This window comes from Plecotus auritus, assembly GCF_963455305.1.
Source record: "Plecotus auritus genome assembly, chromosome: 3".
NCBI lineage: Eukaryota > Metazoa > Chordata > Mammalia > Chiroptera > Vespertilionidae > Plecotus > Plecotus auritus.
The window spans coordinates 132,000,994-132,214,595 of NC_137772.1; the positions used below are offsets into that span (position 1 = coordinate 132,000,994).

The 213,602-nt window shown below is 44.7% G+C and overlaps 7 protein-coding genes and 1 pseudogene across 15 annotated transcripts; 5 read left to right on the forward strand and 3 right to left on the reverse strand.

Annotated features, from left to right (window-relative positions):
• Window positions 1-19,784: 19,784 nt before the first annotated feature.
• FKBP4 (FKBP prolyl isomerase 4) lies at window positions 19,785-29,827 on the forward strand. The gene is made up of 11 exons (XM_080661478.1): window positions 19,785-20,502; window positions 22,876-23,020; window positions 23,470-23,612; window positions 24,419-24,539; window positions 24,805-24,961; window positions 26,294-26,384; window positions 26,487-26,570; window positions 26,807-26,992; window positions 27,531-27,770; window positions 29,018-29,104; window positions 29,719-29,827. The coding sequence occupies exons 1-11, from the start codon at window positions 20,398-20,400 to the stop codon at window positions 29,770-29,772; spliced, it is 1,413 nt and encodes a 470-aa protein (XP_080517604.1). The 5' UTR covers window positions 19,785-20,397; the 3' UTR covers window positions 29,773-29,827.
• Window positions 29,828-37,624: 7,797 nt separating this feature from the next.
• On the forward strand, window positions 37,625-53,150 carry ITFG2 (integrin alpha FG-GAP repeat containing 2). The gene is made up of 12 exons (XM_080662066.1): window positions 37,625-37,855; window positions 45,085-45,180; window positions 45,857-45,898; window positions 46,083-46,254; window positions 46,820-46,959; window positions 47,427-47,575; window positions 47,955-48,052; window positions 48,237-48,290; window positions 48,385-48,476; window positions 50,186-50,303; window positions 51,802-51,975; window positions 52,060-53,150. The coding sequence occupies exons 1-12, from the start codon at window positions 37,760-37,762 to the stop codon at window positions 52,161-52,163; spliced, it is 1,335 nt and encodes a 444-aa protein (XP_080518192.1). The 5' UTR covers window positions 37,625-37,759; the 3' UTR covers window positions 52,164-53,150.
• A 154-nt stretch (window positions 53,151-53,304) lies between these two features.
• NRIP2 (nuclear receptor interacting protein 2) lies at window positions 53,305-61,400 on the reverse strand. The gene is made up of 6 exons (XM_080662067.1): window positions 61,060-61,400; window positions 57,752-57,904; window positions 56,075-56,157; window positions 55,657-55,757; window positions 55,340-55,392; window positions 53,305-55,043 (listed from the first exon to the last, which is right to left on the reverse strand). The coding sequence occupies exons 1-6, from the start codon at window positions 61,249-61,251 to the stop codon at window positions 54,951-54,953; spliced, it is 675 nt and encodes a 224-aa protein (XP_080518193.1). The 5' UTR covers window positions 61,252-61,400; the 3' UTR covers window positions 53,305-54,950.
• Window positions 61,401-78,747: 17,347 nt separating this feature from the next.
• On the reverse strand, window positions 78,748-84,861 carry TEX52 (testis expressed 52; the record flags this gene model as incomplete). Its single annotated transcript, XM_080660162.1, has 3 exons — window positions 84,769-84,861; window positions 83,139-83,689; window positions 78,748-79,120 (listed from the first exon to the last, which is right to left on the reverse strand). The coding sequence occupies exons 1-3, from the start codon at window positions 84,838-84,840 to the stop codon at window positions 78,748-78,750; spliced, it is 996 nt and encodes a 331-aa protein (XP_080516288.1). The 5' UTR covers window positions 84,841-84,861.
• A 1,537-nt stretch (window positions 84,862-86,398) lies between these two features.
• On the reverse strand, window positions 86,399-100,536 carry FOXM1 (forkhead box M1; the record flags this gene model as incomplete). Of its 8 annotated transcripts, none has more annotated exons than XM_080660791.1 (8): window positions 86,399-87,436; window positions 93,958-94,133; window positions 94,317-94,386; window positions 94,993-95,037; window positions 95,930-96,058; window positions 97,478-97,669; window positions 99,283-99,434; window positions 100,038-100,536. In XM_080660791.1, the coding sequence occupies 8 exons, from the start codon at window positions 100,534-100,536 to the stop codon at window positions 86,399-86,401; spliced, it is 2,301 nt and encodes a 766-aa protein (XP_080516917.1). The 8 variants fall into 8 exon arrangements, with proteins under 8 accessions (XP_080516917.1, XP_080516915.1, XP_080516916.1 ...); XM_080660789.1 differs by having other exon boundaries at window positions 100,035-100,536; XM_080660790.1 differs by having other exon boundaries at window positions 99,289-99,434; window positions 100,011-100,536.
• Window positions 100,537-103,609: 3,073 nt separating this feature from the next.
• On the forward strand, window positions 103,610-112,981 carry RHNO1 (RAD9-HUS1-RAD1 interacting nuclear orphan 1). Its single transcript, XM_080660797.1, has 3 exons — window positions 103,610-103,664; window positions 110,336-110,587; window positions 112,128-112,981. Exons 2-3 carry the CDS (start codon window positions 110,420-110,422, stop codon window positions 112,689-112,691), a joined length of 732 nt encoding a protein of 243 aa, XP_080516923.1. The 5' UTR covers window positions 103,610-103,664; window positions 110,336-110,419; the 3' UTR covers window positions 112,692-112,981.
• Window positions 112,982-114,835: 1,854 nt separating this feature from the next.
• TULP3 (TUB like protein 3) lies at window positions 114,836-213,361 on the forward strand. Its single transcript, XM_080662711.1, has 11 exons — window positions 114,836-114,949; window positions 170,976-171,027; window positions 189,818-189,977; window positions 192,587-192,763; window positions 204,011-204,138; window positions 204,518-204,715; window positions 207,244-207,356; window positions 208,231-208,336; window positions 209,582-209,680; window positions 210,307-210,478; window positions 211,017-213,361. The coding sequence occupies exons 1-11, from the start codon at window positions 114,909-114,911 to the stop codon at window positions 211,148-211,150; spliced, it is 1,380 nt and encodes a 459-aa protein (XP_080518837.1). The 5' UTR covers window positions 114,836-114,908; the 3' UTR covers window positions 211,151-213,361.
• Window positions 177,057-177,743, forward strand: LOC308243315 (SIN3-HDAC complex-associated factor-like; annotated as a pseudogene). Its single transcript has one exon. The product of its transcript is annotated as an SIN3-HDAC complex-associated factor-like (transcript).
• Window positions 213,362-213,602: the final 241 nt, after the last annotated feature.

The following is a 213,602-nucleotide window of genomic DNA, read 5'->3' on the forward strand; positions in this document are numbered from 1 at the left end:
CAAAGAGGACCACACCAAGACACATCATAATTAAAATGACAAGGGCAAAAGACAAAGAGAGAATCTTGAAAGCAGTAAGAGAAAAATAGTTAGAGAAACCAAAATGGCGGCATAAGGTATACACCTGTATTTGCTGCCTCTCACAACCACACCAAAACTACAACTAAAAGACAAAACGACTATCACTCAGAACCACGGGAAAGCTGGCTGAGTAGAAGTTCTCTACAACTAGAAGGAAAGAAAAAAGCACATTGAGACTGTGTAGGTCGACGTGCAGAGCCGTGGAAAAGCAGAGGTACAGAGGCGCGCGTGGAGAGGACTGGCAACTGAGGACGCCGTTGTCTTTTTCAAGCAGGAGGGAGACATAAGCTCCCGAATGCTCTGAACTCCAGTTTCCAGCGAGACTCTGGGGACCCAGACTCCTACGGGGAGAAACTGGACTGTCTGGCATCAGGTCGGAAAGTGAGGGTGGCTTTCTCGCAGAGGTGCGCGCAGCAATCATTGCTTACTGAGCTGTGGCGTGGGACTCGGGGATGCGGAAACACGGAGACGCAAAGAGGGCTGACTGGCAGCCATCGCTGTTTGCCACGCCATAGTGATTCCCTGAGACCTGCCCGGCACAATTTACAAACCCACCCAAACTGTGCGCAGCGGCTTTTGCATATGAATGGCCTGCCCTATCACAGCTTAACTTAATAAACTGCAGCTGGGTCAGCTCCAAAACTTCCAAACCCCAAGCAAAGAGGAGAAATCTTCATAATCTGCTGTAGCTCCTGCTGGGTGGCCTTAGACAGGAGCTGACTTGCACCTCCTTGAAGATCCAGGAGCCAGTGTACCTAGTGGTCAGTGTGAGACACCAAATTTCAACTCTTCACATCCATAAGCGACACACTCAAGAGGCAGACTCAGTGAGCACCAAAGCCCCACTAAAGCAAGTCCTGCCCCATAAGGGTGTCTCCAGCACAGCAGTTCTTCCATTATAGACACAGAGGATCCTCACAGCCAATTGGCCTGAAGGTCAATTCCTCTCAGTGTACCAACAGCAATCAAGGCTTAACTACAACCAGACTGTGCACCCAGCCCACAAAGGGGTGCACCAAGAGTGTCCAGCTCAGGTGATTGGGGAGGCTGAGCCACTGGGCCCTATAGGTCACCTACCACACAAATCCACTCCATCAACACAGGGAAGCAGCTAAAATGCGGAGACAAAGAAACAGGTCACGAATGAAAGAAATGGAGCAAAGCAAACTACTGGATATAGAGTTCAAAACCACAGTTATAAGGTTACTCAATAATCTTCTAGAAACTGCCAAGAAACTTAGTGAGACCTCCAAGGAACTTAGTGAGACCTTCAAGGATCTTAATCAGAATGCCAAAAAAATGGAAAAGGACCAGTCAGAAATTAAGTATGCACTGACTGAAATAAAGAATAATATACAGAAATCCAACAGTAGACTAGAGGACCCCAAGAATCAAACCAAAGATTTGAAGTATGAGGAAGCAAAAAACACCCAACTGAAAAACAAAAAGAAAAAAGAATCAAAAAATATGAAGATAGTGTAAGGAGCCTCAAGGACAACTTCAAGCGTACCAACATCAGAATTATGGGGGTGCCAGAAAAAGAGAGAGAGCAAGATATTGAAAACCTATTAGAAGAAATAATGACCGAAAACTTTCCCTACCTGGTGAAAGAAATAGACTTACAAGTCCAGGAAGCGCACAGAACCCCTAACAGAAGGAATCCAAAGAGGACCACACCAAGATACATAATAATTAAAATGCCAAGGGCAAAAGACAAATAGAGAATATTAAAAGCAGCAAGAGAAAAACAGTTAGTTACCTACAAGGGAGCACCCATACGATTGTCCGCTGATTTCTCAACAGAAACTATGCAGGCCAGACGGGAGTGGCAAGAAATATTCAAAGTGATGAATAGCAAGAACCTACAACCAAGATTACTCTACCCAGCAAAGCTATCATTCAGAATTGAAGGTCAGATAAAGAGCTTCACAGATAAGAAAAAGCTAAAGGAGTTCATCACCACCAAACCAGGATTATATGAAATGCTGAAGGGTATTCTTTAAGAAGAGGAAGAAGAAAAAGGTAAAGATAAAAATTATGAACAACAAAGTGACAACAAATACATATCTATCAACAAGTGAATCTAAAAATCAAGTGAATAAAAAACCTGATGAACAGGTTTTTTTGATGAACAGAACAAACTGGTGAATGTAATAGAATCAAGGGCATGGAAAGGGAGCAGACTGACAATTCTTGGGAGGAAGGGGTTGTGGCAGGTGCGGGAAGAGATTGGACAAAGAGCTTACACCTATGGACAAGGTCAGTGGGTGGGGGGAGGCCTGGAGTGGGGTGGGAACTGGGTGGAGGGGAGTTATGGGGGGGGAAAAAGAGGAACATCTGTAATAATCTGAACAATAAAGATTTTTAAAAATAAATAAAAAAGAAGCAAAGAGCTAGCTTCAAATCTTTCCATAAATGCTAAAATATTAGCACAAACTTGATGGCTTAAAATAATATTCGTTTATTATTTTACAGTAATTAAAGTCAGAAGTCTAAAATCAGTCTCACTGAGGTAAAATCAAGGTGTCAGCTGGGCTGCGTTCCTTCTTGAGGCTCCAGGGAAAACTTGTTTCCTTATCTCTCCCAAATTCTAGAGACTGCTTGTATTCCATGGCTTATGGCCCCACAGCACACTGACTTCTGCTTCCATTGTCAAATCTATATCTCTGATGTTGACCCTCCTACCTCCCTCTTATAAAGACCCTTGTGATTACATTGGACCCACTAAGATAATCCCCTATTTCAAGATCCAAGGTCACATATTCATAGATTCTGGGGATTGGGATATGGACATCTCTGGAGGGCCTCTATTCAGCTTACCACTATGCCATATACACTCACACCTCTCACAAATCAATAACAAAGACAACTTATTTTTAATAGGTAAAAGTTATTAAAAGACTCTTCACAAAAGAAGATATACAATATGGCAAATAAGTACATAAAAAGATTCTCAACATCATTATTTATTAGGGAAATGAAAATTAAAACCAGAATATCTCACTGCATACCCACTAAAATGTTAAAAGACTATTTTGTATTGGCCAGGATACAGAGCAAATGTGCTCTTATACATTGCTGGTGGAAATACAAAGTGGTACAGACAATTTAAAAAACAGTTCAGCGGCCCAGCATGCCTGGCTCAGTGATTGAACCTATGAACAGGAGGTCACGGTTCAATTCCAGGTCAGGGCACATGCCCAAGCTGCAGACTCAATCCCCAGTGTGGGGTGTGCAGGAGGCAGACGATCAATAGTTCTCTCTCATCACTGATGTTTCTGTATCTCTCTCCCTCTCCCTTCCTCCCTGAAATCAATAAAAATATAATTTTTTAAAAAACATTGCTGAGAAAAAATAAAGAATACCTAAATAAATGGAGGCATATATCATATTCTTGGATTAGAAGACTCATTATTTAAGATGTCAAATCTCTCTAATTTGATGTATAAATTCAATGGAATCCCAATCAGAATACCAGCATTTTTTAAGACATTGTCAAAGTGATTCTAAAATGTGTACAAAAAAATGAAAAAGCAGAGGAGCAAAGATAGGGGACTTACACTACCAGATACCAAAACTTATTTTAAAGCTAAAGCAACTAAAGCCCTATTGGCACAGGAACAAATTAACAGGCCATTGGAACAAAAGGGAGTCCACAAACAGACATAAATACAGTGACATCTGACAGATGACAAAGGAGCCATCACAATTCAGTGAGGGAAGGTGGTCTTTCAATAAATGGTGTTGGGTCAATTGTACATCCATATGTAAAAAAGTAAACCTTGCCCTGGCTTGATTGGTTGGACCATCCTCTCGTACACCAAAGGGTTTTGGGTTCGATTCCTGATTAGGGCACATACCTAGGTTTCAGGTTCAATCCCCATGGGGGATGCCTATGGGAGGCAACCAAACAATGTTGCTCTCACATCAATGTTTCTCTCTCTCCCCACCCCTACCCCCTTCCTCTCTCTCAAAAATATTAATGAAAACATATCCTCTGGTGAGGATTCATATAAGTAAATAAACAAATAAATAAATAAATTGGTGTAAATAAATACTGTAACATATCCTCAGGTGAGGATTAAAATAAATAATGTAAAAATAAACTTGAGCTCTGGAGGGTGCACTCAATAATTAGAGCATCGGCCCTCACACCAAAGGGTCATGGATTCGATTCCCTGTCAAAGGCATGTATCTGGGTTGCAGGTTCAATCCTCCAGCCCCAATTGGGATGTATGTGGGAGGCAATCAATCAATGTGTCTCTCATATCATGTTTCTCTCTCTTCCCCTCTCCCTCCTTTTCACTCTCGAAAAATCAATGGAAAAATATCCTCAGGTGATGATTAACAAAAAATAAGTTAATTCATTAACTTGAGATTCATCACAGACCTAAATGTGAAAATACAACAAAAAACTTTCTGAAATTCAAAAACCAAGAAGACTCTCTGTATGACATGGGATATGCAACGATTTTTTTAATAAGACACATAAAAAATCACTACCTTAGCCCAGCTGGCCCGGCTCAGAAGTTAAGCATTGACCTATGAACCAGGAGGTCAGGGTTCGATTCCTGGTCAGAGCATATGCCCAGATTGCGGGCTCAATCCCAGTGTGTGGCATGCAGGAAGCAACCAATCAATGATTATCTCTCATCATTGATGTTTCTCTCTGTCTCCCTCTCCCTTCTTCTCTGAAATCAATAATAAAAATATACTTTTTAAGAATCACTACCTTTCTTCTCAGATGACATGCTCACCCATGTAGAAAATCCAAAATATTCCAGCTGGTGTAGCTCAGTAGTTGAGCATCAACATACCTATGAACCAGGAGGTCATGGTTCGAATCCCAGTCAGAACACTTGCCCGGGTTTCCATCTCCATCCCCAGTTGGGGGTGTGCATGAAGCAGCCAATCAATGACTCTCTCTTATCACAGATGTTTCTATCTCTCTCTCCCTTCCTCTCTGAAATCAATTTAAAAAAAAAAGAAGAAGACAAGAAAATCTAAAATAATCAACAACAAAAACCTAATGGAACTAATAAGGAATTATAGCACTGTTGCAGGATATAGGTTTATATGCAAAAGTCCATTGCTTTCCCATACACCAGCAATGAACAAGTGAAATTTGAAATTAAAAACAATATACCATTTACATTAGCACCTCCCCCCTTCCAGTAAATTAAATACTTAGGCATACATCTAACGAAATATGTACAAGATATGAGGGAAAGTATAGAAAAACAAGAACGATTAAAAATGGCAGCAGATTTCTATACTCCAACAGTGAACTTACAGAAAGAGAGACTAAAAAAGCAATCCCATTTTCCATCGCACCAAAAAAATTAAGATACTTAGGAATAAACCTAACCAAGGAGGTAAAAGACCTATACGCGGAAAACTACAGGACACTGAAAAAAGAGATAGAGGAAGATGTAAACAGATGGAAGAACATACCATGTTCATGGATTGGTAGAATCAACATCATTAAAATGTCCATACTACCCAAAGCAATCTATAGATTCAATGCACTCCCCATTAAAATACCAACGGCATATTTCACAGACCTAGAAAGAACTCTCCAAAAATTCATCTGGAATAAAAAAAGACCCCGAATAGCCACAGCAATCCTGAGAAAGAAGAATAAAGTAGGAGGGATCTCAATACCAGATTTCAAGCTGTACTACAAAGCCACTGTCCTCAAAACAGCCTGGTACTGGCACAAGAACAGACATATAGATCAATGGAATAGAATAGAGAATCCAGATATCGACCCAAACCAATATGCACAATTAATATTTGACAAAGGAGGCATGAGCATACAATGGAGTCAAGACAGTCTCTTCAATAAATGGTGTTGGGAAAATTGGACAGATACATGCAAAAAAATGAAACTAGATCACCAACTTACACCATACACAAAAATAAACTCAAAATGGATACAGGACTTAAATATAAGACGGGAAACCATAAAAATACTAGAGGAATCCACAGGCAGCAAAATCTCAGACATATGCCAAAAGAACTTTTTCACTGATACTGCCCCTAGGGCAATGTAAGCCAAAGAGAAAATAAACAAATGGGACTACATCAAAATAAGAAGCTTTTGCACAGCAAAAGAAACCATCAACAAAACAACAAGAAACCCCACTGTATGGGAGAACATATTTGCAAATGTTATCACTGATAAAGGTTTAATCTCCAACATCTACAGGCAGCTAATACTACTTAATAAAAGGAAGATAAATGATCCAATAAAAAAATGGGCAACAGACCTAAATAGAATCTTTTCGAAAGAAGACAGAAGGAAGGCCAAGAGACACATGAAAACATGCTCGGGGTCACTAATTATCCGAGAGATGCAAATCAAAACGACAATGAGATACCATCTCACACCTGTCAGAATGGCTATCATCAACAAATCAACAAACGACAAGTGTTGGCGAGGATGCGGAGAAAAAGGAACCCTCGTGCACTGCTGGTGGGAATGCAGACTGGTGCAGCCACTGTGGAGAACAGTATGGAGTTTCCTCAAAAAACTAAAAATGGAACTCCCATTTGACCCAGTAATCCCACTCCTAGGAATATATCCTAAGAAACTAGAAACACCAATCAGAAAGGATATATGCACCCCTATGTTCATAGCAGTACAATTTACAATAGCTAACATTTGGAAACAGCCTAGATGCCCGTCAGCAGATGACTGGATCAGAAAACTATGGTACATCTACACAATGGAATACTATGCTGCCATAAAAAAGAAGGAATTACTACCATTTGTAGGCACCTGGATGGAATTAGAGAACATTATGCTAAGTGAAATAAGCCAGTCAATGAAAGAAAAATACCACATGATCTCACTCATTTGGGGATAATGAAAAACATTATAAACTGATGAACAAAAAGATAGATACAGAGGCAATAAAGCATAAAACAGACTGTCAAATTACAGCGGGAAGGTTAGGGAGAGGTGGGGGAAATAAGAGATCAACTGAAGGACTTATATGCATGCATATAAGAGTAACCAACGGATGCAAAACATTGGGGGGGTGAGGGCATGTATGGGAGTGGAGTGGAGGGGCAATGATAAGATATGTACACATATAATACCTTAATAAATAAATAAATAAATAAATAAATAAATAAATAAATAAAAGAAAAAAAATGCACCCCTATGTTCATAGCAGCACAATTCACCATAGCTAAGATTTGGAAACAGCCTAAATGCCCATCAGCAGATGAGAGGATTAGAATACTATGGTACATCTACACAATGGAATACTACACTGCTATAAAAAAGAAGGAATTCTTACCATTTGCAGCAGCATGGATGGACCTGGAGAGCATTATGTTAAGTGAAATAAGCCAGGCAATGAAAGAAAAATACCACATGATCTCACTCATTTATGGAAAATAAAGAGCATTATAACCTGATGAACAAAAAGATAGATACAGAGGCAGTAAAGCACCGAACAGAGTGTCAAATTACAGCAGGAAGGCTGGGGAGTGTTGGGGAGGGAGGGAAATAGATCAACCAAAGGACTTGTATGCATGCATATAAGCACACCAATGGACACAAGACACTGGGGGGGTGGGATGAGGGCATGTGACAGGGGGTAGGGGAGGCTGGGGGAAGGTCACTGGGGAAAAAAAGGAGATATATGTACTAATATATGTAATATTTTAAACAATAAAAAAAGAAAAAGGCAAAAAAAAGAAAAAAAAGCTGGAGTAGCAATACTCATATCTGACAAAATAGACTTTAAAATGAAGGCCATTACAAGAGACAACAAAGGTCACTACATAATACTAAAGGGATTGATCTAACAAGAGCATATAATCCTGGTAAACATATATGCACCCAATATAAGAGCACCTAAATATATATATATTTTTTTATATATATATTTTATTGAATTTTTACAGAGAGGAAGGGAGAGGGATAGAGAGTTAGAAACATCGATGAGAGAGAGACATCGATCAGCTGCCTCCTGCACACCCCCTACTGGGGATGTGCCCGCAACCAAGGTACATGCCCTTGACCAGAATCGAACCCGGGACCCTTCAGTCCGCAGGCCGACGCTCTATCCACTGAGCCAAACCGGTTTCGGCTAAATATATTTTTAAAAAGTTCTAGAGAGGACTTCAATGGAGAGATTGACAAAATACAGTCATAGTAGAGACTAACACCCCTCTGACTTCCCTGGACAGATCTTCCAGAAAAAACTTAACAAGGAAACAGCAATTCTAAAGGACATACTGGATCAGATGGATTTAATAGACATTTATATAACATATCACCCAAATGCAGCAGAATATACATTCTTCTCAAGTGCACATGGATCATTCACAAAGATAGACCACATGTTAGGACACAAAACAAGTCTCTACAAGTTCAAGAAGATTGAAATCATATCAAGCATCTTCTCAGATCACAGTTGAATGAAATTAGAAATCAACTACAGTAAAAACTCCAAAAACATTCAAACACGTGGAGGCTAAATAGCATGTTATTAAACAACTAGAGGCCCATTGCACGATATTCGTGCAAGAACAGGCCTTCCCTCCCTAGGCTTCATTCCCAGGCGCCCGGGAGCCGGCCCGTCCCCGCTACCCAGCCGCCCGGAGCCAGCAAGTCCTCGCTTCTGTCCAGAACACCACTCCAGTAGCTCCCTCCACCGCCCCCTTCCCCTCATAGCAGGCTTCACACCACTCCACGTGCCTGCATATGCAAATTAACCTCCATCTTTGTAGAGTTAATTTGCATACTCACTCTGATTGGCTGTGGGCGTAGCGGAGTGATGGTTAATTTGCATGTTTCTCTTTTATTAGGTAAGATGAATGGGTTACCAACGAGATCAAGGAAGAAGTCAAAAACTTCCTGGAAAAAACCAAGATGGCGGCATAGGTAAGCACCTAAACTGCTGCCTCGCACAACAATTTCAAAACTACAACTAAAAGACAGAACAGACATCATCCAGAACCACAGGAAGGCTGGCTGAGTGGAAATTCTACAACTAGAAGGAAAGAGAAAAGCTCACGGAGAATCAGAGGAGCAGCAAAGGGCTGAGGTACAGAGACACGCGCGCAGAGAGGAAGGGCGGCTGAGTGCCTGGCTGACTTTCTCTGGCGGGAGGGGGAAGGAAGCCCCTGACTGCACTGAACCCCAGTTCCAACGGCACTGAACCCCAGTTCCAGGCGAAACCCCGTGGACCCAGGCTCATACAGGGGGAGTCTGGACTGTCAGGTAGAGAGAAAGGCACACGGAGACTCGGAGACCCGGCGGAACCGCGGTGGGCAGAGGTCTGGAGGAGCACGCGTGAGTACTTGCAGAGAAGACTGAATGCAGAGGTTGCCGCAGGCATTCCCTAGCGGAAGGGAGTCGGAAGCTCCTACCTGCACTGAACCCTATTTCTGACTGCACTGAACCCCAGTTCCGGGCGAGCCCCTGGGGATCCACACTCTTATGGAGGGAATCTGGACTGTCAGGCGGAAGCTCAGGGGAGCCACAGAAGGCAGAGGTCTGGAGGCGCGCATGTAAGGGCAGGGCTGACGGGAAGCCAAGACTGTCTGCTCCGCCCTGAGACTCCGCCCCATCCAAGCTGAGCACAGAGGCTTTTGCAATTATGCAAGTCTAATCCTATAAGGCTGTCTCCAGCACTGAACTTCTCCCAGCGTAGACACAGCTGATCCTCACAGCCAACTGGCCTGGAGGTCAATTCCTCCCAGTGATACCAACAACCATCAAGACTTAACTACAAAAAGGCTGTACACACAGTCCACAAAAGGGTGCACCAATAGTGTCCACCTCAGGTTAACTGGAAAGACCGACCCACTGAGCCATATAGGAAATCTAGCACACAAATCTACCCTACCAACTCAGGGAAGCAGCGAAAATGAGGCATCAAAGAAACAGATCACAAACGAAAGAAATGGAGGAAAACAAATGACTGGATATAGAATTTAAAACCACGGTTATAAGGCTATTCAAGAATATCCTGCCGAAACCGGTTTGGCTCAGTGGATAGAGTGTCGGCCTGTGGACTGAGAGGTCCCAGGTTCAATTCCGGTCAAGGGCACGTACCTTGGTTGCAGGCACATCCCCAGTGGGAGGTGTGCAGGAGGCAGCTGATCGATGTTTCTCTCTCATCGATGTTTCTAACTCTCTATCCCTCTCCCTTCCTCTCTGTAAAATATCAATAAAATATATTTTTTTAAAAAAGGAATATCCTAGAAAAGGCCAATAAATTTAGCGAAATCCTCGAAGATATGATAAAGGACCAACTAGAAATTAAACATACTGACTGAAATAAAAAATATTATACAGAGACCCAAAAACAGACTAGAGGAACACAAGAATCAAGTCAAAGAGTTGAAATACAAAGAAGCAAAAAACACTCAGCCGGAAAAGCAAAAAGAAAAAAGAATCCAAAAAGTTGAAGATAGTGTAAGAAGCCTCTGGGACAACTTCAAGCGTACCAACATCAGAATTATGGGTGTCCCAGAAGAAGAGAGAGAGCAAGATACTGAAAACCTATTTGAAGAAATAATGACTGAACACTTCCCCCACCTGGTGAAAGACATAGACTTACAAGTCCAGGAAGCGCACAGAACCCCAAACAAAAGGAATCCCAAGAGGACCACACCAAGACACATCATAATTAAAATGCCAAGAGCAAAAGACAAAGAGAGAATATTAAAAGCAGCAAGAGAAAAACAGTTAATTACCTACAAGGGAGCACCCAGACGATTGTCAGCTGATTTCTCAACAGAAACTATGCAGGCCAGATGGGAGTGGCAAGAAATTTTCAATGTGATGAATAGTAAGAACCTACAACCAAGATTACTCTACCCAGCAAAGCTATTATTCAGAATGGAAGGTCAGATAAAGAGCTTCACAGATAAGAAAAAGCTAAAGGAGTTCATCACCACCAAACCAGGATTATATGAAATGCTGAAGGGTATTCTTTAAGAAGAGGAAGAAGAACAAAGTAAAGATAAAAATTATGAACAACAAATACATATCTATCAACAAGTGAATCTAAAAATCAAGTGAATTAAAAATCTGAGGAACAGAATAAACTGGTGAATATAATAGAATCAGGAGCATAGAAAGGGAGTGGGCTGATAATTCTCAGGGGGAATGGGGTAAGGGGGTTGCGGGAAGAGACTGGACAAAAATAGTACACCTATGGATGAGGACAGTGGCGGGGAGGTAAGGGCAGAAGGTGGGGTGGGAACTGGGTGTCGGGGAGCTATGGGGCGGAAAAGGAGAAACAATTGTAATAATCTGAACAATAAAGATTTATTAAATTAAAAAAAAACTTCCTGGAAACAAATGATAATGAACATACAACAACACAAAATCTCTGGACACAGCAAAAGTAGTCCTGAGGGAAGTGCATAGCACTACAGGCATACCTCAAAAAACAAGAAAATTCAGCAATAAACTATTTAACCCTACAATTTAAAGAACTAAAAAGAGAAGAAAAAAAAAAAGCCCAGAGGAAGTAGAAGGAAGGAAATAATAAAGATTAGAGCAGAAATAAATAACATAGAGACTAAAAAAATAAAAATAAAAAAAATCAATGAAACCAAGAGCTGGTTATTTGAAAGGATAAACAAAATTGATAAACCATTAGCCAGACTAATCAAGAAACAAAGAGAGAGGACACAAATAAATAAAATCAGAAATGAAAGTGGAGAAGTAACCACTGACGCCACAGAAATACAAAGGATTGTAAGAAAATACTATGAACAACTACATGCCAACAAGCTGGACAATGTGAATGAAATGGACAAATTCCTAGAAAAATATAATCTCCCAAAACTGAATCAGGAAGAATCAGAAAACCTGAATAGGCCAATAACAATTGATGAAATTGAGCAGCAATCCAAAAACTCCCACCAAATAAATAAATAAATAAATAAATAAATAATAAAAACTCCCACCAAACAAAAGCCCAGGTCCAGACAGCTTCACAAGGGAGTTTTACCAAACATTCAAAGAAGAACTAACACCTATACTCCTCAAACTATTTCAGAAAATCCAAGAGGAAAGAACACTTCCAAACTCTTTTTTTGAGGCTAGGATTATCCTAATTCCAAAACCAGATAAAAACACTACAAAGAAAGAGAATTACAGGCCAATATCCCTGATGAACATAGATGCTAAAATCCTCAACAAAATATTAGCAAATCTCATCCAACAATATATTAAAAAGATCATACACCAGGATCAAGTGGGATTTATTTCAGGATACAAGGCTGGTACAGCCCTAACCGGTTTGGCTCAGTGGATAGAGCGTTGGCCTGCGGACTGAAGGGTCCCAGGTTCGATTCCGGTCAAGGGCATGTGCCTTGGTTGCGGGCACATCCCCAGTGGGAGGTGTGCAGGAGGCAGCTGATAGATGTTTCTCCTCTCATCGATGTTTCAAAACTCTCTATCCCTCTCCCTTCCTCTCTGTAAAAAAAATCAATAAAATACATTTTAAAAAAAAAAGGCTGGTACAATATTCGCAAATCAATAAACGTGACACGTCACACAAACAAATTGAAAGGCAAAAATCACATGATCATATCAATAGACGCAGAGAAAGCATTTGACAAAATCCAACACCCATTTTTGGTAAAAACTCTCAGCAAAGAAAGGGAGCAAATATCAACATGATAAAGGCCATATATGACAAACCTACAGTCAACATCATACTCAATGGGCAAAAATTAAAACCATTTCCCCTAAGAACAGGAACAAGACAGAGATGCTCAGTTTCACCACTCCTGTTTGATATCGTACTGGAAGTGCTAGCCATAGTGATCAAACAAGAAGAGGAAATAAAAGGTATCCAAATTGGAAAAGAAGAAGTAAAACATTCATTATTCGCAGATGACATGATTTTGTACATAGAAAACCCCAAAGACTCCATCAGAAAACTACTAGACTTAATAAATGAATTTGGCAAGGTAGCAGGATAAAAATTAACAACCAGAAATCTATGGCTTTTTTATACACCAGTAATGAACTCACAGAAAGAGAAACTTTAAAAAAAAATCCCATTTACCATTGCACTAAAAAAATTAAGATATCTAGATATAAACTTAACTAAGAAGGTAAAAGACCTGTACTCAGAAAACTACAAGACATTGAACAAAAAGATAGAGGAAGACATAAACAAATGGAAGAATATATTATGTTCATGGATTGGTAGAATCAACATCATTAAATGTTCATACTACCCAAAGCAATATATAGATTCAATGCAATCCCCATTAAAATACCAATGGCAGCCGAAACCGGTTTGGCTCAGTGGATAGAGCGTCGGCCTGCGGACTGAAGGGTCCCAGGTTCGATTCCGGTCAAGGGCACGTACCTTGGTTGCGGGCACATCCCCAGTGGGAGGTGTGCAGGAGGCAGCTGATCGATGTTTCTCTCTCATCGATGTTTCTAGCTCTCTATCCCTCTCCCTTCCTCTCTGTAAAATATCAATAAAATATATTTTAAAAAAATAAAATACCAATGGCATATTTCACAGACCTAGAACAAACTCTCCAAAAATTCATATGGAATAATAAAAAGACCCCGAATAGCTGAAGCAATCCTGAGAAAGAAGAACTAAGTTGGAGGGATCACAATACCAGATATCAAGCTATACTACAAAGCCACTGTGCTCAAAACTGCCTGGTACTGGCACAAGAACAGACATATAGACCAATGGAACCAGAGAACCCAGAAATAGACCCAAGCCATTATATTCAATTAATATTTGACAAAGGAGGCAAGAGCATACAATGGAGTGTAGACAATCTCTTCAATAAATGGTGTTGGGAAAATTGCAGTTACATACAAAAAAATGACACTAGACCACCAACGTACACCATATACAAAAATAAACTCAAAATGGATAAAGGGCTTAAACATAATACGAAAAACCATAAAAATCTTAGAGGAATCCACAGGCAGCAAAATAGCAGACATAGGTCATAGCAATATCTTTACCGATACAGCTCCTGGAACAATGGAAACTAAGGAGAAAATAAACAAATGGGACTACATCAAAATAAAAAGCTTCTGCACAGCAAAAGAAACCATCAACAAAATACAAGAAAGCCCACTGTATGGGAGAACATATTTGCCAATGTTATCTCTGAAAAGGGTTTAATTTCCAACATTTACAGGGAATTCATACAACTTAACAAAAGGAAGATAAACAATCCAATCAAAAATGGGCAAAGAACCTATATAGACACTTTCAAAAAAGGACGCACAGAAGGCCAAGAGACATATGAAAACATGCTCAAAGTCACTAATCATCGGAGAGATGCAAATCAAAATGACAATGAGGTACCATCTCACACCTGTCAGAATGGCTAACATCAACAAATCAACAAATGACAATTGCTAGTAAGGATGTGGAGAAAAAGTAACCCTTGAGCACTGCTGGTGGGAATGCAGATTGGAGCAGCCACTGTGGAAAACAGAATGGAGTTTCCTCAAAAAACTAAAAATGGAACTCCCCCCCCCAAAAAAAAATGGAACTCCTATTTGACCCAGTAATCCCATTTCTAGGAATATATCCCAAAAAATCAGAAACACCAATCAGAAAGGATATGCGCATCGCTATATTCAAAAAGCACAATTTACAATAGCTAAGATATGGAAACAGCCTAAGTGCCCGTCAGCAGATGGATTAAAACACTGTGGTACATTTACACAATGAATACTTCACTGCTGTAAAAAAGAAGGAACTCTTACCATTTGCAACAGCATGGATGGACATGGAGAGCATTACCGTATGCTAAGTGAAATTAGCCAGTAAGAGAAAGATAAATATCACATGATCTCACTCATTTGTGGAATATAATGAACAACATAAACTGATGAACAAAAATAGAGCCAGAGGAAAAATATATTTTAGAATATAATAGAAGTAACCCTGTTATTTGCAGATTTTTAGTATTTCCTACAACTTTTGTGATATTATACATGTTAGTACAGTTTTGGTAATATTATTATACTAGAGGCCTGGTGCATGAAAATTCATGCACTGGAGGGGGGAGTCCCTCAGCCCAGTTTGCCCCCTCTCACAGTCCGGGAGCCCTCAGGAGCGGGAGGCAACTCAGTGATCAGGGGAAGGTGACAGCCCATCACACCTCTGCTGCTGCCACTGCCGGCAGCACAAGCCTTGGCCAGCCCTGGTTATCTGAGCCTCGGGCGGCCCTAGGCAGCTGGGCAGCTGCCATCCGAGGCTTGCCTGTGCCTCAGGCCGGCCCTGGTCGGCTGGGGGGCTGAGGAGACTGGGAGACTCCAGAGGCAGGCGTGGAGCAGCCAGGCCCTCCCAGGAGTGGTCCTTGCCTTGCCATGCGCCTGCCGCCCCAGTGGGGCTGAGGAGACTGGGCGCTGCCATCTTGTGGCTGTGGGTGCTGCCATCTTTGAGGGCAGGGCAGTCAATTAGCATATTTCCTCCTTATTGGCTGTGGGCGCCACCATCTTTGAGGGCAGGGCAGCAATTAGCATATTCCCTCCTTATTGGCTGTTGCCATCTTTGCGATGGTGTGAGGGTCAATTAGCATATTCCCTCTTTATTAAATAGGATTTAAAATCTTTTTTCTTAAAATATTAATGTTTATTGCATGTAAATGGCTATTTTATATCTACAATCTGGTAATAGATTCATTTTGTATATTGTAAAAAAATAAAGTCATAAAAAAATTAATTAATTACGAAAAAGGAAACTATAACACTCTGATGAAGGAAACCAAAGAATTAAATAAATGGGAACAGTCCACGTTTCTAGATAGGAAGACTCAATGTTGTCAAGATGTCAGTTCTCCCAAACTTGATTTATAGGTTCAATGCAATCCCAATAAAAATTCAGCAAGTTATTTTTTGTGGTTATCAACAAACTTCTATAAAGTGTACTAGTGTATGGAGATGCAAAAGACCCAGAATGGCCAATACAATATTCACAGAGAAAAACAAAGTTGGAGGATTGCTATTACCATAAAGTGACAATAATTAAGACAGTATAATATTGGTGAAAGAATAAATAGATCAACATAACAAGAAAAGACAGGCCAGAAATAGAGTCACATAAATTCAGTCAACAAACAAAGGCAATACAATGGAATAAAGATAGTCTTATCAACAGATGATGCTGGAACAACTGGACATCCACAAACAAAAAATATCAATCTAGCTCGGCAGATGTGGTTCAGTGGTTGAGCATCGACCTATAAACCAGGAGGTCACGGTTCGATTCCCGGTCAGGGCACATGCCCAAGTTGCAGGCTCAATCCCAAATGTGAGACGTGCAAGAGGCAGTCGATCAATGATTCTCTCTCATCATTGATGTTTCTACCTCTCTCTCTCTCCCCCTTCTACTCTGAAATCAATAAAATATATATTTAAAAATATATATGAATCTAGATAAACTTTACACCTTTGCCCCACAACCAATGAAATGTTCAATGATGAAGTTGAAATTTGAACCCAGGTAAACACAATCCAGTGCCCATCATCTTAACCTTTTTTCACTATGCAGATCTCCATTATGTGCAGACCTCACGTAGAGGTCTACTATATTTCAAATGTATGAAAATGGAGCTGTCATCACTAAAATAAACAAATAAATGTTTTATGAAATGTGCACGCCTGACCGTTTGGCTCAGTGGATAGAGCGTCAGCCTGTGGACTCAAGGGTCCCGGGTTCAATTCCGGTCAAGGGCATGTACTTGGTTGTGGGCACATCCCCAGTGGGGGGTGTGCAGGAGGCAGCTGATTGATGTTTCGCTCTCATCGATGTTTCTGGCTCTCTATCCCTCTCCCTTCCTCTCTGTAAAATATCAATAAAATATATTTTTAAAAAAATGTGTAGTAGCTGTTTTGGTCAGTGATATAGTTTATAGGTTATTTTTTTTCAGTCAACAGACACCAAGAAATTATGTAAGGATACTTAACATTTTTGGTATTACTTTTTTTAAAATTGATTTTTACAGAGAGAAACATCGATGTGAGAAACAGTTGCCTCCCACATGTGCAAGGGATCATACCTGAAACCTGGGTATGTGCCCTGACCAGAAATTGAACTTCCCCATTTTTTAGTGTATTGGACAATGCTCCAACTAACTGAGCCACACCAGCCAGTGCTTTGGTATTACATTTTTGACATAAATCATAATGGTAATGTTCTAATTCCTAGCTTGGGTGGTATATTACCAAGGTTCATTACATTGGTATGTTACATAACGTGTGTACACGTTCTACATTGAATATGTGTTAAGTTTTACAATTGGAAGAATATAACGTAAATAACCAGGAAAAAAATCTAGAAACAGTAAGGTCCTGCTCTGAGATTGAAGAACCCAATGCCTACTCCCCCTCCCTCCCTCTCCCACTTCCCAGCCCCCTCATCTACTCACTGAATGGGGAAAGAACTTACTTGATAGAAACCTTTCCCTCTTGTCCTTCCCCTTCCCTTTCACTCTTGTCTTTCCCCTCTCTTACAGATCTTTGTATTCTTAGCACTTTGTTCCCATCTCCAGCATTGCACTTACATTAGAAGGTGGGCACCATGCTAGAGAGCTAACATACATTTCCTCTTTAACCATCACAACTACCCTCATCAACAGATGTTACCAGCCCCATAACCTGCCCCAAATCAAATGGTTAGTACATGGGCGACCCAATTCTTTGCTTGCTCCAATGCATATGCTCATTCTACTGCAATTGTGTGTTTATGCAATGACAGGCACAGCTTAAGTACTCGATTAATGCGTGCTGACAGGAATTAAAAGACATAAGCTCATGCTATTTGCTTCCAATGAAGAAAAGCATTACTTTAAAGGTGAACTTTTCTCTTCTATCCTAACTTGTTCTGCCAAATAAAACCCAGTGGACCTAGCATTAAAAGAAACTAGCACATGTTGAGAATAAGCAGGTGCATAAGCCAAGAGCAAAATTAACTGCCAAACCAGCAAGCCAGCACCCTGCCCTCCTTCCCTGTCTCCTGGAGTTTTAGAGGGTTTTGGCATGGTTACTTCCTTCTTACCCTACTAAGGAAAGTGTAGAAAATAAATAGATTTACCCCTAGTGAGTCAACCGACTCCCTGAAATATCCTCCCAGGGTCTCCCCAGTCATCTAATAAGAAATGTTATAGTTGTGGCTATACTCATTTGCTGTAAATTGCTGGAGAAGACAGTTTCATTTTTTCTGCATCTCTTTTCAGTAAAGTTTGATCAGAAAGAACTATGATAAATTATTAAATTACATTAAGGTATTGAAATTTTATCTGTAACTGCCTTTTTGATTACCTATCTAAATGGGACAGTTTGTGTACAATAGCCAAGTGCCAGGCCCAGAGCCAGGGCTCAAAATAAAGTTTTATTATTATTATTGGAATACAAATTCATAATAGCCAATGATTATTTGATATCACTCACCAGGCAATGGTAAACTGGGATTAAGCCCTAGCCCAGTGGTCGGCGAACTCATTAGTCAACAGAGCCAAATATCAACAGTACAACGATTGAAATTCCTTTTGAGAGCCAAATTTTTTAAACTTAAACTTCTTCTAACGCCACTTCTTCAAAATAGACTTGCCCAGGCCGTGGTATTTTATGGAAGAGCCACACTCAAGGGGCCAAAGAGCAGCATGTGGCTTGAGAGCCGCAGTTTGCCGACCAGGGCCCTAGCCGGTTTGGCTCAGTAGATGGAGCACTGGCCAGTGGACTGAAGGTCTTGGGTTCAATTCTGGTCAAGGGCACATACCTCAGTTGCAGGTTCCATCCTCTGCCAGCCGGGGCTCATGCGAGAAGCAACCTATGGATGTGCATGTCTCACATTAGATGTTTCTCTCTCTCTGTCTCTCCCCCTCCAGTCCACTCTAAAAAATCAATGGAAAAAAATATCCTCGAGTGAGGATTTAAAATAATAATTAAAAAAATAAGCAATTGATAAAAGATAAACGGGTTAAGTTCTGAGCAAAATTAAGACCCTCTCCAGAAGGATCTTTTGGTCGAAAAGCTATTGTTTGGGTTGCAGAGCTCTGACCCACCACACAGATGCTCTGCACTCCACAGGCAGTTGATAAACACTTGGGAATCAAGTATTAAGAAAATATACCTTGTACGGGTCTTTAGTAAAACGGAATGACTTTTTTCGTGAGTTGAAACCATTTCTGTTTTTAGGTATTAATCGAAATAGCAGTTTTATTATTGTCCCGGACGGACCATTAAATACAGCCCCGTTGTAAGAATCCTTAGCTCAGCGGGTTATTTCTTGCAAATCGGCTACTCCGAGGGTTTTTGTTTTTTTTCTTTAAAATTTTTGCCTCCCCTTCCCCCCAGTACATGCCTTTACCTGCCCCCCCCACCCCCCAGTGTCTTTTATCCATTGGTTATGCTTATATGCAGGCGAACAAGTCCTTCAGTTGATCTCTTACAGCCCGCCCCCCCCCCCCCCCTACTCCGAGGGTTTTAAAGAACTGAAGGCCGCACATCTTCCGGGCTCTGGGGAAGTCAAGGCTGCTCTCGCCCAATTCTGTGCATTGGGGTAAGCGCTACTTACTCCAGGCCACTCGCCCCGCCCCTTCCCTCCCTGCAGTGCTCCCCAATTCGTTGAGTGAACACGCCAAGTGGACACGGAGAGGCCATGCCGCTTGTGTTTACGGTCGGCATTATAAATATGCGCGTCTAGGGTCCCGGGGACACCGACATGCTGCCACTCACATCCGCTACACAGCTCTGCACACACCACGCTGCGGACTGCAATGTACAGGACGGATCTGGGTGGCGGGCTAGGTACTGGAATGATGTAGGGGCATCGAGAAGGCTCTGGAAGAATCCGGTTAGATCGGGAAGCGGGAAAGGGAAGCCTCGGGAGAGCGTGTGGCTGGGGTAAGGGCGGTCCCCAGAGTCCGAGGGTCCCAGGAGTGGGGGCAGCGGACCCGGCAGCCAGCAGAAGAAAATTGCGCTCATAGCACTAGAGCCCGAACCGGCTTAGCCGCCGCCGTCTCCAGAAACTTCTCCACCCCCACCCCCTTCGTCTCTGGCTCCCGCTCCGGCTCCTCCCAGCCCCTCCCTCCGCGGTGGGGTGGGACCAATCGCTCCCGCGGCCGCTCGGTACCCACCTTCCCCCGCTCCCCCGCCCGACTCGCTGCGGCCAGCGAGCGCTGGAGGCTGAGGGCTCGCGCAGCCGACTAGATCGCAGGTCGGAGCCCGCGAGCCGGCGCCCGCAGACCCGTGCAGACAGGCCGGCGGCCGAGAGGGTTTGGCGCGCGCCCAAGGCCCAGCTCCCTGAGTAAACGGCGCACGGAGCGGCTATGACCGCCGAGGAAATGAAGGCGGCCGAGAGCGGGGCGCAGTCCGCGCCGCTGCGAATCGAAGGAGTGGACATCAGCCCCAAGCAGGATGAAGGCGTGCTGAAGGTGAGGGCGGGAGGCGCCGGGGACCCAGGGCCGCCTGGGGCCACCGAGCCCCGAGGCCCCTCGCAGCCGCCCTCCCACCGCGCCTGGAAGCCCCCGACCGGGCACTGGGGGAGGGGAGGAGGGGATGGCCGCCTCTGCAGCCTCTCCCGACAGTCGTTGAGTGGTCGTGCAGCCACCGACTGGTTGCAACGCCTTCCTGGACTAGGCTGCGTAGTTTGGGAGCGGGAGGACGGCCGCGGGCTCGGAAGGGGGTGGCCTAGGTGCGCGGACCTCCCCTTGGCCCATTTTCCGGCCCCCTTTGAAGCTGTAGTCGGGGCTCAGGCCCCCTGCCCTGCAGCGCCAACTCCGGCGTGCGCTTTCCGCGGGGAGGGGGCCGGGGAGAAGGGGGAGGAATGGGGCGCGGCGGTGCACGCGAGCAGAAGCTAGGGGGCCTTGGGCAGCGTGCACACGGGGCGGGCCTGCGCCACGCCGCCCCTCCCTCACCTCCTTTCGACCCCGCAGCTGCGGCCAAGCTGCCAGCTCCTTCCCTGCCTGCAGCAGTCGGGAAGGCCTATGGCCGCCGTCGTCGTCGGTTGTGGTGCGAGAACTCGCCTACTAGCACTAGCAATTAAATGTTAGCGGGGACTTGAAGCGGGTTACAAGAGTAATTTCCTGACCGAGAGGCTTATGTGCAACTTGATGCCCGGGCCTGGCCGCGAGGAAGGTTCTGGCGCCCTCCGCCCTTGTATTAGCCCCTTTCTAAACGTTGGGACTTAGCTAGGTCACCCGCTCAGCCATGCTGTCTCCCTCCCCCAAGCCCCGGGAAAACCAGGGAGCGGTGCATGCTGGGACCTGTAGTTCCCCTCCCACCTCGGATTCCCCCGCCCCCCGCCTTTCCTGATTTGGGGTGTGGGGTGTGGTGCCGAGAGGAGGTGCTTTGCTTGGGAGCCTGCTGCTGTGTACCCGCCAGACTGCAAATAGCCAGAGTAAAGGGGGAGGTGTCAGGGACTCAGGGATCAAGGCAACTTGACCTGGGTCAGGACAACCACCGGTGGTTCAGAGCAGGTTCTGCGGAGTCCAGGATAGCGAAATCCCAGCCCGGATCTTATGCCCACCGCTGAACGCCACGTGTGTGTGCGACCTGGACAAACCTCCAGGAGCCCAGCCCCTACCTGGTCCAGAAATGCATTGCAGATCTTGGAATCTCAAGTTGCTCTCCCAATGGGCATGTGGCTTCCCCTTCTCTCTCCAGTGCCCTGGTGATTTCTACAAGGAAGGGTCAGTTCCCCTTTTTATCCTCCACTCCTTTCCCTTAACGTTTCTACTCCTTAATCCCTTGTCCATTCTATCTTGGAAATTTTCCTTAGGAGGACAGTGACAACACCTACCAGGTTGCCCATGGAGGGACCTTTTACAAATGCTAAGGAAGAGAAGCAGAGACTTAGAAGTTCCTGGGAAATACCTGTAGCCCAGAAATGGAGGACTTAAACCAGTTTACCAGTTCAGAATGCCCATGTTCTGAGTCAGAGTTTAGGGCCTGACACCTATGCTCATCTGCAATCCTATCCTATATAATCATCCTATATAATAAAAGGGTAATATGCAAATCGACCAGTTGGCAGAACAGCTGGTGGCTGTGATGCGCACTGACCACCAGGGGGCAGGTGCTTAACACAGGAACTGCCCCCCACCCGTAGGCCCAATTGGGGCCTGCCAGCCACCACCTCGTTCCATCCACCCCCCACTCCCCCACCCCCCACAGGCAAGCTCCAATCCACCGATGGCAACCTGGGACAGGCTCCAATCGACCAATGGCAATCTGGGAACCAGGAGTGGATGGGGGGCGGGGGGTGGGCAGCTGCCAGCAGCCAGGGAAGATGGCCCTGATCACAGGCCAGGCCTAGGGACTGTACCCATGCACAAATTGTGTGTGATGGGCCTCTTCTCTGGTATATTCCTTTTTCTCTTTTGGACTTTTCATTTCTCATATTCTTCTCATCTCCAAACCAGACCCTGATCTGATGGTCACTGGCATTTAGAAAGAATGAGAAAATAGAGCATAAATACTTCTTCTTTGCTGCTGATATAAATTTTACCAATTTAATCTTCCAACAACTCGGAAACGGATTATCATCACTACTTTACAAATAAGATCTAGAGAGTTTGAGTGTCTCCGGTTTTTCAAAACAAGTCATATCACACCTTAAGAAAGATTGGGAAGTCATTTGGCTTCTAGCCAAGCTTGGTATCAGAATCCTTTGAGGATTGGTCCTTTGAATCTATTTACAAGGAGGCAGAAGACCTCTTCTATGTTCCTGTCAGGGGTGTGCAGGCAGTTTTTTGCCTCTTTCTGTCCCCATCCCTGGGGATTCACCTTCTCCCCCTTCCTCCCAGGTCATCAAGCGAGAGGGCATGGGCACAGAGATGCCCATGATTGGGGACCGAGTCTTTGTTCACTACACTGGCTGGCTATTAGACGGTACCAAGTTTGACTCCAGTCTGGACCGCAAGGACAAATTCTCCTTTGACCTGGGAAAAGGTAGGCAAAACGTAGGCTTGGTAGATAGGCTTTGAGGAGGGTGTAAGCTGTTACAAGCGGAATCCATATTTTCAGAAGCTTAAGGAGGAATGGTTTATTACAGACTGTTTATTATGTTGTTGTAGTTACTCCTTTTTCTTCCACTGCCCTGTAACTATATTGATTTCTCTCTCTTTTCCACTGATCACCTCTGAATACCCCACTTCCTCTTCAGGAGTGAACTGCTGTTTCTTGAACTCCTTTGTTCTATAGTTGAGTGTGTGTTGTTTTTTTTGTTTGTTTGTTTTAAGATGCCTGGGATGACAGCACTGGTTGCAACCAGGTTTTCTATCTTTCTGGTCCCAATTCAAAAGATTGTCCAACTTCCCCTTGGACATGGTACTCTGAGGCCACTGAGCCTTGAGTCACATCCCGACCAAGGAGGACCTGTTCGCTCTCTGTACCTACAGGGGAGGTCATCAAGGCTTGGGACATTGCTGTAGCAACCATGAAGGTGGGAGAAGTATGCCGCATCACCTGCAAACCAGACTATGCCTACGGTTTGGCAGGCAGCCCTCCGAAGATCCCTTCCAATGCCACACTTGTGTTTGAGGTAAATGTCCGGCCAGAGAGCAAGGCAAAGAGCCAGCGTTATCTCAGCTCAGGGTCTGGCTGCCCTCCAGTCCTTCCTGCTGCTTAGAGACAATGTAGCCAAGGCTGAGGGCCTGGCCTTTAAGGGGAGAAGAAAAATGCACATAGCTTACTGCTACCAGAATGTGGGCTGTGATGGAGATTTCCGGTGGGAAGAGGTGGCCACGAATCGCTTTTCAAACTCGAAGCAGGATAATGGGTTGAGACATGTTTATCTCAAAAGCAGTGCCCAGAGGAGATGGGGTCTGGAGGTCAGAATCTGCATGCAGTTATAAATGACAGTGTAGAATATTGGCACCTAGAGATCAGAGATGGGGAGAGATGCCTCTCTCCATGGGTCAAGGAAGTGAGGGAAGTTTTCACTGAGGAGGTGGAACTTGACACCATTCAGTCTGAAGGTAGTTGAGCCCTAATGGCCACTACTACTTGGAGAATGTTCAGAAGGCTACTGAGAGATGTTGGGTCATTTCTAATGCCTATTAGATTGGGCATCTCAATTAACCAAGTTAGGATTGTCTGGAACATGTCCTTATTATGTGGAGCAGGTAGTAAATAGATTGATCTCCTCCAGTTAATCTCTGTGCCCTGCCTCTACCAAAGTTAACACTAGGGCAGATCTTGACAACTTAGCAAAAGTGTCACTTTGTCCACTCCTAGAGTGGCTGACCTAGTCTAGCAGTTACTAGGGACTCTTCTGAATAAAAGTTATATCTCACTGTTGATGAGTTAGTGCTGAAAGGAATTGTCACCTTACGTCTTTTCCCATAGGTAGAGTTATTTGAGTTCAAGGGAGAGGACCTGACAGAAGAGGAAGATGGCGGAATCATCCGGAGAATACGGACTCGGGGCGAAGGCTATGCCAAGCCCAACGAGGGTGCTATTGTGGAGGGTGAGACAGTAGTCCGGTTTTAATGTGGTTTCTGATACTTAGTCTCTGGGTGGCTTTGGGCAGGTCACTTCCTTTCTCTGATCCTCTTTTCTTGTCTATAAAATGACGGATTGGACATACCTTCTTAATTATCCTTCCAAGTCTGAGAACACAGCCCAGGCCTCTTGGGGGCAAGAAGTGATGCGGTAATAGAGGGAGGCTCATGGAATCCTTCTTCAATCACCTGCCCTCACACACCTGGTACATTGCCTCTCTTGCATGCCAGTCGCACTGGAAGGGTACTACAAGGACCAGATTTTTGATCAGCGGGAGCTCCACTTTGAGATCGGCGAGGGTGAGAGTCTGGATCTGCCTTGTGGGCTGGAGAAAGCCATTCAGCACATGGAAAAAGGAGAACATTCCATTGTGCACCTCAAGCCCAGGTGAGGAATGGGCACTTTGTAGAGCAGGTGGGTGAACCAAGGTCAGAGATCTACATGTCCACAGTGAGTTGTATAACTTGCCATGTGTATCCTTTCCTCTGCATGTGTTCACTACCCCACAGCTTCATTACTGTTCCCTGTGCCTCTGGGCACACCAAACATAGACCATTATGATCTCTTTGCTGTATTTAGGAATGTGGCCACAATTGTCCACATCTCCTTTGGTCAGAATGTAATCTTTTCAGTCATGGCTGCTACAGGCTCTCCTTTTTTTTTTTTTTTTTTTTTTTTGGAAATATATTTTTTAATTGATTTCAGAGAGGAAGGGGGAGAGAGAGATGGAAGCATCAATGAGAGAGTATCATTGATTGGCTGCCTCCTGCATGCCCCCTACTGGGGATCAAGCCCGCAACCCGAGCATGTCCCCTTGACTGGAATCGAACCTGGGACCTTCCAGTCCGCAGTTCAGTGCTCTATCCACTGAGCCAAACCAGCTAGGGCGACTCTCTTCTGCTGACATTAAGATTTCCATCTCCTGCCGAAACTGGTTTGGCTCAGTGGATAGAGCGTCGGCCTGCGGACTGAAGGGTCCCGGGTTCGATTCCGGTCAAAGGCATGTACATTGGTTGCGGGCACATCCCTGGTGGGAGGTGTGCAGGAGGCAGCTGATCGATGTTTCTCTCTCATCGATGTTTCTAGCTCTCTATCCCTCTCCCTTCCTCTCTGTGGAATATCAATAAAATATATTAAAAAAAAAAAAAAAAAAAAAAAAAAGCTGTGGTACATTTACACCCTGGAATAGTATGCAGCAGTAAAAAAAAAAAAAAAAAAAAGATTTCCATCTCCCATGAATTCCTTCACTCATTAATGACATTTATTAAAACACACCTACTCTGTGCCAGACACAATGCTGAAAATTCCTAGGTATTCAGAGACATTGTTCCTGCCATCTATTGACTCATTTTTCAGTGAGATGCCATTTAAATTCGTAATCATGCCAGTGTGTAGTATGAGTTATTGTAAGGGTATGTAAGATACTAAGAGACCAACTGATTGTGTAAGGAGGTCAGGGAAGACTTTGCTGAATAGGAAATATTTGAACCAGGTTCAAGGGATGGGGAGGTACTTTCCAGGAAACAGATAATAAAGCCTTTTCTGTGTGGAGCAGGTTAAATGTTGCTGAGATGACCTAGAGCATTGGTCGGCAAACTCATTAGTCAACAGAGCGGCAAACCGCAGCTCGCAAGCCGCACGTGGCTCATGAGCCACAGTTTGCGGACCACTGACTGAAAGGGTTTTTCTTGTTTGTGTGTTTTGTTTTTGTCCACACAGCTATGCTTTTGGCATTGTTGGGAAGGAAAAGTTCCAAATCCCACCAAATGCTGACCTGAAATATGAAATCCAGCTCAAGAGTTTTGAGAAGGTGAGTTTGCTCAAGGTCTTCCCTATCCTGGAGTCAGGTCCCACCCTGCAAGTGGTTCTCAGGGGTAACTGACAGTTGTGTTTCTTCTTTGGGGGACGGCAGGCCAAGGAGTCTTGGGAGATGAATTCAGAGGAGAAGCTAGAACAGAGCACCATAGTGAAAGAGCGGGGCACTGTGTACTTCAAGGTAAGCCACAGCCATGGTCCCCCGATGGCTGAGGTCATTTTCTGGCAGGGAGTAGACAAGCGGCACCTGCAGTCTTCACTTAGTATATCTGAGCTAGCTGGTCTTGCTTGGAGGGGGGGCGGGGTCAGGGGTGGGCAGGACTCTCTTATACCCATGGGCCCACTGGTGTCTGCCAGGTATGACCGCCTGATGCCACTGGACCTGTGCTGTATGCCTGAGCATCCCTCCCATTCTAGGAAGGCAAGTACAAGCAAGCTTTGCTGCAATACAAGAAGATTGTGTCCTGGCTGGAATACGAGTCGAGTTTCTCTGATGAGGAAGCACAGAAGGCACGGGCCCTTCGGCTGGCCTCCCATCTCAACCTGGCCATGTGTCATCTGAAACTACAGGCCTTCACAGCTGCCATTGAAAGCTGTAACAAGGTGAGGCCCCTTTGAAGAAGGCCTGGGAGCAACATTCACAGACAAGGTTGGGGGTGAGCTGCCAGCATGTCTGAATTTTGCCCTCTGTGACTAGGATCGAAGTAAGCAGGGTAGAATATTGGGAGCTCAGAGATTAAGGGTCCAGAGGCAGGGGCTAGGAGAAGCAAGTGCCTTGGCTTCAGAGGTGGGAGGCAGTTGACACAGAGATGGAAGGAAACACTGGATGGTAAGAGCTACTTAAATGTTTTGTTCACTCTGATTCTTAGCCTTTCCCTCTTACATACTTGCTTTATTCTAAAGAGAATGGAAATGTTGTCAGACATCCTTCTCCCATCTGAACACCTGTCTTCCCTCTCTGCCTCTTGGACTAAATGAGGTTCTTTCCTAGACCTTGGTCTTCTCCATTTAATGCTCCAAGACTCATTCTTCCTAGAGTAGAGCCAGCTGTTTCCATTCTCCATCATCCTCTGGAACCCAATCTTGGCCAGATAAGCTACAGGAGCTGAGGTCTCGCTGTTGCTTCCTCCCTCATCATTAGGCCTTGGAGCTGGAGAGCAACAATGAGAAGGGCCTTTTCCGCCGGGGAGAGGCCCACCTGGCAGTGAATGACTTTGACTTGGCACGGGCTGACTTCCAGAAGGTCCTGCAGCTCTACCCCAGCAACAAAGCCGCCAAGGCCCAGTTGGCTGTCTGCCATCAGCGGATCCGCAAGCAGCTTGCACGGGAGAAGAAGCTCTATGCCAATATGTTCGAGAGGCTGGCTGAGGAAGAGAACAAGGTGAGGATCGGGACAGACACAGGGACGAGTAATGTCTCTTCCTGCCCATCTCATTTCCTCATCCCTCTGCCCAACCCAGCTGTTGTGGGCTCTTTGTGATTGTTTGTGCCAGTCCTGGAAACCAGTAGTTGCCCTCATCCCTGAAGCAATAGTGTGGGTGTTCCTCAGTGAAAACCCTGCTGTCAGGGCCAGCATTCCTCATTGGTCAGGGCTGGGAACCTACTTGCAAGCTTTAGAGGTCAGGAGTTGGTTGCTGAGTATGCTTTCCAACATAAGTTCTCTATGCCTTTTTAAAACACAGGTTTTAGACATCTATTTTAAAATAGTAATACATTTACATAGTTCAAATTGTACAAAAGAATGTATAGTAAAAGCCTCCCACCATCCAAAAGCAACTGATATTACCAGTTCTTGTATCATTCCAGTATGTTGAATACATGTACAACCAGATACATTTATGTTTTCTCCCTTTTTCCTAGTAAAAAGTAACATGCTCTACCTATTTTCTGTACTATGCTTTCTTCTTATCATATGTGGATACTTACTTTACATCAACATCCAAAAGAGCTTTCACATTCTTTCTTATGCTTATATAGTATTCCATTGCATAGGTACATCATATCTCACTTAATCCACCCCTATCTCTAGTCTTCGGTGTTCTAGACCAGCATTGTCCTGTAGAAATATGCAGGCCATAACTAATTTTTAAATTTTCCAGTAGCTATGTTAAAGAAAAAGAAACAGGTGAAATTAATTTTTAATACTATTCAGTTGACCCAATTTATCTAAATATTAAACATGTTTAAATATTGCATTTATGTATTTTCAAACTAAGTCATCAAAATCCAATATGTATGTTATACTTAAAACACATCAGTTTGAACTAGCCAATTTAAAGTGCTCAGTAGCCACAATGTAGTAGCTACCATGGTGGATAAGTACAGACTAAACAGTATCGCAATGAATGATTTTATAAATTCATAGTTTTGTGCAGGTGTATCTTTAGGACATATCTGGAAAGAGAACTGTTGTGTCCATGTAATTCTGCTGGAAATTAATGTGTATGTTTTTACTTGAGGGATGCGTATTTGTGGGTACAGACTATATACATGGTGACAGGGTACTAGGTGTGTGGCACCAGACCAGATGAGTGCAGGCAGGCAAGAGTTGAGGACATGAAATAAAAGTCAGCCTTATCAGGCGACTAGCCAAATGAGAGCTGGAATTCATCCTCTTTCTTTTCACAGGCCAAGGCAGCAATAGCTGCAGGAGACCGTCATGCTGATGCAGAGATGAAGGACGAGCAGAAGGATGTAGCAGGGAGCCAGCCTCAGGTGGAGACGGAAGCATAGCCTCTCCCCAGCCCTATTCCTGCAGCTGCCTGCTTCCCCTGCTCCCTACTCTGCTCCACCCTGTTTGTTTTGTAAAAAACGAAGAATTTTGAGTGAATTAGACCTTTATTTTTCTATCTGGTTGGATGGTGGCTTTGGGGGGGAAGGGGAAAAGGAGTAGACTGGGGGATTGAGGTGGGGTATCATTTTAGGTGTTTTCATCCCCTCTTCCCCTCCTTCTTCCCCCATTACATATGAACGGATGTCCATCCACACACACATCAGAATGTTAATTTATTTTGCTTCTTTTTGCTATGCCTGTTTTTCAAATGGTAGAAGGGTGTTAGTAGAGATGTGGGGTTGGATGTGAAATCAGGGTGGAGAGGATATCTCCTTGGGCAGCCATTTTCCTCCTCCTTTCCTCCTCCCTGTCCATTTCCAAACATGTAAACTCCATGTGGGTGCTAGGGGCATGGGAAAAACCACTGTTGCGCCCATTACTTCTCCATTCCCTTCCTCACCCAGATGGTGTGGTTGATGCTGTCTTCTGGTGTCATGGTGACCACCCCCTGTATCCCCTCCCAGTATTTTCCTCTCCAACCTGTTTCTCTTCTCAGCCAGGTCGTGTCCCCATCCCCACCCCCCTCGGCCTCTTCTCTGCACGTTGCTGAAGGTCCAGGCTCACCTCAAGTTCTACACTTGAGCAATAAAGTGGAAACAATAAAACCTGGGTGTCAGGCAATCCTTTTTGTTTTGGCTTCAGAGGGGGGGCATGGGTGGCTACACTATGGGGGCAAAATTGACGGAGTCACCCATCACATCCCCAGTCCTGCTTGCAATGCAGCACCTGATAAAGAAGCTGTAGTTGAACAGGTGCAATACTGCCATGCAGGGCTTCCTGGGTACTGTATAGGCTCTGACCGGGGCCTGTGCTGAGGCCTTGCCATAGGTTTCCAGCACTCCCCCCGCCCCCGCCTCCCTCCCCACAAGCAGCCTGGCAGTTTTGCCAACTCTGGTTGTCTTCGCAAACACTTAGGAAGAGGGAAATACGAATTTTAAAATACAAGGACCACTTGTTTATTTTGCAGTTAGATTTGGCTATTTCCACCTAATTAATTCCATAGAAAGCATAAGCCTCCTTGGTTTCTTAAGGGAAAATCCTGGTGTCACACCTATCAGACACCTTTTACACAATTAAAAGGGAAGAACAGTCCTCAAGCCAGGGAACATAGGCACTCAGGCCTGTTTTCCAGGTTCCCTGTGCCTAACAGGAAAACACTTTTGACCGTTCACTCCTATATGGGGCCCTGGAGAAGCCAGGGGCATAAGGCAGTTACGCTGACCTGGCTGCAGGCCAAAGCCTACATCTATGCCCCTATTCTCTCCTGTTCATGCTGTTGAGTAATTCCTACAGAGCTAGTCTGACTACACAGGCCTGTACAGTTCCTTCCAGAATTTTCTTCATACTTTTACTATTGAAGGTGAACATGTGTGAAAAGTTTCACCTAGTCATACAGCATGGCTGGTGCTGGAGACAGAATTAAAATTTTGGGTGTTATAGTTTCCTAGTGTCACCACTTTCTCTCTTGCTGGATTCACGTCATAGTCCTAGGGCCTGGACTATGTGTCTGGGTCTTTTTGGTATTTCAAGATTAGACATGGCCCTCCCTGCAGCCAACAATAATAGATAACCATAGTTAACCTGATGTAAACCTAGAACTAAGCTAAGAGCCTCATGTGGATTAACCTTAATCTCTGTAACGGTCCTACAAAGGAGGTGTTACCCCTTCTTTTTTTATTTGAGAGAAAAAAACATTGACTTATTCCACTTACGTATTCATTGGTTGATTATGTGCCCTGATGGGAGATCAAACCCAAACCTTGGTGTATTGGGATGATACCCTAACCAACTGAGCTACCTGACCAGGGCAGTATCACCCCATTTTACAAGTGAGGAAACCAAGGCTTGGAAGTTAATGAAAGATCTGCCTGGAATGTAAGATCTCGAACAAATCTAAAGTCGGCCATGAGGTTTCTGTGACCTTGGACAAGTGGAGCCTCTTTCCTCAACTGCAAATATAGGGAGATGGACAAAGTGTTCCCTCCAGCTCTGAATGCTTCTGTAGGAATCCAAGAATTTCAAACAACTATTTGTGTAGCACCCTGCAGTTGGACAAGCCTTGGTTTGTAAGGATATTTTATTGAAGTGGCCATGCCCTAGCCAGTTTGGCTCAGTGGATAGAGCATCAGTCTGTGGACTGAAGGGTCCTGGGTTCGATTCCAGGCACGTACCCCGATTGCAGGTTTGATCCCCAGCCCTGGTTGGGGCATGAGCAAGAGACAATCGATGTATCTCACATCACTGTTTCTATCTCTCCCTCCCAAAAAACCAATGGAAAAATATCCTCGGGTGAGAATTAACAAAAAAACACCAAAGTGGCTAGAAGTCTAAGCTTAAAAATGAACCCACTATCTACTCCACTTCCCTCTGGGTCAATGCTCAAATTCATTTCCCAGATAGTTGCACCTTCTTCACCAACACTTAAATCTTTCCATATGGAGAGAATGTGCTTGAATGAGGAAAACTAGTAGTAATCAGTACTTTTAGCTGTTAGTACAAATTTGTAAGTAGTTTCTGGAAAATTTAATCCTACTGCTGGTTCAAACACCAAGTTTTACAAAGTTTACCTCCTAAGTACATTATTTCAATCTCCATTCTGTCAGCCTCCACCAGAATCTATCACAGGCCAAAAACCCCTTTAGGGCCTGGCCCAGCCTGCCTTACCCACATCAATACACACCTGACACTCCTTCACTCTACAACAGCCACACCCACCCTGAGTGTAAGGTTGAATTGTGTAGCTCATTTCAATTGGAGAAATGACATGTAAAAGACATTTTAGGCGGGACTACTAAAAAACAGTACCTTTTTAGAAAGTGGGTCGAATTGTAAACCTATCTTTTTATCCATCCAAATGTTGATCCATTTGTCACCTGTCATCTATTTCTCAACTTATTCATGAAAGAACATCTAGATAGAAAGATAATACTGCCCTAACCGGTTTGGCTCAGTGGATAGAGCGTCGGCCTGCGGACTGAAGGGTCCCAGGTTCGATTCCGGTCAAGGGCATGTACCTTGGTTGCGGGCACATCCCCAGTGGGGAGTGTGCAGAAGGCAGCTGATCGATGTTTCTCTCTCATCGATGTTTCTAACTCTCTATCCCTCTCCCTTCCTCTCTGTAAAAAGTCAATAAAATATATTTAAAAAAAAAAAAAAAAAAAAGAAAGATAATACTGTTGCCGAAACCGGTTTGGCTCAGTATATAGAGCGTCGGCCTGCGGACTGAAGGGTCCCGGGTTCGATTCCGGTCAAGGGCATGTACCTTGGTTGCGGGCACATCCCCAGTGGGGGGTGTGCAGGAGGCAGCTGATCGATGTTTCTCTCTCATCGATGTTTCTAGCTCTCTATCCCTCTCTCTTCCACTCTGTAAAATATCAATAAAATATATTTAAAAAAAAAAAAGAAAGATAATACTGTTGGTTAAGTATACAATTTTAAATAAACAACTGGTTTATTAAAAAAATAGAATCAGTGGAAACTTACATACCTTATTTCTTCTGTCTCAGTGACCAATCTTCCCTTTCCAAATGCAGTATACCTCTGAGCCTTGTAACCCTTAAACTGAAATGACAGTGGGCTGAGGGTAGTGCTGAATAAAAAGCCAATGTAAAAATTGAACACATTCTAAGGAGGAGGAAAACTTGTCCTCTTTCTGGATATCGTTATTACTGACTAGTTGTAGTTACCCAGCTGCTTGCTAACCTCAGATAACTTGGATACACCAACTATGCTTATTAAATCTAAGAATCATAATAAACCTTATTATATAAATAATACTAAATATACCAATTCGGGGGCAAAGTGAGAATGAGGTTCTGAGGAAGAATAACCAACAAAAAGCAATGCCTTCATGAACTTAAGCGTTCTTTGGCTAGAAGAGATCAGCATACCTGATTACCAAACCCCAAGAGCTGTACTCTTTGGACTGCCTGTTCCACTGCTAGAAGTGCTTCACACATAAAATGGTTCTGGTTTTGTTTTTTGGTGTGTGTGTGTGTGTGTTCATAAAACATTTTAATTTAGTGGCATTTAGTCCAATTACAATGTTGTGCACCCAACACTTCTATCTAGTTCTAAAACATGTTCATCATCCTTTGTGTTTCAAGTCCATTTCCTCATGTTCTTCAGAGACAATGAAGAACTACTTATCATCCTTTAGTTAATGGTTAATGGAGTCTTGAACAGACAACAACCTTAACAGGGTCTAGGATCAAAGCTTTCCAGAGTTGGTCCTTTTTTTTTGTTTGTTTTTGTCCTTTTTTTCTTTTCTGGGAGTTGGTCCTTTTTGATAGGGTCAAACTCGTGATAGGTGGGACTCAAAGTAAAGTTCTGAATAACATCATTTCACTCAACAGGGCTGCCCACACTTCTGCCTAATTTGTAGGTCAAGTAAGTTTGAGACTCAGGTTTCTGTACTTCATGACTTCTCAGAACCTTTAGTGTGCTAAGGTGTACTGTGAACTACAGGGGAAATGGGAAAGAGGAATTCTCTCAAACTGAGCCCATTAGAAAGGCCTAGGTCCTGCCCCCAGGTTAGTGAGTGGCACTGGGCCTCACCCATAGAAAGAGCTTTAAAGGTCTTGTTTCTTACCTGGGCATCCTAAGCAGACAGAACTTGATAGGAACCCTCTGACTACTCTTGGAGGAAGAAATGGACAAATAGCCTCCCTAGAAATGTTTTCCTTTTAATGCCTCCCCTCCCATAGCAGGTTTCTATTGAAACTATTGTTTGGCTGTTTTGTAAAGAATATGCCACCCACACAACTGTATCCATGTCATCTAACCAGGAAGATGTACTGGTTAGGCAGTTTGGGGAGTAAGCCAAAACCCATGCAGACAGAGTGCTTGTCTGAAACAAGACGGGCTATGGATGGTACCAGTGGAGAATGACCAACCATCCCATTAGCAAGAGCCAAGAACAAGGACGCTCCTTGGAGAGCCAGGGATCTGTCCACATGGATCTGCAGTGCCTAGTCCTGTATTCCACTTACTGTGAATTTAACACTCAATGCACTTAAAGTAATTGACACAAGGTGGGGAGAGACATGGAATGGAAAGACTTGATTCATGAAATATTTCTCTGGAGACTCATCTTTCCTCCCTTTCTAACTTTATTTGGCTCTCTTGACAAAAGCCAGAAGGCATGGTATCCAAGTTGTGATCATAATGACATGACCTTCATGGCAAAAACAGAACAAACAGAAATAGGCACCCGCTAGGCACAGAAAGGTCAAGAACAAGTGATGAGGAAGACAAAACTAAGGCATTATGGAGAGCTGGATCAGAGTATGATTTAAGAGAACTGGGTCAGGCAAGGGCACTTGGTGACAGAAGCAGGGTGATCCTCATCTGTTTTGTGCTGGATTATTCACTTATTTGTTTATTTTTTTTACAATTTCATTCAAAGGGCTGGAAAAAGAGAAGACAATGTAGAAACAGTAGGAAAAAGAAACATAATTCAAACTAGTTAACTTTACATTTAGAGGTAAGTATTTTTAAACTGGCTTGTTTTTCACCCTTTAAAACCTTACATGAAGTTTAGGGTTTGAGCTAGGATGAGAGAAGAATAGAGATGTGGTAGGGCAACATGAGGTAGCATGCAATCCCTCCATAAATGAGATCATGTATTTAAAGTACCAGGAACACCTGTGTAACCCAGAGCCTTTGCATGAAACTGGTCAATCCCGCAGTACACCAAGAGAAACAGAAACTTCAGGATATCTACAGTCCCAGTATTTGTCTACACTAGGGGTAGACAAGGGCCATTTGGATATTTATAATATCATGCGAGGGCCATACAAAAATTATCATCTTAAAAATTAGTCTGGCCTGGCGAGCATGGTTCAGTGGTTGAGCACTGACCTATGAACCAGGAGGTCACGATTCAATTCCCGGTAAGGGCATACATCCAGGTTGTGTGCTCAAACCCCAGTGTGGGGTGTGCAGGAAGCAGCTGATCAGTAATTCTCTCTTATCTTTGATGTTTCTATCTCTTTCCCTCTCCCTTTCTCTCTGAAATCAATAAAAAAATATTTTTAAAAAATTAGCCAGCTATATTTGGTCAAACATTTCATTAACTCACCCCTAATGCCTTGCTAGGGTCAGACCAAATGATTTCTTGGGCCTTATAAGGCCTGCTGGCCTGACATTCTCCACCCCTGGCTAGACTGTCTCCTGTTTGCTGTTCTGACCTGCTGTTCCTTGTTCTCATCTTATCTGGCCATCAGATCCATTGGAACCGCTAGGACAAAATGTGCTGTTCCCCTCCTGTGCCCCCAGGGGCCAAGGTCTTGCCCTCCAGCATCTTGTCTAGGTTCACAAAGCAGAACAAGCCCTGGTCCAACATCCCCAGGTGAAGTAGATATCCTCACTTTTCCAGTATTGATTCCTGAAAGATCAATGTGTAAATCAGCCTAGGCCAGCAGACCTAAACCTTAAAATGCATACAGCACCCGCAGAATTTAATAAACAATACTCTGACCCTGGCCAGTTTGTCTCAGTGGATAGAGCATCCACCTGTGGACTGAAGGGTCCCAGATTCAATTCCGGTCAAGGGCACATGCCCAGGTTGCAGACTTGATCCCTAGTAGGAGGTGTGCAGAAGGCAGCCAATCAATAATTCTCTTTCATCATTGATGTTTCTATCTCTCCCTCTCCCTTCCTCTCTGAAATCAATAAATATACATATTAAATAATACTTTGGTGCCGGTTAGAGAGCAACCAAAGGACTTGTATGCATGCATATTAGCATATCCAATGGACACAGGCACTGAGGCAGTGGGGGCTTGCCTGGGGTGGGAATGGCTGGGGGGGGGTCAATTGGGAAAAAAGAAGACAAATGTAAAACTTTAGACAAATAATAATAATAATAATACTTTGGTGCCTTAATTGATGAGGCACCCCAAAGAAAGATTGGACTTGATCCAACATGAAAAGTTTCCCTAAGAAGCCAGCCATAATGGTGATGTCCCATTTATACTACAGAGTGGGGCCACTGAGGAAGGGAGGCAAGAGCTTTATGGTGGGGGCACACAAGGCAGGGCAGGTCCAGAATCTCAGTAACCCTAACTTGTACCCTGAGGACTTTCCTAGGAACTATGACATAAATGATAGAAAGGATCTAGTGTTTTGGATCAAACAATTTTGGTTTGAGTTCCACCTCTACCATTTTCTTCCTTGTTACTTAATCTTACTGAACCTGTTTTTCTCATCCAAAATAATTCTATATAATAAAAGGCTAATATGCAAATCGACTGAACAGTGGAACTACTGGTCGCTATGATGTGCACTGACCACCAGGGGGAAGATGCTCAACATAGGAGCTGCCCCCTGGTGGTCAGTGCACTCCCACAGAGGGAGCGCCACCCAGCCAGAAGCCCTGAGCCAGGCTCACAGCTGGTGAGCGCAACAGTAGTGGCAGGAGCCTCTTCCACCTCTGCAGCAGTGCTAAGGATGTCTAAGCCATCAGTTGGACATGCCCTGAGGTCTCCCAGACCATGAGAGGGCACAGGCCAGTCTGAGGGACCCGCCCCCCACCCCCAGTGCACAAATTTCATGCACTAGGCCTCTAGTCCTATATAACAAAAGCGTAGCATGCAAATTGTCCCCTTGACTGGGAGTTGTCCAGGAGTTCGACCAGGGGGCAGGGCCGGCCAGGGGAAGGGATGGAGGCCCCAGTGGCAGCAGTGGCAGGAGGCCCCGGCCAGCAGCAGTGGTGGTGGCAGGTGGCCAGGGGAAGGGAGGGAGTACCCGGCCGACAGCTGGCAGCTGCTAGGGACCCTACCAGTGCACAAATTTTGTGCACTGGGCCTCTAGTGGAATAATAATAAAGCTCACGTTTTTGTTGTGCTAATTATAAAATAATATGTGAAATGTGCTTTGCATTAAGTGGTTTTCAAACTATTGATCACAAAGCACACACACTGGGGTTTTTTTTACATTAGCCAGTATATACACATATAAATATATACACTTGAAACAAAGGTTTCACTAAAACAATACTTATCTTGTCACTAGATATTTTCTATTCCGTTTTGTGTTTTTAAATGCTGGTTCAATCACCCATATAGTTTTCACAACTCCTAACGGGCAACTTTAAAAAAACACTGCTGGAAACTATAAAATTGGCAGTTATTACGATTATTATGATTCTCAGGGATGATCTGATGACTGGGACTCCTCAACTATCAGGGCGACAAAGGAAGAGGTCAAGGTTATTAGGTCAAGCACTGAAAGAGCCTTGTTGCCAAGGGAATGGATCAGCTCGGTTAGGATTGGTCTGCCCTTGCGATCCAGCCCTCGGGTGAAAACGAGAGGCCCACGCCCCTGTCACTCACATCAGTAGTTGGTCACGCCCCATGCCCAGCGGGCTCGGAAGACCCGCCTCCTCTATAAGGTTGAGCGAGGAAAGCCGGGATTGGAGGTTCAGGTGGTGACGTAACTTTCCGCTTTGGGTGGCCTTCCGCTCTGGCAGCGGCAAGGAGAGGCTCGGAGAACATTTAGCGGGGTCCCCCAACCCCTTAGCCCTTGGAAGTGCGATGAGGTCCGTTAGCTACGTGCAGCGCGTGGCCCTGGAGTTCAGCGGAAGCCTCTTTCCGCACGCAATCTGCCTCGGAGACGTCGATAACGATACGGTCAGTGCATGCGCACTGCAGGAGACGCCGGGGCCTGCGCAGGACCGGGGCGGGGCCAGGGAAGTGGAGGAAGTCGGGCGCGAGCGGCGCCTGCGCGAGAGCACTTACGTGGCGGGCCTGGAAAGCTTTATAGATAGCGTAAATGCCGGGGCGTTCATACCTAATCGTTCTCCTTCCCTGGGCTGATATTCTTCTAGGAACATAGATGACTGACTCTGTCTAATTCAGTAACTTATTTACCGTAAGAGCCTATTAAACCTTGGTGGCCAAATTTCCTGGTCACTGCTTCTGTCCTTACGCTTCCTCCAGGGGTATCACTTCTAAAACCATTTTACCTTTCAAAGCCTCAAAATAGGCCGGCTGGCGTGGCTCAGAGGTTGAGCCTCGACCTATGAATCACGAGGTCAAGTTTGGATTCCGGGTCAGGGCATATGCCGGGGTTGTGGGCTCGATCCCCAGTGTGGGGCATGCTGGAGGCAGCCAATCAATGATTCTCGTCATTGATGTTTCTGTCTCCCTCCCTTCCTCTCTGAAATCAGTAAAAATACATTTTAAAGAAAATACAGTTGTGTGTTTAAAAAAAAAAAAGCCTCAAAATGGGTTCTAAAAGCACCTCTGCCGTTCTTACACTTGGCTCCTTGAGGCGCTGTATTTATTCCAATTTATTCTGGTAAACTAAGCTCCTCCAGCCGGAGCGACAGATGCATGCCCCCAATACCCCAATCTTAACGTCTTTCTATGGTACCTGCCCCTTCGTACACGCAAGTGTCTGGAAACTTTAAAGTCCTTGAGTGAGTTACAAAAATAATTTCCATCTACCATTTCTTCCCACGCGTCGTTCTTTTTCTCGTTGTTTAAATGAATTAATAAGGTAAAGCAGGTAGCATCATGCCTGGAACACAGTTAAAAGTGTTAGCGCCATTATTGTTAAATTTTTATTGTATTTTTCTGCAAATATTTATTGAACTGCCCATTAGGCGCCAAGGATTGCTACATTCTGGGAATTAAATAATTAACAAGAAAGACCCAGCCTTCAGGTAGCTCATAATCAGGTGGGGTGATAGTAATAGAATAACAAAATGTAATGAGATGCCTTGATTAAAATATGTAAAAGGTTCTAGGGTGAAGCATCAAAGAGGATGGGGGCTATTGGTGGTGTGAAACACTCTTTTTTTCCAGATTTTATCTTTTCATTTATCTCTGAAAGGTTAACATGGTGGTACACGGGCAGGCTAAATAGCCATCTCAGCTGGTGATTAAAGAAAATGGAATTTATTTAAGGAAAGAGGATGGGGGATGCGATGTCCCAAGGGAAGGGCTGCACAGCACGAAGCCAAGGGGTCATTGGGTCTGTGATGGCAGCACTCAGGGGCTGGAGTTTCATCCTTACATGCAGTCACTAGTGGGATACTTGTCATCAGTGGGTCTGGGGGCTGAGCTGCTGGGCTTAGAATGCAGGTGTGCGACCAGGTGCCTTCATGCCTTTAGGACAGTTTCATTCCTTGTATGACTCCTGGTGTCCCAGCAAGTTTTTCCTGGTCTTTTGTTCTCCTGTGGTGGGAAGCTTACAAATGGCCATTAAGGATTGTATTGCCTTACCTAACAATCTCTATTTATATTTTTAATACAGAGCACCTTATTGCCTTTTTCTCTTACCCTCTGTCCCATCTCCCTACTCTGCCTCCCTGCTGTTCGGTACTGTCTTTTGCCTGAAAGAAAAAACAAACCAAAAGCTAGGGCTAAAACATTCTCCTCTCTTTCCAGATTCCTTTGTGCTGTTATGGAGAGGTATTTTACAAGGCTTCTTTTGGCTCTACTTCCCCTAAGAAGGAAAAAGTTATTCTCATAAATTTGTATTATGTTTTCTGGGCTTTCACATTTTTTCATATGCCAAGCAGTACAATTTTTATGAGAAAATTAAGGGAGGCATTTTTAAGTAGTAAATTAACAAAGTGACTTTAGATGTGCATTATTTTCCTTTTTATCTGAGTGTCTTCTTTGTTTACAAGGGAAATACATGCTTTTTTAAATAGCTTCATAGCACTAGCTCTTTTGGAAATTGTGCTTTTCTAAGTGAATAGACTACTACACACTCAGTTCTGCTATGTTGGGAATATTATTTTTCCCCCTGAGTTGTAAATACCATTAGGGTAGGAATTTTTTGTCTGTTTTTTAACTATTTTATTCCCAACACTTAGAATAGTGCCTGGCACATAATAGGGACTCAGTACATGTTTGTTGAATAAATGATGATTGTTATGAAAAGCAAATGTTATTATGTATCTCAAAGCAATTTGAAGGCCTCTGCCTATTAATAAACATAATTGAAAGAAGGCAAGTAGTGAGATAGTTGGCTAGTGATCAAATGTGGTACACTCAGCCTATAGAAGTGTGGATAGAAATTTTATTATTAGTTCCCCAGGCCAGCATTTGGAGATTTGCGGTAGGAAAAAGACTTATTTTATTCTAATACTAGAGGCCTGGTGCACGAATTCATGCATGAGTGGGGTCCCTCAGCCTGGCCGGCGATCAGGGCTGATTGGGGCCTTCTTGCCCAGTCCCCCATTGGGTTGATTGGGGCAGCTGGCCTGGAGGAGGGACTGCAGGAGGTTGGCCAGCTGCGGGAGGTTGGCTGTGGGAGTGCATTGACCACCAGGGGGCAGCTCCTGTGTTGAGCGTCTGCCCTCTGGTGGTCAGTGTGCATCATAGCTACCAGCCGGTTGTCCGGTCGTAAAGGTCGCTTAGGCTTTTATATATATAGAAACCATTTAGCCAAAAGTGATGGCCACAGTGTGTGATTAAGTGCTAGTTCTTTGAAACTAATTTATTTTCTGCTATGTTGGAGGGAGAAGCCATGAATAGAATACACTCCCTCTAGAACTACCCACCCAAGCCTGGCTACACCATGGGAGAGAGAGTCTCTACTTTCTAGAAGGATCTTACTTCTGTTCTCCTTTAGCATCTCTGACTGTTGGTGTACTATCCAGCTGGGGTTCTTTAGTGTCACTGAGTGGCCTACAGAGCCAGAATCAACCAGAGAAGCAGAACTGCTGGGAAGTATTATATAGTAGTCACCCCTTAGCCTCATTTTCAGTTACCTACAGTCAACAGAAGTCCAAAAATATTAAATGGAAAATTCCAGAAATAAATAATTTATAGGTATTAAATTGTGTGCTGTTCTGAGTATCACGATGGAATCTTGCTCAGTTCCACTATATCCCGCCTGGGATATGAATCATCCCTTTTTCCAGTGTATTCTCACCATAGACATTACCCACTGTTAGTCACTTAACTGTCTGGGTTATCAGATCAAGACCAACTGTCACAGTATTGCAGTATTTGTGTTTAAGTAACCCTTATTTACTTAATAATGGCCCCAAAGCATAAGAGTAGTGACGCTAGCAATTTGGATATGCCAAGTAGGAGTGGTAAACTGCTTCCTTTAAGTGTGAATGTCCTTGACCTAATAAGAAAAGTAATCCTATGCTGAGGTTGCTAAGATCTGTGATCAGAACAAATCTTCTATCTGTGAAATTATGAAGAAAGAAAAAGAAATCCATACTTCTTTTGCTGTCATACATGAAACTGTAAAAGTGATGGCCACAGTGCCTGATAAGTGGAAAGGTGGAAGAAAATATGTCCCAGTTGATGGTAACATGTTACCCCAGAAAGCACTGAGCCTGTACGAAAACTTCTACAAGGGACCCCCCTGAAATGAGTGAGCATATTTGCATAACTTTTATCATAATATCTATAATAATAAAAGCGTAATATGCTAATTACACCAGACAGCTGAACGACCTTCTGGACGTCCTTCCGGACAACCTTCCACACAAAGCCAGGGCTGCAAGGGCCAAGGCAAGCCGCCACAGCTGCGAGGGCAGAACCCCTTGCACAAATTTCGTGCATTGGGCCTCTAGTATTGCTATAATTGTTCCATTTTGTTAGTAGTTGTTAATTTCTTACTGTTATACATTAAACTATCATAGTATGTATTTATAGGAAAAACATAGTGTGTATGAGGGTTCAGTACACTCTGCAGTTTCAGGCATTCACTGTGGTCTTTGAACATATCCCCATGGACAAGGGGGGACTACTGAGGTGCTAGAGAGCAGATAGGCTGCCCTGGGAATGTCCTCTTCCAGTGGCATTGTCTCACTCTGCCTGGCTCACTGCACCTACCACACTGTTTTATGATTTTATTCCTGTGTCTGTGCTCTTGTTAAACTATGAGGTCCTTCTCAGCAGGGAGTTTGTGGCATTTATCTTTGTACCCTGAACTGGTTGTTCAGCTTTACCTGAAAACTCAAGGGCTGACTAACTCAAGGGCATTCTCTTTCATTCTGATTTTTTGTTTCTTTCTCTTTTTTTAAAATATATTTTTATTGACTTCAGAGAGGAAGGGAGAGGGAGAGAGAGATAGAAACATCAATGATGAGAGAGAATCATTGATCAACTGCCTCTGCCCCATACTGGGGATCAAGACCGCAACCCAGGCATGTGCCCTGACCAGAATTGAACCAAGACCTCCTGGTTCATAGGTTGACACTCAACCACTGACCCACACCAGCAGGGCTGATTTTTTTGTTTGTTTCTTTAAAAAAATCTTTGTTGGTATTTGTCTATTAAGCAAACATTTTATCAAGACCTACTGTAGATTCATTTATTGAATAAATGTATAATAAAAGAATGGATTATATGAAAAGTGCTAAGATCCCTAGCCTTGGAGATATTTAACTAGAGGCTGAAAACCACTTGGTTTTAGTGCTCACTGTATGCCAATCACTTCTAAATGCTTTCTTCTGTTAACTCCGTTCTCACAACAATCTTATGAGGTAGCTACTTTTATGATCCTCATTTTATAGATGAAAAAATAGAGGCATAGAGAGCTGGATTCAAATGCAGGCAGGTGCAATCTGAGCCTCTATGCCATGCTTCTCTCTTATGTGTCTGCAGAAGTCCTCCAGGGGCAGCTGTAATTGAAACATCAGGTGTATAGGATTTAATGCAAATAAACTTGTTTTATGCTTCTATGATCTAATATTCCCATAACTATTAAAAATAATCTAAGGTTCAGCTGAAACCGGTTTGGCTCAGTGGATAGAGCGTCGGCTTGTGGACTGAAGGGTCCCGGGTTCGATTCCGGTCAAGGGCATGTACCTTGGTTGCGGGCACATCCCCAGTGGGAGGTGTGCAGGAGGCAGCTGATCGATGTTTCTCTCTCATCGATGTTTCTAGCTCTCTATCCCTCTCCCTTCCTCTCTGTAAAATATCAATAAAATATATTAAAAAAAAATAATCTAAGGTTCAAATCAACTAAATCATAAAATCATATTGATAAATTCCAATTCATTGCTAACTTTTCATTACTGTTTTTCTGTTACATCTTTGTTGCCTTTAGAATTAAATCTCCTTGCAGAATTGTGCACCTGAAACCTGTATAATTTTGTTAACACATAAATTCAAAAAAGAAAAAAAAAAGAATTAAATCTCCTGAGACTCTAATATTCTTTCTATTTTGAAGACAGGAAGGGTATGTTGGATGTCCCCACAACGGAAATCATGAAGCTGTTAGTGGAAATAGGGTTTGGAGCTACCTTATTATTTATTATCATTAGTCTCTGGAAAGGGTAGCCAGCTTTTAGGGACCCCTAGGAGGTGGAGTACCCAAAAACAAATAGTGAAGAGGCTCCATGCAGGGAGCCTGCCCTCTTGAGAGCTTAGTCACCACTTGAGGGCACCAGAGGCCCAGAGCATGGATGCTGACACCCAGCAGCCCCTTCATGTTACCCCCAACCTCCATCCTATATTCACTCATACACACCAAAATCAAAGGTCTTTCTAAAGGAGAAGGGCCCCAGAGCTGACATTTTCTTTTTACCTGGCCTCTAATTGAATATGAGGTTTGAAGTAAAATTCTCTAAAAGTTGAATATTTGGGATTGTTTTCAAAATACAGGGTGGGGCAAAAGTAGGTTTACAGTATGAGAAACAGTTTATTATTTTATTCTATATAATAAAAGGCTAATATGCAAATTGTCCCTTGACCAGGAGTTCGACCAGGGGGTGGGGCCAGCCAGCCAACTGCCCACAGCCCCTCGTTTCCAGCTGGCCTGGCCCTAACAGTCCCAGTCGGGGTGGGCCAGCCAGACCCCACCTGTGCACGAATTTGTGCACTCGGGGCAGTGGGGGTCCCCCAGCCTGGCCTGTGCCCTCTCACAGTGCAGGAGCCCCGCGATGGATCGCCCCAAAGAGGTAGGCCCCGCCCACCCATCCGGGGCTCCTCAATGGATTGCCCCAAAGAGGTAGGCCGGAGCCGGGGTTCCCGCTTCCGCAGCACACCAAGCCGCAGGACCCGCCTCCTCCTTGCAAGGTGGTGGAGACGCCAGGATCTGCCTCCTCTACACGAGGTGGCAGGGACTCTCCGCCGTGACCTGCCTCCTCCGCGTAAGGTGGCGTGACCTGCCTCCTCCATGCAAGGTGGTGAGGACTCTCTGCCAGGACCCGCCTCTGCTGTGTGCGCAACCATCTTGTGACAGCATGAGGACATCACGGCATCAGGGCATGACGACCACCTAGGCTATTATTAGTATATACTGTGTGTGTGTGTGTGTGTGTGTGTGTGTGTGTATGTTGTTGTTAATCCTCACACGATATTTTTTCATTTATTTTCAGAGTGGAAGGGAGGGGAGAAACAGAGAGAGAGAGAAACATTGATGTGAGAGAGACACATCGATTGGTTGCCTCCCACAGGGCCGGGGATTGAGTCTGCAACCCAGGTATGTGCCCTTGACTGGAATCAAACCCGGGACGCTTCAGTTGGCCAATGCTCTATCCACTGAGCAAAACTGGCTAGGGCAACAGTTTAATTATTGTATTACTTTCCATACAGACAACTGTAAAACTACTTTGCCCCATTCTGTATGTCATATTTGTAATGGACAAGTATGTAGGGCATTAAGTTGTTCAGATGTCAAACTTTTCTGGATGGATTCTGTATTGCCCTATTCCTCTAATCTCCCCTGCCCGTAACACACACACACACACATACCACCCTTGCCCCCTATGGAAATAAACTGGGAAACTATGGCTGTGTTGGTCACAAAATATTTTCAGTAAAGTTGATGAAGATTCAAGTTGATGTCCTGTGATTTCCTCAGGATGGGCCCAGTAGAGTTTGAGGTGAGTCAGCAGGATCCCATACTAACACTCTTCTCTCTCCATTTGAAGTTAAATGAACTGGTGGTGGGAGACACCAGTGGGAAGCTGTCTGTATATAAGAATGATGACAGCCGGCCATGGCTCACCTGTTCCTGCCAGGGAATGGTAAGTATTCAACTACTGGGGTCTACAGGTCAGGGAAGGGATTTCTTCTGTTCAGGAACTGTCAAGGCTGAGACCCACACAGGGGCTCACCAGCGTGTCCTAAACTCACCAGTTGCTCAACCTAGGTTGTCTAATCTTATAAATTATAGTAGAAAATGAGGGCAGTATTTGAATACGTCCAGAAACGTGATAGTCTGGCTATATTAGAGTTTTTGTTTTGTAAAGATTTTGTTTTGAACCCAAATTGTCTTCAGGTCTTTGTATTGCCATCTGGGTAAACCAAATAAACCTATAGCACAATAACTTGATTAACACAGACTATTAGTGTAGGTCAGTGGTCGGCAAACTGCAGCTCACGAGCCAGATGCGGCTCTTTGGTCCCTTGAGTGTGGCTCTTCCACAAAATACCACGGCCTTGGCGAGTCTATTTTGAAGAAGTGGCGTTAGAAGAAGTTTACGTTTAAAAAATGTGGCTCTCAAAAGAAATTTCAATCATTGTACTGTTGATATTTGGCTCTGTTGACTAATGAGTTTGCCGACCACTGGTGTAGGTCATTGGCAACAGGTTTTCAGCGAATGATGGTAATTAGAAAACCTGCTCCTTCCAGCTTCATAGAGATTAGGGAGTACTGGTCTCCCTCTGTGTCTCCCTGAGCCTCCCTTTCTTCTTTTGCAGCTGACTTGCGTTGGGGTTGGAGATGTATGCAATAAAGGAAAGGTAAGAACTCTCGGGGACCTTGGAACTTCGATGTAACTCAAAGGCCTTACTTAGATTGATTGCTGTCTCAAGGTAGAAATCAGCTGAGGGTAATGGCTTCGGCCCTGACTTCTGTGTTCTAATGATCAGCCTGTGCTCAGACTCCCTCCCAGGTCTATCTCTCCAATACCTCTGTCTCTCCCAGAATCTCGTGGTGGCAGTGAGTGCTGAGGGCTGGTTTCACTTGTGTGACCTGACACCTGCCAGGACCCTGGATGCTTCTGGGCACCATGAGACCCTAATGGGAGAGGAGCAGCGTCTAGTGTTTAAGCAGCACATCCCTGCCAACACCAAGGTCATGCTGATCAGCGACATCGGTGGGCATAGCTGTCTTTGCAGGCAGCTGGGAGTCAGTTGGTAATAGAGCAGATCTCAAGGGATTTGAGGGGAGGAGGAATAAACCATGGAAAGGAGCAAGAGAGTGTTGAGGGAGAGGTAGCAATTCTAAATGGAGTTGTCAGGGAAGTCCTTACTGAGAAGATGACATTTGATCAAAAATTTAAAGATGACAAAGGAGTGAGCTATATAGATACTGGGCTGATACTTTGGCCAGAAACTGTCTCAAAGGTGGTGGTAGGTTTATGGGATGAATCAGGACACCTCGAGTTGTGTGTCCAAGGGAAGCAGTGACAGGACCTGTGGAGCAGATGGGTGGGTAGGGCCCAGGAAGAGGTAGGTGTTGTCAGGACAGGAAGGGCAAAAGAGCCTGCACCAGACTCAAGAGTATGTGAGGTGGCTCCACAACAGATTGGGCTTGAAGTTGTACCAGATAAAATGCCAGCAGTGATGTTAGCAGAGGAGTGGGAATGAGATGCTTGTAGGATTTAAGCTGACGAATGCATCTTTGGCTCCAAACTTGTCTTATTTTCTGGATTGACACAGATGGAGACGGGTGTTGCGAGCTGGTGGTAGGTTACACAGACCGTGTGGTACGTGCTTTCCGCTGGGAAGATCTGGGCGAGGGCACTGAACATCTGACAGGGCAGCTGGTGTCACTTAAGAAATGGACACTGGAAGGTCAGGTGAGAGGCTGAGTATGGGGACCACGGAGCCCAGAGAGCAGGGAGGAAGGCCTCCTGAAGGGGGTTGTGGGAGAACAGTCATGGGCCATCATGCAGGGTGGAAAGAAGGGAAAATCACCTTGCTGGGAGAGATCTAAAGATCATTTCAAATAAGAGTCTTAGGGGAAATTGCTAGTAATAACTAATAGGAAGGGACCCAGTGCTAAGAATTGGGAATGTGAAGGTGCGTGTGGTGGGGCCTGTATCAGGACTGGGCCCCACTTGAGGCATGCACAGAGGAAAGCAGGTGGTGTATGTGCAGAGGGTGGTGCCGCGCAGGAGCCCTGTGAACACTAGAATTCCTCCTGCTGCTACCTTGGAGCCTGGGGGACTGCTAGCAGGGGCTGCCCCCCTTCTCTCCCCTGTTCTTTGCAGGATCCTACTTACTCTCTCCCCAGCCCCCTTTAAGCTTCTGTTTCCCGGTGCAGGTGGACAGTCTCTCGGTGACTCTGGGTCCCCTGGGTGTTCCTGAACTGATGGTATCACAGCCAGGCTGTGCTTATGCAGTTTTACTATGCACCTGGAACAAGGACGCTAGGCACTCCACTACCTCTGAGGGGACCACGGAGGGCATTAGGTAAGGGGTGCAGGCCTGTGGATGGTGTGGGGTGCATGAGAGCAAGATTGGGTCCCTGGCAGTGGATGATAGGTCTGCAGTTGGCAGAACTTCTTGAGCTAGGAACAGCACAAGCACCTCTCTCCTAGTAAGGGAAGACCTATATTTTGGGACCCAGGAAATCCTGGCTCTAACTTTGTAGCAACTGGAAGAGGTTCCAAGATTGTAGCCTGATAGCTCCATCCCTGTTTCCTACTTGCCACACCGGCCAGACAGGGTCAGCAATAGGATTCCTAGCTGATTCACAGCTTGGTAGCTCTTACAGAGATGGGGCCATAAAGGTCCCGGAGCACTAAGCTCACTTGGTCTCCCACTTAGTCCCCTAGTCTTCTGCCCACAGGGAGACCCCGGCTGCCCGAGATGTTGTGCTGCACCAGACATCCGGCCGCATTCACAACAAGAATGTCTCTACTCACCTCATTGGCAACATCAAACGAGGCAGGTTGCTGAGGGCAAACACTGCTTTAGGGAGAGGAGATGCAGTGTTTTCTCTCATTTCTAGTCCTGTCCCTCCTATCCACCCTTCTTCCCTCCTTCCCTCCCTGCTCTTGGCCATTCCTCGCCCCATATGCTCTGATCTTGCCTTTCTCACGTTTTCTTCTTCTGGTCCTTCTACCCATAGGCCACACTGCTGAGAGTGGTGGCTCTGGCCTCTTTGCCCTCTGCACCCTGGATGGTGAGTTCCTCAGATCAGCCATGGGCCAGTTGTGTGCCTAGGGGATCTGCTCAGGGATCCTGCCTGACCCATCCACCTGCCTCTCATCCTGCAGGGACACTGAAGCTTATGGAGGAAGCAGACAAGCTGTTGTGGTCAGTGCAAGTGGACCACCAGCTTTTCGCCCTAGAGAAATTGGATGTCACGGTGGGTGGAACACCTGGTGGAGAGGAACATTCTTACCTTCTTCACATGGAGAGAGAAGATTTTAGTGAGGATAAGATTTTAGTGAGGCCATTCTCACTTCACGGTTAACTCTCAACCTTTATCTTTTTTAAAAATATATATTATTTTTTATTTCAGAGAGAGAAAAGGAGAGGGAGAGAGGGATAGAAACATCCTATCTCAGCCGTGGGCAAACTACGGCCCGCAGGCCGCGGAGCCGAAAGAGCGGAGGGTTCTCTTGCTCTCCCCTCCACTCTTTGAATTTATATTAGTTCACACAAACACTCCATCCATGCTTTTGTTCCGGCCCTCCGGTCCAGTTTAAGAACCCATTGTGGCCCTCGAGTCAAAAAGTTTGCCCACCCCTGTCCTATCTAATAAAAAGGGAATATGCTAATTGACCCTCACGCCATTGCAAAGATGGTGGTGCCCACAGCCAATAAGGAGGGAATATGCTAATTGACTGCCCCGCCCTCAAAGATGGTGGCGCCCACAGCCACAAGATGGCAGTGCCCAGTCCCCTCAGCCCCCCCAGACGCCCAGGGCTGGCCCGAGGCGCAGGCAAGCCTCAACTGTTGCTGCCCAACCGCTCAGGGCCGGCCCGAGGCACAGGCAAGCCTCGGCTGTCAGCCACCCAGGGCTGCCCAAGGCTCAGGTAACCAGGGCCGGCCAAGGCTTGCGCTGCCGGCAGTGGCAGCAGCAGAGGTGTGATGGGCCGTCGCCTTCCCCTGATCGCCGGGTCACCTCCCACCCCTTGGGCTCCCAGGCTGTGAGAGGGGGCAGGCTGGACCGAGGGACTCCCCCTCCAGTGCATGAATTTTCATGCACCAGGCCTCTAGTCAATAAGAGAGAATCATTGATCGGCTGACTCCTGCATGCCCTCTACTGGGGATCAAGCCCACAACCCGGGCTTGTGCCCTGACCGGGAATCAAACCATGACCCTCTGGTTCATGAGTCGATGCTCAGCCACTGAGCAACACCAGCCAAGCTCAACTTTATCTTAGGGCCCTCCAGACAGCTCTTAATCCCTTTGAAGTGAGTCATTCCCCTATTCCACAGTGCATAGCACTCTGCTCTGTGCTCTGGGGAATCTCTTTTCAGTTCCTTTCAGCAGCAGTAATCACTCCAAAGAGAAACATATAATTACTAGTACTTGGATCCAGAAGTTAGTCATCAGTCCCAACTGCAAATGTATGTTATTTTCTTGTCCCGTGTGAGTCTATCTTTACTAAGGCTGTGGCTCCTAAATCCGCAATGGGGGCTGTCCTTTGTGATGCCGTCATGCGTGCTCAGTGGTATCGGAGAAAAGGCCTGAGGCTTGGAAGTCAGGTAGAACAGGCCTGGGTTGGAGGCCTGATTCCACCACCTCCCAGCTGAGTGGCCTTGAGTACGTGACTTTATTTCTATAAGCTGAAGTTCCCTCAGTATCAAATTGGGAGTGATGTTGCTCACTTCACAGGATTGTTGTGAGCATTATGTAAGGTGGCTCATTTGACAGCCCCTTTGGTGCCTGGCACATGGGAGAAATTCAGTAAGAAACATATGGTTGTCTTCTTTCCCAGCTGGTTGTTTGTCATCCAGAGCCAAGTCCACAGCTCCTTATACAGTATTTTATTCATCTCTGTCATTAGATCTCTTTCTAAAATGGCTCCTAGCCACCCCTTGCAATCTTGTCTCTGACCTATTTCAGGGCAACGGGCACGAAGAGGTGGTTGCCTGTGCCTGGGACGGGCAGACGTATATCATTGATCACAACCGCACAGTCGTCCGCTTCCAAGTGGATGAGAATGTCCGAGCCTTCTGTGCAGGTGGGCCCCTACCCCATATCCCTCTAACACACTGTCTGCCTCTTATTTCCATTCTTAGTGTGTCCTAAGGGAGTCTTCTTCATAAACAAATGAGTTCCTTAGCTCTTTCATTGGAGGGTGATGGGTGAGTGCTCAATTGCCATCTTTTTTTAAAATATATATTTTTATTGATTTCAGAGAGGAAGGGAGTGGGATAGAGATAGAAACATCAATGATGAGAGAGAATCATTGATCAGCTACCTCCTGCACACCCCCTACTGGAGATCGAGCCCACAACCTGGGCATGTGCCCCACCAGGAATCGAACCGTGACCTCCTGGTTTCATAGGTTGACACTCAACCACTGAGCCATACCAGCCAGGCTCAATTGCCATCTTTACAGTTTTAAATAAGAAAAAAAAAATAGTGAGATCTCTATTTCTGAATATTTTAAAGAATGTATGATTTTGTTTTGTGTTTGTTTTTTTTTAATTTTTATTTTTATTGATTTCAGAGAGGAAGGGAGAGGAAGAGAGAGAGATAGAAACATCAATGATGGGAATCATTGATTGGCTGCCTCCTGCACGTTGGACTGAGCCTGCAATCCAGGCATGTGCCCTTGACCAGAATCAAACCTGGGACCCTCCGGTCCATAGGCTGACGCTCCATCCACTGAGCCAAACTGGCTAGGCCAGAATGTATGATTTCTTATCTATCTGTGTGAAGACATCAGAAAGCTCTTTCCCATCTGAGTATATCAAAACTCTGTGAAGAACATGGTCTTAGCCCAGCGATGTTCAACCCTTTTCTTCTCATGGCACTTGTAAGCTAATCACTAATCTCCTGCAGCACGAAAAAAAATTTTTTTTTCCAACCTGACAAAAAGTATAATTTTGATTCTTTCACATTTTTGGACAGCTGTTGTGCTGGCTGTTACCATTTTTTATTCACAATCTAAGGGAAAAGAGAACAGTGCCCCTGACTAAATAGGTAGTGCATTTTTTAAAAATTCTTGTGGCACACTGGTAGAAAATCGCTGTCCTAGGACATTCCCGTTAGTTCCCAGTCAGGACCTTGGATGCCAGCACTCACTCGGGATGACATGGAGATACGCGTGGTTACTGAAGTGAGAATTGAGCAGTGCACTGGCATACTTTCTCCAGGGCCTTTGCACAGGGGTTGCCACCTCAGGGAAACCTTAATTTCTGATTACATTTTGCTGATTTACCCCTCAGACTAGCAAGACTAGTCATTACTCCAAGGCTGTCACTAAGATGATAAATCAAGTATCACATATTTGGATGCTATTTTGCCTGGGTTTTGTTATGATAGTTTTTCTGTGGAATAGGGCCAGATAGTTTCTGTTTTACTGAGTTCCCATCAGAGAAGACTTAGAAAGAGAGCCTTTAGTTTTCGGTTTGGCATCTGGGAGGGTCAAAACTGCTGACTTGTATTTTGTTCTTGCTTTCCCACCACTGGACTGAAACTTCTGGACCTTTGTCTCACCACCCACCTCCCAGGCCTGTATGCCTGCAAAGAGGGCCACAACAGCCCCTGCCTCGTGTATGTCACCTTCAACCAGAAGATCTATGTGTACTGGGAGGTGCAGCTTGAACGGATGGAGTCTACCAATCTGCTGAAATTGCTGGAGGCCGAGCCTGAGTACCAGGGCCTGCTGCAGGAGCTGGGCCTGGGTGAGTCCCAGCAAGCTGCAGGGCTAGTAAATCGGGGGGTGCAGGAGAGCCACAGCCTCTTACCAGCCCCTTTCTTGCCCTCAGATCCTGATGACCTCCCAGCAGCCCGCACCCTGGTTCACCAAACCCTCTACCATCCTGACCAGCCACCACAGTGTGCTCCTGCAAGCCTCCAGGATCCCACCTAGCGGGGCTTTCCCTCTTAGCTGAAGAAGGATCCTCTGAACCTCTCTACCCCCAAGGTATCATGGTATTGGCAGGAGAGGGAATGTATACTACAGAGGAGCATGGACAGATGGCAGCAACCCGAGGGTGACTGTGAACTATAGATTTCATGGTCTTCTCGGTGAGAGAAGAGACAACTGGACTGTCTGCCCATTTTCTGTGTACCTCACCCATCACATCAGCAGGGTAAAGGACCCTCACCTTATTCCACATCACCTGGGACTACCCCCTCTCCAAAGCTCTCCAGTCTCGTTTGGAAAACAGACTTGTTTGTGAGGAGGGAGCACCAATATTTTGTGTGGCCCTGACACTTGTGAGGAAACTAGGCTTTGGGCCAGTGGAGCTGTGAGATAGGGGCTCTGCCCCATCCCAAGCTCCTCTTCCATATCACAACTCCAGGTCACTGACAGTGGTGATTATTGCAAGAATGGCAAACTGTCTGCTTTGTTTTTAGGGGCCGTTCAGGACATTTTACAGTCTGGTTTTTCTGTGTCCCCAGCAACCCTGAGATGATTTTGCTCTATTTTCCAAAGAAACTGGGCCAGCAGCCTCTCATTTTGCCATATTCTTCGAGTATTGCGCAGCTTCCTAGGCCTCGCTCCATTCCCACTCCCCATTTCCACAGAAACACCTTATTGTCTATCAGACAATAGACATTTACGACCTGATGCAGATTTATGAACCAGACCATAATTAGAATTCTATCTTGGGCCATTTCTATCCCTTCTGCTCTTAATTCTGTGTGCTTTAAATCAGTATCTTTCAAATTGTAGGTTGCAATCTTTTAGTGAGTTGTGGTCAGCATTTTTTTAATAAATAAAATAGAATACAATAGAATGAAAAATAAAGTATATTACTCACAGTATATGAAAACATTGTTTTGCTATAATTGTATGTGTATATTGAGTGTAATATAAACTGTATTTCCTGCTTTAAATTATGTTCAAAGGAGTTTGAAAGATATTGCTCTCAATTATATTGACCCCAGCCTGAGGAGTCATTCTGGGGAAGGGTCCACATTCATATTTCCTTTTGTAAGGGAATAAGGGCAGAGTTATCATTCAGCTCTGGTGGGCATGGAAGAAGAACAAAGGAGGACATCACCATAGAGAAATAGGTGTTTATTCAAATAGAGAAGCAGCTGAGCTGAGGGCCAGCCATAGGGCCTGGGGTCTGCAGTCTGCGTCTACAATTACAGAAGCAGCAGGAGGCAGAAGAGTAAAAGGAGCAGGGTGAGACCAGGAAAGCAGAGGCCATGGAGCAAGGCAGTGAGGGACCAGGGTCCTATCACACTGTGAAAGTGAGCCCCTCTCCAGGGCGGGGGACTTAGCCGAGAAAGGTAAGGCCAGGTGTCACAGGGCAGTTCCTTGCATCTTGGTTCTTTGCTAACCTGCCCCACGCTTAAGATTTTGTTTCTAGCCTAAGGTCCTAGTTCCCTAGTTAGATTTGTTACACCACTCTCTTCCTCTACCACTCATTCATGATTTCAGAGGCTCAAACCAGCCAGAAAGACACTCAAGGGTCTAGTTTCTTAAGGTTTGGATTCTTCTCCACAGTGAAGTCAGAAGATCCTCCTTGTCCCTTTGCTTTGGCTTAGAGCCTGCCAGGGGACAGAAAGCCACTGATTTCCAAACAAGACAAGGTCTAGCTCAAGAAGCCCAAGATGAGGGTAGGAAGAAGATCTAATGAGATGGATAGTTCTGGAAATAAGAAGGACTACTGGTTAGGTGAAGTCTGAGTACTGACAACCCCTCCATCCTGTTCACCTTTGGGGGCAGCTCTCTGCAGGGCTCTTGCACACACACCCTGAAGTTCAGGGACCCAGTGAGTGAAAAAACAAGTGGAGGACAAATATCTGGAGCAAATACTAGAGGTATATCCAAGGTTTTGCACAGGGTAATCAAATAATAACTGGCTTCAGATGTTTGCAAGCCCAGAAAAGGTAACTAACAGAGCTCCCAGCCTTGTGAGCTGGCATTCCTCTACCAAGCCACCTTCCTAGTGTGTTGAATCATTCCGTTCAGTGTCTCCCCCGACCCGCCACTCAGCTGTGAGCAGGTGTCTGCAGAATCAGAACAGTAGGCACCAGCAGGGCTGGGGACCTGGTTGGTGAGGTGGGCCATCTAATTCTGAAAGATAATGAGCCCAGAAAGTGAGGTGAGAGATGTGGGAGTGAAGGTAGTCAAGGAGGTTTGGGGTGGCAGGGGACAAGTGGAGGCCAGTTTCTAACCCCATTTTCCTTGTATAATTTTTTAAAATATATTTTAAAATTGATTTTTAGAGAGAGAGGAAGGGAAAGAGAGAAACATCAATGTGAGAGGGAGACATCTTCTCCTGCACGCCCCTCCCCAGGGACCAAGCCCACAACCTGGGCATATGCCCTAACTGGCATCCTCTCTGCACAGGATGACACCCAACCAGCTGAGCCACACTGGCCAGGACGCTTGTGTCATTTTCTGCAGTCCTGATTTGGCTTTGCTCTTCTCTGGAGGGAAATGAGAGAGAACAGGGAAACCAGAGCCCTGAGATCCTGGGCCCTCTGGGAAAACTCCTGGGGGATAGGGAAATTGCCAAGAAGCAGAGAAGAATGTGGCCCACAGGGAAATGGAACAGCAGGGTCAGGGTGGTGACAGAAGGCACAGACAAAGCTATCCCCAGCTACCTGGCTGTAGTAATGTCCCCATACCCCACATGGCTCTTCCCTAAGTCACAGTACCCCCCCCCCCCCCGGGGACTGATGGGGCCAGCAGTCACTGGCCAGGCTCTGGGTACAAAGGCAGGAAGGGCAGCTCTGGGAAGGGGGCTTTCAGCCGCAGCACTCGGTGTTCCAGGTCGATACAGCACTGTGGGGTGTGGAGGGGGAAATGTGAGGTTACCTCCTCGGGTAATCTGTCTCCCAGCCACCTCTTATTTGTTCCCCCTCCCGCTTCCCCATTTCCATTCACCTGGACCCTTGTCTGGGAGGGACCCAGTGCTCCACATTTTTCACTTGTGGGCAGATCAGGAACTCTTTAGGAAGCAAAGCTGCAGTACCACATCATGTCTTTCACTGGAACCTGACTCAGGCTTCCACACCTGTGCTTCCTGCCTCTCTTTCCCAGCCCTTGGTCAGGCCCCAAAGTGCTAGTGTCCTCCTTACCTTCAGAGAAAGCAGAGTCTGCAGTCCGAGACAGAATTCTGGACTCTCCACATCTGCAGGAGCCACATGAAAACAGGACTCAGGAAAGTACCCAGTGGTCACTGCTGCCCTCCTATCAGTGCGTGCCCCGTCTCGCCCACTCCACCCTCCAGGTCTGAGAATCTTGGCACAGATATTGGGGATAGTCAGAGCACCTTTGGGGACACCTTGTCTGGTGCTGACAGGGCTGAAATTCCGCCTTTCTCCCCTCTCCCCCCGCCCCAGGAGAGAAGGTAGAAGAGATGAGAAGTGGGGCTTTTGATGAAGGGAGGACTTACCCACCACCTGAGCTGAGCATGCCACAGTCTCCTGGCCTAGCTGTAGCTCCAGCTGCTCCACCTGGGGTGGGAGTCCAGGTGCTGGGTCCCTGTTCCCTAACCTGTGGTTGGGAAGCAAGGGTTATTGCCACCACAGCCCCAACACCTATTCCTGTAGTCAGCTAACGGCCCCCCCACCCCACCACACTGGGTTCTCATCCAATCCCTGGCCCCACATAGGGTCTAAAGCCTTGTCTTCTCTGTCAGAGCCCCATCAACTAGATATAGTTCCTATACCATAGGAGTCATCACCCTTTTAAAGTGTACAATTAAATAGGTTTTTGTATTCACAAATAAGTCACTACTATATAATTTCACAATATCATCACTCCCAAAAGAAGCCCCATTCCCCATCCACTATTTTGGGCCATACTCTTACCCTAGGCGGGTGAGGCATCCAGTGGAGATCTGGTTGTAGTGGGTGCCTGTGTCCACGGCCACCCTAAGAACCTGGTCCTGACACTGAGAAAGAGGGTTGTGGGGGATTCAGTGAGTCCCAGGAGAATGGACTGGGGATCTTCACTTTCCCAGCCTTTCAGAAATTAATGAAAGGAATGAACTGTGTCTTTAAAAGTGGTTTTCATGATATTTGTACAACTGAGAAAAAACTGGCTCAGATAAAAAAAATCAAAAAAAGGAAGTGAGCTGCATGGGATGGTGAGTCCATCTGTTTGGGAACAATTTGACCAGAAATGGATATCTGTTTAACTAGAGCAGGGGTGGGGAACCGTTTTTCTGCCAAGGGCCATTTGGATATTTATAACATCATTCTTGGGCCATACAAAATTATCAACTTAAAAATTAGCCTACTCTATTTGGTCAAACATTTAACCAACTCCTAATGCCTTTGCAGGGCCAGACCAAATGATTTCGCGGGCCTTATATGGCCCATGGGCCAGACTATCCCCACCCCTGGTCTAGAGGAGTTCTTGGGAGGCTGAGGGCCACCAGGTTAGAGAAATCTATTTCGAGTAGGGGAGGGATGAGGAGACTGAGATACCTTGCTGGGAAATTCAAATGTGAGCAAGAGAGACGTTCACCACGGGAAGCAAAGGAAGACACGTTCATTTTCTTTTGGACATATACAGACATTTTGGGTTACACTTGCATATCACAAACACATGGTTTTCTTATTCCAAACTTTTTTTCTTAAATCCTCATCCGAGGATATTTTTTCCATTGATTTTTTTTAGAGAGAATGTGAGAGAGACACATCGATTGGTTGCCTCCTACACACACCTCAACTGGGGCTGATTGAGCCTGCAATCAAGGTACATGCCCTTGATCAGGAATCGAACCCATCACTCTTCAGTCTTAGGACAAGCTGATGCTCTAATTAGTGAGTCAAACCAGCCAGGGGTCATTCCAAACATTTACTGAGCATCTACTATGTATAGATGTTGCTAGAAGGCACAGCAATGAATACTATTTTTTCAGAGCCTAAGGGAAGTGAAATGTAACTGCTGTATAATAGAGTCTTAAGACCTATGAAAGGATTGTCAGTAAAGTGTCCTATGAGGAAAGGCTATTTCCTACTGGGGAACTCGAAAGGTTTCAAGGCAGAGGTAAAATTTGAGGCTTAAGAGATTGTGGAATGTGGACATAAAATGATTGCAAAGCAGGCAGAGGAAAAGCTGAGCGAAGACAGTCACCTAAGAGCAGTGGGCATTTATTAGGAAGGTTCAGTATTGGCAGGTGGTTAAATGGCTTCAGAGATGACGAGGCCATCACATGAGCTTTTCCAGGAGGGTTGCATTATCCATCCATGCACACACTATTATGTAGAGCACACTGAAGATCATTTACATATTCACATTTAAAGATCATACTTTGATAGAGGAAAGGGAGTCATGGTGGAATTGCACAGAGGGAAGATGGTTTGAGGCAAAGAGTAAAGAAGATAGAGGATCCCATTTTTTGGTCCAGGCTTAGGAGAGAGGTTCCTTTTCTCCCTCCTTCCTTCCCTCACTACCCAGGGCAGAAAGGAGAGTGGGTGAAGTGAGCCAGTCACAGGCAGGATTGTTAAGGAAAGCCAGTGCCCTGGGAGGCCTCTCACCTTGCAATTGACCAGAAGAGCTGGAATCTCTGGCATGTTGGTCTTCCTCCTATTCTCCTGGCCATGCATCAGGGCCTGCACCAGGGGAGACTCCCCCTGACTCCGACTCTGGTTTCCTTCTAACAGGCGTCTTTGGATCACGCTATGCGGCTGCTAGCTCCATCACAGAACAATAAAGGAAGATAGGTCTGAAGCCAAGTATCCAGGCTGTTCAGTTCCCCACCTTAGATATCCCAGGACATTGTCTCTAATCCCACCTAGTCCCGAGTCTCACAGGAGTAAGAAAGGGGCAGGAGCTTACCCAAGACTTCCAGCAGTTAGATCATTATAGCAGAGTGAACCCAGTATCAAATCATGCCATTTCCTGGGACCCCAATAACTGCTCAGCGATGAAGAAATGGGAAGGGAATAGCCCATCTGGGTTTGACTGATTAATATTGGCTGATGGTACATTTCAGGAACTAGTATTATGCTTAGGAGAAATTCTGTCTCAAGTCTACAAAAGGTTTTTTGTTTGTTTGGACATTTCCCCTGCTTTGTTGACCTTATCTTTGAATGGGTTGCAGGTCCCAGGGTTGATGGTGTGATTAATAGAAATCAAAGTAACCAAAAAAAAAGGAGAAAGTTAAAATCTTTAAAATTAGGATGCTGGGAGTCATCCCTGGACTCTTCTTCACCTGCAACCCCCTCCCCGCAACCCTGAACAATCTCTTTCTAAATTCTACCAGTTTTGCCTCCTGTGCTTGTAGTCCATCCTGCTTGCTGTTAATGCCTTTATTCTAGACTCACCCCAGCTCTCCTGCTTCACTGGGATGCCTCTTTGCCTTCATAAGAACCTGCCTCCAGTACTGTCACCTCTCAACTACACCTGCTCAAAGCCAATGATTATCTAAAACCCTTGCTACTCAAAGTGTGGTCTTCATATCAGCAGCTTTAACATCACTTGGAAGAAATGCAGAAAAGCTACTGAATCAGAAGCTTCAATTCTAACAAGATGCCCTGATAATTGGTGTGTTCATTAAAGTTTGAGAATTGCCCAAATGAAACAAAACTAAACATGTTACTCCTCTTTTTAAAATCCATCAAAGCACCCCCCCTCCCCATTGCTTACATGGTAGAGCTCAAACTTTTTAAGGAGATCCACAGCCCAGATGACCTGGTCACTGCCCGACTCTGCCTCATCTCACCCTTCCCACCCCACCCCACCCCACTCCCTGCCCCAGCCACCTGCTTATACTGCTTGCACAGGCTGTTTTTCCACCTCCGTGCCTTTGCTTCTGCTCTCCCGTATTCCGGAGACTGGATGACTAGCTCAACACACTTTGTTCAAGAACTAAGCTATTCAGGATAAACGTCTGTGGTTCCACGTGCATCTGGTAATCAGTGCAGGTTTACCTTCTCCAGGGAGCGCTCTCTGACCTCTTTGTGCTCTTCCCTCCACACACAAGGCTGGGGTAGTCCCCTTTGTCATGCTCCTCACAGATGTTCTTTGTGAATTTCACTCCCCCATTAACTTGGAGAGTGCTTGAGATCAGGTCTGTATCTCATTCATTTTTCTGTTTTGCTGGGCTTAGCCCAGCATATACTTGCTGAAGAATACTGTATCCTTCTAGGCTCTACACATGTTTCTCCACCTGCCCTCTCTCCTTGGGAGCCTGGGATTGTTTTTCCACCCATGGCCTAATGAGGCCCTTGAGGCTGCTCCCGCCAGCAAGGCTGCCAGCAAAAGACCCAACTCTGGGAAAAGGGCAGCGAGCTCTGGGAATGGCCAGAAAGAGCAGCTCTGCAGTTCCCAGGTCTCCTCCCACCTTTCCCATGGAGGTGGCCCTTCTCCAGGGCCAAATCAATGGTCCCCTAAGAATAGAGGCTGAAAGGTCCTAGACACTGGGAGCAAAAAACCTGCTTCACTGTCCATCGTTTCTCAGCTGTGCTTGCTATGCTTGCGAAGAGGAGGTTCTCTCAATTGAAATCTTAGTCTGATCACTTTTCCTTTTGGGGGGCGGGGGGCTGCTGGGTGGGACTAGGGGGTTGCCTGGCCTCTGGGCAAGGTTCTGGAGGGGGAACATTTGGCTGGGAGGAATATGGAAAGTAGGATGAGGGCAAGAAGGGCAGTGAGGGGTTGTGAGGTTCTCAGGTAGCAGGAGCTGCTGGAGTGGCCTGAGGCCCCCAGAAATGCCTTTGTGCCTCTCAGGTTGCAGGAGTACCCACCCTCCTCTCAGACCCTCTGACTAGAAGACGGGAAAGTGAACAGAGTGCTCCCAAACATTTGTACAAAAGCCTTCCTTTCTTTTACGACCAAGAGGCCAGATATGATGCCAGGTTCTCTGGATCCTACAGAGCTTCCTTTCTCCCAGGCTAAGTGGAATAGTAGCTGAAGGAATAATAATAATTAGCATTTACACATGGCTTTCTCTCACTCAGGTACTGTTCTAAGTCTTTTATGGGTTTTAACTCATGTTAACTTTTGCAACAACCCTATGAGGTAGATACTATTAATTTTATTCTCATTTAATAGATGAAGAAACTGAGGCATAGACATAAAGTAACCTGCCAAAGTAGCAGAGCAGAATCTGAATCTAAGCAGCGTGTCTCCAAAGCCCATGCTCCTCACCACTCTCTCTGAGGGGAATGCACATACGCAGGTCCCCTGACCACTCACCTCCCACTGTTACTCCCCCACCCCATTCCCTCTCGAGGCCAGAGCTGCTGCAGGAAGATGGGAGGAAAGGAGCCTGGAGGGAGGCTTACTGGGAGGAAGGAGGCCCTCAGGAGGCCAGGTGGCCTGGCAGGCGCAGTTAGAAATCCTGGTGCTTTGGCAAGGATGGAGGCCTTTAAGGCTTCATTCTGAGGGGGGAAAGCAAATGAGTGGCCAGAGCTGGTATGAGAGACTCTGGTTTAGGGAGAGGAAGGAAATCATAACCCTAAACTGGCCAATCCTCCAGGCCCTCCAGCTGTAATCAACTGCTCCAGAAGCTCCGTGCCCCTAAAAACCTCTACTCCCAAACAGCAGAGCTCACTCCAAGATAAGCCATGTGTTTTTGGGGAAAAGCTGAGCAATGAGAATCGGGTCCCTCGGAGCTACAAGTCATGGGAATATTCCCGATGAAGAGCTGAGAATGATCAGAGGGAGCCCCTCAAGTTGGTGGGACTGCCTGTTCCCACTCTCAGTGAGGGAGGGGAATATGAAGGTTTAGGGTCCCCAGTTAAATGTCATCACTCCCACCTTCAGGGTAGGGGGTGAAGAGATGGAGAGAGAGAGGGCCAGAGGTCTTCTGGGGGGTCTGGGAAAGGGGAGAGGGCTTCCTCACCAAGTCCTTGGAGGTGCCCAGCCTCTTGAGGCTGTCCAGGGGCAGCAGGTCAGCGGAGTCCTTGTGCAGGAACTGGGTGGCCTGTTTGAGCCGGCGCTGCTGACTCAGGTGGGCTCGGTCCCGAAGCTCTGCCCCCTGTCCCCTCCTGCTGGAGTCTCCTCCCTCTCTTCTGGTCTCCTGCCTGGTGCTCATGGCCACTGGGAGACTTGATGAGCTTGGTGTACCGGGTGGGGGCTTCTGAGAGGTCCTCCTGCCGTCCTCTGCCTCCTGTGTCCCTGTAGCTTCCTGCCTGTCTCCGTCTGGGCTGCAGCTCTCCTGACAGGAGGGTCTGGGCGGGAGGAAGAGGAAATAAATAAATAATGTGCAGGAGCAGCCGCATCAGACACCAATTCCCGGAGAATACAGTAGAGGGAGTGAGGATCTGCTGGAAAAACGCAGCGCTGGAGAGCACGCTGGGGGCCTACCACCGGCGGGCTCTGCAGCAGCTCCAATTCTGGGGTTCTGGCCAGGGTGGGCGGTGGAAGGGGGGTGTGTGCATGCATGAAGGGCTGTAAAGGTGCTGTGGACTGTCAGGGTGCCCAAGCCAGGTTGTTTGAAAGGCAGTGTGTGTCAGTGGGGGTGGCAGCCTGCGTGGGTGTGCATGGTGTGAGTGAGACATGCGGCATGTGCATCCATGGGCCTGGGTACTAGAATGCTCTGCAGGCCTCCACCACCCCCTACCCCCACCTCCTCCACCTGGGGTTCTTGCAGCCCAGAGGGTGGGGTGCAGGCCAAGAACTAGGTTCAGAACCAGAGGGGGCAGCATCAAAATGTCCTCCCTTCCTTTCCTCCCCTCAACAGGAGACCTTTCTGGGTTCAGCCTTTCAGTGTGGCCCATCAGTTCCCATTACTCTGGGGTCTGGGCTCCAGGGGGGGCAAGAGCAACTCTGAATCTTCTCACAAGTTGGCCCAGCTTCTCCCTCTGTTTTGTGTAAGACTCCTCCAGCCCTGGCTTTAAAAAAAAAGTCATAATTCAAACAAGCAGGAAGTTATAAAGAAGTGATACACCTTACTTGTGGACCTCCTTTTAAAAAAATACTACAAATACAGCTGAAGCTCTGCTTATACTTTCCCTTCTCCCTGTATGACATCCTTCCTGAATTTGGTGTTTGTTGTTCCCACACTTGTCTTTATACTCTTTATACATATAACTGTGTATGTATCCTGAGCAATACAGCATTAGTTTTGCATATATTCTTCTGCAACTTGTCTTTTTTTGCTCAGTGTTTTACTAGTGAGATTCATCCATGAGATACGCATTGCTCTGGTTCATTCACTTTAACAGCTGTATAGTATTCCTCTATACGAACATGTCATATTTAGAAAATTTAGGTTTTCTTTTTCCTTTCCTTTTTTTTTTTCAACCAATGCTGCTATGAACATTTTTGCACATCTTTCCTGGGGACATGTATAAGCATTTCTCTAGAGTATATACCTAAGGGTGGAATTGCTTCCCCACTTATGGATAATGCCAAATCACCCTCCAAAATATTTATACAAGTGTTCACTTCAGTCAGCATTGCATGGAGTGTCCTGGGCTCCACTTCCTCACCCACACTTAGTATCAGACTTTTTATAGTGCTGGTTCATCTGTCTTCAGATTTTTCTCTTTGGCCTTTTGTCTTAACCATCATCAAAATTATTTGGTCAAACACCTGCTCGCATGTGGTGGACACTCACAGCATGAGTACCGACCAGAGCCCTGCTCCCTAGGGACACGGTCTGGTCCAAACACTACCAAGGCAAGTGCACATTCAGACAAACCAGGTATCCTCTGGTTTTCTATGGACCAAGCCTCTTTGAGGCACTTTCACAAGCACTACAATAGTATCAGGAAGAATTGTATCATAAACCCCATTTACAGCTGAAGAAACTAGCTATGTGCTGTGGGTTGTGTCCCACCCAATTCATTTGTTAAAGTCCTAACCTCCAGTACCCCAGAAGATGATCTTGTTTGGAGATAGGGCTTTTATAGAGGTAATCAAGTTAAAATGAGATCAGTAAGGTGGGCCCTAATCCAATATGAGTATATGTCCTTATTAAAAGGGGAAATTTGGACACAGAGAGAAACATACAGGTAAAATACCTTGTGAGCATGAGGGCTGAAAATGGGGTAATGCATCTACAAGCTAAGGAATGCCAAGAATTGCCTGCAGAACATTAGAAGCTAGGAGAAAGGCCTCAAACAGATCCTTCCTCACAGCCCTCAGAAGGAACCAACCCTGCCAACACCTTGATCGTGGACTTGTAGCCTCTACATCTGTGAGACAATACATTTCTCTTCTGTAAGCCACCCAGTTTGTGGTATTTTGTTATGACAGCCCCAGGAAATGAATACACTAAGACTTAGAAAACTTGCCCAAGACTCACTTATTATACAGCAGAACCATAGGAATCAAACCCTTGTGTTCTGTCTCCCAAGTCTCGCTCAGTTTCCATTATGCCAAAAGGACCTATGAACCAGGAGGTCACAGTTCTATTCCCAGTCAAGGCACATGCCCGGGTCAAAGGCTTAATCCCCAGTAGAGGGCGTGCAAGAAGCAGTCAATCAATGATTCTCTCTCATCATTGATGTTTCTATGTCTCTCCATCTCCCTTCCTCTCTGAAATCAATAAAAAAAAAAAAAATAGCCCTAGCCAGTTTGGCTCAGTGGATAGAGCGTTGGCCTGTGGACTGAAGGGTCCCAGGTTCGATTCCGATAAAGGGCACATGCCTGGGTTGCGGGCTTGATCCCCAGTAGGGGGTGTGCAGGAGGCAGCTGATCAATGATTCTCTCTCATCATTGATGTTTATATCTCTCTCTATCCCTCTCCCTTCCTCTCTAAAATCAATAAAAATAATTTTAAAATATATATATGATAATTTGATTAAAATGATAAACATGGAATGAAAACCAAACTATAGTATGATTCAATTTATGAAGTTCTGGACCACCATATCCTGGCTTCAATTAGACTCTGTTTTAGTGAAATATTTCAGTTCTGGGAGAAACCAAGATGGTGGCATAGGTAAACACCTAAACTGCTGCCTCGCACAACAATTTCAAAACTACAACTAAAAGACAAAACGGACATCATCGAGAACCACAGGAAGGCTAGTTGAGTGGAAATTCTACAACTAGAAGGAAAGAGAAAAGCACACTGAGACTCAGAGGAGCTGAGGGAGGCAGAGGTACTGAGACACACGTGCAGAGAGGACTGGCAACTGAGTGCACGGCTGGCTTTCTCAAGCGGGAGGGAGACAAAAGCTCCCGACTGCACTGAACTCCAGTTCCAGGCGAGACTCTGGGGACCCAGACTCATTTGGGTAGAAACTGGACTGTCTGGCAGCAGGTGGAACTTGAGGGCAGCTTTCTCTCAGAGGTGCTTGCAGCAATTACCACAGGACGCTGAGACACAGGGGCCTATTAGGGCAGGGCTGATGGGAAACCAATGCTGTATGATCCACCCTGAGACTCTGCCCCATCCAAGGTGAGCACAGAGGCTTTTTGCAAGTCTTGTCTCATAAGGGTGTCTCCAGCACAGAAGTTCTCCCAGCATAGACACAGCTGATCCACACAGCTAATTGGCCTGGAGGTCAATTCCTCCCAGTGATACCAACAACAATCAAGGCTTAACTACAACAAGACTGTGCACACAGCCCACAAAGAGGTGCACCAAGAGTGTCCACCTCAGGTAACTGGGGAGGCTGAGCCACTGGGCCCTATAGGACACCTAGCACACAAAGTCACTCTATCAACTCAGGGAAGCAGCCAAAATGCAGAGACAAAGAAACAGGTCACAAATGAAAGAAATGGAGGAAAACAAACGACTGGATATAGAGTTCAAAACCACGGTTATAAGGTTTTTCAAGAATTTTCTAGAAAAGGCCGATAAATTTAGCGAGACCCTCGAGGATGTGAAAAAAGACCAACTAGAAATTAAGCATACACTGACTGAAATAAAAAATATTGTACAGAGACCTAACAGGTCAGATAAAGAGCTTCACAGATAAGAAAAAGCTAAAGGAGTTCATCACCACCAAACCAGTATTATATGAAATGCTGAAAGGTATTCTTTAAGAAGAGGGAGAAGAAGAAAAAGGTAAAGATAAAAATTACGAACAACAAATACATATCTATCAACAAGTGAATCTAAAAATCAAGTGAATAAAAAAATCTGATGAACAGAATAAACTGGTGAATATAATAGAATCAGGGGCATAGAAAGGGAGTGTACTGACAATTCTCGGCGGGAAAGGGGGGTGGGGGGTGCGGGAAGAGACTGGACAAAAAGCGTACACCTATGGATGAGGACAGTTGGCGGAGCGGGTAAGGGCAGAGCGTGGTGTGGGTACCGGGTGGAGAGGAGCTATGGGGGAAAAAAGAGAAATAATTGTAATAATGTGAACAATAAAGATTTATTAAATTAAAAAAAAAAGAGAAATATTTCAGTTCCTTCCCATGTCTTGACATCTACTACCACCACACATTTGCCTGAGATAAAGGTGGAAAAGGATCCACTGACACATTGTGCTGGTTTCTGGTGGTTGATTCCATGGGATTAACTGTATGCACTAACAAATCAGTGAGTGACCTGCATAGTGGGATGCTGGGCGGGCCCCAACACTGAACGGTGTCTCCTCCAACTTTATTCTCAGCAATTCATTCCTTAGGCTTGAAAATTGTTCAACATCTTCAAGAGTCCTTTATTAATTCAACTAGAGGCCCAGTGCACAAAATTCATGCACTGGGGGGCGGGGGTCCTCACCCTGGCCTGTGCCCTCTCACAGTCTGGGACTCCTCGCTCATTACTACCCGCCTGCTCGCTGCTCCTTACCACTCAGCTCACTGCTCCTTAGCACTGCTGCTGCTGCAGAGGTGGGAAATGCTCCCACCACCGCTGCATTCCTGGCTTCTGGCTGAGTGGTGCTCCGCCTGTGGGAGCGCACTGACCACCAGGAGGCAGCTTCTGCATTGAGTTTCTGCCCCCTGGTGGTCAGTGCGTGTCATAGCAACCTGTCATTCTGCTGGTTGTTCCACGGTTCGGTCAATTTGCATTGTAGGGTTTTATTATATAGGATTTTCAGAGGAGTAATGCTATCAATGAACAAGAGTGAGATGACTCTAGGCCAGCCATGGGCAAACTATGGCCCGTGGGCCGGATCTGGCCCGTTCGGCTGTTCTATCCGGCCTGCGGAGCCAAAAGAGCGGAGGGTTCTCTTGCTCTCCCCTCCGCTCCTTTACTTTGAATTTATATTAGTTCACACAAACACTCCATCCATGCTTTTGTTCCGGCCCTCTGGTCCAGTTTAAGAACCCATTGTGGCCCTCGAGTCAAAAAGTTTGCCCACCCCTGCTCTAGGCACTTAGCAGGGTTGTCTTGGGCAGCCTAATAACAGGGTCAAGATGTCTGTAGACTGCATTCCAGGGAAGACTAAATGTACCTGCAGTATAGAATGAAGACTTTGGAATTTATGATTTGGATGGGGTGAGGTTGGGGACATGAGTTCCTCTTCTCTAGTTGGTCTGATAAGGCCTTTGTTGCCTGGTCCTAGGAAGCACTTGTACTCAGGAAATGCCATTCTCTGGAATGTAGCTGAGTCACCCTGTGTTCTTGGGTCCAAACTAATATTACCTCACTCACTATCTCACCATCTGGGATAGGACTCAGGAGTAAGGAGACTCTCTTTTGCCTTTTTATGTTCCTTGGTTTATTCCTTTATAAATTTGTATTTTACCCAAAGTTTCAGAGTGAACAGGAATGTTCTTGCAATACAAAACTCTGAGCTCTTCTTTGTCAGGGGCGAAAGAAATCCCTTTGTTAGGATGATGGAGAGTATCAGGGAATGTTCTGTGGCTAGTTGTAACCTCAGTTGGGTTATCTGTATCTTTACCAGTAATTCACCTCCATTCCCTCCTCTCATTATTATTTTTTAAATTTTTTATTGTTGAAAGTATTACATATGTCTCCTTTTCCCCCATTGATTTATCCCAGCCCTCCCCTGCCCCTCAGCACAGGCCTTCACCTCCCTATTATCTGTGTCCATTGGTTATGCTTATATGCATGCATACAAGTCCTTTAGTTGATCTCTTACCCTCACCCTCACCCTCCTCTGCCATCCCTCTGAGGCTTGAGGGTCTGCTCGATGTCATTATTTTTTTAAAGTATATTTTTATTGATTTCAGAGAGGAAGGGAGAGGGAGGCAGAGATAGAAACATCAACAATGAGAGAGAATCATTGATTGTCTGCCTCCTACACGCCTGCTACTGGGGTTTGAGCCCACAACCTGGCATGTGCCCTTGACTGGAATCAAACCCGAAACCCTTCAGTCTGCAGGCCGATGCTCTACCAACTGAGCCAAACTGGCTAAGGCTACTTTTTAACCATTGAACTCTAATGATGAGACAGAGAGGGAGCAAACTTCCAGGAACACTATGAAGGAAGATTGTAAGGAATAGAAGAAACAGGTTTTCCTTTCCAAGATTCTTGGAAAATAGCTATAATTTCTCTCACTAATTTCATCTTGTGGTTCACATACAAGTGAATGGATACAAATTCAGAAATTTTATGAGAAAAAATGGAAGTGTGCTATATGGCTCCCTCAGTACATTTGTTCTCCTCTGAATTACAACAATTTTTCCTTTCAGAATGAATTCAGTAAAAACATATTTATTGAGCCTTAGCCAATTTGGCTCAGTGGATAGAGCATCGGCCCGTAGACTGAAGGGTCTCAGATTTGATTCCAGTCAAGGACACATACCTCCACTGCAGGCTTGACCCCCCAGCCTAGGTCGGGGTGTGTGTGGGAGGCAACCAATTGATGTGTCTCTCTCACATCAATGTTTCTTTCTCTATGTCTCTCCCCCTCCCTTCTACTCTCTCTCTCTAAAAAAAAAAAAAAAAAAAAAAAAATCAATGTAAAAATATACTCAGGTGAGGATTAATAAAAAAAATTTAATTAAAAAATATATTTATTGAGCACCTATGTTTCAGACATCGAGCTAACCCTGGGTGTGTATTGGTGAACCAGATGAAATCCCTGGTGGCATGGAATTCACATTCTAATGAGGAAGGCAGACAGTGAACAACTAAATTCATAAATGTGAAGAAGTGGTAACTGCTAAAGGAAAATAAAGCTGGGTGAGAGGAAAGAGTGATGGGGTGGGGGCTTGGGTGGCTCTTTTAGAGCAGATGACATTGTGCAGGGATGAGGACAAAGTGAGGGTGAGGGCCTCGTAGGTACCTGGAGAAGGGGTGTCTCAGACAGAGAAAGCTTGCAACAGTGTGGGTAAGAGAGGCCAGGCCAGGCCAGTGCTTCTGTCCCATACACAGCACAGACAGGGGCAAATTTCATCCTCTCCATCCCCTCTGTCCAGCCTGGCTCCTCCTGTGACCAGTTATTCACATCAGCAAGACAGACAGGCAGGGTAAGGGGATAGGGAGAAAATAGAGCTACCAGTGTACCCCAGGATGGAACCCTTTCCTTGTTCTCCTGGGCACAGTGCTCTTCCCAGCTGGGCTCACTGCCCCCAAACACTGAATCTGACAGACCTGAGGGAGTCAGGGTTTTCTCTACAGAAAGAGAACACAGAACACTACCAAGTGGGTTCTAAAAATTGCCGGAGGTCTTCATTATTTCCAACAATGAGGAAGGCTGAGAGGGGTCCAAAAGGTAACATTTTCTTGGCCTTTACCCTCATAGGCCCCCAGTTGTTCTAGAGAACTTTCTGCCTTTAGATAACACCAGACTTATCTTGTATTTGCCATTGAACAATGGCAAGATGCAGAACTGTTAAGTCTGACAGTCATTAGCAATTCTAGACTTGTGCTGATCAATACAGTGGCCAAAAGCCACATAATGGCTATTAATCACTTGACAGTGACTAGTCTATGTTAAGTGTAACATACACGGATTTTGAAAACAACACGAAAAACAATGTGAAATATCTCATTGATTATTTTTACATTGATTACATTATTTTGTTGATAATATTTTGGATCTATTGGGTTAAATAAAATATATTATGAAATTAGACTTAACCTGTTGGGGTTTTTTTACTTTTTAAATATGGCCACTAAAAAATTTAAAGTTACATATATGCCTCCATTATATTGCTGTTAGACAGCACCAGTCTAAATAGACTCACAGCTCGTGTTTTTAAACCTGATGTAATCTCCTCCAGCATCTCTCCACTGTATCAGGAAGTTCTGTATAGGTAATCTTAATCCCTATAGCTGTATTCAAAATCTTTCCTTCTTGTCAAGCCACAGTAGAGACGGAGGTAAACTGGTTCCCATCTTCCTCAAGATAACCTTTCATGCCTTTAAATGTCTTTGTGCCCTTTCTTTTAATGTTCATTCTCAAGGCTGAATAGTGCCAATTCTCATCTCTGGTAGGATGGGGACGAGAGTTCATTTGGCACAGTGAAATCATCCAGTCAAATGCCCTGCCGCATAAGGAAATTCCCAGAATATTTTTCATAGAGTGGGTTATTCAGAGCTACATAAGCAGTTCCCTTGAGCCCATGCAGGGTGAAGGGCAGCCAGATCTTTTTCGGGCTTTCTCCTCTGGCCCTGTCAGATCTGCTGAAGATAGGAATTAAACTATTTTCCAGAATTCTCCTGTCCTGCAAGGGTCCCAGAAGACTCATGCCAATTTTGAAAATGTATCATCTTACCTCCACCTCCAAAGATACATCTTCCAAAAACTACCAGGCTAAGGCAACTTTTTCTTTTTGTCACTAGGATGATTTTATGGATGGCAAAACCAAGGCCAAGTGTTTGTCTCTACTGATGAAAGCAAACTGAACACAGATATTGAAAGGAACTCAGGCAAGCTTGGTCAAGTATTCCAACTCAGTAATTTACTAACTGGGTGACGTTAGGTGAAGCACTTACTCTTTTGGAATCTGTTTCCTCATTCGTAAAACTGAAATAACATATAATTGTAGAATTGCTGTGACGTTTAAATGAGAAGCAGAATAGCAAAATGTTTAAGAGTTCTCTATACCTCATCTCTAAAATGCAGGTTATAATGGGACCTACCTCACAGTGTTGTGATGATTAAATGAGTTGATTCATGAAAAGCTCTCAAAACATTACCTAACACATAGTTTGTTTCTTCTCTCTCTTCTCACACAAAATTTGTTCAATGAATTGTTCAGCAGGACTCCAGAGACACAGAAGGAGACAGGTCATTGTTCCCTCAACAGCTGAAATGATGAGACACTGGACCAGCCTGCTGAACTGCCCACCTGATTTTCCAAGTCACGAAATCCAGCTGATGCCATAAGCACTCAAAGGCAATCACCCTTTCTACTCATCCCCTTTTCCTTCTACCCATGGGGATTATTTGCCATCCCCTCATCCCCTAGGTTCTGTACCCTAATCTTTTTTTTTAAGTGTTTACTCAAGGAGTGAGGATATTTTTTCCATTGATTTTTAGAGAGTGTGGAAAGGAAAGGGGAAGGGGAGAGATAGAGACAGAGGAGAGAGAAAAAACAAAACAAAACACATTGATGTGAAAAAGATATATTGATTGGTTACTTCCTGCTCTCACCCCAACAGGAGGGCCGGGGATTGAACCTGCAACCAAGGTACGTGCCCTTGACCAGAAATTGAACCCATGACCCTTTGGTCTGCAGGCCGACAGTCTAACCACTGAACAAACTGGCCAGGGCTATACCCTAATCTTTTTTTTTAAATAAATCTTTATTGTTCAGATTATTACAGTTGTTCCTCTTTTTTCCCCCCATAGCTCCCCTCAACTGGTTCCCATCCCACCTTCTGCCCTTACCCCCCCTTCCCCGTACTGTCCTCATTCATAGGTGTACGATTTTTGTCGAGTCTCTTCCCGCACCCTTCACACCCCTTTCCCCTCAGAATTGTCAGTCCATTCCCTTTCTATGCCCCTGATTCTATTATATTCACCAGTTTATTCTGTTCATCAGATTTTTATTCACTTGATTTTTAGAATCACTTGCTGATAGATATGTATTTGTTGTTCATAATTTTTATCTTTTTTTAAAAATATATTTTATTGATTTTTTACAGAGAGGAAGAGAGAGGGATAGAGAGTTAGAAACATCGATGAGAGAGAAACATTTATCAGCTGCCTCCTGCACACCTCCTACTGGGGATGTGCCCACAACCAAGGTACATGCCCTTGACCAGAATTGAACCTGGGACCTTTCAGTCAGCAGGTCGACGTTCTTTCCACTGAGCCAAATCGATTAGGGCCATAATTTTTATCTTTACCTTTTTTTTCTTCTCCCTCTTCTTAAAGAATACCTTTCAGCATTTCATATAATACTAGTTTGGCAGTGATGAACTCTTTTAGCTTTTTCTTATCTGTGAAGCTCTTTATCTGCCCTTCAATTTTGAATGATAGCTTTGCTGGGTAGAGTAATCTTGGTTGTAGGTTCTTGCTATTCATCACTTTGAATATTGCTTGCCACTCCCGTCTGGCCTGCATAGTTTCTGTTGAGAAATCAGCTGACAATCGTATGGGTACTCCCTTGTAGGTAACTGTTTTTCTCTTGCTGCTTTTAATATTCTCTCTTTGTCTTTTGCCCTTGGCATTTTAATTATGATGTGTCTTGGTGTGGTTCTCTTTGGATTCCTTTTGTTTGGGGTTCTCTGTGCTTCCTGGACTTGTAAGTCTATTTCTCTCACCAGGTGGGGGAAGTTTTTGGTCATTATTTCTTCAAATAGGTTTTCAATATCTTGCTCTCTCTCTTCTTCTGGCACCCCCATAATTCTGATGTTGGTACACTTGAAGTTGTCCCAGAGGCTCCTTACACTATCTTTATATTTTTGGATTCTTTTTTCTTTTTGCTTTCCCAGTTGGGTGTTTTTTGCTTCTTTGTATTTCAAATCTTTGACTTGATTCTTGCAATCCTCTAGTATGCTGTTGGATCTCTGTATATTATTCTTTATTTCAGTCAGTGTATGCTTAATTTCTAGTTGGTCCTTTTTTATATCCTCAAGGGTCTCACTAAATTTATTGGCGGTTTCTAGAAAATTCTTGTAAAACTTTATAACCGTGGTTTTGAACTCTATATCCAGTCAGTTGCTTTCCTCCATTTCTTTTATTTGTGATCTGTTTCTTTGTCTCCACATTTTCGCTGCTTCCCTGAGTTGATAGAGTGGCTTTGTGTGCTAGGTGTCCTATAGGGCCCAGTGGCTCAGCCTCCCCAGTTACCTGAGGTGGACTCTCTTGGTGCACCCCTTTGTGGGCTGTGTGCACAGTCTTGTTGTAGTTAAGCCTTGATTGTTGTTGGTATCACTGGGAGGAATTGGCCTCCAGGCCACTTGGCTGTGAGGATCAGCTGTGTCTACGCTGGGAGAACTTCTGTGCTGGAGACACCCTTACGGGGCAAGACTTGCTTCAGTGGGTCTTTGGTGCTCACTGAGTCTGGCCCTTGATGGTGGGCTAAAGGAAGCCACACCAAAACTTCCACCTAGGAATCTGAACAATGGCAAGATGCAGCAGCATTTGCAAGGGTATGTCTTGGTACCTGCAGAAAGTGTGTGGCTGAAAATTAACCTGAGATGGGCAACCATATGAATAGCCACAAAAATCATCAAATATAATAATAGGCAGCAGCAATTACTTACATGGTGTGATGAAAAGAGTAAATGTATGTGGCTCCGTGGACAGTACAACAAGGAAAGGGCTTGTTGCAGAAGACCAAAGAAAACCAAGGACGCTTCTGAGAAAAAAGGAGGGACACTGTTTAATACGCCAACGGACTCAGGGAACAGCCTTCCAAATCTGAGTGAAGGAACACGCTTGGGGCCCTCCTTATATCTCCCTCCCTGTGATCTTTGTCCCACAAACATGGATTATGCTTCTGGTCCTTTTCGAGGGCCTTGCAAGAAGGCCCCCAGGTGTTGGGGATCTCCAGGCAATATCTGATGGTCTGGCCTGGCATCAGCGTTAATAAGCCTCCCTCTGGGCAGTGCACTGTCCACAGCCCAATGGCCTCTGTAACCGGTTCTGCAAGACCAGTATCTGGGAAAGAGGTAGTGACTTAATTATAGGTTATCAGGAATGTACACTGAGCTTGCTGGCTTGGATTCAGATCACTAGCCTCCAAATATCAGGGTTACATTGGAATTAGTCCTTTTAGCCTTCTCAAGCTCAAAGGTGGAAGAGAAGCATGAAGACAAAAGGCTTGAGCAATTGAGTCAGTGATCAGTGGGGAAGGTGGAAGTGAGGTTGGGGCAGGCTGGAGAGAGAATCACAGTTCAGACATGTCATTTCAGGGAGCAGTGATTGAGGATTTTTTAAAATTAAATATATATTTTTATTGATTTCAGAGAGGAAGGGAGAAGGAGAGATGGAAATGTCAATGATGATAGATAATCATTTATCTACTTCCTGCATGCCCTACACTGGGGATTAAGCCCGCAATCCAGGAATATGCCCTGACTAGGAATTGAACTGTGACCTAGTTCATAGGTCAATGCTCAACCACTGACCACTCCAGCCAGGTGGAATGGAGATTATGGTGAATAAGGACTGAAGATCCTCATTGATTGGCCAAGTGGCTGGCCCTGAATCTCTCCCATGGGTTTCCGGCCTCCACAGCTTCCAACACTCACTGACTCCCAACAATTCCTCAGGCCCTAAGCAATTCGAGAACCTGGACTGGCCTCAGCAACCCAGCTCATGAGGTTAATCCTGGGCTTAGGGAAAGTGAGGTTGTGGAAGGGGAGGTCTTGACCCAGAAGTGGCTTTGAAAGCCTTTGTGCTAGGATTAATTAGGGTCTATGAAGCTGGTGGCATTCAGCATGTTGTATTGCAAATCAGCGAGCTGGACAAGAGACCTTAATGAACCAATTAGTTAGGAGTCATCTTTCTTGCGCACAGGTTCAGAGAAGATTACCTCTGTCAAATTCTGAACAAACACAGGAGGGAGTATTTCTTTTTTATATCCTTCTAGTTCTTTGTGTAAGACAGCTTGTAACCTTGAGTATATATCATATCTATATAGACACCTGTAACCTTAGATGAACAAACACTTGGCAGAATTTGGGAATTATTATCAGTATCAGTGTATCAGCCCCTTTATATGGCTAGCTTGCAAGGTCAGACAGTTAAGTTTATCTTTTCTATTATTCAAGCTAAAAACAAAGTTATTTTATAATCTAAAAATAACAGAGTTGACCTACAGAATAAGAGACTAAGAATAACAGAGTAGTTCAAACAGCAGTTTCAAACAGCAGTTTTTCCAAAGGAGGGATTACTATGCTTCAAGCAGAACACAAAAAGTTCTGTGGAGTGGTGTTCTGGGTATGTTAGGGATGTGGGGGAGGGGACGCCATTCCTACCTCCCTCTCAGATCTACTCTCAGAAGTTGCAGTGAGAGCCCTGCCAGCTCAGGGTTGAGCATTGACCTATGAACCAGGAGGTCGCGGTTCAATTCCTGGTCAGGGCATATGCCCGGGTTGTGGGCTCAATCCCCAGTGTGGGGCATGCTGGAGGCAGCCAATCAATGATGTCTCTCCCAATGATTGATGTCTCTCTCTCTGTCTCTCTCTCTCTCTGAAAGGGGGCAGAAATAGAACGTTGGAGAACTAGCTAGTATTGTAAGAAATATTAATCATGCTCTGTTAACTGTGATTGTTTTGTTCTGATTAAAGAAGGCACATTCTAACTTGGCTGACAGCTGCACTCAGGACCTGGGAGTTTCACTTGGAAATGCAGCCCGCCCTCCCGTTTTGGTGCTGCCCATTATCATGGAAAGATTAACGACTTTGTTGCAGAAACCAGAGCCAGAAATCAGAATCCCCAACCCATTTTTGCATACCTTCAGGCCTTTGCAAATCTCCAGTCTGCTTACCTGTTATGCCCATTTGGCCTACCCTTTGGCTATTTCCCCGTGTAACCCCAGCCCTTGCATATCACTAAGGCCTTTGAAGATCCCCAGCCCTGTAAACTGCCCATTTACCTTTTTGCCTACTTTCCTTTGTACTTCTACCTATATAAGTGCTGGCTTATGGTGGGCTGCAGAGCAGATTTTTGTGGACGACCTGCTGCTCTCCCATATTGCCATCAATATTGGAATAAACGCTCATATATGATTCAACCCTGTCTGTGCTTAATTGGTTTGAGTAGTGACAGGCAGCACGGACCCATTGTTTGTCCAGTTACATCTTCTTCTCTGAAAAAAAAAAGTTGTGGTGAGAGAACAGGTCTTTAAGACACACCTGGGTTACAGGAATCCCCAACTCCATCCCACCAAAGGCTTTCAAGAACTCCATATTCATTAGTGTATATGGGAAGGTAGGGGTGTTCACAGTTGCTGGCAGGCTGAGCTGGGGATTGCCTTACAAAAGTCCTCAGGCCCTGGAGGACATATGGACAGATGCTAATTCTGTCTCCCAGATCTCCATGTCCCAGTGGCATTCAGGAATTTAAGGAGTCTTGCTTCCGCATCTCTGGCTGGCAGCTAGACAAGTTAGCCCTGGTAAAGTTGTAGTCTACCTGCCAGGAGGAAGGAGGCACTGCCCAGAGAGCAGAGCAGGCAAGTGGTGGGTGGGGTGGAAGTCCTGCCATGAGGCTGGCAGCCTTTGGGGTGGTCTGGGTCTGCCAAGGCAGGAGTTAGCTTACCTTTCTGCTCTTCACCAGCTCCAGGTCAGAGAGAGTAGGTGGCTTTCTCTGAAGAATTCCAATGGCCTCCTTCTTTCCACCTCCTTCATATTAACCCTTTATATATCCCCAGCCTCTCACTGTGGAGATAATAAAACCCTGGGGTCTTGGGCAAGTAGCCTAAGAATCAGAATGACAATATAGGTCCTGGAGTCCTAGTTCACAGCCCTGTGTTTCCTATTGTACTACCAGGAGGCCAGGGACTGCCAGTCTTTGTAGCCTGGAGCAAGTTGCTTCTCCAATGGCTCTGGTTTACCTTCTAAGCAATTGTTTTCTAATGGACTAAACAGCTCTGGCATGTTAGACTCCTAGATAAAGGGACCTCCTCCTTTCTATCACCATTCCTAATCCAACAGGGGAGAATGAGTATATTCCCATAGCCCTGGCACTTCCCTGGAGTACTCAGGAAATTCTCCTTCACCCCTGGCTTCTCTCCACCCACCCCCATACGCATACTATGGAGAAAGGTGGCAAAGAGAAAGTCGGTTGAATAAAATTATAGATTTTGAACTATAAGGAAATTTGGAAACTCTGTACACACACACTATTTATTAAAATTATTATTTTTTAAAATATATTTTATTGATTTTTTACAGGGAAGAAGGGAGAGGGATAGTTAGAAACATCGATGGGAGAGAAACATCGATCAGCTGCCTCCTGCACACTCCCCACTGGGGATGTGCCCACAACCAAGGCACATGCCCCTGACCGGAATCGAACCTGGGACCCTTCAGTCTGCAGGCCGACGCTCTATCCACTGAGCCAAACCGGTTAGGCCTAAAATTATTTTTTAAAGTTGTTTATTTTATTGCTTTGAGAGAGAGAAAAATTGATTTGTTGTTCCATTTATTTAAGTATTATTCATTGGTTGATTTTTGTATGTGCCCTGACGGGATAAAACACACAACCCTGGTGTATGCGAATGATGCTCTAATCATCTGAGCTACCTAGCCAGGGCTAAAATTATTTCATTTATTATTTATATATTTATTTTTTTTCCTTGTTAGTCCTCACCCAAGGATATTTTCCTTTGATTTTTAGAGACAGTGAAAGGAGAGAGAAACATCGATGTGAGAGGGACACATTGATTGGTTGCCTCCCACATGCACCCTGACAGGGGCAAGGGATTGAACCTGCAACCCAGTTATGTGCCCTGAATTGAACCTGTGACCCTTGGGTGTGTGGGCCAGTGCTCTAACTGCTTAGCCACATTAGCCAGGGCCTAAAATTATTTTTAATTGAGATGAAATACACATCAAATTTACCATTTTAAAGTACACAATTCAGTGGCATTTCATTCATTCATGATGCTGTATAACCACCACTTCTATCTAGTTCTAAAATATTTTCAGTCCAAAGAAAGCCCTGAGCCCATTAGGCAGTCAGTCCCCATTCTCCCCTACCCAGCACCTGGCAGCTGTCAGTTTACCTTCTGTCTCTATGGATTTGCCTATTCTACATATTTCATATAAATGGAATCATACAACAGGTGGCCTTTTCTGGCTTCTTTCATGCAGCATGTTTTCAAGGTTCATTTACACGGTGACATGGATCAGTACTTCATTCCTTTTTTAAAAAAATTTATTGATTGATTTTAGAGAACCAGGAAGGGAGAGGAAGAGAGAGAGATTTGTTGTTCCACTTATTTATGCATTCCTTGATTGATCCTTATATGCGTACTGACTGGGGATTGAACCTGGAACCTTGGTGTATCAGGACAATGTTCTAATCAACTGAGCTACCAGGCCAGGGGTAGTACTTCATTCCTTCTTATGGATGAGTAATATGCCGTCCATTTTTTTCTTTTATTCTAGGAATAATGATCATAGCTTTATTTATGGAGAATCTACAATGTGTCAGATACTTTGCAGGTACTTCACTTACGTGATTTTATTTATTCCACTGATTTATATACCCTAGTCCCGCCTAGGTGCACATGAAAAAACTGAAGGCCTGAGGGGACAACAACCTTCCCAAAGGTCACATAATGACCTTCCCAAAGGTCACATAGCTGGTTAGTGGTTGGTTAACCAGGGCTAGAACCCTGGTGGTGTTTTGATTCCCTGGTGCCTGCAGGGCTTGAGAAAAGTGGAGACAAAGAGGCAATGGGCAGAAGGCCAAGAGAAGCCCAGTTGGGGAAGATTGCCAACCTGGGGAATGACAGGGACAAGAAGAGATGAGGTGACTCTTTAGCAGCCTCCCAGCTGCCTCCCCCATGCCACCTCCACTAGGTCCCTTGCAGGCCCTCCCCCACCAACCTCCACCCAGTCTGGGTCAGCACCTTTCTGATGTGGTTTGCCTGCTTCCACTTTAGGCCACTTGTCCTTGGTACCCCATTGTAAAAGCTGAGGAATCTGGGGTCAACTGCAGCACACAGACCCTAACATAATGCTCTGGGGGAATCACTTTGACCTTTGCCTTGTTCTACTCCTGTCCCTCTATGGAGGCCTGGTCAGCCTACCTCAGACTTGAGACTCTTCCATCCTCTAGCACCAACCTAGGCCTGACCTCTGCTTCCCCAAACCCTGTGTAGGACCTGCAACCCAGCAGAGTTACCTCCAGTCTTTTTCCAGACATCAAATGGTCCATGGAGGGGTAGAATTGAGGTTATTTTTGCCTAAAAAGCTTCCTGTACTCTGATAATCCCAGTCTTGTTCCAGTGGGCTATGGGAGTGGAAGTAACTTCTTACTCACATTTCTTACACTCCTCCCTCCTCCCCCCAACCCTACTCACACACACACACACTGTCTTTCCGCCCACTTTTCATTCTGTCCCTGGGAATGGGAACCCCCCTCTGCTCTCTCTGTCTCCCTTCCCTCCCCCCTCCCCACCACCACCAATATTCCCACTTGCTATGAGAGAGTCCTCCAAGGAAGACGTAACAATTTAGAGTTTCAGTAGAGTCTTGAGGAGCCTGGGCTACAAAGATGGCTTGATGTTGGGGAGGAGCTGGAGAGATTCCATTCTAGGAAGCCAGAGTCCTTCAGCCACCCAAAGGCTTCCTGCTTAAGGTACATTTGTTGAGAACACTGGAGCCTGGGGGTCTGTGGGTTCACCGTGGTCCTCACCCATCTGGAGGCTTTTCCAGGTGTGTCCAGGTCTTCTTTTTCTCTTCCTGGAAAAGGCTTTGCTGGGTTGTGCCTTGGAGAGATGGTGGAGGGGCAAGGCAATGCGGTCCTTTATCAGGATTTGGTAATTCTTCACAAGGTCCTTTCTCAGGGGTGCACTTGGCAACAAGGCCAGCTTTAGCACCTTCTCCTGGTAGTGAGGCAGAGGGTTCGGGCAGGGCCTGCTCCTGGCAGAATCATTGGGAAGTGGGTTGGGCAGAAGCTGGAAGCTGAGGGGTTCAAACCTTCCACCAGCTGAGATGTGTTGGTACCTATTGAGGGGTGAGGGTGTGGAGAGAAAAGGAAGTCAGAGATCAGGCACAGTGGAAGGGGTGAGAAGGAAGAGTACGATGCAGCCCTCCATAAGCTATTAGCAATCAGGCTATAGGGAATCCCTCTGTCTCTTTTCCTAATTGGAAATAGATCTATTCCAAATGACCTGTGTGTGTGTTTGGCATTAGGCTGGAATAATTGTGTTTAGCTGGTCAATCTTTTGACATATTGTAGGATATATCATTATCCAGATTCTAACTATTCTCCACTAGGAAGAAGGGCAAATACAGCACATGTGCTCCTTCTCATCTCTGGTTAATATGATGCTATCCAAGAGCCCTTCCTGCTCTCACCTGTCGCCTTCCAATACCTTGTCTGATGGCTCCCTCTTCTACAGGCCTGTAGTATTAGATTCAACAATGAGAATTTGACTTGTTTTAAATTTAAATATATTTCTTTATTGATTTCAGAGAGGAAGGGAGAAGGAGAGATAGAAACATCAATGATGAGAGAGTATCATCGATTGGCTGCCTTCCGCACACCCCCCACCGGAGATCGAGACCGCAACCCAGGCATGTGCCCTTGGCCAGAATCGAACCCCGGACCCCTCAGTCTGCCGGCCGACACTCCATCCACTGAGCCAAGCAGGCCAGGGCGAGAATTTGACTTTTTAAAAAAATATTTTTATTAATTTCAGAGAGGAAGGGAAAGGGAGAGAGAGATAGAAACATCAATGATGAGAGAATCATTGATTGGCTGCCTCCTGCATGCCCCCCACTGGGGATCGAGCCCACAACCCGGGCATGTGCCCTTGACCGGAGTCAAACCTGGGACCTTTCAGTCCACAGGCTAACACTCTATCCACTGAGCCAAACCAGCTAGGGCTGATTTTTTTTAAAAATATTTTTTTTTTTATTGGTTTCAGAGAGGAAGGGAGAGAGAGAGAGAGAGACATCAATGATGAGAGAGAATCATTGATTGGCTGCCTCCTGCATACCCCACACTGGGGATCAAGTCTGCAACCCAGGCATGTGCCCTTAACTAAAATTGAACCTGGGATCCTTCAGTCCACAGGCCGACGCTCTATCCACTGAGCCAACCCCGCTAGGGTGAGAATTTGACTTTTTAAAATCCATAGTTGAACAGTGGCAAATTTCCTGGGGCTCAACAGGCTTTGCACCTGGTTCACAGATAGCCCTGTTTGCTCTCTTTCATGTACAGCAAAAGTTCTCAGGCCTTGCTACACAGCGGAATCATCCTCAGGATCTTAATACCATGCCAGGCTGCCCCCAGGCCAAGTAAGTTAGACTCTTCTGGGTGGTGCTCAAACTTCAACAGTTTTCTACAGAGGCCCAGATAATTCTAATATTCTACCAGAGTTGAGAATGGCCAAGTTTATATATAAATGTTCTATTTCCCAGCAAGATCATGAGTATCTTCAGGCTCAGAACTTTTCTGAAATCTCTGGATCTCTCATGCTCAGAATGTGCTCTCTCATGGATCTAGAGTAATTCTAACAATTTATTTTAACCCCTTACAGAGCTGTTTAAAAGGAACGACAGAACATCTGGCACTATCATTTGACTGAGTTTTTTGAGGAGTGAGCTAAGTCTCCTTCATCGTTGTATGCCTAGTATTGGCACATATTAGCCATCAATAATCTTCATTGCAGTCGGCCGGTGTCGCTCAGTGGTTGAGTGTCAACCTATGAGCCAGGAGGTCACGGTTCAATTCCACCACCACCCCCTCTACCCCCAATCAGGCCTGCAGCTTGATCCCCAGTGGGGGGTGTGCAGGAGGCAGCCGATCAATGATTCTCTCTCATCATTGATGTTTCTATCTTTCTCCCTTTCCCCTCCTCTCTGAAATCAATTAAAAATAATAATAATAGGCCCTAATCGGTTTGGCTCAGTGGATAGAGCGTTGGCCTGCGGACTGAAGGGTCCCAGGTTCGATTCCGGTCAAGGGCATGTAACTTGGTTGCGGGCACATCCCCAGTGGGAGGTGTGCAGGAGGCAGCTGGTTGATGTTTCTCTCTCATCGATGTTTCTGACTATCTATCACTCTTCCTTCCTCTCTGTAAAAAATCAATAAAATATATTTAAAAAAAAAAAAGGGCATGTACCTTGGTTGCGGGCACATCCCCGGTGGGAGGTGTGCAGGAGGCAGCTGATCGATGTTTCTCTCTCATCGATGTTTCTAACTCTCTTTCCCTCTCCCTTCCTCTCTGTAAAAAAATCAATGAAATATATTTTAAAAAATAATAATAATAATAGCCCTGGCTGGTTTGGTTCAGTGGATAGAGCGTCAGCCTGGGGACTGAAAGGTCCCGGGTTCGATTCTGGTCAAGGGCACATGCCCGGGTTGTGGGCTCAATTCCCAGTTGGGGGCATGCAGGAGGCAGCCAATCAATGATTCTCTCTTATCATTGATGTTTCTATCTCTCTCTCCCTCTCCCTTCCTCTCTGAAATCAATAAAAGTATATTAAAAAATAATAATAAATCTTCATTGCAGGGACACTAGAGAGAAGACAAAATCACCAATTGTTGGCCTTTTTCTTTTTTAAGATTGCAGATCTCCACAGCCTCCCCCCTTCGACCCCTCAATGCTTCTGTTAATGCCTGTGGGATCGGAATTTGAGACATTCTATCCTTATTCTTCTCCTCCTTTCCTGCCACTCATGCCCAGTGCCTGGACTGTAACCAGTATGGCAATATCTGTGAGTTCCCACAATGGGGTGGAGGGGTGGGGGGAGCTGCAGGGTTCTGGAATAAGTCCTTTTGCAATCCTGTCTCTACTCACACCAGTCAGTCTCCCATCCCCTCCTTTCTGCCTTCATATATATATATATATATATATATATATATATATATATATATATATTGATATTAGAGAGTAAGGGAGATGGAGAGAGAGAAACATCAATGATGAGAGAGAATCATTGATTGGCTGACTCCTGCACACCCCTACTGGGGATCAAGCCTGCAACCCGGGCATGTGCCCTTGACCGAAATCAAACCCGGGACCCTCTATCCATTGAGCCAAACTGGCCAGGGCCTTTCTGCTTTTCTGAAGGCTTCCTACCCTTTCAGCTTTCATTCATTTTCTCATGAAGCCTTCTTGGGGGGTGGTCCAGCCCACAGCAATCCCTCTGTCCTTCTCTCTTCTGAATTTCTGTAATAACATCAATTTTTTGTTTGGTGTGTCCATATGTTCATTAACCCATTTTATCTTCACATATTAAGGTAGGCATAGTATTTACCATCCCCACTGTATCAATGATGGAATTGAGTCTAGAAAAAGTAAGCAATTTGCCAAAGTGACACTTTAATCCAAGCCTCTGACTCTAGCTCTCAGCTCTTTCCATTAATAACTGACATCCTTACAACAACCACTCGGTCTCACACATAGCACTTAAGATGTGAGAGCTTGCATTGATAGCTGTCTTTCCATGCATGTATGTAGACATCTGCCTTTCGTAAGCTCCTTGAGGGCAGGGACTGAGTGACATTTCTGTGTATCCCCACGGCCTATAGTGGGTGTTAACTACATAGTAGTATTTCCTAATTTTTAATTAAATAATTGAGCCCTGACCAGTTTGGCTCAGTGCATAGAGTGTCGGGCCATGGACTGAAAGGTCCTGGGTTTGATTCTGGTCGAGGGCTTGTGCCTTGATTGCAGGCTTGATCCCCAGTGGGGGCCCTGCAGGAGGCAGCTGATTGATGTTTCTCTCTCATTGATGTTTCTAACTCTCTACCCCTCTCCCTTCCTCTCTGTAAAAAATCAATAAAAATAATAAAAATATATTTTTAAAAAAATAAATAATTGAGCCCCTCCCCTGGCTGTCTTTCCCTTGCCTCCATCCTTTCCCTCCAGATACATTCAGAAGAGTGTTTAGTTTTCATAGGTGGGAAAGTTAGAGTACTAATTAGATATCAGAAACAGGAATCAGAGGGGGGGGGGTCACCTGAACATGGGTAGGTGGGTGAGCTGCCTGAGGAAGGAGCGCCTCTTACTTCTTGAAGTTCTTTGGCGGCAGGATGTTGCCATTGGTGTCGAGTGGAGGTGCCCTTGCTTCACTCCTCAGCTTGAGTTTCTCCACTTCTTTTAGTTCTTTCACTGTCCTGAAAATCACCTGTTTCTTTTTATTCTCATTCAAGAAGATAGGAGTACAGCTGATGAAGGTCAGAAAGGTGTTTTGACCCATCCAGGAGGGTGGGGGGATGGCGGGCTCTGCTGGGGGATGGCAGTGGGCCCTGGAGTCCGTCAGCCAGCGCCAGACATTGCTATCATAGGGTTTGTCAGGCCTGCTGGGAAAGGTGGCGGGCAAGCGCCCTACATCAAGCCACGTGTGGAAGCCCCAGGTGTGCTCAGTTTTATCCTTCCAAGGGTGGATTAGTTGGTGGCGCACCCTGGACTTGATGTCTGTGCAGGGTGGCAGCTTCAGGGCCAGCTGGTGGTAGGCTTGCCTGGTGAAGCCAGGCAATTCCCCGGGCTCATCTGTGAGGAGAAACTCACGCTGAGCCCATGTGCGGTAGTCTGGGAGGGACTCATTGGCCAGGAACATCTAGAGAGAGACAAAGGAAGCGTGGGGGCGCTCTGCCTCACCTTCCCAGGAGCAGCCCAGAGGAAAGGAGCTGCCAGCTCTCCTCAGGACACTGGCGGCCTGGCAGGGAGCGTGTCTCCCTTCTGGCCCTGCCCAGCAGCAGGTAGGCCAGCTCTGTATTATTCCCATAGAATGTTCATCTTTTGTTCTCTTTCCACCTACCAGGTTTGGGGTTGATTTCCCATCCTCTTTCAACTTGGATTTTCACTTCTTACCTCCACCCATCCGCTTCATTCTGGGGCCCCCACATTCCTGCTGAGGAACTCATGCTCCTAACGGGGCACTTCAGGCCTGAGGAAATCCTGAGAGAAAATGTCCCTTACCGAGCCAAGTGTAGGAGGGGAGTCTTTGCCCAGAGAAGGGAGCCTGGGTGCTTTTCTACCAGGACTCCTAGTACTTGTTTCCCTGTTGTTGGTGCATTGCCCTTCTCATTAAAATACAAGCAAGCATAGCAGGCATCTAGGCTGTTTGTCCCTTCCCTTTTCTAGCCAAACCCCCATGAAATAAACAGTAGCAAATATGTAGGCACTGCGCTAAATACTTAACCACATCTCATTTAATGTTCACAGCCCTGTGAGCAGGTGTTGTTACGGTTCTCATCTCAAAGGTGCAAAAAGCAAGACACAGTAAATATCTCACACAGTAATTAACTCACCCAGAAAAGCCTGTGAGCAGCAGAGCTGGGACTGTGGCCATTTGTCTGCACTAATCATGATGCTATCTATGCTCTTCAAAAATGCCTCTCCCTCCAGTCCACTCCTAGGACTTTTCTGGTTCCCCAAACTCCTGTTTCTTGGGCCCAGGCCCCTAAATCATTACAATGTCATCAACAGTACAGGATATGTAATAAGCAGGCGTCTCCTCTCCTCTGTTCTGAATCCCGTGTTCACAGTACCATAGAACTAAGGGAGGAAGACAGAGGGTGTTCACAGTCTGGAGATCTGCTGCTTTGGAGAAAGCATGACCCACCCAGGGGGACAGCCACTAAGCCGAGTGGGGTACAAAAAGGTAGGCCTCAGAGATGGGGCCCTGCCCCCTACCTGCAGGAAAGGTTTCCTGGCATGGGATAGATTACTTTGCCCTCGGGGTGATCTTCCTGGGTTACAGGCCATTCTTCTTCTGGGCCCAATTGCCAGGAGGGGCAGCTTTATAGGGAAGACCTTACTGGCAGCATTGTTTGCTGCCTGGGTTGCTATGGTGCTGTTTCCTGGGTGGTGCCTCAGGGAAGAGGGCTCATCAGTCCTTTGGGTCCTGGCTGTCCAGGCCCAGAGTCAGGGGATGAGACAAGTTCTGACTGTGAAAGATGGAAATGGGAGCACTTCTGGGAAGGGACTGGCCTAGAAGGCCTGCGGAGAAAAGCAGGACAGGCTGGCTTTCAGGCCTTGGGTTGGAGGTAAAGGTGGTCCTGAGGCACCTTAACTGGGCTCATCCTTTCCTAATGTTCTGGAAGGTCTGCCCCCAGGTATTCCTCTCCCTTAGAGGGGACTGGCTGTGCAGGACCATTATTGGTAAGCAGTCATCTCTGTGCTAGAAAGGCTGTGTGCCTGTGCAGGTACCATATGGGAGGTAGTCCATGCCAAAGCCCTTTGCACTCCCAAGTGCTTCATGTCTTCAGACCTTGCTTGCCCATCTTCATCATCACCCACTTTCTTTCCCAATCCCTTTTTATGCTTAGGGACCAGACGCCAACACACCACAGAGAGCAACTCTTACACCCTGGATTTTATTGAGTAGTTACAGTAGTGTTCTTGAGCTGGCTCACATGCATATGGCCAGCTGGGGCCTAGGTGGCTCTTTGCAAAGCTGCAGTGCAAGCTAAGGAAGCCAGGCAGGTCAGGACCCTTTTAGCCTTCTCAAGCCTCAGGCCAAGTTCTCATCAGTGCTAGTCTCTCTGGCATGATTAGGGGCACTATCAGAGAAACATCACATGGGCACACAGCTGGGCACCCACTCTCTGCTTCAGATGCATCCACCCCCCACTCCCAATTCAACTCTTGACACATTATAAGAGACATTTTTACCAGGATTTCTTCTTGGAAACAGGGGAGGTGGGAGGGAAGAATAGTTAGAGGGACTCTAGCAAGCAGATCTGTTTGTCTGGGTGCCTACAGTAAAGAATCCTTGAGGCAGGTGACTTGGGCCTGGAGGAAAGCATGCACTGCAGGTCCCCTTTCTCTAGGGACTAAAAGCAAGGAACAGGAAGCAAACTGTAACCCCTGTCATCCTACCCATCTTCTGATAGTCTGTAGATAATGATCTAAGGAAATAAGCTTACATTTAAAATTAGAGGATAATTTGGAGCATATACACTATTTACAGGACACTCTGCAAGGAACAGGGAAGGTTAAACTGCTGGGCACAGAATACAGTTTTGGGAGTTCCTAATCTTTTAATCCTTGTTTCTGCTATGCCTACCCTTCAGTTCTCACAGGGGGAATGAGGAATCAGATTCTCTAGGGGAGCATAGGGTGCCACAGAGTTCAGATACCAGGGCCTTGAGGCTTGTAGAGGGCCCAGTGGTGACTATGGCGTGATGTCTGCCTTGGCATAACAAGGTGGGGTTAGAGGGGCGGACAGTCCATGCTTGCTGTCCTTACTCAGGCCTTGGATGGCCCAGCCACACAACTGCAAAGAGTGGACAGCTTGAGCAGCAAGGGTAAGGTCAGGTCTCTACCGCAGCTCAGGCATGAGCTGAGCCCAGTTGATGTTGTCAGGGCCCAGCAGGTCCTCCTCCAGGCCAGGGAAGCTGATGTCCAGCAGAATCTTGCTCAGGCTGTCATTCATTGTGTCTAGAACCAGGCCTTCTGTCAGGGAACGGTTGGCTGGAAGGCTGGCAACCTGTGGCTCCCCGACCATGGGGTAGCCTAGCTTGGGGACTTCCATTTCTGAGAGGGAACAGCTACTAAAGGGATCAGAGTTGAGGTCAAAGGGCTCAGAATTGAGGAGTTCTTGGGGTGAATCAAAGAGGGGGATACTTTTCAATGGGGTGGTACTGAAATCTGTCAGCCCCAGGGAGTCAGGTAGGGGGCCAAAGGTACCCTCAGGGGTTCGTACTGGGCTGAACTCTAACCCCCCAACTTTGGCTGGGGGTGTAAGCCTCCAGGATTCGGGGCTCAAGGGGAGGACAGATTTGCTTGGGGTAGAGGAGATGGGCAGTGTCTCCTTAATGGGTGTCTTAAAAGGTCCTCCCTCCTCCTGAGAGTACCCAAGCTGGGAGGCAGGCACAGAGGGCTCTGAAGGGAGAGTGAGCTCTGTGGCTGGTCTTGAAGTCCCAGGGGCCTCTGAGAAGAGCAGCTCGGGCTCATCCACACAGGGAGGCAGCAGGTGCTGTTTCCTTCGAGACCGGCTCATCTCCCTTCCCTCCCTTCGTTTAATCACGAGCATTTCAGACACACACCGGGTTGGGGACCTGAGCCCACTGCAGGACTTCTTGGACCTTGGAGTGGGAGAGTGAGGGGAGTCCTCCTCCCAGGACTGAGACAGTTCCTCTTTGACAGATGGGCACGGCGAGGGCCACTCTATCAGGGGCGGGCTCTCCACCTTGATGGGCCTCCCTAAGTGTGGCATTTCCTCCCCGGGCTGTATTTCTTCTTCCTTGATGGACTGAACTGGAAGCAGAGGAGACAGCCCTTCTCCAAGCAGGAGTTTCTCCTCTTTCACTGGCCCTGCAGTGGGCAGAGGGGCAACTCCCTCATCAGCTAGCGGCACCTGAAAGGGAAGCAGGGACAAGATGAGAGGCAGCTCTTGAAGCCTTGAGATTCAACCCAGTCACGAGGAGGGACATAAGATGATGACTAAAATAAGTGACACGTTGCTACTAATCCTCTTTTTGTCTTTTTAAATTTTTAAAAAGGATTAAATATGAGAATATATGAAGGTGGTAGCTCAATTCCCGGGGGAAAAGGTAAAGCATTTAATACAGTGCTGGCATAATTAGTATCTAGCTGAGAAAAATAAAGTTGGATGCCTATTTTATACTATATACAAAGATAAAAGAATAATTAAAACCATACAAATCCTGAAAGAGAATCTAGAAGACTACATGTACAATCTGAGGGTGACCTTCTTAACCAAGACTGGAAACCCAGAAGCTGTAAGAGAGAAAAGAGGTAAATTTGACTACATAAAAATGTAAAATCTTACTATGGCAAGAGAAACCATAAACCCAGTTAAGAAACAAACAATAGAAGTAAAAATAAAATCTTCAGCCTAAAAGACAGAAGGCTAATATTTTAATAAAATGAATTAGCACAAATTAACAAAACCCTATAAAAAATAGGCAATGTCCATAAATACGCATCTCACAGAGAATAATCCCAAGTCAATAAACATAACAAGAAGGTGCTCACACTTACTAATAAACAAAGAAAGATGAAATAATTTTATGTACATTAGATGGGCAAATATTAAAAAGATGAATAATGCCAATTGCTAGCAAAGACATAGGTTTTGTCATATATTGCTAGTAGAAATGTGAATTATCACATGTTTTTTAAACAGCAATCTAGCAATATTTAATAAAATTTAAAATACCTCTTTACTTAGCAATCTCATGTCTGGGACTCTATTCCATAGAAATAAAAGCACTAGTAAAAAAATACTTGCAAAGATATTTATTGCAGTGTTGTTCATACGAGAAAAGTATTACAAACAAAATGTTACAGCCCATAAAAGTGAAATAGTTTGAAAAATTATGACATAGCCACACCATGGAATATTATGTGACCATTAAAAGACAATTAATTATGATTCCAGTCAAGGGCATATACCTTGGTTGCAGGTTCCCCAGCCCTGGTTAGGGTGCGTGCAGGAGGCAACCAATCGATGTGTCTCTATCACATTGATATTTCTTTCTGTCTCTCCCTCTCCCTTCCACTCTCTCTAAAAATCAATGGAAAAATATCCTGAGGTAAGGATTAACAACAACAACAACAACAACAACAACAAAAGACAATGAATTAGAGCTATGCCAGGTGACTTCTAATATAATCCCATTTTCCATGTTCCATGTGTTGTGTGTGTATATGTAAAATGGCTAGGGGGACCCTGGCTGGCGTGGCTCAGTGGTTGAGTGTCAAGCTATGAACCAGGAGGTCATGGTTGGATTCCTGGTCAAGGCACATGCCCGAGTTGTGGGCTTCATCCCCAGTAGGGGGCGTGCAGGAGACAGCCAATCAATGATTCTCTCTCATCATTGATGTTTCTATTTCTCTCTTCCTTCTTCTCTGAAATCAATAAAAATATATTTTAAAAAATAATAAAATAAGTAAGTAAATAAAATGGCTAGGGGAGCGCTGGGTGGAGGGGGGCTAAAGGGGAAAACTTGGGGGACATCTGTAATACTGTCAACAATAAAAAATGGCTATGACTATATATGTATGTCTATTATACTAAGAATAGATAAAATATGAAAGAAAGCAGAGTAAATTGTCATTATGGGTTATTTGAGGAGCAGGGGTGGTATGGGTGAAGGTGGGAGAGGGAAAGCAAAAAAAAGAAAAAGGGGAAAAAGACTTCATTAAAACAAAAATAATATACATGCTACAATCATATTAAAGTATGTATGTAAAATTATGTATGGTGGTACGTATATATTTTAAATAATTTTTTTAAAAAATTTAAAAAGCAACCCAAGTCTCTAAACTTCAGAGCCCATTCTGTTTCCATCTAAGTGAAGGGGGTGGAGCCTTTTCCTTACTTTGTTACAGATCAGCTCCTTCTCACAAAAACTTTTCTAGAGGGTTAGGTCCAGACTTGGTTGCTCATCAAAATATGGTCTTAACTTACCTTCCTCTCAAACTAGACCAATGATGCTTATCAACCAGGGGCCATTTGGTAATGTCTGGGGACATTTTAATTTAATTTTCACATGGTTGGTAGGTGGGTGGTGCTCCTGGCACCTAGTGGGGAGAGACCAGGTGATGCCACTAAACATCCTTCAGTGAACAGGACAGCACCTCCCCCCGCAGCAAAGAATTATCCATTTTTAAATGTCAATAGTATGGAGGCTGAGAAACCCTGAGCTAGACTGACCAGTTCACTCCACTATTACTGGGTACAAACTGGCATTTCCTGCCTCTACACTCTCTTGACTCTTATCTGTTTACCCAAATCCACTTCTAAGATCTACTTTTTTTGCCCGGCCGGTGTAGCTCAGTGGTTGAGTGCTGATCCATGAACCAAGAGGTTATGGTTCAATTCCTGGTCAGGGCACATGTCTGGTTTGTAGGCTCGATCCCCAGTTGGGGGCTTGCAGGAGGTAGCCAATCGATGGTTCTGTCTCATCATTGATGTCTCTGACTCTCTTTCCCTCTCCTTTCCTCTCTCTATGAAATCAATAAAAACATTTTTTTTATTAAAAAAAGATCTGCTTTTGAAAATTCTTCCTTAACCACCCCAGCCCATCTATCTATATAAAAGGCTAATATGTTAAGTGTCCTTCCCTCGGTCTGGGTAATGACATCAAGTAGCAATACCTGGCTCCTCTCCCTAGTGACAACTAGCCTCCTTGCAGTTTCTTCAGCCCAGGAACACCACTTGCTTTATAGCCAGGTGGAAACACTTTACATGGTAATCAAATGTCTGTGAAGTGTTTTCCTGTGCCTCATCTCATTTGATCCTCACAGAAGTCCTGGAGTAGGTAGATAGGAGACTCAGTGGAATCCTATTTTCTTTTCATTAGCCAGAAAACGAAGATTTAGAAAGCTTAGAAACTTGACCCGACTGAAAAGAAAAAATGGGAGAAACCAAGATGGCGGCATAGGTAAACACCTAAACTGCTGCCTTGCATCACAATATCGAAACTACAACTAAAAGACAAAACGGACACCATCCAGAACCACAGGAAAGCTGGTTGAGTGGAAATTCTACAACTAGAAGGAAAGAGGAAAGCACATTGAGACTCAGAGGAGCTGCAAAAGGCTGAGGTACGGAGACTCGCATGCGGAGAGGACGGGCGGCTGTGTGCATGGGCAGCTGAGTGCACGGCTGGCTTTCTAAAGCGGGAGGGAGAAGGAAGCTCCCGACTGCACTGAACTCCAGTCCCGGGCGAGACGCTGGGAAACCAGACTCATTCGGAGGGAATCTGGACTGTCAGGAAAAGAGAAAGCACACTGAGACTCGGGAGCTGCGGAAGGCAGAGGTCAGGAGGCGCGCGCGCACAGACAGGACTGACTGCTGAATGCACAGGCGGCTGAGTGCGTGGCTGGCTTTCTAAAGTGGGAGGGAGACGAAAGCTCCCGACTGTGCTGAACTCCAGTTCCGGGCAAGTTTCTGGGAACCCTGACTCATTCGGGGAGAAACTAGACTGTCTGGCAGCAGGCGAAACTCAAGGGCGGCTTTCTCTCAGAGGTGCTTTCAGTGATTACTGAGGGACACTGAGACACAGGGGCCTCATAGGGCAGGGCTGATGGGAAACCAAGGCTGTCTTCTCCGCCCTGAAACTCCGCCCCATCCAAGCTGAGCACAGAGGCTTTTGCAATTTTGCAAGTCTTGTCTCATAAGAGTGTCTCCAGCACAGAAGTTCTCCCAGCATAGACACAGCTGATCCTCACAGCCAATTGGCCTGGAAGCCAATTCCTCCCAGTGATACCAACAACAATCAAGACTTAACTACAACAAGGCTGAGCACACAGTCCACAAAGGGGTGCACCAAGAGTGTCCACCTCAGGTACCTGGGGAGGCTGAGCCACTGGGCCCTAGAGGACACCTAGCACACAAAGCTACTCTACCAACTCAGGGAAGCAGCGAAAATGTGGAGACAAAGAAACAGATCACAAATGAAAGAAATGGAGGAAAACAAACTATTGGATATAGAGTTCAAAACCACGGTTATAAGGTTTTTCAAGAATTTTCTAGAAAAGGCCAATAAATTTAGCGAGACCCTCGAGGATATGAAAAAGGACCAACTAGGAATTAAGCATACACTGACTGAAATAAAAAATATTATACAGAGACCTAACAGCAGACTAGAGGATCGCAAGAATCAAGTCAAAGAGTTGAAATACAAAGAAGCAAAAAACGCTCAGCCGGAAAAGCAAAAAGAAAAAAGAATACAAAAATTTGAAAATAGTGTAAGGAGCCTCTGGGACAACCTCAAGCATACCAACATTCGAATTATGGGGGTGCCAGAAGAAGAGAGAGAGCAAGATACTGAAAACCTATTTGAAGAAATAATGACCGAAAACTTCCCCCACCTGGTGAAAGAAATAGACTTACAAGTCCAGGAAGCACAGAGAACCCCAAACAAAAGGAATCCAAAGAGGACCACACCAAGACACATCATAATTAAAATGCCAAGAGCAAAAGACAAAGAGAGAATATTAAAAGCAGCAAGAGAAAAACAGTTAATTACCTTCAAGGGAGCACCCATATGATTGTCAGCTGATTTCTCAACAGAAACTATGCAGGCCAAACAGGAGTGGCAAGAAATATTCAAAGTGATGAATAGCAAGAACCTACAACCAAGATTACTCTACCCAGCAAAGCTATCATTCAGAATTGAAGGTCAGATAAAGAGCTTCACAGATAAGAAAAAGCTAAAGGAGTTCATTACCACCAAACCAGGATTATATGAAATGCTGAAAGGTATTCTTTAAGAAGAGGAAGAAGAAGAATAGGTAAAGATAAAAATAATGAACAACAAATACGTCTATCAACAAGTGAATCTAAAAATCAAGTGAATAAAAAATTTGATGAACAGAATAAACTGGTGAATATAATAGAATAAGGGGCATAGAAAGGGAGTGGACTGACAATTCTTGCGGGGGAAAGAGGTGTGGGAGGTGCGGGAAGAGACTGGACAAAAAGCATACACCTGCCGAAACCGGTTTGGCTCAATGGATAGAGCGTCGGTCTGCGGACTGAAGGGTCCCGGGTTCGATTCCGGTCAAGGGCATGTACCTTGGTTGCGGGCACATCCCCAGTGGGGGGTGTGCAGGAGGCAGCTGATCGATGTTTTTCTCTCATCGATGTTTCTAGCTCTCTATCCCTCTCCCTTCCTCTCTGTAAAAAATCAATAAAATATATTAAAAATAAATAAATAAATAAATAAAAAGCATACACCTATGGATGAGGACAGTGCGGGGGAGGTAAGGGCAGACAGTGGGGTGGGAATCGGGTGGAGGGGAGCTATGGGGGGAAAAAAGAGGAACAACTGTAATAATCTGAACAATAAAGATTTATTAAATTTTAAAAAAAAAAGAAGAAATGGTGGACCTTGAAAATGACTTCAGGTTTTCTCACTGCACAGAATATAGTCAAACACTTCTGCAGTTAAATATTTTACCCTTTGTTCTCCTTGCATAATCTACACTAATAAAAGAGAAATATGCAAATTGACCGTACCTCCGAGACACCCACCAGCCAATCAGGAGTGAGTATGCAAATTAACCCAACAAAATACACAGGCATGGAGTGAAGACTGAAGGCTCCGCCCGAGTGAAGACTAAAGACTGAAGGCTGGAGCCGGATCCAAGCCTGAAGGCTGAAGGCTTGGCTCCACTGCGGCCGGATCCAAGCCTGAAGGCTGAAGGCTTGGCTCCGCTGTGGCCCGTGTCCCGGGTGCCGGAGGAAAACTGATGCCGGCAGCCAGGGGACGGAAGACCTATTGCACGAATCTTCGTGCAATGGGCCTCTAGTCTAAAATAATAATCTGCTTCGCGTTGATATTTATTGCTGTGTTGCTGACAATTACCTGAAAGAGAAGTTGGGGTGCTTCACTGGGCTGGAAAAAGTTTAGCTAAATCAGAAAGCAGGTCTAATTAAGCAAGTTTATTCTGTATCTATAAAAGGCTAAGTTGACTCGCCCATGCGTGATACATATAAAGCTCTTGCTGGCGCCAATCACATGCATGTGTTTCCATCTGTCATTGTCGATCATGAATTTGGTTGCACTTTTATTATAGAGAAAGGGCAAATAGTGATATTAAAATATTTCTTCTAGTTAATTTCCTTTCAATGTGCATGAATTCATGCACCGGGCCACTAGTGTATCATAATGACCTTGTCCCAATTCTTACACACTCATCAGGTATTTATGGGCCTTCTGACAACACTTACATTGTAGTCAAATTCCTTTTTAGCTTTTATATGCTATTAAATTTTCCTTTGTTTTTATGTCTTACCTACCCAACTTGATTTATAAGCTATTCAAGGAACACTCAGTAGAGTGCAGTTGCAAATGTAGGTCCAATGCACATAATCCTCAGAGGAAAACAGAAGCCACTTACCTTGGGGGCAATACGGACCCGCTTGCTGTGGCGGGCAAGCTCTGAGCTCATGAGTGAAGCTGCCAGGGGCAATGGCACCTTTACTGAGGGCTGTAACACCAGTGGCTGGTTCACTGGGAACCGAATGGGTACCAGGTATGAGCTGACCCGGGGTAGCAATGGCTTCATCTTCCGCCCTAGGAGGAAATAGGAGAGATGAGGGGTATGGGTCCAGAGACACACCCTTCTCAATCCCAGGAGCTGTGCTCTCCTCTGGGCTTAGATCCCTTTGAGCTAGGCACAGAATCCCAGAGTCTGATCCCCTAAAAATATGCCCCCAGAACAAGGATTAGGTCTGAGGCCCGCTCTCCCATACTAACGTGCGCCCAGTGGGAGTGCAGTTTTGATGGTCACATTCCGGCGGAGCTCAGGATTGGGTCGTTTCTGCTGCTGTGTGTGGCAGATAGGAAGAGAGAGAAACCTGGGTTAATAAGGCAGGGGAGGAGGTGGGAGAACCCACTGGCTTCTCTGGTACTGTGCACTGAGCTAACCAACAGCCCAGAAACTAAAGCTGCTCTGGGAGGATGCAGGTGAGCAATGCCACCAAGCCTGGTTAGTGGGAAAGGTGGACAGCATACAGGTTTGTGGTGACAGGTCCTAGCACCTCATCCATGTGTCCTCACTATCCCCAGGGGATGCTAAGGCATGTAGCTCTAAGAGTGGCAAAGAAAAGCCAGATCAAAAGTGAGAGAAAACATCGCTGCCTGCCAGACCTATGCCATGCACTGTGGTTGCTGTCTTGCACCAAGCCCATGGCAGGTCCTCCTGCCACGCCTGCTCTGTACAATGCACCTTCATGATTGCCCATGTGAGGGAAAGGAGACGTGGGCATGAGCCCTCCTCTGGGGAGATGAGGTGACAATCACAAATTTCCTCACTCCAGAAGCTCGGTGCTCTGTATTTAGGGCTGGCAGTCTTGTCCCTGTCCGCTAAAGCCATGCTAAGCAGTGAAAGGAAAACAAGGCCAAACCCCGAGCCAGAGGGAAAGAATCTTACTGATTCCAAGTGCTCGGGTGATTGTGGAGACCCTGGGTCCAGTGGCTGTGGTGGGCAGGCAATGTGGGAGAGAAATAAGATGAAGTTACCACCAGCATGGTCAATCAATCTGACCACATTGGGAAAAACACCTATTCCTGCCTGATGCTGAGGGCCACCCTGGTCAACTGTCCCTCCCAAAAGAATGGTTATGGGCATTCCGAAATCCCAAAACAATCACTTCTAAAGAGTTGTTCTGCTGGCTCGGTTTCTGGTCTACAGCCTAAAGAAGGGCTTTTAAAAAACAAGGTTTCTTAGACTTTCTCTGTAAGAATCACCTGAGATGCTTGTTAAAAATACATATTTCTGGGCCCATCCTAGACCCACTGAATCAGAAGCCCCAAGAGAGGGGCTTGGGAAGTTGTGTGGGTTTTTTAAAAAATAAATTTTTATTGATTTCAGAGAGGGAGAGGGAGAGAGAGATAGAAACAATGATGAGAGGGAATCATTGATTGGCTGCCTCCTGCACACCCCCTACTGGGGATCAAGCACACAACCAGGGCATGTGCCCTTGACAGGAATTGAACCTGGGATCCTTAAGTCCACAGGCCCATGCTCTATCCACTGAGCCAAACAGGCTAGGATGGGAAGTTGTTTTTTAATAAGCATCCCAAGCAGTTCTTATCCATAGGGCAGTTAGGGAAATGCTATCCTGGGAAGTCCTCTTATTTGGATCCAAGTAGTCCTCTCTATAGCCTGGTCTAGTACTAAAGTGTGTCATTTGGTATTTGTCAACTGTACTTAATTCATTGAGTTTTATGCAAATCACCTATGGGCCGGCTGGCGTCTAACTCTCCCCAGATCAGATAAGATCATCACAAGGATCATTGGTTTCCTTTTGAGATGGATATTACAACCTGCAACTCTGGCCCCATTTAGAAGAAACCAGGACACTCACCTTAAACACCTGGTCCAAGGTCAAGTAACGATTGGCACTGGGGTGAATGGTCCAGAAGGAGACCTTGCCATTGGCAGATGTCTCTCGAACAAACATGTCATGAAGAGAAAGGTTATGGCGAATGGAATTCTGGAAGAAGAGACAACTGGTTATCAGCTATTTTATTTTATTTTTTTTAATATTTATTTATTTATTTATTTATTTATTTATTTATTTATTTATTTATTTTATATATTTTATCGATTTTTTTACAGAGAGGAAAGGAGAGGTATAGAGAGTTAGAAACATCGATGAAAGAGAAACATTGATTCAGCTGCCTCTTGCACACTCCCTACTGGGGATGTGCCCGCAACCAAGGTACATGCCCTTGACTGGAATCGAACCTGGGACCCTTCAGTCCGTAGGCCGACGCTCTATCCACTGAGCCAAACCGGTTAGGGCGGTTATCAGCTATTTTACCTTCAGAAACATCACCCTTGATGTTTCCTAAGGGGATATCAGCCTCAGGCCTCACACACTGTACCCAGCACAGACTTTGTCGAGTGTCCAATTCTATCCCTACCTCCACACTACAGAGCCGTCCACCTCAGCCATAAACCCATCTATCCTATGGGGATAAAGGCGGTACTATTTCTTAGGTTTGTGTTAAAGAAAAGACCTGGATAGCTGTCAAGAGCTAGAAAAGATGAGTGAGACTTTGAAGCAATAATCAATAGCAATTTAGGAATGAAGAAATAAGAAGCTTGGGCCCTAGCTTGTTTGGCTCAGTGGATAGAGCATTGGCCTGGGGACTAAAGGGTCCCAGGTTCGATTCCTGTCAAGGGCACATGCCCAGTTGTGGGCTCAATCCCCAGTAGGGGGCATGCAGGAGGCAGCCAATCAATGATTCTCTCTCATCATTGATGTTTCTATCTCCCTCTCCCTTTCTCTCTGAAATCAATAAAAGTATATTTTTTAAAAAAAGGAAATAAGGAACTTGGAAATTTAGTTGAGGTAAGAATGTGAAGTTAAAAGTTCTACTCTGGGGAGAACAAAACAAAAAACCTTTGGCTTGGAGCTGAGTATGTCAAAGGACCTGAGCTGTGGCTCTGACATTGTAGTGTGACCTAGTGACTCCCAGGCATCTCTGTTTTCCCATGAATAAAATGAAAGAAAATCCCTGCCTTCTAGAAATATTATGTGACATTAGTGGAGGTGAATCATGAGCCTCACAGATAGCATTGTTTTTAAAAGATCTTTTCAGAAAGCTACTTAGTCAGTCACTCCAGCTGCTGTTCAGTGTAGCACAAAACTGGGTTTAGTGCTACATAGAAGAGTCCTGGTAAACTTTAGGTAGTGACAGGAAAAGTGGCTGCAGAGTTCTTACTGATGATTTTGCCTGGATTCAGCAGGATCAACTCATAATCCAAAAGTTACAACTGTTTATAGTTCTAGCATCCTTTACGTTTTATATTCTCTCAGAGCACCATACATCAAGTGTTGGACACCTGTGTAGACAAACTGTCGGATCAGAGTGACCTACACGTGAGTTGTTATGGAACACAGTACCTTCCAGCCTGGCTTTGCCATATGCTTAAAATAGGGGAAGTGGTCCTCGATCCATGTGTAGATGTCTTTCAAGGTCATGCGCTTCCTCTCGGTACTGTTGATGGCGAATTGTATCATGGCCATGTAAGAGTATGGCGGCCGCTCAGACACGGAGTCCTGCCAGGATGTTGATCCTCTTGGGGGCTCCTCAACCTGAGGGTTATGAGAAACCAGAGGGAGAGAGAAAAGGGAATGACATGGAAGTATTCACAAGACCTCCTCCAGCCCCCCTTGAATAATATTCCCTAGAGAAACCTCTTATCCCACAAAAATCGCACTAGGAACAAACTCATCCCAGACCACTACTCCATAGAATAAAAGTTTAGAATTAGAAAGGATCTTAGAGATGATCCAATCCAGTATGACAATGTAGAACCACTTCTCTGTTAATTTTGTTGAAGGTATTTCCCAATAATAAGTGTCCAGTTTTTGGTAGTTGAAATCTCTCAGGAAAGTTTGGGTATATGTTATGATTCATAAAACATTAATTTTATACAAAATCACACCCATATGGAACCTTGGCTGGGTAATTCAGTTGGTTAGAGCAGTGGTTGGCAAACTCATTAGTTAACAGAGCCAAATATCAACAGTACAAGATTGAAATTTCTTTTGAGAGCCAAATTTTTTAAACTTAAACTTCTTCTAACGCCACTTCTTCAAAATAGACTCGCCCAGGCCGTGGTATTTTGTGGAAGAGCCACACTCAAGGGGCCAAATGATGCATGTGGCTCGCGAGCCGCAGTTTGCCGACCACGGGGTTAGAGCATTGTTCCAATATGCCAAGGTTGCAGGTTCGATCTCTGGTCAGGGCACATACAAGAAGCAATCAATGAATGTATAAATAAGTGGACAACAAATCGATGTTTCTCTCTCTCCCTCTAAATCAATAATAAATAATAATAAAAAAAACCCACCACACCCATTTTTCAGGCCTGGGGCCCATGAGACCTAGCTCTTACTCCAATTCCTTCTCCTGATGTGATGTGAATAAACCCATCTCATTTCAATGTTTGTGTGAAATATTTCTGAGTACAGGACAGAAAAATGTCTGCAAAGTGTAAATTTGACGAAGTCTTAGGCAAGGATCTGATCATTCACATTTCAAAATATTAAGCTTTAAAAAAATATTGAGTTTTATGATATTTGTAAGTATATATGTATTTGATATGTTTATATAAATCACTTTATAAAGTATACAAGTTATAAGTAAACAGCTCAATTTTTACTTATGTACACATCCATGCAAATTTTCACTTTTAAAGGTTGTGGAATGAATGATTAAAAGGTATATACAACAGAATCCAGGTGTGTGGCAACTGTGAAAAACAACCCCAGGCCACACAATTAGGTCAAATCAATTTTGATTGCTGGGGAAATATTTAAAATTAACATCTAACTCACTTTATTTTCTAGTAACATATAAGAAAACTATCTGGTTAAAAATGCTATATTTCTTTCATACGGTTGGGTTGCTCCTTTAAAGTTTGGCTTTCCAAACTAAGACCTTTTTATCATTTCCTGAGGGCCGAGTACTAAACTCAGTGCTGATAAAATACAGTGAGCCAGAGGAATCTGCCCTCAAGGATATTTTGCAGATGGGGGAGAAAGATCCCAAGCAGAAAAGTAGCTCAAAAGTTAAACAGAATTGCACTTAGTGAACGCTAATACCAGAACTTGGAAATTCTGCTGCATAGGCCACTTGGTCCATTTCCCTTCTTAGAAGTTCCCTGCATGGGCTCTCATGTCCCTAGTGAGTGACAGTTCACCTTAACCTGACTCGGCTCCAAGTGCTGATTTTCCTTTCCTTCCATCTCTTGCTTGATGCTGCAGGAGCCCAGGCCATCAGAACTCATCTTTCCAAGCCACTGGATGTTGGTCAGGCTGGTGTTAAGAGTGCAGCCTGCTGCCTCACCGCCAGCTATAGGGGAAATAATCCAAGATGTCACTTAGCTGCCTGATCTGATACCCAGCAGGCCCATCAAAATTGGTGGATAGGGATCACCTTTCCAAGAGCTCTATCCTTAGGGACAAGGGAATACATGCTTAATCTACTGTGGCACTCAGGAATTCCACCCCATTATGGATCTCAGGAGAAATTCAGGAGCATAGTTTCAAGTTGCATTTCAATCTGGGCCAACCTGAGCCTTAGAGATCAGTCAAGGCAACCTTATAAAAGAGTTTATAAGTATCCGCACAGAGAAAACCACGTTTCCTCCTCATGCTTGTTTTCTCCTTTATTAAGATAAAGATCCCTACTCCTTTATACAGTTGATGGGAAAGATTAACAGAAACAATAAAGAAGTCCTTTTCCAATATAAAGAAGGCAATCAGAAGTGCTAAATGATCATTACAACCCTTTGGACAGTGCCCAAAGGATCTGGGTCAAGGTTTCAGAATGACTTTCCCCTGGTTCAGGCTACATGCTATCTATTGTAGGCATCAACATGACTGACTGCAGTCCTTGCCACCAAAAGGGAAAGGCTGAGCTCCTCACCCCTTTGCCTTGCAGACCACATACCACAGTTCTCCCATCTCTGCCCGAGAAGGGCTCCAGGTAGTCTGGGAAGATTCACATCCGTAGCTGCCGGTTTTGGTCCCAGGGTCTTGGTGATCCCTTCTGTCCTCTTGGAATCATTGCTGGTTTGGGCTTGAGGTTGGGGTTCTGGAGGGTGAGTGGGGGCTCCCCCACAGCTAATGAGGATGAATTTGTTGGGCCCATTGCTGCCACTCTCCTTGCCTTTGGCGGTCAATGCTGTGATAATGCTCTGGATATTGGCATTGTTGGGGATGGCCACCACTTGGGTGTTGGGCATAGTGGGGTGGTTAATAATCTTGATCCCAACCGGAAACTTGCAAGAGGTGGACTCTGCCATCTCATTGGAGGCCTGTGCTTCACCAGGCTCTTGTTGGGCAGGGGGCCTCTTAGGCTCCTCCTCTGATGTTTCACCTGGGGCATTTTGAACAGGTAAGGGCAGCCTCCGTCTTTTGAGAATCAGTGGCCGATGGGGGCTGGTTTTCATTATGAATCTATGTTTTCACTCTCCATTGAGAATCACAAGAATGGACCCTGGAAAGTGCAAGGAGCAGCAGGATGTCAGAGATCTGTGAGGATGAGAAGGAGGTTTTGTTAGAGAGAGGTGTTCCTCTTCCTATGACCAGGAGCGTGAGCCCAAAGGCCCAAGTGAACACTCCCTGGGCCTTTGTAAAGACCTCAGACAATAAGGAGATGAATTCCACTGATAAAAGAAAGCTAAAACTGAAGCAAACAGAAGCAATTTAAACGGGAAAAGTGGGATTGAGTTGAACTTAAGTCAACACAGCCAAAGGTCTTTTGGAAGCTTGAAAATGTTTGGCTGCAGAAACAAGTGGGGCACTTACAAAAATGTAGAAATGTAGAAATGACTAGTATTGCCTACTAGAATTCAGATGGCTTGCAGTGACGGTAGGGACAGGGATACTGGGAAGGAGGAGTCGAAAACTCTGATCCCATAATCCATTCTAGGATAGAACCTTTATATCTTTATAACATCTTAGTTTATAAATAAAAGGATCAGTGCCAATACATTCAAGAGAGAAAGACAGATTGTACCATTGCACTATTTCCACATCACTGAAGAAACATCCCCAGTCCACAAGACCTCAGATAAAAGGGGAGCGCTCTCCCTCCCAGGAGCAGGTCGGCGTCTTTCCCTTCCTCCACAGGTATGCATCCCCTAAATTCTCAAAGACCACACTAGACTTGCAACCAGGGAGCAATGAGCCCTAGCAGCTGGTCCTAGGCAAACCCCCTGAATGTGTCCCCAAGGCCCTCTTTTCTCTGACTTATTAATGAGTCAAAGCACCCCAGCCTAGGCTCATTTCCCCACCTAGTCTCTCTCCTATTGCTTCTTCTATCCTAGGCCCTTCCTTGTTTCACTGTCCCCAGCTTTAATAAACGTCCTCTAAAAAAAAAAAAGAGGGAAGTCACAGGCATGAGTCTACAGGAACTGAGTAGGTCATTGAGGACAGGACATTGTGGACGCCACTCATTCATAGGGTCATCAGGACTAGGAGCCAACTCCACGGCACATAACACACATTCAGCAAGTTAAAATGATTCATGCATCTAAAAAAAAAAATAAAAATAAAAGACCTTAGATAAAAGGAAAGCTGCACACTTCGAGGCTCATGGTAACACTGAGCAGACTGTGCACTGCATAGCAAGAAGGGGTACCATTCATTTCATAGGCTAGTATACTTGCATTGATTTCAAAAAGAACATTTTGCTCTGGCCAGTGTGGTTGGAGTGTCGGCATGTGCACCAGCAGGATCTTGGGTTCGATTCCTGGTCAGGGTATATATCTATGTTGCGGGTTCGATCCTTAGTTGGGGTATGTACAGAAGGCAACCTATCTATGTTTCTCACATTAATGCTTCTCTCTCTTTTTCTCTCCCTCTCTAAAAATCAATAAAAACATATCATCCGGTGAGGATTTAAAAAAACAACCTGCCCAACCGGCGTGGCTCAGTGGTTGAGTGTCGACCTATGAACTAGGAGTTCACAATTCTATTCCTGGTCAGGGCACATGCCCGGGTTGTGGGTTCGATTCCCAGTGTGGGGTGTGCAGGAGGCAGCCGATCAATGGTTCTCTCTCATCATTGATGTTTCTATCTCTCTCTCCCTCTCCTTTCCTCTCTGAAATAAAAAATATATATTTTTAAAAAGTACATTTTTCTTTCACAATTTGCAAAATATTTATATAGTGACATTCTAGTACTTGCAGGTGCTTATTCACATTTTAATTTTCTAAGCATGTTACTGTGTTAATTTCTTTTCCAGAACCAAGACTATAGTCCACATCTTCTACTACAATGTGCTGCCATCAATATAAGGTAATTTTGTAATGTTAAAAAATAGTTTTATCTGTTAAAAATTGTGCTTTGTTGATTTTAATAGATATATAGAATACTCTACCATTATGTAAAATTGTGCAATCTTATTTAGATGTACTTTGACAAAGGAAAGGGCTGTCTCTTTTATAAGACATCTGATATGGCCCTAAAAATGATCGTCACATTCATGACATTTGCCATCTGCCCTTTCCGCTTTGCCTCCTCCCTTTCCTTTATATCTAGGTTTCCTCTACCTTCAAATCTCAGTTTTACTTCTACCTACTATCTCATCAAGCCTCTCTCCCTTCCCCATCAATCAGTAGATGCTATTCAACCCCCTCCCCCCCGCAAAGATATCTCCTAAGGCTTTATTTTCCCTTCTACTTTCTGACCAGTCTCTTCCTATCATTGTCAACACTTTATCTAGCCCAGGAGCTTTCCAGAGTGACTCCTCTGACCCCACCCCCGTATTGACCAGGGAAACCTTGCAGGGTTCTCAAGAACTAAGGGTCCTTTAAGAGGCGAGAGTGGAAGCAGTGTGGTATAATGGGGAGAGCACCTGGAAGCAGGTTTGTTTTTGACTTAATGCAAAGTCGGCTCAATCTTCATCCCAGCCACAGTCTGCTTAGGAAAGTAGGCCACCCGAGCCCTTCCAAGGCTGCGGGCAGGGTGCAGAGGTCAAACTTCCAGGGAAGGCCGAGGGGTGCTTTGAGAAAAAAAACGACGTCAGGACAGGGGGTTAGATGCAGAAAAAATTTGCACTCTCGCTCAGACCTCCTTCCTGAGTGGCCCCAAACCTCCACTCTTGTCCCACGTCCCGCTGCTAGACCCCCTGACCGCGGCCCCCGACCTTGTTCCCTGCGGGCGCCCAAACCCGGCTTTAGCCTCCATTCCTCGGCTCCCGCTCACCTTCCGACTGCAGTCGCTGTCGCCGCTGGGCTGTGGCTCCTAGGGCGGGCTCCGGGCTCCTCCAACCCAGGGGCCGAGCCAGGGCGCCGGGCAGGGACTCGCGCTAGGCCCGCCGGATCCCCGGCGGTGCGGGAGGGGTGGGGAATCCCGGGGGATCCCGGGAGGGGAGGGGGTCCCGGGCCAGGGGCCGGGGGTGGGGTCGGGCACCGGAGCTTTCAGTTTGTTCCGCTGTTTAAAATTGGCGCCGGCGGAGCGTTGCGGTCACGTGACGGAGCGTCGCCAATCGGCGCCGGCCCTTGTCTCCGCGTTCCGGGCTCGAACGCGGCGGTGGCTGGGGGGGATCAGCGGCCCCGACGCCTCCCGGCGGGTAAGGCGGCTGTGCCGGCTCGTGGGGAGGGAGCGGCTGCGGGAGGCAGGGAGGGCGCCCCGGGGCTCCGGCGGTGGCAGGACCTGGGGCTCTGGCGGCTCCTGGGGCGTCCCCCTCTCCCTAGTACAGCCCCATCGCCCTGAGCACCCAGGCCCTCCGCCGCCTCCCTCGGGATCGGCCTGCCTTTAAGGAGTCTTCCCTGGTTGTTTCCATGTACCAACAGCCAACGATCGTCTACTTCCCCCGACCATATCGAGAGTCTGAGGGCAGCATATTCTCTTAATCAAGTTTCCAACATTTTAAATTAAAAACTATGTTATTTATTGGTTTCAGAGAGGAAGGAAGAGGGAGAGATAGAAACATAAAGGATGAGAGAGAATCATTGATCGGCTGCCTCCTGCACGCCCCACATTGGGGCTCGAGCCCGCAACCCCCCCCCCCCACCACCGCATGTTCCCTGCCCGGGAATGAACCGTGATCTCCTGGTTCATAGATCGATGCTCAACCACTGAGCCATGCCAACCAGGCAAGTTTCCAACATCTTAAAAAAATTACACACTATAAACCCTACCTTAGCTCCAGATCTTCAAATACTGATGTCTCATCCACCACCATCCCTCAAACTAATCTTTTCTATACAGTATTGCTAACTTATTCAACAAATTTTGTTGAATAACTACTGTGTTCCAGGCCCTGCTAGGATACAATGGCAGAGGAGGCTTGCGTTTACAGTCTAATGGAAGGAAAGAGGGAGCACAGAAGTTTTTGAAGGCTCAAATAAACTAATGGAGCCCGGCTGGTGTTGCTCAGTGGTTGAACATCCACCTACCAACCAGGAGGTCACAGTTAGATTCCTGGTCAGGGCACATGTTCAGGTTGCCGGGTAGATCCTAGTTGGGGGCATGCAGGAGGCAGCCAATCAATGATTCTCTCATCATTGATGTTTCTCTCCCTTCCTCTTTTAAATCAATAAAAATATATTTAAAAAAATATGCTAGTGGAGAGTTATAGCTGTGAAGTGATAAGTTAGAGGTCAGTGATAACTTTGAGTATCTATAATAAGGAGATCTTGCCTTGGTAGGTCAGGGAAGGCTTTTCTGATGAACTAAAGCTTGGTGAGATCTGATGTCTTTATGCAAAAAAGGGAGAGAAACCCTCAAAGCAAAGGGAGTAAGGTGTGAAAGGTGTACTGGAGGGAGCATGGTGAGTACAAAGGCTTTTTAAAAAGGTCTCTGCAGGGAGTGCCAGAGTGGATTAGGGTAGAACAGTTAGGCTACTCTAATTATCAATGCCTGGATTGTTGGAACTTGAAGGGTGGGGGTGGGGGGGGGAGGTGGGGAGAGAGACATGGAGAGGATAAAGGGGCATTCTTGAAGACATGTTGAAGAGGTATTGGGTCAAATGGGAGAGGGGAAAGGGAAATGCTAAGGTTTCTGGATGTGTAACTGAATGAATTATACCATTTCCTGAGCAAGGGCCCTGGAGGATAGTCACTTTTGTGGCAGGGGTGCAGGGGAAATGATCATGAATCCAGTTTTAAACATATTAAATTTGAAGTGCATTTGAGACATCTAAGTTGCTGTTAAATAGACAGCGGGATATATGAGTCCTGAGTGTGGAGAATTCTAAGCTAAATATATAAATACTCTGTCATCTACCTGTAGGTGGTTATTGAAATGTTTGGCTCCAAAGCACAACCAGAGGGAAAGGCCTCAGAAAGCAAAAGGGGCCCAGCTAGCCTGGCTCAGTGGTTGAGCGTCTACTATGTATGAGCCAGGTCAGGACACGGGCTCGGGTTGCGGGCTCCATCTCTGGTGTGGGGCATGCAGGAGGCATCCTGATTGTTTCTATCTCTCTCACCGTCTCCCTTCCTCTCTGAAACCAATAAAAATATATTTTAAAAAAGAGAGAGCAGCCGAAACCGGTTTGGCTCAGTGGATAGAGCGTCGGCCTGCGGACTGAAGGGTCCCGGGTTCAATTCCGGTCAAGGGCATGTACCTTAGTTGTGGGCACATCCCCAGTGGGAGGTGTGCAGGAGGCAGCTGATCGATGTTTCTCTCTCATCAATATTTCTAGCTCTCTATCCCTCTCCCTTCCTCTCTGTAAAATATCAATAAAATATATTTTAAAAAAAAGAGAGAGAGAGCAAAAGAGACTTGACCTCTAATTACAGAAGAAAGAAGGGGATGGCTGCAGATATATGCAGGTTTGCACGATTTCTGGAAAATGAATGTCCTTTGATGTGTCCTGTATTCTTTGTGAAGTAGGAAATTTATTGATAAAGAGAGTTCTAAAGTTTTAAGAAAGTGGAAAAGTTTTAAGATAATCTTTGTGGAAAACAAGTTGATACATAAATATAGTAGGATTGTGACACAACAGTAGTGTCCACTTGAGGCTGGTTAATTTCAACACTTCTCACTGTTACCCTTGCTACCAGTGTCACCTCTCCACTGGATTCCTGCATTATAGCCTTCTGAGTTCCTGCTTCCTTTCTCACCCCCTTTTCCCCAACCATCTTTTCTCACAAAGCATCTCAAGTTATCTTTTAAAAGTATAAATCAGCCTGGCTGGTGTGGCTCAGTGGTTGGGCATTGACCCATAAACCAGTAAGTCATGGTTTGATTCCTGGTCAGGACACATGCCTGGGTTGCGGCTTGATCCCTACTAGGGGACGTGCAGGAGGCAGCCCATTAATGATTTTCTCTCATTATTGATGTATCTAACTATCTCTTCCTCTCCCTTCCTCTCTGAAATCAATAAAAAATATTTTTAAAGTATAAATCAGCCTTGGCTGGGTAGCTCAGGTGGTTAGTGTCTTACTCATATGCCAAGGTTGCGGGTTTGATCCTTGGTCAGGGTACATACGAGAAAAAATCAACCAATAAATGCATAAATAAGTGGAACAACAAGTGTGATACTTCTCTCTCTCCCTTCCTCCCTCCCTTCCTCTCACGCCAATCAATCAATAAAAAACCCCCACTATAAATCAGATTATGTCACTTCTCTGTCCAGAACTTTTCAGTGGCCTCCTATCACATTAGGAATAATCAAATCCAGAGTCCTTAACCTTGCCTATAAAGCCCAGTATCACATGAACTGGTTCTAATCTCCTACCCTCTCCTGGTCAGCCCTGCTGACATTACTGTTTCTTCAAAGAGTCAGGCATATTCCCACATTGTGGTCTTTGCACTTATTATTCCTGCAACCTGGACAATTCTTCGTTCACATCTTTTTTTTTTTTTTTTTAGTAAAGCAAGCGAGACTTTATTGGCCACAGCAAAAGCACATTCAGATGGGATGTTCTTTAAAGCTGGGGACAGTGAAATAAGGAAGAGCTTAGCACTGAAGAAGTAACATGAAAGCCTAGGCTGGGCTGCTCTGGCTCACTGGGAAGTCAGAGAAAAGGGGGCCTTGGAGACAGGTTCAGGGGATTAGCCGTTGACCACTGCTCCTCTGGTTGGGGTCCCTGAAAGTTTAGGAGATGCCTGCCTGTGGGGGAAGAAGAGGAGAAGGGGAAGGTGCGGCATGCGCCCCAGAGGAAGAGTGCATGCCACTCACATCTTTCTATTGTTTGCTTGTTCTCCTTTCTTTTCTTTTTTAAAAATATATTTTTGTTGATTTCAGAGAGGAAGGGAGAGGGAGAGATAGAAACATGAATGATGAGATCATTGGTCAGCTGCCTCCTGCACACACACCCCCACCCCCACTGACTGGGAATCAAACTGTGACCTCATGTTTAAAAGGCGATGCTCGACCACTGAGCCACACCAACTGAGCTTGTTCTTTTTTATTCAGGTCTTTGCTCAAATATCATTTTTTCAGATAAGTTTTCCCTGACAGCCCTGTCTAAAATAACACACAGTCAGCTCAATCCCTTATCCTGTTTGATTTTTCTCCATACCTCTTACCACTTCCAACGAAGATGTGTCATAGGGTAGGTATTTGATTTTGTTCTCTGGTATGTATTTCCAGCACCTGGAATAGTACCTAGCACACAGTAGGCACTCAGTAAATATTTGTTGAATGAATAAACAAATAGGTATTAGTTTAAAAGTGTTAGTTTCTTGAGGGTAGAGACCCCCCCCTTTTCTTTTTTTTTTTTCAAATATATATTTTATTGATTTTTTACAGAGAGGAAGGAAGAGGGATAGAGAGTTAGAAACATCGATGAGAGAGAAACATCGATCAGCTGCCTCTTGCACACCTCCTATTGGGGATGTGCCCGCAACCAAGTTACATGCCCTTGACCGGAATCGAACCTGGGACCTTTCAGTCCGCAGGCTGACGCTCTATCCACTGAGCCAAACCGGTTTTGGCCCCCCCCTTTTCTTAACCTGTATCTCCACTGCCTAGTGACATAAATCAGGGTATTTTTGTTGTTGTTGTTGTTGACTGAAAAACTGAATTATGAATGTATAGTGGAACCAATCTGCCTTCTGTGGTTTTCTAAGTCTAGCATGCTCAGTTGCACCTCCCACTTACCTCTCTACCTATTGCATTCAAACTTCTGTCCCACCATTACATTGACAAAGCTTGTATTAAAATTGATCTGGTTAGCTCTAACCAGCTTGGCTCAGTGGATAAAGCGTCGGCCTGCAGACTACAGAGTCCCGGGTTCGATTCCGGTCAAGGGCTTGTACCTTGGTTACGGGCACATCCCCGGTGGGAGGTGTGCAGGAGGCAGCTGATCAATGTTTCTCTCTCATCCACATTTCTAACTATCTCTCTCCTCTCTGTAAAAAATCAATAAAATATATTTTAAAAAAATTGATCTGGTTAGCCCTGACTGGTATTCTCAGTGGTTAGAGCATTGGCCTGTGTACTGAAGGGTCTTGGGTTCAATTCCTGGTCAAGGGCACATACCTCAATTGCAGGTTCACTTCCCATCCCTCCCCCCCCCCCACCGCACCCCCAGTTGGGGTGTGTTTTGGAGGCAACCAATCGCTGTGTCTCTCTCACATCAATCTCTCTCTCTCCCCTGCAACTCTCTCCCTCCCTCCCTCCCTCCCTCTCTGAAAAAAGTAATGGGAAAAATATCCTCGGGTGAGGATTAACAACAACAACAACAAATAAAATAGATCTGGTGACTAGAGTCAGTGGATACTTTTTCAGACTTTTTATTACTTTCTGGGTCCTGTTGATCCTGCCTCTGTCTCCAGCCTCCCATCTCCACTGACAACTCAGGTTCAGGCCTCACCATTTTTCACTTAGGTAACACAGTACCTCCTAAAAGTGGTCCTCTTACTTCCAGGGCACTTGTTTTCTCTTTTCACACTGTTGCCAGGATGACCTGTTTAAAAGACAAAGAAAACAAAAACCAATTATGACATTTATAAGACAATTAAAAATTTGAACATTTGGTAATACTAATGGGAATGATATAATGATTGGGAGTATCATATTTTCTTCAAATAATACAGGGGAAGGGGATGTGGTTAGGGGTGTGGATGGGTTGATGGTTGTTGGAGTTAAGTGATGGGTATATAGGGGTTCATTATATTATTTAGTCTACTTTTGTGTGTGTTTAAAATGATCTGGGGCCCTAGTTGTTTTGGCTCAGTGGATAGAGCATCGGCTTACAGACTGAAGTTTGATTCCAGTCAAGGGCACATGCCTGGGTTGCGGGCTCGATCCCCAGTAGGGGGCGTGCAGAAGACAGCAGATCAATGATTCTCTCTCATCATTGATGTTTCTATCTCTCTCTTCCCTCTACCTTCCTCTCTGAAATCAATAAAAATATATTAAAAAACATAAAAATGAAATGATATGGGATGAAAAGTTTAAAAAATCCAAGTGTGATCATATCTTTTTGTTTGAAATTCTTCAATGACTACTTGGGCTAAAATCCAAACTCATATGATACACCAGATTTTTCTTTAAAAAAATGTTTTTATTGATTTTAGAGAGAGAGAAATGGGGGGGAGAGGGGGGGGGGAAAGATACTCCCGTATGCACCGGACCTGGTACATGAATCTGAAATCTGGGCATGTGCCCTGATTGGGAATCGACTGGCAACCTTTCTGTGCATGGGTGATGCCCAACCGAGCCACACTGACCAGAGCACGCCTGGTTTTTCTGAACTAACCCTGACACCATGTCCAGCTTCCGTTCTTGCCATTCATCTCTTCATACCTGTGTCCAGCTACATGGGGTTTGTGATTCCCTGAATTCATATGCTCCTTCACATTCTTTGTGCTTTGTGTGCACTGCTCCTCAGCCTGGAGTGCCCGCCCTGCTTTCCCATGCCCTTTATACCTAGGTCAGGTGTCACCCTCTCCAGAAAGCCTCCCTTGGGATGAGTGGAAGCACTGGCCCTATTATTGTAATTATCTCTCCTGCTGTTGGACTCTCAGCTCTTTGAAACAGGGACAGTCTGACTTCTGTGTCCCACAAGTGCTTGGCACTCAATAAATGATCGTAGAATAAATGATTTTTTCATTGTTAAATTCTCAACACCAGCATGACACTTAGCACATGCTCAATAAGTGTTCATTGAACAGATGTTGCATGTGAACTACTGTTTTTTTGTTTGTTTTGTTTGGAACTACTGTTGTTAACTTGATGGTATAGGTTAGGAAGCTGTACTTCCCACATCTTTCAGTAGGAGTGGTAAGTTGATAGTAGAACAGACTAGCAGAGTATGAGTAAGAGCTTTTGTTTCTTCTCTGCAGGCATGGGTTGGAATTGGAGCCTCTCCTGGTACTTGACTACACCCAGCACCATGTGGCTACTAACCGCTCTTCAATCACCTATTGATGCCTCCCAGAAAAAAACGCCGCCAAACATCCCAGAAAGCCCAGCTGCTATTCCACCAACAGCCCCTGGAGGGCCCCAAACACCGCTATAGATCGCCACAGCTTCCCATCACCCACACTAGACAGGTGTCCAGCAAGCCCATTGACCACAACACCATCACTTCCTGGGTAGGCCATGGGATTCATACTTTGGCTTTTACTCTGTTAGGCTTCTCAAAATACTCATTCTTCTGCTCCTTGAACCAGGGCCTTCAAAGAATAAGATTCATGGGGCAGGGACGAGGCAATATACCCTTTCTGTCTCGTCACCCATCTCTTCTACAATATCTTCTTTTCTAATTTCAAACTGAACTCAGAAAGTTCAACCTGGATTGGTTGGAATTGGAGTTTTCCCTCCCACCCACCACATTCCTCTGAAAGAGCTTAGTATAAAAATTTCACTATCAAGTAGCTGGGTGAGAAAATCCAGATAAATGGCAAAACCAGTAAAAAATAAGATTGTTTCCTGAGCTAATTACTCTGTTTACTGTTTAATAGATTGAACCTCGAAAAAAACACACAGAAATGGCCTATGTCATATTTTGACAGTTTAAAAGCCCATATAGCTACTGTATGTCTGGGAAGTAGTATAGCAAAAGGACCAGACTAAAGCATAACATCCTCTTAGGAGTGCTTAATAAATATAAATTGCTTGGGATTGCTTAGGAGAGACATATTTGCTCATGGTTGCAGAAGAAACATAAATGTTAGAATCCAGTGGATGAGAATAATAATGAACATTTATTACATGCCAGCTCCTGTGCTATTTGCTTTCAATCTACACTCTCCCTATTCTTGCATTCAGCCATTCATTCTTTACCTGGGGCCTTTGTGCAGGCATTCTGCTAGGTGCTGGGATCAATGGTGAATAAGACTGCTGGTCTCTGCCCTCAAAGTTTAAAGATAGTTAAACAAGTTGCAGCTGTATAGTGTGATAAAGAAAAAGAGGCATTGTCCCCTTTCTTACACATGAGGAAACTGAAAGCCGGAGAGATCAAATAGATTGCCCAAGCTCATATCCCTTTCTATTAATATCCCATTAAACAGGTATTTTTGTTTTGTGTCCCTTACAATAGTGGGTTCCATTTATTTATCCTCACCTGAGGATATATATTTTTTTCATTGATTAAAGTAATTTTTTTTATTGACATGAAGAGAGAATCTTCGATGGGCTTCCTCCTGCACACCCCCTACTGGGGATTGAGCCCGCAGTCTGGGCATGTGCCCTGACTAGGAATCCAACCATAACCTCCTGCTTCATGGGTCGACACGCAACCACTGAGACACACCGGCCATGCTCATTGATTTTTTATTTTATTTTAGTTTTTTTAGAGAGAGTGAAAGGGAGGGAAAAGGAAAGAAGGGGGGAGAGAGAGAGAGAGAGAGAAACATTGATGTGTAAGAGACACATCGATTAGTTGCTTCCGGCTTTCACCCCAATAGGGGGGCCATGGATTGAACCTGCAACTGAGGTACGTGCCCTTGATCAGGAATTGAACCTGTGACCCTTTGTTATTAGGGTCAACCCTCTAACCACTGAGCAAAATTGGCCAGGGCTATAGTGAGTCCCATTTAGGATTCTGGTCTCTGGTCATTTGGTATAGTTTCTTCCCTTAGGTTTGTTCTTGGTATGTAGCTGTCCTCACCTTTTTTTGTTTTTGACCCTTAGGTATCACCTCAGTTTGATACAACAGCAGAAAGCTGGTTCCCAGCCAACAGGAAAGGGTCACATCATCACCGAGACCAGGCAAGACATTCAAATCGAAAATCTGCCACCTCCAAGTTTCCACATCTAACATTTGAGACTCCACAGTCTTCTTCTAGTTCAGCCACACTTGGAGGCCCCTTAATCCAGCAGTGCCCCAATCATTCAGTAAAGGACATTTCCGAAAGGCCCTTAGTTCCAATGCTCAGTCCCCCAAGCTGTGGGGAAATGTCAGCACATGCACTTCAAAACTTACCTTATATGTTCATTGCACCTGATATCCAGACCCCAGAGTCATCTTCTGTGAAGCAGGGGCTGCTTCCCCAAGATCAGAAGGAAAACAGCCTGCCAAGCTGCTCCCTTCACACTAGCACTCCTGAGAGCCCAGAGCCTGGGCCTGTTCTGGTTAAAGACACCCCTGAGGAGAAGTATGGGGTGAAGGTCACGTGGAGGAGACGACGGCACCTGTTCACTTACCTCAGGGAGAGAGGGAAGCTCAGCAAAAGCCAGTTCCTTGTGAAAAACTGACTGGATTTCTCAGATATCAGTAATCTCAAGAAATTGATTGCTGTTGTTCATAGAGTTGCTAAAGTTACTTTTCTGACTTACAGAAGAGTTCATCAATAGAATAAAATGGAAATAATACCAATAACATCAAGAAAAAAGGTATTTTAACCAGTTCCAAGATTTGCTTTTTAAAATTTATAAACAGTTTTTAGTGTTTTGTATTTTTCTTGTATTAACTGTTTAAAATTTTAAAATATCTTGTATAACTGTTTAAATTGTGTTTAAATAAATGACTGCAGAAAGTTTTGAGAGAACCCTGTTTCTGACTGCCAATAATGCAGCAACACTGCCTCCGCCACTAAAGGTCTTAATTGTTTGATTTAACCACTACTCACTAATCCTTTAATCACCTCAAACTAATTCATTGCACATTTTTGAGTACCAACTCTGTTGTGCTCAGTGGCAGCTTCCTCTATGACCCGATGGAAGAAATCAAAGCAAACTCTGACTTTATATTTGTAGTTGAGCCGCCACCTGTGCAACTTTGGTTCTTCTGCAGAAAGGCAAGATGACGGAAGGCAGCCAAAACCGGTTTGGCTCAGTGGATAGAGCGTCAGCCTGCGGACTGAAAGGTCCCAGGTTCGATTCCAGTCAAGGGCATGTAATTTGGTTGCGGGCACATCCCCAGTGGGAGGTGTGCAGGAGGCAGCTGGTCGATGTTTCTCTCTCATCGATGTTTCTGACTATCACTCTTCCTTCCTCTCTGTAAAAAATCAATAAAATATATTAAAAAAAAAAAAAAAGATGACGGAAGGCAGCAAGCCCTGTTTTAGTGGCTACTGTAGAATCAGAGAGATAAAGGGGACATACTTGGGTTTGCTGTTTTGATTTTTTATTTCCAACCAAAAAAAATCTATAAATATTAAATAGAGTGACAAAATGATTTCTTGGAGTAACTGTTTAAAATGTATGTAAATAGCCCTATCCGGTATGTATGGCTCACTTGGCTAGGCATAGTTCTATGTACCTAAAGGTCACCAGTTCGATTCCTGGTCAGGCCACATGCCTGGGTTGTGGGCTCAGTCCCCTGTAGGGGGTTTGCAGGAGGCAGCTGATCATTGTTTTGCTCTCACATTGATGTTTCTCTCTCTAATAATCAATAAAAATAATTTTTTAAAAAACGAGTAACTTAAAATGTATGTAAATAGCCCTGGCCAGGTAGCTCAGGTGGTTGGAGTGTTGTCCCTTATAGCAAAAGGTTGCAGGTTTGATACCCGGTCAGGGCACATAACTAGGTTGTTGGTACCTAGGTTTAGGGTTCAAGCCCCCATGGGGTGGGTACAGGAGGCAACCAATCAATGTTTCTCTCTTGTCCTCTCTATCTAAAATCAATATTAAAAAATCCTCAAGTGAGGGTTTTTTAAAAAAGTATATAAATAAGTGTGGGAACTTTTCAGAGAACACTACTTCTTACTATTGTTGAACTGCCCAGTTAACAAAATGTCTTCATTGTGCTTTCACCATACAAACAGCATCTCACTCAGCTTTAGGAACCTACTCTGTCAGGTCCAGGCCAAGGTAGACAAGCAAGGATTGTTCTTTTTATTTTATAGATGGGAATTTAAAGCACAAATAATGAACCATGTTCAGGGTCACAGCGAATGGAGGCTGACCCAGCCAGTGCAAAGCTCTGCTGTCCTAGCTTGTGCCCGGTTCTAGCCTTAGAAATGCAAACCCAACGTGGAAACAACTTTGACCTTGTAATATTATTAATTAAACTCAAGTGCGATAACTTTCTTAAGTTCTGTAAATTCTAATATTACAGACCTCAGGTAGCGGTCCCTCCCGGTGGTCTGTGTACACACCATGGGGGTGCGGGGAGGCCGCTCAGTTTGTGGGGGCTGGGCGGCTCCTCTGACCCACTTGCTTCCCAGCGGGGGAAACATTCTCAGTCCCTGCCCGCACCGTGGTCCAGGCACCCAGCCCTAGCGCGTCATCCCCGGTCGGGCGCAGGCGCCTCTGACTTGGAGTTCCTACGCCCCTTAGAACCCCACCCCGCCACGCCGGACGGCGGAAAGAGCCAATGAGAGAGGAGCGGCTGGTCCGTGGGCCAATTGGCGGTGGCAACAGTGCGGGGTGCGGTTGCCAGGGGGCGGGGCCCGGACACGCGCCAGGCTTGCCACCCCAGCAGCGGAGTCGGGAATCTGGTTGGTGGTGGCTACTTTCTGAGCGGCGGGAATGGAGGCGTCGCGCTGCCGCCTCGGACCCAGCGGGGACAGGTCAGAGAGGGGTATGGCTGGTCTCGTCTTGAGCGGGGAAGAGGACAGAAGCTAGACAGTGCAGTCCTCTCCGGGCTCTCTGAAGGAGAGGGCGGTGTGCTCAGGTAGGGGAGGGTGGGGCTGATTTGGAGCCCCCTCGCTCCTCTGCCACGGAGGATCCTCTTTTCCCAGGGCGGCAGTGGGGAGCGGCGGCTCAGCATCCTGCTCCGGGATCAGGGACTTCAGTTCCTGCTTGGGAAACTCTTGGAGTTTTCGTTTCGAGCTCGCCTTGCCCTCTGTGGGCCTCGCTTTCTCTAAACGCGTTAGTCCTGTGCTACAGGCACCGCTTCGGACTGTCATAACAGATTGGTAGAAGTCTTTTCCTGGGTCCTGGAAGCGGAAGGTTGCGGGTGGTATTTAATAATTTGCTCTAATGCCATTGCTTTAATGGGCTGAAAATGCAAAAGTATTCTTTTGCTGCTATTTGCTTTGTAGTAATTATCTCTTATTCAAGATTAGCTGTCTTATTTGCAACATACGCGCCCCCCCCCCCCCCAACCTTGTTTGTGCTCCTCTTTCTCGGCCATGTCCCTTTTTCTCTCTCTGCCAGAAATAAAACGATCCGAAATCTCAGCCTTTCAATTGTTGTTTGCCAGGTTAATGAAAAGTTAATGGGGAGTGGCGTGAAATCATTGGCTTAAAACTTTGGCATTGTCTGAAGATTCAAATCATATACACCAACTGTATCCCCCCTTTTTTATTCCATACCACGGCAAATAAACATTTAGTGTGTAAGGATTTAGTCTGATACTTAGAGTAGTAGATATGTAAATAATTCTAAACCATTTAAAAACGTTGTCAGGAGCCCTGACTGGTGTGATTAGAACATCGGCCTGCACACAGAAGGGTCTCAGGTTCGATTCCTAGTTAAGGGCAGTACCTGGGTTGCAGGTTCCATCCTGGCCCTGGTGGGGGCGCGTGCATGCGTCTTTTCTCGCATAGATGTTTCTCTCCCCCCCACCCCCCGCCCCTTCCTCCCTTTAACTCTCTCTAATAATCAGTGGAAAAATTATCCTCGGGTAAGGATTAAAAACAAAAACAAACAAAAAATCATTTTCACGGGGGAGGCACCCATTTTCCTCTTTCATCAGTTTTCTGTATGTGATAACTATGCTCTGCGAAATTTGTTCACTGCACTTTTTTTTCAGGCAGGGAGAAAGTCTACATTTACAAGTAAAAATATGGAGGTGTTAGGAGGAGGTAAAGTTAAAATTGAGCATCTTCGTTGAATTCAGATGGTCTTTGTTCGGTTGTAGGCACTCAATAAATCTTAATTAAATAAATTTAAGGCAATACATTTTTTAAAAAATATATTTTATTGCTTTTTTACAGAGAGGAAGGGAGAGGGATAGAGAGTTAGAAACATCGATCAGCTGCCTCCTGTACACCTCCTACAAGGTACATGCCCTTGACCGGAATTGACCCTGGGACCTTTCAGTCCGCAAACCGATGCTCTATCCACTGAGCCAAACCGATTAGGGCAAGGCAATACATTTCACGGTTTGATATGACTCACGATTTTTGGGGGGGAAAAAGTGGAATTGACTTTGAAATTGAGAATGGCTAATTTATGGGATCTAAAGTTTAAAAGGATAATTTTAATGTTCTCCCCTTTTTTTCTTCCCAAAGAAACCAGCTCTTTAATTTAGATATTGACATCAAAGGGTAACATGTGAGTCACCAAATGTTTCTCCTGCCCTAGGTAATATTAGTGCAGCCTCTATTACTGTTTAACTCATTTGTTGTTGAGAGGAAGTGGAATGTCTCATGCTTTATTGGCTCCAGGTTGTGTGTTTAATGTTTTTCATGAAATACATGGCTAGAGCTTTTGACATTAATACCTTTTTATTGTGAAGTATATATCACTTTTAAGTTTCTTGTGATTTTTTTTCTTCTTTGAATTATGTGACTGTTTTACCATGAGGCAGATTTCTTTTCAACAAAGTAGAAAAATTATTAAAAAATAAACTTCAAATACTTTCCTATGCCTGAATTATTTAGTGAAAATTGGAGATGGAATTTGAAACAATACTGAGAACCTTTGATGAGGCTAGGCATTTGATATAGATTCCCTAGAGATGACAGCGGTTGGCTGGTGCTAGAATTTGAGCTCTCTCTGGCCTTTTGTTCCTGATCAAGGATTGTAGATGTGGTGAGAGAGACTTCTCAGAGTAGGTGACCTTGTGACCCAGAGTTGACTAAGAAAATCTTTGTCTGCGGTTTATCCCTATGCCATGATTTCTCATTAGAAATATGAGCAGTAGTAGTGGCTGGAGATTATGTCTTGGCCAGGCTTGTTATCCTTTCATATTCTCTCTCTTTTTTTTTAATATATATTTTTATTGACTTTTTACAGAGAGGAAGGGAGAGGGATAGAGAGTTAGAAACATCGATCAGCTGCATCCTGCACGCCCCCTACTAGGGATGTGACCGCAACCAAGGTACATGCCCTCCACTGAAATCGAACCTGGGACCCTCCAGTCTGCAGGCCGACGCTCTATCCACTGAGCCAAACTGGTCAGGGCCATATTCTCTCTTTCTTAAATGTTTCATCAGAGCAACTACTTGGCAAACAGACCTTACCCAGTGCTTAAAAATACTTAGATTAACTAATACATGACTGCAGTATGTTTGGCAAATATCAAAAGGTATAGTAAAGACCTAATAATGTCTAACATGCATGTATTTCTCCAATAGTGAAAGCTACATACAGACATAGAAAGGAAAGAATAATCTCTGAAATAAATTTCCTTTCTTCCACGATCCTTCTGTCTAAGCAGACAAACTCAAACATTTTTGGAATAGTTTTCATTTCTGGCTTCTCTTATTCCTTCCTATGGAAACTCTGCTGTTTCCCTGAACTTGTGCCCATTGAAAGAAAAGGTGGTTTTTTTCTTACCAAGAGGAAAAGTATGCTTGAATTGCTCTGAGGAGGAGTTGAAGCTGCCTTGCCTCTTTTTCTTTGAGGATTTTAGGACTAGAAGGGGCCTTGATGATTCCCTTAGTTCTCCTATTTGAGAGTAGTTTCATGGTGGAATTAAGGCTTCTTTCAAACTCGAATTTCCTGTCATCTCCTTTTGCTTTATTTCTTCTGAGTAAATTCACTGGAATAAGCTTTTTTAAAATATATATATATATTTTATTGATTTTTTTACAGAGAGGAAGGGAGAGGGATAGAGTGTTAGAAACATGGATGAGACAGAAACATCGATCAGCTGCTTCTTGCACATCCCCTACTGGGGATGTGCCCACAACCAAGGTACATGCCCTTGACCGGAATCGAACCTGGGACCCTTCAGTCCGCAGGCCAACGCTCTATCTACTGAGCCAAACCGGTTAGGATGGAATAAGCTTTTTGTCTTTCTAAATCTATTCTGCCTTATCAGTCATCCTCACTGTTTATACGTAGTAATGAAAGCTATAACGTTTTCCTGGCCTGGTTAAGCTTAAATTTACTTTGAGAGACACAGTATCCACATGCTAATTGATGTTCTGTCTTTATCCACTCACGTAATACTTGGTGTGAGCCTTAACCAGTTTGGCTCAGTGGATAGAGCATCGGCCTGCTCACTGAAGGGTCCCAGGTTCAATTCCGGTCAAGGGCATGTACCTTGGTTGCGGGCACATCCCCAGTAGGGGATGTGCAGGAGGCAGCTGGTCGATGTTTCTCTGTCATCGATGTTTCTAACCCTCTATCCCTCTCCCTTCCTCTCAGTAAAAAATCAATAAAATATATTTAAAAAATACTTGGTGTAAGTCTTGATAGTGGGATTGTCTTTTCTGTCCCTTTGCCTTAGAAATTCTGTGGAAAACATTCATGATGACCACTATGTCACAAGTCCCGGGACCTCTGGAGCAGTGGTCGCCAACCTTTCGGACCTCACGGACCACCGGTTGACGACCGCTGCTCTGGAGGACCACAGTTCTGAAAAGGGTTATAGGAATATTTTTTATTTTGTATAAGATGGTGTTTTTAATATATTTTTATTGATTTCAGAGAGGAGAGAGAGATAGAAACATCAATGATGAGAGAGAATCATTGATTCGCTGCCTCCTGCATGCCCAGTACTGGGGACCGAGCCCGCAACCTGGCTGTGTGCCCTTGACCAGAATCGAACCCGGGACCCTTCAGTCCACAGGCTGACGCTCTATCCACTGAGCCAAACCCGTCAGGGCAGCGCTTGCTGTTTTACCACATGGCATTGTGGTAAGGGAGGAAACACTGGAAGCTTCTACTGGGTTCCTGAGTTCCAGGCCCAGCTTTTTCTCTCTCTAGTGGTGTGATCTTGAGCAGCTTATCCCCTTCTTTGGTTTCAGTTTTCTCCTCTGGAAAATGAGGGCTTCTTCAGATTTGCTCAGTGATTTATAATGAATTAATAAAACAACACACACACACATTCATATTTGAGCTTCACATGGCTCAAATTTCAAAAAGTACAAAATGATATTAAGTGAAAATTATGTCTTTTTTCATTGTCTCCATGTCACCTATTTCATTCATTGGTAGGTTTCGTAGGGGGCCTTCCAAAAGTATTCTATGTGTTAAATAATCCTTTCCAGACTTAAAATTTGATGATTTTTGAGTTTTAGGTAGGATATAATAGTCTAAAATCTATAGCTACTTTAATCCTGGGCAAGATCTATTTTTTAAATATGAATTATAGTTGTTGCAAGTTTGTTGTTATTGTTAATCCCCACCCAAGGATATGTTTTCCATTGATTTTTTAGAGCGAGTGGAAGAAGGATGGGGAAGAGAGGGAGAGAGAGACTGATGTGAGAAAGACACATCGATTGGTTGCCCCCACGCACCTGGCCCGGGGATGGGGATGGAAACTGCAGCTCAGGCACGTGCCCTTGACTGGGAATTGAACCTTTGGTGTACTGACAGACACCCTAACTACTGAACCACACCAGCCAGGGCATAGTTGCTGCAAGTTTTAATTTTTTTCTTTTTTTTTCTTTTAATAAATCTTTATTCAGATTATTACAATTGTTTCTCCTTTTTCCCCCCATAGCTCCCCTCCACCTGGTTCCCACCCCACCTTCTGCCCTTACCTCCCCACCACTGTCCTCATCCATAGGTGTATGATTTTTGTCCAGTCTCTTCATGAACGCCCCCCCCATACCCTTTTCCTCCTGAGAATTATCAGTCCACTCCCTTTCTATGCCCCTGATTCTATTATATTCACCAGATTATTCTGTTCCTCAGGTTTTTAATTCACTTGATTTTTAGGTTCACTTGTTGATAGATATGTATTTGTTGTTCATAATTTTTATCTTTACTTTTTTCTTCTTCCTCTTCTTTAAGAATACCTTTCAGCATTTCATATAATACTGGTTTGGTGGTGATGAACTCCTTTAGCTTTTTCTTATCTATGAAGCTCTTTATCTGCCCTTCAGTTCTGAATGATAGCTTTGCTGGGTAGAGTAATCTTGGTTGTAGGTTCTTGCTATTCATCACTTTGAAAATTTCTTGCCACTCCCGTCTGGCCTGCATAGTTTCTGTTGAGAAATCAGCTGACAATCGTATGGGTGCTCCCTTGTAGGTAACTAACTGTTTTTCTCTTGCTGCTTTTAATATTCTCTCTTTGTCTTTTGCTCTTGGCATTTTAATTATAATGTGTCTTGGTGTGGTCCTCTTTGGATTCCTTTTGTTTGGGGTTCTGTGCACTTCCTGGACTTGTAAGTCTATTTCTTTCACCAGGTGGGGGAAGTTTTCAGTCATTATTTCCTTAAATAGGTTTTCGGTATCTTGCTCTCTCTCTTCTTCTGGCACCCCCATAATTCTGATGTTGGTACGCTTGAAGTTGTCCCAGAGGCTTCTTACACTACCTTCAACTTTTTGGATTTTTTTTTCTTTTTGCTTTTTTGGTTGAGTTTTGTTTTTGCTTCTTTGTATTTCAATTCTTTGACTTGATTCTTACATTCCTCTAGTCTGCTGTTGGGTCTCTGTATAATATTTTTTATTTCAGTCAGTGTATGTTTAATTTCTAGTTGGTCCTTTTTCATATCCTCGAGGGTCTCCTTATATTTATCGGCCTTTTCTTGGATATTCTTGAAAAGCCTTATAACCATGGTTTTGAATTCTATATCCAGTCATTTGTTTTCCTCCATTTCTTTCATTTGTGATCTGTTTCTTTGTCGCCGCATTTTCACTGCTTCCCTGAGTTGGTAGGGTAGATTTGTGTGCTAGGTTTCCTATATGGCCCAGTGGGTTGGCCTCCCCAGTTAACCTGAGGTGGACACTCTTGGTGCACCCCTTTGTGGACTGTGTGTACAGCCTTGTTGTAGTTAAGTCTTTTTTTTTTTTTTTTTTAATATATTTTATTGATTTTTTACAGAGAGGAAGAGAGGAAGGGAGAGGGATAGAGAGTTAGAAACATCGATGAGAGAGAAACATCGATCAGCTGCCTCTTGCACGCCCCCTACTGGGGATGTGCCCGCAACCAAGGTACATGCCCTTGACCGGAATCGAACCTGGGACCCTTGAGTCCGCAGGCCGACGCTCTATCCACTGAGCCAAACCGGTTTTGGCTGTAGTTAAGTCTTGATTGTTGTTGGTATCACTGGGAGGAATTGACCTCCAGGCCAGTTGGCTGTGAGGATCAGCTGTGTCTAAGCTGGGAGAAGTTCGGTGCTGGAGACAGCCTTATAGGATTAGCCTTGCCAGATTGCCAAAGCCTCTGTGCTCAGCTTGGATGGGGTGGAGTCTCAGGGCAGAGCAGACAGTCTTGGCTTCCTGTCAGCCTTGCCCTTGCGCGGGCGTGCACCTCCAGACCTCTGCCTTCCCCGGCTCCCGAGTCTCCACCCGAGAGTCCAGATTTCCCCCACAAGAGCGTGGGTCCCCAGGGGCTCGCCTGGAACTGGGGTTCAGTGCAGTCAGAACTGGGGTTCAGTGCAGTCAGGAGCTTCCTTCTCCCTTCTGCTAGGGAAAGCCTGTGGCAACCTCCGCAGTCTTTGTGCACACTGGCGTGCGCGCCTCCAGACTCCTGCCCGCTGGGGCTTCCCCGGGTCTCCCCCGGGTCTCCGAGTCTCCGGGTGCCTTTCTCTCTACCTGACAGTCCAGACTCCCCCTGTATGAGCCTGGGTCCACGGGGTTCGCCCGGAACTGGGGTTCAGTGCAGTCGGGGGCTTCCTTCCCCCTCCCGCCAGAGAAAGTCAGCCAGGCTCTCAGCTGCCTTTCCTCTCTGCGCGCACAAAGACCCTTTGCCGTACCTCCAATTCTCTGTGAGCTTTTCTCTTTCCTTCTAGTTGTAGAATTTCCACCCAGCCAGCTTTCCTGTGGTTCTGGATGGTGTCCGTTCTTTTAGTTGTAGTTTTGAAATTGTTGTACGAGGCAGCAGTTTAGGTGCTTACCTATGCCGCCATCTTGGTTTCTCCTCCCTAATTTTTTTCTATGATAATTAATGTAGAGAAAAATAGGGCTATAAGAGGAAAACAAGAATTATTTTCCAAGCAGGCTTCTGGAAAAATAAATCACTCTATTGTTTTTCAGGAAAAAACTTCAATAAATATACAGTTTGCCTTTAATTTTAGGTTTCAGAATGAAACAAGTTGATAGAAAATTGACTTGTTTCCCAATTGAAACCTAGTATAATTTTGTTATGGTGATTTGATATGTCATGCAAGCTAGAAGCAAAATAGAGAGGAGTGTTTTGACTGAGTAATATTCATGATCTATGTTTATAAACGGGGGAGATCTGTCCAGGTAAAATGTTCAACAATAATGGCTTACATTTGTGTATCCTTTGCAGCATTTATAGTGTTTTCATGTATTTAATCTCTTTTTAACTTCATAACTCTGAAGAGAGAAGGGATGGTGTTATTACCTTTATTTTATAAACGGGGAAATTAAGGCCCAGAAAGGGTGCGATATACCTAAGGTCACATGACAAGTAAATGGTGTAGTGAAAAGTAAAAATCAGCTTTTGACTTATAGTCTGCTCTTTTCTTTTTTCTCACACATTATCAAAATATCTAATCCAGATATTTTGGATGCCATTTGTTCATGTAAATGGTAACAACTGATACTGACTGCATTCTAATTATTTTTAGGGAGAGCAGTGAATAAATCAGACATTTTAGTGAAGTACAAATGCCTATTAATTTCATCCAATGGAAAGGAAGTGGAAATATTTATTTGGTGTTGTTAGGCAAAGGAATGGAATTTAATCTTTATGCAAAAAAGAGAAGGGAAAATGCATGCCTGAGGAGAGAAAATGTAAAGGATAATCAGGCGAATAGGTGGAATGAACTTAGATTCTGTGTAATCTATACAGAATAGATTTTTTTAACTTTTGGATCAAATGAAACATTTTAAATACCCTTCCTGTTTGGTTCACTTAAAAGAATTTTTTTTGGTGTTTTCTGTGTGGAACATGCAAAATGAAGAGGGGTTTACTCTAAAGTAATTTTCCTTGCTGCATTCTTTGGGGTGAAATGAATGATCTAATCAATCTAATAGGTTGCTAACTTTTTTTTTCTCATTGCCTTTCTCTTCCCAAGCAATTTTTTTCTTCTTTCTGATTATCTCTACTAAATGGGCTTCTTAGGAAATGAATTTTCATTCCTCAACTTCAGTTTCAGATTGTGGAGTCATCCAAGTAGAAGACAGATGAGCCTAGAATACTAACTTTCTCCTCAGATGAGGAAGAATGGATTTCAAAGGAGTCTTTCTCTGGCAGTTATAATTTGATCTTTGCATGCTTTTCCTCAGAAGAAATGTTTTGTTCCAACCAGATGTGTTCTCGGTGTCTCATTTAGGAATTGGATAAGGTGAATCTACTTGTCAATTAACTTAGGGACAGTTACTTTATTAATAGCTATTGCTCCAATGGACACAATGAAACCTGGTGACTTTCTCACTATATATACTGTAATCAACTCCTTCCAAGGGCTTCTTCAAAATCCATTTACTAGCTTGGAAATTCTGCTACCTAAAAATACCACATGGTCTGGCCGGAGTGGCTCAGTTGAGCGTCTTGCTGTGCACCAAAAGGTTGTTGGTTCGATTCCTGGTCAGGGCACATACCTGGGTTGCGGAAGGCAACCGGTCAGTGTTTCTCTCACATCAATGTTTCTTTCTCTTCCCCTCTCCCTTTTCTTCTCCTTTTCCTGTCCCTTTTAAAAATATATATATTTTTTATTGATTTCAGAGAGGAAAGAAGAGGGAGAGAGAGACAGAAACATCAATGATGAGAGAGCATCATTGATTGGCTGCCTCCTGCACGCTCCCCACTGGGGATTGAGCCCGCAACCCAAGCATGTGCCCCCGACCAGAATCGAACCCAGGACCCTCCAGTCCACAATCCAATGCTCTATCTACTGAGCCAAACCAGCTAGGGCCCCTGTCCCTTTCTTTACCTCCCTCCCTCTGTCCATCCCTCCCTCTCTCTAAGCATGTCTTCCAGTGAGGTTTAAAAATAATAATAATAATATAAAAATACCCGATGAACTGGCATTTTTACGGAAAAGATTCTTGGCAGACATAGTAAAATACCATGATAATGAAATTACATACTCTCTGCTGACTATTTGAATATATGTGGTCAGTGGTGCAGTTCAGCATGCTGAGGTGGTGAGTGAGACTTGTGATTGAATTCTAGATCTTTCACTGATTAGCCATGTGACCTTCAGCAAATAGCTTCATCTTTGAGTTTCAAATACCTCTGTAAAATGGGATTGTAGGTTTATTGTGAGAATTAGATGAAATAAGATGTAAAGCATTTCATGTAATTTCTGCCACATAGTAGTTACTCACTAAATGGAGCTGTATTGCAACATGAAAACATTTAAAGTGCGCAATTCAGTAGTTCTTAGCAAATTTGCAAAGTTTTGCAACTATTACCAAAATCTAATCTTTCAAAAAAAATTTTATTTTAGAGAGGAAGGCAGAGGGAGAGAGAGATAGAAACATCAATGATGAGAAAATCATTGATTGGCTGCCTCCTGCATGCCCCACACTGGGGATTGAGCCCTCAACCCCAGCACGTTCCCTGTCCAGAATCGAACCCTGACCTCCTGATTCATAGGTTGATACTCAACCTCTGAGCCACACCGGCTGGGCCAAAATGTAATCTTAGAATATTACTATCACCCCCCTCCCAAATAAAGCTTTCTATTTACAATTATTCCATCTACCCCTTCCCCACTGCTAGCCCAAGGCAACCACTAATCTACTTTAGGTTTCTATATGTTTTCCTATTCTGGACATCTATAATAATAAAAGCCTAAGCAACCATTGCAACTGAACGGATGACCGAACAGGCTGCATGGGGTGACCAGGCCTGCAGGGGGGGCAGTTGGGGGCGATTAGGCCAGCAGGGGGGCAGTTAGGGGCAATCAGGCAGGCAGGCAGGTGAGCAGTTAGGAGCCAGTGGTCCCGGTTGTGAGAGGGATGTCCGACTGCCGGTTTAGGCCCGATCCCCAAGGGGTCCCAGATTGGAGAGGGTGCAGGCTGGGTTGAGGGGACCTCCCCTCCCCCGTGCACAAATTTCGTGCACCATGCCTCTAGTCTATATAATAACAGCCTAAGCGACGGTTACAGTGGAATGACCAGAACGACTGGTTGCTATGATACACACTGACCACCAGGGGGCAGATGCTCAACACAGGAGCTGCCCCCTGGTGGTCAGTGTGCTCCCACAGGGGGAGCACCATTCAGCCCAAAGCTGGGCTCACGGCTGGCGAGCGCAGTGGTGGTGGCAGGAGCCTCTCTTGCCTCCACGGCAGTGGTAAGGAGCAGCGAGCAGACAGCGGTAAGGAGCGAGGAGTCCCGGACTGTCTGACAGCCAGCTTAGGCCCAATTCGCTTAGCATAATGCTCTACAGGTTCATCCATGCTGTTGCAAATGGTAAGAGTTCCTTCTTTTTTTACAGCAGCATAATATTACATTGTGTAGATGTACCACCATCTTTTAATCCACTCATCTGCTGATGGACACTTAGGCTGTTTCCAAATCTTAGCTATTGTAAATTGTGCTGCTATGAACATAGGGGTGCATATATCCTTTCTGATTGGTGTTTCTGATTTCTTGGGATATAGTCCTAGGAGTGGGATTACTGGGTCAAATGGCAGTTCCATTTTTAGTTTTTTGAGGAAATGCCATACTATTCTCCACAGTTGTTGCACCAGTCTGTATTCCCACCAGCAGTGCAAGAGGGTTCCTTTTTCTCCCCATCCTTACTAGCACTTGTCGTTTATTGATTTGTTGATGATAGCTATTCTGACAGGTGTGAGATGGTAACTCATTGTCATTTTGATTTGCATCTCTCGGATGATTAGTGACTTTGAGCATGTTTTCATATGTCTCTTGGTCTTCTGTATGTCCTCTTTCAAAAAGTGTCTTTTTAGGTCCTTTGCCCATTTTTGACTGGATTGTTTATCTTCCTTCTGTTAAGTTGTATGAGTCCCCTGTAAATTTTGAGATTAAACCCTTATTGGAGTTAACATTGGCAAATATATTCTTCCATGCAGTGGGCTTTCTTGTTTTGTTGATGACGGTTTCTTTTGCTGTGCAGAAGCTTTTTATTTTGATGTAGTCCCATTTGCTTATTTTCTCCTTAGTTTACATTGCCCTAGGAGTTGTATCAGTAAAGGTATTGCTACGACATATGTCTGCTATTTTGCTGCCTATGGATTCTTCTAAGATTTTTATGGTTTCCTGTCTTACGTTTAAGTCCTTTATCCATTTTGATTTTATTTTTATATATGGTGTAAGTTGGTGGTCTAGTTTCATTTTTTTGCATGTACATGTCCAGTTTTCCCAACACCATTTATTGAAGAGACTATCTTGACTCCATTGTATGCTCTTGTCTCCTTTGTCAAATATTACCTGAGCATAATGGTTTGTGTCTATTTCTGGGTTCTCTGTTCTGTTCTGTTGGTCTATATGTCTGTTCTTGTGCCAGTACCAGCCAGTTTTGAGCACAGTGGCTTTGTAGTATAGCTTGATGTCTGGTATTATGATCCCTCCAACTTTGTTCTTCTTTTTTCAGGATTGCTGTGGCTATTCAGGTCTTTTTTTAAAAAATATATATATTTTATTGATATTTCACAGAGAGGAAAGGAGAGGGATAGAGAGCTAGAAACATGAGAGAGAAACATCGATCAGCTGCCTCCTGCACACCTCCCACCGGGGATGTGCCCGCAACCAAGGCACATGTCCTTGACTGGAATCGAACCCGGGACCCTTCAGTCCGCAGGCCGACGCTCTATCCACTGAGCCAAACCGGTTTCGGCTATTCAGGTCTTTTTTTATTCCATATGAATTTTTGGAGAGTTTGTCCTAGGTCTGTGAAATATACCATTGGTATTTTAATGGGGATTGGCATTGAATCTATAGATTGCTTTGGGTAGTGTGGACATTTTAATGATGTTGATTCTACCAATTCATGAACACGGTATATTCTTCCATTTGTTTATGTCTTCCTCTATTTCTTTTTTCAACGTCCTGTAGTTTTTAAAATACAGATCTTTTATCTCCTTAGCTAAGTTTATTCCTAGGTATCTTAATTTTTTAGGTGCAGTGGTAAATGGGGTTGTTTTTTTAGTTTCTCGGTCTGTGAGTTCATTGTTGGTATAAAAAAAAAGCCATAGATTTCTAGGTGTTAATTTTGTATCCTGCTACATTGCTGAATTCATTTATTAAGTCTAGTCGTTTTTTCATGGAGTCTTTGGGGTTTTCTATGTACAATATCATGTCATCTGCGAATAATGACAGTTTACTTCTTCTTTTCCAATTTGCCTTTTATTTCCTCTTCTTGTCTGATCACTATGGCTAATACTTCCAGTACTGTGTTGAACAGGAGTGGTGAAAGTGGGCATCCCTGTCTTGTTCCTGTTCTTAGGGGAAATGGTTTTAGTTTTTGCCCATTGAGTATGATGTTGGCTATAGGTTTGTCATATATGGCCTTTATCATGTTGAGATGTGCTCCCTTTATTCCCACTTTGCTGAGAGTTTTTATAAAAAAATGGGTGTTGGATTTTGTTGAATGCTTTCTCTGCATCTATTGATATGATCATGTGATTTTTGTCTTTCAATTTGTTTATGTGATATGTCACATTTATTGATTTGCGGATGTTGTACCATCCTTGCATCCCTGGAATAAATCTTACTTGGTCACGGTGTATGATCTTTTTAATATATAGCTGGATGTGATTTGCTAATATTTTGTTGAGGATTTTAGCATCTATGTTCATCAGGGATATTGGCCTGTAATTCTCTTTGTAGTGTCTTTATCTGGTTTTGGAATTAGAATAATACTAGCCTCATAAAAAGAGTTTGGAAGTGTTCCTTCCTCTTGAATTTTCTGAAATAGTTTGAGGAGTATAGGTGTTAGTTCTTTTTTGAATGTTTGGTAAAACTCCCCTGTGGAGCCGTCTGGACCTGGGCTTTTGTTCAGTGGAAGGTTTTTGATTATTGCATCTATTTCATCAGTTGTTATTGGCCTATTCAGGTTTTTTGATTCTTCCTGATTCAGTTTTGGGAGATTGTAATTTTCTAGGAATTTGTCTATTTCATCCACCTTGTCCAGCTTGTTAGCATATAGTTGTTCATAGTATTTTCTTACATTTCTTTGTATTTCTGTTGTGTCAGTGGTTACTTCACTTTCGTTTCTGATTTTATTTATTTGTGTCCTCTCTCTTTGTTTCTTGATGAGTCTGGCTCTTTCTTCATATTTTTGGATTATTTTTTCTTTTTGCTCTTCTGATTTGGTGTTTTTTGCTTAGTCATATTCCAAATCTCTGATTTGATTTTCAGCCTCCTCTACTGTTGAATCCCTGTAAATTATTGTTTATTTCAGTTAGTGTATGCTTAATTTCTGACTGCTCCTTTTTCTTTTTCATGTCTTTGACATTCTCACTAAGATCCTTGAAAGTCTCATGAAGATCCCTGAGTAAGCCGAAACCGGTTTGGCTCAGTGGATAGAGCGTCGGCCTGCGGACTGGGGGGTTCCGGGTTCGATTCCGGTCAAGGGCATGTACCTTGGTTGCGGGCACATCCCCAGTGGGAGGTGTGCAGGAGGCAGCTGATCGATGTTTCTCTCTCATCGATGTTTCTAGCTCTTTTTTTTTTTTTTAAATATATTTTATTGATTTTTTACAGAGAGGAAGGGAGAGGGATAGAGAGTTAGAAACATGGATGAGAGAGAAACATCAATCAGCTGCCTCTTGCACACCTCCTACTGGGGATGTGCCCGCAACCAAGGTACATGCCCTTGACCGGAATCGAACCCGGGACCCTTGAGTCTGCAGGCCGACGCTCTATCCACTGAGCCAAACCAGTCAGGGCGTTTCTAGCTCTTTATCCCTCTCCCTTCCTCTCTGTAAAATATCAATTAAAAAAAAAAAAAAAGATCCCTGAGTAACCTTATAACCATGGTTTTGAACTGTGTATCCAGTAGTTTGCTTGCTTCCATTTGTGACATGTTTGTCTCTGCATTTTGGCTGCTTCCCTATATTTGTTTCTATGTATTAGGTAGAGCTGCTATATCTCCTGGAATTAGTAGAGTGGCTGTGTGTAGCAGGTGTCCTATAAGGGGCCCAGTGGCTTGGCCTTCCCAGTCACCTGAGCTTGGCACTGTGTGCACAGTCTTGAAGTTGCACCTTGTTTGCTGTTGGTGTTACTGGGAGGAATTGACCTCCAGGACAATTAGCTGTGAGGACCAGCTGTGACTACAGTGGGAGAGCTGCTATGCAGGATACACTCCTATGCAGCAGGAGTTGTTTCTGTGGGGCTTTGGTGCTCACTGAGTCTGCCTCTTGAGTATGTCACTTGTGGATGTGTAGAGTTGTAATCTGTTATGGTCTGAAACTGTCCCCTGGGTGCACTGGCTCTAGGGCCTCCTGGAAGGTGCAAAGTCACCCACTGCCTGGACAAAAACTAAACTAATTTCACCTAAGAACAGGAACAAGACAAGAATGCCCACTTTTACCACTCCTATTCGACATTGTACTGGAAGTGCTAGCCATAGCGATCAGACAAGAAGAGGAAATAACAAGCATCCAAATTGGAAAAGCTGCTGTAAATAGCTTGGGTGGGGCTGCAAATTGGACCCCTGGGGCGTGGTCTCAGGGAATCTCCAGGTTGTAGCAAACAGTGTGCTGGATGCTGATGGAGATTCAGGTATGGCTGCCAGTCAGCCCTGCGACAGGGGAGGTCCCAGCACAGGAACAGTGGCCCCTGTGAGCAGCCCCTGTCTGGGACAAAGCTGCCCATGAGTTCCTACCCTGATGCTGACAATCCAGTTCCTCCCTGTATGTGTCTGGGTCTCCCAAAGCCACCCAGTGTTGCGAGTCTGAAAAAGTTCTTGCTCCAGCAACTTTAAATGGAACACGTGGCTCTCCAGTAGCCTCCATGTCACTGAGCCACAATCCCCGCTGGTTTTGACAGCCCGTAGTTGCAGGGGCTTCTCTCCCCAGCTCTGGGCTGGGGGCCTGATGTGGGGCTTGGACCCCTTGCTCCTCATGGGCTGTCTCTACAGAGGTTATATCCATCCCAAATGTAAAAACGGCACACATAGCTGTCGGACCAGCTGGTACCAGGCCTCTGCCCCTCCAACCAGTCTCAAAGTGCTTTCTTCTTTACGACTCTAGTTGTTGGACTTCCCATTCAGCCAGCTTTCAGAGGGTTCTGAATAATGGTTGTTCTGTATTTTAGTTGTAATTTTGATATGGTTGTGGGATGTAGTGAGTAACAAGCGTTTACCTATGCTGCCATCTTGGTTCTCTCTTGAACTCTCATTTTGGTTTTGTTTTGCATTACTGTAGTGATGAATAATTAGCATTTTTCATGTGCTTATTGGTCATTCCTAAAGAGATATGTCTATTTTTTTACTTTGTTCATTTTTATTGGGTTATTTTTTTATTATTTAGTTGTAAGAGTTCTTTATATATTCTGGATACAAATCCCTATCAGCTAAATGATTTGCAAATATTATTTCTCAGTCTGTAGATTGTATTTTTACTTTCTTTTTTTTTTAAAAAAAAAATATTTTATTGATTTTTTACAGAGAGGAAGGGAGAGAGATAGAGAGTTAGAAACATTGATGAGAGAGAAACATTGATCAGCTGCCTCCTGCACACTTCCTACTGGGGATGTGCCCACAACCAAGGTACATGCCCTTGACCGGAATCGAATCTGGGACCCTTGAGTCCGCAGGCCGACGCTCTATCCATTGAGCCAAACCGGTCAGGGGGCATTTTCACTTTCTTGATGGTGTCATTTGATGTGAAAACATTCTTTTTATTTTTTTAAGTAGTCCAGTTTGTTAATTTTTCTTTTTATCCCTTTTGCTTTTATAGTCATAACTAAAAAAATCGTTGCCTAGTCCAAGTTTACAAATATTTATTGTTATGTTTTCTTCTAGGGTCTTTTAAAGTTTCAGCTCTTGTATTTAGGTCTTTGATTAATTTTGAGTTAATATTTGTGTATGTGGTGAGGTAGGAGTCCAAATTCATTTTTTTGGTGTATGGATGACCAATTGCTATAGAGCCATTTGTTGAAAAAACTATTCTGAACATTTTAAAAAAACTTAAGTATCATAGACTACTTTACAACTTAGCACCTCTTTATCTACCTTTTTCTTCTTAATGATCACAAAGTATTATTATTTTTTAAATATATTTTATTGATTTTAGAGAAGAAGGAAGAGGGAGAGAGAGATAGAAACATCAATGATGAGAGAGCATCATTGATTGGCTGCCTCTTGCATGCCCCCTACTCGGGACCCAGCCCACAACCCAGGCATGTGCCCTTGGCCAGAATTGAACCTGGGACCCTTCAGTCCACAGGCTGACGCTCTATTCATTGAGCCAAACCAGCTAGGGCACAAAGTATTATTTTTCATAAATTTATTAATCGTTCAAGTATTGACTGACATCAATATTATGTTCAGTTTTATTTCCTATTGGAAACAATAACATCCTTTTTATATATATCTTTGTGTATGTAACAGTATTTTGAATGTTTGGGGATACAAGTTTAAATTTTGGTAGAGGTTGCTAAATTTCCCCCAAAAAAGGTTATAAACTTGTTCTTCAATAGATATGAATGCCCATTTTGAAATGCAGTAATATCATTCATTCTTGTTGCTCAGTCCCTTGTATGTAAATATTGAGTACACAGGAAGCACTTATTAAATATTTGTAGGTGATAAAGATAAGTGTAAAACTGAAGGGCTATCTATAATTTGGATCAGAATCAATCAGGTAAATCCAGGAATACAAAACCAATTAAAGCTTTATATTCAACAACTAACAGCAAATTTACATGTCAAAGTAGAACAATGGTAGTAGCCAAGATTATATAGCTAACATCATTATGTCCTTTGTAGATGAAGCAAAGCACATTATTTTTTGAATTCAACATTTTTACTGGCAATGTGATAGGGAGTTGCCACAAAAACTTTTATTAGAAATATATAATAAAAGGAATTTTTAAAAAAATAGTTTTTTGAAAAAGATGAAAAATTGTGGTGGAGTAAGTGGATGCTACACAGACACGCTCCCAGGACCAAACTGGAATTACAACTAAAATACAAAAAAAATCCTGAATAATCAACTGAAGGCTAGCTGGAGTGAACCCTGATAACCAAGGATGGAAAGTGGAGACTGCATAGAGACTGGTAGGAAGGGCAGAGGCGCAAGAGGGCTGGCCAGGCTCCCACAGACAGCAGCTGAAGTTCCAGAGTTATACCTCAGCTGTGGCGGATTGCCACTGAGAAGTCTGGGGTCTAAACCCCAAGCTGGGCCTTCCAGCAGAGAGCACCAGAACTGAGAAAGGTACCTACATAACATCTGGCTGTGAAAAGCAGCAGGGTTGCTGTCTGCCAGGGAGAGACTGCTAGAAATACAGGCATCCTCTTAAAAGGCCAACTCACAAAATTTCATGTACAGCCACTCATCTGGTGCTCTGGCAAAGGGAGGACAGAGTAGACTGGAGCTTTGTGAGCAGAAGCCAGGGTTGGGGGATCTAGGGTTAGAGCTTGGAGGGCAGATACCCTGGTTTCCTGTGCTGAGTTGTTCTCTCGTGCTGCAGAGGCCATCTTTCTAAGACAGACATTTGCTATTTAGGCAGTTTGCCTGGTGGGAAGACAATTACCCCACCCTATTGGAAAACCCCTTACCCAATGCTGTGGAGTTTCTGAGGCCCATTAAGAGACTGAGAATAACAATTAGCCTCCCGGCAGAAGCAGTTGCCCCACCCTGTTGGAAAACCTCTCACCCCACCTGCAGACCATTGCCTTAGACCACTCAAGACTGAATCAGTCTGCAGGAAGAGGCGGGTCTCTGGAGGCTTTGAATCTTTGCCTGGTCTAATCAGTCAGAAACAGCATTTGATGCTGTCCTACACTAGAGATTGGGAGGCATAGCAAATCTACCTAATACATAGTCACAAACCCAAACAGCCAAAATAGGGAGACTAAAAAAACAACCCCCAAATGAAAGAACAAGTGATTTCTCTAGAAGAAGAGCCAAATGAAATGAAGATAAGAAATTTATCAGACATAGAGTTCAGAATAATGATGGCAAAGATGCTCAACAGCATGAGAAAAGATATGGTAACTATGAAGAATGACATAGCACTAATAAAGAACATAATGGAAGGAATACACAGCAGATTAGGGGAAGCTCAAGATTGGACCAGTGATCAAGAAGATAGGGTAGAAAAATTATGCAATCAGATAACCAAAAAGGAAAAAAAAACAATAAAAAAAAACAGGAGGACAGCTTTAGGGAACTGTGGGACAACATGAAACATAACAATATTTGCATAATAGGTGTGCCAGAAGGGGAAGAAAGTGAGCAAGGCATAGAGAATGTGTTTGAAGAAATAATGGCAGAAAACTTCCCTAACATGGTCAAGGAAAAAGTCACACAAGTCAAGGAGGCACAGAGAGTCCCAAGCAAGAAGAACCCAAACAGGCCCACACCCAGACACATCATAATTAAAATGCCAAAAATTGAAGCAGCAAGAGAAAAGCAAACTGTTACCTACAAAGGAGCTTCCATAAAGCTCTGCTGATTTCTCATCAGAAAGTCTGTAGGCAGAAGAGAATGGCATAAAATACTCAAGGTAATGAAAAGCAAAGATCTGAAATCAAGATTACTATATCCAGCAAGGCTACCATTCAAAATAGATGGCGAAACAAAGAGCTTCCAGACAAAAAAAAAAAAAAGACTAAAGGAGTTTATCACTACCAAACCAGCTCTGCAAGAAATGCTAAAGGGACTGCTGTAATGAGACAAAGAAATATAGAGAGAAAAATCCTAGGCATCCTATATAATAAAAGCCTAATATGCTAAATGTCCAGTTGTCTGGTCATTGGTTCAACCAATCAAAACGTAATATGCTAAGGCTGCTCAATCACTTGCTATGACGTGTACTGACCACCAGGGGGCAGACAGTTGACTGGTTGACCAGTCTCTATTGACATGCACTGACCATCAGGGGGCAGATGCTCCAACCAGTAGGTTAGCTTGCTGCTGGGGTCTCGCTGATCGGGACTGAGTGAGACAGGCTGGACACACCCTGGAGCCCTCCTGCAGTCCCTCTCCTGCTGGCCAACCTCCCATATCCCTCCCTGGCCCTGATCATGCACTGGTGGGGTCCCTTGGCCTGGCCTGCACCCTCTCGCAACCCGGGACCCCTCGGGGGATGTCGGAGAGCAGGTTTCGGCCCAATCCTGCAGGCCAGGCCGAGGGACCCCACTGGTGCACGAATTTGTGCACTGGGCCTCTAGTACAGAATAAAAAATGCCAGTAAATAAGTACCTATTTTTAATATAATAGAGGAATATGCAAATTGTCCGGGACCCCATCACGTAACCACCGTTCAGCAGGCTGCATTCCCACCCCCTGCTCAGGCAGCTGCGAGGCCCGGGGTAGTTAGGATAGGAGATGATAGGAGGGGATAAGAAAGGAGAGGGAGAGGAAGGAAGGCCTGCATGCAGACAGGCTGAGAGGAGAAATGGGAATACAGAAAGGGAACAAGAAAAAGATGCAGGAATGGAAAAGAGAAGGAAATGCAGGGCTGCACGCAGGAGGGGGTGGCGACCACGGGGGTGGGGTAGGGAGGGGGATGGTGGAGCAGCAGCTGTGCCTGGCGAGGGGAGAGGTGTAGGTGTCATGGAGCAGGGAGCCCCACCCAGACATGGGAGGAGGGCAGTGTCCCCAGTGCGGGCCTTTGGGACAGAGAGGTGGATGGTCTGAGGCCTTCCGGGCGAAGGTGCTGCTGGTCCCCGACAGCAGCACCTGGGCTGCATGGGCCTTGGCCACCCTCACTGGGCCGGGTGCCCTGCGCTGGGAGGGGAGGCGCAGCTTAGCTGTGGTGGAGTTGGACACTAAGGAGGGTACCGCTTTCGTCCCCGAGGACTGGACCCCAAAGACACTGGCCAGGGTTAGGTTGGTGGTGCATTAAGTGTACTTTGTTGACTAGAAGTTGGGGTGTCCCAGGCAGGGGATGGGAGGAGGATGGCAGCGGGAAGGCCGGGGAAGGGGGTGCAGCAAAGGCCTGGCCGGTGCTGGGCCCTGGGTTGGGGGTTAACGCTCCCTGAACGGAAGTTTTAATATCAAAGTGTGCTCAGATGGGGCTAGAAGCAGGTCCCAGAGAGGAAAGGGGAAGGTTTAAAAGAGAAACAAGTGAACATGGCAGGGGGCAGGGGGGTAATAATAGGGAATGAGGGAGGGAGGCATGGTTCAGGCTCACAAGGGAAAGGCAAATGAGGTGAGGGTGGGAGGAGTAGGAAGGAGACAGACATGGGGAATGAAGGGAGAGAAGGGAGGAGGGAGGGAGAGAGAGGAGCTGTGGGAGATTCAAAGGGAGGGAAAGAAAGCAGGAAAGAGAAGGATGCTAAAATGGGTGAGGCTAGGAAAATAGTTAAATAAAAAGAAGAAACAGAATGAGAGTGAGGGGAATTTAAAAGGAGGAGTTAGTAAGAAAATTAAGTACAGGGTGATTTTTTAAAAATGTAGTCGGACATCCCCTGAGGGCTCCTGGACTATGAAAGGGTGCAGGCTTGGCTGAGGCCCCCCACCCCATGCACAATTCCGTGCACCGGGCCTCTAGTCAATAATAACCTTAAATGTAAATGGATTAAATGCTCTAATCAAAAGACATAGAGTAACTGAATGAATACAAGAACATGACCCAATTATATGCTATCTATAATAGACCCACCTCAGAACAAAAGACTAACATAGGATGAAAGTGAAGGGATGGGAAAAAATTTTCCATGTAAATGGAAACAAAAAAGCTGGAGTAGCAATACTCATATCTGACAAAATAGACTTCAAAATGAAGGCCATCACAAGAGACAACAAAGGTCACTACATAATACTAAAGGGATCAATCCAACAAGAGGATATAACCCTGGTAAACATATATGCATCCATTTTAACAGCACCTACATACTAGTACATAAAAACTTCTAGAGGACTTCAAGGGAGAGATTGACAACAATACACTCATGGTAGGGGACTTTAACACCCTGCTGACTTCACTGGATAGATCTTGCAGAAAAATAAGTTAATAAGGAAACAGTGACTATGAATGACACATTGGATTAGATGGATTTAATTGACATATATAGAACATTTCACCCCAAAGATGCTGAATATACAGTCTTCTCAAGTGCTTATGGGTCATTCACAAAAATAGACCACATGTTAGGACACAAAACAAGTATCTATAAGTTTAAAAAGATTGAAATTATATCAAGCATCTTCTCAGATCACAGTGGAATGAAATTATAAATCAACTATAGTAAAAACACTCAAAAACATTCAAACATATGGAGGTTAAATGGCATGTTATTAAATAATAAATGGCTTACTAATGAGATCAAGAAAGAAATAAAACAGTTCCTGGAAACAAATGAAAATGAACACACAACAACCCAAAATCTCTGGGACACAGCAAAAGCAGTCATGAGAGGGAAGTTCATAGCACTACAAGTCTATCTTAAAAAGCAAGAAAAATTAATAGTAAACTATTTAAACCTACATCTTAAAGCATTAGAAAGAGAACAATAAGAAAAGCCCAGAATAAGTAGAAGGAAGGAAATAATAAATATTAGAGCAGCCCTTGCTGATTTGGCTCAGTGGATAGAGCGTCGGCCTGTGTTCAATCCTAGTCAGTGGCACATACTTGGGTTGGAAGCTTGATCCCCAGCCCTGGTCAGGGTGCATGGGGGAGGCAACCAGTCGATGTGTCTTTCTCACATCGATGTTTCTCTCTGTCTCTCCTCCCTTCCACTCTGTAAAAATCAGTGGAAATATATATGCGGGTGAGGATTAACAACAATGACAACAACAACAAAGATTAGAGCAGAAATTAATGAAATAGAGACTAAAAAAAATTTTTTTTTAAAAAATCAATGAAACCAAGAGCTGGTTCTTTCAAAAGATAAACAAAATTGATGAACCGTTAGCCAGACTCTTCAAGACTCAGAGAGGACACAAAATCAGAAACGAAAGTGGAGAAATAACCACTGATACCACAGAAATACAAAGATTGTAAGAAAATACTATGAACAACAATATCCCAACAAGCTGGACAATGTGGATGAAATGGACAAATTCCTACAAAAATACAATCTTCCGAAACGGAATCAGGAGGAATCAGAAAACTTGAATAGGCCAATAACAACTGAGGAAATAGAAGCAAAAATCAAACTCCCAGCAAACAAAAGCCCTGGTCCTAATGGCTTCACAGAGGAGTTTTACCAAACATTAAAAGGAGAACACCTATACTCCTCAAACTACTACAAAATTTCCAAGAGTAAGGAACACTTTCAAACTCTTCTTATGAGGCCAGCATTAATCTATTTCTAAAACCAGATAGACATGGCTGGTTTGGCTCAGGGATAGTGTTGGCCTGCAGACTGAAGCTTCCTAGGTTCGATTCCAGTCAAGGGCACATGCCTGAGTTGTGAGCTCGATCTCCAATAGGGGGCATGCAGGAGGCAGCCAGTCAATGATTCTCTCATTGATATTTCTATCTCTTCCTCTTCCTTCCTCTCTGAAATTAATAACATCCTATCTAATAAAGAGGGAATATGCTAATTGACCATCACGCCCTCACAAATATGGTGGTGCCCATAGCCAACAAAGAGGGAATGTGCTAATTGACTGCCACACCCTCACAAGATGGTGCCCACAGCCACAAGATGGCGGCACCCAGTCCCCTCAGCCCTGCCTCATCCAGCCAGAGTCCCCCAGTCCCCTCAGCCCCACCTCGTCCAGCTGGAGTCCCCCAGTCCCTTCAGCCCCACTGCAGGGCGGCAGGCACTGTGCCTCATCCAGCTGGAGTCCCCCAGTCCCCTCAGCCCTGCTTCATCCAGCCTTAGTCCCCTAGTCCCCTCAGCCCCGCAGGGGAAGGCAGTTGGGGGTGATCAGGCCAGCAGGGGAGGGCAGTTGGAGGTGATCGGGCCGGCAGGGGAGGGCAGTTGGGGATGACCATGCTGGCAGGGGAGCAGTTAGGCACCAATCAGGCAGGCAGGGGAGCGGTTAGGGGGCTATCAGGCTGGCAGGCAGGCAAGTGGTTAGGAGCCAGTGGTCCTGGATTGTGAGAGGGATGTCCAACTGCCGGTTTAGGCCCGTTCCCGCAGGAGATTGGAGAGGATGCAGGCCGGGTTGTGGGACACCCCCCCCCCCATGCACGAATTTCATGCACCGGGCCTCTAGTCCATATATATAAAAAGCCAGGGGCTGTCACGACAGAAACAACCAGATGGACGACCGAACAGGCTGTGTGGGGTGACCAAGCTGGCTTGGGGGTTTGTTAGGGACGACCAAACGACTGAACAGCAGGCTGCATGGGGTGACCAGGTCAGCAGGGGAATTAGTGAGGGACAACCAAACGATCAAACAGCAGGCTGCGTGGGGCGACTGGGCCAGTGGGGGGGCAGTGAGGGGTGACCAAATGACCAAACAGCACGCTGCCTGGTGCAATCAGGCTGGCGGGGCGTGGGGGGGGGCAGTGAGGGGCAACCAGGCCGGCAGGGGGTGGGCAGTTGGGGGCAACCAGACCGGCAGAGGGGGGCAGTTAGGGGCAACCAGGCTGTCAGGGGGGCAGTTAGGGGTGACCAGGCAGGCAGGCAGGTGAGCGGTTAGGAGCCAGTGGTGCCAAATTGTGAGAGGGATGTCCGACTGCCGGGCCTCTAGTATATATATAAAAAAACACAAAACAAAACAGATAAAGGCGTTACAAAGAAAGAGAATTACAGGCCCATATCCCTGATGAACATAGATGCTCAAATCCTCAACAAAATATTAGCAAATAGGATCCAGCAATATATTAAACAGATCATACACCATGACCAAGTAGGATTTATTCCAGGGATGCAAGGCTGGTACAGTATTTGCAAATCAATAAACATGATGCATCACATAAACAAATTGAAAGGCAGTAGTCACATAATATCAGTAGATGCAGAAAAAGCATTAACAAATCCCAACACTTACCTATAATAATAAAAGTAATATGCTAATTAGACCAGACGTTCTTCTGGATGTCCTTCCAGACGAAGCCAGGGTTGCAAGGGAAGCCCAGGTCCAGGGTGCCTGCCGGCGGCTGGAGGGAAGCCCGGGTACCGGGTCATGCTGATGGCCGGAGAGAAGCCCAGGTCCTGGGTGCCAGAGGGAAGAGTAGACCTTCCTTCCCCCAGCTGCTGGGGGAAGGAAGGTCTACTCTTGCATGAATTTTGTGTATTGGGCCTCCAGTCCTATATTATAAAAGCCCAGTGACCGAATGGCGGAACGACCAGAAAGACCAGTCGCTATTATGTGCACTGACCACGAGGAGGTAGACGCTCAACTCAGGAGCTGCCCCCTGGTAGTCAGTGTGCTCCCACAGTGGGAGCGCTGATGGGCTGACTGGGATGAGTGGTACTCCCACAGCGGGCCAATCCCCACAGGCCACGCCCCCCTCTAGTGCACAAATCACAGCACTAAAAGCTGGCGGTTACTAAGCACTGTCCTTGTGGCGCGCGAAGGCCACATACTCTCCCCTGAATCTCAGATAATTCTAGAACCCACCTCACGGGGTTGATCTAAGGGTTTCTATTCATGGCTTTAAGAATGAAATGAGATCATCAGCTTTTAAGTAGTTGAGGGAAAACAGACACTTCTCCTTTTTCATTCTCTTCGTCCCACCTTCTTGTGAGAAAACTGGCTCCCATGGCCCCACCCTGAATGTTGTGCTGAGAGTTCACCGGCCCTTAGCTCAGAGTGAATCTGCCTTCCAATGGCCTTTACACCTAGCGGCACTGCCTGAGCATCTTACTCAACCTGTATCACTGACGGAGCACCCACCGTGTCACATGCGATGCCCGGGTGCTTGCAGAGCTGCAGGGAGGAAACAGCCTTGGACAGACATAAGTTGCAGCCATTAGAGGGCACAGGCACCATGAAAACATGGGAATGAAGCCACATAGGGGGTCCGCGAGGGGAGGGGCAAAGGGAGGCTCACTGAAGAAAAGTGGATGGATGGAGGAGAGCCAGGTGGACGCCTGGAGAAGGACATTGGGCAGAGGGGACAGCACATGGAGGGGCAGCAGGATGAGTAAGAGGCTGAGTGGAAGGGGGTCCAGGCTGGGTCAGGGGCCACATCTCGCAGGGCCCGTGAGAACCTGGTGCCCCCTGAGTGCCAGGGGAGGCACCAGGGTTGTAGGTGAAGACCCGCTGGGCTGATGCAGTGGGGACAGACCCTCTGGCTTCTGTGTCAGGAGCAGACAGGGGGAAGAGGAAGAAGGAGGCAACAGCACCCTCCCCAAGGGTGATGGGGAGACAGTGGAAACTGTGGCAGCCAAGGTGGCAGCTTTGGGATGTGCTGGAGGGAAGCTGGAGCCTGAGGAACGATGTGGGGTGGGGGGGAGGGTGAGGAGGCCCCATGCTTGGCCAGGATCCTAAGAAGGCAGAGTCTCCGTCAGCTGCTGGCAGGGGGTCTGGGGTCAGATTCCCTCCATTTTGAGGGACTGACTGTAAAACCTAAACCTTGGTTTGAGCTCCACACAAAGGATGTGGAATGTTCACGACCAGCCTCCCACCATGACTTTCAGGCGGCGGGTCATTCCCATTTCGCTGCCCTAATCCCTCCACGTTCCTCCCTCCTACCCCCCACAAGCTCTATTCAGTGATGACAAGTACTTATCGGGAACAAGCAAATGGTTTTATTTTGGGTACAAAAAAACAATAAAACAGAATGTACAGTATTATGGAAAGCAAACGTTGAAAACTAGGAAAATTAAGCCCCCTTGTGGACACACAGATCAGCTGTGCCCGGAACCCGGGTCACACATGACACAAAAGGGCTCAGGGTCCAATGGAAAGGGCTTGCCCAGGTGGTCCAACTCCAATACTCAGCTCCAGTTTCCAGGACAGAGAGGATCCCACATCACAGAACAGAACGGCCGAGACCAGCCCCAAGTCCCCTGGCCTAAGGCAATGCTTGCAGTGCTTCTGGAGAAAGAACCGCTCCTGAGATGCTGGGACAGGATGGTCAGCATCCAGATCACTGCTTCTAACTCCCGGGGCCTGTGGTGCTCCCAGCTCTGCCCTTCCCTCCCCGTCCACGTCCCCTCCCAGGTGAACTGCGGATGGCCCTCCCCATCCTCCTCCCTCCTCAGCTCCGATGGCATGTAGGGAGGGTGGGGAGTCATGCGGGGAATCTGAGGGCCTTGAGGAAATGCCACTTGAAGAGCCAGAGACAGTGTCTGTCCACCTGTCCCCCTGGCTGAACCGACTAACACAGAAGCCACATGAGTGCATGTTTAGAACCAATCCCTCTCCCTCCCCCCGACTCTGCCACTGCATAACTTCGCTGTTTTGGGCAAGTTGATCTCTGGAGTGTTAATTCTCTCTACTTTAAAATGAGAACAAGAGCCCAGTGGGTGTAGCTCAATGGTTGAACATCCACCTGTGACTCAGGAGGTCAACGTTTGACTCCTTGTCAGGGCACATGCCCAGGTTGTGGTCTTGATCCCCAGTGTGGGGTATGTAGGAGGCAGCTGATCCATGATTCTCTCTCATCATTGATGTTTCTATCTCCCACTCCCTCTCCCTCTCTGAAACCAATGGAAGATATACTATATAATAAAAGCCTAATATGCAAATTGTCCCCTTGACCAGTAGTTTGACCACTCGCTATGATGTGTGCTGACCACCAGGGGGCAGCGTGGAACATGGCAGGCATCAGCAATGAGGCGCTGGCAGCGGGTGGCAGTGGAGGCACTGCTGGCCCCAATGGGCTTCTGGGTGAGCTGGGCCACAGCTGCTGGAACTGCAGGGGCCGGTTGGGCTCCCCGTGAGTTCATGCAGGAGCCGGTCTGCGAGGCCAGCCAGGAGAGAGCGTGCTGCCCAACCAGCTCCATGCGGCACCACTGGGTGGCCCACGCTGCGCCTTGGCCCGTGGCGTCCGGCTGCACTCACAGCATCTCTGCGTGGGGACTCGGGTGCCGTGTCTCAGGCTGGCAGGGGGGTGTGCAGGGGCCTGGGGGCCCAGGTGCTGCCCAGGGCCCAGAGGTCATCTGGGACCTGCCCTTCCACGCCAGACGCTCTCACCTTGATTGCCAGCCAGGCCTAGGGACCGCACCCATGCACGAATTTCGTGCACTGGGCATCTAGTTTTTTATAAAAACTCTCAGCAAAGTGGGAATAGAGGGAACATATCTCAACATAATAAAGGCCATTTATAACAAACCTACAGAGAACATATTCAATGAGCAAAAATTAAAACCATTTCCCCCTAAGAACAGGAACAAGACAAGGATGTCCGCTTTCACGACTCTTATTCAGCATTGCACTGGAAGTCCTAGCCTCTGTGATCAGACAAGAAGAAGAAATAAAAGGCATCCAAATTGGAAAAGAGGAAGTAAAACTCTCATTATTCACAGACATGATATTTCACATAAAAAACCCTAAAGACTCCACCAAAAACTACTAGATTTTTTTTCAAGAAGGGGGTTATTTTAATTAATTAATTAATTAATTAATTTTAATATATTTTTGTTGATTTCAGAGAGGAAGGGAGAGAGAGAGAGAGAGATAGAAACATCAATGAGAGAGAATCACTGATTGGCTGACTTTTGCACGCCCTCCACTGGGATCGAGCCACAACCCGGGAATGTGCCCTTGACTGGAATCGAACCGGGACCCTTCAGTCTGCAGGCTGATGTTCTATCCATTGAGCTAAATGGCTAGGGCAAAACTACTAGATTTAATAAATGAATTCAGCAATGTAGCAGGATACAAAATCAACACGCAAAAATCGATAGCTTTTTTAATACACCAATAATGAATTCTCAGAAAGAGAAACTTAAACAATTCCATTTACCATTGCAACCAAAAAAAAAAAAAAATAAGGAATAAACTTAACCAAGAAGATAAAAGACCTGTACTTGGAAAACTACAGGACATTGAAAAAAAAAGTTAGGGAAAGATATAAACAAGTGGAAGAAGATACCATGTTCATGGATTGGTAAAATTAACATCATTAAAATGTCCATACTACCCAAAGAAATCTACAGATTCAGTGTAATCCCTATTAAAATGCCAACAGCACATTTCACAGATCTAGAACAAATACTCTAAAGATTTTTTTTAAAATATATTTTTATTGATTTCAGAGAGGAAGGGAGAAGGAGAGAGAGAAATATCAATGATAAGAGAGAATTATTGCTCGGCTGCCTCCTGCACACCCCACACTGGATTGAGCTTGCAACCCGGGCATGTGCCCTTGACCAGAATCGAACCCGGCACCTTTCAGTCCGCAGGCCGACGCTCTATCCACTGAGCCAAACCAGCTAGAGCAAATACTCTAAAGATTTATATGGAACCAAAAAGACCCTGAATATCCAAAGCAATCTTGAGAATGAAGAACAAAATTGGAGGAATCACAATAACAGATATCAGGTTATACTATAAAGCTACCATAATCAAAACAGCCTGGTACTGACACAAGAACAGATATATGGGTCAATGGAGCAGTATAGAGACCACAGAAGTGGATCCCAGCCATTACGCTCAATTAATATTTGACAAAGGAGGCAAGAACATACAATGGAGTCTCTTCAATAAATGGTGTTGGGAAAACTGGACAGATACATGCAAAAAAAAGAAAAAAAAGAAAAAGAAACTAGACCACCAACTTACACCATACACAAGAATAAACTCAAAATGGATAAAAGACATAAATGTAAGTTGGGAAACCATAAAAATCCTAGAAGAAATCAAAGGCAGCAAGATGTCACACACCCCTCTTAGCAATATGTTTACAGATACATCTCCAGGGCAAAGGAAATTAAGGAGAAAATAAACAAATGGGACTAGTCTATATAATTAATATGTAATATGCAAATGGTCATTATGCTGTGATGTGTAACAACCGATCACCAGGATGGTGGGGCAGCAAGCTATGTGCAGCAGAGAGCTACAGTGGTGGTGGGTGGGGCGGCCAGCCGAGGCAAGCGGCAGCGAGCTACTTGTGCATGGATTCGTGTGCAGCGCCACTAGTTTCTTATATAAAAGGCCCGTGGCCGTCACGCTGTAACGCCATAACCCCATCACGACCAAATGAGCAGTGGCTCTTGCGGTGGGTGGGGCAGGGTGCAAGCTACTGGCGGAGAGCTACAGGTGAGCGGTGGGGCCTATGAGCAGCAGAGGGCGGGGCAGTGAGCTATGAGCTGTGATGGGCTGGGCGGCCAGCTGAGGCAAGTGGAAGCGAGCTACTCTCGCACGATTTCGTGTGCGCTGGGCCTCTAGTATAAAAATAAAAGCCTGCACAGCAAAAGAAACCATCAACAAAACCAAAAGGGAGCCCACTGTTTAGGAGAACATATTTGGCAATGATACATCTGATAAAGGGTTAATATCCCAAATATATCAGGAACTTATACAACTTAACAAAAGGAAGACAACCAATCCAACAAAGGGCAAAGACCCTAAATAGACACTTCTCCAAAGAGGACATACAGATGGTTAAGAAAAATGAAAAAATGCTCAGTCACTGATCATCTGAGAGATGCAAATTAAAACTACAATGCAAATTAAACCTCACACCTGTCAGAATGGGTATCATCAACAAATCAACAAATGATAAGTGCTGGCAAGGATGTGGAGAAAAGGGATCCCTAGTACAGTGATGGTGGGAATGCTGACTGGTGGGTGCAGCCATTATGGAAAACAGTATGGAGTTTCCTCAAAAAATTAAATAGGGAACTTCCATTTGACCCAGTGGTCCCACTTCTAGGAATATATCATCAGAAACCCAAAACACCAATCAGAAAGAATGTATGCATCCCTATGTTCATAGCACAATTTACATTAGCTAAAATCTGAAAATAGCCCAAGTGTCCATCAGTCGATGAGTGGATAAAAAAGCTGTGGTACTCCCAGCCAGCGTGGTTCAGTGATTGAGCATCAACCTATGAACCAGGAGGTCACGGTTCTATTCCTGGTCAGGGCACATGCCCAGTTTTTGGGCTCAGTTCCCAGTACAAGGCATACAGGATGCAGCCAATCAATGATTCTCATCATTGATGGTTCTATCTCTCTCTCTCTATCCCTTCCTCTCTGAAATCAATAAAAATATATTTGAAGAAAAGCTGTGCTACATTTACACCATGGAATACTATGCAGCAGTAACAAAGAAGGATCTGTTACCCTTTGAGATAGTATGGAGGGACATGGAGAGTATCGTGCTAAGTGAAATAAGCCAGTCAGAGCAAGACAAGTATCACATGATCTCACTCATATGTGGGATCTAATGAACAAAATAAACTGATGAACAAAATAGATCCAGACATAGAAGTTTATAACAGACTACTGAATCTCAGAGGGAAGGCAGGGGAGGGTGGGTGGGTGGGAAGTGATCAACCAAAGAATTTGTATGCATATATATCTGCATAACCCATGGAAGGTGAAGGTGGTGGGGGCGGGCTAGAAGGAATCAGTGGGAGAATAAGGGGACGTAAAAAAATACTTTCAACAATAAAGATTTAAAAAAAAAGGATAGTGGTTTCCCTGGGTGGGAGGGTTGCTGAGAGTTGCCTTTGTGTGTGTATGTGGGAGGGTTCTGGACAGAAAAAAGAAAATTATATATTTTTATTGGTTTCAGAAAGTAAGGGAGAGGGATAGAGAGGTAGGAATGTTAATGATGAGAGAGATTCACTGACTGGCTACCTCTTGCACACCCCTATTGGGGATGGAGCCTGCAACCTGGGCATGTGTCCTGACTGGGAACCGAACTGTGACCTAGTTCAAAGGGTGACACTCAACCACTGAGCCACTCCGGCTGGGCAATAAAATGAATATTTTTAAAAATTTTATTTTTAGAGAGAGAGAGAAACATCAATTTAAAATTTTATTTTATTGATTTTTAGAGAGAGAGAGAAACATCAAACCCACATGTGCCTCAACCTGGGTTTGTGCCCTGATAGGGAATCAAACCTGCCACGTTTTGATGTACAGGTCCATGCTCCAACCAACTGAGCCACACTAGCCAGGGCAATAAAAGGGATTTTGATTGGTAGGTATAAGAGTTCTGGTTAGCAAAGTATAATTGAATGTATAGTAGGAAGATGTACCACCTTGGAGGTGCTAAGATTAATCATCATCGTTTGGGGTGTAATTTTTGTTCGTTTGTTTTGTTTTGTTTTGATTAATTCTCACCCAACAATATTTTTCTTCCCAACTGATTTTTAGAGAGAGTGGTAGGGGGAGGAGAAGAGAGAGAGAGAGAGAAAAAACAAACATCGATGTGAGACAGACACATCAATTGGTTGCCTCCCGAATGCACCCTGACTGGGGCTGTGGATTGGACCTGCAATGTACCCTTGACCAGGAATCCAACCAGGAGACCCCTTGGAGCATAGGCTGATGCTTTATCCACTGAGCCACACCAGCCAAGGCTCAGATGTAGTTTGATAAAGAATTAGCAATACAGTGGATTAAATTTTTAGAATGTGTTTAAAGTGTTTCAATATCACAAGGCCCAATCCCATCAGACATCCCTCTTTTCTCATCTGTATATATAAAAAGTGCCTGCTTTTCTCATCTGTATATATAAAAAGCCATTGACTGTAATGGCTATAATGACCATAACAACTGGTTGCTATGATGCCCACTGTGGCCAGCGAACTGGCCCGATTAGGGGTGGGGCCAGCTGGCCTACCTCTCAGCCTGTCCCCACTGCCAGCCTGCCCCTGATGGGACTCTCCCACCCCGATCAAGAGCAGGCTGCCTGGCCAAACACTCCCTCCCTTCCCCGGGCCAACCCCAGCCCCGATCAGCCCACCTCACCACGATAGGCCCGCAGCCCCTCCCCCCAGCCAGCCAGCCCTTGATCGCACCCCCCCACCCCAATAGGGGGCGGGGCTGTGTGGCCAACGCCTCTCAGCCCCTCCCCCAGGCTGCTGGCCCCTGATCCGCACCCCCCACCCCATTTGGGGGCAGGGCCGGCTGGCCCACTGGCCACAGCCCCTCTCCATGGCCGGCCCCAACCCCAATTGTCCCCCCACCCCCGATTGGGGTGGGCCTGCTGGCCAACCTCCCACCATCTCCTCCTCTTGACAGGCCCAGCCCCAATCCACTCGGATTGGGGCCAGGCTGGCCAGACCCCACCTGTGCATGAATTTGTGCACTGGGCCTCTAGTCTATAATAATAAAAGTGTAATATGCTAATTAGACTGGACAGCCGAACAACCTTATGGATGTCCTTCCGGGTGAAGCTGCTGCAGGCAGGGGCCAAGGCAGAGGTGGTTAGGGGCAATCAGGCAGGCAGGCAGAGTGGTTAGGGGAGATCAGGCAGGCAGGCAGGCAAGCGGTTAGGAGCCAGCAGTCCCAGATTGTGAGAGGGATGTCTGATGGGATTGGGCCTAAACTGGCAGTTGGACATCCCCTGAGGGGTCCCGGATTATGAGAGGGTGCAGGCCAGGCTGTAGGACCCCCCCCCCCCCCCCGTCCTGTGCATGAATTTTGTGCACCAGGCCTCTAGTATAGAATAATAATCTCAGATTGTCACTTATGTGATATTGTTACTGAAAGAGAACTTGGCTCTGAGTGGGTCTGCCTAGGGCCAGCTGGTAGTATGTGGGTTCTTGACTTGACACAGGCAAGATTTCACAATACAAGTCCAGATGACTTTGAGGGTACATTTATAAAAGCTAGGGACAATGAAACAAGGAATGGCTTAGAATAGAAGAAGCAATAGGAAAGATTTAGGCGGGGCTATTTAGTTCACTGGGAAGTCAGAGATAAGGGGTCTTTGGAGATAGGTTCAGGGGGTTATCCCCATACGAGCTGCTGCTGCCTATTGCTCCCCTGGTAGTAACTTTCTGGGGACTTAGAGTTTAGGAGATGCATTCCTGTGAAGGAAGAAGAGGGGAAAGAGAAAGTTACCCACACGGGGTTGCTCTGGAAGAGAGAGCTCAAGCTGGATCCTTCATCTTGTGGGTTCTTATTTTTATTTTCTTTGTAAATACATTTTTATTGATTTCAGAGAGGAAGGAAGAGGGCGAGAGATAGAAACGTCAATGATGAGTGAGCATCAATTGGTTGCTTCCTGCATGCACCCCGACCAGCGCCAGGATTGCTTGACCGGAATTGAACCTGGGACCCTTTAGTTCAGGGGTCTTCAAACTTTTTGAACAGGGGGCCAGTTCACTGTCCCTCAGACCGTTGGAGGACCGGACTATAGTTTAAAAAAAAACTATGAACAAATTCCTATGCGCACTGCGGGCCCGGGACAAGTCGGCTGCTAAGCACGACAGGCAGCGGCACCCAGCGGGCCGGATAACTGTCCTCGGCGGGCTGCATGTGGCCCGCGGGCCGTAGTTTGAGGACGCCTGCTTTAGTTACTAAGTTTAGTACATAGGCTGACGCTCTATTCACTGGGCTGAACAGGTTATGCCAGTGGTCGGCAAACTCATTAGTCAACAGAGCCAAATATCAACAGTACGATTGAAATTTCTTTTGAGAGCCAAATTTTTTAAACTTAAACTTCTCCTAACGCCACTTCTTCAAAATAGACTCGCCCAGGCCGTGGTATTTTGTGGAAGAGCCACATTCAAGGGGCCAAAGAGCCGCATGTGGCTCGCGAGCCGCAGTTTGCCGACCACGGGGTTAGGGCATTTTGAAGGTTTTTTTTTTTTTTTAAATATATTTTATTGATTTTTTACAGAGAGGAAGGGAGAGGGACAGAGAGTTAGAAACATCGATGAGAGAGAAACATCGATCAGCTGCCTCCTGTACACCCCCCACTGGGGATGTGCCTGCAACCAAGGTACATGCCCTTGACCGGAATCGAACCTGGGACCCTTCAGTCCGCAGGCTGACGCTCTATCCACTGAGCCAAACCGGTTAGGGCTTGAAGGTTTTTAAAGGCTGGGCGTTTAAGTGAGTTCTTAGGTGAGATAACAATAGAATCTTCATCAGCTTTTCCAGGTGTATCCTTTCAGGGTACTGGTCTCCACTTATTGGTCAGCACACGTGCAAGGGGTCAGTCATTAGTCAATGCAGTTGGTCCTGGTATTGCCCACTTAGTTTTGCTGCTTTTCTGTGCCAGGAGCTGAAATTCAACTGAGGCCTCGATGTTAACTCTAGGGAGGTGACTTTCTGTATCTGGCTGTAAATTGCTTGGCCAGTTTGTTCAGCTGTCTCAGTTTCCCCATTCTACTTGCCAAAGAATTTTTCTAGCTTCTTACTATCCTGCCTCAATATGACTGATAAGTTATATGATATAACTGATGTTAAGTGTAGTTTGAAACATTTTCTCAATGAGGTATATAACTGACAGAGGAAAATAAATGAGAAAGCCAAAGAAGAACAGAGCAGGAGCCTCTTATCATCGCAGCATCTGGTTTGATTGCACCTCTTAAAGATTTACTTCTTAAAAGCTAAGTTAAAAAAAAAAGTTATGGTAATGTGTATAGTCAGTAGAATAGGTACTATTAAATTGGTGAAAGATTCAGATGAGGTTTAAAACTAAAAATCAAAGTATTTTTTCTTTTTTTTAAAGAAATGGTTTTAGGCTTACCTGTGTTCAAATTATTTCCCATAATTAGACAAAGTGACCAAATGATCATTGATCATTTTCTTAAAATTTTTTTTTAATTCTCACCGGAGAATATTTTTCCATTGATTTTTAGAGTGGAAGAGAGGGAAAGACAGAAATGTCAGTGTGAGAGAAACACATGGATTGGTTGCCTCCTGCACAAGCCCTAGGCTGGGGAGGAGCCTGCAACCGAGGTATGTGCCCTTGACTGGAATCGAACCCAGGACCCTTTGGTCCGTGAGCCAGCGCTCTATCCACTGAGCAAAACCGGCTCAGGCTATCATTTTCTTAATTGTTTTTTATAGCCCTTCAACTACAAAATGGGAATAATATCTGATTTTTACCTACTTTTCAAAGTCAAAGCAAAGGATTGATGAATTAGATTTCTTTAAGGCATAAGTAAGAGCTATTTTTTTCATCTAACTTTAAAATTTATTTATCAAACATTTCACATTAGTAATGTTGAGTATTGCTATAAAGTATTGATGTAAGTTTCTTTTGTAATTTTTCTTTTCTTTTGAGTGTTAGAAGAATGGTCTCTAAAGTCATGAAAGTAATTACTATGTATGTCACCTAAGAGCTTATCAGAGGCATTGTTTTGGTAGTTGCTCTGTTGTAGTGAAAACGAAAGAATTCCCAGAGGAGTGTAGAGTGTATCTCTAGACACAACAGCTGTAACATAAACATGGTATAAAAGACACTGATGTGGATAAATTTAGCTTCATTACCTACACGCTTGCACTTGAACCAGAGGTGTGTACCTACTTCCTTAATAGATCACTGCCAGAAATGTCAAGTGTCTTCCCAGAACTGAGCAAGTCACTCTTGAGGGTGTTCTGGGAGTTCATGTTGCTAACTGTGATAATAGCATCAACTTCCATTTCTAGTTTAAAAATAATCAACAAGACTTAAAGTCTTTTTTTTTCTTCTTCATTTTAAAAGGCAGCCATTTGAACCCTCTGGCAAGGAGATATGTGATGGGTGGTGTTGCTCTTACTTTTATCAGTCAGGGGTAAAGCAGACATACAGTCAGTCCTTAATTCATCCTATCTTATGCCTGTGCTGATGGCCAGAGCTGTTTCATGCCTGGGGCACATAAAACAAGCAACCATTTGACCCTTTGAGCATAGTTTGAGTGAGGCAGGGGTCCTCAGACTTTTTAAACAGGGGGCGAGTTCACTGTCCCTCAGACCGTCTGACGGCCAGACTATAGTTTAAGAAAAAAACTATGAACAAATTCCTATGCGCACTGCGGGCCCGGGACAAGTCGGCTGCTAAGCAGGACAGGCAGCGGCACCCGGCGGGCCTAATAAATGTCCTCGGCGGGCTGCATGTGGCCCGCGGGCCGTAGTTTGAGGACGCCTGAATTGTACAGCAATTAGCACAGCTCAGATACATGTGATCTTAACTCAGACACTGGGTTGATTAATACATAGCAGAACATTGTTGGCTCCTATAGTGATTTTAAACCTTTTATTGTTTCAAATTGTTTTATTCTTAGTCACACTTAATGGGATACAAAGTTGACTTTTAGTATACTTTTAAAATGTCTGTACATGATATAAAATTCAAAAGGCTCAAAAACAAGGCTGCTTCCTGTCCCCTTACCAATTTAGTTTTCACTCTGAGGGCAACAATGATACAGCTTCTTGTGTATTCTTCCAGAGATAGTCTCTGCATTTCAAATGAAATATATACATATTTTCCTTTCATAAATGGTAACAAATAGTACCCCCCCATGTTTCCCACCTTGCTATTTTCCAATAATTAAGATAAATCAGTATTTCTGTATTTATATCAGTGCAACAGTAGTATCTACAAAGTCATATGAAGTTTAATTTATAATCATACTGGATACTTGGCTAAAGTCAGGAAGTAATAAGTTAAGGAGCATAAAAACAATAACTGTAAGTTTGCCTAAAGATGAGTTTCTCTAAGAGTATACATTGTATTTATTAGTGATCAGAAATGTTATATTTAAGTATATTTTATTTGTTTATTTCAGAGAGAGGAAGGGAGAGGAAGAGAGAGAAACAAACATTGATGTGAGAGAGATACATCCACTGGTTGCCTCCCCGACGCACCCCACCAGGGCGGGAAGGGAACCCATAACTCAGGTACATGCCCTTGACCCAGAATTGAACCTGAGACCCTTTGGTGTGTGGGCCGACACTCTAACCACGTAGCCACACTGGCTAGGCCATACCAACATATTTTTTTAAAATATATTTTTATTGATTTTTTTACGGACAGGAAGAGAGAAGCATAGAGAGTTAGAAACATCGATGCGAGAGAAACATCGATCAGCTGCCTCCTGCACACCCCCCCACTGGGAATATGCCCACAACCAAGGTACATGCCCTTGACCGGAATCAAACCGGAGGCCCTTCAGTCTGCAGGCCAACGCTCTATCCACTGAGCCAAACCGGTTAGGGCATACCAACATATTTTTAACATTTCAAAAACTAATGTTAGAAAGAGAAGTATGAAATCATTATATACAATTTGGCTTTTTTTTTTAAATTGGGAATAAGGAAATAATGGAACTCTGGGAGGTAGCAACTTATATGTTTAGATTGTACTTGTCCTTTCTGTTTATTTTATCTGTCAACTTGGTGGCTTTTTTATCTTTACACTGATAAGACAATTCATAAGGAAAGGTGTGTTGTTTAAAAATATAATAGTGGAGGAAACAAGAATGATTATTTTTTAAAATATTTTTTATTGATTTCAGAGAGGAAGAGAGAGATAGAAACATCAATGATGAGAGAGAATCATTAATCGCTGCTTCCTACATGACCCCTAGTGGGGAATCAAGCCAGAAACCTGGGCATGTGCCCCTACCGACCAGGAATCGAACTGTGACCTCCTGGTTCATAGGTTGACACTCAACCACTGAGCCACGCCAGCCAGGCTATTTGCTGATTGAATTTAATGAAAGGAGGCTGAACGGCAGTTAGATAAGAGTAGAACTAAGAAGTTTTCAAGAAAACAAGGATGGAAAGATTTTCAATAAGGAGCTGGTAGTTATTCTTGTCAAATACTTTAGAGAAGTGAAACAGGAATGAAGAATGAAAATAAACTATTTTTGGCAATAGAAAAATAGTTTTGGAAGAATGATAAGGGAATAAAGCCAAATTGCAATAGTTGAGAAGTGAATTATAGTTGAAATGGTGACAGCAAGTGTTGATTCTTCTTTTTTTGGGCGGGGGTGGGGGGGTGTTGATTATTCTGAAGTCACTTAATGATGGAAAGTGGAGAGAGCTTCATAGCTTTGTAGATAGATAAGGTCTAGAAGGTATCTTTTTTAAAAATATATATATTTTATTGATTGTTTACAGAGAGGAAGGGAGAGGCATAGAGAGTTAGAAACATTGATGAGAGAGAAACATCGATCAGCTGCCTCCTGCACACTCCCTACTGGGGATGTGCCCGCAACCAAGGTACATGCCCTTGACTGGGATCGAACCCGGGACCCTTCAGTCCGCAGGCCGACGCTCTATCCATTGAGCCACACCGGCCAGGGCTAGAAGGTATCTTTTTAAAGAATGATTGTGAGCAGAGCAAAGAATCTACTGGAGATGGCGATATAGGAGCAATGGTCAATATTCATTCTGAGGAAAGAGGAGAGCCAGAATCAATGCACCGGTATTGAGTTTACTTTATGAAAGAGAAACCTCTTCTGTGATAGGAAGAGAGGAGAGTATATGTGTGTGTGGTGTGTGTATGTGTATATATATATATATATATATATATATATATATATATATATATATGTTCTTTTAAAGAATAGTTTATTGATTTTTAGAGAGAGAGGAAACGAGAGGGAGAGAGAAACATCGATGGATGTGAGAGTATAGTATGGACCAGCTGCATCCTGCATGCCCCCTACTGGGAATTGAACCCACAACCCGGGATGTGCCCTTGACCGGGAATTGAACCAGCGACCCTTGTTGCATGGGATGATGTCACACCGGCCAGGGCAAGAGAATGTATATTTTTATGAGTAAGGTCGGAGGGGAGATAAGAATTTACTTCTGAAATTGTCCGTATTTCCTCAAGAAAGAAGAGCTTTGTGGTCATTGGGCCCTTGGGCCACCTTGAGAAAGTAATAACAGGGTTACTGAAACCTAATTCACATGATAAGTTTCATTCTCCAATTTATATGCTTATAAATTTTTGTGGCAAGCCTAATTTTAGATCATCTTTATATCCAAATATTTATAAAAGGTCTGAAGTATGTACATGGGAACACATTTAACATAGTTTTGATGTTAGAGATTTTTCATCATTATGGTTTGTAAAAGTTTGAAATACATAGTTTGCATAGGTTTAACATTAAATTGACAATGATGTAGTTGGAACTGGATTATGAATTAATTATTTCTTAATTCCCTTTGTTCATGTAATCAAACCCCACCCTTAAACTATACATGTTGATGTGAAACTGTCACTACAGTCAAGATAATGAACCTACTCCCAATGTTTCCTTCTGCCCTTTGTAATCCATCTCTCCTTCTCACCCTTGGACACCCACTGATGAATTTTTGTCACTATTGTGTAATCTTACAATATGTTTTCTTTTGTTGTATTTAGCAGAATGATTCATCCATTTTGTTGTGTGTATCAATATTTTCCTCCTTCTTATTGCTGAATGGTATTCCATATAAAATTTATCTATTCACCTGCTGACGGACATTTGAATTGTTTTCAGTTTTGGGTTACTCCAAATAAAGCTGCAGCCCTTGTCAGTGTGGATCAGCAGTTAGAGCATTGTCCTGTGCACCAAAGGGTTGAGGGTTCAATCTCCGATTGGGTTGCACACAGAAGGCCACCTATCGATGTTTCTCTCTCACATTGATGTTTCTCTCTCTCTCTAGAATAGACAAACAAACAAACAGCAACATTCCTCGGGTGAGGATTAAACAAAAACAAAGCCGCTATGAAATTTCATATATGCTTAGGTTTTTTTTGTGGACATGTGCTTTCATTTCTCAGATAAAATATCTAGGCTTGGAGTAGCTGAATCAAATGGTAGGTGTATGTTTGACATTTTAAAGAAATTGACTGTTTTCCAAAGTGGTTGTACATTTTCTTTTTAAAAAATATGTGTGTTTTTTATTTTAGAGAAAGAGGAAGGGAGAGAGTGAAGTAGAAATATCCATGAGAGACAGAATGATTGGCTGCCTCTTACAGGTGATCGAGCCCACAACCCAGACATATGCCCTGATGGAATCAAACCAGTGACCTCCTCCTGGTTCACGGGTTGATCCTCAACCAATGATATATATATATATATATGTTGATTTCAGAGAGGGAGGAAGAGGGAGGGAGAAGGTGAGGGGGGGAGGGAGAGAGAGAGAGAGAAAGAGAGAGAGAGAGAAACATCAATGGTGAGAGAGAATCATTGATTGGCTGTTTCCTGCATATCCCACACTGGGGATCGAGACTGCAACCCAGGCATGTGCCCTGATCTAGAATTGAACCGTGACCTTCTGGTTCATAGGTCAGCACTCAACCACTGAGCCATGCCAACTGGGTGAACCAAATTTTAATTTATTTCAGAGAGGAAGGAAGAGGGAGAGAGAGATAAACATCAATGATGAGAGAGAATCATAGATTGGCTGCCTCCTACATGCACCCTACTGGGGATTGAGCTGCAATTCAGGCATGTGTCCTGACCGGGAATTGAACTATAATCTCCTGGTTCATGGGTCGACAGTCAACCACTGAGCCACACCAACTGGGCTTGATGACAATGTTTTTAATTTTGGTGAAGTCCAATGTATCTATCTTTATTGCTCATGCTTTGGGTGTCATATCTAAGAATCCATGGCCAAATCCAAAGTCATAAAGATTTAATGTTTTCTTCTAAAAGTTTTATAGTTTTAGCTTTTACAGTTAAGTCTTTGATACATTTTTTGGGACCCTTCAGTCTGCAGGCCGATGCTCTATCCACTGAGCAAAACCAGCCAGGGCTCCTTTGTCATTCTTAACTAGCGGGGCATTTCACTGTTGATGTTCATCTATGATGTCATGAGGGTGCCACATCTGCCGGGCAATGTTTACACTCTCATCAAAAGTGATATTTCCATTGTGCTTAATGTTTTTGTGCTTCTTTCTGTCTCTTGGCGGTTCTTTGAGGGCCTTGATGATCAGGGCAGAGGCAGAAGGTACTACCTCAATCTGGGCCTGTCTGTTCTGAATGGTCAGTTTTGCTGTAATCCTCAGACCCTTTCAATCACTGTTGCTTTGGCAACGTCATCACCAACCTTTTTTGGAGACATTCAGGGGTCCTATCTTGGGGATCAGGGCAGATATGTCATGACTTTCCCACTGGCTCCTCAGACATAGGACTTTGATCTCATTGGGGTCAAACTTAGGTGGCATGGTGAAGGAGGCTGGTGTCAGGTGATCCCAGATTCGGGATGACCGAAGAAATTCATACCTTGGCCTCTTTTGAGCTGAAAGCTGAAAGTGTATTTAAGACTTTCGTTTTTTTAATTTTAATTATTTTTTATTTAATTGATTTTTTAGAGAGGAAGGGAGAGGGAGAGCAGGAGATATAAGAGAGAAACATCAGCTCTAGCCGGTTTGGCTCAGTGGTTGAACATCGACGTATGAACCAGGAGGTCATGGTTCAGTTCCCGATCAGGGCACATGCCTGGGTAGAAGGCTGGATCCCCAGTGTGGGACGTGCAGGAGGCGGCCAATCAATGATTCTTTCTCATCATTGATGTTTCTATCTATCTCCCTTCTTCTCTGAGATCAATAAAAATACACTGAGTGGCCAGATTATTATGATCTCTGAACGCATAATAATCTGGCCACTCTGTGTGTGTGTGTGTGTGTGTGTGTGTGTGTATGTATTAGAGGCCCAGTGCATGAATTCGTGTATGGGTGGGATCTGGCCAGCCTGGCCGGGGGAGGGGACATGGGCCGTTGGTCAGCCTGCCTTCTGGTCAAACTCCTGGTCAAGGGGACAATTTGCATGTTAGCCTTTTATTATAAAGGATATACACTGAGTGGCCAGATTATTATGCATTCAGAGATCATAATAATCTGGCCACTCAGTGTATATTTAAAAAGAATGTTGGCCTGCGGCCAAAACCGGTTTGGCTCAGTGGATAGAGCGTCAGCCTGCGGACTGAAAGGTCCCAGGTTCGATTCCGGTCAAGGGCACATACCTTGGTTGCGGGCACGTCCCCAGTGGGAGGTGTGCAGGAGGCAGCTGATCGATGTTTCTCTCTCATTGATGTTTCTAACTCTCTATCCCTTTCCCTTCCTCTCTGTAAAATATCAATAAAATACATTTAAAAAAAAAAAAAAAAGGTTGGCCTGCGGACTGAAGGGTCCCAGGTTCAATTCCGGTTAAGAGCATGTACCTTAGTTGCAGGCTCCTGGGGTGTGTGTGGGAGGCAACTAATTGATGTGTCTCTCTCACATCAATGTTTCTCTCTGTGTGTCTTTCCCCCTCCTTTCCACTCTCCCTAAACATCAATGGAAAAATATTAATAAAAACATAAAAAAGAGAAACATCAATTGGTTGCCTCCTGCATGCACCCCAACCGGGGATTGAACCTGCAACCTGGTTATGTACCCTGACCAGGAATCGAACCTGTGATCTTCTGGTGCATGAGATGACAATCCAACCAACTTAGCCACACTGGCTAGGCTTTGATACATATTTAGTTAATTTTTATATATGGTGTGAGATAGACGTCCAACTTCATTCTTTTGCATGTGGATATTTAGTTATCTAGCACTACTTGTTGAAGAAACTATTGTTTCCTCATTGAATGATCTTAGCACCCTTGTCAAATTGATTGGCCATCCCTGGCCAGGTTGCTCAGTGATTAGAGCAATGGCCTGTCGACCAAAGGGTTGTGGGTTCGATTCCTAGTGAGGGGCATGTGCAACTTTGGTCGGGGCACAGATGGGAGGCAACCTATCGATGTGTCTCTCTCACATCGATGTTTTTCTCTCTCTCCCCCTCTCCCACTCGCTAAAAATCAATGAAAAAGAGTATCCTTGGATGAGGATTAATAAACACACACACACACACACACACACACACAATTGATTGGCATAGTTGTATAGGTCTGCTGTGACTTGAGATGATCATTTCCTTTTTTCTTTTTTATCACTTTGTCCTATGTGTGTATACTATAAGCAGTCTAATTTGGTTTATGTTTTTGAACATGATGTAAAAGGAAGCTTTAAAAATGTAATGTTTTGTGTGTTGCTTATTTGTTTTACATTATGTTTACAATCAATTTATGGATTGTGCTCATTTTCATTGATGTACTATATAACATTCCATTGAATGAGTAGATCAAATTTTATCCATTTTACTCGTGGCAGATCCTTAGTTATTTTCAGTTCATCTAGTGATTCTTAAAAGTGTGTGTACAGGAGTAGAGGCAATCTTTTAGCAAATATTTGTTAGCTGAATAAGTGAAGAATAGTACAGGGGGACTAGGGAAATATTTTTGGTGCCCATAAAGCAAGATAGGTATGTAGGGCACATTTGTAGAGAATTACATGCGTGATAAAGCCTTGTGTAGGTATCTTCAGTTTTAAACTTTGGCTGGTCAATAATTGGAGAGTAGTCCAAGAGAATGAAGTTCTTGTGGGCTTTATCATCTGCCACACTTGAGTAGTAGGTCTGTGTTTCTCTAAGATATATGTTTAGCCCTAACCAGTTTGGCTCAGTGGATAGAGTGCCAGCCTGTGGGCTGAAGGGTACCAGGTTCAATTCTGGTCAAGGGCATGTACCTTGGTTGCGGGCACATCCCCAGTAGGGGGTGTGCAGGAGGCAGCTGATCGATGTTTCTCTCTCATCGATGTTTCTAACTCTCTATCCCTCTTCCTTCCTCTCTGTAAAAAATCAATAAAATATATTTTTAAAAAAGATATATGTTTAGAGTTTCCCCTGTTTGTACCAAGTAAATAGGAAATTTTCCATGAGAAAAGTGGGAGGAAAATAGTAATTTCATTTCTTTTACTCTGCAGAAATTCTGGGTGATTTTTTTTTTCATACTAACCTGTTAATTTATCTCATGGCTCTGTACCAAAATGAAATATTTTTCATTAGATTAACAGTTTAAATAAATGCCTGATGGAACATTCTTTTTTATTTTCATAGCTCATCTTTGGGGCTGATAATCAGTTCATGATTTCTTGCTGTTCTTGATCCAGGATTGTGATCACTTTATTGTCTTGTATTCACTCGGGCAAAAAAGACAATTTATACATTTCTGTTACAAGGATAATAATCAGCTCCACGGCAGATGCTTCCCAAACACATCCAGCATCCATCTGCTCTTGGATAGGTGGTAAATCCAGGTAAGGATTGAACCTAATGTTCATCCCTTCCCACTGGTGCCTTCTCCTGAGTTCCTTAGGTCCTAAGCAATTACTTTTCAAGATTGCTTTCTGGCAAAGAAGTATAGTAGTTTTTTTTTTGTTTGTTTGTTTGTTTTTAGGTAAGTTGTTACTGTGGTAAACTGGAACCTGTGTTATGTGTGTGATCAGTTTCTATTTTTTTTAAATTTAATAAATCTTTATTGTTCAGATTATTACAGTTGTTCCTCTTTTTTCCCCTCATAGCTCTTCTCCACCCGGTTCCCACCTCACCCTCTGCCCTTACCTCCCTCTCTCCACTGTCCTCATCCATAGATTTTTCTCCAGTCTCTTCTCACACGCCCACACCCCTTTCCCCCCGAGAATTGTCAGTCCACTCCCTTTCTATGCCCCTGATTCTATTATATTCACCAGTTTATTCTGTTCATCAGATTTTTTAATTCACTTGATGTTTAGGTTCACTTGTTGATAGATATGTATTTGTTGTTCATAATTTTTATCTTTACCTTTTTCTTCTTCTTCCTCTTCTTAAAGAATACATTTCAGCATTTCATATAATATTGGTTTGGTGTTGATGAACTCGTTTAGCTTTTTCTTATCTGTGAAGCTCTTTATCTGACCTTCAATTCTGAATGATAGCTTTGCTGGGTAGAGTAATCTTGGTTGTAGGTTCTTGCTATTCATCACTTTGAAAATTTCTTGCCAGTCCCATCTGGCCTGCATAGTTTCTGTTGAGAAATCAGCTGACAATCGTATGGGTACTCCCTTGTAGGTAATTAACTGTTTTTCTCTTGCTACTTTTAATATTCTCTCTTTGTCTTTTGCTCTTGGCATTTTAATTATGATGTGTCTTGGTGTGGTCCTCTTTGGATTCCTTTTGTTTGGGGTTCTCTGTGCTTCCTGGACTTGTAAGTCTATTTCTTTCACCAGGTGAGGGAAGTTTTCGGTCATTATTTCTTCAAATAGGTTTTCAATATCTTGCTCTCTCTTTATCTGGCACCCCCATAATTCAGATGTTGGTACTCTTGAAGTTGTCCCAGAGGCTCCTTACACTATCTTCAAATTTTTGGATTCTATTTTCTTTTTGCTTTTTCGGTTGAGTGTTTTTTGCTTCTTTGTATTTCAAATCTTTGACTTGATTTTTGCGATCCTCTAGTCTGCTGTTAGGTCTCTGTAAAATATTTTTTTATTTCAGTCAGTGTATGTTTAATTTCTAGTTGGTCCTTTTTCACATCCTCGAGGGTCTCGCTAAATTTATCGGCCTTTTCTAAGAAATTCTTGAAAAACCTTATAACCGTGGTTTTGAACTCTATATCCAGTCGTTTGCTTTCCTCCATTTCTTTCATTTGTGATCTGTTTCTTTGTCTCCACATTTTCGCTGCTTCCCTGAGTTGGTAGAGTAGCTTTGTGTGGTAGGTGTCCTATAGGGCCCAGTGGCTCAGCCTCCCCAGTTACCTGAGGTGGACACTTTTGGTGCACCCCTTTGTGGACTGTGTGCACAGCCTTGTTGTAGTTAAGCCTTGATTGTTGTTGGTATCACTGGGAGGAAGTGACCTCCATGCCAATTGGCTGTGAGGATCAGCTGTGTCTACGCTGGGAGAACTTCTGTGCTGGAGACACCCTTATGACACAAGACTTGCAAAAGCCTCTGTGCTCAGATTGGATGGGGCAGAGTCTCAGGGCGGAGCAGACAGCCTTGGCTTCCCATCAGCCCTGCCCTATGAGGTCCCTGGGTCTCAGTGTCCCTCAGTAATCGCTGCAAGCACCTCTGAGAGAAAGCCGCCCTCGAGTTTCGCCCACTGCCAGACAGTCCAGTTTATCCCCGAATGAGTCTGGGTCCCCAGAGTCTCGCCCAGAACTGGAGTTCAGTGCAGTCGGGAGCTTTTGTCTTCCTCCCGCTTGAGAAAGCCAACCGCGCACTCAGCAGTCAGTCCTCTCCATGTGCATGCGCCTCCGGGCCTCTGCCTTTCGCAGCTCCCCTGAGTCTCAGTGTGCTTTTCTCTTTTCCTGACAGTCCAGATTCTCCCTGAATGAGTCTGGGTTCCCAGAGTGTTGCCCGGAACTGGAGTTCAGCGCAGTTGGGAGCTTCTGTCTCCCTCCCGCTTGTGAAAGCCAGCCAGGCACTCAGCAGTCAGTCCTCTCCGCACGCGTGCATCTCCGTACTTCAGCCTTTTGCAGCTCCTCTGAGTCTCAATGTGCTTTTCTCTTTCCTTCTAGTTGTAGAATTTCTGCTCAGCCAGCCTTCCTGTGGTTCTGGATGGTGTCTGTTTTGTCTTTCAGTTGTAGTTTTGAAATTGTTGTGCGAGGCAGCAGTTTAGGTGTTTACCTATGCTGCCATCTTAGTTTCTCTTCCTTTTTCTCTTGTATAGTTGTTTACTATCCTTTCTACTTTATGTTCCCATAGACATCTTCAGCTCAGTTCTCCAATTAAGTGTTCAAGCTGAATTCACCATTTTCTCGTCACACATTATGCTCAGTGAAATAAGTCATAAGGGAAAGACACATTCATGTATCCCTTGCTCTTCAAAAGTTGCATCATGCCACTTTGCTTTTATGAAAAACCTACGTTAGTATGTGTTCTAATACTAATGAAAGGAATCCAAAGAGAATCTTCACTTTTACCAACAAAGACAAAAAGTGAATACGGCATTTAGTGTTCGTTTTGCAACAAGCCAGTTACAGAGGCAATGTGCACCCAGAGCAGCAAGAGTGGCCCCACCAGCCCTAGCCAGTTTGGCTCAGTGAATAGAGCATTGGCCTGCGGACTGAAAGGTCCCGGGTTTAATTCTGGTCAGGGGCACATGCCCAGGTTGCGGGCTCGGTCCCTAGTTGGCGGCATGCAGGAGGCAGCCAATCAATGATTCTCTCTCATCAATGATGTTTCTGTCTCTCTCGCTCCCTCTCCCTTCCTCCCTGAAATCAATATTCTCCTATATAATAAAAGCCTAATATGCTAAGTGTCCGGTTGATCAGTCAGCCGTTCAACCAATCAAAGCGTAATATGCTAATGATATGTTAAGGCCACTCAACCGCTCGCTATGATGAGCACTGACCACTAGGGAGCAGACAGTCAACCGGTCGACCAGTCGCTATGACATACATTGACCACCAGGGAGCAGAGCTCCGACTGGTAGGTTAGCTTGCTGCAGGGGTCCAGGCAATCTGGACTAAGTGAGACGGGCTGGACACACCCTGGAGCCCTCCTGCAGTTCCTCCCCAGCTGTCCAACCTCCCGTGTCCCTTCCCGGCCCCGATTGTGCACCGGTGGGGTCCCTTGACCTGGCCTGCGCCCTCTTGAATCCAGGACCCCTCGGGGGATGTCGGAGAGCCAGTTTCAGCCCAATCCTACAGGCCAGGCCGAGGGACCCCCACTGGTGCATGAATTTGTGCACTAGGCCTCTAGTATATCTACATATATAAAAGCCTAAGTGACCGAATGACTGAACGACCAGTTGACTGGTCGCTATGATGTGCACTGACCACCAGGGGGTAGACGCTCAACACAGGAGCTGCCCCCAGTAATCAGTGCACTTCCACAGTGGGAGTGCCACTCAATGGATCGACCCATTCCAGCGGCCCATCAGCCCGGCAGCAGCCACTCACTCCCTCAGTAGTCCTGCAGGTCCAATCTCCGGAGAACAGGACAGGTACCGACGGACCAGCACTGCCAGCCCGACCTGACAATGCTGCCGGCCTCCTGGAAGTCGACCTCAGGCACCATGGCTGCTTCCCCTCCCTAGAAGCTCTGCAAGGAAGAAATTATATAAAAGTGGCCACCAGGTGGCTCCCAACAACTGACGTGAATGGCAGTGGGACGGATCCAGATCCCGGGCCAGCAAGGGCGTCCCACTGCGCACCAGAGGGCTGATCTCATCCCACTTCCCCCCTCCCTGTGGACTGAAAGGTCCAGAGGCAGGGCTCATGGCTGGTGAGTGCTGCTGTGGTAGTGTGAGCCAGAGGCAGGGCTCATGGCTGGTTAGCGCTGCTGCGGTAGTGTGAGCCAGAGGCAGGGCTCATGGCTGGTGAGTGCTGCTGCGGCAGCGTGAGCCTCTTCCAATTGGGACTGACTGGGCATGAGCCTGCGGGAGCAGCAGGCGGCATTGGACTGCTGGTTTAGGCCTGATCCCCACAGGCCACTCCAAGGGACCCCACCTGTGCACGAATTCACGCACCGGGCCTCTAGTCTATACTAATAAAAGGGTAATATGCTAATTAGACTGGATAGACTGGACGTTTTCTGGACGTCCTTCTGGACAAAGCTGCAGTGGCTGTGAGGGCCAAGGGCCGGTGGCATGGGAGAGGTGGTGGCGTGGGAGAGGCTATGGCACAGGCCGGTCCAGCACTGTGGCCCCTTTCATAGAGGTGGCGCCGGAGAGGTGGCGGCATGGTCCCGGTCCCAGTGCTGCCCCTTCTGCAGAGGCAGCCACAGAGGCAGCGGCGCAGGCCCGTCTCGGTGCCACGCCTCCACAGAGGCTGGATGGGGTGCAACCTGCTGTGCCTCAACCTTCCACAGCCCATCCCCCAGCTGGCCTGGCCCCAGATTGCTCCCCACCCACCAGTGGGCAGGGGGCAGGGCCAGCCCTAAGAAGCAAGGGCTGAGGGCTGGCAGCTGCGGCAGCCATCAGTGACAGCAGCAGTGGAGTGATGGGGGCAGCGTCTTCCCCGATTGGCTGGTCGCCTCCCACAGAAGGAGGCCAGATTGTGGTGGGGAGTGGGCCTAAGCCGTCAATAGGACATCCCCTGAGGGCTCCCAGACTGTGAGAGGGGGCAGGCCGGGCTGAGGGACCCCTCCAGTGCACGAATTTTCATGCACTGGGCCTCTAGTCCTATATAATAAAAGGCTAATATGCAAATTGAACAAACGGCAGAATAATCGGTTGCTATGATGTGCACTGGCCACCAGGGGGCAGACGCTCAATGCTGGAGCTGCCCCCTGGTGGTCAGTGTGCTCCCACAGGGAGCACTGCTCAGCCAGAAGCCCTGAGCTGGGCTCATGGCTAGCGAGCGCAGTGGCGGTGGCAGCTCTAAGAATGTCCGACTGCTGGGGAGCAGGCCTAAGCCGTCAGTTGGACATCCCCCAAGGGCTCCCGGATTGCAAGAGGGTGCAGGCTGGGCTGAGGGATCCCTTCACCCCAAGTGCATGAATCTCATGCACCAGGCCTCTAGTATATATATATACTGAGTGGCCAGATTATTATGATCTCTGAACGCATAATAATGTGGCCACTCAGTGTATATCCTATATAATAAAAGGCTAATATGCAAATTGTCCCCTTGACCAGGAGTTCGACCAGCAGGCAGGCCGGCCAACTGCCCATGTTCCCTTCCCTTGGCCAGGCTGGCTGGACCCCACCCATGCATGAATTCATGCACTGGGCCTCTAATATATATATCTACACTAATAAAAGAGAAACATGCAAATTAACCATCACTCTGCTATGCCCACCAGCCAATCAGGAGAGAATATGCAAATTAGAAGACCAAAGATGGCGGCTGCCCAGCTGCTCCAGGCGTGGAGTGGCCGGGCGGGGCAGAACGCCTGCTATGAGAGGGAGGGCGAGGGCGGGGGGCGAAGGGATCTACAGGAGCGGCACTGTGGCCACAGTGAAGACTAAGACTGCAGACTCTGGAGTCTGCAGCGTAGATGGCAGACTCCAGCCGGAGCCTGCAGTGAAGACGAAGAAGGCAGACTCTGGCCGGAGCCTGCAGCAAAGACTGAAGAAGGCAGACTCTGGCCTGAGTCTGCAGCAAAGGCGGCAGACTCCAGCTGGAGTGAAGGCCTGGGTCCTGGTGCCAGAGGAAAACTGGTGCTGGAAGCCAAGGGAAGGTAGGCCTATTGCACGAATCCCTTCATGCAATGGGCCTCTAGTGTATATATGCGTGTGTGTGTGTGTGTGTGTGTGTGTGTGTGTGTGTGTATACTGAGTGGCCAGATTATTATTATGTGTTCAGAGATCATAATAATCTGGTCACTCAGTGTATAAAAGCCCCACCAAACCCCTTTGCCAGGAACTACACTCAGCATCCAGCTGCCAAAGCTTTGAATTGTCTCTGAGCATTTGTACCGTATTTGGATTTATTTTGTGCATCTGTTAGCAAGATGTGTCCTAAGGTATCAGGAAAGCCTGAGAGAACTCAGAAGGGGTTAGCTTAGTGTAAAACTGGATGTAATTAAGCATATTTGGTATGATTTGGTAAGTTATTCTTTCCATATAAATCAGGGGTGGGGTCCCACCTGGGGTCCCACCCGTGGCCCATAGTGTGGAAACCTGTACTTGAGATTTCACTTGTATATGGAGTCTAAAAAACTAAACAAAACCCAAAACCAAACTCAGAGATACAGGGAACAGATTGGTAGTTGCTGGGGGAGGATAGGCAAAATGGGTGAAGAGGGTCAAAACTCCTGGTTATGAAATGAATAAGTCATGGGGGTATAATGTATAGTTTGGTGACTATAGTTAATAACACTGTATGGTGTAGAATTTGAAAAGTTGCTAAGAGAATAGATTTTTTAAAAATAAACTGGCTTTTGTCCTGGCTGGGTAGCTGGGTGGGTTAGAGCATCCTCTGGATAGCCACTTAGCAAGAGAAACATGCTGCTCCGAGGCCAGGTGCTGCTTGAGAGATTTTAGGAAAGTCTGAAGCAGGAGCTAAGACAGGCATTAGTATGGAAAAGCCACTGTAAACAGCTTGGGTGAGCCTGAAAGTTGGGTGGGGTGGAGTTTCAGGGAATCACTAGGACAGGGTGAGCATTAACCAGATTGATGACTCAGATATGGCACCCACCTGCTGGCTCTGTGTGGGGAAGGCTCAGAAAAGGAGAAATGGCCTCTGCCAGCACTTTTCTCTGGGAGAAAGCTGCCCCTCCAGCTCTCACCCTAATGTCAGATACTTTATTTAGTTCCTCCCCATTTGTCCCTGGTGCCTTACAAGATGCTACCCCACTGCTGGAGCTCAGATCAAGGAGTCTGATTAAGTAGGTGAGCAGGCTCTTTAAGAGGAACACCTGGGACTCCAGCAGCTCTTTGTTTCACTGAGTCGCAGTCCCCACTGGTTTTTACAGCCAGAGTAATGGAAACTTCTCTTCCTGGCACTGGAACACTGGGGTGGAGGTCCTGGTGTGGGGCAGGGACCCCTCACTCCTCAGGGGGTGACCTCTGTAGCCAAGATCTCTCTCCTGATTTTTATCTGACACATGGTGTGGTCAGCCTTTTCCACGTCTCCACCCCTTCCACCAGTCTCCATGTTTTGTGTTGATTTATTAGTCAGGCTTGGTTAGGTTTGCTATTTGGCAACTTAGTTTGAAATGAGGGAAAGAGAATATTAAAGGGAAAAATGAAAATTCAGTAAGATCATAGTCCAGTTTAGACTAGAAATTTAGTTCAGGTTTAATATAAGTACATAAAATATCTTTATTATTTCAGCTGTTACAATTTAACACTAGAGCTCAGAAAAAGTACAGCTTTGATGTATAAGAGGCATCTAAATGTTACATAGCTCCTTTTTAGTGTCTCGTGTTAAGGTTAAATGCTTTGATTATACCCTGTTTACTTAAATTACTCAGCTTGCCCAGGCTTGATGAAAGGAATTAAAAGGTGTCAACACAGGGTATTGAAAAAAACACACCTGGTTTCATTATTAGAGGCCTTCAGAGAAATGTTTGAGGACTTCAGTCGTGTGTCAGAATTTAGCTTTATTTGGGTTACTTTAGCATTCAGATGGGAGGGGCATAGGATGATTTTTATTTTATTTTTTTACATGCCAGAGGGTTTTGCATTCTGGTTTGGAGTTAAGGCAAAACCAGTTGGAGGAAGAATCACAGTAGTAGTTGTTGAAAATCCATAACTGGATTTTTTCACCAATTTGTCCTTTCTTATATAATGTTCATAATATTTTTCCCCTTAGTTGTTTTATGTAGAACTTTTTCAGATTTATACTAAAATCTACTGAATACTAATAATATTCCAGTATTGTATTCATTAAGCTACAATAGTAAAATTTGTGATTGAGGACTAATGACATTAAGGAAATCAGGAACATATCTAGGAGAAATGTAGGGGCCCACAGAGCTGAGGCCAGAATTGTACCCTGCATTTTTATTTATTTGTTTGTCTTCCTTTGAGCAGGAAAAAAGGAAATGGTTTCTTTTGAATATCCAGGGTTTGTGTTGTTTTTTTTTTTAAAAAAAAAACAAACATGAAGGATATAAGGGAGTTAATAGAGGAGATTGTCAGAGAATTAGAATGCTCCTCCACACATATGGCTAAAGGATTAATAGGCAGAAAGAGTCTTGAAGATGGTATGCAGGTTCCAAGTTGCTATGCATTATTAAAATGCGTAAAACCTTCTAAAATATAGGAATGTCGTGGTTAAACCATTAAACCATGGATAGATACTTTGGTGTATTTACCCCAAATGCAGGAAAAGCCATGCTTGCCTTTGTAGCCAGGAAAAGCCATGCTTGCCTTTGTAGCCATGGAATTTGTCTTCTATTTTTAAAAAAATCCTCATCCCAGGATGTTTCCTGTTGATTTTTACAGAGAAGGGAGACACGCGCGCGCGCACACACACACACACACACACACACACACACACACACACAGAAACATCGATGTGAGAGAGAAACATAGATTGGTTGCCTCCTGTACTCACCCTGACTGGGGAGGGAACTCCCAACCTAGGTATGTGCCTGGACCGGTGTACGGGATAATGCTCCAACCAACTGTAAGCTCCCAGTAAAAATTTATAATACAAATAATTGAGGATCATTTCTGCTTTGTTGTTTTTTGTTTTGTTTTTTTAATAAATCTTTATTCAGATTATTACAATTGTTTCTCCTTTTTCCCCCCATAGCTCCCCTCCACCCAGTTCCCACCCCATCTTCTGCCCTTACCCCCCCCCCCCCACTGTCCTCATCCATAGGTGTATGATTTTTGTCCAGTCTCTTCATGAACCCCCCATACCCTTTTCCCCCTGAGAATTATCAGCCCACTCCCTTTCTATGCCCCTGATTCTATTATATTCACCAGATTATTCTGTTCCTCAGGTTTTTAATTCACTTGATTTTTAGGTTCACTTGTTGATAGATATGTATTTGTTGTTCATAATTTTTATCTTTACTTTTTTCTTCTTCCTCTTCTTTAAGAATACCTTTCAGCATTTCATATAATACTGGTTTGGTGGTGATGAACTCTTTTAGCTTTTTCTTATCTGTGAAGCTCTTTATCTGCCCTTCAATTCTGAATGATAGCTTTGCTGGGTAGAGTAATCTTGGTTGTAGGTTCTTGCTATTCATCACATTGAAAATTTCTTGCCACTCCCGTCTGGCCTGCATAGTTTCTGTTGAGAAATCAGCTGACAATCGTATGGGTGCTCCCTTGTAGGTAATTAACTGTTTTTCTCTTGCTGCTTTTAATATTCTCTCTTTGTCTTTTGCTCTTGGCATTTTAATTATGATGTGTCTTGGTGTGCCCCCTCTTTGTTTGGGGTTCTGTGGGCTTCCTGGACTTGTAAGTCTATTTCTTTCACCAGGTGGGGGAAGTTTTCAGTCATTATTTCTTCCAATAGGTTTTCAGTATCTTGCTCTCTCTCTTCTTCTGGCACCCCCATAATTCTGATGTTGGTACGCTTGAGGTTATCCCAGAGGCTCCTTACACTATCTTCAAATTTTTGGATTTTTTTTTCTTTTTGCTTTTTCGGTTGAGTGTTTTTTGCTTCTTTGTATTTCAATTCTTTGACTTGATTTTTGTGTTTCTCTAGTCTGTTTTTGGGTCTCTGTATAATATTTTTTATTTCAGTCAGTGTATGTTTAATTTCTAGTTGGTCCTTTTTCATATCTTCGAGGGTCTCGTTATATTTATCGGCCTTTTCTAGGATATTCTTAAAAAGCCTTATAACCGTGGTTTTGAATTCTATATCCAGTCGTTTTTTTTCCTCCATTTCTTTCGTTTGTGATCTGATTCTTTGACGCCGCATGTTCACTGCTTCCCTGAGTTGGTACGGTATATTTGTGTGCTAGGTTTCCTATATGGCCCAGTGGGTCTGCCTCCCCAGTTAACCTGAGGTGGACACTCTTGGTGCACCCCTTTGTGGACTGTGTGTACAGCCTTGTTGTAATTAAGTCTTGATTGTTGTTGGTATCACTGGGAAGAATTGACCTCCAGGCCAGTTGGCTGTAAGGATCAGCTGTGTCTATGCTGGGAGAAGTTCGGTGCTGGAGACAGCCTTATAGGATTAGACTTGCCAAATTGCAATAGCCTCTGTGCTCAGCTTGGATGGGGTGGAGTCTCAGTCTTGGCTTCCCGTCAGCCTTGCCCTAGCGTGCACATGCGCCTTCAGACCTCTGCTTTCCCCGGCTCCTGAGCCTCCGCCCGAGAGTCCAGACTCCCCTTGTAAGAGCGTGGGTCCCCAGTGGCTCGCCCGGAACTGGGGTTCAGTGCAGTCAGAACTGGGGTTCAGTGCGGTCGGGGGCTCCCTTCCCCCTTCCGCCAGAGAAAGTCAGCCAGGCTCTCAGCCGCCCTTCCTCTCTGCGTGCACAAAGACCCTTTGCCGTACCTCCAATTCTCTGTGAGCTTTTCTCTTTCCTTCTAGTTGTAGAATTTTCACTCAGCCAGCTTTCCTGTGGTTCTGGATGGTGTCCGTTCTGTCTTTTAGTTGTAGTTTTGAAATTGTTGTGTGAGGCTGCAGTTTTGGTGCTTACCTATGCCGCCATCTTGGTTTCCTCTGCTTTGTTTTATAGTTTATTCTTTCCAAGAATGTTGGGTAACAAAATAAAATCTTAAATTAGGAAAAGGCTTCAGAGCGAGTTTTTAGAAAGTTAAAAAGGGCCCTACTGGTTTGGCTCAGTGGATAGAGAGTTGGCCTGCGGACTGAAGGGTCCCGGGTTCAATTCCAGTCTAGGGCACATGCCTGGGTTGCAGCCTCGATCCCCAGTAGGGGGTGTGCAGGAGGCAACCGATCAATGATTCTCTCTCATCATTGATATTTCTATCTCTTTCTCCCTCTCCCTTTCTCTCTGAAATCAATAAAAATATACTTTAAAAAAAGTTCAAAAGAATTTGGTTTATTAATAGAAGATGTAATTTGATTCCATTTTTGTTTTCTTCCATTAAAAAAAAAAAAAATCTGTTGCCCTAGCTGGTTTTGCTCAGTGATTAGAGTGCTGGCTCTCAGACTGAAGGGTTGTGGGTTTAATTCCAGTCAAGGGCACATGTACCTTGGTTGCAGGCCCGATCTGCCCCCCATCTTCCACGCCCCCGTGCCAGTCGGGGTGAGTTCTGGAGGCAACCAATTGATGTGTCATTCTCACGTCAATGTTTCTCTCTCTCTGTCTCTCCTCCTCCCTTCCACTCTAATAATCAATGGGAAAAATATCCTCAGGTCCTCTGTGGAATAAGTGTGGCATTAAGGATGGCAAGTCAGTGTGGGCAGCATCCTAAAACTGATGTTTTCCCTAAGGCAGAATTCATTGATTCCAAATAGCCCATGGTAATACATGGAAAAGATGATATTGACATGGTTTTAAAAGGTTTTCTCTTTACATGTTTTCTTTTCACTTTTTCAAAACAGTGCCTTTGAAGATGAGGCTATGAAGCTTCGACAGCTGAAACTCGATAATCAGGTGAGTAGAGTCTTCTCTTTTGAAATAAGTGGAGAACTATACTGACCATGATGGATAGTCTTGACTCTGAAGTCTTGGCAGTGTCATGGAAAGAAGACCTGATAGGAAAAGGCTCTGATATTACTCACTAAGCAGGGTCTAGACTTAGTATCTGCTGAACCAAGGCCCTGGGCTATGGCAAGAGCAAAGTGTTTTGAGGACATCAGCAATAAAACTGGCCTTAGATTTGTAATCACTGAAAATTCTTGATACCTTTTATAAGAATTAGAAGAATGTTAACATTGTAATTCTATGTACTTATTTGGTCCTACTACCTTAAGTACCTCTCTACACTGTAATTTCACTTAACTACAAGATTTTTTTCTTACCCTAATCTGCAGATCTGAACATGCTGCTATGCTTGTTTAAAAACTTCCATTGCCTGCAGAATAATTTTGTTTACAGCACTGGTCCCAATTTTAGCTACACATTAAATTTTTTCAAATGATTTGATTTATGCTTGTATCCTCCACTAAACAAAGTAAGTTCCATGAGAACAGGAGGCAAGTCTATTTATGATGACTGTTATATCAGAAGTTCCTAGCATAAGGCTGGGTACATAATCTTCATTAAATATTTGAGTGAAGGAAGGAATAAATGAACAAGAGTTTTGTGTTGTCACATGCTATCCTCATCGTGATTACTCACCTTAGAACCTATACCCAATATTTGCCTTTTCATATGAATGTTATCTATTTATTTATTTTAATCCTCACCTGATATTTTTTTCCATTGATTTCTAGAGAGAGTAGAAGGGAGGGAGGGTAGAGAGAGAGAGAGAAACATGGATGTGAGAGAGACATTGATTGGTTGCCTCCCTCAAGATCCCCTAGGAGGGCTGAGGAACCTGTAACCAAGGTACATGCCCTTCACCAGGAATCAAACCCTGATCCTTCACATCAGTCTAACCCAGGGGTGGGCAAACTTTTTGACTCGAGGGCCACAATGGATTCTTAAACTGGACCGGAGGGCCGGAACAAAAGCATGGATGGAGTGTTTGTGTGAACTAATATAGATTCAAAGTAAACATCATTACATAAAAGGGTACGGTCTTTTTTTTTTATTTCAATAGTTTTATTCATTTCAAACATTTTAACAAGAAGAATGTAAACACTAATTATTATAATTTGAAACTTCAAAAAATGGAGGAATCATAGCACAATAACATACCTTATATTGAAGATGGCAAAGGCAAAATAAAATTGCCTAACAAAGGAAAGGTACAAAAGCCTTTCAAATTAAACTTAAATATAATAAAATAATTTAAAACTAAAACAGATAGAAAAGAACAAAATGTGTAAACAGTAAATTAAACATTTTCTTTAGTGCAACTTCCAAATTATGCCCGGGACGTAGATGTAGATGGCAATGTAGACTGGGTTGAAAGGTTTTTGGTCTTTAAAACATCAACTTCAGTGGGAACAGTGTTGTTGGTCTCCTTTTTTAGCTAATGCATCAAAGTCTGGAGTTAGTTTTGTTGTGGCTATTCTCAGGATAGATCTGAGGTGTTCGTCAGTTAAGCTGGATCTGTGAGGGGCTTTGTTGATGTTCATGACGCTAAATGTCTGCTCACAAATATAGGTTGACCCAAACAGCACCAGTATCTTCTGTGCCATCCTTCGGATGTTTGGAAAAGTGGCTTCATTAAGTGAAGCATAAAAGTCTCTTAGTTCAAGAGAGCTTAATTTCTCCTTTAGGACAAAGTCAGACTGAAGATCGATGAGTTCCAGTTGCACCTCTTCTGGTGCTGTTTCAGGGTTTTGTGACTAAGGACAGGCCACCAGTTGAAGTGACTAAAAGCTGAAAGTCTGTTGTTTTATTAACAAGTCATTGTGATGTACAGAATGTGGGAACAGGAAAAAATTGTGTTTGAGTAGAGCTCTTAATCTTACCTCAGAAAGGCTCTGATACTGTGCTCTCCAGGGGCGTGTCTCCCTACATCACCACGATGACGTGTCTACGCATTCCCAGGGTGATGTCAGGAGACGTGTCCGCGGGCATTACAAGGAGCCTCTGGAAGATTGAGAGGTTGTTCCTTCTACTGAATGGGCGGATATAAATCCACCCACTCAGAAGAAGGAGCTGTGGCCGTTTCCTGACGTTGCCATGTTAACACTGCTGCTGGTGAAGGAGCGGAGGGGAGAGCAAGAGAACCCTCCGCTCTTTCGGCTCCGTGGGCCGGATAGAACAGCCAAACGGGCCGGATCCGGCCCGCGGGCCATAGTTTGCCCACGGCTGGTCTAACCCCTAAGCAAAACTAGCCAGGGCTCAAATGAACGTTTTTTAAGTCATGAAATTCTATAGCTCTAGTCTACCTATGCAGGACCATTAACAGTCAAAGTGTTTAAACTCCATAGGTAACTAAAAAGACCTCTAAAGTTTTGTCTTGCTTTTTTATGTTGCTGTTGGAATTAGTAATGGGACTTATAACAAATTAAAGGTGGAATCATTAAAAACTAGGAAAGGGGTCTTGCCATAGCATGCAAAGATGTACAGAGCAACCCTCCACAGTAGGGCAAGGTGGAGATGCAGACCAGCACTGGTACTTGCACTTGCCGGTGGCAATCCCTGCAGGGCACCTTTCAAAACTTTTGTGGCGATGGCACTTCCCTGGAGACTGTCGTTAAGTTCCACTACCCCTCAGGCCACCAGATGGTAGAGCTCGGTGCCCAGGGATCTCATGGGCAAGCCTGAGACCTGCTTCAAGGCTGTGGTGATTGCCTCCATTGTCAGCTGCACCAGCGCCTACTTGCCAGGGCCTTCCTCACCTGCTGCCTCATGAACTGCATGGAGAGGAGCGAACCTGGGGCCTCAGTGCTCTGACAGGGCTGCGCAGCTTGGCCTCAGAGGCCTGAGTAATGACAGCAGTGCCACTGCAGGTCTGGAGCCATGTGGCTCTGCCTAGCTGGCTATAGCTTCACCGTCCTTGGTGAGGGCACCACAGGACTGGCTGATGTGGACAAGGACCCTGGAACCTCTGGGCCTGTGCTCTGAGCTTTCCCCAGGTCCTGGTGGCAGTGCACAGGACAGACCTTGCTTGCTCTGGGCTGGGGGAGTGCCTAGCCACTCTACCTTCCACAACCTGAGGGCCAGGCCCACCCCACCAGCCAGTCACCTCTATTGCCATATATGTTCAGCTCCAGATTGATCAGTAAAATCCACTTTCAGGCTTAGGGATCCCTCAGGACAAGCTGACTGATGCCCAAGGCTGGGGACCCCAGTGTGGGTGACCAAGCAGTCCTAGGGGGAGCCCTGCTGTAGTGTTTTTTTATGGCTTGAAACCACTGCTGAGGTTAATATAGCAGCTGCAGCCTCCCTCTACCTGGCTTCCTTTAAAGAGACAGGAACATTTTTTAAAAATATATTTTTATTGATTTCAGAGAGGAAGGGAGAGGGAGAGAGAGATAGAAACATCAATGATGAGAAAAAATCATTGATCAGCTGCCTCCTGCACGCCCCACACTGGGGATCAAGCCCACAACCCAGGCATGTGCCCTGACCGGGAATCGAACTGTGACCTCATGGTTCATAGGTCAGCGCTCAACCACTAAGCCACGCTGGCCAGGCCTGGGGAACATTTTAAGCAGATCTAGTTTTTTATGGCAGAGTTGGAAAATAGCAACAAACATCCCAGCAATTACAGATGGCTGCCTTGGGCACTTTCCTCTGCAAGGTATTCTGCTGCTAAGTGGAGACCCAAACAGGGTTATGCATCTGTCATGTCAGTGAGGGTGTGAATAAACAATTCTTTCTAATACTGGAAAAGGAAAGAAAATGAGAAAATAAACTAATTTTCCTGGGATCATTGGGAAAATTCTGATTATATATATATTTATTGCCACCACAAAGATAGGAATAATTGTAATGAACTCTTATTTTCTACATTCCATTGCATATGGTAATAATTCAAATAATACAAAAAATATATTTGATGAAAAATATCCACCACCACCCTTACTACTTGGCTCAGTTCTTAACCAGAGGCAGTTACAGACTTCTAGTGTATCCTAGAAGACATACAATTTAGAAAGCCGAATCTATGCCTTCCTGGCCAGTGGTAGCAACTGCAGAACCATAGGAGGCAATCTTTCTAGGCCAGGCAGCTGAGGAGGAAGGAGCAATTGGAAGTGGGGTTGGCCTGGTGTGTACTCTGCACCTCCAGAATGTTATTGCCATGGAACCGATAGGGGAGGGGCATGTAATAGAAATAGAATCACAGTTGTTTAATAGCAACTCATTATAAAGAAGAGATTTTCTTACATACTCTGGGAAACTGGAGGATGTGTTGCAAGAGAAGAACAGGCCTGGAGATAAGGCAGTCCCAGAGCTGAGATGAGCCTATCACTCAAAAGAAAATATATTTTAAATCAAGGACAGGACCTATCTGAAGGGAGACAGCGATCTGGGCTAATCTTTTCCAGGGCTAATCTTTGCCAGTACAATATAATAGAAAGCAGACCCTGGGAACTCACTAACTTTAAATTTTGTTCCTAGTCTCTAACTATCCTATATAATAAAGCAGTAATATGCAAATTGACCATCACTCAAACACACAAGATGGCCACCCCCATGTGGACACAAGATGTCCACCAAAAGATGGCTGGCAAGGGAGGGCAGTTGTTGGGCGATCAGGCCTGTAGGGGAGGGCAGTTGGGAGGGACCAGGCCTGCAAGGGAGGACAGTTGGGAGGACCCAGGCCTGCTGGGAGGGCAGTTGGGGGGGACCAGCTCTTCAGGGGAGGGCAGTTGTGGGGAACCAGGCCTGCAGGGGAGGACAGTTAGGGGCGACCAGGCCTGCAGGGGAGGACAGTTAGGGGCGACCAGACCTGCAGGAGAAGGCAGTTAGGGGCAACCAGGCCTGCAGGGGCGAGCAGTTAGGTGTGACCAGGTCTGCAGGGGCGGGCAGTTGGGGGCGACCAGGCTTGCAGGGGAGGGCAGTTAGGGGAGACCAGGCCTGCAGGGGAGGGCAGTTGGGGGCAACCAGGCCTGCAGGGGAGAGCAGTTAGGGGCAACCAGGCCTGCAGGGGAGAGCATTTAGGGGTGACCAGGCCAGCAGGGGAGAGCAGTTAGGGGCAATCGGGCCGGCAGGGGAGGGCAGTTAGGGGGCGATCAGGCTGGCAGGGGAGTGGTTAGGGGGTGATCAGGTTGGCAGGGAGAAGCGGTTAGGGGCAATCAGGCAGGCAGGCAGGCAGGCGAATGGTTGGGAGCCAGCAGCCCTGGATTGTGGGAGGGATGTCCCAGATTGGAGAGTGTGCAGGCTGGGCTGAGGGACACCCCTCCCCCCCGTGCATGAATTTCATGCACCGGGCCTCTAGTCCTGTATAATAAAAGGGTAATATGGAAATGGACTGAACAGCGGAACAACCATTCGCTATGACGTGCACTGACCGCCAGGGGACAGACACTCAATGAAGTAAAATAAAAATAAGGCTGCCCCCAGCCCACAGGCTCCAATCGCCCAATGGGGAATAGGAAACCAGGGTGAGTGGCGGTGGATGTGGGAAGCACTAGGCCAAGGCCCCCGCCCCGCTGGTTGCCCCCCACACAAAGGGCGACTGGCATTGGGGGTCAGGGCTGGCGAATGGGCAAGAATGGCCAACCTCTCCATCCCTCCTCCTGGCTGGCAGGCTCTGATTGCTCGATGGTGAACGGGGAACCTGGGGTAGGTGGCGGCGGGGGGGCGGGGACAGCTGCTGGCAGCTGGGGAAGATGGCCCTGATTGCAGGCCAGGGCTAGGGACCGTACCTGTGCACAAATTTCGTGTGCTGGGCCTCTAGTATCATATAGAAGGGCTGACTTGAAATGTCAGAACAGTCTTTTCAGGGTGTTACACCTGCCTCTCTCTCAGATTGCCTGCTACCTGATTAAGAAACACACCATAAAGATTCAACTTCATCTCTACTTATTTGACTCCAGTAGTGGCAGGCAGCATGGACACTTTCATTTTTTGTATCAGAACAGCTGTTTCTGGAAGACTGTTACCCAGCAGAAAAGATGTTTGGTTTTTACAAGCCATAGATGTATTGAAGGATAGAAGGCTGCTGTATTTGCAGTGCTAAATCCTCCAGTTCTCAATTCATGGACAGCAAATGCTGTGGAAAGGCCTTCCAGACCCGTTTTGTGTTGCATGAGACTTGTTCAGGAGACATCTGTAACGCCTGTGTCCTGCTTGTGAAAAGATGGGAAGAAATTGCTGGCAGGATTAAAACAAAAATAAAAACTGGAATCATGTGGTAGGTGCAAGGCCAGGATCCAATCTATAGACTACCTTGAAACCAAAGAAAGTGAAAATTCTACCTGGAAACAAGATAAAAAGCAAGCAGATCAGCAAACTGCAGAAGGAATTGAAACATCACAATTCTGATGCTCACAGTACCACCTCAAGTGCTTCCCCAGCTCAATCTCCTTGTTATAGTAACCAGTCAGATGATGGCTCAGAGACAGGGATGGCTTCGGGCGGGCTCTAACAGAATGCCAGTTATTTTTCCTTTAGATTTCACAAACTGGAAAAGTCAGAACATATGTTGTGGGATTTTCTGTAAAGGCATTTTGGGGAAGTCCTCATTGACACACATCTATTCAAGTCTTGCTGCAGCAATAAGAAAGCAGCTGCTGAGAAGCTGGGGGCCAGAGCCTCTGCCCCGCTCCACTCAGGAGTGGTCCCTGTGGTTTATATAGAAGGAAACAAAATACAATTTAAACTTTAGGAAAAAATCAACAAACAAACCCACAGCAACAAAAATGACACTCTTGGATACCTGCTATTCTGCCAAAAGACAATTTCTGGAATAGTTCTGAATGGATTATTTTTCCTTCCCTTCCACAAGTACCACCAACTGAAGCCAGTATCTAGTTTACTAAAAGAAAAATAGACATATATATAAAGTTTAAAATGCTGAGTATTTCAGAGGAAACTGAGTGCTGCTATAAAGTGCTCTTTAAGTCTTTTTTTTAAATCCCCTTCTAACGAATGAAACTAGAGGAATTTCAGGGGACAGAGATGGGATTTGTTGTATGATAGACATATGTAGTTTTAACCTTTTTATTTTGAAATGGTTCTTTTTATAAAAATACATTTTGGCTGCAGTATTGGTAGACTATACTATAGTATAGATCATTTCTACTTCTGTATTTATTTATTTATTTATTTATTCATTATTAGGCTTCAACCACAGTCTTTTTTTTTAATTTAAATTTTATTTTTATTTTAGAAAGAGATAGAAAAACATTGACATGTACTCCGACTGGGGATGGAACCCGCAACGTTGTCATATCAGGATGATGCTCTAACCAACTGAGCTACCGGGCCAGGGCCACAGTCTTCTTTTTCCTCTTTGCCTGTAGGATGTACTGTATGTAGTCATGCACTTTGTATTAATACATTAGAAATCTACAAATCTGTTTTGTACTTTTTATACTGTTGGATACTTATAATAAAAACTTTTACTAGATTATTGAATATATTTAATCTTATTAGGGAAAAAAGACACAATTTTATAGGATTTTTTTAAATTCTAAAAATATCTATTTGGACCAGATGTATAAATTTTGGTGTTAAATAGTGTGTGCATATACTGTTAAGAGCCCTGAAATGCACAAGAAGGGGATTACTCAGTAGGGCATAAAAGAATTTCCACAAATGCAAGTTGAACATTCAAATGGCCTGTAACAAGAAAGGGGGTACCACCTTGTGAGTAAAACATTGGGTTGGTAATCAGAAGACTTTGGTTCTACTGCTTTTATTTATTTTTATTTTTTGTTAATTCTCACCTGAGTATATTTTTCTATTGATTTTTAGAGAGAGTGGAGGGGGAGAGACAGAGAAACATCAGTGTGAGAGAGATATATTGATTGGTTGCCTCCTGCACGGGGATTGAGCCTGCAACCGAGGTTCATGCGCTTGACCAGAATCAAACTCGAGACCCTTCAGTCTGCAGGCCAACACTCTATCCACTGAGCCAAACCAGCTAGGGCAATTCTGATGCTTTTATTTTTTTTAAATTTTTTTCATTGATTTTAGAGAGGAAGGTAGAGGGAGAGAGAGATAGAAACATCAATGATGAGAGAGACTCACTGATTGGCTGCCTCCTGCATGCCCTCCCCTGGAGACCGAGCCTGCAACCCAGGCATGTGCCCTTGACTGGAATCAAACTGGGGACCCTTCAGTCTGCAGGCCAACACTCTATACACTGAGCCAAACCGGCTAGGGCAATTCTAGTGCTTTTAGATCTGCCATTAATAGCTGTGTAATTTTAGGTAAGATCCTCAAACTTGGGCCCCAGTCTTCTGATGATAGCTATTTTCGTGGGCATGAATTGATATTATGTATTTTTGACTTGCATTTCCCTAATGACTAATGATGGTTGAGCATATTTAAAGTACTTAGTGGCCATTTGTATGTCTTCTTAGGAGAAATGGCTATCCAAATCCTTTGCCCATTTTTGTTGTTGTTGTTAATCTTCACCCAAGGATATTTTTCCATTGATTTTTAGAGAGAGGGGAAGGGAGGGGGAGAGGCAGAGAGAGGAGACATCCATCTGAGAGAGACACATCGATTGGTTGCCTCCTCCACCGACTGGGCCTGCAACTGAGGCACATGCCCTTGACGGGAATCAAACCTGGGACTCCTCAGTTCGTGGATTGATGTTCTATCACTGAGCCAAACGAGCTAGGGCCCTTTGCCCATTTTTAAATTGTGTTATTGTCTTTTTGTTGAGTTGTAAGAGTTCTTTATATAGTCTAAACTTCAGTTCCTTATCAGAAATATTACTTGTAGATATTTTCTACAGTTCTATTGTTGTATGCACTTTTAGTATCATGTCTAAGAAGCCATTGTCCACCCAAGGCTACAAAGACTTGCTACTTTGTTTTCTTCAAAGAGTTTTGGATTTTCTCTGATCTGTTTTGAGTTTATTTTTATGTATGATGTGAGGTGAGAGTCCAGCTTCATTCTTTTGCATGTAGATATCCAGTTGCCCCACCACCATTTATTGAAAAGCTATCTTTCCCATGGAGTATATTTGCTTTTATTTTTACTAGTTTTGATATAGTGCTCATATTTTCAGGGCATGTGGATACCTTAGCTGGCGACAGAATATAGATTTTCAGACTCAGTGATGTTACTGAGTCATGGATATACATTAGGTAGAAAACATTTGTGCCATCTGGTATACAATGGATTAAAATATAATATAGTCTATTTAGGTCAGGTTGCCTAGCTATTTGTTCACACCCTTCTAAGAGAGGCAGTTACCAGTGCATTGAACTAGTATTTTAAGAAGTCTGATTTAAAACTTTCAGTTTTATCTTCCTATGATCTCACTTTGCATGCCAGGAAAGCTAGTTATTTTTAGCCAAACTGATAGATATCAGGCAACCATTCTGAACTCGGTTGTACCTTGTAGTCAGCCAGTCTATTCAAGAGTGTCATAATGTAACCAGCCTATCATCTCTAGGGAGTCCTTGGAAAATTGAGAATCAGTGAGTGAAGTTAAACTATCATTAATTTGAGGCTTGCCTGAGCTTTATTATTTTACTAGAGGCCTGGTACATGAAATTCGTGCATGAGTAGGGTCCCTAGGTCTGGCCAGCGATCAGGGCCAATTGGGGCCTTCCGGCTGTCGGCCAGGGCCTTTATTTTGCGCCTCCCCCTGGTGGTCAGTGCACATCATAGCAAGTGGTTGAACTCCCGGTTGGCTGAACTCTCCAGGGGACAATTTGCATACTAGCCTTTTATTATATAGGATTGGATTAAGCCCTTTGATGGAAATTACCTCCTTTCCCCATCTAATCTCTTTTATTTCCTCATTTATTTTGGCATCACTATTCAATATCTTGCCCCTAGGAAAATCTAGCATACCACCAGATTCTGGAGAAGATGGATACTTTGAGTTATTGTTCAGTTTCCAAGGGAACTGGGAAATTTAAAGGTTATGTAGCACTTAGTCCAGAAGTCAACATATTTCAATTGCACATAGAGCATCAAACCTTGGGTCCTCTTCCTGACTCCCCTGACCTTTCCCTAAGTTTGTAAGGAGTCCTTTGTGTATGCAGCCTTTAAAGCACTCTTAGCTTTTTAGGGAAGGTAAAACATAAATGAGCCCCGGCTGGGTAGCTCTGTTGGTTAGAGCATCTTCCCAATATACCAAGGTTGCAGGCTCGATCCTTGGTCAGGACACATACAAGAATCAACCAATGAATGCATAAATAATGGAACAACAAATCAATGTTTCTCTTTTCCATCCTCCCTCTCTAAAATCAATAAATACAAAAAATTTTAGCCTGGCTGGTGTGGCTCAGTGGTTGAGTATTGATCTATGAACCAGGAGGTCATGGTTCAATTTCTGGCCAGGGCACATGCCTGGGTTGTGGGTTTGATCCCAAGTAGAGGGCATGCAGGAGGCAGCCAGTCAATGATTCTCTCTCATCATTGATGTTTCTATCTCTCTCTTCTCCTTTCCTCTCTGAAATCAATAAAAATGTATTTTAAAAAAACACTCAATTAGCACCTCTCTTCTCCCTCATCCAAACCATGTGAGGGTAATTAGAGTGCTACATCAGGTGACAGTTTTTACCAAATGTCAGCTTGCCCATACATAATGTTGAATTTAAATAAATAGCCAGATATTTCTCCAGCAAAATGGGTTTATTCAGGAATAATAAGGAATTGTGGTTTGGGACATTCAGTCTAGTAACAAACTATGGGCAAGTCCAGAAAAACAAAAGTGAGAACCACTTTTTTATGGACTTGGGAGGCACTGTTGTAAGTGAAGAGTCTGTTGGAGGACTGAAAGTTTCAAGTATAGTTGTTTTTCATTGGCTGAGTTATGGCAGTCTCCCACTGGCTGAGCTGTTACTGGGCGAGGAGGACTCTTCTTTCTGCTGAGGTAGTAAAGTACTAGTATTCTCACCTCCTGTCAGAGATGCAAGGTACCTACCGTCTCTTCCTGTTGGGGTCAACAGTTTGCATTGAGTGACATGTGTGAGAACTCTCTTCTACCCTCCTGACTTCATTTGAATGAAGTTTCTGTTTATTAATTTTCATAGTAGATATTTTATGATTTTCTTATTTACAAACTTGGACAATAGTAGGATATATTCAGTTCTGTAATATAGTAGCTGTGCCCTGAAGTTCACAGTTTGAATCTATAGTTGTTGGTGTGTTTTTTTTTTTAAGTTAATTTTAGTTTTATTTTGAGATATGAAGAGTCTGAACAAAATTTCTAGGGATATAGTGTAGTGGGTTGAAGTATGCTATCAGCTTCAAGGTGCTGTCACTCCCTACCCTTCCCCCCCCATACCCATCCCCTGTCATCTCAACCCTCAACCCTCTTGTGTGTCTTGGTTTCTGTCCCTAGCTGTCTGTTACAACCTTGAGGACTCGGAGCTCTGGGTAACCTTAATATGCCCCTCCATAGACATTACAGTTGATTTTGAATTCCTTATGGGGCTTCTGCACATTGTGAGGGATACCCTTTGACACCTGCACATGGATTCTTAGTCACCTAAGAATACCCCTATTTAAACTGAAGGGAGAAAATACCCCTTATCTTTGGAGCCAAATGAGTTCAGGCTCTCATTTATCCAGTAAAATGTTTTGTTCAGACTCCCAGAAAGCAATTCCAATTGAAAAGCCAAAGTTAAAAACCCAGTCACCCATTCTTTTCTCCTGTCCTGAGTTACCTTGATCCTGTCTTTAGTCTTATCCCTTAACATTAGCTCCACCTTAAGGACTGGGGATCAAGCCTACAACCTGACCATGTGCCCTGACCAGGAATCAAACCAGTGACCTTTCAGTGCCTGGGATAACACTCAAGCAACTGAGCCACATCAGCCAGGGCATGAAACCTCTTTTTTTTAAAAAACAATGTAGTATGAACATTTCCTTATGTCATTAAAAAGTATTTAAAAATTATTTTAATGAATTGCATCATGTATTTGAACTGTAATGTATCTATATACTGTGAAATGTCAAGAGTATTTTGAAGTTTATTGGTAAATAATGTCATCGTGAACATATATTTGTATAATCCTTGTGCATAATTTTGATTCAACATAAGATAAAAATAGTTCACTTACTCATTTTTTCTCTCAATAGGTAATTATTGAGTAACTGCTTTGTGGCAGGTATTTTAAAGAAGTTATAATAAAGCCATTTCTCTCAGGAGTCAAAATTGGGGGGAGGGGCTTTCTATTTCACCTTAGGTTCTTTAGATATGAGCTGATTGGTCAGTTACACGTTGGGCATTCTAGGCTTGGTTGCTAAGATACGAATATTTCTCAACAGTTGAGCAGTAGTCTCAGGAGACATTTCTGTGTTGGCTGCCCACTTTCTCATAGTACTACTTGCAAATTTGGTGTTGGTGAGAGAATAGAAATAGGCTCAGGCCTAGAGCAGAGGTAAGTTCGAACATGAGAAATAAAGTTGGACAGTTGGCTGTCTGTATGGGTTTGTGACTATGTATTATGTAGATCCTCTACACCTCTCAATCTCTAGTGCAGGACAGTGTTAAAGGCTGTTTCTAAAATCACCTAAACTGCTGCCTCGCACAACAATTTCAAAACTACAACTAAAAGAACGGACACCATCCAGAACCACAGGAAAGCTGGCTGAGTGGAAATTCTACAACTAGAAGGAAAGAGAAAAGCTCACAGAGAATTGGAGGTACGGCAAAGGGTCTTTGTGCACGCAGAGAGGAAGGGCGGCTGAGAGCCTGGCTGACTTTCTCTGGCGGGAGGGGGAAGGACGCCCCCAACTGCACTGAACCCCAGTTCCGACTGCACTGAACCCCAGTTCCGGGCGAAACCCCGTGGACCCGGGCTCATACAGGGGGAGTCTGGACTGTCAGGTAGAGAGAAAGGCACCCGGAGACTCAGAGACCCAGGGGAGACCTGAGGGAGCCACGGCAGGCAGGGGTCTGGAGGCGCGCGCGCCAGAGTGCACAAAGACTACGGAGGTTGCCACAGGCTTTCCCTAGCAGAAGGGAGTCGGAAGCTCCTGACTGCACTGAACACCAGTTCTGACTGCACTGAACCCCAGTTCCAGGTGAGCCCCTGGGGACCCACGCTCTTACGGGGGGGGAATCTGGACTCTCGGGCAGAGGCTCGGGAGCCGGGGAAGGCAGAGGTCTGGAGGCGTGCGCACAAGGGCAAGGCTGACGGGAAGCCAAGACTGTCTGCTCCGCCCTGAGACTCCACCCCATCCAAGCTGAGTACAGAGGCTATTGCAATTTGGCAAGTCTAATCCTATAAGGCTGTCTCCAGCACCGAACTTTTCCCAGCTTAGACACAGCTGATCCTCACAGCCAATTGGCCTGGAGGTCAATTCCTCCCAGTGATACCAACAACAATCAAGACTTAATTACAACAAGGCTGTACACACAGTCCACAAAGGGGTGCACCAAGAGTGTCCACCTCAGGTTAACTGGGGAGGCCGACCCACTGGGCCATATAGGAAACCTAGCACACAAATTTACCCTACCAACTCAGGGAAGCAGTGAAAATGCGGCGTCAAAGAAACAGATCACAAACGAAAGAAATGGAGGAAAACAAATGACTGGATATAGAATTCAAAACCACGGTTATAAGGCTTTTAAAGAATATCCTAGAAAAGGCTGATAAATATAACGAGACCCTCGAAGATATGAAAACAGACCAACTAGAAATTAAACATACACTGACTGAAATAAAAAATATTATACAGAGACCCAACAACAGACTAGAGGAACACAAGAATCAAGTCAAAGAATTGAAATACAAAGAAGCAAAAAACACTCAACCGAAAAAGCAAAAAGAAAAAAGAATCCAAAAAGTTGAAGATAGTGTAAGAAGCCTCTGGGACAACTTCAAGCATACCAACATCAGAATTATGGGGGTGCCCTGACTGGTTTGGCTCAGTGGATGGAGCGTCGGCTTGCGGACTGAAGGGTCCCGGGTTCGATTCCGGTCAAGGGCATGTACCTTGGTTGCGGGCACATCCCTGGTGGGAGGTGTCCAGGAGGCAGCTGATCGATGTTTCTCTCTCATCGATGTTTCTAACTCTCTTTCTCTCTCCCTTCCTCTCTGTAAAGAAAATCAATAAAATGTATTAAAAAAAAAAAAGAATTATGGGGGTGCCAGAAGAAGAGAGAGAGCAAGATACCGAAAACCTATTTGAAGAAATAATGACTGAAAACTTCCCCCACCTGGTGAAAGAAATAGACTTACAAGTCCAGGAAGTGCACAGAACCCAAACAAAAGGAATCCAAAGAGGACCACACCAAGACACATCATAATTAAAATGCCAAGAGTAAAAGACGAAGAGATAATATTAAAAGCAGCAAGAGAAAAACAGTTAATTACCTACAAGGGAGCACCCATACGATTGTCAGCTGATTTCTCAACAGAAACTATGCAGGCCAGACGGGAGTGGCAAGAAATTTTCAAAGTGTTGAATAGCAAGAACCTACAACCAAGATTACTCTACCCAGCAAAGCTATCATTCAGAATTGAAGGTCAGATAAAGAGCTTCACAGATAAGAAAAGGCTAAAGGAGTTCATCACCACCAAACCAGTATTATATGAAATGCTGAAAGGTATTCTTAAAGAAGAGGAAGAAGAACAAAGTAAAGATAAAAATTATGAACAACAAATACATATCTATCAACAAGTGAACCTAAAAATCAAGTGAATTAAAAACCTGAGGAACAGAATAATCTGGTGAATATAATAGAATCAGGGGCATAGAAAGGGAGTGGACTGATAATTCTCAGGGGAAAAGGGTATGGGGGGAGTTCAGGAAGAGACTGGACAAAAATCATACACCTATGGATGAGGACAGTGGGGGGGAGGTAAGGGCAGAAGGTGGGGTGGGAACCGGGTGGAGGGGAGCTATGGGGGGAAAAAGGAGAAACAATTGTAATAATCTGAATAAAGATTTATTTAAAAAAAAAAAAAAGGCTGTTTCTAATTTGATAAGGCAAAGACTCAAAACCTCCAGAGACCGCCTCTGTCCACAGACTAATAGGATTCTGGCTTGAATTGCCTTCAGGTGTGGCGAGAGTTTTTTCAACAGGGTGAGCAGTTGCTTCTGCCCGGAGGCTATTGTTACTTTTAATCTCTCAAGTGGCCTCAGGGCAAGGTGTTTTCCAATAGTGTGTGTTGACTGTCTTCCCCCCAGGCAAGGCAGATGTCTGTGTGGGAAAGATGTCCTCTGCTGCGTGAGGGAATGGCTCAGCCCAGGAAACTTGGGTGTCTGCCTTTTGAGCTCTATCCCCCAAGTCCCCAGTCCTGGGTTCTGCTCTCACAGCTCCAGTCCACTTCATCCTCCCTCTGCCAGCACAAGGTGGGTGGCTCCACAAGGAATTTTTGTGTGTTGGCCCTTTAAGAGGGTGCCTGAATTTTCAGCTGGCACTCCCTGGCAGACAGCACCTCACTGCTTTTCACAGCTAGATGTTATGTGGGTACCCTCCTTAGTTTTGTTGCTCTCTGCTGGGGAGCCCAGCTTTGGGATTAGATCCCAGAGTTCTCAGTGGCACCTCCTCACAGCTGAGATATCTCTCTGGGACTTCAATTGCTGTCTGTGGGTGCCCAGCCAGCCCTTTGGTGCCTCCACCCCTCCTACCAGTCTCTATGCAGTCTCCACCTTCAGTCCTTGGGTATCAGGGTTCTCTCCTGCGAGTTTTCCGTTGATTATTCAGGAAGCCTTTCTGTATTTCAGTTGTAATTCCAGCTTGTTCCTGGGAGCATGTTCGTGCAGCATCCTCCTACTCTGCCACTATTTTTAATCCTAAAAATATATTTTTATTGATTTCAGAGAAAAAGGGAAAGGGAGAGAAAGATAGAAACATCAATGATGAGAGAGAATCATTGATTGGCTTCCTCCTGCATGCCCCACACTGGGGATCCAGTCTGCAACTTAGGCATATGCGCTGACCAGGAATTGAACTGTGACCTTCTGGTTTGTAGGTTAACACTCAACCACTGAGCTATACAGGTTGGGATGGGCTGTTTTTTATTTTATTTTTAAGTTGTTGATATAAGTAAGTTTAAATTTGGTAGAGGAAGGCTTCACCAGATACCTTGATAGGATCATTGTGACCAGGAATTTAGTTGGCCATGTGCAGGTCTAAGAATGTGTTTTTTTTAGTGAACCGAGATGTACCATGTGACACCTAGCTCTTTGGCTTCCCTTTTCTAGAGCACAAACATACCTGTCAAACTCACAACAGTCAGTTTTGAAACCAGATATCAATTCATTAATTTACAATGAGAACTCTAACTCTTCCAGTGTACATTCAGTTCTACTGCGCATGATTCTTTATTCTTGGGAATATGATGCCTAAGAAGTTAAATTGAAAATTAGCAGGCTGATTGGGAGGCAAGGAGTCAGAGAAAATGAAATTAGATTGTGCTGAGGGATAGTTAATTAAGCTGTGAACAAGTCTTTTATAGTTTCTTGTGCTTAAAATGAGTAAGCTCTTCCGTAAAGAGAATACTCTTGTCTACCAGATTTAGTATTTCTCTTTCTTGAACAGGCTGGCTGCACTCTGAGAAATTCTAGCTCCTTGGTTCCCCTTTTCTAGACCACAAACAGGATACTCTTTTTCTATAGAACATTTTTTTTCTTTACATATATTAATAAAATGGACTAGCTATAGCTTGTGTTTTTGTTTCATCAACTGTTTCACAGTTAGGAGACTATAAGACACTAAACAGCTGTGGCCACATATATGTGGTAGTTTCTCATGTCTTTTTTATTATTTAATTTATTTTTTATTGATTTCAGAAAGGAAGGGAGAGGGAAGAGAGATAGAAACATCAATGATGAGAGAGGATCATTGATTGGCTGCTTCCTGCACACCCCTTACTGGAGATCGAGCCTGCAACCCAGCCATGTGCCCTTGACCGGAATCGAACTTGGGACCCTTCAGTTCGCAGGCTGATGTTCTATCCACTGAGCCAAACCAGCTAGGGAAGTTTCTCATGTCTTTATACTTCATATTTACCATATGTGCAGGCAGGTTACTTCTTATCCATTATACAAGACATATTTGCTAGAAGAACCTTATCAGCCAGTTCTATGAGGAGGACCTTATTATAGTATCATGTATATTTAGCGTTCCTGGTACATTAAAGTCCATCTATTCACATGAATTCATGAGTCTCAAAATATATTCCTTCCCAACTTGCTCTAAGTTCTCTATTCATTCTTCATGGATAGTCCATTTTTTTGGCACATTATCTTAGGTCTCTAGTCTTTTCCTTATACAGTAAGTCCTCACTTAATGTCCTGATAGGTTCTGCAACTTTAAGGGAAATGATGTATAATGAAACCAGTTTTACCATAGGCTAATTGATATAAACAAGAGTTAAGTTCCTATGCATCCTTCCACATTATCACGAAACAATGTTATTTGAAGACCTACTGTAAACAAGGTTGGGTGAAAAAGAGTAGTCTGTTTTTCTGTATCTTCTGAGTTTATCTGCAAGCTTTCATTAGGCAAGTTCAGGAAAAGCACATTTCCTTTCCTGCCCATAGTCTCACCCCTTAGAATAACTCTTCCTGTTAGTGGCACTTTTTAAAAGCAATGTTAATGAAAAAAAAGTAAATAGATGGCTTTTTGCCTAAGAAACAATAAAGTAGGTTATAATATATATTTTTTTAAATAATGGCTTAATTTTTTAGCTTGGGACTTGATACTTTTCTATTCTGAAATATCCCAGATTCATAATTATTTCTATATATTATATGCTCTTATTTGCCAAAGCTTAAAAATAGTGTAGGTCAAGTACCTCCAATTCCATCTTGTTGGATTGTTTTTCATGGTCTTGCATGCTTTTTTTCTGACTTCTTGCTACCATGTTCCATATTTTGCTTTTGTTCATAGCGTTGATTGCTTTCTATTTGGAATGTTCCAACTGTTATCCCTTGGCCCTAATTTGTTTGATTAATATGTAAAAACGAGAGGCCCAGTGCACAAAATTTGTGCACAGTAGGGTCCCTAGGCCTGGCCAGTGATCAGGGCCGATCTGCGGGAGACCAGCGGAGTGATCAGGGCCCCTGCTTGTACCCGCCTTGGCCTGGTATCACCCGCTCTCTGTTCCCACCCCCTGCCACCTCCTCTGGTCCGGGCCTGCAGGCTGGGGGAAGCTCCTGCATTGAGCATCTGCCCCCTAGTGGTCAGTGCGCATCATTGCGACCGGTAGTTACTTCGGTCATTTTGCCGTTCAGTTGATTTGCATATTAGGGTTTTATATAGATAGATGAGCAAGAAAGCAAACATTATTTTTTTGCTAATTAAAACATGAAAATAATTTGGGGTTTAAACAATAATAAAATTTATTTTTCTTTTGATCACAAAAGTAAGAAAAATTAAAAATATAGAAAAAGGGAAATAATTATAGTCTACTACCCAAAGACTATGTTTCTTTGTATTCCTTTATCTTTTATTTATGCATATGTGTTTATATAGTTTAAACTTGTGACCACGTGTTGATAATAATGTGATAATTACTACATATATTTTAAATAGACTTGTATCATGATCTTCAGCTTGGCTAGGAATACATTTGTATCATTTAAATATATAGTTATAGCTGTTCAATAAGTAGTTACTAAATGAATGAGCCGTTGCCCCTCAATTTTCTCATTTCTTAAGTGGGAAAATTAATTCACAAGGATTTTGTGTGAGGGTCAGTGAAACACTGTAAATCTACAAAGTGGGTGGGTGTTGTCATAACTCTCCTGGGTATAATATCAAATTTTTTCCTAGAGAGCACTGCTGGAGAAGAAGCAGAGGAAAAAGCGCCTGGAACCACTCATGGTGCAGCCAAACCCAGAAGCCAGGCTACGTCGGTCAAAGCCAAGAGGTAGTGAGGAGCATACTCCTTTGGTGGAACCTCGTACCCCTCACAACAATGTCATCCTACATGGTGTGTATTTAGGCAGCATCTCTTACCTCTGGGGTATAGGTTTTTCAAACCCAGAAGAAGGCAGGAAGATTCTTAGATGGATCAAAGAAACAACATTAGCATTGACACTAGGGTATCTTCATAAATTTTTTAAAAATGTTTTTATTGATTTTAGAGAGAGAGGAGGGAAAGGGATAGAAAGATACAAAGATCGATGAGATAAAAGAGAAACATTGGTTGGTTGCTTCTTGCATGTCGCCTACTGGAGTTTGAGCCCACAACCCTGGCATGTGTCCTGACTGGGAATTGAACCAGTGATCTCTTGGTTCATGGGTCAACACTCAACCACTGTGCCACACCGGCCAGGCCTTCATAAATTTTTATAATTAAATTCTGGGTCTTTGAGGTAGAATAAAAGCAATGGTCTAATTGCTAGGAGATACCATAAAGTTTATATCCACCCTAGAAATGTTATTTTTAGATGTCAAATGAATTAGTCCAGAATAGCCTATTTTAGGAGCTTATAGTCTCTACTAGAGGCCCGGTGCACGAAATTCATGCACGGGGGGGTGTGTCCCTCAGCCCAGGCTGCACCCTTTCCAATCTGGGACCCCTCAAGGGATGTCTGACTGTCCGTTTAGGATCCTACCGGTAGGATCGGGCAGTCGGACATCCCTCGCACAATCCAGGACTGCTGGCTCCCAACTGCTTGCCTGCCTGCCTTCCTGATTGCCCCTAACTGCTTCTGCCTGCCAGCCTGATCACCCTCTAACCACTCCCCTGCCAGCCTGATTGGTGCCTAACTGCTCCCCTGCCACCCTGATTGCCCTTAACTGCCCTCCCCTGCCAGCCTGGTCACCCCTAACTGCCCTCCCCAGAAGGCCTGGTCCCCCCCAACTGCTCTCCCCTGCAGGCCTGGGTTCCCCCCCCCCCCAACTGCCCTTCCCTGCAGGCCTGGTTGCCCCCAACTGCCCTCTCCTGCAGGCCTGGTCACCCCCAGCTGCCCTCCTCTGCCAACCCGGTCACCCCTAACTTCTCTCCCCTGCAGGCTTGATTGCCCCCCAACTGCCCTCCCTTGCAGGCCTGGTCCCTCCCAACTGCCCTCCCCTGCTGACCATCTTGTGGCAGCCATCTTGTGTTCACATGGGGGCAGCCATCTTGTGTGTTGGAGTGACAGTCAATTTGCATATTACTCTTTTATTAGATAGGATTTACACACTAGAGGCCCAGTGCACAAAATTCGTGCATGGGGTGTGTGTGTCCCTCAGCCCAGCCTGCACACTCTCCAGTCTGGGACCCCTCAAGGGATTTACACACTAGAGGCCTGGTGCACGAAACTAGTGCACGGGGGGTGTATGTCCCTCAGCCCAGCCTGCACACTGTCCAGTCTGGGACTCCTCGAGGGATGTCCGACTGCCCACCGGGATTGGGCCTAAACAGGCAGTCGGACATCCCTCTCACAATCCAGGACTACTAGCTCCCAACCACTTGCCTGCCTACCAGCCTAATTGCCCCTAACTGCTTCTGCCTGCCAGCCTGATCACCCCCTAACCACTCCCCTGCCAGTCTGATCGATGCCTAACTGCTCCCCTGCCTGCCCAGTTGCCCCTAACTGCCCTCCCCTGCAGGCCTGGTCACCCCGAGCTGCCCTCCCCTGCCAGCCTGGTCGTCCCTAACTGCCCTCTTCTGCAGGCCTGGTTCCCTCCCCCCACTGCCCTCCCCTGTAGGCCTGGTCTCCCCCCAACTGCCCTCCCCTGCATGCCTGGTCCCCCCAACTGCCCTCCCCTGAAGGCCTGGTACCCTCTAACTGCCCTCCCCTGTAGGCCTTGTCCCCCGCAACTGCCCATCCCTGCAGGCCTGGGTCCCCTCCAACTACCCTCCTCTGATGGCCTGGTCACCCCTAACTGCCCTTCCCTGCTGGCCTGGTAACCCCTAACTGCCCTCCCTTGCCAGCCTGGTCCCCCCTAACTGCCCTCCCCTGCAGGCCTGGTCGCCCCCAGTTGCCCTCCTCTGCCGGCCCGGTCACCCCTAACTGCCCTCCCTTGCAGGCCTGGTCCCTCTCAACTGCCCTTCCCTGCTGGCCTGATCGCCCACAACTGCCCTCCCCTGCTGGCCATCTTGTGGCAGCCATCTTTGACCACATGGGGGTGGCCATCTTGTGTGTTGGAGTGATGGTCAATTTGCATATTACTCTTTTATTAGATAGGATTGTGGCACAGTTAACTTCGAAGCCAGGAGTTGGTAGAGAGCATCCATTCTTCCAATAGGTAGGACTCCAAGGATCTTCTAAGATGATGAGAGGACAAGGGATGAATGGGATTAAGAGCCTCTAAGTCAAGCCCCTTAAGCTATTGATTTGTATGGGATTTGAACCTTGGAGGACCTATTTTGTTTTCATAGTCTCATACTTAAGTTTCTCAAGGCAACATCAGGCACATTTTATTTTAGTAAGAGTCAGAGCATGTTACTAAAATGAACACAAGTCCTGGATTACTCTGTTAACAATGTCCTCATGGATGTTAAGCAAAGGGGAGAGTGCAGTGCTTTGGTGTTTCTTAATTCTGATCACATAGTCCAAACCCACAGAGCTAAAGAGTGGGTTATGCTTTCTTTTTTCTTTTGGTCCCCAGGCATTGATGGTCCAGCTGCTTTCCTGAAGCCAGATGCTCAAGATTCAGAAACCAAACTTCATGTTCTCTCAGTTGGCTCTTCTGCTACAGAAGAGGATACTGAAGGAAGTGTTGATGGGGAAAGCACTTTGGATACTGCTTCTAAGCCAGATCTTCAGGAGATTCTCCAAAAACACGGTGAGGATCAGTCATGATTTTAAGGCCATTAATTGTCTTAGTAATTTATAATCTTTTACTTTACTTTCTTGTTGATTAATAATCTAGATGACTCGAAATTACTTGCAGTATGGTTCAGGTCTTTACAGAGGTGACAGCATTAGGCATCTTTGAGATTTGAGAATTGGTCATTGTCAACAATAGTAGTATTTATCCTGTTACCTAAGAAAAATAAGTCAATTAAATCAAATGTGAAATGTCAGCAGCATTAGCTACGATATGTGGCTATTTATTTTTTCTATTTTAGTTTCTGCCCTCTTCCTTTTACACGTATGCTACTCAGCACCCCTATTCTACCTCCATTTCATAGTTTATATTGATCTAGTGATAAGGGGAAAGATAAATAGCCCGCTTAATGGAAACACAAATACATTTTTTCATTAGAGCCTACTTTCTGCCAGTTGAAGTTACTATTTCCATGGATATCCCTGTACATTTTAGACATTCTTTTTAGTCATCTTTGCTTCTTAGAAAAATAACTTTATAGGAGAAGGAATTGTCTCCTTTTCAGATAAGAAGACTGAAGTCCAATAATAAATAAATATTTATTGGGTGCCTACTTTATAATAGGTAGGTATTGCTAGATCCTGGGCTATGTGAATCAGAAGATTGTACCACAGAATGGTAGAATAGATGTACATTCAAACAAATTCATACATTCATTCATTTAGAAACTATGTATTGAGTATATGCTATTTATCAGGCATTGTTTTACTACTTAGGATACAGTAGTAAAAAAGGTTCCTGCCCTCATGGAGCATTTATTCTGATTGAGACTTCATGTGCTTAAAAAGCCAAGCGTGCCCTGCTGGTGTGGCTCAGTGGTTGAGCACCATGAACCAAGAGGTCACCGGTTCGATTCTAGTCAGGGCACACATTCCTGCATTGTGGGCTTGATCCCCAATAGGGAGCATGCAGGAGGCAGCTGGTGGATAATGTTTTTCTCTCATTGATGTTTCTATCTCTCTAACCCTCTCCTTTCCTCTTCTTTCTAAAAAAAAAAAAAAAAAAAAAAAAAAATCAATAAAACCATATTAGCTCTAGCCAGTTTGGCTCAGTGGATAGAGCGTTGGCCTATGGACCAAAGGGTCCTGGGTTCAATTCCCAGTATACATCGGTTGCAGGCTCCTCCCTGGCCCAGGCCCTAGTCAGGGCACGTGCAAGAGACAACCAATCGATGTGTTTCTCTCACATCAATATTTCTCTCTGTCTTTCCCTCTCTTCCACTCTATAGAAATCAATGGAAAAATATCTTCGGATGAGGATTGAAAAAAACACACAAAAACATATTTAAAAAAAAAAAAAAAAGGCAAGAGGACATGGAGAGTGGTGCCTAACCCAGACTTGAAGGTTTGGAAAGCTATCCAGAGAAAGTGATGTCTATGCTAATTAGAGCCTGATTCAGGAAGAGCTGGCAAGTTCAAACTGGCTGGAGCTGAGAGTATGATATGATGAGGTTTGGAAGGGGATTGTAGAGAGATGAATCTAGAGAAGAAAGCAGGCTCTGATTATATAGGACATAATAGGCTGAATTTAGAATTTGGATTTTATCTGAAGAGTAATAGGAGCTGATGAGGAATTTTAAGCTGAGAAATGGTATCGACTGATTTGGGTTGTAGGAAAATTACTCAGCACCATAAAGAATGAAGTGGAGGTGGGGCACGTCTGGAAAGCAGGAAAACTACTTAGGAGATGGCTTGGCTGATGGTCTGTCATAGTTATAATGTGGCATATGCCAGAGTAAAAATAAGGGAGAGGTAGAGTTACACTGCCAGGGCAATTAAAAAGGGACAAGAGAGGCATCAAAACAAGGTGATGCTTAAGCAGAACTCTGAAGGATGCATGTCCTCCTGTGCACTAGTGTCACCTGTGCAAGCAGCTAGAGACCTATACTTTGAATGTCTTTGGTATGTCAGGCATTTGACATATAGTACCTCAATTAATTTAATAATTTGTAACAGTACTTTGAGAGATTATATATATTAGTCTCCCCATGTTACATGTAAGAAACTTTTTCTCAGAGAGAGACTAAATAATTTGGCCTAGATCACACTGACAGTTTAGGTGACAAATTTGGGTAGAAGCAATAACATGTACAAAGGCATCAACTATAAAAACATGATATATGTTTGTGCAAACTGGGACAGATGACTGGAGTGTGGGGTGTGGCAAAGGCAGTGTAGTGAAATGGATTAGAGCATAGCTCTGCCACATCTGGATGGAAAAGGGGAAAAACACCTTATCTTTCTCTGCCTCAGTTTCCCTGTCTGTAATATGAATGTGATCGTGATGCTTACCTATGACTTTATTACCACTATATTTTACAAAAGAAAGAGCAAAGAGAACTTTTCAGTTTAACCAAAAGCTAAATTACTTACCCCAAATCATCTAGCTGCAGAGTGGTAAACCTAGACTTTCTGATCCTTAATCTAGTTCTTTCTCCCTTACTGTCTAATTCTTTCTCCTTTACTGCCCTAAGTGACTACTACTGCATTCTTTCCCATAATCTGCTTTTCAGTGCCAGTTACATCATTGCCTTTTCATGTCTCAACAGTTTGCATCTTGCCATAAAACCCATTAAGTAATTTCTTGATTAGGATCTAAGAAGAGTCACTTTGGCAGATTATGTCCCTTAAGTGTATCCAATTCACTTGTTTTACAAGTTTGGGAAAAATCTTTGGTCTCTATCTTAAGACATATCTACACTAATAAAAGAGAAACATGCAAATTAACCATCACTCTGCTACACCCACAGCCAATCAGGAGCGAGCATACAAATTAGCCCAACCAAGATGGCGGCAGCCATGGAGCTGGAGTGAGCAGGAGGCTTGGGTTGCCCCGGCAATGGAGGAAGCCAAGCTTCCCACCCGCCCTGGCCTCCGCTCAAGGCTACAAAGTTTCAATTGTAGAAGATAAATAAATCCCAGATACCTGCTTCCAGCCATCCCTGGCCTCCACTCAAGGAGGCGCTAAAAAAAAAGAAAGAAAGAAAGGAGGGGCTAGGAGCCTGGATCGCTGGGGGGTGTGGCCAGCCTGAAAACAGCCCTCAGCTTCTCACCTAGGCTGGCCACACTCCCATAGGGTGAAGGTCCCTGCTGGGGGGCTTGGCCAGCCTGCAAACAGCCATTAGCCCCTCACCCAGGCTGGCCAGGCACCCCAGTGGGGACCCCCACCCTGAAGGGGGTGTGGCTAGCCTGAAAACAGCCCTCAGTCCCTCACCCCATCAGTGGGGGTCAGTTGGAGGTGATCAGGACAGTGCGGGGGGCAGTTTTGAGTGAGCAGGCCAGCAGGGGGGCAGTTGGGGGCGAGCAGGCCAGTGGGGAGGAAAGGGGGGGAGCAGGCCAGCAGGGGGGGCAGTTGGGGTGAGCAGGCTGGCAGGGGAGGCAGTTGAGGGCGAGCACACTGGCACGGGGGGCAGTTGGGGGTGATTAGGCTGGCAGGGGGGCATTTGGGAGCGAGCAGGCCGGTGGCGGGGGGCAGTTGGGGGTGAGCAGGCCGGCAGGCAAAGTGGTTAGGGGCAATCAGGCAGGCAGGCAGGTGAGTGGTTAGGAGCCAGCAGTCCGGGATTGCGAGAGGGATGTCCTACTGCTGGTTTAGGCCTGATCCCTGTAAACCAGCAGTAGGACATCCTTCAAGGGGTCCCAGATTGGAGAGGGTGCAGGCCGGGCTGAGAAACACCCCCCCCCCATGCACGAATTTTGTGCACTGGGCCTCTAGTCTATATATATAAAAGGCTAATATGCAGTGTCCCCTTGGGAGTTTGACTGGGAGAACGGGAGTTTGAGCGCTCGCTATGATGTGCACTGACCACCAGGGGGTGGCGTGGAATATGGTGGGTGACCAGTGGCGGCAGCGGGGTGCTGAGGGAGCGAGGGAAGGAAGAGGCGGGGAGGTGGGGAACCTGATTGGCTCTGATTGCAGGCCAGGCCTAAGGACCCTACCCATGCATGAATTTCATGCACAGGGCCTCCAGTATTCATATAAACTGAGTTCTTGGTATAAAAATGGCATTTCAAAACATGGTACTAAGTGAAGCTATCCATAGGATAGTGAGATCCCAAGAGTTTTATACCCTTTGCTATGAAAAAAGGTAGAAAACAAAAGAAAAAATGTTCTTCACAAACCAAAGAATCTATATATATAAAAAGCCAGTGTCCGTGATGACCAAACGACCGGTCAGCATGAGGTGCATTGAGCACCTCTCGGTCTCTCCCTCTGGCCCGCGAGCAGCGGTTCACGGTGGCAGGGTGGAGCGCAGTGGCTCTTGCAGTGTGGCGGAGCCCGTGCCAGGCAGAGGCAGGAGAGGTGTGTCCTGCACCCCGCCAGGTTCTCAGACCCCGTGCGCCAGTGTTGAGGCCACGGATGCCAGCTCTTTGTTATCTGCCACAACTCCGTGGCCCTGGTGCTGCCCGGGCAGAATTTTTGTACGCCTCACCTATCAGGCCTGGGGCCAGTTTCTTCGCCTACTTTTGCCACCCACTACCCGCCTGCCGCTCAGACACCCGAGCCAGGGACTTGCTGCAGGGCAGGCCCAGATGCTCCTTCCTGCCCCCAAGGGTCCCGCGGCCTCCGCAGAGCCTGAGCCCATGACCTGTCCCTGGGAGGGTGGGTCTGGGCTAGGGATCCACAGCCCCTCCCCCGCAACATCCCACCCAGCAGTGGGGAATGGGCAGCCTCCCTCCTTTCCAGGCCCCATCCCAGCGCAGAGGCTGGGTGTCCCCGCCCCCAACACCCTCCAAAAGCTGGGGAAAGAAGTGCCCCTCTGCCCAGCCAGGACTTGAGCCTGAGGCTCCCTACCCTGGTGAGCCCGCATCCGGCCTCACCAGTGGCTCCTGCTCCCCTCAACACTGGCCCAGGAGGAGAGGAAAGGAGGAGGGAAGCTGCTGGTGCGAGTCCGCTGGGTTCATCTGGCCTGTCTGAAAGCTCTCCTTCCCCCTGTGCCTTCCTGCCTGAACTCTGCCGCCGGGACCCCGCCCTTGATGTGCGTTTGTCCAGGTTGCCGCCATCGTGGGAAGGTTGATGCCCGGCTGACTGCCAAGACCTCAGGCAATAGACGTACCCCGGACGCCATGACAAAGAGGTCATGGAGGGTCAGGACACCGCCTCTTGTTGAAGCAGGTGCTGTGGGAGTAAAGGGACCAAAAAAAATGGTTATGTCCAACAGCCATCTAACTCCACAGGTGGTGTGAAAATTAGTCATTGTTAGAGCCGAATTGAGTACTGGTGTGCCCCATTTTAAGCAGACCCCACAAATAGACTTACCATGTTGATAATTCACTTTACTACAGAAAGAATGCACAAAGATTATTGAAATAAACAAAATATTTTGCACCTCATAGTATGAAATGTTTAAACATCATTAAAAATAATCTCTATGAGTAAAGGGAGTTGATATTAGCAAAATCTAATATACCTAATTCAAAATGTCATTCAGAAATGCATCTACTATGTAAAATCAAATATGGGATCTAGAGTTTGGAAAAAGTAACTTTACTCCGCTCTACCTTCCCATCCCCTCAGCCTTATGCTTTGCACAAAAGTCTCAATAAAGAGATGGAGCAGAAGGAAAAGTAATGCCTCATGGCACTGAAATTTATCTGTTTCTTCAACAAATATTTATAAAAGTTGTATTAACTTTGTGCCTGTATTATAGAAACACAATACAGCTCTGTCCCTATCTTCAAAGGGCTTAGTCTCTGTGAGTTCCTGGTAAGATAAACCCGTAAACAGCCAAAGAAGGAGCAGGTTCCAATACAATTCTTACTATAAAAATTACTGAATAAAAAACTGTCCTCACTCTCCCTAGAACAAGAATTAAAAGGAGCAAATAAATATAATGAATTAATCCAAACTCCTTTGGGGACCACAACCCTCAGGGACTAATAGGTTTTGTGAGGCCTAAAGTTTACTGAACCTGAAGGACTAATTTTAGGGGGGGGGGGGTTAAAATAAGGTTCAAAAATGACTTTATTTAGAATAAGAAAATAAATTACAAATAACTATAGGCTTGGGGAATCTGTCCCTTTCTCTTTTAAATCATTTCAGGCTGGTTATCCAAAATGTTACTGTTTGCAACTTGCTTGCTCTTTCCCCCAGAACAAATCCAGCCCTAACAGGGGCTCTGAAGCTTCCTTAGCTTTACCATAAAAAGAAATAATTTTCAATAACACTACTTTCTGGACAAAATCCTTTTTTTTAAAATTTTTAAATTTTATCACAGTAGTAAATACATAGTTCATAATGTATCTTTTTTTTCCCTAATAGGTGTGTAGTATAGTGGTATATCATGGTTGTTTTTATTCTATTGTTGACACTATTATAGATGTCTCCCATTTCCTCCCCTTTACCCTCCTCCACCCAGCACCCCCACCTCTGTCCATCACCACACCTTTGTCTATGTCCATCACCCTCACCTCTGACCTCTCTCAGTCCCTCCTTCCTATATAATAAAATGCTAATATGCAAATTGACCAAACTGTGGAACAGCCAGTCGCTATGACACACACTGACTACCAGGGGACAGACGCTTAATGCAGGAGCTGCTCCCTGGTGGTCAGTGCGCTCCCACAGGGGGCGTGCCACTTAGCCAGAAGCCCTGAGTTGGGCTCACGGCTGGCGAGCGCAGCAACAGTGGCGGGAGCCTCTACCGCCTCCGCAGCAGTGCTAAGGATGTCTGACTTGCCGGCTTAGGCCCTCTCTCCGTGGGCAGTCAGATATCCCCCAAGGGCTCCCAGACTGCGAGAGGGCACAGACCAGGCTGAGGGACTGCTGTGAGTGCACGAATTTTGTGCCCTGGGCCTCCAGTTTTTTAAATAATAGCTTTATTGAGATACTAGTGGCCTGGTGCATGAAATTCATGCACGGGGCAGGGGTTCCCTCAGTCCAGCCTGCACCCTCTCCAACTCTCCAATCGGGGACCCCTTGGGGGATGTCCAACTGCCAGTTTTGGCCTGATCCCTGTGGGATCCCTGCAGGATCGGGCCTACCCCGACAGTCGGACATCCCTCTTGCAATTTGGGACTGCTGGCTCCTAACCACTCACCTGCCTGCCTGCCTGCCTGATCGCCCCTAACCCCTCTGTCTGTCTGCCTGATCACCCCTAACTGCTCTCCCCTGCCAGCCTGATCTCTCCCCTAACTGCTCTCCCCTTCTGGCCTGATCGCCCCTAACTGCCCTCCCCTGCCATCCTGATCTCGCCCCCAACTGCCCTCCCCTGCAGGCCTGATCTCGCCCCCAACGGCCCTCCCCTGCCGGCCTGATCTCACCCCCAACGGCCCTCCCCTGCCGGCCTGGTTGCCCCCAACTGCCCCTCCCCTGCCAGCCTGATTTCACCCCCAACTGGCCTCCCCTGCTGGCCTGAATGCCCCTGACCCCTTGCTGGCCTGATCTTGCCCCCAACTGCCCTCCCCTGCTGGCCTTATCACCCCTAACTTCCTCTGCCTCAGCCCCTACCACTATGGCTTTGTCCAGAAGGAAGTCAGACGTCTGGAAGATGGCTGGTTGACCTGGTCTAATTAGCACATTACCCTTTTATTAGTATAGATAGATTATATAGGATAGGATTGCTTAAATGGGGGGGGAGCCTTTTTCAGCAGGAGGAGGTGCTCTTGGCAGATAAAAATACATAATCCCTATATCTGGACTGATAGCCAGCCATATGCACTATACTGCCAAACCGGTCATTAAAAATTTGAACTGCTTTCTTACGCCTTACACCAAACAGCTGTTGCCCTTAAAACCCCTCCTCAGCCCCCACCTTAGGTTCTGCCTTCACAGTTCACCCAGATTAGGTTCTGATTGGTCGCTTTCTATGCTAGTCAGCGTCAAAAGCTCCACCTCCTAGGCAGCCGTTGGCTCCTTGCAGTTCACCCAGATTTGGTTCTGATTGGTCGGTTTCTATGCCAGTCAGTGTCTCCAGGCCTATCTCTGGGCCTAATCAGAGAGGTGGGGCTGATCAGCAGCCCCTGCAGCTGCTGGCAAGGCCCAGAGAGAAAGAGAGGCAAGGGCTGATCAACAGCTGCCACGGAAGCTGCAGATCAGACCCTGCTTCTCTCTCCAGGCCTCTCTCCAGGCCTGATCTGCAGCCCCCTCAGCAGTCATTGCTGGGTCACCGCACCTGCAGTGGCGGCAATCAGTGCTGGGTCCCCACGGCAACCCAGCACTGACTGCCAAGGGGGCTGCGGATCAGACCCTGCTTCTCTCTCTGGGCCTCTCTCCAGGCCTGATCCGCAGCCCCCTCGGCAGTCAATGCTGGGTTGCTGCATCTGCTGCAGTCAGTTCTGGGTCACTGTGGCGACCCAGCACTGACTGCAGGACTGACTTCCAGTGTTTGGTCATCCATTCGGTTGTTTTGGATGTTACAGACCCTGGCTCTTTATATATATATAGATAGATAATTCACATACCATACAATTTACTCATTTAAAGTGACCAATTCATTGGTTTTTAGTATATTCCCAGAGGTTTGCAACCATCATCACAATTTTAGAACATTTTCATGACCCCCAAAACAAACTTCATACCTGTTACCAATTGTAGGTGTTTCTCTCTTTTCCATGTCCAGCGCAGAAAGAGAGCAGGTCCATTTCCTGAGTAGAGGAGCTGGGGATTGAGAAATAAAAGAAAGAAAGAGACCAGACACGAAGATAGAAGGAAAAAGCTGGGAGCTGGGTGGAATCGCTGCCAGCTCTGATGGAGAGGCAGGGACCTAGAGCCCACGCAGCAAGTTTATTTTATACCCCCAAATACCAGGGGGTTTCACCAGAACTTAGGATCAAAGGAGCTTATTTGCATTCTTGAGTAGGCCCGAGCATTCCTGATGCTTGACTGGATTTACATATCAAAGCCCGCTCCCAGGCACCTGGACAAAGGTAAGAAGTTAGTACTGATAACACGTCAGCCTTTTTGGAGAAGCATGTTCCCAGGGCGTGGCTCTGCCTGTCGCCCTGAGTTCAGCTTACAATAATTAAAGAAATGCCCATGTGCCTTCCCAGGGGGCCCTCTACAACGAATCACTCCCCATTTCTCTCTAACCCCAAGCAACTACCAATCTATTTTCCTTCTATCTCTGGATTTGCCTATTCCTGACATTTCATATAAATAAAATCATACACTCTGTGGTCCTTTATGACTGGCTTCTTTCACTTAGCGGAGTGTTTTCGTGTTCATTGTGTTGTAGCAGGTATCAGTACTTCATTCCACTTTATTGTTGAATGACATTACATTGTATGGATATGCCATATTTTGTTTATCTCTTCATCAGTTGATGGACAGTTGGGTTGTTTCCCACTTCTGACTATTATGAATAATGTTGCCATGAACATTCATGTATAAGTATTTGTGTGAAAATATGTTTTCACTTGAGATGAATCTTCCGATTGGCCTTTATCTTATCTTTGCATGTCCTTGAGAAAAGCTAACACCAATTTATTTGTTAACTGTGTAAAAGTAGATCATATTTGTTCCCACTCTGAATGTGGGTAGGAAATGGTTTGTAGGAAAAAAACCACACTGCTCGTTGTTAAATCTACTTATAAATTAATGATTTGGGGGCTATTTTAACTATTACATGATGGATAACTTCACCCTATAGACTAATCAAAAAAGGAAATTTAGTTTAGGTCTTAGCTTTGCCTCTTTTTCTTGGGCAAATGACTCTCCGTGAGCCTCATACTTTTATATGTGAACTAGAGGCTGAATGCATCAAATTCGTGCAAGAGTAGGCCTTCCTTCTCCTGGCTGCCGGCACTGGCTTCCCTCTGGCACCTAGGACCCAGACTTCCCTCTAGCTGCCGGCAGGCACTCAGGACCTGGGCTTCCCTCGCGGCCCGGCTTCGTCCAGAAGGTTGTCCGGAAGGCCATCCAGAGGATGTCTGGTCTAATTAGCATATTGTGCTTTTATTATTATAGATGTGAATACCCTACTTCTTATATAACATACATCACACTTTATGTTTGTGTTCCTCTCCTGGTATGTTCCATAAACAAATAAAAAACAAAACAAAAAATAAAACTACCAGTATCTCCTCCTCAAACTTATAAATATGAGGATAAAATAAAAGCATCGTTTTTTAAAAATTAAATTTGTTGGGGGTGACATTGATTAATAAAACATAGTTTGTTTTTTTTTATATATTTTATTGATTTTTTACAGAGAGGAAGGAAGAGGGATAGAGAGTTAGAAACATCGATGAGAGAGAAACATCGATCAGCTGCCTCTTGCACACCTCCTACTGGGGATGTGCCCGCAACCAAGTTACGTGCCCTTGACCGGAATCGAACCTGGGACCTTTCAGTCCGCAGGCTGACGCTCTATCCACTGAGCCACACTGGTTTTGGCAATAAATAAAACATAGTTTTTAATAAAATAGTTTTAAATTTTCTGTAAGAAGTGCTTCATGAATTCAAAGTAATAGTATTTCAGACATTCTCAACTTGAATTAATTAGACTAGAAATGAACAAAATATAGGGGGGGAAGTGACTGATACAGAGAACAATGGATCATTAAATTTTTTTATTTTGGTAAAATATACATTTTAACCATTTTGTGGTAGTTCTGTGGCATTAAGTACATTCACAATGTTGTGCAATTATCATCACTACCCATCTCCAGAACTTTTTCAATATCCCAAAATAAAAAACTGTATCTATTAAATAATAACTCCCCATTCTCCTCTCTCCTCAGCTCCTGCTAACCACCATTCTACTTTCTGTCTCTATGAATTTGACTATTCTAGGTGCTTCATGTAAGTGCAATCAATAGCAGTATTTGTCCTTTTGTGTCTGGCTTATTTCACTAAGCAGAATGTCTTCATGATTCATTCAGGTTATGGCATGTATCAGAATTTCATTCCTTTTTATGGCTAATAGCCCATTGTATATATGTACCACAATTTGTTTATCTTTCATCAGTTGATGGGAATTTGGGTTGTTTCCACCTTTTGAATATAGTGAATAATGCTGCTGTGAACATTAGTGCACAAGTATCTGAGTCTCTGCTTTCAGTTCTTTTGTGTATATACTCAGAAGTGGAATTGCTGGGTATATGGTAACTCTATATTTAAATTTTTTAGGAACCACCATAATGATTTCCACACAATTTTACTTGCCACCAGCAATGCACAAGGGTTCCAGAACTTTTTCATCATCCCAAAATAAAACTCTGATTTTTAAAATGACTTTTGTTGACAGTTCTTCTTTTTTGCTAGGTATCTCAGGTAGTTTGAACTTTGATGAGGAGACTGATGGGGAGGAAGAAGAAGGAAAAAAATTATCTCATTCACCATGTTCAGAGGCAGAGAGACCCAGTTCTGCATCCAGCCAGAAATCAACCACGGTATGTAGATCTGAAACTTCTTCCTTTGGAGCGAATTTAACTATTTCCCAAATATACATTCAGTATTTAAATACCATTACTGATTGAGGGTTCCTTCAAAAGATTTAAGCTCTAATTTAGACATAAAGTTCATGACCTCTAATTTCATGTCTCAAGCCAGCTATTGTGACACTATATCCCATTTTCATACTTAGCTCCTTCATCACTCTCAGTATTCATATACTTACTTAATTCCTCAGAGTTTTCTATTATTTTGTCAGAAGACTGAAGACATAGGGGTATAAATCAATAAGCTATTTTATCCATTAAGTACTTCTCAAAGAAAGTATGAGGTTTTTCTGACTCTACCTCCTTTGCTCATGTATGGCTATTCTCTCAGGATACAGGAGCTTCAGGTACTTCAGCCCAACAAACTGATAACCAGCTGGGAGAAGTAAAGAATTTAGAGGACTTTGCTTATAGTTCTGCTCCTCGAGGTGTCACAGTAAAGTGTCGAATAACCAGGGATAAAAAAGGAATGGATCGGGGTCTCTTCCCCACTTACTATATGCACTTGGAAAAGGATGAAAATCGGAAGGTATGAGAATTGATTCTTTAAAAATATATATATTGCTATTGATTTCAGAGAGGAAGGGAGAGGGAGAAAGAGCTAGAAACATCAATGATGAGAGAGAATCACGGATCAGCTGCTCCCTCCATGCCCTCTACTGGGAATCAAGCCCGCAACCCAGGCATGTGCGCTGACCAGGAATTGAACCATGACCCCCTGGTTTACAGGTCTACACTCAATTGCTGTGCCACAATGGCTGGGCTTGATTCTTTTTTTTTTTAAATTATTGATTTTAGAGAGAGGAAGAGAGAGAAACATCAATTTGTTGTTCTACTTATGCATTCATTGGTTGATTCTTTTTTTTTTATTGATTTCAGAGAGAGTACAGGAGAGGGAGATCTAAACATCAATGATGAGAGAGAATCACTGATCAGCTGCTTGATGCATGCCCCCTACTGGGGATTCAGCCTGAAACCTGTGCCCTGACCAGGAATCAAACCCATGACCCTTTGGTGCACAGGACAACGCTCTAACCATAGAGCAACACTGGCCAGGGCAAAAGAGCAAGTTTTAGGGAATAGAAGGAATTAGAAATATAGAGGAATATACAAGTGAAAAATATTGTTTCTCACCCTAGAAATTCTAACTTACTTTGTACCTATGTTTGAGACAGTTTATACTTGCTAATGAACAATGTATTTTGTATTAATACCAGGTCTAAGTGGATGATTTTTTAGGGTCCTAGAAATTAGATGGTGATAGTAAATATCATGGTTATTATTACCACTATTTATCGAATGTTTATGATGTGCCAGGCATGTCCTAAATGCTTTATATAAATTATCACCTACAATTCTTATGACAGCCTGGCAAGATAGGATGTATATCCCTGCTTTATGGACAAAGTAACTGGGGTTTAAGAGCCAGATTCAAATCCATATGTTTGATTCCAGAGTCTCCCGTTAACTACTCCAACTCTTCTGCTTCCCTGTTATTGTCAAAGTCCAGTAGGGTTTTAGCAAGGAAGCATAAATATGAGAGTATTCATCTGAAAAAATTTTTAAAATATATTTTTATTTATTTCAGAGAGGAAGGAAGGAGAGAGAGATAGAAACATCAATGATGAGAGAGAATCATTGATCAGCTGCCTCCTGCATGCCCCACAGTGGGGATCGAGCCCACAACTCAGGCTATATGCCCCAACCGGCAATCAAACTGTGACCTCCTGGTTCATAGGTTGATGCTCACTGGCTAGGCTAAAATCACAAAATTTTTAAAAATACAAAGAAAAACCCCCAATAAAATACAAAAAGGAATATTAGGACTTCAGTGGCAGTAAAGAATGGGAAGGTTAGGTATTCAGGATCGTCTCCCATAAAGTTGGAAAGACTCTTATTCATGGAATTGGATGAAGCTTTTTTAAAAAGTCACTAGATGTTTTTAGGGATAAAGTTTTATAGAGAACTAAGCTAGTGAATTTAGAAAAGTTACATAGTGGGGACACACTGATAGTGAATTCTGAGAAGCATTATGAGGGAAAAGGGATCAAGACCCACAGATTGATCTTCTCTGAGAAAATGCCAAGTGGTGATGACACTGGTGCTGAGGTAGGATGAGACTCTGGGGGTTGTGGTGGGAGGCGCAAGTGTCTTCTGTCTATGGTGGGGATTGAGGCCACGGAGTTTGTGAGGCAAGGCCAAGGCCAAGGCCAAGGGGTGATGCCCCTCACTAAGCTCAGTCGCCTGGTCAAAGACACAGTTAAATCCCTGGAGAAGATCTCTCTCTTCTGCCTACCAATCAAGGAATCTGAGATGGTTAATTTTTTTTCGTAGGGGCATTCTTCAAGTATGAGGGTTTTTTGTTTTTGTTTTTGTTTTTTTTTTTAAATATATTTTATTGATTTTTTTACAGAGAGGAAAGGAGAGGGATAGAGAGTTAGAAACATCGATGAGAGAGAAACATTGATCAGCTGCCTCCTGCACACTTCCTACTGGAGATGTGCCCGCAACCAAGGTACATGCCCTTGACCGGAATCGAACCTAGGACCTTTCAGTCCGCAGGCTGACGCTCTATCCACTGAGCCAAACTGGTTAGGGCTCAAGTATGAGGTTTTTAAAGATTATGTCCTTGTAAAAGCAGACTCGTGCTGGCCAGCAGACCAGGTTCAAGGCATTTGTCACCATTGGTAATGACAACGGACATGTTGGTCAGGGTGTTACATGCCACAGGGAAGTAGCTACTGCCATCCGTGGGGCCGTCATGCTGACCTACTTCTCCGTAGTCCTTGTGTGGCCAGGTGACTGAGGGAACAAGGTCAGCAAGCCCCACACTGTCCCTTGTAGAGTGGCTGGCCAATGTTGCTCTGTGCTGGTGGCCTTGTCCCCACCGCCAGGGGCATTGGCATTGTCTCAGGCCTAGGCCAAAGAAGCTGCTGCTGATGGACGGCATCGATGACGGCTGCACCTTGGGCAGAGGCTGCAAAGTGAGAAGGTAGAACAAACCATAGCAATTCTCTTGACTTCATTTTTAACTGACCTTTTTTTCTCTTTTTCCAGATATTTCTTCTTGCTGGTAGAAAACGGAAAAAGAGCAAAACATCCAACTACCTTATCTCCACTGATCCAACAGATTTATCTCGTGAAGGGGAAGGTTATGTTGGCAAACTCAGGTGAAAGCATCCTTGTATCACTATCCTATTCTTTCTGATACTTTTATTCTTATTGTAAAAAATAATATAAATGGAGCCACTTTAAAATGGACTCAGACAATGGATACAGACACTGAGGTGGTGGGGGCTTGCCCGGGGTGGGAATGACTGGGTGGTGGTGGGGGGGAGATGGTGTCAACTGGGGAAAAAGGAGACATATGTAAAACTGTAGACAATAAAAAAAAAAAAAAAGAGAGAGCTGCCACCCCAGAGGAGTTGACTTGCATGTCTTATGCCTCAAACCTTTGAAATGTTAAAACAGGGCAAAATAACCTCTGGACTGGGCCTAAAACGATATTGTGCCAAGATAACAAGAAAGCAGATAGTATGACTACCAGACTGATGGCTACTTGACTAAGAATTAGAAACACTGTTTAGAATTAGTGTCACTATGCTAGCTCATCTGCACCAATAGCAGTGCCTCCCCCATAGTGATGTAATTGTTCCCCTTGCCTTTCTCATAAAGACCCCTTGTCTTTGTCTCCTAATGGCAGCACCAACAGTGCTTCCCAAATAGCTATTCTTTTTTTTTTAATCTCAAATAAATACTTGTTGCCTCTCGCTTCAGCCTTTTATTTTTGGGTTAACACTGTAGTTTCAGAACAATCTATATCTTTTTTACAATGAGCATGTATTAATGTTGTAATCTAAAGAAAAATAAGTTAAAAGAAAATCTAAGTCCTTTCGTTGTTTTAATGAGAGATCTTTGAAAAGTGATGAGGAACATTTAGATATTTGGAGAACAGGCAGTTACTCTGTTACACACCTCTCCTAGATTGTGTTTGTGGAAGAGAAAAAATATAGATCATTATGAGATTATTTCTTTTGATTCTAGATCCAACCTCATGGGGACCAAGTTTACAGTTTATGACCATGGTGTCAGCCCAGCCAAGGCCGGAGAAAAGGCCCATACCCGGCAGGAGCTGGCAGCCATCTGTTATGTAAGTGCTATCCTCGGAATGTACTCTTTTCCTTAATTTCCTGATGTCCTGCTGGACCTACACTAAACTTAACCTACACTGAACTCATAATCCTCTCTCCCAAGCTTGTTTCTATTTCTGTGATTCCCTTTTCTGTTACTGGAATCATTTTCTCTATTCAAGTTTTATTTATGAATTGCCAAGTTCATTTATTCTTTTACTGTGTTAATATGTTTTGCCTTCTCTTTTCCTAATGCCATTGGATTACCACAGACCTTTATGACATCTTAATCCATTGGCCAGAGGCTACAATAATTACAAATTCATCTCTTTGCTTTTAGTCTTTTCTATCTATTTTATTCTATACTGCTGCCAGACAAATCTTCCTAAAACAGAACTCCAGTTGATCCTGCTGTTCTCCTGTTTCAAATCTTGTATGACTTCCCATTGTGTACAGAATAAAGCCCTAACACTTTAGCCTTTCCTTTCAGACTGTCCTAGTGGCACTCTCCCTCCTGTTGCCATCATTCTGTCCACACAACTCTCCTGTTTTATCCACCATATGATCTTCCCTCTCCTGAGAGCCTTTCCTTTTCCCTTCCTTGCCTTTACCATATCAACTGATGTCACCAGAGAAGTCTTTCCTGACCACTGGATGTGGTTGACATTCCTTTGTATACATCTGCATGGCACCCGGTGCTTCCTTTCAGAGCTGTTGCTTGATCCCAAAGTCTCAACATGCATGACTATGCATGACTTTTGTGTGTGTACATGTGCATATGTATATGAATATACACACAAACATATATCCACCTATTTAATGTGCTTATTTTAGTCATATAATCTGCCTGGCTTGACAGGCATTTGAGATTTTACCTCCTGATACAGGCTCCATTTAATTTACACGTAATTCTCACTGTAGATCAGATAGTGCTATACCCTCATTGGGACAAAAATATTTATCGATGACAAAATTGGACACTTTGCTCACAGTTGTCTCAAAGTTCATTTAAGATTAAAGAGTAAGAGTAAATTTTCAAGCCAATATAATCTATTTTAAATCCAAATGTTCAAATTAGGTTTAAAAAAGAGAAAAATAATTATGATCCTGGTCTTGAGTATCTGTATCTTTGTTTAAACTACAGTAATAGCAGCTTCAGTACTCTTGACATTGTCAGCATTTTGCATGCCCAAGTGAGTCTTGCGTGAAGAATGTGGTCTTGTTTTCATTTCTGTCTTATTTACCCTCATACTCCTATCTTCCAGGAGACAAATGTGTTTGGATTTAAAGGTCCTAGGAAGATGTCTGTGATCATTCCAGGGATGAATATGAACCATGAACGGATCCCATTTCGGCCACAAAATGTAAGAATATATTTAATCAGCAAAGGACTCTAAAAGACAAGAATACAATATAGAAGAGTCAGTCCAAAAATAATTGATTCTTCCAGAACCGGAGTATTGCTCATACTCTTATTTATGTAATTAGTTAATTTATTTGTACATTTTAATTGATTTTTTTTAGAGAGAGAGGAAGGGAGAGGGAGATAAACATTGATGTCAGAGAGAAATATCGATTGGTTATCCCGTAGGCACCCCAACTGGGGTCTGAACCCACAACCTGAGCATGTACCTTGACCAGGAATCGAACTAGTGACTTTTTGGTGCCAGGGATAATGCTCCAACTAACTGAGCCACAATGGCCAGGGCCCTCATACTCTTCTTTAGGAGAGCCATCATTCCAGAACCTCAGGAGAAATATATTGCAGAGCAATTGCTAGAGTGTTTGATTTGCAACCTCTTAATCTGCAAAGACAGATGCTAATCTTTAAGATTTAAAAAACCCCAGCTTAATTTTTGGCTTTCTTTGTTTCTGCTTTACTCTTCCTGAAATGGAGGAAATAGTCCCCTGTCCACCTTCTCTGTCAGAGTTGCAAGCAAATTGTTTCTTATGGTTCTCAGTACAGAGTAATGATTTTCCTTTCAAACAGGACCATGAGAGCTTGCTTTCAAAATGGCAAAACAAAACCATGGAGAACTTGATTGAGCTGCACAACAAGGCCCCAGTGTGGAATGATGACACTCAGTCCTATGTCCTGAACTTCCATGGCCGGGTCACTCAGGCATCTGTGAAGAACTTTCAGATAGTCCACGAAAATGACCGTAAGCCACAGGAAGGGCTGGTTGGGAATGGGAGGGAGGCTATTCTTACATGGTGGGGAAATGAACATTTCCTGTCACTGATAGGAACCTATATTCAGGAGAGAATTATCTAAGAAAGAAATGATTTACACCAGTGTTACAGTAAAACTTTTGAACTACTGTGTTGAGGAGGGCTGAAGAGTGTGAGAGATTTCATAGAGGAGGCTGTTTGGGAAGCAAATGCAAATGACCCTCACCCAGTAAAGGTTCCTGGCAGCTCTAGCTCATGGAGCTTGTACTGTCCCCAGCCAGCTGCTCTCGACTTTTCTCTCCTCTTTCCCTTTCATCTGGTCAGGAGGAGCCTCCTGTTCCCTGTAGTTGAGAGGAATCATAATAGAAACTTTGCTCATAGTTAGCAGATATTCTTTTAAATAAATCTTTCCATTCTTCTAAAAGTTGCCCATTTTAAAGAAACCCGCTGATTAACTGACCTGTTTTGGAGGCTTTCCCCAGTACAACCACATTATCTTCTAACATCATATTTTCTCTCTGTTTCTAGCTGACTATATTGTCATGCAGTTTGGACGTGTGGCAGACGATGTGTTCACTCTGGACTACAACTACCCACTGTGTGCACTCCAGGCCTTCGCCATTGGGCTTTCTAGCTTTGACAGTAAGCTGGCGTGTGAATGAGACAGAAGCATGTACACAGCTGGAGTTTCTCACTACAGAGCTTTCGGGAGCAGATATTGCCTCCCTGACTCTTGGCCCAGGGCATAAAAAGAGACAGTCTGTCCCTCTTGGAATAATCCCCGAATGTATGTATGTATATGTAGCTATACGTATATGTATGTACATATATACATATGTACACACACACACCTCTCTGCCTTTCACAGATCTGGTCAAGGGGTGCAGTTTAACATAGGTGAGACATTATTCAAAGTACAGGAAGGTTCTTGTCCAGAACACATTCTGACTCCTGAGATTATTGCCCCTAACAGATTCTGTGCCTCAAATGTTGGATTTCCTGTGCTTGGAAACTTGCAGCTAGAATCAGGTTCTAATAATTAGATGCTTGGGTCTCTTTTTTTGAAGACCTTTTCAGAGAAGGGACAGTTCCCTAAATTCACATTAGTGTCTAGGTCTGCAAATGTTTTCAATAAATGGCCAGATCGTCTCTCTTGTAATTACCCAGTTCTATCATTGCAAAAGCAGCCCTAGTCTGTTCATACATGAGCAAGTGTGGCCGTGTTCCAGTGAAACAGGCAGCAGCCAGATTTGGCCTGTGGGCTATAGTTTCCCAGCCTCTGCTTCCGGTGTATCTCTGTACTCGCTGGACTTGGGCATTTCCAAAATGGACTTGTCATCATGAGATTATATGAGTGGGAAATGGGTATCTCTAGGAAGCAATAGCAGATTGGATCCAAAGAGTCACTCGGCTGCATTCACTGTTACAAAGCATTACCTTGTTTTGGTGACGATGGTTCCTAGGATATCATTTACCATCAGAACTGGGAAACCCAAAGTCCGTGATAATTTTGTCCACACAGGTGGCTTAATTCTGCTATCCTACCCGACACACCCATGGGACAAGGCACTGCCAGCCACTTTACCTACCCTGAGAGAAGAGCTAATGCACAGTAGGAAATTAGCCTAGAACTGTATTGTCTTCATCACAGGGAGTGTGCTACTTGTTTCTTAAGAGTTACCTCACAGTCCCCATGATGCTTGGAGGTACTGATGTTGCAGTCCCCCTCTTCCCTTTCTTCCCTCAAGAGCAGGTTGGCTGGCACCAATCTCAGTCAGAGTGGCTATGGCCTAATTTGTGATCAGTGATGTGAGAATTTTATATAGTTGTCTTAATTTCAGTTTAGACTGAAAACAAAAACCTAAGAGGTGATTTAGTCTAATTAAGACTGAGAGTAATTTGACAGTTGCCTTCACTTTCAATCCAGGAATGCCTCCCACAGCTATATAACTATGGAGACATTAGTATAGAAGGACACACATGCCTTTAGACCATGTAAGAAGTAAGAGATCATTATGTATCAGAACTTCCATTGTCATTATCAAGGGAGGTGGCAGGCGCGGCTTGGTGAGGACTAGCCAGCTGACTGTGAGCTCTGTGGACCTTGTTGGGCAGAACTTTGGGTCTTTCTTCTTGACATAAATATTATCAGCTCCCTAAAGCCTAGTTCACTGGTACAGATCAAGCTCTTGTCACTCTTCCTCACAGATCATGAGTTTTGCTAAGTTGTTCAGGTTATTAGCACCTCCCAACAAAACATGACTCTGCTACCAGCTCACTGGTCTCAGAGTGTATCTGAATCCAATACCTTTGAGTTCTGCATTCAGTATTGCTCAGCTCCCAAGCCTTTGTGCATTTAGCTGTTTGCCAGCATGGGGCAAGGAATCGGTGGCTGTTGCGCCATTCTGGTTCCTTTCTGTGGATTTCCTTTTTGCCTTTGCTTCCTGTTGCCCTGTGCTCCACATCAAATAGCAGTGTGAAAGCAGGAGTCTGGGAGATGAAAAGGCCCTTGTCCCCCGCTGGAAAGTCCTTGCTGTGTTTTGACAAGATTGGTTTCTATCTCAGGCATGCCTGCTTCCCACCAAGTGCCTCCTTCATAGAAGTGCCCAAAGCCCTTCAGACCTCTGACACCTCCTTCCTCATGTACTGTCAAATGAGCTGCCCTCCTTGAAAACAAAGCTGTTCAGTTATCTCTGGATGCAGTAATTGACAACATCTGGAGAAGGGAGTCTCATGGCCTGACCAGATCTAACCCTGCTTCTTCCTGCTCACTCTGGCTAAGAGATTTATACCCCAGCTTTATGTACTTGCTGCTTGAATGTGTAGGTGATTGGTTTTACTTAAGTCGTATTTATACCTTTTGTATGCTATAGAAATAAAAAATAATTTATATAAAAACGAGGTGTCGCCATTCTTCTTTTCAAAGTCCCATCCGTTACATAGTTCCTTCTGTCATGTTCTGTAATAATACATTTCATCACTTGGCAATAGTGGACTAATCTTCAAGGAAGCATAACTATAAGCTCTCATAGAGTCGGGCCAGTTTTATATACTTTAAAAAATATGTATGTTTTTAGAAATTTTAAAGGGAGAGGAAGGGCCCAGCCAGCATGG

What these genes read in the sequence shown, in the direction of transcription:
- NRIP2 (XM_080662067.1), bottom strand. Translation starts at nt 61,251, where the DNA reads ATGAGCACCAGGCAGGAGACCAGAAGAGAGGGAGGAGACTCCAGCAGG. An exon ending in GGATGCCTCACCCGCCTAGG is followed by an intron (nt 55,758 to 56,074) that starts GTAAGAGTATGG and finishes TCCCAACCACAG; the next exon opens with GTTAGGGAACAGGGACCCAG. An exon ending in ATGCTCAGCTCAGGTGGTGG is followed by an intron (nt 55,393 to 55,656) that starts GTAAGTCCTCCC and finishes TGGCTCCTGCAG; the next exon opens with ATGTGGAGAGTCCAGAATTC.
- ITFG2 (XM_080662066.1), top strand. Translation starts at nt 37,760, where the DNA reads ATGAGGTCCGTTAGCTACGTGCAGCGCGTGGCCCTGGAGTTCAGCGGA. An exon ending in CCTGTTCCTGCCAGGGAATG is followed by an intron (nt 45,181 to 45,856) that starts GTAAGTATTCAA and finishes CTTCTTTTGCAG; the next exon opens with CTGACTTGCGTTGGGGTTGG. An exon ending in GGGACCACGGAGGGCATTAG is followed by an intron (nt 47,576 to 47,954) that starts GTAAGGGGTGCA and finishes TTCTGCCCACAG; the next exon opens with GGAGACCCCGGCTGCCCGAG.
- TULP3 (XM_080662711.1), top strand. Translation starts at nt 114,909, where the DNA reads ATGGAGGCGTCGCGCTGCCGCCTCGGACCCAGCGGGGACAG. An exon ending in GGAGATTCTCCAAAAACACG is followed by an intron (nt 192,764 to 204,010) that starts GTGAGGATCAGT and finishes CTTTTTTGCTAG; the next exon opens with GTATCTCAGGTAGTTTGAAC. An exon ending in AAAAGGATGAAAATCGGAAG is followed by an intron (nt 204,716 to 207,243) that starts GTATGAGAATTG and finishes CTCTTTTTCCAG; the next exon opens with ATATTTCTTCTTGCTGGTAG.
- FKBP4 (XM_080661478.1), top strand. Translation starts at nt 20,398, where the DNA reads ATGACCGCCGAGGAAATGAAGGCGGCCGAGAGCGGGGCGCAGTCCGCG. An exon ending in AGGATGAAGGCGTGCTGAAG is followed by an intron (nt 20,503 to 22,875) that starts GTGAGGGCGGGA and finishes CCTTCCTCCCAG; the next exon opens with GTCATCAAGCGAGAGGGCAT. An exon ending in ATTGTGCACCTCAAGCCCAG is followed by an intron (nt 24,962 to 26,293) that starts GTGAGGAATGGG and finishes TTGTCCACACAG; the next exon opens with CTATGCTTTTGGCATTGTTG.
- RHNO1 (XM_080660797.1), top strand. Translation starts at nt 110,420, where the DNA reads ATGCCTCCCAGAAAAAAACGCCGCCAAACATCCCAGAAAGCCCAGCTG. An exon ending in ACAACACCATCACTTCCTGG is followed by an intron (nt 110,588 to 112,127) that starts GTAGGCCATGGG and finishes TTTGACCCTTAG; the next exon opens with GTATCACCTCAGTTTGATAC.